The sequence below is a fragment of the Dicentrarchus labrax genome, unplaced genomic scaffold (genome assembly GCF_905237075.1).
Source record: "Dicentrarchus labrax unplaced genomic scaffold, dlabrax2021, whole genome shotgun sequence".
Taxonomy (NCBI): Eukaryota; Metazoa; Chordata; class Actinopteri; family Moronidae; genus Dicentrarchus; species Dicentrarchus labrax.
In genome coordinates, this window is record NW_026136709.1 from 11,677,786 (window position 1) to 11,924,963 (window position 247,178).

At 40.7% G+C, this 247,178-nt stretch overlaps 15 protein-coding genes, 1 long non-coding RNA gene and 1 other non-coding gene across 26 annotated transcripts; 9 read left to right on the forward strand and 8 right to left on the reverse strand.

The window, feature by feature from the left end:
• Positions 1–4,325: 4,325 nt before the first annotated feature.
• On the forward strand, positions 4,326–9,005 carry si:dkey-12l12.1 (uncharacterized). 2 transcript variants are annotated; one of them, XM_051410867.1, is made up of 6 exons: positions 4,326–4,814; positions 6,406–6,453; positions 7,544–7,654; positions 7,965–8,081; positions 8,359–8,439; positions 8,526–9,005. In XM_051410867.1, exons 1-6 carry the CDS (start codon positions 4,587–4,589, stop codon positions 8,595–8,597), a joined length of 657 nt encoding a protein of 218 aa, XP_051266827.1. In that variant the 5' UTR covers positions 4,326–4,586; the 3' UTR covers positions 8,598–9,005. The 2 variants fall into 2 exon arrangements, with proteins under 2 accessions (XP_051266827.1, XP_051266828.1); XM_051410868.1 differs by having other exon boundaries at positions 4,344–4,709.
• An 8,876-nt stretch (positions 9,006–17,881) lies between these two features.
• ndufb4 (NADH:ubiquinone oxidoreductase subunit B4) lies at positions 17,882–20,725 on the forward strand. Its single transcript, XM_051410869.1, has 3 exons — positions 17,882–18,095; positions 19,347–19,490; positions 20,573–20,725. Exons 1-3 carry the CDS (start codon positions 17,919–17,921, stop codon positions 20,633–20,635), a joined length of 384 nt encoding a protein of 127 aa, XP_051266829.1. The 5' UTR covers positions 17,882–17,918; the 3' UTR covers positions 20,636–20,725.
• A 478-nt stretch (positions 20,726–21,203) lies between these two features.
• hgd (homogentisate 1,2-dioxygenase) lies at positions 21,204–28,146 on the reverse strand. The gene is made up of 14 exons (XM_051410866.1): positions 27,985–28,146; positions 26,769–26,840; positions 26,250–26,338; positions 26,027–26,132; positions 25,718–25,777; positions 25,544–25,635; positions 25,391–25,425; positions 25,184–25,263; positions 24,869–24,968; positions 24,405–24,529; positions 22,555–22,659; positions 22,320–22,446; positions 21,744–21,925; positions 21,204–21,623 (listed from the first exon to the last, which is right to left on the reverse strand). The coding sequence occupies exons 1-14, from the start codon at positions 27,997–27,999 to the stop codon at positions 21,480–21,482; spliced, it is 1,332 nt and encodes a 443-aa protein (XP_051266826.1). The 5' UTR covers positions 28,000–28,146; the 3' UTR covers positions 21,204–21,479.
• An 8,480-nt stretch (positions 28,147–36,626) lies between these two features.
• Positions 36,627–38,399, reverse strand: LOC127369637 (uncharacterized). Its single transcript, XR_007886094.1, has 3 exons — positions 38,270–38,399; positions 36,888–36,970; positions 36,627–36,808 (listed from the first exon to the last, which is right to left on the reverse strand). It is a non-coding gene; the product is annotated as an uncharacterized LOC127369637 (long non-coding RNA).
• A 2,887-nt stretch (positions 38,400–41,286) lies between these two features.
• On the forward strand, positions 41,287–49,348 carry arxa (aristaless related homeobox a). 2 transcript variants are annotated; one of them, XM_051411193.1, is made up of 6 exons: positions 41,287–41,901; positions 42,253–42,814; positions 44,296–44,341; positions 46,049–46,380; positions 46,975–47,024; positions 47,153–47,250. In XM_051411193.1, exons 1-5 carry the CDS (start codon positions 41,712–41,714, stop codon positions 47,003–47,005), a joined length of 1,161 nt encoding a protein of 386 aa, XP_051267153.1. In that variant the 5' UTR covers positions 41,287–41,711; the 3' UTR covers positions 47,006–47,024; positions 47,153–47,250. The 2 variants fall into 2 exon arrangements, with proteins under 2 accessions (XP_051267153.1, XP_051267152.1); XM_051411192.1 differs by lacking the exon at positions 46,975–47,024 and having other exon boundaries at positions 47,153–49,348.
• Positions 49,349–53,405: 4,057 nt separating this feature from the next.
• Positions 53,406–110,602, reverse strand: pola1 (polymerase (DNA directed), alpha 1). Its single transcript, XM_051410426.1, has 37 exons — positions 110,432–110,602; positions 109,798–109,928; positions 109,124–109,220; positions 108,724–108,801; positions 108,497–108,612; positions 108,028–108,090; positions 107,710–107,811; positions 107,414–107,567; positions 107,162–107,327; positions 106,834–107,006; positions 106,595–106,707; positions 106,263–106,376; positions 106,075–106,149; positions 105,825–105,963; positions 105,446–105,600; positions 105,181–105,265; positions 104,979–105,040; positions 104,555–104,644; positions 104,270–104,386; positions 103,998–104,173; positions 103,689–103,818; positions 103,019–103,138; positions 102,848–102,935; positions 102,629–102,753; positions 102,271–102,420; positions 101,191–101,313; positions 89,030–89,062; positions 88,343–88,435; positions 88,045–88,250; positions 87,774–87,906; positions 87,483–87,614; positions 87,148–87,322; positions 86,351–86,532; positions 81,516–81,647; positions 71,627–71,743; positions 63,287–63,383; positions 53,406–54,438 (listed from the first exon to the last, which is right to left on the reverse strand). The coding sequence occupies exons 1-37, from the start codon at positions 110,478–110,480 to the stop codon at positions 54,302–54,304; spliced, it is 4,428 nt and encodes a 1,475-aa protein (XP_051266386.1). The 5' UTR covers positions 110,481–110,602; the 3' UTR covers positions 53,406–54,301.
• Positions 110,603–111,763: 1,161 nt separating this feature from the next.
• pcyt1ba (phosphate cytidylyltransferase 1B, choline a) lies at positions 111,764–121,818 on the forward strand. Of its 3 annotated transcripts, none has more exons than XM_051410428.1 (8): positions 111,764–112,243; positions 116,507–116,606; positions 118,051–118,167; positions 118,312–118,463; positions 118,748–118,826; positions 118,911–119,053; positions 119,455–119,643; positions 119,740–121,818. In XM_051410428.1, the coding sequence occupies exons 1-8, from the start codon at positions 111,926–111,928 to the stop codon at positions 119,956–119,958; spliced, it is 1,317 nt and encodes a 438-aa protein (XP_051266388.1). In that variant the 5' UTR covers positions 111,764–111,925; the 3' UTR covers positions 119,959–121,818. The 3 variants fall into 3 exon arrangements, with proteins under 3 accessions (XP_051266388.1, XP_051266387.1, XP_051266389.1); XM_051410427.1 differs by having other exon boundaries at positions 111,774–112,243; positions 119,734–121,818; XM_051410429.1 differs by lacking the exon at positions 111,764–112,243 and adding an exon at positions 113,445–113,594 and having other exon boundaries at positions 119,734–121,818.
• A 62-nt stretch (positions 121,819–121,880) lies between these two features.
• Positions 121,881–131,272, reverse strand: pdk3a (pyruvate dehydrogenase kinase, isozyme 3a). The gene is made up of 11 exons (XM_051410430.1): positions 130,876–131,272; positions 128,876–129,017; positions 128,684–128,755; positions 127,394–127,578; positions 127,231–127,320; positions 126,804–126,881; positions 126,488–126,564; positions 126,259–126,360; positions 126,060–126,167; positions 125,768–125,881; positions 121,881–124,649 (listed from the first exon to the last, which is right to left on the reverse strand). Exons 1-11 carry the CDS (start codon positions 130,976–130,978, stop codon positions 124,500–124,502), a joined length of 1,221 nt encoding a protein of 406 aa, XP_051266390.1. The 5' UTR covers positions 130,979–131,272; the 3' UTR covers positions 121,881–124,499.
• Positions 131,273–133,084: 1,812 nt separating this feature from the next.
• On the reverse strand, positions 133,085–142,666 carry slc51a (solute carrier family 51 subunit alpha). Its single transcript, XM_051410665.1, has 8 exons — positions 142,412–142,666; positions 139,518–139,669; positions 139,342–139,415; positions 138,864–139,022; positions 136,202–136,313; positions 134,619–134,765; positions 134,292–134,397; positions 133,085–134,157 (listed from the first exon to the last, which is right to left on the reverse strand). Exons 1-8 carry the CDS (start codon positions 142,485–142,487, stop codon positions 134,009–134,011), a joined length of 975 nt encoding a protein of 324 aa, XP_051266625.1. The 5' UTR covers positions 142,488–142,666; the 3' UTR covers positions 133,085–134,008.
• A 4,685-nt stretch (positions 142,667–147,351) lies between these two features.
• On the reverse strand, positions 147,352–156,667 carry LOC127369375 (palmitoyltransferase ZDHHC20-B). 3 transcript variants are annotated; one of them, XM_051410661.1, is made up of 14 exons: positions 156,544–156,666; positions 155,147–155,173; positions 154,650–154,744; positions 154,117–154,237; positions 153,960–154,029; positions 153,795–153,827; positions 153,123–153,243; positions 152,507–152,542; positions 152,141–152,273; positions 151,741–151,867; positions 151,334–151,423; positions 151,102–151,214; positions 150,945–150,992; positions 147,352–150,809 (listed from the first exon to the last, which is right to left on the reverse strand). In XM_051410661.1, the coding sequence occupies exons 1-13, from the start codon at positions 156,659–156,661 to the stop codon at positions 150,949–150,951; spliced, it is 1,128 nt and encodes a 375-aa protein (XP_051266621.1). In that variant the 5' UTR covers positions 156,662–156,666; the 3' UTR covers positions 147,352–150,809; positions 150,945–150,948. The 3 variants fall into 3 exon arrangements, with proteins under 3 accessions (XP_051266621.1, XP_051266623.1, XP_051266624.1); XM_051410663.1 differs by having other exon boundaries at positions 150,917–150,992; XM_051410664.1 differs by lacking the exon at positions 152,507–152,542 and having other exon boundaries at positions 156,544–156,667.
• Positions 156,668–157,048: 381 nt separating this feature from the next.
• Positions 157,049–158,841, forward strand: LOC127369476 (arylamine N-acetyltransferase 2-like). Its single transcript, XM_051410899.1, has one exon. It carries the CDS (start codon positions 157,498–157,500, stop codon positions 158,359–158,361), a length of 864 nt encoding a protein of 287 aa, XP_051266859.1. The 5' UTR covers positions 157,049–157,497; the 3' UTR covers positions 158,362–158,841.
• Positions 158,799–173,465, reverse strand: LOC127369475 (E3 ubiquitin-protein ligase MARCHF6). Its single transcript, XM_051410898.1, has 25 exons — positions 173,060–173,465; positions 172,398–172,497; positions 169,242–169,315; positions 168,861–169,004; positions 168,397–168,469; positions 168,089–168,257; positions 167,540–167,729; positions 166,461–166,522; positions 166,302–166,334; positions 166,143–166,194; positions 165,732–165,790; positions 165,556–165,636; positions 165,311–165,379; positions 164,968–165,042; positions 163,553–163,687; positions 163,235–163,455; positions 162,711–162,848; positions 162,405–162,627; positions 161,740–161,809; positions 161,301–161,482; positions 160,796–160,930; positions 160,528–160,617; positions 160,122–160,254; positions 159,680–159,815; positions 158,799–159,366 (listed from the first exon to the last, which is right to left on the reverse strand). Exons 1-25 carry the CDS (start codon positions 173,076–173,078, stop codon positions 159,279–159,281), a joined length of 2,751 nt encoding a protein of 916 aa, XP_051266858.1. The 5' UTR covers positions 173,079–173,465; the 3' UTR covers positions 158,799–159,278.
• A 925-nt stretch (positions 173,466–174,390) lies between these two features.
• trnat-agu (transfer RNA threonine (anticodon AGU)) lies at positions 174,391–174,464 on the forward strand. Its single transcript has one exon. It is a non-coding gene; the product is annotated as a tRNA-Thr (tRNA).
• Positions 174,465–175,167: 703 nt separating this feature from the next.
• On the forward strand, positions 175,168–177,324 carry cmbl (carboxymethylenebutenolidase homolog (Pseudomonas)). Its single transcript, XM_051410474.1, has 6 exons — positions 175,168–175,275; positions 175,514–175,728; positions 175,828–175,935; positions 176,006–176,148; positions 176,396–176,487; positions 176,702–177,324. Exons 2-6 carry the CDS (start codon positions 175,514–175,516, stop codon positions 176,879–176,881), a joined length of 738 nt encoding a protein of 245 aa, XP_051266434.1. The 5' UTR covers positions 175,168–175,275; the 3' UTR covers positions 176,882–177,324.
• cct5 (chaperonin containing TCP1, subunit 5 (epsilon)) lies at positions 177,000–181,551 on the reverse strand. The gene is made up of 11 exons (XM_051410473.1): positions 181,313–181,551; positions 180,827–180,887; positions 180,475–180,639; positions 179,685–179,883; positions 179,329–179,521; positions 178,867–179,016; positions 178,655–178,774; positions 178,296–178,481; positions 178,064–178,201; positions 177,757–177,937; positions 177,000–177,661 (listed from the first exon to the last, which is right to left on the reverse strand). Exons 1-11 carry the CDS (start codon positions 181,415–181,417, stop codon positions 177,534–177,536), a joined length of 1,626 nt encoding a protein of 541 aa, XP_051266433.1. The 5' UTR covers positions 181,418–181,551; the 3' UTR covers positions 177,000–177,533.
• Positions 181,552–181,766: 215 nt separating this feature from the next.
• On the forward strand, positions 181,767–208,069 carry mtrr (5-methyltetrahydrofolate-homocysteine methyltransferase reductase). 4 transcript variants are annotated; one of them, XM_051410471.1, is made up of 16 exons: positions 181,804–181,850; positions 182,125–182,219; positions 182,355–182,499; positions 182,699–182,852; positions 183,022–183,139; positions 183,267–183,783; positions 183,868–183,981; positions 184,074–184,230; positions 184,369–184,457; positions 186,797–186,977; positions 191,659–191,701; positions 194,701–194,881; positions 195,591–195,709; positions 201,605–201,697; positions 204,758–204,973; positions 206,850–208,069. In XM_051410471.1, the coding sequence occupies exons 2-16, from the start codon at positions 182,155–182,157 to the stop codon at positions 206,992–206,994; spliced, it is 2,337 nt and encodes a 778-aa protein (XP_051266431.1). In that variant the 5' UTR covers positions 181,804–181,850; positions 182,125–182,154; the 3' UTR covers positions 206,995–208,069. The 4 variants fall into 4 exon arrangements, with proteins under 4 accessions (XP_051266432.1, XP_051266431.1, XP_051266430.1 ...); XM_051410472.1 differs by lacking the exon at positions 182,125–182,219 and having other exon boundaries at positions 181,767–181,850; XM_051410470.1 differs by lacking the exon at positions 181,804–181,850 and having other exon boundaries at positions 181,873–182,219.
• A 31,909-nt stretch (positions 208,070–239,978) lies between these two features.
• On the forward strand, positions 239,979–243,140 carry LOC127369388 (uncharacterized). The gene is made up of 5 exons (XM_051410685.1): positions 239,979–240,346; positions 240,971–241,117; positions 241,653–241,820; positions 242,493–242,609; positions 242,690–243,140. The coding sequence occupies exons 1-5, from the start codon at positions 240,010–240,012 to the stop codon at positions 242,971–242,973; spliced, it is 1,053 nt and encodes a 350-aa protein (XP_051266645.1). The 5' UTR covers positions 239,979–240,009; the 3' UTR covers positions 242,974–243,140.
• Positions 243,141–247,178: the final 4,038 nt, after the last annotated feature.

The following is a 247,178-nucleotide window of genomic DNA, read 5'->3' on the forward strand; positions in this document are numbered from 1 at the left end:
AAAAGACATTCAATTAAAATGACCTGCATATAGGCAGTGCTGGTTCACATCCGTAAAAGTAAAAGCTGCTGAGTTACATCACTGTTGTTGTTAGTTCAGTAAGATCCTACAGATTGTATCAAGCCACTATTAAGTAGTGCCATGGTTTTAAAAAGCTTAGGAAATACTGCCCTAGAGAACACAACAACCCATTTACACTTGTGTACTGTAGTCTAGTCTATAGAGGCTACAGGAATTTGGCAGCCATATTGGAACAAGAGAAACGCACAGACAATTAACAAAACTGAGTGAAAAATGTAAGGCGCATTATGAAAATAGCTACTATTTAACAGTGTTGAAGTGTCTTATGGTTGTTAGAGTTATCCTTGTACCACATATACATATATACATACATCAACATACTGGAAACAATTAACATTCTCAAAATAAATGTTAGAACCCATGTTTAGGTGTCACATCTTGCCGTTCGTCAAGTCAAAACCTAAAAAAAAATAACTTTTGAAGTAATAAAATGGCTTTAACCCAGCAAATCATATTGTAAACAAATTCCTCAGTGCAACATCATTTTACCCGTGTGCCCTTTTCTTACTATAGATTAATATTTCAACATGCACCTGGCCCATTTTCTTGCTTTTATGCAGTAAGAGTTTCCAACTATTTTAAAACCACTGAGATATTTCAGTATATGACTCATTTGAGACGTCACGTCTCCATAGAGCCCCCAGCCACAGTGACTTAGCATTTAATTGATTATCTACAGACTGAATGTTTTCTCTTCCTGGGAGCTTTGATGTCTAAATTGATAAGTTATGGATCTAAAGGAATGCACTGCATATTTCATCTGTGTGAGAAAATGAGGGCTGTGATTGCTGACTGCTTTTTTAATTCAGTGAAATGCTGTGGGGAGCATCTGGATACAGATGTGAGATTAAAGACAAATACTGTCGGTAACTGATGATATATTTAAGATTCACTTTGAGTCAAATGAGGGCTCCTCTTTGTGAGCGTGCTAATGCTCAAACAGCCAAGGTCATATAAACGGAAAGTGAAATGTAAGAGGCCAGACAATAATCCCTCTTTGTTCAATGACAAACACACAAATTGCAGCACTGCCGTACTTTTTTACCTCAGCCTCGTCCTTGGCTTCCTCCACCGTTTCCACATCAGAGGATTGAAAGCCTCACTGCTTTTCTCTCCCTGGCACCTTTCACAAAGCTGTTACCAAAGCAGCCTTATAGAAAGAAGACGACAATGTGCTGTAGAGGAGTATTGATTTGCAATCAGACCTATGAGCCTGTCCAGTTGTACAGAGGGGGGGGGGCATGAGTTTCAGTCTCTCATTTCTCAGCTAGGGGTTATTATCTACATGACCTGAAATAAAGTGTACACACGCTGTTCATGACTTACCCCTCCAACACATGAGAGTTCTCTTCATCTGCCACACACACATACAATATCTGCATTCAATAACACAGAGACATAATTGGAAAGTGCTATTTGGAGCATGACTGAGTTTGGTTTGCAAATTGAAATGATTGAAATGAAAAGGACAGATTTCACCTTGATGCACAAGGAGGCTAATTGACTGTTGTGTCAGTGGTTCATTTCATCTGGAAGCATATTATATAAATCCACTTACGTTGGTTATTATTTGTTTTAGTTTTTATATACACATACAAATAGATACAGAGCTATGAAGGGGATATTGCTTTATAAAGCACTGAGCTGAGACCCAACAGAATCCTTTTACTGTATATGTGATGGGGGAGAACACACCTTTAAAGGAATAAAATGTCTTAATAGAATCGACATTTTGAGAAATACTCCTATTTGCTTTCTTGCCGAGAGTTAGATGAGAAGATTGATACCTCTCTCATGTGGTTTTGTTCAATATCAAGCTAGCAACCAATTAGCTTAGCTTGGCATAGCAAACTCAGAAGGTTAAGCTCTGTCTGAGGGTTATAAAATCCTTTTACTGGCAGATCTAAAGCTCATTAATTAACATGGCATATGTTGTTTGTGTAGAGGTTCTGGTAAAAGTGTATTTTTTTTAGCTGTTTCCCCCTGTTTCCTGTCTTTATGCTAAGCTAAGTTAACTGTCTCTTGGCTGTATCTGCAAACAAAGCGAATGAGCGTATTATGCCAAACTCTTGCTTTAACAGTTAAATAAGTGACATCACCAATTTCAACACAACAAATATTTTAACTTACCCATAGTGCCACTATGTCTATAATTTTAATAAGGATTACTTTCTGCCAAAGAAATAAAAAAAATGTTAACAACATTTCTGGAAAAACACAATACTGTTGAATGTGCAACTTTGCAATGCTTTTGGCATTACAAACAAAATTCCATTCACCTATATAGTTTTCTGACAGAGTCGATATTCTCAGAGACAGATATCTCAAAATCTGGGCAAATAAAACCAAAACTATCCGCACGAACAGATACCATTAGAGTTATATGAGAATGTGTTGCTCTGTAATTTGGGTGAACCAACCCTTTAACAAATGGGGCAGCAAGAGACTCGATGTTTCAATTACATAATCCAAAACATCCATTACTTTATGAGTCATGTCTCCTAATCCAGATGTTGTTTCCTAAGTCCCATTTCCTGTTTTCTCTCATCTCTCATCCTGCTGCCAAACAGCTTTGTTGCCTACCCTCACACACAGACACAAACACATTTTTACAAGTATTTATGTGTCACAAATTACCTGTCTTCTCATATCTGGTCAGAGCAGACAGTTTGCATTGGAAAAAAGGTTTTTTCCCTTATTTACAAGGCCAACAGCTGTTAGAGCATCATCCTCAGACACATTGACAGCAGCTCAAAGCAGAGCCACTGATGAATGACACTTCCCATAGGGAGGCAGAGGAGGCGAATACTCAGAGTGGCTCTGCATTGCAATTTTTGTACAGTTAACTCCCTGAGATGTATTAAAAAGTTACTGTAAACTTGAAAGTGAGGAGTGAATAACAGGGATTTGGAGGATGAAATAACTCTGCCTAGCTGTGATTTACTGTCTCTTTGCATGGCCATAATGTGGTTTGTGAGAGGTTAATGTAAATTTGTAACCTTGGTAACATGATTTCGGCATACCTTACAAGAAGTCATCTTGTGTTTTGTTTGATGTCTGTCCAGTAAAATGGCTGACTCTTAGACTTGGGTCCATTTTGGATCGACTTAAAATAAAAGCAATGTTTTGCTGCTTTAAGGCCATTTTTCACTCTTCTCTTCCTTTGTCTCCTGACTAAACATCCCCCCCTTCAGTTCACATCATTAGCCCGCAGCTGTCTAGCCAGTGGTCTCGCTGAATCTCTAGGGAGAAGTTTGCAAAAGGTTCCTACACAAAGTCGAACATATCTCACAAAAATAAGAGGGCGAGGGGTGATTGGGAGCTGGAGATGAAGATGAATAACCATCTTTTATTCTCCCCACTCAAACTGTGACTCAGTGGGAAATGGTCAGAAACATTACTGATTCTTCTACAATCTCTTTCAAGTTTGTCAAGCAAGAAGCAACATCTTTCACAGATACGCTAGAGGACAGGAAAGTGGTATATACAGGCCTGTCTTGGACCGGAAATTTAACTTTAATTTCCACAATTTTCACAGCGGTGTGTGTTTCCAATCCTAGCAGGAGACAATTCCTCTGTGACCCGGAGCCTGAGGCTCGAAGACTTGATTCTCGTCTCTCTCACTCCCACTCACTCTTTCCATCTTGTAATACACCTTGAGACAGGGTTCCTATTCATCTACAACTTCCCCCCGTCAGGAGATGCATTCTTTATGGTGTGCTAGGTTTTAAAGGCCATATAAACGCCTTTAATAAAGGTATATTAACTGCCCCTCACTAAGTTTCATTCTGTTTTTCAGCTTTTTTTTCCCTTTCCCAATTGATCATGAGTAGTTTCCCTAAAGGATAATACATCATAATTCTTATCCATTGTGGTTTTATCTCCTTTTGCCAGTGTTCAGTCAACAGTTGTCTGCAAGCTGAAAGATGGATTGACAGTGTTGATAGCTGCTGTATAAAGTCTACAGTAATTACTGTAATTCTAAAAGGCTTCCTGAAGTGTTTGGATCAGTGCAGAACTATATAAACAGCACAAGGAAAGAGATTCTTCTACACTGAGCCAGGAGACAAATTCACTGCATAATGCAGCAGTTCTTCAAGACATTACAAGAACCAAACCACCAATTTTTCATTATGTTATGTATAGAGGTTTGACAACGCGAGTCTCCTCTCTCTCCACTCCCTCTGTGCTCTCTCTTATTTACGCACACACACTTTGGCAGGAGCTACAGTGCAGGCATAAGTGGAAAATGTCCTTCATACTCCTCTTTGGTTAGGGTTAGTGGAGTAGGGGGAGAGTTTTAAAAGGGAGGCCCCTCAAGATGTCTGACATGTTTCTGCAGGACCGCAGGCCACTGACTGGCGCATAGCACAGGCTTGTGGTGGGCTGTTTGTCTGCGTGAAGCTGGCATGGCCTCCCGTTCCTCTGCATCTGTTCTCCATTAGCCGAGAGTATAAAGCAGGGAGCTGACAGGGGCTGGGAGCACTCGAGTTCCTGCCTGGATCATGGGGTTTACTATCTGGCTGTGTGTGCTCTGCCTGCAGGCGAGCCTGCTGTCACACGCCCTCGACTGCTCAGGAGCAACACAGGGAGAGCTGTGTGTCAGCGGACAGACCGCAGACGGACAGGTAAGAGACGGACTTCTAATGGATGTGATAGTTAGGGAAGGACAGTGGGAACCAAGGTGTTCATTTGCTATCAGTCATCATCTGTGCTGTTGTGACACTACAGGGGTAAGTGCAGCCTGTTTGAGTCTGTTTAAATGCTGTTTGCTGGACCAAACTACATAATAACTAACCCTCCTCTCAAATGAAAGTGAATACAATCTGAATTATCAGCATTTTCTCCAAAAAGGACGCTACAGAACAAGTTATGTAACGTGAGCTGGTAGTGAAAAAAGTTGGTTTGATTTTACTTCAAAGAGAATGGTATGTTTAAATTGTTTTAAATTACAATGAATTTAAATAATAGTTTTCTTCCTCTTTTGTACAAGCCACAGCTCAGTTGGTTCAAATCTTAAAAAATCTGTCTCTAACTCATCTGCTTTGTTTAACCAACATTTCCTCCATGTGATTGGCATACATTTAATGAAGGGGATCATTTAGTATTATAATTATCAATCAGAATAATTCATGAAAAGCTAGTTTTTAAGAGTTTGTACTTTTAGTTTAGGTGGAAATGACCAGCAGTAACATGATTTAGTTTGTTTTGCTCGGACACAGAATGATCAATGTTAGTAGCTCAAGTCTGAGGAAGCCAGTAACTCTTTTGGAATGCAAGTTCACTCTGACTCCTTCGAAAGAGGCTACTGTGACGATAATAGTGGTCAAGTGAGTTTCAGGGCGGCAGGAGACGTGTACAGTCTAACCCTGACCTGTGGAGACGTGTAATTTTTTTTCTCTAACAGAAACAAAGTCTCATTGTAATGGTTTTTACAGTCATAATGCCACCACACCAAAAATACACCCCTCTGTGGAACAAAATCTTTCAGCTCCCTTTTTGGCTTTTCATGTGGCCAGAGGCTGTTATACTTTAAACTTGTGGTCAGCATTTTTCTGTGGACAGTCCTCATGTTCTGTCCAAAGTAATCAACCCTCATCTGGACAACGGATTTGACAGCTGCAGGAGGAGAGAGGAGCATTTTCACCCACACATGAAAGTGTTTTCATTGGGAATTCCGCTCCATCTGAGGGAGTTTGTGCCACATATGTGCTTTTCTGCTGCCGATTTTTGTATAATTACAGCATGCAAAATGTTAAGCTTCAAATGTGGTGGGGACTAACTAATACCCGATGCAGCATCCTTTCAGAGGCTACATTTGGTTCAGTTTACTTATGTTTTGCCTTTTCCCACAAAGGTCACTTGTGTTTATAATGGAGTGGAATACACTGAATGAGTAATTGTGGCAGGTTTTGATGGAGGCTGAATTTAGCTTAATATCTTACACATGCATACTCACACGCACACACATACAAAACAACCACAAGATCACAGCAGTAGCTGCCATGTTTGATGACTTGGGTGCTGGAGAATTATTTGTTTTCTCACGTAGGAATTGTAATATTTTGTTAGAAAGGACATCTGTCTGGGTCAGAGGACTATTTTCCTACTTAACCAATGTGAGGGACTGAATGGTCACATATTCATAAATAATTAACAATGCACAGTGTGCACTAGCAGTAGCTAATGTATGGAAACAACATATTGAATAGTGTTTCAGTGTAAGAATATTCATTTCTTTGTGTTAATTTAAATCCACATTTGTATTGAAGATAAAAAATGGCATCAGTGTTGTGTGTCACTCTCTCCTCTTCCTCTCCTCAGTATGATGATCAGAAGCAGCAGAGGGCGCTACCCTTAACTGAAGGACTGGTATGTACCACTGTTTATCCTACTCAAAGTTGTAGAATCAGTCTGAATCCTAGTTCCTCTGAGAGGGGGCTCCAGTTTAGAGCAGGTTTAACTCTGAGGGAGTCTGGTCCATGATCCTAGGAACACCACAGCAGACATAAGATAAAAAAGACATGGCAGTAAAAAGAGGAGGTAGAGACAAACAAGAGAGGGAAATTAAGTAGTGTGGAAAGGGGAGGCAGGTTACGATGGGTTGTTAAGTTCTTATATAGCACAAAACAGTTATGTTAATTCATACAAAGTGCATAATAAAGATAACTATATTACTGGTGATATAATGTAATGGTGACAAAGCAGTGAAACCACAGAAGCATTACAGTGTAATTTTTGTTTTGACAGACACAAGTGAAGTTCCTCACACACACCAGCAATAACATATGCATATTATAAATATCCTTCAGCTCCACACTGTAGAGCTGTTGTGCCACAGTGAATTCTAAGATATTCCACAAAACTCTCCCCACAACGAAAACTAAAACAATCAAAATGTAGGTCAACAGCAATCACTGTAAGCACTTTAAATGGCATCGCAAGTGATTGCAAGGCAAATACTTTGTAGCTAATGAACTCATCTTTGTTTTCAACAGAATGGGGAAATAGAAAGAGTAGGAAGCTAATGTCCAATACTGGAAACAGTCTTTTCATTTCCACACTTATATAACCTGGGGGGGGCCCAGTCAAGGCCCTGCAGTACCGTTATAAATGTATCACAAAGTCCTAATTGGCAAACTGAAACTTGTTGTTCCTCAAAGTGACAGTCCATTTATTAGGAAAACGAGTGGATCAATAGCAGTGCTTCGTTTATGTGCAGATCAATGAGAAATACAGGAAATGGCGGGGGCAACTGACAATAATAATTTTGCAGTTTCCTCCCCTTAATGCTGGAGTGTGACTGCCAATAAAAAAAGGGAGAGTGAATGTGAGGACAGAGACAGTACAAAGCAGGACAGGACATAAGACTCATGCACTTTCCCACACAGATAGAGACGTGCAGGAGTTGTTGTTTCACTTTGTGGTTGTGGATGCGGTTGTGACTGTCTCACTCTTGTAGGTTTCGTTCAGACGTAAGAGACAGTTGGAGCACAGGGGTCACACCCACCTCAGCCACTCCAGCCTGCCTGGGGCCGTCTCTGTCAAAGGCTTCCCTAATACTCTCATCCAGGTAAACCACTACTTGTTAGTCACACAGGAGTCAGAGTGAGCAAAAGCCAAATGTGGGGGAGGCGGGGACTGGTTTACAGCAGCGGCTGCTGCTGCCACAGGTCTAGTGAAGTTTTAGTCATACTGTATCATCTGTACATGCTGAAATGACCCACAGAAAACACACTATTTATTCTTGATAATAAAATATAACTTGATTTAAGTACCATAAACACATCTATGTTTTCCAAATTTAGTTCAGAGGATTTAAAGAGAGCACACCTGTGTACAGTATGCATCATATACTAATCCCTGTGTATTTGGTTTCTTAGGCTGATAGGTCCAGGCGACACTTGATTCAAGCTGCGAATATGAAAAAGAACAAGCGTAAACCCTATGCCGGCTCCTTCTCCCTCCTTAGCAACGACAAGAAATCCAACCCCCTACAGGTGAGTCTCCATGGCAACCCCCTGAGCAGAGGAAACAGCTGGGGCAAAGAGGCCGGATGTGCAGGCAGAGTTATAAGGCCACCTTACTTGGTTTTATTGGATCAGTTTGGTCTACTCACCAGTATAATCTGTTCGTTGAAATGGCAATCATTCAGACAGTGTCCTTTCAGTTTTGCAGTGGAAAATGTTCATCGTAATCCTTTTCCGGATGCTGAAATAAGTTGATGTCCTCACAGAAAATGTCAATTGTTAAGAAACAGCACTCTTTTGCTTCCAGGTGACTAGAGCAAGGAGACAGGTGAAGCTTGAGCCACCCAAGAGGGGGAACTCAGGTCGCTCTGGGGCTTTCTCTGTCCTGGTGAGTCACCGTGTAGTATTTATACTCCTAAACACAAATGTACTACTTCTGATGAATATTTACATGTTGTGTTCTGTGCGCTCCAGGGAGATCCACAGAATGATGGACAGAACGACAGACCCAAAAGAAGCATACAGAAGATGATTGCTTCAAAATAAAATGTTCTTTCTTATTATGGTAATACCTTACAAAAGATGTGCAAAAGATGACACATTTTTTATTTTACCAAAAAAATCATGTATACAAACTGAAGATTGGTGTGAAATTCTGACATGTGTTTATTCTGTTTGAGTAATTAAGTAATGTCCACCAATGCTGTTTCAATAGTAAGCTAGCTTACTTTCATCAGCCAGTCTGCACTTACAGATACGTTTTATATACTATTTTAAGTTTCTAATATATTCCTGCATGTTATAAAATCACAGAAATCCCATATTATTATTCTAGTTTGCCATTTTGTTGTAACCTATTTAATCACAGATTCCTTATGAAGATTGGGGGTATATTTTTGCAGAAATATTTCTTGTGTTGTTGTATCAGATTTCAATAAAAGTTTAGTGGAGACATATGGTGTAAAAGTCTTTAAACATTAAGCACTTTATGCTTCACTGGAGCCTTCTCTATAAAATTGGATAATAGTTTTACACTCCAGCTCCATTAAGAAACAGTATAACAGTTTTTTGTAGCAGCTCAGTCTTTCCCTCTCTTATTCCAACAATAACACAATTTTTCCCACACAAGGGTCTGAGGAACTGCCTACAACTGATTCATGAAATTAAGTATCATGGGGTTGAAACACCCCAATTACAGATGGCAAGTGTTACAGGTATTGAGCATGGTTGGCAGAAATGGCAGCAGGATAAACCAGCATGAAGCTCTTTTCCTATGAAAGGCCCTAATCCATTTACATTACAGCAGCCGAGGGCAAATAGCCTGTGTGTGTGAGAGAGAAAAAAAATCTAAATGTAGACCAGACCATCTGTTTAAGGAGTCAAACTTTGTCTATTTAAATATCTTGTGTCATTTTTAATTCATTTGGCCAGGAATGGAAACACAGTACGGTCTGCAGCAGAAGATTTGAGTGTTTCTGACGTAAATGTGTGCACAAAATCTGATCTTTGCTCTCTCTGCTCTGCATCTGGGTCTCTTACTATTTACAGCATAGCAGATTAAACAAATTGCCTGTTTCACAGCCCTGAGAAAAACAGTACTGTATTGTGATGAGTGCATATTGGAGTAAAAATAAAAGCATAAAAAATTATATCTTAAATTGTACTCAGGCCCGCCCAAAGTGATGCCTCCAGAAAATCCACAGTATGAGGCAATCTGATGAGGAAAATGAGTCTGTGTAAAAGTGTAAGACAATCTAAGTGAATAGGATGACTCATCCTCCCCTCATTTACTGATCAAAGCCCTTAACTCATGACGTAGGTATGCAGTACTCACAGTCTCATTATTATGGTTTTATAGACACAAACAGAGAGACAGGGGGGAAAAAAATAGAACAACAAAATGTTATTTATAATCTCGACATTTTCCCTGAAGCACATAATTGATGATGAATATGCTTCAGCAGCTCGCTCTGGGAGAAAATAGACAAGTGTAAGGTCCTGAGCTGTTGACACAGTCATCAGATAACCTGGATTAGCTGGTTGTGAACTGTCTTGGTGTTGTCTTGGTGACAAACCACCACAGGATGCCGTTGTGATTTCTCCGAAACAGCAATGCTCTGATAAAGACCGAGATCTTATTATTCCTATTTAGAAGCAACAAGAGAGACACAGCCTCAGCTCACTCCCCTGTCAGCATCTCACACATACACACTGCTGTGACGGCTGCCAGCAGGGTATCACTGATTGACTGTACCCTTGGGCTCATGCATCCTGGGAACCTCCCGGTTGATGACCTGATGGAACGGGACAAAAGTGCACACACACACACACACACACACACACACACACACACACACACACACACACACACACACACACACACACACACACACACACACACACACACACACACACACACACACACAGAGAGATCCATCCTAAAAAAAGCCACATTACTGTCCACAGACACGTTATAAATAGAAGTCAGCTGTATGAACCCATTTCCTCCGGTGATGTAAATGTTAAATTAAAGTTCAGACTTCAAGCAGACTTCCGAGCATGTGTCACTGTGTGTGGTCAACACAAAGGGAATCCTTGTAGCATTTTTTTTTTCAGTCATTGTGGTTGTGTAATGGTGTGTGGCATTGTTTCCGCTCTGGTTTTGGTTCAGTCATCCCCTTGAGAACAAAGCTGATGATAATCACTACGAACAAAATCATTTGGAGGCCTTCAATCTATAGGATTGTGGTAGGAAATGGCGCAAGCAGAGTGATATGTCAGAATTTCCCATAAAAGCTCAGTCAGGTTCATATGTAGTTAGTGGCTTACGGTCAACATCCTTTTGAAGCAGAGGAAACCACGGCGTAAGTATTAGTTTCTGTTGACAGGAGCATCTCATCCCAATTAACATGCGATGTGGGAAAAGAGAGTCACAAACAAGTTGTATGTTAGCAGTGGGTAGCAAGTTTGTCTTTAAGAAAGATAGGATGAATCAGGAACTACACTATTTTAGCAGAGCCACCCACTGTTGAAAAATGTTATACTGTGTTTTGTCTTTTATTTCATTTGTATTGGTGATGAATTGGACTCTTGATTGCTGAAATCCGGGGACGTGGTGACATAGCTGAACAACAGGGCAAGGAATACGAGCAGTCAGATGATCAAATAGGTTTTAAACAAACCCCTAGTGAAACTTCGTCTGGATCCAGATTTCTACATCACCGGCCACACCTCTGATTTATTCAGATCGCTCCGCTGTCGTGCCTTTCTAGAGAAACAATTAATCAGTCACAGTTAAGTATAGGTGGTAATCAGAATGGGGTCATAAGCCTCTTACAAGTAGCTAGCCACCTAATACAATAATAAAAAATAGCAACAGAGAAATGACGACAACTGTGGAAGTGCAGAATTCTTAAACAAATAGTAACCACTTGGGGAAATTTGCTTCTTCCCGTAACTTAAACTATCACAAAGGCTGGAAAGAGGACAGAGCAAACAGTCCATCTCTGTTCACAGGTAACAAAACCTGCAACTCTAAAGCTCAACATATCTTGTTTGTTTCAATTGAACGAATGGCAAATCATCATTTTAGGAGGGGTTATGAGACAGACTGGTCAGGATCATTTCAAACAACCAGTAGAGACTGCGGGAAGTTACTGGTCTCAAAGTAACTCAGAAACCACCACAGCAGCTTGTCGTGTCGACAGAAAAGGATGTCAGCAGGACTGATATATCATTCACACTCACTACTTTTTTGAAAGAGAAAATGAATGAAATGGCAAAACAATGACCAAGAATTACTGCTAAAGTCATCGTCTGACCTCTTAGATCATTGTTGACTCTCTTTACTTACTCATGGTTTTCCTGCGCAACGAGGGCAATTAACAACATTTCGTGCTTGCTCACTTGGGGTTTTACCTCCCAATAAGTGGCTTGTTTACAACCTGACTGTCCGACCTGGTTTTTGTAGCAAAGTTGCTTTGTTCTCAGATTAGATTGTTACCATAACTGACATAAATAATGGCCAATCAACCACCCTCCCCCAATAAAGAATGGTCTTTTAACTTCATTGTGCCAGGCTGTAAAAGTAAAGGCAGTATTTTAGCAACTGCAAATTTTCTGTAAATTGTGATTTCTTTCTAACTGACAGTCAAGACAAGGTATTCCCTACTCAGTATTCCTTGAGTGGTTCTCCTCGTCTATTCTCTGTTCCCGCTGACCTCAGACTGTGACCATGCTTTCAGGCTGAATTTGGCTCCTTCTCTTCATCTCCTGCCACTTCCCATCAGATCAGATACAGGGCGTTGGCTGTCTTCCCTCACCTCGTGTCACTCCTCTCTGGCCTGACATCACCTCCCCCAAACAGCCTCCCTAACTCTGCCTGTCAAAACTTCCTCTAACTGCTGTCACAGGGGCACAGCCCTGTCACATCACTCTGGCCCTAATGAAGAAAAGGCAGAGAAAGAGAAAGAGAAGAGATGTATGTGTGATATGTGTAAGTCTTCAGTAACAGTGTTGTGATGTCAGCTCAATATATCAGCCTGCTGACCTTTCAGCATGTATGGCAGCGGGAGGGTTATTTATGGGCTGATGCAGAATTCATTGACTTTTCCAGGCTCTGTCAGCTTCTTATTATAAACAAAGCCTTTGTCTGCACATCCAGAGGCAGTCCGCCATCTGCAATCCCTTCAGTCTGTCTCTAAAAACAAATGTCTACAAAAAGTCTCCGACACAGCTGCAAACAAATTTAGATACAACTTTGTAGCCTTTAAAAACATCTATAAGCTACAACATACCTACAATACAGGGTACCTTAGGCTGCACATTACAAGTATAGCACTATGATGTTGATATTGGTTTCCATGGGATAAAAATTACCCATTATCATAAAATGACTCAATGTTGGTTTAAAGGAATGATTTAAACTATTTTTTGGGGGAGGAAACACTTTCTGTGTTAGACGAGAAGACTGTTGCCATGTCTGTATGCTGAATATGAAGGTAGAACTATGAGACGATTATCTTATCTTAGCATAACGACTGGAAGCAGGGGGAAGGTAAAGTCTCTGCTGGTTGCCTGGCAACCTCATGGCCACGACAAGAATCTTTGACAGATAACTGCCCATAAAACCGCAAATTGTGTTATTTATTCCTTGTTTTTTTAAATATAGTATTAAGCATACTATAATATATGTAATATCAATCTTCTCATGTAACTATTTCCCCCACATGTCAAACTGTTCCATTAGTGAATATAGAATTAGCTGATATGGATTGGGCTGGGGTTTCTGGGGCCCCAAGGCAGTTGCCCACTTTGCCTGGTTGGAAATCCAACACTGGCTATGATCGAGATTACTAATTAGGAAGGAATCGAGAAAAACAGTGCACCACCATACATTTTTGAGTTCATTTAATGTGTTTAAAATCCAATAGGAGCAAAGAAATCACGTGCCAGGAGCAATATGCTGGATGCTGATCTTGACAGCCCGGGCATCAGGAGTCCATAACTTTCACTGTTAGTAATTCACAGGCAATGAATGCCTTTCAGTCTAGAGCGAATATTGCCTGGGAAATCTGAAAATAGACGTAAAAGCTCAACACTGAGATGAGCTGAAAGAAAAATGCAGGATTTTGTCAATTCCGTCTCTGGGCAATTTATCTGCGTAGCTCTCCATGAAGATGATGGATGCCTGCTGAGTCACTGCCATGGGCCAATCTCTGCCCTGCTCAGTACATTAAAGCAGGAAATACTGCTGAGTTTGACCCGCTGCCCACTATACAGGTCCATGGAAAGCTGATTTATTAAGAAGGGAATACTCTCAGACAGGGCGAATCAATTTCATAGATATAGATTAGAATAGGTTGGCAGAGAGAATTGATGATGAATTGAGAAAACAGCATTTCTGAAAAATATATCTTGAGGAACAAGGAGCCAACGCGTCATATATATGGTAGGGAATTGGGTCACAATTCTAAGCCTGGTGTAATTCAGTTGCATAAACGGGACAAAGAATTCAGAGTGAGAAATAGGCATAGAGGGCATAGAGATATAAGGATGTGGGGCAGGTTTGGTTTAGTCTGAGCCAAGTGGGCTGAAACGTGAGTTTTCTCCATCTCAGTCTCCTTTCTCTTTGGTATGACACGAAGGTCGTCGCGCGCTGTGAAGTGAACAGGGCTGTCAGTGGAGAGAGGAGCTGAGAGGACAGCACAGGGAGTCGGGCAGGCAGGGGAGGAATTCAAATCAGCCTGAGGTATTTAAGAGGGTGCCACAAAGTTGAAAACTTCTTATAAAGGCTGTGAAATACAACCTTCTCCTCAGACCTGAGTAATCAGTCGGGAGGCAGGGATGGGCAGGCTGGAAAAGGTAATATGGGCTTAGAGTGTTGGCTGAAAATAGCCTCCAGTCACCACCTCATTGACTTTGTAACCATTTATGAAAATTACAAAGGCTCTAAACTGGCACAATTATGTGCTGTAGATGAAAACAAGGGTGGAAAGGAACATTACATTCCTCAGTTACATTCCTCAAGGGCAGCGGATTAATGGAATCTCTGGGCCAGGAAATATTATGAATAAGTACCAAAGAGCAGCATAACACATTAGGTCATTGTCTCTACTTATACTTAAACCACTTCAGGGACCGTTGGTGAAGAATAAGGAGAAAAGTACTTTTAGCTTGTGGTCGGAAAAGAAACCTACTTCCACTTTCCAAGCCAGACTCGCATGAAGAAGTCATTTTAAGAGACCAAAACAGCACAAAATGACTTCTCATGACTGGGAGTGATTAAGTCTTGCAAGGTAGCACAGACTGCTGATAGAGATCATCAATGCCTTTTCATTCCTTATCTCTCTCTCAGTCTGTAACTGCCTCACATCTATATCGCGTCCTTATCGCTCTATTATCTTGTCAAAAGCTTTGCACAGTGAGTGCATCAAAATAAATGTCAGTTGGCATCACTGATGTATGATAAAGAACAAAATACCAAATGTTCTGTGGAGGGAAAGACATAAAGAGGTGTGAAATTGACAGTGAAGGAAAAAACATGGCTATTGTGCCCACTCAAAAAACTCCCCGAAGTTCAACTCCAAGTCCATGGGGTCTTCCGGGTGCCAGACGGGGCAGAAACATATTAATATTTCAATTGAGGTTAAATCTCTCTGAGAACATTATGGAGGGAGAGAGAGAGAGAGAGAGAGGGGGGAGGCTTGTTGGCCCTGCAGTGTGGTCTCACATTGAATTTTGAAGTCATAAATGGATGTTTCAAAACCGCAGAGCGGGTGGCGCTTTAGAGGTCCTGAGAGGACAATAAATCATTTGGTCACACGTACTGTAACTACGTCGGGGCCTCTCCGGATCAAAGAGCTCTCTCAGCATCTCTGTACCACGTACTCTATAACTATCAACTATGAAGTGTAAGAGAAAGAAAAACAACTTCTGTGTGAGAGAAGTTATATCTATATATTGCATCATCTATTTGTAATGCCACTGAGATGTCTGTGAACAGGCTATCTGACAGTTCAGCTTTACTTAAATTCCATCACCCTGGTGTCATAAAAAAAAAGTACAACAACCAGATAAACTCCTCCAAAACGAAATACATCTGAAAGACTGTACTGCATTCCTGTGCACTGTGCCTGACCATCTGGGTGGATATTATACCCCAAAATGTTGATCTTTCCACAATTGTGTGTGATTTCAGTGAACATAGCTGAAGAAATCGGGGCACCCAAGAGGATGGGTGCCCATATGGTAGACACACGATAAAGTACAATCCGCGGTGATGGTAAAGTGATGTAATAGAGTGGCCTCTATACTAGGGTACCCTTCCAGTGGAGAAAATGTGATAATATGCACTAATGGGTGCCCTTAAAATGGATTTTTTTTTAACGCACTGTAGTGTAATAGGCTGCCCTCCGTGCTAGAAAAGGGAACAGCTTCACAATAAATGGATCACGGCTTTCTGCGTGCTGGTGCACCACCGTTTGTAGTTGGTGCCATTTTAATTTTTTTGCCCATGCCCTTCAGACAGCCTTAGTCTGGCACTGCTAGTGGCTTATTTCCATTTAAACCCCATGCTGACAAGCGGTACCGTTGCTGTGGTTGTTAAAGATTAAAAAGAGGGCTCTTATGAGCAGGAATGACACTGGTACTTCACTGGTTTATCTCTGAGTGCAGCTCAGCAGATTCCTCTTCCCTGCTGTTTCAAATTCTTGTTCTCTGGGCTAACTTGGGGCTGCAGTTAGTTGATATTCACTCTGGGGTAGTGTAACCAAAGCTTGCAAGAGATTGCCCTCTTGTGGTTATATTCTACAATGCTACATGTCTAAGCTTCAACAACAGAGCAATGACAGATTGATAAATAAGTGCACATTTTCATCTTGAATGCAATCTAGATTAGAAAAACAAACGTTGGCGTGAGATCAACTGAATGTCAGCGCATTCAACTTACTCTGATTGATTATCGTATTATGATTATCACTAGCCCTTTCCCCATCCACTGAAAGTCCAACGTCTACACAGTAAAAATGAACTATCAAGCTGCCACAATCCATATTATTCTTATTTGTGCCAAAGCGATCAGTGTAAATTTAAAACCACACATATAAGAGCAAAAGTGTGAACATATAATTAAGAATTTCAAGGCTTTGCAAAAAAACCTCAGCTTGCTTTGTTATAATTATATAATAATTGTTATAATTATGAATGTATTGTAACAATAGAGGTGTGTGTTAAAAGGAAAGTTGTCCTCCAATAAAAATAATCAATATACAGGACATACAGGCAGGACACTCACAAAAATCCATGTAATACAATGGGTTTGCATACATTTTAAACTACACACAAATATTAATGAGAAGAGTAAATCTAGTGCAGCATTTCCTTCTGAACTGTAGTACACAAAAACCTGGAAGCCTGACAAAAACAGTGCTCAAAACTGTGCTCTACAATGAGGCTTATGAGGAAAGTTATGTGAGACCAAATATTCATTTCAACAAAGGGGGTCTTGATTGGATCCCTTTGACACTCGGCTCTCCTGTCCACACCACTCCTCCTTCTTCACCTGCACCCCCGTTGGGCTGGGCTTGTCCCAAGGCCTTGTCCGCCTCCATAGTCACCAGCATGGTCTGCTTTAAAACTGCTTGGTATTTTTCATTCATCCGCTTCACTGCAGGTTCGTAGCCGCTGCACTGCATTTTAAGCTTTCTGATCTCCTCGATGAGCCTGTTTTTCTCCTGGACAACGCGTTTATGCCGCAGTCGGTGGTAATCTCTGGCTTTCTGGACTCTGCCCAGAGTCTGAGCGGCGGCAGAGACTGCCAGTCTGTACTCTGCCCCCTCCCGCAGCGCGCTTTTCAGCTCGCTGTCCAGACGCTGGTTTTCGGTGTACACGCCCGGTACCACGCCAACCCGTCCTGCATCCACCAGCCCTTTATGCGCCATCTCCGTCCACTCAGTCTGAAAGCAGTCAAGTGTTTCTGTCATGCCCATTTGGGAGAGAAAGTTGCGTAAAAAGTCCTCCACGGCCTCGGGTTGGTGTGTGATGGGAGGTGAGCTGTGAGCAGCAGCGTCAGCAGCAGCACTGGCCTCTGCCCGGTCTTGGATAGCTTTCACCGTTGCCTCCAAATCTTCTTCCCCTTCCGTCAAACTCCAGTCATCCTCAAGAGATACTTCTCCATACTGAAAGTCGTCATCACTTTCAGCACGCAAACTCTCGTCTTTTTCTGGGTTTTTGTCACTTGCGCTCATGGTTTCATTTGACAGCCAGTGGAAGAGGAAGTTTGGTGTTGCTAAGGTAACGGGGTCGTCCGTTTCAACGCGAGATTTCACGAGTTCACGTTTGTCCAGTCCCATCTGTCATCAAACAATCATGGCGGACTACCCAGAGGCGCCCTTGGTCACACGGCCAAAAACACTGGACCCAAAAGAGTATTTCAACATCTCGACGGAGCACCGACGTAACGAAGAGGCCCGGGCAGCACTACGAGCGAATCTTAAGAGGGAATATCAGATACAGCTCAATAACCCGCACAGAAAAGAGCTCATCGTAAGTAGCTTCCTGCTAGCTACGTTAGCAATGTCACCCTTGAAAATGGCTCAGGCTACTTGCTAACTGTAGCATGTGAGGGCACACAAGTCGCACGAACCCAGTTTTACTAAATTATATTAGTATAGAGAGTATAGTGTCACCTATTCGTGTGCGTTTGTTATTGACTAGATAGCATTAATAGTATTTGTACGGGTTTATTTGTAACAAAGGAGAGTGGGTATCGTTAGTTTGCTAACTCTAGAAGAAGGTTGATCATTGGTGTTACAGTGATTCAAAACGCTTTCAGACTTCATTAATGCTTCATTAATTCATTAAATACACGTTTAAGCTGAACTACAGTATATTGTCAACGTTAATCTTATTTCTGTGGTGAGTTAGTCCCACACTGTATGATGTAGGAGGGTTTTTATCTTTTGAATGTAGTCAGGTGCTACAGTGTTTCCAAGAGCTAGAGTAAAGACATCCCAAATGGCTTTGCTACTTTTAAACAAATTAAACATCATGTGAGATTTTTGCTACATACCTGTCTCTTTCAACCCTGCAACTAATCTGACACTTGTCCAGATTGCTCAATCCCCAGCTGCAATGTATCATCTGTCACATGGTCAATATGTCCCATGTAACATCCACATACGACAGACTTTTTCTTTGCATTAAACTCAACTTGCTACACTTAAGTATTTACTTCAATAGTTTTTGTTTCTCTGTATTGTAGTTCTGCTGCTGCTCGTGTCTATACTGTGCACACTGTGGCCTTTTTCACAGCAGGGAGAACACAGCTGTTACTAATAACATTCATAATGGCTCTGCTTTATTTAAGTGTAGCAGGAAGTTGTGACAGTGAGCCGACATGCACGATACCAGGACCCTGAAACTAAAGCAGCTAAACTCAGCCATCACTCATTATTATTTACACCTGTACATTTTCTTTTCCCTCCCTCCCCAGTTGTTTATCCTGAGGTTTCTTCCTTTTATGAATGAAAATAAAGGGATTAGCTTTCTGAGACAAATTTGTTATTTTGGGCTGTACTTTGACTTGATTTCAATCAAATCAATTTGCCTTAGTTGACACAGTGAAAGATCCCAACTGTTTTTTATTATCATGACAACATACTATATCTTTTGTACTCTTGTTGTCTTTGTTGTAGTAATATGTTGTGAATAATTGTTTGACCCTTACGTTACTACAGAGATTCAGTTTATACTGGGTGACCCTTGAAATTGAATTGCATACTTACGTCTTTACAGGAAGACCCTGCCCTGACACACTGGGTGAAAGCACGCGCCAGCCCCTATACGTACTTCAGACCCACGTTCAAGACATCTCTGCTGGGTGCAATGTTTGGAGTTGCGCCTCTCTTTATCCTGTACTTCATCTTCAAGACAGACAGGGTATGAGACAAGATGCACTGACCTCTACTTGCTTGATTATCACAAGTGTTCAATGAATGAAACAACTCACCTGTGACTCCTTAAGCAGCAGGTTTAATAACTACATCATCTTTTTACGTAACTAAAATGTGGCATTGGCATTGTTTAATGTCTGTACCCAGAACCACAGATGCATCAATCATGGGCACACATACTGATCATGTAGAGAACCATTTAGTTACAGTTGCAGCCCGCAGACCTTCTTTAGGCTATATAGAGCAAGACTGACGGACTAGAATCAAAACAGAATAAACACAAGAATATATGCCCACATATGGTTGCAGGATAAAGCTCTTTTGTTCATTGAGTGCCATTGTGCTGCAGGTGTCTGGAGATTTATTTTCAATCCCTGTTGCTGTCTTCTTTTCATTATGTGTATCTCCTGTTGTATTGAAAATACTCAGTCCCAAATTGGTGGTCAAAACTTCAATGATTTAATTGATATAATGCTGTGATAAACACAGTATTGGCATGAAAACACATGGACTAATTTCACCATGTTACAGCACTAATAACAGTTTTATTAGCTAATCTAATACACTAATAATGCCATTTAAAATAATATTTTTGCTTAAGATAATCCTAAAATATGATACTCTGTCCTAAATTGGCACCATAGATATCTGAAAAGCGATTTAGTTTAAGATTGAGCTTCATTAGTACCTTGTATGTAGGTGTGCAGTTGATCTGAATTTCTTTCTTTTTTTGTCACAGTTCCATTCACATTAGAAATGAATGCTTCACTTGAAATGCTGCCTGCTTTCATTTTCCTCCCCCATTGTCATGGAGATTCACCCTCTAAATCCTTGCCAATAGAAATTCCAGCGAGAATCTGGTACAATTGTCACACTGCTGGGCTATCATGTTTGTCTCCCTCTCTCCGCTGGGAGGAAGAAAAAAAACTGCTTGAAAATCATAAAATGCTCACTCATAAAACATGCAGTTGTGGAAAATGCCCAGAAGGTGAAGAGTGTTAGGGTGATACGACTTTGTTGCCATGGAAACTGTATTAACCCATCATCTGTTTGTCATCTGTTTTACAGGATAGAAAGGAGGCGCAGATTGCGGCTGGGACCCTCGAGCGCAAGTTCCAAATGTCATCATGAGCTCCGATGTATAAAGACTTCCCATATGTTGTAGTGATGCCACTGCGTGTAATTATTATTATCCAAATAAAGTGATATTCTCAAAAACAATACTGCGGTTTTGATTGGTGAGACTAAAGTATGAATGGTGGTAAAACACTGTATATTGTAAATGTGTGCACACTCTACATGTCCACAGACCAGGGTATGGACACTGCAAGTATTAGAGCGGCACATTAGGGTTTAAATGAAAATGTTGCTGACAGATCACCAGCTAAAATCCCCTGCCACATAAATGTAAATCTTCACAGCAAAAGTTAGTAAGATACACTTGATTAATGACCACTGAGTAAGCAAGTCACCATTGAAACTCTTGCTAAACTGCAACCACTGAGGCCACAAGTGAGAGTTAATGGTGAAGTTTGTATAACTAGCACAAGTAGAGAAGAATTTCATTTGTTGGATGTAGAATATGGTACGCTGTATGTTGTTAATAAATCTTATTCAGCTTGGCAGGAAATTGAAGTGTCCATTTCATAATATATTTAATGTCCAAACTGTGAAGATAAAGCAGGAGATAAACACAAAATGCATGTACAGAAACAATTTATTGCATGCCTCTATGTGATTTTTATTTCTAACGTGACAAACAGCAAATTGTGGTCACACAAGTTAATTTTAATTGTGCAACTCCAATCTTAGTTGTGTGCATAACATAAATGACTTTATTCCATGTGTGTTTTCATCAACAGACCTGATCAAAGATGCAAATAATGCCAAGTTGCATTGGATTGGATTGATGGTAGTTACATTTAATAAAGTGGACTTTTTAAATTTGTATCTTATATTTGGTTAAATAGTTTTACTACTGTTTGCTGGGCTTCCAGTTGGGATTAAAGTGACTGCGAAGAGATTCCCAGCACTGGTAGTAGTTCTTGTCAAGTCTCTGGCATGTTTGCAGACCCCACTTGGTCACTGCCATACTGAAGGACGACTCGAACATGAAAGCCTGAAGGAAGGAAAAGACATGTCACAGATACAATCACTGATGGCACTGACCTGCTTTGCAACTTTTTATAATGACAAATCTAAATCCTTAATGGTGCCTCTCTATTTTATTTTTTTTTACCATGGTTCCTTCAGCCACCCTCTCAGGTTTGAGCTCAGCAGTGCTGTTCTTCTCAAAGCATTCACCATCCGGGCCGTGTGGGGTCATTATGCTGTGGAGGCTGGCCCCTCCTGGCTGGAAACCCTCCTCTTTGGCTTCATAGTGGCCTTTTATCAGACCCATGAATTCACTCATGCAGTTACCTGAAGCAACAAGCAGGAGGAGATGTAACAGCACTGTACAGGGTGTGAAGAACAAGCTGCAATACTGAGTTCCACTAGATGGCCTTATAGATCTGTGGTGAAAACAGACAAAAGGAGCTGGGGCTTGGAAAGAGTGATACAGCAGGTGGATTGTTATCACCCACTGTCTTGACCCTGGTTGGGTAAATGGACATGTTAGCTTGTGGTTGGTTTGTTTCATTCCACGATAGACTAAAATGAGCCTCAGAATTTGACACTTCCATTCAAATTGTGATTCAGATTCAGCCACGTCTTAACAACATAGCCCTCAAAATGCATCTTCTCCACCCCTGTAAAAGACAAACAAACCACATTAGAGTTGAAGAAAGGCATGTGTGTGTTATTGCGGTCTTACGGTGATAGTACGGTGGACGGAAGGTGTGGTCAGCCACACCCCACCGAGGGGGGAAGATGACAAAGTCAGCAATGGCCACACCTGGTCGCGTGGATTTGGCAGTCAGCACAGTAAAGATAGATGGATCCTATGGGGCCATCATAAGTAACACAATAGACAAATACATTAATTTGTTGTATGTATACTTAAAAGTACTGTAGTATACTGGAGTGCATCCGAGGTCTTAAACACTCACTGCGTGGTCGAAGGCCACACAGTTGATAACCATGAAGTTCTCCAGGTTGTATTTGTATGGTGTGTAGTTCCCGTGCCAAGCCACCACATTGAATGGAGAGAAGTCCTATGTGCAGAACACAGAATGAAACAAATAAGACGAGTCTACCCCAGCAACAAACACAAAAGACTATAAATTGAGCTTTTCACAGGGAAAAAGGAATAATGAATAATGTCTTTGTAATCTTAAATTCCCAGAGAGACTACTTCTTGACATAAAGAGAAAAAAACTGGTCATAATGAAAAGGGTTGATTGTGAAAGAGGGTGTGCTTCTTTCATTCTTTCTTCTCTTTCATTCCCCCTGTTCTTTGTGAAACGAGGCTCCAGGTATTATGGGGTAATTGGCTTCACAATCAAACTTTCCCAAACTTTGAGCATTTTGATGCTCGCAGCGGCGTAGTTATGGGGGGAGGGAGCACCAGTAACAGTGGGTGCAGAGATATTTCTTTATCTTGATTGTTAAAACCACAGCAATTTTATATAGTTTCTCTGTTCTGATAATGTCACTGCGAAAAAGACATTCAACAGCAGCTCTAAAATCAATATAGTTCATTACAACTCAAGCTGCCTCCTCAGTGACCTGTGCGCTCCTTACACACATGCTCACATACACTTCCACACATGAAAAGCTAATACACACTAACAATAAAACATCACAAACACATATGCAAACACAAAAAATTCAAACACATTACATAACTAATAATCACCAAGAAAAAAACCTTAACCGCACACCCAATTCATAGTAGTTACCATACAAAAAGGCCTTTGGGAAACCCAGCACAGGTAATCTCTTGGACATTTGTCTGTGGTAACTCCACTACATTCGATTAAAATGAAGGGAAAAATGGAGGAGAGCGAGCACTTGCACACACATGCACACAAAACACAAACATATTGGCCCAGTCAAGCAAATAATAAGTTAATTTGAGCAATTTCAGCGCTCTGCGGGGGAACAAAACAGCAGGACCAGACGGGAGCAGCAGCATCTTCCCTGAGATGAGGACCGCGTCCCCCACCTTATTTTTCTTAGCCCTGAAGCCTCACCCTCCTGACTCTGGGAAGGGTGGACACCAGGAGAAGAGTGTCAGGTGCAGACAGCAGCCTCCACCTCTGTCACCCAGCACATAACAGGGGGTGGGTACTCACATAGAGGCAGCAAGAGAGATGGAAAAATGTTTGTTTTGCTACAAAAAAGAAAAAAAGACAGTATCTTGCCCTTGTGTACTTCCTTCGATGAATAATAGCAGTGTGGTTTGACATGGTTTCCACGGTTACAACCCCCCAACCCCCGCCCCTGACAAACCTCTCCTCCTACCTCCTCCCTGTCTCGGTAAAAAACCTCCTGTCAGACATTATGTGTCGATCCAATTATGCGCCCAACAGGACATTTCGGGAGGGGCAGGATCATTCCCTGAGTGAAATATGGTGAAATTAATGCTTAACTTGGGGAAGATTTTTCCTACAAAGCAAAGCTTCACAGGTACACTCTCTGTAACTCCGGAATGCCTTAACTAATTATGAGTGATTAAGACTCATAAGGGAGTCGAGGCGGAAACCTGCTGAATGGATAACAGCCAACGCTTCGATATTAAATCATCAGGGATGGCAATTCAATCGACAGGAGCAGCTAATGGATCATATGCTTCACTTGGACAGTTTCCTGTTAGTCATTGTTGCGGTTCAATGGTGTTTACTGAAGCAAACACAAACCTAAATAGGGTAATAGGGCAGGTATGCCATATGTGTGGGCTCCTGTTATATAGTACAGTGTACTGACACACATAAACTGGAATGTCACCAAAAAACACCTGTTGGCAGGCGAAGAGCTTTCCTTGGTACTTGTTAATGATGGTGTAACCTGTGGCCACTTTGCGATCCTCATACCAAGCAACTGGACACAGGAAATCTCTGGGGTTGGCCAGACCATTGGCTCCTGCAAAAGATAACAAGTACAGCTGACGCTAATGGAAATGTTTTGCAGCTATTTGATTATAAACCAACATCCATTTTTACCTAGAGATGGCGCTAAAATAAAAGTTAATGGACCACCAAAGTCATTAGGATTCATCCACTGGGGAGAATGTATGACTGTATAAGATTTCAATCCATCCAGTAGTTGTTGAGATATTTCCTTGCTGCTAACATGGATAAAAATGTGACAAATTTGGGGTGCGAACCAATTATAAACTGACATAAAGAGGTTTATGTGCAGATTTAAAGGAAGGGTGAAGGGTACTACATGTAACCACACTCACAAACATCATGTACACACCTATGGGTCCCAGGTCAGGGAGTTCAAAATGAGCTCCATACACCTCCAGTATATAACCTCTGGTTTCTCCAAACACATCCACACTGAAGCGCATCCCTTGCTGGAGAAAACACATAAGAAGTGATGATGAAGGGAAATGTATTGCTGTTTTGAATCAAATGTGGGATGTACTGAAGTCCAATGTTGTTTATTTTCAAGGTCACTTTTGAAAAGCACCAAACTATGTCTTTCTAAATATGGTAAATGGGGTGTGAGAGCAGACACAATGGTAGATTCCTGCTTGAAAACTGGGGAGATGAAACACATAGACCTCACCTGGATGACACAGATCTCGTTCGGCTCGACCATCATTTTCCCAAACTCTGTGGTGATCAAGATCTCACCCTGCTGGGGGACTAGAGAGACAAACAGACAAAGAGAGGCAGAGAAAAGAACATTTGAGGGATAATAAGGACTGGGGATTGAGCTATCATTGTTCTTGTGATAGATGACAGTGAAAACATCAACATTCCTTTTCCTCACCAATCAGAAAGTCTCCGTCTGAGTTGTTGAAGCACCTGGAACAAGAGGAAATGATTGTCAAAGCGTAACCAAAGATTTTGTAGCCGTTTGATATGTGAAAATGCATCTATTTGTTACATGATGGGACACATTTGCACACAAATACATACACACCTGTCAGCCATGGAGGTGTTGCAGGTGTACATGTGGATGCCAATCCCATTACGAGATTTGGCATCTCCAGCACCACAGACAGTATGCAGACCCTGCAACGTATAAAACCTCCAATCAGTGAACTGAGATTCTTTAATGAAAAAATAATATGGAAAGGAAATGAGTTAAACTCACAGCCGCAAAGTCCACTTTCTTCTCTGTAGATTTAGGGATAGTGAATGGCAGCCATCGCAGCTGTGAGAGAAATCTCAGAGTCAGAATCTACTTATTTAGTATATACAGAGAATTTAAAGGCATTCATTGGTGCAGAGAAGTCTTAAAGGCCCTTGAAATATTTTTTCTAAACTTTAACTTTGACTGTTGCTGTTATCTAATTGTAATTATTTAATGTTATAGAGAAATTCAAAATGTGAAAACAAGTTTTCAGGAGCTTTAACAAGATTCACAGTTTCTCTGCTTGAAGCAAAGACAGCCTTTATATACCTGGTTAGGATCAGGCTCCACTTCGTTCCAGTTCTCTGTTAGATTTCCACAGGGCACTGGGGCAAAGGGCTTATGTTTGACAGATGGCAAGATGCGGTACAACCAGCTGCAGCAAGAAAACATACCAATGTGAAGTAATTCCTTACTTCTAAGCTCCATTTGGTCTTAATAGTGGTAAGTGAGCGTAAGTGAGCTGATGTAAATGTCAGAAACAAATGAATACCTCCTCTTGTTGGCTGGCCGCGGGCAGGTGAAGGCAGAGCCGGAGAGCTGCTCAGCATAGAGGCCATAGGGACAGACCTGAGGATTGTTCTGTAGATACACAATACAGTGTGTTCAGACTGGGTGTTAATATACTGTGAGTTATGTGATGTGTCTGCAAAGGATTGGCAGGTCTGATGAAGCTCATGTGCAAGCAAATGTGAATATTAATAACAATGCAGTGATGTTTTCAAATGTAGGGGACTGCTAGTCATGTTAGAGTCAAATGATGATAAATTAGTCAATTAATGTACAGAGTAAAGGCCACCTGGAGCTGACTATATGCCTTTTGGGATCAGATTTTTATATTTTCCTGTGAAACATGAAAAAGTTACACTTCTGGACTCCCATGGTGTCAAATTAGGTATTCATGTAATACACTTAAGCAAAAAAGAAATTAATAAAACCGCAAATTTTGTGAATAAATAATCAAACGAATGAATGCCAATGAGCCCAATGTGTGTTTCTGTGTGTGTATTACCTGTCCCTCGGGTAAAGATCCAGGACAGCGAGGGTCTTCAGAGGAAAACTCATTCCCAAAACCGCTCAGGTACTGCAAGAGAAAGACAGACGTTGAGCCAAGTTAAAGTAAAAAATAAATAGAAACACATGTAAACACCATGCAGCTTCATTGTAATGCAGGATAAATGTTCATGCTGGTTATAATTAAATTTGAAGGCTTGTCATTAAGGCTTGTCTTTTTGTTAATTGTTGTCATATTGATTCACATTAGTTCTATGATAAAACAAACTGCAGTTACGCCAAATTTCCCCCCTTGCAGTCATCCATTATTTTTTTTTTTCTGTTATTGTGATACAGAAACAGACTAATTGCACTAAAGTCCTCCACAGTACTTTTTGGTCAACATTTCAATTATATTAGCATTATAACTCTATTATCCTTCTACACTGGCATTGATAACCTGCGACCATGTCTTCCCTACAGAAAAAAACAAAAATTGGCAAGATGTAAAGAAATCTTGCTGAGTCATTGTTAGTCTGCAGAAAGCACAAACACGGGCATGGATGGTTTCCATGTGTGCGCGTTCATGCGCCTTCGGTGCGTCTAGAGTGCGTGCGTAACAGCGTTTTTTGAGGCTCCAGTTTGTGCCTCAGGAATGAATGTTAAAGTGGGATTTTGTTTGACTAAGACGTTAATTTCGTGTCAGAGTAGCAAGATGGGCAAAAAAAAAAAAAAAAAAACTGATACGAGGTACTCAATAATCAATTCTTTGCTAAATGGTTTAGAACGACCTTCTAAAGGCCATTGCAGAAGTACATTGATGTAATATGTGTTTATTATTTATTTTCTATTCAAATTAGGCTTTTCCACTTGAATATTATGGTTCTATGAAGTTGTTGATCGTCTCAGATCACATCTGGGCAGCTGCTGAATAGAGCACTCTGATTGGTCGGAGGCAACGCCGCCCTTCAGTCAGCAAGTCTGCTTCTGTTAGTGTTAATGATGGCTCGACGCATAGTTTTACTTTGCATATTTCTCGTGCTGAAAATAAAGATGATGTAGATCCTTTCATTTTATAAAAGAGCTGGAATTACAGCATGTCTGCAAGTTCATGCTAACTTTTCCTCAGTTACTCTAATGTGAAACTTTTGGAGCTTTGCAGAAGCTCATAGGCACCGGTTAATAAACCTCTCCAGTGTTAACAACTGTGTTGAATAAAGTAAACGCTGCCTTACCTTGAGTCCAGCCATTGTGCTGTCTGTTATAACTTTTCTTGTAGCTGTTAAAAGGATTTCAGTAGTTAAAAATTAACTCTTAGCGCATTCTCTTCGACCAAAATCCACTGCAGGACGCGTGCAAGCCGGTATGAACTGAGTGGGGAAAGGGGGTTGGATTTATATCCTTTCTCAATATGGGTTTAATTAGGCCTTGACGGGCTCCGTGACGCAACAGCAGGGTCTCTCTCTAAGTCAGGATGGGTCAGATGGCCAAAATGTGCGCAAACAAGGACCAGTGTCTGCCACTGCCAAGATAAACATGAACAAAGACTACATTTAAAGCTTTCAGTGCAACATACAGGTAACAAATAGGACCCATTTAATACAGTTCATGACGGAATATCCCAGGTTAGGGTCTCTAGGGTGTCAGACAACTGTAATCCCGACGTGACCTTTTAGTCTAATATTGATAAAGGGAGAAAAAACTATGGATGATGGATTATTATAAACTAATCATGGTTATGGTAATACAAATATTATAGGCATATGTGGGCTATAATGAAATAAGGAAAACAAGCAGCCTATAAATTATGGTGTAAAAGACACCATATTAGTCTGTTATAATGACTTTAATTGAATTGAGGTGACCTCATATGGGACTGCTTGTGAAAACAATGGGTCATGCACATCCTCACGTCCTGCAAAACAAACAGCTAGACAAAAAATCTGTACAAAATCTACCAAATGTTCTATAGCTAACCTTTATTACATACTTTTCATTTTAATTTTTTACATCTTTATTCTGAAGAGTAGTGGAAGAAGTATTCAGATCCTTCACTTAAGTGTCAATAAAATTATCCACTACAAGTAAAAGTCCTGCATTAATAATCTTGCTTAAGTAAAAGTATGTATTATCAGCAAAATGTACTCAAAGTATCAAAGTAAAAGTATGCAATAAAATGATCCCTGTCACTGTTTTACTATTATTACTTTAGTATGACTTTTCTGGATTAATATATACAGCTGCAGAAACAGCGTGTAGGATTTGGTGGCATCTAGTGGAGTAAATGCCCTCCCTATCCAAGCACAAAACGCACGAAAAATGTGAACGCCTTTATCTAGAGCCAGTGTTTGGATTGTCCTTTCTGGGCTACTGTAGAAACATGGCGGTTCAGAATGGTGGCTTTGGTGGAAGGCGATCCATGGTATCTGTAGATTAAAAAAACGCTCATTCTAATGTAATGAAAACATAATGATTCCTATTTACAGGTGGTTTAACACTAAACATACCTATGAATAATATATTCCATTTCAAATAGATCCTCCTAAATGTTACACACTGGACCTTTAATGTGTATGTGGTATTTTACTGCTGTTTAAGGTTGAGCTGAGTTTAACTATTTCATACTGTTTGGTAGTTTAATCTACAGAAACTAATCATATTCTATAAGATCATTATATGTTTGTAGCTTATGTATAAAAAGTCAACTTTTCATGAAATCTGAAAAACAGCCTTGTTTTCAGCTTTGTGTTTTCCAGCTAATCCAAGAGGGTTTTTTAAATAGAAGTAGGAGAATTTTCTCAACCCCAGAAGGAACACTTAATCCTTCAGTTTATCAGAAAAAATTAAATTCAAAATCACCTGGACAGGAAGAGTATGAAAAACGTAACTAGACAGCTGTCAGACAAATGCAGTTCCCTCTGAGAGGTATAAAGTATAAAGTTGCAAAAGTGAATATTGTATTACAAGTACCTTGAATGTGTAGTTAAGTACATTACTTGAGTAAATAGAGTTACTTTCCACCAGTAAAATGTTTACACTGCAATAGAGGCGAACATGCCACCAGTCTGAACTCTGGGGCCACCAACTCTCCGGATTTTATGCTCCACTGGTTCATCAAGTTGCCCTTCATTTTGTCATGCTTAACACCTGCTGAGTTACTGTTTTATTTAAAGCGAGTTATCACTCCTGTACAGCTGCATAATTAATTGACTTCTCTTAAAACCAGCATAATACAGGGGATAACCTCTACACGCTGCAGAGAGAATTCATTCTCGATATGAACAACAGCACAAGGCCTCCAAAAGGCCTATACATTACTTTACGCAAAATTTATTCAGTTCATTTCTTGAAATAGATGGTCAAACGAGGGGTACCTAATGTCCCCCATACAGCATGTATCAAAAAGAATCAATTTCGCCTCTCTCATTCTTGCCTCGCTTCCCCTCTTGTCTATTTCTTTTCTTTTTGGGAGGTGTTGGGGAAGGGTAAATTATGGCAATTCTCATAGCGAGGCGCAAATAAACTCGCCGCGGCAGAAGTAACTGTTCTCCGGCGAGGCGTGCAGTCAGGCCCGGGCCCCCCGCTGGCAGACAGTCAGGGTGCTGTGCCAAAGACGAGAAAGCCCAATGGCAGGAAAATATCACGTCCTAGTCTCCGGAAATTGATCTGCTCCTTGCACGGAGAAAGAAAATGAGCGATTTTAATTTCATCCCGTGTCTGATGATAGAATTCTAGAGTATTTGGGTCCAATCCGGATGGTGCCTGTGTGTTTTAGAGAGGCAGGAATAGCTGGAGACGGGAGAGAGGAGACTGTTGTTGCCGACTGACAGTTATATCTATGCATGCGTAAGTGGGCCATAAATGCTTTGTTATTAGATGCCTGCTGAACTCAATGGCTTGATGGTAAATGGTACACTCACCTGGCACAGTCTATCCCATATGCATAAACAAGCAATCTCTCTCTCTCTCTCTCTCTCTCTCTCACACACACACACACACACACACACACACACACACACACACACACACACACACACACAGTCACAGATCTATTTTGTGATGGGATGACATCCCATCACAGGGGGTATACAAAATTTCATACCTACTTACAATGTATGTGCTTTTTTAAACCCCTTCTTTTATACTTGGACCTTCTTTAAAGGGTCCCTTGACCTAAAACGCACACGTGCGCGCGCGCACACACACACACACACACACACACACACACACACACACACACACACACACACACACACACACACAACACACACACACACACAAACATAGTATTAGTATCCCATCTACCCCTATAGTGGCATCCAGCCAGGTTTTCAGACATTTGCTTTCACCCAAATTCACTAGACATGAAATGAATTTGGTTAGTACTGCTCAAATCATCCAAAAATTAAATAGAAAATCTTACAGCAAAGTGTCTATCTGCATGGCTATATGGTATTATGGCTATCTGAGAAAACATGGTTTTCTTTATGGTGCTATTTGGGCCCCTACTCGCCTTCAGCCTGATTAGATTCAGGGTTAAATTTGGGCAAATCTATGCTGGACATGATGTGAAGTAACAAAACTCAATGGATTCACAATAATGTTAAAGGTGTGCTTTGTCCTGCCCCAATAAGTAGGAAATTTCTGTTAAGCACAGTCTGTACATGCCCGTACAGTATGAAAAAGGGGTCTTCTCAGGCATAATAATCAACTGTGGGTTTATCATGGGCATGCAGGGCCTTTTACACCAATATAATAGTAATATATCTTATCAAGTCGGTATTGAGGTTCCTAGCATGCACCATAGCTTTTGTAATACCATGCATGCAGTACACTTTAAAATATGTATCATTCATAAGGATCCAAATTCAGTGAGGTATTTAAGCTTAAAAGAAATATATATATATATATATATATATGTAACCACAGTTATAGTTGTTAAAACATGTGTCTGCATACTGGTAGTTATATATAGATCAAGTGTACTTTTGATTAAATTAATCAGGCAGTAGCAAGTAGCAACAACTAATTAGTGTGTGCTTACACACTTTCCTGCTCTTGTTTCTCTACAGTAATGAGATTCTTTTAGTCTTCTCTTTATTCTTCTTTGAGCAGGGGGAAGAGCACCTGTCATATACACTCGTTTAGACACAAAGGAAAGCAAAACACCACTTTATAGACTACAGTATAGATGTGGTGTTGAATCTACGCAAAACATGAAATTGAGTCTTTTGTTCGCCCGCTGATATCACACAAAATTCAACCATCATTGCAAAACACATCAGCAATTTAAGAAATGGCAGCGATGCGATTTATTCTAATTGGCTACATCTTTGTATTCTGTGGAGTTGCCACAACTATGTAAAAAAATTGCTCAATATGTCAAGAAAAGAACACTGAAACTTAACTTTGTGAAGGACATAAGTGCACATGACATCTGAATTGTCACCACCTGGCCTCATCTTGTGTATCACTGGTGGGTAACTGCTGTATTTGGATGTCACATCTAACAAAAAATAGCTTGGATTCTTGTATTTTGTAATTACAGCCCTGTTACACACTATTGCAGCTTAATGTTAAATGACTCCTGACATGAGCCATCCAGTTCCACACAGACACAGACACACACAGACACACACACACACATTTGACAGCTCCATTTAACGCTGATTAGATTTGCAAGGACATGTAGTATACCCTCTCTGTCTCTCCCTGAGTAGGTTGAGTATCTCCTGAATCCTATCTATCGCGGTAATGTTATGCAAATGGTTTAATATGAAGATAAAAGACTGTTGCAGCGTGTGGCGCTCTCCTGGTTCACAGCCTCGTGTTTCCAGGACGATAGCTCTAACGAGGAGGGCACTATTTGGGAGTCATTAAATGATGGCCTTCCTGACATGCACCCGCTCACCACCACCGCCGCCCGCCCCGCGTTGGCCATTAAAGAGGCTCACACCCACACCAAGACACACACTACAGACGCCTTTTAGCGCCAGCTCCCAGTTTCTTACACATCACAGTGTCACAGAATAGAAAATTACACTCTCCTCCCACAGAGAAAATTGCTTTGGAATTGCTTGGTTATAAAGATGTGCTTTAAAGAGAGGGGGGTGCATGCAATAAAAAAGGACACACACAAACACAATTACTTAAGCACTCTAAGGACGATTCTTACAAGTTAATCAGAGGATTTACCAATTATTGATGTCAAAAGGATTTTGTTGTGTATCTGTTTGTGGCCTATGTTTATGTACTGCATGTGTTTTTGCATTCAAGGTATTTAGTATGCATTTTTATCAGTAGATGTGTATATGTTCTGACTTATGGCAAAGCATATGTACACATGAATAGGGATGTTGCTTTCTACACAGCCACAGATAAGTTATTAAACAAAACAAGACATGGAAATAGCCACAAGAAAAACATCATGTAGTGTGCCATAGCAGAGACAGAAGTGAAGAATTGAAGACAACAAGGTGAAAGGTGTATCAGCGTCAAGAGACAAGAGAGGCGTGATGGAGCTGAAAGGGAGAAAATACAAAGTGGAAAATAGTAGAGAAGACAGAAAGGAGAGAAAAGATAAAAGATGGAACAGCAAAGATAAGTCAGGAGTGGATAAGGAAGGAGACGAGTGGATGAGTAACACCCACGATGCATGATGTGAGATGGCTTACAGTGATTTTGTATGGGAAACTAGCGAATCGCTTCGTAAGGCATTGTGGGGAATTCAGGTAATTCACACAACGTTTGTTAATGTTTGCTACTCGCTAGCTACTGCGACGAGCAAGAAGTTTAGAACTGTTGAAGAAATCTAAAGATAGTGATTTAAAAAACCTTCAATATCTCATGTCTATTTACTCATAGTAACAGCAGCAGTCCGTGCAGTTTGTTTTGTGACTGACGAGCAAGAAGTGTTGAAGGCAACGTTGTGCAGTTTGTTCACTTCCAGTGGGTCTCTGTTAGTAGGTTAAAGAGAGCAAAATGACACCTATAGCAAAGGAGATATCAACAGAAAGCGTGTTAATACTGTCCATACCTACTGCCATACAAATCCAAAATGCATGTAATTAAATATTTGGTCAAAATTGAGTTAAAGGTCAGGTGTGTAGGATTTTTAGAGGCATCTAGTGGTGTAGTTCCAGATTACAACTCCCTCGCTTCACCCACCTATTCCAAGCACGAAGAAGAAACTATGGTAGCCACGAAACAAGTGAAAAATTGCCCTATCTAGGCCTTAATCTGAAATATCATCATAGAAATGTCAAATTTCTGTAAAAACAGCTTTTTAAATTTGCAGTAACTACAAAATAAAGCTAAAAACCAAGTAAAACCTCAGGAACTGCACTCTGTGGGCTCTGTCACATTAGCTGCACTCTGCCACAGAAAGACAGCTAAAGCCTGTTAAATGTTAGCTAAAGCTAAAACTAGATTCACTTGTTGTACTTATCTTTCCCCTTGCCGTTATCCGTAGTTGAAAAATCAATCAATTTTGATTGATTTTTATCTTGGTAATTCAGTTATCCATTCCATACAAGGCGGTAGCTAACTCCAGTCATGCTAGAGAAAAAAAACGTAAGCTAAACTCCACCTAAAGCCAACAAACTTATTAGCAGAGCAGCAGTAACCATCCTCTTACCTTCTGAATTTAACATTAGTGGATTATTTAATGTGATTTGATGTGATTAAGCTGAATAAAATATTTAAATCTATGGAATTGTAGATTCATTTATTATATTGATATCAGAATATATATGAATAGTGGACGGACAGACTGACACCTAGCAAAACAAAGTACTAGTACATTTAATTCCAATGGACTGTAAATAATCAAAGAAAAGTTTATTTTCTTAAACAAAGTAAAGTGACAAGAAAGGTAAAAACACATTTCGTTTGTAGATACTGTATTCCTACCTTGAATACCCATAAGATTATCAGTTTATTATCCATTCTTTTGTTATTTGTGGCAATCATTTCTTGGACCATCTAGCTGTGTTGTTGCAGATTGCAACTCACTCGCTTCACCCTTCCTTCCCAAGCGTGAAGGAGAAATTACAGTGGCCGTGAAAACTGTCCTATCTAGAGCCAGTGTTTGGTTGGTCTGTTCTGGGCTACTGTACAAACATGGCAGTTTAACATGGCCTTGTTTAAAAGTCAATAACGCAAATGTATTTATCGTACATAAATAAGAGGAGGAGCAGTATTAGTTGGAAGTGGCTATGTTAAGCTATACATAAAATGTAATAATATGGCAGGCTATTGATTCACACCATGCAAAAACCAGCTCAAAAGAAGGACTTGCGAATATGTATGTGTTTCTATATCTTTGTATTCATCTCTGCAACCTGTTATCCTCTACAGATGAGCTATGTAGTGGCTTTCTGTAGTTAACAGAGAGGGCCCTGTGAGATAATGAGACATACTGAGCCACAAATGTCCAGCTATAGGATATTCTGTCACACTGTCTCTGGACCTGACACAGCAATGCACCAGACACCTCATCACAAATAGAATTAGCTCCCTGGACAGAACCAAAATGGCAGTGGCTGGATGTTTGGCAGGAAGCATAATGGCACTGAGGTGCTGGTGGTGTTTTCCTTGTAGGGGAACCAAAGGGCAGAAGTGTGTATCAGTCCAAACACTTAGTGTGGTACCAGTTATACTATTCACCCCTCCCACTGGAGTGCGTGGACAGGTAGTGAGGATGCCTCCTCTAAATCTGTAGTTTAGCTAGGTAGTTTTGAGGGGTGGTCTGAGATGTGAAGAGGAAAACTTGAGGTGAATGGTCTCTGGACAAGGAATGAGTGTGTTCAACATCAGAGAACGAGGAGGGTGTGTTTATATCTGTATGGTTTTCTTTTCCAAGTGTGTGTTTGACTGGTGCAAGTGTGTGACTGATGTTATATCAATCTGGGAATGATTGTGTGTGAGTTTCGGTGTGTATGTGCACACGCGCACGTCTCTGGCTCTGTGTATGCATGTGTATCTGTGTGTCTGTCCCCAGCACCATCATTAGGTCGTAGGCAGTCCCAGTGTTGGGGGTGTAGCTCAGCTGCTCCTGCGGCCTCTCAGGCCAATTTAGGGGGAGAAAAGCACTTCGATCCTGGCCTGCAAGTCTGAGGGTCCCCAGCGGGAGGCAGCGCAGCCCTGCAATCTATATTGGATTTATTCCTTTCCCATCTACAGGCCCCACACACCCCACAGAGAGGAAGTCTCAACTGCACTCTCTCTGTCCCCTAAGACAATATGTTATGGCACACACATGAGTACACAAAATCGTGTAAACACACACAGGCACACACACATGCAGACACACACTCAATGGCACACACACCTAGTCTATCTTCAAGACACACTCCCCCACAGCAAGGAAGTTATAGCGGCACACTTTCTGTCCCTGTGGGAGCTGCACTGGGGTCAAGATATACTGATATTTGTGAGAGACAGACAGACAGACTGAAAACAGACAGATATAGAGAGTCATACAAGCTATTGACACACTAAGTTATTTGAGGCTGACCATTGTTTCTCTCATGGAAAATAGTGTTCAGATTTATAAAGGCCAGGGTGTAAAATGCATTTTTATCACATTAAAGCAAGAAAAAAAGAATTTACATAAAACTCAGACAAGGTCAGGGAGAAACGAGGTTCTTAATTTAGTCTAATCAACTGTCATTTGCATCGCGCCATTTGCGCAAGGTATTGCCACTAACTGAATAAATGGACTTCTTCAGACTCAAGGGGGGGCACTCTGGTTTTGATAAGCTGGCAACATAACTGATTTGCATATATTACTTTGATTATCTCATTACTAGGATGATTCTTGCGGATTTTTTGACACTCGCGCAATCGAATTAAAATTAAGGCACGCAATCAATAAAAGGGCAACGCGGCTGTGAAAACACACGGCACCCCAGGTTTGTATGGTCAACTAGCGATGATGATGACGATTATGATGATGATGTGGCAGAGGATGATGATGATGATGATGATGATGACCTCTTCAGCTCACGAGCTCCTGGACTCCGTAGTAGGTTTAGGAGAGTCTCGGGCTCTTGATTCCTGTGATCAAAGCAGTCATCAGTGGAGACAATGGGGGCCGTGAAATTGCCGCTCTCGTGTGGGTGACCTATCCACCTACCATGAATCCAAGAGTGGACCACAGGCGGCTCATGTCCCCGCAATCGATAATAGAGCTCACATCTTTCCTCCGACTCAACTCATCTGTGGAATGATGAAATCATGCGTAAAGACGCGCACGCCTCGGGATAATTTTGCAATGCAGCAGCCACAATAACCTGGCACACTGTCGGGAACAGGTACAGGGTGTGAGAGCCATCAATTCAGCTGAGCGCCAAGGTATGATCAGGTATCACCTGTCACCAAAACCTCCAAACCTGGTCTGATGAGGAATCTTAAATATCATTTATATTTTGGTTGGATTCTAGCTTCTATGTGCCTTTAAAAAAACCTACATTTATTTCTCTTTGATTTGGCATGATTGTCTTTGTGTCCTAATGGCAAAATCTGCAATACTACATTATGACAAGTGGCTCATTTGTTGCCACACACAATTTGTTTGGGGGAAGAAGATTTGGAGACTCCTTCTCTCCTCTCCTAATAGACTCTCATTCGTCTGCACACTAACCAAAGCAAAGGCACACGTCCACGTTTTAAATTCATGATGTAAATAATTATAGGCCTGGAAATTGATTTCCTTACGACCTTCTCCAGCAAACGAGGCATCCGAAATCCCTCCCAAAGAAAGCTACTTCTGTTGAAGCATTAAGTCATTAATTATTTTCCTTACATAAGGACAAATTATCGAGTCAGTTGAACGAAATTAGAACCCTTTGTTTCTGATCAGACCGCATTACCGCTGGAAATTACGGATGATGGCTGCGTGCGCGCTCGCCTTTGTTGTTTCGATCATCGCCTGTCGCTCTAAACTCGCGCTAACAAAGTCATTAAATTGACTCCCTCTCGCTCTCATTATGCGGGCTGTTAATAACCGCTAATTAACTTTGCTTACGCGCGCCTTAAAAGCCTCCCACCCCTCCCAGACGCACGCTCTCTCCCTCTCTCTCTCTCTCTCTCTCTCTCTCTCTCCTTTCCTTCCTTTCCTGCTCGGCCTCTCAAGCAGAGCAAGTGTCCAATTATGTCAGAGCGCGAGGATGGATGGAGGGTGGAGGATGAGTCGTCGTCACCAAGGCCACGAGCCAGTTGGTGCACGATAGGGACCAGAATTTGCACGTGTTGCATATAGGGACAAACTTGTGGGATAATGGAAAACTGATATCTCTGCGTGGTTAGATGTAGGATACCTGTCCTCTACAGGTGGATGGCGTTATAAATTGCTTTATTCCCGAGGATCACGCACACAGATAGGCCACATAGCCCATGAAGCAAGAGGGAGAAAAGCGCAAATACACAGATTATGAAGCATTTTGGATTGTGCACTATGGATGCAGAACAATAGCTATTTCAGAGCATCTGTCCTTACATTAAAATAAATGGTCTTACCTGTTAGGGCAGTTTGCTATTCCCTCCAGGAGATGGCGCCAGTTGAATGACCTGCAAGGCAAACCTGCTGGACCTAAACGATGGACTTTATTAGTATCACTTCCATGGCCTTCAGTGGAGAGAGGACGAGACATGGGCTGAAAGGGAGACAGCCTGCATCAGGAGAAAGAGCTGTTCAAATGTGTGCAATCAAAGCACGGTTTTAATACACAAACCCTCCTCCTGACTTGAATATACTTAACATAAATGGCCAGGGTACATGACACCAGAAGTCTAACACACAGTGACACAGCAGCAGTGTCTGAGCTTTAGACGAACAGAAAGCGCACAGCCCGGTGTTCCCCACTGGATATCATCAAGTTAGGATGTTATGCAAATACAGGGGAGGCGGTGGTGAGGTGGTGCTGAAACGGAAGGCGGCCTCTCTCCGCCATCTCTTCACCTGCACGTCAAATAGACGGAAAATTGAAAATGTGAAAATTGCGCTCTGACTATTCCGTCCCCCTCTAATGTATGCGCGTAATTAGTGCATTTAAACAAAGCGCGGATGTCCTGCTGGCTGAAATGGCGGCTGACATCTCTTTTTCCACAGGGTTAATAACAGTGTGCGGATAAATGAATCAAATTGTGGCCCCCAAATTACAGAGCGACTCTAAATACCCGTCTGTATTACGCACGTCTGTTTGTGACCGCGCAGGAAAAGGCATAACATTTTATATTGTTATTACACTCATTACATTGATTTGCGTGCAAATAAACAAGCTCGGAAGTTTGTGACACCACAAAAAGTTGCGGATGAATTGAATCTGACACCATCCGCCTCGTGACAGTGTGCATCTGCTTATAATACCATTAGAGTACAGCATGTTTTATGAATGCAGAAGGCAGGAAAATGATATATTGACTTTGTATTGTCTGAAACTCAATTTGGCACAGAGGAAACGTGCAACACAGGGACGTTAATACGGTCAGAAAGGCATTATTTTTCGACTTAAGTGTTTTTTTTTCTGCAGATACCTTTCATGGCATTTGTGTGGCTGTTAAATATATATTTAAAAAAACACTTGAAAACTGAGATAGTTTGGTTTACCTCCACTAAATCTACTGAGCGGCCTGCAGCTTAACTAAACAGATCAATGAGGCTCTTATTCCAGTTTCAATTACACAAAGGTCATAAAGCTTTCGTGTAAAAACAGATGAAAAGGAATAATAAAAAAAAAGACTTGTGCAATGTTCTGGACTTATATTTTATTGTTATTTTTCGATGCTCCAGCCCGGGCAGATACATAACGGAGGGGAGGAAGGGGGAGACAGAGAGGGAGAGAGAAGGAGAGAGTAAATTGCAGCTTGCTGAAGTTTTTGGATTGAATTCTGAAAATGATCCTTTTAACAGTGATGGGCTCTGAGGCGAGGATAAGGGTCATGCCATTCACAGCGGGTTAAATAGACTTTCATTTAAAATTACATTCTCGATCCATCTCTCCATCTCTCCCCCTCTCCACAGCGGAGTCCCTGCGTGCTATCCCGGCTCCCCGTGCGGCGTCTCATCACCGTCGCGCCACCCTCACTTTTGAAGTCAATCCACAACTCCAGCAGAGAGCAGGCAGTTGGTGGGAGAGAGCAAGGATAGATAGAAAGAAAGAAAGAAAGAAAGAAAGAAAGAAAGAAAGAAAGAAAGATAGATAGATAGATAGATAGATAGATAGATAGATAGATAGATATAGGAGGCCTAACATTTATGTATTAATATGATTCTATTAGTGTTTATTTTCCTTCAGTCATAAACACATTATTTTTTCCAATAGTGCAACCTGAAACAGTTTCTTTAGTCAAATTCTGATCCCAGTGTTGATATTTCTATTTCTGTGTGACTCAATCTCTGACATGGCTTTCGCAGGTGCTGCTTGAGGTTGAGCGCAAACTCCGCGCCAGATTTCTTTTTTACATTGGCACAAGGATTCAGGAGACAGTGTTTGAATGGCCAGAAAAAATGAAAGCAATGCAGTTTATCGTATGTAGGCCAAGTAATACATAAATAAAATAATAGCAAAATGAGTTAATTCAGTAAATTACAATAAGGCTGTTATATTTATTTTAATTGTATTATTATTATTATTATTATTATTATTATTATTATTAATAATAATAATAATAATAATAATATACACTTTCTAAACATTTTAAAGCATAATAAATTACATAAATTAAGTGTGTGCCTATAAATATATTAGCCTTTAGGGATGGAATTGTGAAAAGGGGCCATTACTTTAAAACCCTGTGGCATACAATATCACCAGTTATATTACTACTGTAATGTATTAATGCAATAATAACATAACACTGTAATGTTACTACATTACCTACAGGAAAACTGGGAACAGAATTGGCCTTTTTAACATGTGTCATTGCAGGAAAAGCACAAATGTTACTAATCACGTTGATAATGCCTGTTTTATTCATGTGAGTCATGCCATTGGGCCGACGCGCACAACCCTGAAAACCAAAGCAGCTAAATGGATCATTCATTTTATTATTTACACCTGTGCTTTTCATGCTGTGACATATCAAACTGTTTGAAATAAAAACCTGTTGTGATCGTGTGTTATGCACTCGTCGACCAACACTCAGGGTGCTGATCATCGTGGTTGCAGCTTTTGGCTACTCTGTTACACTTAATTAATGTTAATAAAACACACCTGTGCTTAGTCGCAGGTCTGCCAAAAACACCATTACATTATCAAATCACTTCATTTGAGTGCTGTTTCTGCTCTCATAGAATTTCAAACATTCCTTTTTTAACTTCACCGAAATAAAAACTAAAATCAAACCTAAAAGCCAGAAAAAAAAACAACAACCCTGATTTAAATTGCTTTGCTTTTTGTAACTTCAGCTGCTGAGTTCGTTCCGCGAAGGAAACCCCACTCCATGTCAGGTTTTGTCGCCTTTCCCTCAAATTAACTTTAATCGTAAAATATATAAAGCGGCTCCGCGCTGTCCCTCTCCCCACATACACACATACGAGCCAATCAGGCGCGCGATAACAGCCTACACGTCTGCTGAGCGAGCGCGCGGAGCGGAGAGGCGCCTGGCAAGACCTGAGCGCAGCGCGAGGCAGTCAAACCGCTGTCTGTCATTAGCTGAGAGTGTGACAGAGGAGTGACCGAGGAGAGAGAGAGAGAGAGAGAGAGAGAGAGAGAGAGAGGGAGGGAGAGAGAAAGAGAGAGAGAGAAGAGAGAAGAGAGAGGGAGGAGGTCCCGGTTCAAACAGACACACCGGCCTGAGAAGAGAGAAGAAGAACAAGAAGAAGAAGAGAGCACCGGACCCCGTGCGAGCGAGCGAGAGAGAGAGAGAGAGAGAGAGAGAGAGAGAGAGAGAGAGAGAGAGGGAGAGAGAGTGGGAGACTGACAGGCGTTACCGAAACTAGACGAACCGAAGCGTCGACATGAGCGGTCAGTTTGAGGAAGATATCCACGACCGGGGCGAGAGGAAGAGCAGCAAATCCCCGACGCTGCTCTCCTCTTACTGCATAGACAGCATACTGGGCCGCCGGAGTCCCTGTAAGGTCAGACTGATAGGGGCGCAAAGTTTGACGGGTCTGCCCGGCAGAGGGGAGCTCGACAAGACCGCTGACAGTAAGTTGTATTGAAGCTGAAATTCAAAAGGAGAGTGTGTGTTGGTTATTCGGCAGCAATGTAGGAGATAAAACGTGTAACAAATGAGCTAGTTTTATGCTCAAAGTGTGTAGTTAATGCACCGATAAGAGTTGTGTTTCAGGTAGCCAGAAAGTCAGCTCGTTTTACGCTTTAATCTCGTTGATTTCATAATTGTTAGGTAATGAAAATACTAAACAGCTGTTGTATATGTGGAAGAATTGTTTACAGGCCTACACAAGCATTAAACTTTTTTTTTTTTTTTTTGCTTTGCTTATTTGCTGCCATTTTGTTATTCGTTATTTTGACATTTTTGACACGCTTCTTTCTCAGGGCAAACGAAAGACCCCCTTTCTCTCAGCGCAGACATGCACCTGCCGCCTAAGCTCCGCCGGCTGTACGGACCCGGGGGGAAGTACCTCCACGACCACGCAGAGACGCTGGACAGGGAGCGGCTCCTCCTAGAACAAGCCAGCGACAGCCTCAAAATCAGCCAGGCGCCGCAGGTGAGCATCAGCCGCAGCAAGTCCTACCGGGAGAACGCGTCGCTGAGCCGGGGAGAGGGCGACCAGAGCCCCGGGGAGGGCTCGGAGGACGGCAGCCTGGGACTGGTAGAGCTCGGCCCTTTGAAGTTCGAGGAGGACGCAGGGAAGGAGGAGAGCTGCGGGGACGCGGCCGCACTGTCCCCGAAGGACGAGGAGAGGGAGAGCTTGAACGCCGGGGATGGGGACGTGAGGGACGGGGAGGACAGCGTGTGTCTGTCGGCGGGCAGTGACTCGGAGGAAGGGATGCTGAAACGGAAGCAGAGAAGATACAGGACTACGTTCACCAGTTACCAGCTGGAGGAGCTGGAGAGGGCTTTCCAGAAGACACACTACCCCGATGTCTTCACCAGGTAAGAACCATATAAACTGATGACATCTTCATTATTTTAAGTCTGCAAACTTCGTTAAAAAATTCTATAATTTTGTCTCCCTCTAAAAATATTATTATTAATAATATTATTATTGTTATTATTATTATAACACTAATTCTGCATTGTATACGTTTACAAATAAGAAATTACAAAAACTAGGCCTAGGAATTTTAATTTGCATGCATATAAAATGTATATTATTACACTATTTTACAATAATTGTGTCTCATTCAATTATATTATTATTATTAATAATAATAATATTATTATTATTACAGATTTGAAATAATGTCCAACAAAACGTATCAAGACACATTAATGCAACGTGTTCTCTAATAATTCAGTGGATGCAGGTGTTAATTAATTGCATTTATTTTTAAATAAACACTTCTCGACCCCATAAAATTTTCCAGAAACAGTTCCAGTAATTCCTAACGTCTTTAACTGGACACTATGCGGATCACACCTCATAAAATGCCCCAACACCAAACCCGTGCCTTGCATAAGTGAACACAATAGGCCTGTAAGTGCTAACAATGGGGACGTTTTGTTACCTGTATCCGCTCCTGTTGATGACAGCGGTGTTATTCTCAGGAGGAATAATTAATCGCTGCAACTCAGGTTACCTGCTGGACATGATACTGAATACAGTCTGCAAAAAAACAAAAGAATTAAAAATAAAACTCAGGGCCTAACCACAAGCCCAAGGGCAGGTGTACACACACACACACACACACACACACACACACACACACACACACACACACACACACACAGACTGAACTACAGAGCTTTTTCTGAGCGGTTTATGCTGGAAGAAATGTTTTTAAAAAAAATACATTATATGATTTTTATGCAGTATGGCCTAAAAACAAAATAAACTCGTCTATAAATAAAATTCACACCTATTTTCTGCTCAATTAAGATTTTGATAATTGACACATCCGCATTTTCTGCTTGAAAATATAAGCTTTTTTTTACACTGAGCCAGACACAAGAACTTGTTTTATTTTTATTTTTTATTACTACTGGGATTATTCATATTTTCCAATCGATTTACTTTAAGGCGACTTGTTGGTCTAATTTACACTGCAAGCCCATCTCGCAGCTGAAGGGAGCGTCAATTGCTTTGTGGCAGGCTAGTTTAGATGTCATTATTTCAACCATTATGTTGTTACAGTGACAGGCCTGTGCTAAGGAAAATCTAACAATCACTAGGCCTATTTCTACCCATCCGTGACAGGGAGAATAGAATATGGCTATGGCGTCTTTCTGCAGCCCATGCCATGAAGAAGGGAGAAAAAAAAAATCAAGCCTATTTTCGCCGTCTATTGTTGACAGTGAACAACAGGAGGGGACAAAACAGCAATTCTACGTTGCTTCCAAACGGTGGCCTGTAACCTTGAATCTTTCTGTCTCTCTTCCTCTTTTCTCCTCTTTTTTTAAAATATTCTTTTCAGAGAAGAGCTCGCAATGCGCCTGGATCTTACCGAGGCCCGTGTTCAAGTAAGTGGCTCTCTGTTTATCTTTATCTGAAAAGAGGAGCCTGTGGCTTGTAAATCAGATAGGGGGGGGAAGCAGCACCCTCTAATGTTTTATGTCCTCTATAAAATGTCCCTGATGCACGGTGCTGGATAATAACCGGTGATATGCGTCACTGATTGAGGATCAACGATTACGGGCCAATTTGAGGCAGTAATTTATTACAGTAAAAACGTGTTAAATGGCCCCAGTCGCTTCGCGGGGAAGGTCTTTCCTGTTATTGAATGTTATTACACGCGGACGGGGGACGTTTTAGTGGCAATTAAGCCGACGCTGGCGATTCATAAAAAGCTCACTTAGTGCAGGAGCAAACACTGTCTATATTCCTGGGATGAGATGGTGTTTGGATTCCCATCAGAGAGCGGACAGAGAGAGGGGGCGAGGCCCGAGATGTGTGTGCGAGTAAAAGGATGTGTGCGTATGTGAGAGAGGGAGAGAGAGAAAGAGACAGGGGAGGGAGGGGATGGAGAGAAAGAGGGGAGGGATAATGCTATTTGATTTCCCATTATGTGATTGCAATAGACCTGCATTGATCCGATGCTTTGCACTTGGGAGCGAATGAGAGACCATTAAAGGTGTTTGCTCCCCCCCTCCCCCCCTCTCATCCCCACACTCTCTCCATCCCTCTCCCTCTCTCTCTCTCTTTTCCTTCGCCTCGCAATGAAAAGCGTGGCTTGCATGTCGAAAGCCCGGGCTCATAACCAGAGAGACAGTTCAAACACGGTGGAAGCTCCGGGAGGTTATGGCCGACGGTAAAACAACAGATGTCTTTTTAGGGGCCGTAGGTGAACAAATCACTTAACGGGCGCCATCAGGAGGTGATAAAAACTCATAAATTCCCGAGGGGCTGTGTAATGCTAAACAGCCCTCTGGGAATAATGTGTGTGTATGTGTGTTTGTGCAGTCCCTGTCGCTCAAGCACTTTCCTCATGTTGACATTTTGCTCATTGTGAGAGCCCCGTGCTTCTGCAGTGCAAACTGGGCAACAGTGGATGCGTGGGAAAGTTAAATAGTCTCTTGGATGGAAGTCACTTGTTCTACATTCTCTTAAGAATTTAATTTAAAGCGCATTAATTGTTATTGGAGCCAGTTCAGCGGTAATTTTCTGGATCTTTTGTTAACACACTGCTCTTAATTATCTCTCCCCACCCTGAAGCCCGTCTACAGGGACGGGGGTTTAATTAGACAGAAAGTAGATTTAAGGGACCGTGAGCGGCATGGTTTACCTTGCATGTAATTACCCTTGACTTTCCGCCTATTGGCCACCACCTGAACTAGAAAGCGATTGGACTACACTGACACAACATTCAATAGAGTCTGGTCCTGTTAATTACAATGAAACGTTCCCATAATCTAAGCAGGACAGGGAGTTACAGTTTTAATTAACCCAACAGTTATATGGACGTGTTTGACCTGTCTCCAACTGAGCATCTTGTCATTTAGAGAAGACAAAAGGCCTCTTTATACAGCAAAAAATGTATGTTTATATATTGATTCAGACATTTTTTTTATTTTTAAACAACATACAGCTTCTTTATAATCTCTATCTGTCTTCCTGGAACCAAAATGTATTTGATGTTGCCTTGGTAATCTTCCTTTTAACTTAAGGAAAAATAAAATAAGCCATATCTGCTCATACTAATCTGCGTCATCACCTCTTTCTGCCCTCAGGTGTGGTTTCAGAACCGCAGGGCCAAGTGGAGGAAGCGTGAGAAGGCCGGGGTGCAGGCCCACCCGTCAGGCCTGCCGTTCCCAGGGCCCCTGGCAGCGGGCCACCCCCTTAGCCACTACCTGGAGGGAGGGCCCTTCCCTCATCACCCCCACCCAGCCCTCGAGTCGGCCTGGACAGCCGCTGCAGCCGCGGCCGCTGCCTTCCCAGGCCTGGCCCCACCACACCACAACGGCTCGGCTCCACCTCTGGCCACCCCACTTGGTCTAGGCACTTTCCTGGGCACAGCTGCCATGTTTCGTCACCCTGCCTTCATTGGACCCACTTTTGGCAGGTGAGCCCCACTCAAGCACAAACCTCCCTTGGACCAGATACCTGTTCTTTACACAAGGACCCACCAATCTCTGTACCTGTGGGACTATACATTTCATCCCTGTATTTTACACTAAATGATTACAATATTGCAGTCAAGTACATGTACGGAAAAATGCAGAGCAGCAAGCGAGCTTTTAATAAAATATGAAGAAATCATGCAACTCTAATGACTGATGGTTACAGTAATCCACACTGCATTACTGTTTATCTCAGTGTCTGATTATAAATATGTTATACTATTAACCATTCACAGTGGTGTGTAATCACTCTGTCAAATGTCTTAATAAATTAACCAAACGTGTGATCCTGCAAGACAAGCTGTGAGGAGGGGTGACACCGCACACTCCATATGCCACAATTAGCTTCTCATTTGCTTCCGTCCTCTCTATTATACAGCACCATTAACCTTGCACTTTCCACGTTATCTTTTATATTAGGGAAGTCAGCATGCAATAGATGACAATCTGTTTAGGAGGTTTAAGACGACTGCAGACAAACTGAAGAAACTAAGAGGAAATATAATACATCTGACTGTGAAAATCTTAATTAACAGGCAGTGGTTTTCCTCCTCTACACTATTCTGAGCCAACACTGCTTTCTAATGTAAGGAGCAAAGATTTAGTTTTCAAAAATATAACTTCTGTGATATGTGGCAGTGAACAATTTAAGCTTGAATAACATGTTCAGCATGCGTAAGTATCGTAGATTGTAACATTTCTGTCTAATTTCAGGCTCTTCTCCAGTATGGGTCCCCTGACCAGTGCTTCCACCGCTGCAGCTCTCCTCCGTCAGCCCGCCCCTCCTGTAGAGAACCCCTCGCATGCAGGCCCTGTCCTCCCCGACCCGTCCTCTTCTTCCACCTCCTCATCTTCCTCAGCAGACCGCAGGGCCTCCAGTATCGCAGCGCTGCGCCTCAAGGCCAAGGAACACTCGGCTCAGCTCACCCAGCTTAACATCCTGCCCACCGGAGCCGCAGGGAAGGAGGTGTGCTGAACACTCAACACCAGCTCTAGGCCTCCCCGTCCCGGGCTTACGTCCCATTCCATGACACCCCCCTCCCCTCCCACCCCCACTCCAAAAAACCCATTCATACCTCTGGAGGCTGATGTCCGGATGTCCACTTGTTCAACTATCCCTGTTACCTCATGTTTCCCCAACAAAATAGCACGACCAAATTCAAAAGAGCACTGGCTAAAAAGCGTGTGTTTGTGTGTGTGTCTGATAACTGTAACATTGTATTACACTCCATACACACATCCTTCTGTCTAGTAACATCAATATTTTTTTTACATTTTACACTTAAATAATAATTACAATATTTCAAGACACAGCTTAAAAGATTATTTTTTTAATTTCTTAATATTACCTTAATATTACTTTATACTATGACTAAATTAAACTGCCAGTGACAGTGGAGGACTCTAAGTACACTAAGTACACAAATTTGAAGTACTTGTACTTCAGTATTTCCTTTTGATGCCACTTTATACTTTATATATTCTATTTCATTACATTTCAGAAAGAAATATCCAGTTTATTTATTTGTCAGTTAGTATTTACTTTACAAATTAGGATTTTATATACAAAACACAAGTTTCTAAAAAAAATATTAAGCACTGTTATAGATTAAACTACCCAACTCTATGTAGAAAGAAAAGTTAAAAACTAAATTCCTCTCAACCAATTAACATGCTGCTGGCACACACATGCATCAGTTAGAATAATATAATATGAAATAACAGCTGTATCACTCACAGGGGCCATTTTTCCGCATTGAGTACTTTTGATACTTTATGTACATTTTGATCATATTTTTTCTGTACTTCTACTAAAGAAATATTTTAGAAACTTTTACTAGTAACAGAGTAAAGGATCAGTCATTGCACACAGACACACACACACAGACACACAGACACACACACACACACACACACACACACACACACACACACACACACACACACACACACACACACACACACACACACACAGAAAGCTGAAGAACTGCAGGGGAACCCAGACTTTTAGAAAGGATTCTTGTGCTACTTCAAATGTGGACAACTGGAGTGCTCAACATTAACACTGCTTAATCTGTATGCATTGATGTGGGCTGAGCCAGTCTGCGTCTTTAATAAAGGCGAGTTGGAGGAGGCCCCCACACTCCCCTACACCCCCAGACCAGAACCAAAGGAAAACTGTCCATAGACCTTCCATAGCCTTCTCTACAAGCCTGACTCCTCTCCACTGCTCGCCTGTCCACCAGTCACTCTCAGCAACACCACTGTATATATTTTTAAAATCTCCGAATCAAACCGGAGTTATTTGAGGTCGTTTCAGCGTCAGATTTCTGTAAATTTGCTGCAATTTGAGACTTTCTCCCCCCTCCTCCTCCTTCTCCTCTTTGTTATTATCACAGCAGTGGCATTTCCGCTGAGTCTGACTCCAGGACATGCGAGCAAAGCTGAGACCTGAGACGTGTCTCTAATGACCTGACTGTGTGAAAGAAAACTGTACATATTGTGTAAAAAAGGAGGGAAAAAAGTACCACAAAAAAGGATGATTTTCAAAACAAGGTCGTGTATATTTCAGGAGACCGTGTTTTGGTAATTTGCACTCGGTGTAGTGTTTAATGAATGTCGCCCTGTGTAGAATTTCACCTGTGTTTATGAATTATTAGGTTTTTAGATAATTATTTATGTCGAACATTTTCCCCGAGGAACTGAGTGAAGGAACGTTTTTTTTTTCTTATTAAGTGATTGTAAGTTTCCTGGTTTATAATAATGCTAATTTGAATAAATTACATTGTTAAAATGAGTTCTTTTATTATTTCAAATTCCTTTAGGACTGACATAGGCCTAAACCAGGAAAAATAAACAATGTGAAATAGAATATTATAGAACTATTAATAAAAGGTGTTATGAAGAAAATGTGTTTTCTGTCTTACATTGAAGAATCATTTTGCAAAATCTCAATTTATGTAACTTTGTTTTTTTTATAAATCCATCATAAATACTTTTCATATTACTGACTGAATAGTCTACTGGACTGTAAAGTAAATACACCAACTTCAGTAACAGATTGTCTGATATTCACAACGCCCGCTGAGGAGGATAAAACCCGTTTTCCAGAGAGGAATTTATTGCTGCAGAGAGCAGAGATGGAGGCGCGCTGCTCCACCTGAATAACAGAAAATGTATTAGGTGTGTAATCCAGCGCGCTGCGTGCGTCTATCCTCTTGAGCGGAGTTGACAAAATACTGACCATATATTCATGAGCTTAATCCCCAACATGTGAAACGCGCGACAAAGGCGAGGGGTTTTCAATTAGATCGCCCACTTTATCTGGGGGGCCCCGTCACAAAACTTCCTTTAAAACCCTTTAAAGGCGCTAAATTGGTCTTAACATCTGTAATGCCGTGTCGATGGAAGCGAGTCCCCTTTGTCATTAATGAAGTAACAAACCACTTCATCAAACGGCTTTCACACACACACACACACACACACACACACACACACACACACACACACACACACACACACACACACACACACACATCGTAGAGTTAATTCCCCCCCCCTCTCTCCATTGGATCTCACTGCTAATGCAGGACTATTACAGCAATCAATGGTTATTCTCCTCCGTTTGACCCATCTATGGTGCCCGACCAAATCGCGTGAAATTACCCTGCGGATTAATGTAGTCCCTTCTTTCATATTGTCTGCATCTGTGGAAAAAAAACCCTCTTCTTGTTCGCTCAGCGGTCTTGTTTTACAGGTCCCGCAGGTCTTACACCTGTTAATCACTCAATTTAGACCAAACAAGCAGGAATTAGAGCCGATAAGGGACTGATGGGAGAGATATTTCTGTACATTCATTTATTCTGGCACACACGCGCACACACACACACACACACACACACACACACACACACACACACACACACATATATACTCGCAGCCTCACACAAAGTCACCCAGCTGCTCCTTGGAGCATAATGCAAAAAAGCATAGAGAAAAAAGATAAAAACCAATTTTCTCCATGTGCGCCCAAACCATCATCTACAATGTGTGAGCTCTATGTTTTTTAAATTCTTATTCTTTTGCTCAAGCCCAGTGGACCGTGTGTGTGTGGGTCCCCACCCCCATCCCATGTATGGCCCTATAGGGTTTTGATGAGATTGTCCGGGGAGTTTTAATCTTATTGTGAATATAACTAATGAATGGCAAACCAATTTGTCCCTAATATCTGGGGAATGCCGGGAGGCGGATGACCTGCTGGGAGCGAGGCTTAAACTTTCTTTGCAGCGCAAAAAGGCGAGAAAATTGAAATGCTGTCGCGGGGCAATAGCTCTGGATTTATAAAGTCACACTTGTTGGATGTGTGCTCTCTCATTCAAGACAGGCCTGCACTTGGGATTAGGCCCATGAGGTTTTTCTTGTTGCATGAATGATCATGATAATGAATGTTGATATATTGGGGTGTGTGTGTGTGTGTGTGTGTGTGTGTGTGTGTGTGGGGGGGGGGGATATAGTCCAATCATGCGGTGTTTTCTTGCAAATTGGCTGCAAAAAAACGCGAAGGGAAAATCTACATGATTTGGTGGATTGTGTCAGTGCGTTGAGACCTAAACGCTCATGCATTCTCACAGGTTGAATCCAGGTGTCCAGAAAATGTCCTCCCACTGACTTGTCGTGCCCATTTTCATCACCACCGCCACCACCACCTCCACCCCCCTCCACCCCCCTCCCTTCCCCCAGCTGTTGGACTTGATTTGGCCCGTGATTTGGATTCTCCCGGGCCTCGTTTCTCCCACCACGTCCCCGCCTGAGAGAATAGGCCCAATCACTCCACAGCCTCAGCCGGATCAGTCCTCACTCAGTCCCCGGGAGAGGAGCTCTAAAAGGCGCTTTGATGAACAGCCTCCCACCCTCCCATTCTCTCCCTCCCCCCTCCCCCCCCAAGGCGGAGAACCGGGCCTCGATGAAAAGACCTGAATAGCAGGGCCATGGCACTCCGCTCCCCTCTCGGATCGCCCCTTAATTCCCCGTCTCTCTTGCTCTCATCCAATTAGCTCAGTGTATTAAGCGGTTTATCGTCTCATAACCGCCCTTTCAGCTCCAACAAGGGAGACACTTTGCAATAGGACCGGCTCTCCTTTTGACACCCTCTCTGGTGCTTGTATGTTCCACCGCGCTATGAATAACAGGGACAGAATAGGCGACTAATTCCCTCATCAAAGCCTACCTTGTCCATCGCTGGTCAAAACGACAAGCAATAAAGCTTAACACGACAATACAAAGAGACTTGTTCGACCTTATTAGCTTAGCAGGGTCGAATTAATGCAGGGGACTCAATTTGACTGGTTTCACTCCAAACTGGGAGGACAAAACGAGGCCCTCGCCTTTTTAAAAAAAAAAAAAAAAAAAAAACTGCAAGTCTGCTAGTGGGAATAGAAGGCCTGTGCACATCTACTGTGATCTGCAGCTGATTAAATCCGGGAGAAAACAGAGCAAAAACAAGCTAAGCAACTGTGGGAGAAGTAGTGGAGCTGATATGATTGAATAAATATGTAAAGTTATGAGAAATAAATGCACCGAGACACTTTTTCTCTCACACACAGCATGTTCTATCCATTGCATAGTGAATCATGGTTTAAGTGTTCAGCCCACTTAAGGTTGCCTTCACAAGTCACAGTGGTTTGAAGTGATTTGTGAGGCATGCAGTGTTTATGGAAATGCACACGGCAGGATGGAATAAAGAAAAAAATAATAAAAATAGAAAATCCCCCAACTGTATTAACACAAATGAGAATTCTTGGGGAGGAAAATGGTGTAACACTTCATGTAGCGAGTTAGACTGAACTTTAACTACAGCAGAGAAAGTATATCAAAAAAATACCACAGCCTGTTATGTCATTATAGGCCAAACAATGATACTGCCAACATTGGATTTTCATTCATTAACGATTCTTTACTTTGGCATCAATGTAAAGAACCAGCTTCATTTGACAGGCAGCAGTTATTTTATTCTTAAGCAGTTCTCAATTGATTTTGCCCAAGATGCACCATACTGCCATAAAAAGGACATATTCTGTAACAGAGGATTTTATCTGTATTCCTGTTTAGAAATAACTAAAATGTCTCATTAGAAATCAACAGGAGCAGTTTATTCTCCTAAAATTATATATACTTATTATACTTGCACTAAAGTATATACTTAAAGGATAAAGCAGGCGATTTTATATTAGTCTTGTCAACAATGTTTTTTTTTTTTTACCGCCTCTCAACATTCCTCTGCCTGTCTGTATCATCACATTCCCACTGTCTGAAAAAGTAAGCCTCTCAAAATAGATCATAAATATAGTTTCACTTTTTAAAAAAAAAAGTGATTTTGTAAAACAGCTGGGCACTGTATTTTTTTCTTTCTTTCTTTTTTTAGCAACTTTTAGTCAAACTGGAGTAAACCATCCCCCAGTAAATGCACTGCTCTATTTTCAGCTGCAGAATAAAACTCATTTGGTGCACTAGTGAGTATTTACAGCACGTCAATGTATGTGGGATCAGCTCCCAAACATACAAACATGCGGCTCATTTGTGGGTTTTTAATAGTTTTTGGACAATAGTGGAGCACAGAGGAATGAAATATACTGCATCAGGCTTGGCTACACAGGCACCACAATCAATTCATCGTTGGTTTCGCTCTTTTTATGAGATTTGTTGAGATTAAGTAAAATATAGAACATCACCTTATCATATTTTTTTAGTATGGTGTCAAATAAAGTGAAGGGATGCTTGATTTACATAACCAGATGTAACCCTAACCCCAATATTGTCATTTTTTCTATATAGTTAAAAAAAAAAAAAAGAGACTTTCAAGGCATGTTTGTTGTGTTACAGAATGCAGTGCCAACAGGAAACATGAAGACACTTCAGCATGTTCATCCACCCATCACCCCACAGAATCTCAAATAAAACAACATTAACATTATATCCATTTAGCTTTTTATTGAGGTTTCAGTATCAAAAAGATTCTCAACAATCTCAAAATACCCAATACTAAATATTCTGGTCATTACAAAAAAAAAAATCATTACATAAACCAACCTGAGCGATACAAGTCGGATACATAGAAAATTACAGACATTAAAACACAATCTGCACAGAGGAGGGAGGGTAGGAGAAGATGACGAGTGAAAGGGATGAAATTACATCAGTTAAACAGAGGCAGTGGAGGAGAAGGAGATCAGCTGTTCGATACGGAGACAAAAGAGTGAGGGAGCAGAACGTGTGGCCTCCCTCACCCCTGTCACTCCCTGCATCCTCCTTACTCCTTTCTTTCATTCTCTCTCTCTCTCTCTCTCTCACTCTCACACACACACACACACACACATAGAAGGGAACACACACTCGGGATGAATGGTGGTAATCAGAACAAGTGTCCGATCGCTGCAGGCCTCCAGTGGTCTTAGTGGCCGGGGTCACTATCATTGGCTAATTAGTGGCTTTTGGAGTATACTGGCTGCTCTGAGGATAAGCCATTTTTTTTTTTACACACACACCACACACACAATAGACTGTCATTTAGGTATGATTGCTGCACCCCTTTACCATACAGAGTCAGGGTGATGAGGTCAAGTCATGAGTGTCTATGCGACAAAAGTGGAGACGGGGAGAGGAGTGATTGGGTTTTAAGTCATATAACAGGCCCATTAGGTTCAGGGAAGATGATATGGAGGTTCGGAGGTCAAAACCTAAATTCTGCTATAATGGGACACCAACAACAGACAAAACAGATGCAGTTGAATGTGCAAATCTCCAGCTTTGAGTCAGATGTCGGAGCCCCCTCGGTGGCGTCGTCTTTGCAGATATGTGTGTATTGTTTTACTTGATGGAGGAGAAGGCCTGGAAGAGTTTGGCCAGGTTAATCTCCGAGTAGCCACTGGTGGCCAAGGCTTTGTCTGGCACTTCCTTCAGCCTCCGATACACTTCTTTTTCTTTGTTCCACATTTTAAGACGACCTGGAGGTGAATGAAGAAAGAGGATTTATTATTGCCAGAACTCAGTGTAAGATCATTCTGTTCCTCGGCTGCATTAAAGTCAATATTACAGGATACTTGCATTTCGAACTAGTAAATGATTCACCAATGATGACTCTCACCTCCCTCCATCCCTATGATTAGGGTCTGCAGGGTCCTACTGGAAGAGGAGCAGAGCACACGCCGGCTTTGTCTTGCCACTAATAAACACTGAGGAGCATTTCACCCTTAACTGGAGAGCTAACAGATCCAATGCTATCTGCCAGTAATGCTATCACTTTGAGGGCCGGGAGGGGCATCACAGAATTGGACTGAGGGGTCGATGGCAACGTGTGCACACACACAGGATCATAAGATCGATAGAAAAGCCCAATGAGCGCATGAAGTCAATATCTTGTCCCTTTTATCCCTTCAGGTGGGCCGTAATACGGCCAGAGAGAAGACTGAGAGCTGCTATCCTGGGCAGGGTGGCCACCAAAACCAAATCTTTACAATATTATTCTGAGCGTCAAGTGTAGATGAAGTATCATGAAACCAAGTAATAACACACAATCACACCGAAGAGTGCAGCAAGCTGCAACAGGAATAATAGTGACAGGAGCGGTCACTGGGGGAAGACGCAGGAAAATGGAAATGAAAGTTTCGTTTGGTTTCTGAGTGATCTGACAGCATTCATCTAGTTTTATTTATATTAAACATGAATTATGTTTTTTTTCATTTTATATTAAACATTTTGGTCTTTAGATCTTTATTATTTATATATATGTATAGCAATCAGAGGGTGCCAGCAGCAAATTCATCTCAATGGGCTCTTCTAATTGTAAACAATAATAGTGCATTTACAAATGTCAAAAGATAAACTCCACAGATAAATAATGTTGGCTCAGTCAAATAGAAGAAAATTCTATAGAGGAATACAATGTCAAAGGAGGAACCTAATGTACATATCATACAGGTGATAGGTGTCTAATATTTCTCCCAGGCTATGTTTACATACACGCTAAAAGGGCTTAATGAATGTGACCCGATGAAGGTTTGTGGATCAAATATTCTACCTAAACTAAGTAGTGCGAAAACTTTGTAGAAATTAAAAAACAGGAAGAAAAAATGTCAAGAATTTTCTTTTATAAACGGACACATTACTAAGCTTACTAGTAATTACTGGTTACAAGGAATGAACAATGAGTTCTATGGTACTGCCAATTAAGGCTGCAACTACAGCTGAAACAATTAGTCGATTAGTCAATGAAAAGAACACTTATTTACTATTCTGATAATCAATGAATCATTTGAGTCCGTTTTTATAATCTTTCAAAAAAGTAAAGTGAAAAGTTTGGGTCAGTTGCAAAAAACAATTTGAAGATGTCACTTTGGCCTTTGGGAAAATGCGAGGGGCATCTTTTACCATTTACACTTTGCAGACCAAAAAAAAAAGAAAATGATTAGCACAGTAATTGATAATGGAAATAGCCATTTGCAGCTCCAGCTACATCTCTACTTTCCAAAGTCCGAGGTAACATCTTCTAAATATTGGTTTTATGCGACAGTGTACCTCACAGTGCTCACATTTTTAAAAGCTGGAACTAGTGAATGTTTAGTATTATTATTAGTATTGCTTGATAAATCACTGACTAACAAATTGCCAAAATGTTTGTCCAACAACTTGTTTCAGCAGAACTCCAAATCCTGAACGTCAGTAATACGAGCAACGCAACACAGCTCTTAATAGCTTTAAGTGCTTTTAAATAGTGTTTTACTAAAACCCAACAAATTAAAAACTTAGTGACTTATTTGTCTAGATCACATACTGTACACACACACACACACACACACACACACACACACACACACACCACCACACCACACACACACACACACACACACACACACACACACCACGCGCACACGCACACACAGTCCATATGGCCGGTTGTCATGTCCTCGCCATCTCCACAGCCCTATCTCCTGCCTCGTCCTTCCTGCCCGTTGCATTAGTGGCTGCTGGATAAATACCAGCCCACTGACTGCCCAAGGGAACAAAGGTTAGATACACAGACATCTACAGTAAGACACACACACTCACACACACTAAAAGAACACACACGTTGACGACTGATGGTAGTTAAACACTTAAAAAGCACACTAACTCTGTCATGGCGACTAAAAAACATCCATGTGACAAACAGCAATCACACATGCGCACACACACACACACAGAAGATGGTGTGGTTGACTTTAAACGCCAGCAGCAACTATTACCAGATAATCCTCATGTTAGGAAGGACAGGGATGGGGGGGGGAAAGGGGAGAGGAGAGGCAGGGAGAGACAAACTAGTCTATTTATCGGGGGAATAGAGGGAGGGTGATGATGCATGATCAAGCGAAAGCAATCATGTCATCATTTCTGAAAGGTAGGAGAAAATAATTCTCCCCCCTCTCTCTCTCTCTCTTTCCTCTTTCCCCCCCTTCCTCACTCCTTTCCCTTTTCCACCTCAATCACTGTGTGGCGAACAGATAAAAGAATGATTTAAGAGTCACAGAGAGGAAAAGAAAGAGGGGGAGACCTTGCTGCAAGTCGGGAGCACAGTGGGGAGTGTAGTTCAAATAAATAGCCTCCCTTAAAGAGCGAGTGTGAGGCGGAAGGAGAAGAAGAGAGGGGAGACGGCGTTGCTGGGAAGGCCGAGATGTGGAGGAGAAAGGAGCGAGGGGTGGAAATGACAAGAAAGAAAGAGATTACAACTGGAATGAAAGATGGAAAAAGACATACGGACATAAAGCATACTGTAAATATACATCCCGAAAACTTTGCCTAATTGATTGCATTAGACATCATCTCCTTCTTCCTCACACACACACACACATTTACATGGACTACAGCACACACACACGCGCACAGTGAGTGTATCAGGGGTTATCTTTGCTCTAACTAGGTGTTGTCACACACTCGCGCATACTCTGGCGGTGCTGGGCATGAGTAGATCGGGGCTCTGCACGCTCTAACTAGGTGTAAATACAATAACAAGCCTGTAATTAAGTGAGCATGATGAAGTTAATGGAGATCGGCCATTCCGTCGGCCGCCTCCATGAATATTCTATTAGGCTGGTGGCGACGGGCAGCTGGAATAGCAGTTAATTTAATCACCACTCGGAGCACAGGGAAACTTCTTTGTGTGAGTGTAATTGCACAGAATGAATAATTGATTTGACAATCGCACCCGCGGATTTTGCCACCCCGCTTTGTATCGCCGCAGAAAGGGAGGGGAGTGTAGAAGATGAAGAAAGAGGGAGAGAGAGAGAGAGAGAGAGGGGGAAGAAAACAGTGAGGGAAGAGACGGGCAGGGAAAGGAGGGAAAAGAGGAGAAGAGAAAGAAGATAGCGAGGAAGAGGAGTGGGAGGGTAGAAGAGGAGCAAATGCAGAGTGCTGAGAGGTGGCAGGGAAGCTGTCGGTAAATGGATCATTAGAAAAGCGCAGCTCAAGGACAATTTATATTTTATCAATGCGGCAAAATTACATTATTGCTCACACACGCAATCATACTGCCCACACTCAAGATTGAGACCTGGAGGGGAGGGGTGATGAGGGGAAGAGAAAGGTAACAGATAGACAGAAGGAGGGAGGGAAGGTGGGGGGTGGGAGGGATGAAAAAAAAAAGGGGGAGAGCAGGGAGATGGAGAGAAGAAAAGTGACATGAAATGATTTGAAAGTCATTGATACGGGATGTTCTCAGCTAAGGGACGGACGGCATGTTTTTTCATAGTGTGTGTGCATCTGTGTGTGTGTGTGTATAATCTATTAGAGATCTCCTGCAGCGGATGAAATTACCTCCATGTTTTACTCAGTCGCAGCAATCAGGCACAAAAATGCAATGTACATGTAGATAAGACAGGCAATGGCTCGCAAAAGGTGCACACGCGTGCACGCATACGCACGCTACAGTGCACACGCTAACATTCAAGCTGATCAAATTACATTCAGGGAGGACTCAGAGCTCTTTTGTATGAAGCTATTTTTCTTTAATGCGCTTTATTGTGTGTGTTCAGTACACATGTAAACACGCACATTCAGACTTTTCTGAGTTGCCGGGTGAACCATAAATACCCAGATATCATCCAAACAATGTGGCTGAACAGGACTGCACTACTGTAATATTCCATATGGTTGCTGTCAATACATTTCATAAAAAGACCGAAAGCTGAATCGTTTCTCAAAACTTTCAGACTACCTCAGCCTGTCTATAGCTCTCCTGGCATTTTCAAAGCTGTGTAGTCTGGTTGAATAGGAATTAATAGGTTTGTTTTCAGATCTAAAAGGCCCTTTAGAGGAAGTGGTCCCAGTCCAGGTCAGACACTAATTCTGGAGGGGTTCGTTTGTGGTGGGGAATGTTGATCCGAACTCGATCTGACCCAACTACAAGGCGTACACTGCAGGAAAATGCAACGCGTTTGCCATTTCATCTGGGTTTTTCTGTAGCCAGGGTGCAAAATGTACTTTTTTTTGTCCGTTTGCCAATAGTGAATATTACCAGCCACTCAATAGATTGATTTTTTGGCTGGTGAGTGAAGCCAATCTACTAGGCACTTGCATATTTTACCAGAATTTGGCTGGTGCTTATTCTGTACCCCAACTATAGCTTTGAAAATGCCCCCACCCCAAAGGCCATTCATTCCTACTGAAGATGTGAGAAAAAATACTATATTTTAATAAAAAGAAAAAATAATAATTCCTGTTAACACTGTAGATTTTAGCAAATGATGCTCAACCCAGAAGAAAGCACCCATTTGTTGATGAATGATGATGTTGGATTAACTCAAAATGACGTTCACAATGAAGTAACATGTCACCCTGTGCAACACTGTGGGTCACTGGTGTGTTTTTAGTCTATTTGAGTCTATGGCACAGAGGGATACACTATATACATCAGGCTTTGGCTACACAGACTATAGTAGTAGTAGTAGTAGTAGTAGTAGTAGTAGTAGTAGTAGTAGTAGTTGATAGTTAGAAAAATACAGTTTAGACAATAGTATTTCTTTATTCCCGTAACAAAAGCCATATACCAAGACCACTAATGACCAGAATGAACGGTTCATGATCTTAAATAGTGGAAGGCGGCCAAGTTGCACTTGAAAATTCAAGTTGCTGGCATAATTTCTAAGCAGCTCTTCTAGTAGCAGATTAAGCCATTTACATTCACCACACAGCACCATCACCACCACAAAGGCACACTATAATATGAAGGTGAGATGGTGTACATACACAAACAGTGCTCATAAATCTCTATAAGTCTATATGCACACACACTCCCACAGGGACAACACACACACACAACAGAGTAGAGTAGGGTGTATAGGATTGTATGTCTCCTCCCTGTAATCTGAGCAGTGTGGCCCCTGGGTGTGTAATGCAGTAATATGGGGTATTACTGCCCCAGGACAGAGGGATAACACCTTAAACCTATATTTTATAGCAGCATGAGGGTGTGTATACATGCATCCTCCTCCATTTGAGGAACACAGTCGAATGAGTCAGTGCTAGATATTAATGATTTGGTGGAGACACCGGTTTGTCAGTGATACCAGACGGGATTAACAGATATAGCATATTGTAAACCTTTATCGACAACACACATGATCTATACCTGCTGATAAACGCACATCTGCCATAAATACAACCCCCTGGCTGGATAAAAAAACATGGCAGGTCATCTTCGGAGTATTACTACAACATGAGACGTTATTTGTGGGCTCAAATATCTCCCTCTTGGTATTACAAATGGTGAAATCATATCAGTCAGTACTCAGTATCTTTATAGTCGAACAAACAGTCATTTGTACTTACAAAAAACAAAAGTGTTCAGAGTTCAGTTATGGAGGGTTTCGGGTGCTATGCTGTTAACTCTCTCCATTAGTAGATGAGAAGAAGATTTTTCGCTCAATGTTTTTACACACAGGGCTTATAGACATATATAGCTTATGCAAATGTGGAGAGATAGTGGAGTGATGGGCTGCTATGTATTGGCGCCCCAGGAGCCATTGGGGGTTCAGTGTCTTGCTCAAGGGCACCTCGACAGCCATGCTGGACTTGAAACAGCGACCCTCCAGTTACAAAGCCAAGTTCCCACAGATTGAGTCACTGCTGCTCCCAAAGTTATTTGTTGGACCGGGAATGATGGAATAAACATGGCATTATGTATATTATATTAATAAATGATATTATGTATGCATGTTTAACTGTAACTTTGAGTGTTGCTATACCACTTAGCAATCACTTAAAGCAAACGACCAGCAATATAATTAATTTAGTCTGTCATTAATAATGATTTGCTTGATGTTACTGAAAACATATTTAAATGCAACTTACGTGAGTCTGATATTGCTACATATTTACACATTAACAAACAGTGACATCAAGTCAGAGGGAACTTGCTGTGAATGCTGTGCTAGGTGGTGCTGAACGCTGGTTGCAGAGCAGTACCGGGTATTTCAGCCAGATTTAAGGGACAATGTTGGGTAAGCTGAGGTCTTGTGTTTAGGGAAACCAAACCATCAAACAGGAAGGGTGAGGATTTAATGGACTGGCAGCTCAGAGAACAGAGGGAAGTTAAGTTGTTTCTCATCTGACAGAAACAGTAACAAGTAAACATGTTGGTGTCTGGATATGGAGTGGTGGTTAAAGCCCACAGCTGGTGAGTGATCCAATCCGTCCTGTCTGTCCCTTAATCTGTGACGCTTCGCTTCACTGAGACACTTTTCTTACCATCTCAAGAGGAAACTCACATTCAGAAGACTTCTCACTACAGCTGCAGCTACATTGTTTGCTTTCCACAGGAAACACTTAGACTTCAATATTAAAAGATATACACTAATAATAAATCTGATAGTAAGGAGTCTGAATGTTTGCAGAATGTCTATACTATTAATGAGCTCTGGTACTGGGTGTGTCAAAGAATTTACCATACATTTCCTACACGAGGGTCGGGGACCACCTGAGGGTCGCAAGATAAATCTGAGGGAATACAAGCTGATCAATAGGACAGGGAAGGAATAAAAAGGCCACAAAACATCCAAAGATCTGATGAAGGTTAGGTAGACTTAAATATAAGCAACTTTATCTTTTTTGTAAAGTTTTAATTAAAACAAATGACTAAACCAGCCAATCTAGGAGGCCAAAATCACTGATTGGCTGCACCGCTCATAGACACATGCATTCTCAAAATGTTGGGGACCACTGGTCTACAGTATCGTCTGTCACGTTAACACTTGGCATTTAAAGTGTGTCTGATTTTGAAACAGTAAGTGGACAGACAGCGCAGGTGAAATGTAGGATTCCTGTTGAAAGTCACTGATCTGGTGTCAGTGGACGACAGAATGCTTGCTGTCATCACGAGACAAGATGCTAAACTGTTCCACAACAATGTCATGTGTTGTATAGTGAGCACCGTTCACTTTGCCTTCTGTATGTAAAGTGAACTGTGAGCTCACATTTCCAACGCTTTAAGTACAGAATGTACTGTATTGTATTGCGAGGCACAAAACAAGGCTGAATCTCAGGAAGAGAAAGCCCGGTGTAGATCAAAAACACTGCAAAGCACAGGAACATAAAGAAAAGAGGAGAGTCAAGAATTGATTGGCGATGATTTCTTGCATCTGGGCAAAGACAGAAATAAAAGAAAGCAAAAATGGAGGCTATAATCATGTTAGTACTCCTTCCCTCCGCCCCCCTCTCCTCCTCTACACCGGTCCAATCCCTCTATTTCAGCTCCCTCCATCTTCTGAGTGGTCATCTGTTGATTACACGTTATATTTACCTCTGCTGTCTCACTCTTTCGCTGCCTCACTCGGGTCCTGACTGGCACACACACTCATAGCATTCAGGCATACATACATAAATAACATACATACATAAATATTTAATCAAATAAATAAATCACTCGGCCCAGCGGCCCTTTCTAATCAAGTGACATCAATCAGGGAGAACTATGGGTAAAGAGGCCTTGTGGCTGACGCCTACTGAGCGCGCCCAGAGCGCTGGAGTAGCGTCTATTTGAGTCCAAGGGGGGAAATATACGCTCCATGTCCCATTATAGGAGAAGGGCTATCCTTTCGTCAGCGCGCCCATTACTCCCCCTATCATTTCCCCAAATCTAAAACCTGTTTTCAATCAACACAGCCAAACGAGTGCCTGTCCAAGAGAGGGGGAGAGAGAGAGAGAAAGGAGAGAGAGAGCAAAGGAGAGAAAGCAGTAGAGATGGACAGTGAGGGTAGGGGTAGAGGGAGAGCGATCGAGAGCTCTTTCCTTCTTTCTTCCAGTGATTGGAGCATTTTGCATTCTGTATGTGTGTGTGATTGAATCCGTCTCCTAAATTAGGGCTGTCGACTCGAGGAGCTGAATGTCCTTAACCCCCCTCCCCATATCCAATGCCCATCCTTCGCTACTTGTGTGCGTGCTTGTGTGTGTGTGTCACATCATTGGTGAATATTGTAAGTGTAGCCTGGGTAAAAGGTTTACGTTGAGCCATTGATTGCTAATGCTATGTTGTATGCGTATTTGTGAGGAAGCATTGTTAGAACATCAAAATTCAAACTTCAATAGCTGTTCTAGTAACTTGATTTCTGTTCCAAAAGGCGGTACTGCCGAATAATAAAAACAACAAAAAAAAAAAAAAAAAAAAAAAGGAATACAATTTAATTTAAAAAGTCATGCCTGTTTTCACAACTCGCACTGCACAAAACTTTGGGAATTAATCACATAACAAATAGAAGAAGACTTTTGAAAGTTATGTACAAGACCTAACAGAAGTGTAAGAAAACAAGTGTGTGTGCATAGTCTTACTTCTCTCATCACCCTGAGGTACTTTGGCAGCAGCATAATCCCAGTCAAAGATGAACCTGTAGAAGCACAGCTGGTTGTACAGGGCCTTCTCGGAGTACTGTGGAGGAAACACACACAGAACAACACAGATTAAACACAAGGGGAAGGGGACGCACAATGAGATGAATATTGTGGCAAAAACGTTTTGTGGTCGATGGCGAGCTTCAGTTAGAAGATTAAAATGTGTATACCTCACTGTACGAAACCCATTCGAAGTGAGAGATAACGCAGGGAGCCACTGAGCCCTATTAATCCTTGTGATAGCAGAAACATTGAATTTTATAATAACATTAACACAGAAACTGTATTTAATGTGACTGAGTCATATCATGGCTGATACCCAATCCAATTAATAAAGATGTTGCCAGCATAGCAGATTGATGCATCAACAAGTGTCAACAACCTGGTTACAAAATGGTTGCAAATGCAGTCACATTTACATAAAAATCAGGGCTGATTGGGGAATATTTTAATGGATCCGCTAAATCGGCTAAAATGAAAAAACAAAATCCAATCCTTTCTTTAATGAACGACAGCACTGTCCACACTGCGAGCATTTCACTGCATATAGGAGAGAACATTGTGTGAACGTTCAAATATATATATATATATATATATATATATATATATTGGTGGCACCGGTGATTGACACTGTTTGGACACCCGAGTTGGCAAAATTGGAATCTGACAGAAACAAATCTGTCTTATTATCAGAGAGCGATGTACAAACATTCAGCGAGCAGCTTCTAAACTGTTAAAATGTCCAACGGAGGCAGCAGCAGGTCATATCAGCTGTCATTAATTAACACTGATTCTTTGAGTAACTTCATGGCAGGACAAAATTAAAGATCCCCTCCAGACACGTATTAATAGTCCGTTTGGAATGAAAGGATTTTCCACGTTAAAAGCCTTAAAAAAAGCAGCCTCATTCTACCTCATTAAAAACTGAACTGTATTGTATTTAGTCAAAGATTATTCATGAGGTAAAAGAAGCGTCACTGAGCAAGACGTCATTCTTCCAGTTGAACTTTCATTCATACTTTCATGCTTATCTTCTTTAGAGTTAGAATAAGGTGAATAAGGACCTTCAGTATTTGGATCAAGTAGCTCATAAAAAGTAAGGTAAGCCGGATCTAGAAGGCTACAGCTGTTATTTTAATGTGCCAGATACATATGTAATCAACATGTAGGTAAATATAAGCATCAGAACGGACTCGTTATCAGAGATACCCAATAATAAAGGACTAGGATGGGGGTAAAAAAAAATTGGTCATCATTACTATTAATACAATTGACTCAGCCAACAAAAAAGAGCAATAAACAGTTAGATGGTACCTGTTCAGACTTATGAACAACTTAAAAAAGAGCTCATTCAAGCTTAAATTCCATTTATATGGTGTGACTACGAGGCTAGCAATGGGAGGTAACCGTATTGGAATAATGCACGTAGAGCTAAAACCATTAGTTGATTAATTGAATGGTTGATTAACAGAAAATGTATGTTGCATTTATCAGCATTTTCTCACATTTCATAGAAAAAAATGAAACAAATAATTGAGAATTGATATGATTCAATACTGATATTATGTGTGAAAATCCCACATTACAACAGTAAGGTTTTTCCTGTTTTCCAATTCTCCTGCCATGATGTGAATGCAGCATTACTCTCTTCTTTCTGTTCCAGTTTATTCCACTCAATCCATTTTATTTCCTGTTTGTATAAGTTATTATTTTAGACTAATGAGAGTGGAGATCAAGACAGGAAAAAAAACATTAAAACAAAACATCCAAAACAGATGAATAAACCCCATTTACCAGTTTGAGAAACAGGTAGACCGAACATGACTCTACAAATGTGCACCCTGCTCATTCGACTATACCTCCCTGAAAATATCTCCTTTCCTCTGTGTGACACAGTAAAGCAAGAAAACAAATTTGCTTGCTTTGTTAATCTCCACTGCAATTAACTGGAGCCACACGACAGCCTGCCAGAGCGGGGAAGAGAGAGAGAGAGAGGGGGGAAAGAGACAGAGAGGATGAGCAAGACAGAGAGGTGGGAGGGAAAGAGAGAAGGGAAAAAAAGAGGAGCGGAATAGAAAAGGGTAAAGATACAGAAAGAAGTGAGAGATAGAGAGAATCAGAGACAGTGAAGAAGAGAGAGAGAAAGAAAAGAGGGGATCAGGCCTGAAATACCCTCCCTCATAATAGTTTGTTGTGATAAGCCATTGTGAGAGAGGCATGCGAACAGCCGAGGCTGTCAATTTGATTAGCCATTATACTGCATGTTTAATTGCAGTTATTGGCTCGTCATTTCCCTGCTACGCTGGAGAGGGCACGCTAAGCCCCGACCCCACACTGCCATCAGGTGTGCGCCGAGTGCTTTATTATTACCACCAGGAAGAATCCCCTGACAATTCCTGTGTGTCAGTATCTGTGTGTGTGTGTGTGTGTGTGTGTCAGTGAAGTGAAGTGAGTTTGTGTGTGCCCATTATACCTGCCAATCGGCAATATGCGTAATTGTAATTTCAGTTTTTACTGCTGTGGCATAATCAAGTGGCAAGAGTATCTAATGCAACTAAATGCAAACTATGTGATGTGAGAGAGAGACTGTGTGTGTGTGTGTGTGTGTGTGTGTGTGTATGTGTTTAATGGCTTTCTATGGCTGCCCACATGGCACACACAGCTGTTGACCGTTGATGCACTGCCTAGTCAACAACCAAACCATGCACATCCCATAATGGAGCCTCGGTTACGGTTGCCAAGGTTGAACAAGCACGGTCGGCACAAACACTGCACACCACTTCTTCCTCTTGAAAATAAAATACACAGAACACACACACATATACACACACACACACACACACATACATTCAAACAATATAATGCTGATTGTGGGCGGGCCAGTCGCTGCGTACTGATTGACTGACAGGTGTCAGAAAGGCGTGGCTAAAATGTTACAGGGTTGTTATTGAATTTAGGGCCCCTCAACCCCACCTCTCTCTCTCTCACACTCTCACACACACACACACACACACACACACAGCAAAACACACACACACACAGCAACACACACACAGCAACACACACACACACACACACACACACACACACACACACACACACACACAACACACACACACACAGCAACACACACACACACAGCAACACACACACACAGCAACACACACACACACACACACACACACACACACACACACACACACACACACACACGCCTACCTCGTCATTCAGCTCGGTGCTTTGTTCCTGCACTGACACCATTTCAATTTGCTCCACAAATCTGCAGCATTTTCAGCCTGACTGCCTAAGGAGCAAACCAGCTGTGAAATTGCCTCTCTCCCGGGAGCGTAGGACCCCCCAGCCCCCACCTCGTACCCCTTGCTCCTTTGCCTCCCTCTTCCCCCGACTGACTCCCCCCCTCCCGACACACATCCCGCCGCATGTACACACTCACAAACACAGTTAAGCCAAAAGGAAGAGGAAAATATGTGTGTGTGTGTGTGTGTGTGTGTGTGTGTGTGTGTGTGTGTGTGTGTGTGTGTGTGTTGTGTGGGATAAGAAAGAGAGAATGGAGACGGGGTATATAGAATAAAGAAAAAAGTAAGAAATAAGAAAAAAGAGGCTAAATCATACAAATTGATCCAAATCACAGAGCAACAGTCTAAAATGGCTCACACAACAAAACGAGCACTCAAGACTTCCTCAGAGTCTTAAAAACGCCTGTGTCTATCTTTTAGGGGACACACACATCCACACACACAAAGACACATCCGACCTCCAAAGAACTTTTGCGCACTATACTGTCGCTCAAGTACACCAGTGAAGCAGTTAATGAAAAGGTAGTCAGTCAGACAATATGCGTCTATGTGAAGAAAGACAGCGCAAAAACAAAAACACACAGAGTTTATAGTGGACGGAAAGTGTGCAAGCTGCTGAAAAACTACGACCATTCAATGCATTGACATGGTGACATGTGATTTAGAAGAAAATATCGCAGCAGCACTGACACAAACAAGGCTTCAGCATCTCACACTTTTCTCCGCACTCAAAAAACACGCGTTGTAAATACTGGTGCTACAATATCCAAGCCCTCACACACAACTGCAGCTGCAGAAAGAGAGAGGGAGCGAGAAAGGGAGGGAGACGGAGAGAAACAAACATACATTTTCCCTCAGCTGTGAGGCCACAAGGCTTTAAAACTCTTGAGCTTTTTAGATGCGATGAGCGTTATTGCCGGTTGTGGTAGTCACGCCGATCAGCTTCACAAGACACCATAATGAGTCAATATATGTAAATCTTTACTAGGCAAACACGGCGGGAAACAAAGGCATTTAACTGGTGCTCTCGCCCGCAAGCCTCCAACGATTCAGCACCGGTAATTTCTCCCCATTGAAAGGCATAATTGCCTGCTATTTGAAGATATTCATGCTCAATTTTTGAAATTAATTTCAATTGGAGGGAAATGTAGAAATGTCAGCTCCAGTGAAAGGGATTTGATTTCAATTATCCTCGCTCAAAGGACTGTGATTTCCAAATACACTTAAGCAAAATTATGACAAGAATTTTTGTTCGGCAAAATTCAGTGTTTAAAGAGCGATTAGGCGATAATGGGGCAGCTTTGAGCCGGCAGTGAATGCAGCCGTCTCCCTCTGAAAGGCACTCAATTATCTCTGATTGCTCCCGCTATAATGTATCAAATAGAGATACCTGCTATTGCCGTAATTTGTGTGAAAATTAACATGCTGCAATTTCCACTAGAGGGAAAAAGGGAGCTCTAATGGGCGCCTGAGCGTACATCAATAAAACGAGGGGAGAAAAAGAGAGACACAGAAAGGGAGGGTAAGAGGAGGAGAGAAAGAGCAAGCCAGGAGAAGAGAGAATGAGTGTAAGAGCTAAAGAGGGAGGGGAGGGAAAGAAAATGAAAAGAAAGGAGCAGGGGAAGAAAGCATTGAATAAAAGGGGGAAAGAAAAGCAAAGTCAGGACAGAGATTTGAGACACTGAGAAAAAATAGCCCATTTGAGTTAAGCGTTGTGGAGGGAGGGAGAAGAGAGAGGGAGAGATGAAGAGAGAGGGAGAGAGGAAGAGAAAGAAATTTAATTTACTGAAAATATTACAAATTGCACCTGTGCATAACTCCCCCAAATTACCAACCAATCAAGGCAGAGTGCCTATTACTCTCCCATTACATGGAGATCAGATCACGCTCTGAATCTGTGTCCAGAGAGGGAGGGAGGGAGAGAAAAAAGGAAGAGGCAGAGTGAGAGAGAGAGAGAGAGATAGATGGAGGGAGGAGAAGAGAGGAGAGGCAGCACCCATAGCGGTGGTAAATGTACCATGATGCAAGAGAGAAAAAGGGACAGCGGAGTCACAAACAAGACGATCCTTTACAAAAGCTCTGGCACAAACTGGTGTTTTTGGTGTAGCATACACAAAGAAGAAACCCTGATTGTCTTTCTGGCTGGTGCTGATATTAGCTTGATAATCTATGATGATACTGGCAGATAAAAAGCATGAAAGGAACATAGCCAGAGTGATCCAGCCGGCAGAGTCTGGCTAGCTGCACACAAATCTGATGATGCATCCAACAACCAAAAAAAAAAACTTTGAATAATAATATTAAAAAAAGAAAAAGAGTGAGGACTGGTGGCTGTCTCATCCTCTTCCCTGGTCTGAGCACAGTCTATCTACCCCGAGCTCAAACAGCCATGAATGGCCCCTTGAGTACTTTGCATAATTGGCAGCAATTTAATATGTAAGCTGCTGGGCTATTAATCTCAATGCACTGGCTTGATTTAGATAACGGTGTTACCTAATACTGAAAAGTCAATGTTGGCTTGATTTAAATCATGTTATAGCAATTCCTAGGGAAGAAAATCTCTCTCTCCTCCAGAGAGGTCAGATGTAAGGGTCAGCAACATTTATAAATGTCTTGCTTAAGGGCACTTCAGCAGGGCAAAAAAGAACCTACACTGTGTCAGTGTAAATATTTAAGACTAGTTAAGCTGTTAGTTAATTACTGAATATACATTTCAAAAACATTTTATGTGGAAATAAATTAAAAACTCATGTGTTTGGGTTTATGGTATCGCTCACTGTACAAAGTGTAAAGTGTGTTATTCTGGGATTTATGAACAAACTTGACTTGAATATTTAAGCAAATAATTATCATGATTATCATTATTATTAGACAACCTGCAGCTGGAATACAATCTGGGAAATTAAAACCAGCAATACAATGTTGTGTGTTTTCAGTTGTTCACACAAACATTTTGTTGAGTCAAGTTTGTTCCTCTATGATATGAAGGTATTTATTAGTAGTTGGTGCAGCACTGCTGGAGAACAGTAGTGAATAGGAAAATCAGGACGCTACAGACGAAGAGCCTTCTGAATCCTGTCTAATGATTGATTTCAACGCTTTTTCTGTTTTTCTTCTTTCATCTCAACGAACTACATGTTTAATACCTTCTCTGGATAAACACTACATTTTCTATTTTCTCAATGTAGCACGGTGCCAACAAGGCCAAACCAGCATATTGTTGAGGACAAACATGCTTCAACCTGACGGAGGCCCCCTGCCTGTGCCATCACAGTCGTGCTAAAGCACAGGGAATCTATTTAAATCTGTCAATTTAATGCGGTCAAAGGTTTATACATTATCTTATGTATTTTTATCTAACCAGACAAGTCAATGGAGCACCGATTGTCATTCATAATGACGACCTGGCTAAGAGGCAGCAACAGGAGGCTATACAATAATTAAAACATAAATACATTTTATTGATACCAAAGCTATTATCGATTCTGCTTAAAGGTCCGATTTTTTAATGATTGAAATGTTCTGTCCTCATCTTAAATGGAGGAAATGAGAGAATATTTGTACAGCATTCATTTTCATTTAGCCTAATGTTATTATAACATATGCTATTTACTCTCAGTAAGGCTTGGGAAGCAGTGACACTCGCGTGTAGAGCGTCAACATGCCATTCCTGGAATTTAAGCCCATGTTGTGTAGAAAGATGTTGCTGCTGTTTCCACCCTTTTACAGACATTACAACTATGACTGTTGTCATCTTTCTTTGTGAAATGAAGATACACTTTGGACCATTTCTCCCTCTTGTTGCAAGTTTCCAGCAGCGTAGACGCACGAGTTTGACGTCATTGTTTGGCAATGGGCAACAGTCAGAAAAACCTGCTGGCATTGATACAAGGATTTGATAAGCTCGGAGGCATACGATTCTGATGCATCGGACAATTTGGAACTGGTTCACAATCTGATGCAAAAAAAAAAAAAAAAAGCTTAATTTTCATATTGTAGAGTCACATGAAGGTTTTACTCTTTATAGTGTATAGAAAGTACACAGTCTGAAAACTGTACTTCATTGATGTTTACTCTCAGAACTTTGCAGATCAAGCTGTTACTTAGGTGCATATTAAAAGAGCGTGTTATGTATGAGAGAGTGTAGAGATCAAACAGTGTGGTTGAGGAGCAGGTAAAATGAAGAGAGGCTACAGATTTTAGGGTGGAGAAAGGGTGCATGAATGAGCACAGAGAGTTAAATGTTTTATTCAGCCTGCAGTTTAAAGTGCCACGGCCCTCAGGCACAGCAATGGCCACCTAAGTGGCTACAGTGACAGCAAAAATTGGCCTTCTGGTTTACAACCTGTCGCCACAGAGTCAGACACAGCAAAGCAGCCAAGAGAGGGGGGACAGATAGGAGCAGGTCACGTAAGATAAAAATTGACAAGAGGGAGTCAAGGGAAGGGTTGAGACAGGACTGGTGAGAATGGGACAGAGAAAGAAAGATTGAACAGTCACACTGAAATTGAAAGGGAGAGTGTTTCTTTTAAATCCAGTGGTCAAGCTAACAAAGCGTTCATAAGGTGGCACTGGAGCTAGACAGACAGATCTTTTTAATGGTTTAACTACCAGCCAGCTCTTAGTGCCTTACAAACACGTGAGAGCAGACATGTGAGCGCACAGACACACTGTCACACAAACACACCAAAAGCTGGGCGACAAAGAAGAGATTAATTTCATTACTGTGCGTATATATGGTGAAATGTGATCCTAATGAGTAAAGATGTACAGCACATAAGAGAGGAGCGACTTCAGCTCCATAGCACCATCACCTGGACAAAACATACAGAATTGAACAATGTGCTCATTCAAGCTAGAGTGTGTGTGTTTGTGACCCCGATTGTGGTGTGTATTAACCAAATAGGGGGATGCATAGTCACATGTGTTTAAGCGTGGATTCTGATATTTGTGGTTGTGTTACCTCGGGTCTGAGAGTTGCTCTGGTGCAGGCAGGGCAGATGGGTCCGTGGCGAGAGAAGGCAATGGGCAAACGTCTGGTCCTGTTCTGGCAGGCCTGGTCCTCGCACACCAACCAGCCCTGTGAGAGACACAGAGGATACATTACTTCCACCAACTTCCTAATTTTAGTAGAGTTGCAACGATTTGTCGATTAATCAGTCAGTTGATCCAAAGATAATGAATTGGGAACTATTTTAATAATTAAATTGATTGAGTTATATTTTAATAAAATACTGCAAACATTATCTGGTGGTAGTTTCTCAATGTGAGGATTTTCTGCTTTTATGTAATTTGTGCCAAATATTTTGGGGTTTTGGATAGTTGGTCCAATAAAACAACACATTTTAGGGCTATTGGAAAACAGGATGAACACTTTTCATAATTGTTTGACACTATATAGACTAAACTTCATTATTTTGTGTCTCTAAACCTTGAGGTCCTTCTTCAGTTGTTAATGTGTGACCAATGTAGTTTCCACTGAGGTTTTGGTTGCTCTCTCTGAAGATGATCACTGCTTAATCGACCCATTTGTCAATTCCCATCCCATGATTTTCACAAAATGTATCAAACTCCCTGAATTTTCATTACTGTCTAGCTTGACACTCATCAGAACAACATTCATAGTAGCCTTAAATACCCTACATGATGACTTATTTGTACAATGTGTCCGTGTTGATAAACATGTTCTTAAAAATTGACCGAAAAAACTTTTGTTGCCTCAAGATACTTTTAAAAGTGTTTCTGGTAATGAGGAAATTTTGCTGAAAATTGTTGCTTCCATTTAGCTGCTCTAATTCTGCACAACAGAAGTGACAAGAAAAGTAGTCGGAGGAAGAAAGGAGGGCTTGTAAAATAAACAACTGCAACAAGAAGAGACAGATAGAGAGAGAGAAAAGAACAGAGGTTTACATCTGACTTCACACCCCACCCTGCTCTCTCCCCCTTTACATTTGAATGTATCTTAAGCTGCTGTGTGTTGGGGTCCTGCTCTGTGAGTACCTGTCAGACAGGGAGCGCAGTGGACAGCCAAAACTGCAGTAGTTAGGACCCCCTGGGGTGAGGTAGTGACCCTGGGCAGGTGCTGTGGTCTAACCCTCTCAATCTCCCCCATATTCTTCCAGACCCCACCACCCCCTCTGCTTCTTATGCCCTGTCATTACTAAGGAGGGTTTAAAGGGGAGGGGGTTAATGCCCAACTAATGACAGAGCATAAGACCCACCACCATCAAGGCCTTTGCTTCTTTCCTCCATCTATCCTTCCTTCCTTTCACTCACTCAAAATAAACCCCCACAAAACCACTGCACCTGTCTTTCTATCCACATCCCCCTCACACAGACAGGCAGCCGCTGTTTCTCTGATTGATTTTTATGTTCGCCTTTGTCTCGTCTCCTGATCAGTGTTGAGCAGCAGCAGCAGCAGCTACAAAAGAAATGGTAAAGATTATTTTTTTCTTTACAGATGGCGTCTACAGTATACGAACCCTTTTCCACTGTGCAGAAAACTTCAATAGCCTTTTATGGCAAGAACCATCTAGGCTGGTTAAAAGGGCGGGTTACTGTGTGTGTTTCCACTGAACGTGACTCTTTAAAAAGACAAATACAACCACAAATGAATTTCTTAAAGTTGCACAAACATTACAAAAAGTAAAATTATATCAGGATGTTTCTATAACAAAAAGTGCATCCCTGTCTGAACTTTTACAGGTTTGTAACTTGATCTCTTTGGGTGTAATTAATTTTTGACACTGATCAACAAACTCTATAATGTATCAAAATTAAAGTACGTTAGAAAACAAAACTATTGATTGCACAAGTATTTACCCAATTAAACCAATAAAGTCTGTGCAAATAGGTTTGTACCATCTTAACACCTGAATGCTGCAATTTCTTCTCCATTGTTCTTTGTAAAACTGTTAAAAAATTCACACGAGGATGAGAGAGAACAGCAGTTTCTTTAAGTTCTGTCAAAATTTAACTGCACAGAGATATGGACTCCAACTTGGCCAGTCAAGAACATTGACAATGGTTTGTTTAAGTCTTTATGTTGGAGGTTTGAGGATCGCCTTCCATGGAGTCTGCCATGTTGAGGTGCCATGTTTCTTACCATGCGATGTGGTAGTTTTTTCTTCAAGATGCAAATGTATTTAACATCAAATCCCATCAAACCTTGATCGAATATACACTACCAGTCAAAAGTTTGGACACACCTTCTCATTTAATGTTTTTTTTTTTCCTGACTATTTACATTGTAGATTCTCACTGAAGGCCTCAAAACTATGAATGAAAACATGGAATTATGTAGTAAACAAAAAAGTGTGAAATAACTCCTCAAAGTAGCCATCCTTTGCTTTGTTGACAGCGCTGCAAACCCTTGGCCTTCTCTCAATAAGCTTCATGATATAGTCACCTGAAATGGTTTTCACTTCACAGGTGTGCCTTGTCAGGGTTCATTTGTGGAATTTCTTGCCTTCTTAATGGGGATGGGACCATCAGTTGTGTTTTGCAGAAGTTAGGTTGGTACACAGCTGACAGCCCTATTTGACAACTGTTAGAATTCATATTATGGCAAGAACCAATCAGTTAAGTAAAGAGAAATGACAGTCCATCATTACTTTAAGAACTGAAGGTCAGTCAGTCCAGAAAATTGCAAAAACTTTGAATGTGTCTCCAAGTGCAGTCGCAAAAACCATCAAGTGCTACGACGAAAGTGGCTCACATGAGGACCGCCCCAGGAAAGGAAGACCAAGAGTCACCTCTGCTGCTGAGGATAAGTTCATCCGAGTCACCAGCCTCAGAAATCGCAAGTTAACAGCACCTCAGATTAGAGCCTAGATGAATGCCACACAGTGTTCTAGTAGCAGACACATTATTATTCAAAATTGAAGGCACGCTGAACCAGCATGGCTACCACAGCATCCTGCAGCATCATGCCATCCCATCCAGTTTGCGTTTAGTTGGACCATCATTTATTTTTCAACAGGACAATGACCCCAAACACACCTCCAGGCTGTGTAAGGGCTATTTGACCAAGAAGGAGAGTGATGGAGTGCTGCGCCAGATGATCTGGCCTCCAGAGTCACCTGACCTAAACCTAATCGAGATGGTTTGGGATGAGATGGACCGCAGAGTGAAGGCAAAAGGGCCAACAAGTGCTCAGCATCTCTGGAAACTCCTTCAAGACTGTTGGAAAACCATTTCAGGTGACTACCTCATAAAGCTCATCGAGAGAATGCCAAGAGTGTGCAAAGCAGTAATCAAAGCAAAGGGTGGCTATTTTGAAGAATCTAAAATATAAAACATGTTTTGAGTTATTTCACACTTTGTTGTTTACTACATAATTCCACGTTTTTATTCATAGTTTTGATGCCTTCAGTGAGAATCTACAATGTAAATAGTCATGAAAATAAAGAAAAACCATTAAATGAGAAGGTGTGTTCAAACTTTTGACTGGTAGTGTAGATCTCCACTCAGTGTATTATATGACTTCAAAAAATAATTGGCTGCACCAGTAATGATTTACATGAGTCATACACTCATAAACTTTATTATGTGCAATCAATTATTCTATATTTTAGACATGTAATTTATTTGAACTGCTTTATAAAGACTTTGATTTTAAAAAAGTAAAGACTTCCTTATGTTGATGGGTGTAAAAGTCCTAATTACATCCACTGTGATTCAGAATAACGTACAAACACTGAACATACAACATTTACAACTAATACCAAGTACAGGTAGTGAGCCACACTGTGTCAATTGACCTATAACAAGATGGCCAAAGACGTAATGCCTGGTACTCGCAGAGGCTCCTGAGATGGAACTAAATATACGTTCATAAACTACCCTTAGCTGTTTCTGGTAAAGGAAACCCTTCCAGACTCAAACGTGTTAATGTTAATTCCCTTTACCACTTTAGTCCTAGTCCATATATTTCTGACATGATCAGATGTTTACATTTTCTTCATCTAGACTCCTGACTACCTGTATAAGTAGCAGTCCTGATAAACAATCACGACCTAAACTGCAATCCCAACTTTTATTTCAATTATTTATTTTCAATTATTTCAAAAATTATTTACAACTTTTACTGCAACCTCTTAACCCCTGGAAATGATCAAACCAAGATAGATAATTTCCAATAATCTAAAAAACCTGTGATAGCACTTAGAGTAATGTTGGGGCCACGGCCCACCTATGGCCACAAAGTTCAATCGCCTTCGCAAACACAACATTACAGTTCCACAAACATCCTGATTTTTTTGTGCCATTTAGTTAAAAATTTTACGAAAACAGCCAACAGTACTTGTCGCTCGATAGCTACAGATATGTCACTTGAGTATGAGTTTACCAAGCTTAATAAAACTGTAAAAATGTACTTTTGGCCAGCAAATTTAGGGACTTTGTGTCCTGTGGGACCAGTGCTAAAAATTTTAGCGTTTATCCCTGAGCAAGTCTACAAGTAACACACATAACTCAGCAAACTGCACATTATACAGTTAATGTTTTCTTGCTTTATTATTCAACTAAACAGAAAATGTTTAGTTGAGAGAGACTAGACAAGGCAAGGAGTGCTTCATGCAGCCTATGTATTCAGACAGACAGACAGACAGACAGACAGACAGACAGACAGACGGACGGACGGACGGAGATCGAGCCAATCTCCTCTAAATGAAAACCAAACACACACGTTCACACAAACACACACATATGTCCCAAATCAATTAGAAAGTCCCAGAGTTCACAGCTTTACCCACAAACCCCAGCTCCAGGACTAATTATCTAAACACCTCGCCAGCTCTTGTGCAAAGAGCAGAGCATCATGGGAAATGAGACTGCTTCAGCATCACTGATAAAGACATATGCAGGACAATGGTTTGTGGAGGTGGATGATAAGGAGTATGAGAGTGTATTTTTCAATGGCCGGTTGCTTGATCTGTATTTTTTTTTGTGTTTCTTATAACACAAGCCTTTGCACACACTGCTGTTCCCATGGGACACACACACACACACACACACACACACACACACACACACACACACACACACACACACACACACACACACACACACACACACACACACACACACACACACACACACACACACACACACACACACACACACACACTTCAGTGAGAGCACAAACATATTAATTGTTTCCCATCCACATGCATTAAAATGAATTAATAAGGCACACACACAACTAAGAAGGCTGAAAGGAGGAAGAGCTACCCACAATGCCCTTGTGCTCTTCTGCTGTGACCCAAAACCTGTCCACACAAACCACACACGCTCGGAAAAATAAAAATAAATTGAGATTAAGTGCAGTAGACCCTGTGTGAGCCACACAGAAAGGACTAAAAACAAGGAGCACATGAGGAGTGAGGCAGGGAAAAAAAAACTAATTGAGGCATTTCGGCAGAGCGAGGGTGGGGGTGTACAGTCGGACGTGAGAGAATAAAGGCTCATAATTGCATAATTATAGCAGTGGATACCTGACACACTGAATGCAGACGTCAAATGAGTTCCACATAATTTAACCAAACAGAGGCAAGACCAGGCCACGACAGGGCCCACCACGAAATATACCCTCTCTCTGCTTCCTCTTCTTTGTCTGCTCGGTTATTTTAACACTCTCATCTCGTCCAAAACCTCTCATTCTTACAGTATCGGAGTCTGATACTTTTATTAACCTCTTTATTACTGTACTCCTCTGATGAAGCTGCAGGCATATGATCTTTTTCAATCATTCTGCAGCCCAGGTGCTGCTGTCTTCGACCCTTGAACTCATTACTAGAACAGCTGCTTAGTGCTGAATCCATTAGTCTATAAATGAGTCAATCAGATCGAGTTAATAAACAACAACTGTGATCATTTATTAATCATTAAGGTCATTTGCTGAGCCAAACATTCACTCTGGAGTCTGGATCACACAAAACCAGCACTCTGAAGACCTCTTTGGCAATGTGTGACATTATAGGGACTAAACATTTCATTGATTGATAACTGATAGATATATTAATTATGAAAAGTATCACTAGTTGCAGCCCTAGCTTGAACTTTCTTTGCTCCATAAATCTTTTTCTGTCTTTGCCTTTTTTCTAAAGTTATGCTCAAGACATATTTGGCTCTGGGAAGTTTCAATGGGCATTTTTCACTATTTTCTTACATTTTAGTGACTAAAAGATTAACAGATTATAAAAATGATCATTAGTTATCCCTCAACTGAACTTCTTTTAGCTTTTCTGGGTAAGGTATTGTTAATCAGGGGTGCATCGAATGTTCATTTTCATTATTAATAATCTTAATAATCATTTTCTCAATTAATTGATTAATCGTTTAGTCTACTAAGGGTGAAAAATGAGTTTGAATTGCCCTTCACAATTCCAAAAGCCCAAGTCGAGGTCTTCAAATTGCTTGTTTGGTGCGACTGACAGTGCAAAGGCCAAAAAACGTCACTTTAGCTTTATAGAAGATTTTAAAAAAGCAAACATTCACATTTGAGAAGCCAAAACTGGTGAAATTAAAAAATGACTTAACCATCAAAAAAATTCTGTCAATCTGCTAATCTATAAATCGTTTGATCTTTTTTGTTAATGTTAGTGGAGGAGGCTCTCTGACATGACTCCTGTACCAGAGGAATCCACCTGCCATACACACAAACAAACTAACTCTAGAAAGAGCTCTAAGTTTTTTTTGTGCTTCAGCAGTCAACACTTCCAGCTCTAAAGTGAAAAGATGTAAAAACCGGTCTCTCTCACACACACACACACACACACACACACACACACACACACACACACACACACACACACACACACACACACACACACACACACACACACACACACACACACACACACACACACACACACACACACACACACACACACACACACACACACACACACACACACACACACAGAATAGAGCTCAAACGGTTCCACTTTGTACCTCCTCCGCTTAATCAAAGCTTCTCTATTCAACAATTTGACCTTTTGTTCAAAACAGGATTATCACCTTCTCTGGTCTTCATTCACCCTTTCTCTCTCTCCCTCCCCCTTCCTTCTCTTGCCCCTCAGCCCGTTTCCAGGGGCGACCCGCGTGACGAGGGTAATTGCAATAATTTGTTAAATGCCATGGCAACGGTTGTTAGATGGGAGGGGTTTCAAAAAAGGGGAAAAAAGAAGAATTGGGTGGTTCAGGAAACAAGCGAATCTCTCATTTTGCCAAAGACAGCGGGACGAGAGGAGGAAAGGATGACAGTGTGTGTGTGTGTGCGCGTTTATGAGTGTGTGTGTGGGAGAGTGAGGAGTGAACAAGTGTTTGCCCATTCTCAGGGTGCTGGTTTATTGATAATGGTAGGGATGAGGGTGGGGGGACAGGAGGTAATTTCGCTAATGATTAATTTCTCTGCGGTCCTAGCTTAGGACGCCAACACACATACATGTATATTGGCGTACACACACACACACACACACACACACACACACACACACACACACACACACACACACACACACACACAGAGGTGCAGAGCTTTCACTCTATCTAGCCAGACAAACAGCTCTATTTGAACTCTCCCTCAGCCTGAAAGGAATCCTTAATTACACAATATTACCCCTCTTCATTGCCCCGCTGTGTGTGCTGTGTCCACTGCTGTTCAGCCTCCAGTGGTGTGTGTGTGTGTGTGTTGTCGTGTGAGGTGTAAGTATTCAGTGGTAGCAGCTGTTTCACACATCGTGACAAAGGGGTTGAGGGGGGCTCGCTCCCCACACATTCACCAAACTAATTGATTTCTGTTCAGCACTGTGGGAGAGTAACCCCCACATACACACACACACTTTTACAGACAGTGCATTCCTCTCACTCAAGACCAAGGTGTTAGAAGCTACCGAGAGAGAGAGAGAGAGAGAGAGAGAGAGAGAGAGAGAGAGAGAGAGAGAGAGAGAGAGAGAGAGAGAGAGAGAGAGAGAGAGAGAGAGAGAGAGAGACCTCTACAAAGACAACACAGGCATCCAGTTTACTTCACTCTCAGGCTGCCCGTCAGGCTCCGAGTACAGTGACAACTTACCCTAAACACACTTCACATCTTCCGTTTCCACTCATAAAAGGAATTTATCAGCGTAATCTCACTTTGTATATCAATTTGCAAACAATGTACCAACGTAAATCAGACAAACGCTTCATGGGCGACTTTTAAAAGCAACAGAGAAATGAAATCCACCTGTTTTTAACTCTTGGCTGATGTGGAAAAGTTGGTACCGTGAGCAACTTAAACCTTCCTCAAATTAATTATTGACACGAACATAAATGTCATATTGCCTTTGTGTTTTCTACAATGTTTTTCAATTTGAAGTTTGACTGATGCTCACTTAAATACATCATCTTGTTGCACACTCTTCTGCAATTGTTTTAATGGCACCTAACTGGAGAAACCTAGCTAATGTCTAGGGTTTCTTACAGTGTTTCATATCAGAGGTATTATTACCTTAAATAAAAGCAAACACTCAGAGCTTCTACTTCACACGGCAAACGTCACACATTTATGAAGCGTGGCTATTGATTTAGCCCATCAGATGGACCACTTGGATACTGACCTGCCTCAAAACATAATATGTACTATATCTGCAGTGTACAATACAACTACAACAGCTCTGGCTCTGATTGGAAATCCTGTGTGCCATCACAAAGCGCACAGCAATGTCTGGACAGTTTGTAGGAGGTCACAGAAGACTGGGGGTGGATGGATGATGAGTAAACTGGTTTGTTGGCGGCCTGTGCAGTGCACTACTGTTACAGGGTTACACAGGTAGTCCAACATCTAAATGGGATAAAGTGTGCTACTAGGCCACGACTTCTCAAATACTGAGATACATTCACAGAGTTTACAAGATACCTTTCTAACTTCTAAATTAAGTGGCAGTATGTACTTGATGTGGTTATATTTATGGTCATAAATTTAATTTGTTGTATTCTTAGTTTATCCAATTACCCAGTTTTTCCAGATGTATCATTTAAATTTCACCTTAACATCTATAAAAAAAAAAAAACAAACACAAAGACTTGAATGTTAAACTTGGTATTCAAAGTAAGAATGGCCATTTATGTATTTTCATGGATCATGCTCCTTCAAATCTTTCTGGTGCTCTTTTCATTTTGCAAGCATAATGTGCTCGTTGAAAATGTCAGCGCAGTGGCCCTGCTGAGGTCTCCTTAATCTCTCGTCCAACATCTTTTTGATGGCTTCTCTTACCATTACTGCATCAGTTGCATCCCACATTGTGTTAAACACAGTCCAACACTATTACACACTTTGTGGGAGGTCAGTTTTTACAAGTTTTGACTATTTCATTACATACAGTTCAGTTTCTGTCCACTTGAGCTTGTATTTTGTCAGCTGAAGCATTAATTACATTTCTTTAGCAATGTGTTAATAGACAGTCATATGCGACCACAAACACAGAGCTTAAATATAGCACCTTTGGATGATGGATTTAAATTTAGTGTACATGTTTGATCAAATGAAACACACGTTCTGAAGACATTTGTAGTGGTGAACTAACTGCAACCTGTGGAGAAAATGGTTTAAAAAAGAGGGAAAAAACAGCAGAGGAGAGACTCGTCATCTGGCCAGCTGTGCTATTTTAACAAGTTGCAGCATTAGACACTGAAGAAAAACTAAATGAAGTCCATTTGTGGCCCTGCAGGTGGTGAAGAAGAAAACACACAAATTTGTGTGTGCTTGTGTTTTTGAGTGTGTGTAAAGCAGTTTTATTGGATGGATCAGTAGTATTTATAGAAGCCTCACTCACACTAGCAAACTGGCATACAAACACAGAAGTACTCACAGAGTAGTATTTTTTGATATGGCGACGGATGTCAAGTAGCAGTTTGTTGCTGATGTTGACAGTGTAGTCGATGGGGCGGCTCCCACAGGGGGTGTGACAGCATCGCATCAAGCTGGGCTCCAACTTCGATCCCTGAAAAAGACAAGTGTCATGACAACAGATTAATTCTGACACAATATCCTCAGCTGTAGCTGCCAAGCAAAAACTCTCGTTCAAAATACATGAAAACAGGAGACAATAATGGTGTATACAATCCATCCTTGGCTAAATAAAATACTGTAGATGGTTTTAAAACGTTTGCAGTAAAAAGTGATGACTGATAAGAATGTCTGCACAATGCTGCATTGATGTGCAGCTGAATAACTGGAAAAATTACATCCCTTTTTGGAAACTTGTCAGTTTGTTTGTACTGGTCAACTCATTGCAATGCACTGAGGAGACACTGAGTTGTATTACTTTTAAGAATGTGTGCATAGCATCAGGCTTGGTCAGATTCTTAGTCTAATTTACAAAAAAATCTAAGGAAATCAAAAAACGTCTCATTTTGGTAAATCGTACTAAAACTCATAGTTTAGATTTGTGGCGTGGTAGGATAGCACCAGTATTCCCCCCACTCTGAATTCCCATTTAAACATTTTCTTCAAATATTGTCAATGTTACTCAACATAGGAACACATGAATCTCCTGAATAATTTAACAAAACTAAAGGTTTCAGTTATTACCACCAGTTTTAACTACTACATAAGAAATGGTGAAACAATTTTTCCTGGCAGATGGCAGGAAAAAAACATCGCCATAGTTGATAATTTACCCAAGATCTGAAACTGAATTCAATTAAGCTGCACATTGTATTATCAGTATTCTCAAGAGTATAAATCCGAACTGTTGGATAGTCGAATAGCTTCGCAAAACCCCCTTCCCCACAAACTTTTCCGAAGGGAACGATCCGCTGTGATTGGTCAGCTGTGCGGAGGTGAGAAAGGAGCCATGATTTTTACTTCTCTGTAAAGCTCTTGTTTTTTATCCATTTATAAACAATCTCGTGTCTCCTCTTCTGTATGACAGCTGGTTTTTCACCCGCCTTCCAGCGTCGCCTCAGAAAAACTGTAAACACTTGATTTTCTAGTATTAACCCGGCTCTTAAGATCCACTCACCTTCAGCAACACCGGTAACAGAATTCTATCTTCTATAATTACACGTTTCCATACTGAAATTACTTTTTAAATCAAAGAACCAGATATTTTCTAATACAACTATTTAACTTCCACCCATCCACGTTTGTACGCAAACTATGAGTCATGCAAAATTGTTTATGGATTAACAAATGGGATTTCTTCCTGAACCATGGGGGCTTTAAATAGCCCTTCTCCTCAACTCTACTGCATTAGCATCGACAGTAAAAACCACCAGCTCTATAGTGGAAGTCAAGAGAAGGTAAATCTGATTTATATTACAATGCTTTCACAAGATGGAGCCTGTTGGTTTGAGTCTGTTGGTATAATGGCTGAAGGGAAACAGATCAAGGGTCTGTAACCTTTACTATCAAAAAAAAAAAAAAAAAGTATTTTTGGGATTTAGAATCCATAGCTAGCCTAGCCAGGGAGACTCCAAAAGACTAGCAGCCACAGGGCTAGGTCAGGGCGCAAGGTGTGACACAATTTAGTAGACAAATGTTAAAACATTGTTTTTTTATTCGTTGTGCAATGGCTACACATGTTTACCTCTGTATTAGACTCTCACTGCAATAACTACAATCTCACTCCCACCAGTTTCAAATAAATATAATGTCCTGTGCATAAATATATGTGCACAGGGATTCATCACAGCGGCATTTTTAACCTTGTAATCAGAAAAAGTAGTTAGGTAACATAGCAACTTGGCCATTACCTTTAAGCCTCCACAAAGAATATGTCACAAGTGCAGAAGGTGTAAGGGCTTAAAGCACCCCTGGGTCCAGTACATTTTAACATCATTGTAGCCTGAAGAAAACAGATCAACATGACCTCAATACCCCTGAATTGTCCACTTGACAGCAAGGCTTATAGTTAATGCAATGGGAAAAGTAACCACAGTACATAACAATTACACTAAATATAACAGCTTTAAACACTCGCTCCTTTAAACCTGAACTCCATTTAACTGTCACATTGACAGCAGCAAAAAAAGGTTTCTGCAGGGATGTCAATGACACAAGTATGCATGTGACACCCCCCCCAACCCAGCCACACACAGGTTTTTTTGTTTGCCTACATAATTTCTTTTTGTAAAAAAGAACCCATAAGATTTTCTGCCAGCTCAAGTCAATCAACTCATTTGACTCCCTCTAATATGCTGCTACACACATTTACCCTCTAAATCTCAGTCTCTCTTCTTCTTCTTTGTGTTTTTTCTTTCTTTCCCTGTGGGTGAAAAGCAGCCTCCCTCCTCTCTCCATGATCTCTCCTCCCCTCCTTTTTATCTCACTTGTTTCATTCCAAACTTCATTTTGATAACAGAATTCTTCCTCCCTAACCAAGTTGGGTCTCCAAAATTTTTACAATGCTTACTCGCCAGTTATTTTATGGCTGAGCAATTAAATGAAAATATGAACCACCCAAAGTAGTTTCTGTCTTGAGTCTGTGTGAGAAAAGTTCAAATAAAGCAATCCAAGCAGCGTATCTTTTAACACTCGTCACTCCTCCTACCAAATGTCATCTATAGAACCTCTTGTCTGCACTTCCAACGGCCTTCTACAAAACTGTAAAACAATTTAAAAAACATTTACAATGTCAAGTGTCTGTTTTCATTCATGTCTTGGTCTGATAATGTGCAGCTTTCAGAGTGTGTTGATTTAACTGCCCAATGTGGGATACCCAACGCTCTATTAAAACTAAACTCAGGGAAATCCCTGAAGCTCTTTCCAGCTTTCCTTCCCCTCCACACTTAATCTTTTCATCCGCCTCTCCTGCTACCCCCATCAAACAACTTTCCTCCTCTGTCTGTCCTCCATCATCCATCACCGCCTCCTCCTACCATCTCTGGCTCTGTGTCAGTGGTGGAGTCAAGGCCCATCTGTCCTCCCCTCTCACTGAGCTGTTAGACCATGTTCACCACCCTAATTAACTTCCTGTCTTATCAGTTTCGCTGTGTGTGCGTGCATACCGGCCTCTGACGCATGGTGGAAAATTAACACCAGTAATCAGATGAATCCTGGTTAATTTAGTCTAAAGAAATTAACATTCAAAAAACATTTCAAGACCATATTCTAATGTTAAAACAACAAAGTCGGAAGTAGGCAGCTTCTTATTGCATGTGCACAAGCATTTGATTTACTTAAACTGAATCTAACAGAGCTTTTCTGGTATGTTTCCTGTGCAAGTGTGTAATGATATCAGCATATTATAGAGTGTGTCCATAATACTCCTTTTTTAATTTAATGCAAGTTTTCTGCCAGCGGAGGACAGAGGGTTGTCAGTTTTATTAGTGTCTCTCAGACAAGAAAAAGCTGTGTGCCCTGCTCCTCATTAGAAGTGATAGCACAGACACACACACAAAAAGGCACACACACACAAAAACACGACCTTGGCCTGACAAATGGTAGGAGATCAGTGTGTATGTGTGTGTGTCCATAGAGCAGCAGGGGTTAAGGAAAGGCTTTTCAAGTTGTGGAGTCCAAACTATGCCAATGAAAACAGAGTCCATATTGGAGCCAGGCAGCTGTCTAAAAATACAGACAGAGACACAATATGGAGGATGACTAAAGCATGAATCCTTCACAGGAAGTTTGACTGAAATGCCTTCGGAAACACCATTCTTCAACTCACAGACTCTTTATCTGTGCCTCTGCTGATTAATCCATTACACCAGTGAAACACACCAATAGTGAGAAAAGCTATCATATCTTTTTCCTTTCAGTCTTTCTTAGTATCTCTGAGATGTTCTTTGAATGGTTTTGTGTGCTATACACAACAACATCTCCAACTCCATAACTTATTCTTCAGCTGCAGCCTTGGATAGCTTTAATGTACACTCAGTTGGCAGTTTATTATTAGGTACACCTGGCTAAAAGTAATGCAGTCTAACAGTCCCGCAATAAATTCCTCCCTCGTGAAGGTTACAATGATCAGTTTTGGTTGAAACTGTTTCAGAAAGGTGTTCATTCAACTGTATGGTCCACCCCATTTATATCAATGAGGGTATGCAAAATAACTATTGGATTAGATGGAACTTCTCTTTAGCTTAGCTTATTATTTAGTTTATCTAACAGATCCAAAGAAGATTCTTAGTCATCCAGAGCAGTTTTGGCAACATCTCCTCTAGGATGATGTAAACTCTAGTGTATTCCACATATTTTTCATTCCTCTTAGAGAAAAACTGTTTGTAGTGATTAAGGTTAAGATCTCTTTCCAACTGCCAATACGCCCAAAGACCTAGTCGAGGTTTTTAGACAAATTAATGAATTCTTTTGAAGAAGAACAATGGATAATGGAAAATTAATAGTGCACTGACACACATAAAACAACATTTTAGACTTTTCCATGAGTAATCATGACAGAATATTTGTTAAATCTTGCAGCTGCATTCTTCATGTGAATACCTAATTTCTCAACATTTTATGTTGGCTAGGCAACAATGATCATGTGATTGTTACGTCATAGCAAACTGATGGATGTACCTGACTAAATGACTATACTTAAAAATGGACAGCAGACACACTTAGTTCTTAACATGTGCTCACAACCCACAATTTTGAAATGCTGTACTTTCCCCACAGTCATAGGAATGTATGTAAAAACACAACAGATGATTACTAAAGGGACGTTTCTGATAGCTAACAGTGTGTGCTTCTACTCACAGCTCCTTCAAAGACACAGTCGTAGATGTTGTCAGTGCCACACTGAGGGCAGGTGAAGGTGAACCTCTCACAGTCTTTGTAGCGCTCCTCATCAGTCAGCTGTACTGGAGCTCCCAGCATGCCATCAGCCTCTTCCTCTCTCTGGTACTGCTGCTGAGCTCGGAACTGACTCGGGTCCAGACCTAGCATGGACAAAAGATAATTCTGCTTTACACCACAAATTGGGTTACATTTCTTATTTTTACATTAAGTAGAACATTTGAAGCAGAGAAGGCAAAACACTTTGTGAATTTCCATCCAAACCACATCATTTTTATGACTATTAGACAACAATGAAACATCTATTTTGTACTTTTATTAGGCTGCTGTGATATTAGGTATGACAACTTTTCTATGTTTGGCTGCCTCAGCTGTCAACACACTATAAAACAGGAATCGTGACTAATGCTAACACATACATAAAGAGGGATTAGTACTATCACTCAAAGTAAACTGTGCCCCACAAATACCTCATGGCCAATGGTTATTTATAAAATACTGTCTTTAAACAACAAATCCTGAAAAGACATTTAATCCCAAGTGTTACGCAAGTCAACAACACCAATTAAAAACCTTTCACTCATTTAATTATAATTACATGCTTTCATTAAACATTTGACTTGAATTTCAGTAATTTGTCATTTTTCTAAAGGCATAAGGCAAACTGAAATTCCTCAAGTCATAATTTAACACCTGATGATGTTGGGCCACCCACTCTCAATAAAACTGAAGTCCTCTACAGTCTATCATTAACTCACCCAGCCACGTGGCTATGAGCACGCTGTCTATGCCCTCGATGGGGTCACAGATGCGGGACACCACGGGGTGGACCTGCTGGGCCAGGTAGTACTGAATGTCCAGACTGAGACCCTCCTGTTTCTGGAGTTGCTCTAGAGCATAGGCTCTCTGGCTGGCTGCCAGCGTGGAGCCGTCCTAGGGGAGAAAGAAAAGACATACAGTCATTTAAGTGTTGGAGATTATACTTTATACTACAGGTCCATACACTACAAATACTGATTAGGTGTTGATATGCAATTATAAAAACTCCTACTGTCATTTCGAGACAATATGATGTTCTCTCACATACACACACCTTGCAGATGATGTAAGAGATTGTATCTCCAGCTTTGACCCGGTGACCGCCCTGGGAGTTGATCCACAGAGCCACGTGGACGTGAGGGAGGCTCTTCTTATCCGGATAGTCCTGAGGATCTTTAGTCAGAGCCTTGAGGAAAGAGACGGAAAGTGATAATGAACTGACGGGTAAAGCAAATACAATAAAATAAATATAAAAACAAACACACCCAATGACTCCCAAAGGTTTGTCTCTAAATGCGCAACCACCTTGTTAATACACTCTGCAAACATACAGCTGCGTCCTCACCTTGTGTATCTCGTACTGGTTGAGTGGTATGTCTCCAGCTGCTACTTTCTCTCCCACCTCCACCAGGTGTTTCTGGATGTTCTCCACAATGACATCGCGATTCTGGTCCGACAAAATCTGACCGATCACATAACTGTAAGAGCAGAGGACAGAAAAGGAGAGGAGTACTTAAGTACTAAAAAGGATTGTAACTATTAATGTGCTACCGTGCTAACACTAGCATGCGAAAAAAGCTTTTAGTCACAACTCCCATTTGGCTTAGTTAACGTACTTTCCACATTCCTTGGCCAGGTCACACCAATCTCTGCGGACAATGTCCAAGCCTTTGAGCTCCTGCTTGACGCTGTATCGTCCTTCGCCGTGGTTCTCCACCACCAAGGCAGCGTATTTCTTCTTCTTCAGGAGTAAGAGTGACTTAAACACACCGTCAATATCTATCTCCAGCAGTTTGTAGAGCTTGTTTACTTCTGCCTTCACCTGGAAACAATAGACACACATATGCATCAAGTGAAAATGTCAACTATCAAAACAACTGAAAAATAAGAATATGCAACTTCTCTACTACACACCTTATTGCCAAGTTTGAAGACTTCCTCCAGAGACCTGCTGTTGGTGTTGATCATAATGGAGTCGGTATCTCCGTAGATGACTTCCAGATTCATCTGAGTCACACAAGAGGAAAATGACACACACAAAAAAAGGTTATAGAAGTAAGAGAAGTTACAAATTACAAAGGTATTGAATTAATAATATTCATAATAATAATTACTATTAATGTATTTTAATAGTATAGTATTATAAGCTAAATTGTGATATTCTCTTCATTTTCTATTATGTATACATTTTATAGAATAGTGTATAGTACATATACTGCACATCAATCATATACACACACATAAAACTCTACACTTTTATATATTCTCATGTATATTGTACTTATTATTGATATATATATATATATATATATACTTATATATGGTTCACAGATGATGGCTGCCAGTTGCCCTATTGGACTTCTTTCACACAAACATTTGCTCAATGTATTTATATAGTATATAGAGGAATTGTATATAGCTTTTTTTAAAACATCATCTCTCTGATTATTTAATTATTTCAGTCAAATAGTTCTTGATCTTTTTTTCTTATTTGTCCTTCAGGCATAAAAAAAGTATTTTAAAAGTCAGTTTTAATTTATTTTCCATTAATTTATATGATATTAACTTATAAGGGCAACCAACATCTTGTTAAATACCCACCTTCTGAACCATGTCTTTGGTGTGCATCAGAATCTGAAGGAGAAAGCAGAGAACAGTATGAATGGGGACTGACACAAACAACTAAAAGCATTACAACACATACAGGATTTCAGCAGAGTAAACAAACATATCATTCAGGAACAAACAATGATTAAACATTAAGTTTCTATGTTATTTATTCTGTGTGTGTGGTGTGTGTTGCTACATTTGTGTGGACATAGGAGCAGAGCAGGTGACTCGCTTTTAAATGGAGGATAATTGGCTAAGAGGGCAATTATGAGAGCGTGCTGTGACAGGCGTCTTTTCAACCCACACACATCCCAGCCGGGCAACACACACACTCAAACACACACTCAAACACGCACACACACACACACACACACCTTAATGACTCGTAATGGCCTTTATCACCCGCAGAGTGAGTGACGGACAAATAAGAGAATGCTGTTAACGCAGGTTGTCCACTGTGTGTGTGTGTGTGTGTGTGTGTGTGTGTGAGTGAGTGAGTGAGTGAGTGAGTGAGTGAGTGAGTGAGAGAGAAAGAGAGAGGGGGATAGATCTGAGCAGCAGAGGGATCCCAACAGGTGGGGGTCCAGAAGAAGGGAGGGCAGGGTTGGGGCTCTGGGTGGCTAATCTGGGGGGGTCGGAGGGACGGAACGCAGTGTGACCTGTCACCAGCAATCTGCTCCTCAATCAACCACGGCCGCATATATACACACCCCTACTCACACTGTGCTCCGTGTGGGGACAAGGACGTGGCTATTTCAGAGTGTGAGGAAGGGGCGGGGTCGGGCTTAGGCAGGACAGGGGGAGGTGGGGATCCACTCCCTGAAACCAGAGTGGGACTTAAGCATGCTTTATGGGCTGCTACATACCACTGTACGGCGGGGGGAGTTTGAGTCATTTACAGAACAGCCTCCTCCATTAGGGACTACAGTCAAGGTCAAGGTCTCACCACACACACACACAAAACTTGGCCTACGCACATACGCACTAAATTGTGCAGTTAAGCTTCCATGCAGACAAAATGACTAGCCTGTCTGCTGCTAGTTTTTGATTGAGTGTACAGGTAGATAAATCTTAAGAGCAAAACTAACTACTGCCATAATTTTGACTACAAATATAATTTATACTTCTAATAATACATTTCTTTGGATATTTTCAATACCTCCAAAATAAAAAAAATAGAATTTTTCAAGGCATGAATGAAAACTCTCTTTTATTCTAGTTTAAAATGTGAACCAAAGCAGCATCTAGTGAATCTAGAGTGGGTTATTTGACTAAAGGACTTTATAACTTGACTGTGCCTGATGGTTTGTTACACAAAACCATATGGAAAGTCGGAAGTCACTGGAAACTGTTTGGAAAAGGGGCAGGCACATTAAAGAAAATACTTGCCAGATGACTGGATGAACCATCTGTCCATCATGAGCGAACTTCAACCAATCAGCTTTATGAACTACACAACGTAGTCAAACTCTTGCTGAAATCAGTCAGGAGAAGAGTGAAAACCTTTTCCACTGAGAAAAGCCTTTATTTGCTCTTTTTTCAGGTAAGAAATACTCTCCACACACCTACAGCTGCCAGTAGTTCCTCACAGGGCGCTGATTGGTTCACAACCACTGTGTACGGGCACAAGCACATAGCTGGAGAGCGAGATTTTATGATAATCAGATAAAACTGTCTATTTTTTAGCTAATCCAGAAAATTAAATACCTAAATCACTGTACCTCATCATATGGATGCAAAAATCCTTCTCTTTGATTTGAAACAACCCCCTAAAAACCCTCATACTGTGTTCATACAGATAACAGCACTGTGTAAAAAAACTGCAGCCTCTTTATTTATTCGAATGGGACCATTACGCTGGCCACCCTGCAGTGGTCCCATATCAATGAATGAGAGGGTTGCACCCAAGACAAACTGAATCTGACTCAGTTTTTGCCACGATGCAATGCCAACCAGCATGGTGCTGCAATGTGGCAAATCAAATACATGCAAGAGCAAATTCCTGGTGCGCAAGCAATATTTTTTTTTGTTTACCTCATGACTGTCACCATAAAAGATAAAAATTCCAGTCTACTGCCACTGCAATTTTCCAGATTTGTTAAATCCTGTCTCAAATTATAAAACCACTGAGCAGTGTTTTGGCGTCTGATAAGCCTTCAAATTCACAGATCTGAAAGCCGACTTCCTGGATCGTATTTCATTACTTCACAGCCTCTTCGCATTGTTTTATCACAGGCCTTCTTCCCATCTGAACAGCTGCTAATACTGACACTAAAGGGAGATCTCTTAATGTTGAGTATATCATCATGTCAACAAATTTAGATTAAAATCTAGCCTTTATTGGAAGCTATGGGCTCGATGATTAAACAGTGAAAGGGAAGCGTTGGAAGAGGTGAGAGACAGAAGCGGAGTCTGGAATGATCAGAGAATAGACAGAGGGAAAGGGCAAAGAAGTGATAAATAGAGAGATGTAGGAAAGACAGGGAGAGAGCAACAGCAAAATGAGGCTAGAGGGGGAGGCGAACGAGGTGAGAACGTGTTGATGTAATTGATGTGTGGACTCATTTAGACAGGTTTTCCATATGCTGTCATTTCCAGCAGGACTGCAGCTTTATGGAATGAACCGTGTGAAAGACAAGTCGTTTGACCATGATACGATGTGCACAACTGACGGTGTGTGTGTGTGTGAGGTCTCATCTTTAAACACATACCAACACACACATACTATAGGGACCAATGCAAACACATAGCCCCAGGGGGTAAAAAGAGTGTGTATGTCTTCCCTCTGATGACTACACTAGTCACCACCGTGCATGCCGCTCATACTGGGGCAAACAACTTGACAGGGGAATCGCTTTACTTGACGTTGTCCTGATATTGTGTCATTTCATTCAGTCATACAACTGAGTCTTTCACAGCAACTTTTGATTTGATTGTTGAAAAGGTATTCATTTAATCAATTAGTTGATTGACAGAAACTTATCAACATTTTGATAATCAATTTTATCGTTTTATCAATTTTATTTTAGCAAAACTTCACTGGTTTCCGACTTGCTGAATATCAATATTTTCTTGTTTTCTTATTCTTTTATGACAGTAAACTAAATATCTTTGGGTTCTGAAGTGGTTGTGGGATTAAACAAGATATCTGAAAACATTACGATAAGTAATTTTTCACTATTTGATGACATTTAACAGGCCAAATGACTAACCGAATTTCAGTATATTGTAAAGACAATCTCCATTTCTGTGATCAAGTCCAATTGTAATAATTTGATATCCCAATTAGTCAAGGTCAAGCTCTTAATTGTTCTATTTTATACACAGTAAATCTATTTAAAATCTACCATTTCCATCTTTTTCTCATACTGTAAAAAACAAGAGTCAATTTTCTTATGTTCCTGCCTCTTTCACTTCTCAGCTCCTTGGTGTTAATATAGTGTAATTAGACTGGGCAGTAATTGAGCAGCTCACTGACAAGTGCTCCTGCAGACTGAGGGATCAGAACTGAAGATTTCTGGGTTGAAAAGACTGGACAACCACAAACATTATTTTATATTAGTTTTAATTAAAGCTAAAATCCTGTAGTTGGTCTGCTTTGCTTTCACACCACTAAGAAACCCTTAAGAGGTGGCCTGAAAGCAGATCGTTTAGACCTCTTGACCAGAGTTTGTTTCACACCAGCCAAAATGAACCGAACCAAACGCACCAGATTTTGTTAGGTTAGGTGTGAAAGCATCAAATTCAAAAAGAGCATTGTTCCTCCTAAATGAAATGACAGTAACACTTGTCAGAGTTGCAGTCCCACTGAACATAACAAGACATTTTAGTTTTGGAGCTGACAGAAGTACATGTGAGTGCGGTGGCAAGTTATTGTGTCCTTACAGTATTTCAACACTGACTTGCACAACTTACAGGAGACATTTTCCCTTTGTACTCCCCATTTTTTAAAACATAATGTACCCAACAATCTGCCTTGAGACTTCAGGGCACTCGACCCTGCCAATGTTGCTAAAAGATGTAGTTGGGTTAAGTGGTGCTACTGTAGTCTGTAACACTCAAAACTGCCATGAAGTGACCAAGGGAGACAACTGCAGGAGCACAGGGTCCATGGTGAAAAACAAGCCTTGTCCAGATGACTAGTGCAGTTTAATAAACCCATATCAAGATTCTCAGAACAGATATTAAGTTGGAAAAAGTGAAATGTGTTGTTAAGTTTGATATTTTTTGCATTTAACACAACTAAACATATTAATACCCAGTTCTGACATCTCACTGTAAAGTCTGCACTTGCCCACTGTTTCTATACATCTGTAATCCCTTTTATTTTAGTGCTTCTAACAACACGTCTTTGCACGTGCACCTGTGTGTCTGTGCTGCCCATTAGCTGCGCGTTATTGCACCCTGTCATGCTAATTGATGAGTGGTTCAGCCTTGTTGTGATATCCGCCTTTTCCCAGCTGTTGTTCAGCTATTTGTTGGCCTTATCTATTAGGGATTTATGTGTCTTGTTATCATGTTGCTCTCATGTATTCTGTATTTCAATCCACTTCTCCCACCTCCTCATCAAAATATCTTTTGTCTTTTGCCAGGCAGTCATTTTAAACAAGAAAATGGATCTTCATCATTGGTTGAGTGACAAATAATTTATAGACTGTATTATCTTTATTGCTTCCTTTCAGACAGAAGAATAAGTAGACAAATGAGCAAGTTGCTAAAGGACATCCAAGTCCCACCCTCAAAACTCCCGTTTCGAACCTCAACACGCGCACGCACACGCGAAACACACACACACACACACACACACACACACACACACACCCCTCCAGTGATCAGCAGATCAGAGGCAGCATGTTAAACCTCAGTGCGGCAGAGGGCCCTTGTAAAAAGAGCCAGGGGCACGATGACGATTGTTTTGAAAAGCACTCAGCTGAAAAGCATTTTGGGATGACAGTCGGCCGACTGAAATAGCACCTGTGGAGGAACACACCACTGTCAGAGCTGGGTGGGGGTGGGGTGGGCATCGTACGCACAACATGTACACAAGGCGCAGGAGTATGCGGGCGCACACACACACACACACACAAAACCCCTCTTTCACTAACACAATCTCACACAAAAAGATGCATAAAAGATTTATAGTTTCTATTCTGCTAGTGTGAGCTCTCATGTGCACACGCCTCCACACATACCCACAGAGAATGAAAATCCTTCTTTCACTAAAATTATTTCACTTGCATGCAAGAATGCATGAGTGCAAAGACACACACACCCACCTGTCCTGGCAGATGCCATAGCTGTGTTCTCATGTCTGCTGCTGGGAGGGTCAATCTGTTGTAAAGCTGTGTCTGATTTAATACAACCGGCTGAGATCACAAACGCTGGCGTTCGTCGAAAATAACTCGACAATGACAACAATCCTCCTGCTGTCTGGTCAATTAAAAATATGGTACTTTAATAGCTGGAAAGGACACATCCTGATGTGTCACTTTACCCCTGGCACAGTCAAAGTAAGTCACCAATGAATTCTTAAAATGTCAGGCAAATAAGTAATGCATGCATAGATAGTCAAAAGGACTTATTTAAATGTGATATTTGGGATAGCAAAAAGATGAATTGACTTTCAACTTCATCAGCTTCAATCTCATACACTGAGTCAGGTCTAATCTTTGTAGCTTTATTTTTAACTTAACTTTTAAGCATCTATAATCAATATTTTTATAACAATGTTGTATCAAATGACAATATGAAAGGGGGTAGTTCGTAGTGATGAAAATACAGAGAACTATCACCTGAATCTTCAGCTCTGTTCAGCTTTATGGAGTGTTATAGTAAGTCTCAGCTCATTAGCTGTACAGCCCACAACTTTACTATTTTGGTTTACTCTCACTACTCTCATCAGCAATCCCTGCTTTCAGGGGAAAAGCTTTAAAAACAGCACCAAAACAGTAGAGAGAGACAAGTTAGCAACTAGATGCTGAACATAGTGGAACATTTAGCTGCTAAAGAGCCAAATATTTCCCTTAGGAGTTGACAGGGACCAAAAACAGAGATGCAAGAGAGTGAATATTGGACTCATCAGGTGGCCAGAAACAAGACTCCAAATGAACGATAATGTTTCTCCGTATATGCTATATTTGTAAATGAGCAACTGCTTGCTAACGAGTTCACCATATCAACTGGGGATTAAGGTGATGATATGTCAATGTTGTGTTCACAGCTCATTTTCGCTGTCCCCAAGGGGCAAAATAAAACTCTGTTATTATTGCAGGTTTAAATATGTCACAAGTTACAACTTTCCACCAAAGTCAAAGTGGAGTAAATGTATGCAAGTATATTTTCAATGTGGCTTGCTCAACAACCCAAGTTAGATAATGTGAAATATCTTTTGGGCATTATTATTGCTAAAATATTTAAACTACGAATGCATGGCATGGTCTCTTAGCTAACAAAATATAATAGGTGGCGTGGTTAAAGTTGCCAAGCGGAGATATATACTGTTGTACAAATTAAAACTGTCAGAAGAGCTCAGAGTACCAGCTAGACCTATAGTTATTAAGACCAGAAAAACATTAAAGTTATATGAAAGTATTATTTTTACTCTATGACCAGTCATTTGCATATTAGGGTATTAAATTAAACATATGCTAACAGCTCCTCACACAAGGAAGAAGCAGCAGACAACAAACACTTAATTATACATAAACTGGTGTGTACCGCTACATGATGTCATTTTGCTGATGCCTTCATCATCCCTACAATGCAGTAAAGCCGATTAGAGGATGAAGGTCATTAGGTCAAGAAATGTTAAAGTTATAATAGAACGGAACATATGTATCACCTACTTGCCAAGTCAGCTAAAACCATGTACTAATTATCCTCTCATTCACAGCTCTATCAGTAGCCCCGATAAAGAACACCATATGTCAGATCAATCCGTAATAAATTATAATCCCTGCCATTAGCCCGGTCTCACATGGCCTCATTAGTAGGTGTTACTAAAGTTGCAGTTTAGATTCTGAAACCTTGTCCTGTCCACTGTCAGCCCTCACAGACAAGCTAATGTGGCCAAAATAGCAGCGCTGCTCCCATGTGACTATTTGTTAAGTCCACTCATATCAGGAGTAAAGCCAGCTCTTTAAGAGGACTACAGGACCATGGAAACATGCAGCCCTCATTTCCCCAGACATGCACACATGTATGTGCTGACACACACCCACACACTAGTGTAAGCAGGCTTATGTATTCTTATGTCTAATTCGGGGAAATGTAAAAATGACCCCTGTGATTCTGAGACAGCGGCAGCAATTGAGACCCTGAATGAAAGAAATGAGGGCAACAATATTCATCGCACATCATCACAACACAGCCTGACAGACGCATACACACAGGCGAGACATGATAGGGTGGTTTAGGTATTCCTGTGTCTAATTCTGGGAAATGATTTGTGATTCTTGAGACAAGAGGAATGATTCAGAACCTGAATGAGGGACACCAGGGGCAACAATATTTACTTAGACTTCATTACAAGCACACGCACCCTCGCACAAAAGTACTCCCAGAGGTTTAACCTAAACCCAACTTTGACCTCTCCACACCCTCGGCTCTGTTACCCAAGCCCGCTTCTATCCTTCACTCTGCATGCCATTCAATAATGTCAACTACGAGCTCCTGTCAGGCTGTTTTTAAACACAAGGACAGAGACTCAATTACAGCAGAATGGCTCTCAGGAGTCATCCTCCATCCTGAGACACACACACCTGCTAATGGTTGTCAGATTTGCAGGCAAAGGGGTCAAAGGTCAAACCAATCTGCGTTCCACAACAATCAGCAGCTTCCACCGGCCTCTGTTGTTAACATCACTCGATTAGGAGGATGTACACACACTAACACACTCATACAGTTTGTGTTCAGAGACAAGAGAAGGTTCACGTCCTTTCTAAATCAAAGAATGTCATAAAAGTGGAAAAACAAAAAAAGAAATTGGGGAAAAAAGCTTCTGATTCATTCGGTGTCCTTACATTAAAATGTGCAGTATAGTCGTTAACGGCCTCTAACTTTAAAACAATAACAAAAAACCTAGTTTGATGATGTTACGAAGTAGCACGGGATCATGGGAGTTGCTGACTTCATTGTTAAACCACCACCATTACCATGAAAATCTATCAAACATGACTCACATTCACGACGAGGCAAGTTTTATTCATGTTATTTAGCCACGTTCACTTCCTTCCTCACTCCCTGATGTATCCCAATTTTCTCTGGAAGTTATAGCATCTAGAGAGAATAAAGGCGGTATGTAGCAATTGACAGTTGACCAAAAATAAACGCACTGTTACCTTTAAATACAATTACAGACTTCATGGAACATTTTTGGAAATATTTGGCATAATTTGAGCACGCAACTCAACAAATTAGGTCGGGAATGTTACTTATTATATACTTAAACACACCAAAGCGAAAGATGAACTACACTCCCAGCAAAGCAGCTTTTGTGGTGCCCTTGACTGTTAACAGACACTTCTCTATTTGCTATGACTGGCAACATTAACACTAGCATAGAAAATTAACACCAACAACCAGCCAAATACTGTTCTTCCTGCAACTAATCTCTGATCTGTGATAGTTGGCAGAAAATCCTCCTTTCTCCAAGTTTTATTTGCTGTTTGTCCGTTGAAGTCATAGATCCACCAGCCAGTGTTGGGTGGACAATAAAAGTCTTCCTGGCATGACAAATGCATTTATCAGCCTATTATAACCACATGCGTGTAAGTTGTCCGAGTTTCGTATATCTGTTTCTCTGCACCCAACTGTTCTCTGGCGAACATACAAAAGAACCCAAAATAACGCTGAGGGGTTGAGGGGGACATCAATCTGTAGCTGTGTAATCCTAAACCTTCACCTTCCTCTTAATACCCATCATCCCCCCTTTAATACCCACACATACCAGGACAGAGTAGGGCCACAACAAATGGTCCCCCGACAAAGGGCAGAGTTCGGCCAGTAGCACTTGTGCTCTCACACGCATAGACACATGTACATCAACACATACATGCAGACACAGATAGATGCAAGACATACTCAAGGAACACACACAAGTGTGAGGAGGGGAGCTAAGTGGGGGCTTTACTCTCTTAACTTGGCAAGTCGGATCAGAATAGGGTCTGTCATCCCCCTTATCTGAACCCTCCCGGGGGCTGAGAAACCACTGTGGCCCCCAGCCTGACCCGTCCAGCCACAGGGGGGGTTTAAGGCCTCAATTTAAAACGAGAGTGAGAGAAAGATGAGAGCTAAGCCAATCAATAAATACACAGAACACATGCACATTCACTCGTCCAAACAGATGAAGGGAACGCACTGAGGGGCAGGAGGGTGGATTTACACTGCGGACAGAGTAGTGGTCGGTGTACGTGTTACAATTACAAAAATAAAAAGCCTCCTAAATCATGATATGAAAGTAGAGTGCAAACGTGACGATTAAAATGGGGGCGGAGGTGCAAACGGCAATACCCACAAATACACAAGAAACCCCGCTATAAATGCCAGCTGGCCTTTCTGGCTCGCTGCAGTCGGAAACTACCAAGAACTACTTGGCTTACGGTTAATTTAACTTTAGGGCTCCATACAAATTCAATAAAACGGCTTCATTTTGTTTAAACTGGTGCCTGAACCAGAGTGTCAAAGTGTGGCGGCCCATATACTGAGAACACAGTTTATGGTTTTATAGAAGCTGGCTTTACTTTGGTATAGTCAATACAGTCAAGTCTATCACTATAATATAAAAATATTTCTAAATGCAGTTTTAAACAGCAGATTGTAACTGAATGATCTTATCTAAAAAAAAGTCAAGTTTGACCAACTGGATGAGGAATATTTGCAATGGTCAACTTGAGGCTTTGATTGTAAGATTTACAACAGAAGATCTCACAAATAAATATACAAATATAGATTTCCCAGAGCATTATATTATCCTCAACAACATTTTTTACAGCATCTTATTTACAGCAGGACTCCCTCGTTGTGTTGATGCCAAGCTCTCCTCAACACAACCTGCAATATAAATAGATGTGTGTCTAGGATCTTGGATACAAAGTAAACAAAACACTAAGATTGTGCAAAAGGGAATCTCCTGCTACCTCAGCGTGTTAAAGTCTATGCTGTGTACTCAGCACACTGTCGGTTCAGATCTGACTGATGACCTTTTGCATCCACGTCTCTCCAATTTGTCATATTACTCTCCACTGTATGCAATGTTCTAATGCAGGAAAGTCCTGATTAAATACAATCCAAATTTGTTTCACAGCCCCTTCAGCATACTGGGTAGGCCCCTTATTTGCCTTTAAGTTTTAGCATAGAGTTTAAGATTCTGCCTTTAATTTTTTAAATCAGACACATAGCTTCAATTTTTCCTTTTAAACTCTTGACACTGGGTTTTTGATTTGTTTTGTCTATGTCTTATGTCTTCACTTCTGGAACAGCCGTTGAGAGGACGCGAGTGACAAATATATATATATATATATATATATATTTTCATCCTGCGTTTACATTGTTTACATTAACAATTGTTCAACAACAGTGGATGCAAATAAGAAATGTTTGTTCAATTACCTCCTTGACTTTTCTTCTGACAACAATCTGCTTAGTTGTGGAGCCTACAGTTCTGTGGCACAGAATACTTTTGGTCACTTGTGTGGTGTAAGCAGTGCAGTCAGTGAGAAAATAGCAAGAGATAAATATTTTGAACCCAAATTGTTATCTTTTAGCTACTTAACATTTGGATTGTGCTACAAGAGCTGTTTATTTCGTGTTATTTTTGTTGAAGTTTTCGAAAGATCACTTAAACAAGTCATGTTTGGTATGTCCTCAGTCCTCAAGGATTTTTGATTAACACATACTATAAAAATTTAAATTTTTTAACATAGGTGATTTATTTAAGGCTCCTAAACTAATAGGAGTACAAACCTGAATTGACTATATTTAAATATTCTGTTTTTACATGCCTGCACACAACTTGCAAAGTGGAGCAGCGTCACCATTTCAGACAATAGAAATGTAGCCGACTTCTTGGCTGAGAGTAGTGACACTTCCCGGATAAAATAAAGCCAGAACAAGGTAAAATGTAATTAACCCATCCACCTCTGGCTGTTGACAAAGATACAAGCAGTGAGTCTGCAGGGAGAGAAACTCCCACCTGTCCCAGCGAATCAAATGTGCACCTTTTACAATGTAGCTCTGTCAGCTGAACAACGAGCGTGACTGGAGGCACAAACGGACTGACGAAATCTCACACACACACACACACACACACGCACACACACAGAGTTACTGCCCTGCCCTCTATTAGGGAACACAATGAGTGTGTAAGGGGATCTTAATGAAGGACTCCCCTGAGGCAAAGCTCGACGCCTCTGCTGAGGATGTGTACTGTTAGAGCTCATTAAATGAACATGAGTACTACCACTGACATGGTGGGAGAGTGTGTGTGTGTGGTGTTCAGTTACAATACCAGATTTAGCTGTTTGTGTCATGCAGTACACATGCACCAATTTATTGAGTGTGCACGCTCATGTTGTTCCATTTGTGTGTGTTGAAGGGACACAATCAGTCTTTACGTGGTGAGTGTGAGCTTCGTGTGTGCGCCTGTGGCATTTTGTTACCGGAAAATACTTACATAGAGCTATTGATATCACACATAATACAACAAGTCTCTTATTCTGACAAAAATAACTTGAAGGAATAATCGTATTTAGAACAGGGAAGGGCACAGGGTGAGGGAGAAAGAGATAATTCTGTGGAGAGAAAGGATGACAAAGTGATGTGAGACAAGAGAAAACCAAAAAAGAAATAGAAGATTGGGAAAAAGTCATAAAGAAAATAGAATAGTGGAAGGAGGTGCACACTGTGGAAAATGATGTAGCAGTGCCCTCTTGTGGCTTACAATGGAAGTTTTTTTAAATCTGATTGTATTCTCCTGTTGGTACTCAACTAAAAGATTGTAGGACATCCTCATTTAATCAGTCTGGGTGCTCGATCTGCCTACCACTTCAGTTTAAATATAAGTTTCTTTTAGTTCAGTTCATTTGGGGCATTACACTTACAAAACATTTAAAGACTACAGATGTGTTTATGTACAATGTGTGTGTTTGACTCACCTCTCTACCCTTGTGTGTGACCAGGGCAGCCAGTGGCTTTGCGTAGAAGCGGCTGTAACTGAATCCCAGGCAGCCGTACATACTGTTAGCAGTCAGCTTCAGAGCCTTCTGACGAATGTCATACTGATGGACACACAGACTCAAATTAGGCCAAACAAATGTAACTCCTTAATTATGAAGACATGATAGGTTAGAAGTTGTCTCAGTGGTAAATACAAATGGTTGACAATAGAAGGAGCGTAATTATAGGCACATCTCAGGTAGGGGAGGCTAATGAGATGTTCTTCACCATGGGTGGGTCAGATGGTTAACCACACCTGTTATTATAGTCTATCAGCCTTGTGGTAGCCTTTTTAATCCATTTAAACCTGAGATCTGACTGGGATCAAAATATTTGTCTATTCAAATACATTTATGGTTTGTCTGTATTCTGTGTTATTTATTTCATCCGAAAAGTTACAAAAGTATGCTCATCCAAACATGATAAATACAATGTGCTGGACCGAAGTATATGTGAGTATGCAGTCTACTTTTTTATTATTCATTTCACTGAAATGAAAATGGTTGACCATTTTGTCAAACAGCACTAATGTGCCTACTAAACAGCTATTTGCATGTCTTCGCTGAGAGCAGAAGATTATATAATGCACTAAAAGATGTCCAACTGCCGTCAATCTGTACGCTCAGCATGATCCAAACAGTCATCTTTCCACTAATATATGGTTAAATAAATATGCTTCAGCAAAACATTGACTGTTTGGAACATAATAAGCATACAGATGGACAGAGAAGAAGTCGATTATGCTGCAGGAGTGGTCTAAGGAGTTTCTGTGGACATCATGATGCTTTTTTTCCACCATAAGAAACCGGTCGGTTTAAACAGACTACAATCACAGCAGCGAACAAAAACTTTTTATAGCCTTCTTTAAAGCCTCCACAGGGTATGTGTTGAATACCCAAAAGATTTTGTGTGGAGTATCACTTGATACAACATGTACAGTACAGCATGTGAGTGAGTACCGTGAGTTTCAGTGTGAACTGTAAGTGTGTGCGTGTGTGCGTGTGCGTGTGCGTACCTACCTGCAGGTAGAGGTCTGGGTTGATGTCTTGCTGTTTCATCAGCTGTTTGACCTGTTTACGTCGCTCGACCAGCTTCCTGATTTCTTTGGGCAGGATTCCCATATCCAGGTTTGAATCTGGAATCTCAGGAATCTCCTCCGCCTCATCCTCCTGTAACCACAGAAACAAGACTTGGAAGTGAGCTGGAACTTTTCTCTGGGAAGAAGAAAGTCAGGCTGGGGACCAGGATGTTGAGGCTGTTCAAACCTCTGTAACTGGCCCGTCTATAAATCATGTTTGGTCTTCATTATTCATTTATTAATGAATCAATTACACAAACACCTGCCTCTAGAGTAAACATGTGAGCGCGCACACACACCTCATTTTTCTTCTGTGTGCTGTGAGCCTCCCTCTGCACAGTGGTAAAGCAGATGTTGAACTCTTGGATGATGGAGGGATACAGGCTGTTGAAGTCAAGCAGCAGCACAAACTTGTCGTAGAAACCTATAAAGAGAGAGAGAGAGGGAGGTTATAGAAATATATACACAGACATACATATGAGATAAATACAGATTTTAAACTAAAAACATAGACTTACCAACTTTAGGATCCAGCACCAGACCTCCAGCATAGGCTGCCTTCTTCTTCCGCTTGCCTTTACCTGCATCCATATCTTCTCCCTCAACCTGGGACACAGGAACAAAGACAAATTTATGACATGACTGTACATTAATAAAGAGAAACTGTGTGTGACTGTGTGTGGCTTTACCGTGTCCAGCTGGGCCTTTCTAAAGGAGGGTTTGTCAGGGACTATGTAGTTTTTGTCGTGGAAGGCATGAAGCAAGAGGAACTCATTCCTCTCAGAGCGACCGCCCATCAGAGTACGAGACTGCAGAGAAGAAGCAGGAAGACATCGGGTGACTGAAGCAAATAACTTTATCAAAAGGAAAAGAGTCGTAGACCAGAGATTGCATATGACTTCTAAGTGTAAAATGTCATTTTAACCCACTGCATTGTTTTGTAGTTCCCCCTAACAAACAGGTTGATCAAAATAGGCTGGCTCAAGCCTTGATAAAGGATTTTAAGATATAAAGATTCAAGTCTTTTCTCGTCATTCACAAGAGAACAGAGTCTTGCTTTTGTCTGCAAACTGTTTGGTTTCTGACTTAAATTTTCAGTATTTGTATTTCAATGGTGCAACAAGCAAGAAGAGCTGCTGCCTTGAATTTAAAAACCACAACAATCTGCCATCCCAGGTTCTTTTGTCGTGTGTTTTTTAAAAATGCTGATATCCTGACATTTAGCAAATTGTGAAGTGACTGCATTTTTGTTATTTGCATTCTGTTTGAGCTGAGCAATAATGTGCTGTAACACCTGATGTATATTCTTCCAGCTGGGTATTTAGTAATAGCAAAGAAAAAAGTGTTCTTTTGTGTTACCATGACATTGCCAGCGATGTTTGTGATCTGCAGGGCCAGCGGCAGCACGTTGAGCTCACACATCATCTGCAGGATCAGCTTAGCGTCTGTCCATGTCAACTCCAACAGGTAAAGCAGGTGAGGAGAGTCACTGACACACAAACACAGATAGGACATTTTAGGATACACACACTTTTTTGAGTTCACATAATAATACTAATTACAATACATCAAAAGAACAGTCAGTGTTAAGTAATACTTTTGTGTTAGTGAGAGGCACACATCTCTTTTTCTGATTTGGTTGAACTGAACCTTTAAGGAAAAACAAACCTGTAGAGATTCTTAATGTTTTCCTGAGGGACGGTGGCTCTCTCCATCTTCAGCACCTGCACAGCCAATTCAGTCAGATGGTAACTTTTACAACGAATTAGCTCCTTGGCTGAGATCTCCACATCGCACACCAGGCGGCCACAGGTTGCGCTCTTCTCTGCAAAGGCACCACGACCCTGGCAAGGACAACAGTGTTTAGTGATGTACACAGTAATATCATATAGACACCAGAAAAACAAATGTATACTGCAAAGGATCTTTATTCTTCTTACTCCTAGTTTGGGCATGTTGGCCCTCCTGAGGCGTCCCATCTTAGACCAGTGCGGAACCTTGCACACATTGATCCTCTGCAGAATCACTTCCAGGTCAAAGCCAAAGATGTCGTGACCCTATAGAAAAAAAATAAGGATAAGCATTCAATATTTTTACCCATGATGGAACACTGCACCTTAATCTTGACTTACTGTACATCTTATATTTTAATTTCTAGGATGCTTATCTGTAATTGATTCAGGAAATTGCTTAAAAATCTCTCTATCCCAACATCTTCTACTCACCACCAGCACATCAGGGTCAATTTTGTGCATCTTGGCCAGGAAGAAGCCAAGCAGGGTACGCTCTGTAGAAGCAATCTCCACCTTCCCATTCTAACAGAGAAAGGGCATCACATCATCAATGAGTCACAAATATTGCAGAAAAGTCTTGTGCTACTAAAATATACTCATTATACATTAATTCTAATAAACTCAACCTTTTATACAATTTATACAAAATTAAACTTTCTGCAAAGTGCTGTAGAAACTGCTTTTATTTAAGCGTCACATGCATTGGCACTTTCCATCCTGCTACATCTGTAAAATCCCTGTAAATATGTTAACCAATGATCTTTCTCAAAATATCAAGACAACGTTTTTTCTGTTTCTGTGCAAGACTAGTACCGGTAGAAATCCATATCAACTCAACAATCTCCTGGCAACTCACCTTCTTCTTCACAGCCTCTTTGAAGTCGTAGGGGAAGATACAGTCTGCTGGTTTGCTGACCACTGCAAAGACAAAATTATATTATTGTTATATTATATATAAAATTATGTCATTTAACGATTCTTTTGACTTTCATTTTAACATACATTTCCATTGTAATGCATTCATGGAATAAACAATAATATGAGTATAAGTAACTAACCACAAAAATGGGTCTGGTATGGAGGTTGAGGTGGTGCTTTATCCATATAGAACTGATAGTGGACCAGAGCAGCCAGGGACACAATCTGCAGAGGAACAATTATATCATCAGGTCCTTGCTCACTCATTATTTCAGTCTGTCTCTGCACACCATAAAATGACACGGCTACATAATGAAACTAAATCATTCTATCACTGTCCAATATATTTCCTGCAAAAAGGGACAAGGTATATTTGATTGTGTCTGCAGCTGGAAGTGTTCTGACCTCGTTGTGGTGGGTCTTGGGGTTCTGGATGGTCTTGAGGCTGATGGACATGACGGTGATGGGTGGAGGCGACAGGTCTTTGACCACAGTGACTAGGTCACTCCTCAGGGCCAGAGCCTCCACTTTACACCAGCTGACCGGCTGGCTGATCAACTCTAACAAAGACACAAGGGGTACACAAAATTTTTTTTAATTGAAAATAATTTCTATATGAACTTTTCTGATATCTCCAACAGGAGGTTGCAACATGAAATTAATTGTACTTCTAAATATCAGAATACCTCAAATGCAAATCCAGTTGTACTAAATACAGGCTGTCATATCAATTATTCAACACATTTATCATTACAAATTCTGGACAAAGGAACATCCTCATTACGTGGTGTTTTGATGTCCAGCCAGCAAGGCCCTTTGATCTTCCTGCTGAGGAGGAAGTGCTCCAGACTGGAAGTGTTGGTTCCAAAAATGTGGGAAAAGGTCGCCCCCTTAAGGTCCAAAGGCAGCGCAGGGAACTCAGCCTGTAAGAACAATATTTAAGACATAGACAAACAGGCAATGATAAATAAAAAACAGCTATAGCTATACAGCCTGAAAAACTAGAGAGGGTGTATGTGTGCACATCCACTCACAGAATATCTGACTTCCAGGTACTCGCACTGACTGGGCACATCAGGAATTTCAAAAGCATAGTTCTTCTCCACTTTCTGCGGAAAGAGAAACACAGAAAACAAGCACCACTTACAAACATGTCAAACAGGCCAATTGTCGGGAAATTACATTTATGCTTTACAGTCAGGTAACTAAGGTTAGCACTGACCTTAGACTTGAACTTCATGATCCTGAACTTCTCAGAGAGGTCATTAAACTCCTGGTAGACGTCCATCAGTCCAACAGGAGTGTCTGACACCTCTCCAGTCTTAGTGTTCACCTTCTGTTTATGGAAACACATACAATTTAAAGAATTTCTTTAAAAAAACAATGGAAGGGATGGTTTCCCTATCCTGCGTGCTCATAATACTACTGAGTTACTACAACATCTCTAAATAGGTTTTTTAACAACACATATAAAAGGGAAGAAAACTGTTTGTTTCTTAAAGCATGTCCATCTGCAAGGATAGTGGCAGTAATGTGACAGAGCAAGAAACTCACATATTCGCGAGGCAGGAAGTACATGGTCCGCTCAATGTTCTTGACAGTAACACAGCAGCTGACGTGAGACATTGCAGACTCAATCCAAACTTTTCCAAACAAGTAGACCACACCTAGGCGACAGTTATGTTCAAATATCAGGAAGTGCTCTACAAAGATGAACAGGATCTTTGGATTATGGAATAACATGATAGTACCCCCACTGTATATATATTCACTCCTGTGTGAATATGCCTTACCTGGTTGGCTGTAGGGGTCTTCGAAGGCATCCAACCAATAGAAGCGGAAAACCTGCTCCCCGTCTGCACCTTCCACCAGCGGGAGTTGGCTAGAGTCAACCTGTATCTCTGCTTGAGCCTCGCTGGCTACACCTTCCTCCTCTTGTCCCCAAGAGCTTCCGATCCTGCTTGATCTGAAAAAGGAAGGAGGATGGTGAAATTGAAGCTTGTGCTACGCCGTTTTCAAAGTCTTTACACTTTGCATGTATGCACAGCATTTCAAGATTGAGACAAAAAAAATCAAATGTTCTAATAAAGTAAAAGCTATTAAAGCAGATAAAAGACTTACAATAAGACGGGGTCCTGAGGCTCTGATTTGGGCTCCACTTTAACTGACACCTGTGCTGCTGCTGCTTTAAGCTCATCCTCATTTTTCATTGCAGGCTTCTCCTCCTCAACTCCGACCTCCATCGGCTCATCAAAGTCCACCCCATCAAATGCCAGAGCATCACTCACTGAGAAACACATTGTCATAGAAGTTAAGGTGCTAGAAGGGAGAAAAAGATCAAAAGGCTAGCAGAGCTGTATTTGCCTTTCTTACCTTCCTCTTCCACTGCCTCCACTTTTGCCTTCTTTTTCTTCTCCACAGGAAGAGCAGGTGTAGGGGCAGGGAGACGGGCTGATGAACTGGGAGTTGGGTCAGAAGGCGGCGGCCTGACAACTTTGGCCTTTGACCCCATAGCTGAGGATGACTCCTTGTAAGTGACATAAAATATCTTGTAATTACTGAATTAAAAACATAATTTCGTCACTGACATAGCTTACAGATACTTCCAATCATGTGGTTAAAATATGTTTAAAGTCTATGGCAGATAATTATGACTGGTTTAAGGATACCTTTGGCATCTGAGGTTTGATGGAAAAGGGATTCAAGGGTGATCCAAGAGACTTCTTTTTCTTCAGAGTGACCACTGGCGGAGGAGTCAGAAGAGTCGGTTTCTGAGTAGACAGATGGAGAGACAGATGTTTTAAAGGCAACCTTCACAAATCAGATTAGGTAGGGACAATGAAGAGGCTATTAAGAACAAAGAAGACTGTAAAATAACTAAAAAGGTTAAAGATTTAATTCTTATATCAACACTTGGTTCATCCTTTTTTGCAACTAAAGTGAGAAATTCAGATGCATTAGCTGACACTGGATGATATGGTACCAACCTCAGAGTGCAAGTCCTGTAAGATATCTCCTAAAAGGTCATCTTTGGACAGGTCCACGTCTTTCTGCAAGAGACAACATTATGCTTACAGTCAACTCAAAAGCAAAAGTGTAGAGCATCTCTTTTATTTCAAGTCAAGATCTTCAAAGGGCACTCCTTAGGGACAATTGTAATAGCAGCTACTAATTTTATTCTTCACAGAAAAACTATTAAAATCATGATGATGCCACACTTGTTGGGGTTTGTACCAAATAAACATGTTTTTCTGGAGAACAAGATTTTTAGGCCAGGGCTAGATCTACAGTACTTCATGATGATGCTGTTTTGTTACACATTGTATCTTTATCAAATACACACACACACACACATTTCACTTGTCCATAACATAATTTCGATAATATTTCAATTAATTGTGCAGCCCTAATAGGAGCAAACACCGAAGTAAGTCATTGATGCCAGCAGAAACATACCTCAGCAGGCCTCTTGACATTACTGTTCATGAAGAGGCTCTTAATGGTGTTGGGTTTGGCTACAACAGATTTCTTTACATTTTTCTTGGAGTCTGCTCCTTTAGCACCTTTTTTCCCTGCGAACACAAAAAAAAATCATTCTTTGTACAAAATGATTTACTATACATTGCCCCACACTCAAAATACACATACACTGTTGTGTGCTGTAATACTGTATGAATGTTTACCTTTGTTGTTCTCAACAACATCATCATCCAAATCATCGTCAAAGATTTCTCTTCCATCCTCCACATATCCCGTTCCATCTGAGAGGAGAAGAGAAAGTTTCACATCAGACCTCCACATTACACATATTCCCACAAAAGGATAAGAGTGGCCAGAATTAGCTGTCAACTATTTAATAATTGATTCATTGTTTTACATCATCGAGAAAAAAGGCCCAAATTCTCTGATTTCAGATCATCAAATGTGAATATTTTCTTTGTGTTGTGGACGAAATAAAAGATGATTTGAAGATGTCACCTTGACCTTTGGAAAACAGTGATCAACATTTTTGTCATTTTATATAATCGATAATAAAAGTAGTTAGTTTCAGCCCTACAGAGGATAAAGAAGACCGATACTCACCATCGTCAATAATCCAATCATCCTCTTGTCTTTCTCGTACCATCTTCGAGTACTGCTGCTCGTCCACTTCTTCATACACACTTGTAAACTCCTCCACCTGGAAAACATGTTGGGTTGGTTATCAATTTATCACATTATTCTCTCAATTAATTGTTCTGTAAAATGGCCATCTGAATGTCCCAGAGCCTCGGGTGCTTGATGTATGATTATCAAAACTGTGGTCAATTAATTTTCTGTCAATCAAAGCACTGAATAATTAACTAATCTTTTTGTAATCTAAAGCAGAGCACTGACTTTCTCAACGGTAGACAGTCTCATGTGTGGAAAAGTCTGATGTTTAATTCAGTAAATATTTCATTGAAACCGCTCATACTTGAGTAAAATGTGATATAATTTGAATCTATGTAGCGTCTTTGTACAACATTTTCTTTCCAGGCACAGTGGGGACAATTTGTCTTAAGAGGCTGTTTGGTAGATCCAAAGCTCAAGTCAGTACAAACTAATGGATCCTAACAAGTAAGGTGATAATTCTCTGCAATGTACTGTAACCTTAAGTAGATTAACATAAAGTCGCCACACACTGAGTTGAATGAAACACAAACAATTACACACAGGTTGCAGAACATCCACTGTTCCGCACATATATAAGCAACAACAACACGTAAGTTTCTCACCTCATATTTGATCTTCTCCCCCATCTTGGCTTTCTTGAGCTGCTCCAGTGCTGACTTCCTCCCCACCTTCTCCCTCTTCTCCCGTCTGGAGCGAGACTTTGCCAGACCACAGGCATCATCACCACCGTCGTCTGAGGAGGAGGACACATCGACATGACGACGCAGCAGCAGGTACGACCATGACAGTGTGAGTCGCAGAGGTTTATCCCAAGAGATACTCCTCTAATGCCACATTATGCAGGGGACAGTTTGAGGAGCGCAGGCGCAAAACATGGCTTCTTTTGCCCCCTGAAACACTACTTTAAGGCATTCTTATAGTTAGTTAGACAGTAATAGGATTTATCACACACAGCGCCAATAAAGTTGCAGTGGAAACAAAGTCAAGTCAGAAAATAACACACGGCAATAGCGGCGCACCGTAGTTAGCGAACATTACCGAGCATTAAAGTATCCTACATTAGGCATTAGCAACACTAGACTCGTAACTTACCAGTAAAACTAGTTAACACATTTAAATACACACATTTAAGTAAAGGCCTACGCGTGTGTCTTGTAATATGACAGCGAAAAGCTAGCTGAAATGTTAGCTAATTCCTTCGCTTTCCCTGTGCGGGTCCTCTCGCTTTAAACTCACCGCCGTCCGGACCGTCCATGTCTTTGTCTGGGTTTGATACCGGAGCCATGACTTCAACTATTCTGCCTTTTTAGTTTGCGCCCTGACAGCTGCTCGACGCCAGAGACAGTAGGTCAACACAACAACAGGACAGTCCGCGCCAAATCGTCTTCCCGGGGAAAGTCATATGCAGGAAGTGACATCACAGCGCTGTCAGCCAATGAGATGAAGCGACGTCTCCGCTCGTGTCCGCACGATGGCGCTGTTGTTCAATGTAACCGTGTTGTTTACTCCACAGGCTCTCAACCAAATAAAACAAGTACAGTATTTTTACAGCATGACTTTTTAATTTACAACATGTATCTGACAGAGATGGTAAATTACTCTGTAGATTAAGATTTTAGCCAATTGCCAATTGACCCCAACTTAAAACTTAAAATAGTTGATAAGTGTTTTTTTTTGTTTTTTTTGCTTTATTCTGTTTTTACATCAGAGATAAAACGCACCCTCAGAAATTATTACAGTACATATGTCTATAGGCCTACCATTACAAAAAACAGATATAAATACTTAGTGATGGTGCACAGTTTGTCCACATAGTCCTTGCTTCAAAACAAATACAGTTTTTATGTTGAGGGATCCTCCATGGAATCATTTTATCAATCTATAAAAAGATAGTAAACTTTTCAACCACTGGCACTTACCCTAAACACAACATATTAGTATCGTATAGTATATAATATAGCCTATAGTATTTAGCAGATTAGATAAGAGAAAAATGTCACTCCTTAAGTTACATAGCCTACTTTAGAAGTAGGGATTATTCAGATGTGTGTAGCTAAGACAATGCAGGGGGGGTTGTAAGGAAGGTCGGCCTCCTTTTTCCACCAATATAATATTCCTATGGACAAGTAGGCTGTTGTCTGATGTTTCAAACAGGGAGTTCAAGTTCAGGGCGTCTGTCTTTCCAGGGAATAACATTACAACTTTAACCTCAAATTAGTATTCTCAAACAGTCTATCACTGGTCTCCCTCTTTCTTTTTCTTTTTCTTTTTTTCTTTTTTTTTAAAGTCAAAGTCCATTCCTGTGTATCCCGATGAAGCTCGTTTCCATGGCGATCAGGCGGCACTCTGGAGGACACAATGGGTTCCTGTCCCAGATTGGGGCCACAGAGACACAGTGCGTCCAACAATGAAAACACAAAGCGTGGTTTGTCCTTCATCCCCACAGCCTATTTAGGCTTTTATACCATAACTCTGTGGTACTGTGATAATTCATGCTGCATGTAAGACTGCTTCTAATGGCCTGCCATATTGGTGATTTCAGTAGCCTAGTAGTTTGTTGCCTTTAGGCTGTAACAGTATATTTGTGCACAGCATGTACTGTTTTGGTGTGTGTTATTATTTGTTGTTTAGGCTGTAACACTTGTTTAATGCAGATTGCCTGAGTAAGGTCCTCCAGGGTAGTAGCCTACAGGAGGAAGAGGGTTCATGAATGTATAGGCAGACAGCCGTATGGTGTACTGTAAGGTCTGCTCAATGGACCGTGGCCCACAGTTGTCGCAGCTGATCAGCGGTGAGCAGCTGATCTGTCCTCTGGACAAACTGGACAGACGGACAGTCGTCGCTCTGCCGCACTTTCCCCGCTGTGCTGGAGCAGAGACAGGCTCCTTCCTTAGACTAAACAGCAAAGCGGACAGAAAACACATCGCTATTCTTATTTTACATGATCGTTTAGGGTTTTTGGACGCCATGGTGAAACAGCGACGCATCAGAGCGCATTCCTGTTGCGCAGCTGTTGCGCCGCTTTGTTGCAGAAGAGGAGCACTGAAGGTAAGCAACGCATCCCTACTCAACGCATTCAGATTGATTGAGTTTTACTAAGCTTTACATAGTTATAGTCCAGCTCTGCGTGATTCGTCTACAACGAAAAGTAGCCTAACAGTTGTAGTGGGGAAAAGAACAGTAAAAGTTGTTTGCAGTTTGAAGCTAAAAAAACAATTTTAATAAAATGTTTGTGCCAATAGTCTCATAGATCAATACTCTCATACATACATCTGTTAAGTAGTCCGACAAGCAGATCAGACTACTCACAGCTGGGTTTGACTGTGACAGCTAAATATCCAACTGAATACAACAAGGTAGGCTACATTATATATGCCAAATAGAGAGCATTACTAAACTCTGATAGTGAAACTAATATGGTTATTGTGGAAATGTTCGGTTAAGTTTTACAAAGCGCTGAAATTTATGTCCATTTATTATGTTTTTTCCATAAAGAGTCCGCTGCACTCTTACAAAGCCTTATAGGGGGGTAAAACCCCCATATACTGTGAATTTATAGACTCTAGATTCAACTGTAACCCAATGTAGTGATACTCAGTATCATCTCACTGATGGTGCTATGGCCCGCTCCACCAATCAGAACTGCTCTGCTGGTCTGCTCTCTGATTGGTCCTTTTCTTGGAGCTCTCTCCTCTTTCCGTCTCCATGGCGAGAGCCCATCAGCCCTGCGAGCGAAGATCGTTTATTGAAGTGATGGCTCACTCACAGCTTACAAAGCTCTCAGGATGATGCTAATACAGTTGCATTTAAATCATTGATGACTGACTTCAAATCTACTGCCATTGTCCCTTCCAGATAATCATAATATACAACACAAATACACATAGGGTATTAACAACAAGGCAGTCTGCTATAGGTGTTTCATTCCCTTGTTGTCGTCAATGTTGCTGATTATCTGTAATATTGATGCCAGATGGGCCTGGAGATTTGTAACATTAACACAAAGCTTTCAGTAGAGCTGTCAATAGAGGGTCGAAATTAAATACAAAAAGGTCAAATCAAACTGAACATATTTGCAACCATATTAAATTAAGATCAGAGATATACACTCCTTTTGTGGTCGCAATAGCTGCAGAGTGGGACTTCTTTTCTTTCTCCTCTCTGCAGCAGGAGATCAGAGAGGATGAGGAGGAGGAGGAGGAGGAGAGGGGAGGACAGACAGAAAGGCAGAGCAGAGAGTGGGCGGGGGTAACAGAGGAAGGAGAAAGAGACTGAGTGGTGAGGAGAGAGGCATCGTCTCACTGATGCTGAGTCACATAACAGAGGGACCACAGCCACATCCCATGAGTCTTTGGGAATCATGGAGGAGCTTGAACACACTTGCCCCCATCCCCGGACGGTAGGGCGTTTTTGAGCGTGTGTGCGTTGCCTTGTGTGTTGCTGTGTGTGTGCGGAGTGTGCGTGACAGGGAGAGAGAGGAAGACAAAGGGTCCTGCTTTCTCCCCTGTTACGAAACAGATCCCCTATAGCATGAGGCTGTGGGTTATGCTCAGAATGCTGAGTGGACACGTTTGAATGAAGGAGGGGGTTCACACGGTGGACAACAGCGTGAATGTCCTGCTGAAGGGACACTGCGGCAGCAAGGACAGAGAGCCTGCTGTGTCTTCTTCTCTTCGGTGTAATTCCTCATCCTGGCGTTCATGTTTGTCTCTTCCAAACGGCCCATCTTTTGCCTTCTTGTCGTCTTTACTGCTGTCGTTTTCTCGTGCCCTCTCGTGTCCCCGTGTTTCTTTATTTCCGGCTTTAATCCTTCTTATGCCAGATGTTCTTTGCCTGTGCCAGAGAAAGCTTTACTGACCGCTCGTCCTGATAGGCCCATGTGCCCTTCGGTCAGTTGGTATAAGCTTTACCATCTGCTCTTTGCTGCTTGCAAGCCACCATTCTGTTCTCACTGTGCCCAAGGAATCATGGGTGATAAGGACGCTCCCTCAGCACAGCCTCTCTGCTGCTTTTATGTTGTATAGCTCTGCCGGCTAGCATTGAGCTCTGATACCTCTCCCATGGAAACACATCATGGCACGTTAAACATGACCTGACAAAATGTTCAAAGCCGATTTTAAAAGACACAGGAGAAGGATGTGCGAGTAAATGGAAACGAAGATACCAATAAAACGAGTCTTAGGTGTTAAAGATCCGTGTCTTCTTTCCATTCCTCTTGTAGCTGCAGCTACAACAGCTGCTTACCTTCATAGAAGCTGATACTTTAAATAATTAAAATCTGCTTCTCCACCCTAAACAACCAGTTTCCAGATCTTTAAATCACTGCCCACATCTCTAATTTTGCAGTGATTCATGTTGAAGTGAAAGTGAAATGGCAATTCATTACCACAGCTGACCACAGGGCACATTGTGAGATAAACATCTTCATACCAGTGAATGCTTGGTGTGTTTTTATCTGTATAATTAAAAATGTAATGCAATTTTTGGTGATTAGGTTGTACATACATTGGATTTACTTGCTTGGGGTCCTGCACACCTAATTGTTGTATGTGTAAAACTATTAGTTATTCTAAAATCTACCAATGTTTAACCTTTAAATAATTGTTTATTAAAAGATTATTAAAAGCCAATATGTATAAATGTATCCTCCCCGTTGCCACAAACTGAGCTTGCACATCATTAGTACAACAAATAAGGAAATATTTCATGTTCATATGGACTATGAATGAACAAGCTCCTTTTCTTTGCCAAAAAGTCATTCACAGTCAGAGAAATGTTATGTATGTTATCCTACATGACTGATGTTGTTTGGGCTCCCTGTTAGATCTCATATGAACCATCACAGCTTTAGAGAAGATGAAAATCCATTGTATCTAAACTACAGCTGGAGTCTGGCCTTCTGCAACATGTCTTCAGGTCAACATCATGCTTAGAAGCAATTACCATTAAATTAGGAAAAGTCAGGGTCTCATACGGGTTAAACTAGCTGCATAGCACCTCCGAGACACTTGTTAACCTATGTATGCAAAATCAATCCTGTTAATACTTAATGTCTTTGAGGGAGTCACCTGTTCATAGCTTCTGTTGTTGCCTCACGTGCAGAGATGGATGACACAATGGCAACAATGTCTGAACAAACACTTGACATCTCAGAATATTTTGTACCCATTATTGAAATGACCGTTTTAAAGAAAAAGTCACTTTAAAAAACAGTTGACGGTGAGGTAATATGGGAACATATTTCTGGAGAAAATGTTTTGGGGTGTGGGCATAAATCTCAAATATCTCCAAAATCTGTGCAAATAAAATGATCTGCATCGCTAGATACCTCCTGGGAGGGCTGGAAAGTAGTTTGAAAAACAGATTTAGTAAGAAATCTCTTCTGTTTAGCTCTGGCTCAAAGCTTCATTTCCTTAAACAAATTCACCAGTTAACACTCTTTGAACCTGCACTATATTACTGAGAAGGCCGCCTTTCATGTTCATTGGTCTGTCCCTGCATGTTGTCATGCCAGACTCTGGTTTTGCTGCTGTTCCTGGAGGATATGTTGACGTCAGCTGCCGGTCTTTTCCACAGAGACTGAATCTGTTTCCATTTTTTCATCCTCCTCCCACTCTCCCACAGCTTTCTGCTCTGTGCCGACTCTGATTCTCTTTTATTGGTGTGAATGAGATTCAGCGAATATTCCCTGCAGTCAACAGATGGCATACAAAGACAAATTTTCAGGCAGGCTCACACTGCAACACTTTAACCTTCATGTAGCTTAGACAAGTGCTAACAAGTATCATCCTTCATCCTTGCTCTCTTTGTCTTTGTTTCTATTTCCTGTTTTTATTCTTTCTGTGCAGATTTCCACTGCTTAATTTGCATTTATACATGTACATTTATTGATTAATCTTCCCTTTTGAATTTTTGTTCATTACTGAGAGGCCTTCAACCACTGATCAATAGCTGTGTCCATGTTAACACACACATAGGCTACGTGCAGAAGTAAATGTCTGCTCACACACACACACACACACACACACACACACACACACACACACACAGACACACAGAGTGATCAATAACACTGAGTGCAGTCCTGTCTGTCTCACAATCCATTGTCCCAATATGGAGCAGGCGTCGGCTGCGGTCAATAACTTGATGTAGGTTACTGTAATAGGAAAGGGAGACATATTGTGTTCCACTGTAGGGGTGGGTGGCTGAGGTTCTACGTGTTTTCAGATGTTGTAAAAACCAGTCTCCCCTCCAAAATAAGATGCTGTATTTTATCTATAACCTAGTCTCTTTCTCCTCTCTCTGTCTCAGACTTTGACAGAGCCTGCCATATTTGCCAGGGAGACCAGTTGTGATTGTCGCGCCCCTCATGAGAAACTCACCATCGCTCAGGCCCGCAGAGGCACCCCAGGTACAGTAGACCATGTCCTGTTTGGTTTTCTTCTCTGATCCATTTCCTCCAACATTTTTCTCCATCTCCCAGCTTTCATGTTTATTTTCGTCCTATTCCTCAACCCTTCCTTTCGAGGCCCGGCGCCACAGAGGGGCTAAAATGTATTGTATTTGTACTGTTCTCTAAAGAAAAATAGCAAACACAACAAAATGATTGGCCAATGTACATGTTACTATTAGGCCACGCTGTCCATAGTACTGAAGCAGGGCGGAGGAGATCAATAGACAGGCAGACAGAATCACACATCACTGGTTTCTTCACCTGCTTGCTTTTCATGGTTATAAGCAGTTTTCTAATTCTCCCATATTAGCAGTCTACAGACAGAAGGGAAACGACAGTGAAGTGAAGGGACAGTCAGCTGTTACGTGTCCTCTCCTGCTGATTTCGTTCATAAATTCTAAATATATTTAGCGCTCTGCCAGTGATACATTGTTATGTGAGTGCTCTGTTTAATAATGCATTCTTTCAGTAGCCTTATGTTGTTGTTATTTAGCATTATTTTTTAATGAAAAAAAACACCCCCCTCGCGATTTTTAACAGCCCCCCTCAGTCACTTCATCCTGGTGCCTGTTTCTTTCTCTGACCACATTTGCTACTTCTATTAATATTACTGCACTATAACTACTGCAATGCAGCTGCTACTGCTTCTACTACTACCTCTAAAGCTACTTCTACTACCACAACTACTACTGCTGCTGCTGTCCTATAGTATCACATCACCACAACTACTACTGCTGCTGCTGATACACTTTACTACTGATGCTAACACTAGCACTGTGGCTACCACTACTAGCTACATCTATCACTATAACCAGGTGCAAACGATTATTCAGATTCTGCTACTCCTGCTATGTTTGCCACTGCTTTTCCCAATACATTCTTTACTGTGACAGTATTATTACCAGTGATACTACTAATAATATTGTGCTAAGCTGTAAGATGTATGAAACCTTAATGTGGCTCCAGAGGGAGCTGCATGAAGTCTCAAGTGATGTCACTTGAGGCAGCGTTGGTTGGGGCTGAGGACTACGAGTTTGAAAATGAGGCTTGAGGCTACTCCAGGCTACATTAGCATTCTACTCGCATAACATGTTCAAATCTCCAACTCAACTTTTGGCAGGTGATTTGCATTGTGGGAAATGTAGCCGCCAGGTTTTGACAAGAAAGAATGTGTGAAATAAAAGAGACACTTAAAGGAGTAGGAGTATAGTTACTATGTTTTAAAGTAATTAAGAATGTTATTAATACATTTATTTTTCATAAATCAACAATCTCGAGAGAAATTGGGGCTTTTCAGCCAGAGCCATTACTCCCACTCTGATGTGCAAGTAGTTAAAATATTCTAGTATTCTAGTATTAAAGTAGTTTGGATAAATGTGTTGTATTGCTGTGTATTTGTCAGTGGATCGGCCGGTCAGAGTCTACGCAGATGGGATTTTTGACCTGTTTCACTCCGGACATGCTCGCGCTCTCATGCAGGCCAAGAACCTTTTTCCCAACACCTACCTCATAGTAGGAGGTAGGACTGACAACACATAAACACACACATACATCCACCCTGAAATTCCACAGCTCAAAATAACCCATACTGGTTTATCTGATAGTGATAGGGATTTATATGTTTCTGTGTTTTGTGGGCTTTCTCTCCCATGTTGGTGAACAGTGTGCAGTGATGAGCTGACCCATAAGTACAAGGGTTTCACAGTCATGACGGAGATTGAACGTTATGAAGCACTGAGACACTGCCGCTATGTCGACGAGATTTTGAGAGACGCACCCTGGACTCTTACGCCCGAGTTCCTAGAGAAACACAAGGTGTGTGGTTGTTTACAGTGTCTGATGTTTAGGATGTTTTGTGATGCTTCGTGTACAGTTTAAAAGTCAAACGTAGCTCCTAAATGAGTTAAATACACATAAATACTACTATCAGTCAGTCATTGCGTGTGGATGCATGTGTTTATGAGCAAACCCTTGTCACGTACTGTGCATATTTTGCAAAACTCTACCGTGTATGGTCACGTGAGGTTGTTTTACCTCATGTCTGCATGCTAGAGCAGCGTTTTCTACCATACGGTGCGTGACCTTTGATTGTTCCTCAGATCGATTTTGTGGCTCATGATGATATCCCATACTCCTCAGCAGGAAGTGAGGACGTTTATAAACACATCAAGGAGGCAGGTCAGTGTGTGATACCAGATAAAATAAATGTATGTATTAAAATACATATTGTGCAGTTTTCCTATTCATTTGTGTGTATACCAGGGATGTTTGTGCCTACACAACGGACAGAGGGGATCTCAACATCTGACTTAATCACCAGAATTGTCAGAGACTATGACGTCTACGCCCGACGCAACCTCCAACGTGGCTACACGGCCAAGGAGCTTAACGTCAGCTACATCAACGTAAGACCATGATCAATTCTACATGTCACCATAATGATCTAATGCTGATTGCTGCAGTTGCTGTATAGAAAATAGAGGCTAGTTAAATGTACAGTGGCATTATAACAAAATGGTTTTAAAGCTAGTTAAAGAAATATTTCAATTACACAAATTTCTAAACATTAAATTATATTTGGTTTAAACTGTAGCTTTTATACACACTTACTGGGCTTTTGTTTTGCCCTTTTATGGACAAATTCAAACAACCACATGTGAAACACATTTTGAGACTGCTATTTCCCATAATCATGATATGCATTATGATTTTAACTGGAACTGGTCAACTGATGTTCCGGTTCTTCTGTAATGTGTTCACTCGTAACACTTACATAATGATTTTTCCTCATTTAATCCCCCCTCAGGAGAAGAAGTACCGGCTGCAGAACCAAGTGGACCGGATGAAGGAGAAGGTTCGCACGGTTGAGGAGAAGAGCAAACACTTTGTTTACCGTGTGGAGGAGAAGAGTCACGACCTCATTCAGAAGTGGGAAGAGAAATCTCGGGAGTTTATCGGCAACTTCTTAGAACTTTTTGGACCTGATGGGACTTGGGTGAGTGACTCATTAAAAAAGGAAATACCTGTCATCAGTTCTTCCTGATCCCTTGTGCTGTATTTTCTAACCTTCACTCTCTTTCTACAGAAACAGGTGTTTCAGGAGCGCAGTGGACGAATGCTGTCCTACGCTCTGTCCCCGCGGGAGTCGCCCTGCAACAGTCCTCCCCGCGAACTGTCCCCCTTGCGATCTCCGTCACCCCCGTCTCCCCCCGCCCGCTGGCACAATGCACGGCCCTCGCCCCCAACCTCCCCGAAAGGAGCATCTGCCTCTATAAGCAGCATGAGTGAAGGTGATGAAGATGAGAAGTAGATGAACTGTTGAACACACACATTGCACACACACACACACACACACACAAATACACACACACACTCCACTCACAATACACTGCCTGAGAACTGCTCACACACACACACGCACACACACACACACACACACACACACACGCACACACACACACACACACAAACAAACACTTATATTCCTACAAACACTGGCTGGATACTGAAACAGTTCTCCTCAAGGAAGTTGCTAATATGCAAGGCAGACAGTGATCATGGGAAATGAAGTTTTGTGCTGCAGAGCTAAGAAGCCATCACTGTCTCTGTTGTCTGGGCAACCACGCAGACAGAAGAAGGACAAAGGAAGACGATTTATGTAAACAGTGTCACATATCGTAAGGCAGTCCAGAATGCTTTGCAGCATCTTTCAAGAGGATTTGCTTTGGGTTGTCCAGTGTTGATAGAGACTGTCCCAACAGCCTGCTCATAATATCACTTCATTGTTTTTTCTCCTGTTCTGTATAGTTTAGCTTTTTCTTTTTTAAAGTTGCCATGATATCTTGTAACTACTGTGACCACTAGATGTGAATAGGCACAAAGTTACAGAACATTGTGTGTGTGACATTCAGTGAATCGACAGAAACTGGATTCATTCATCACTGTGTAATTTTGTGCTTGTTAGGATGAGAGTTAGGAATTAAAGGAAATACACTGCACACCCTAGATTAGTGAAGTGTTGGACAACCTCTTGGCACTCAAACACATAGTTTGTGCAAGTTTGCACCACTTTAGCATAAATTATTGACAAGGAAAATAAAATTCAGAGACCCCAAATCCTTGATTCACTTGTTCCCATGCCACAGTAATGACCACTTAACCAAAAAAACAGCTTAAAACTAATCCCTAGGAAAAAATTACTAAAATTAGTGCAAACAAAGGTCCAGTGAAAAACAACTGAATATGGAAAACCAAAGTTTTTTATCACCTCAGTTGTATCACGTTGTTTAAAATCGAACAATATCATCCTAGTTTTAAAGTTCATGTGAGAAAAATTGTTTTGAAATGAAAATAGAAACAAGATATGTCATAAAATTAGCAGAAAACGAGCCCTTTACGATCTAAATCTTGGACTGTGCTTAATCCGTAAAATGCCTGTTAGATGGTTCCAAAACCTCTGATTGTGATGAGACAAAACAAACAGCCTTCAATTATTAGCTTCTTGAATGTAAACTGAGTCTTTGAGACCAAACCTACAGTAAAGAGTAAATGTAATCACTATCATTTCTAGTCACATACAAAACACACAAATCCTTCATCACCAGTCTTTCAGTAGTCCACGTAAATATCACGTCTCACTGTAATTAGTTGAAACATTTGTGGATTTTCAGCATTAAAAAAGCCATGTATTTTTGACAGTTTTCCATGTTTTATCCATCAACGTTTAGCAGACATTCTTTCTCTTTGGAATATGATGTCAGCTGTTAATCAAACCCGGCAAACTTGGAGATACAAGCCTCTCTCTAGGACTCTGATGATACTTGAAATATACAATTGAATCCCTCCAGGTGAACTGTCAGGTCCTTAAAAAGCTGGAACATCACTCTAATGTTTTACTTGCTATTACTGGAAATGTATGTAATACCTTTTTTTTTTTTTTTTTTTCTTTGCTCTGGTCTGCTCGCTCATGCCAGGCCGGAGCAGACCTCTCTTCCACCCCAACAATACAATAAATACCCTAATGCAATGTAGAGACCTTAATGTCCTGTACGCACTACATGTTAACCTGCACTATATGTACAAACTTTGGGAATGTGTGTCTTTTTTTATTTTTTAAATTTTAATGATCAAACGGCTTGATATGTAAATAAATCAAAAATCTATAACTGAATGTGAATTAAAGTGCATTGCACAGTCTTATCAGGGCACGAGGTGCAGAAAATCAGAGACGGATCGCACACAACAGCAATTTTCTTTATTGTCAGGTTTGACAATGTAGGTGGATCTCATGCTGGATCACATCATTAGAATGGTCTATCACCTTTTTGGTATACGTATGTTGATGTTGCATTAATTGCATATCTTTGCGTGACTACCTCCACAGTGAGGAGTTCATGCATAAGAATACATCTGTTTAAGCTGTGGGTACAGTAGGATGGAAAAGCGGTCACTCCACACTGGCAGCAAACACATTATTAATAGTTATGTACACAATATTTTCTAAAATACTGTAGGTACAGAAACAGTCCTTAACAGTGAAGGTTGACAGCTACTGAAGATCAAACATCCTCGGGCCTCTACATCACACAAAACTTTGACAAAGGTGTGAATTTTGTTCAGTCATTGGCTTTTAAATGTGACTATCAGTTGCAGGGAGACCACACATTGCACTGAGGCCTTTAAATGAAGAGGACCATTGTCTCTGTCTTTACAGCAGGTCTGCCACTGAGCGTCACTCAGCGAGACTGGCAGGTTACGAAGGCATTGGCAGTGATGAAATCATAGTGAGGCCGAATTCTTCATCTACAATCCTAAAGGAGATGAGAAAAGGAAGTCACTTCAGATTATAGAAACAACAACCTGGCTTGGCCCCCGTTTTTTTTTTTTAAATTAAAGTCTTTTTCAGTAGTTCCAAAATTACACTGTTATGAAGGTTTTGAGAGTGGTGACCTGGGAACTCACCTCATCATAAATAATCTCCCATTAACAAAGAAATTCTTGATATGATTGTATGAAAGTTATTTAAAGGGAAAAATGTACGTGTAGGGTTGTTAAAGTGCACGTTATAAACGTTATTCAGTATGATTTATAGGACAAATATCAGTTGGTTAGAAGCAATACTTCAGTACCCAATAATTAGTGGTTCCTTTAACCACATTTCCTCCTGCCGGCTTTTCCAAACGTTGTTTGTTTTCCTATTCTTTAAATAAAGAAAAATTAAAGTGACTGTCTACACACTTGAATAATAACAATAATTAAAAGTCAAAAGCAATCCTGTTCCTATGTCAAAGACAGTGCAAAGGCCTTAAAAAGTAGTTTATTTAACTGTGTCTTTGTTCCTTGATAAAATAATTTAAAACCTGTCACGGATCATTCCCTTCTGGGTTTTAGCTGTATCTTCAAATTCCTTTTCACTCAAGAAAAAACAAAAAAACAAAAGCACATTTTAAAAATACACACGCTTTGTTCAAACTCATTCAAAGACTGTAAAGGATTAGTAAATACTACAAGTGAGACACAAAGCTGATTGGATGAAGCATTGTTAGGGTGACAAATCCAAGCTGTGAGCATGTTGCGTATCCACCCCGGCAGGTGTAAAAGGTTTGCAGGATGAAGGGCAGAAAGCAGATGTGATGATGTAGTCCCACTTTTATAGTCCATGTTAGATGCAACAGGTCCATTCTTCTCTGTGGTCCATACAGTATGTCATGCTGGTGTGGTTGAAGCTACTTGACAGACAAAGCTGACATGGTGGCATTTCATAAGCATCCTACAGATGCTCCTTTTGGTCCGTTTACTAGTTGTTAAATCGGGGTGCAGAGCTGGCTTGCAAGCGGAAATGTCTGATGAGGGTCAGTATTGCCGATTGACTGTCTGTATGTGGGTGCTTACTTAAATGTATGACGTATGATGAAGAAGTAGTAAAATATAAACAAAATACTCTGAAAAAAACATAATTTCTAACATTCTACTGTTATAAATGAACTTTGAGTTCCAGTAGAGCCTTCAAGGCAAATTCTTTAAAACATTAAATATGCTATAAGTTCCCAGAAGTAAGGCTTTCCCTCTTTGACATAAAAAAAATCCTGACTTTGAGTTAATTTTTAACTTTTAAAATAAGGTGTACTCTTGGTTTTCTATACATTTTCCAAAAAGAGTTATTTCCTTTATCTATACGCAATCCTCTCTTTCACTTTCCCAGGATTAAGTCCAAAACAAGCCTTTACTATGCCAATGGCACACTGGCCTAATTGTGCGTTCAGTTAAAGTGTCTCCCAAAGGAAGGAAATGAAACCTCCTCCTCTTCCCATTTGCACTGAAACTCAAACCCCCTGACTCTGCTTGTGTTTGAGAGGGTGAAAACAGAATACAAGCCTTCACTGGTGGTGAGAAAGACACTCAATGAGCAGTGCACGGCGTATTCAGCCACAGGGAGCGATGGCCCAGTCAGCACAGAGGAGCCAGGCCAAACTGTGCCCGATGCACTGAATTTATTTTAAAATAATAACCGGATAGAGGAGAAAATAAAGTCAACATTAGTAAAGATTCACCTTGACTAAATGACACTGAGGATATATGATTTGGAAGAGGTTCATTTTAAACTCCATGTTGGGAGAGCCAGTGGTAATGCCACAACAGTAAAAGCTACGCTGATGAATGTCATTGCCATTGGGTACAGATTTACATCAAGGTCATCCATCTTTTCCAAAGCTTTAACCACTGGAATGTAAAAGCAAGTCTCATCCTAAACCAAGCGATTACCCAAGGGCAACATTTCATCATACATGCTCAAGGGCAGAGTGCGGGAATTACGGCCCCCAGCAGAGGGCTGGGCTAGCGGGTCAGGCAGAGTTATCTGTTGGCTTTGTATTTGGACTTGCTGGCATCACGTGGCTCTTTGCTGGGGTTGCTCCAGTCATCTGCCTCGGGGCTGGTCTTGTAATGCCGCCACGCTGACTTGTTGAAGACAGGCAGGCGCTCGAAGGACTCACTGGACAGGGCCTTTAAATGGAGGAACAAAACACAGGGGCCAGTAAGGACTCGCATTAATTCATTAAAACTGAGGGAAAAAAAACACTGAAGGCTGAGACGATTAGCTTAGCTTAGCATAAAGACTGGAAGCAAGGGGAAACAGCTAACTGACACTTTAACTTTATTTATAAATCAAACAAAAGAGGTATAACATGTTAAGTGAGCTACAGAGTTGCTACATAGATTTTTTTTTTTTTTACATTTTGACAGAACTGAGCTTGCTGTTTCCCCCTTGCTTTCAGTCTTTATGCTAAGCTAAGCTAAACTAAGCTAAGCTAAGCTAAACTAGAGGTCTCTAGTGTCACACTTTTGACATTTTTGGAAAATAAGCTGTCTGAGTGAGATGAGAAGCTCAATGCTGCTGTGTGTTATGAATATGAAGCCACCAAGCAGCTTTTTAGCGAAGGGTAGGATAAAGATTGGAGTCAGTGGGAAACATTGAAGGGTAACAAAAATCTGTCCACCGAAACCTCGAAAAGCTCATTAATTAGCATGTTACAGCTCATTTGCTTAATTGCTACAAAAACTGAAGTGTACTGCCGCTAGCGAACTAATCTGCTAGCATGTTAGCTGCCTGCTGTGCTCTGTTTGAGACTTAATTATGAATATAATGATAGTGTGTTTTTATTTAAAAATGTTACCGGGGACATATTTAAATAACTGATTATTGAAAATGATGTTGTTGTACTCATTATTACGACGGCACTGAGCTGTGCCCTTTTCAGAATCTCCTGTTTCTCCAGACAGACTGGTGAAAGACTTTTGCTTCATAAATAAGTAACTTACATTCAAGTAACTCATATTGATTGATGTCACCTGAATATTGTTAATAATAATATTATATTCGTGAATATGATGTCATATTTTATTTTTTACTTCCAGTCTTTATGCTAAGCTAAGCTAACCGACTTCTGGCTCTAGCCTCAGATGTAAGTGGTATCAATCTTCTCAACTACTGTAACGCTTAGCAAAAAAGTAAACATATTTCCCAAGATGTCAAACTTGGACCGAGCTGAGTATCATGTTTTTGGAACACAAAAAAAAAATCATCATTGCAACATGCTCCACATTTCACTAGCTCACTTTACCTTCAGATAAATGACTGCATCGGTGCCCACACCCTCCATGGAGTAGAGTTTCAGGTCCCCCTGGAAGTATCGGGCATAGAGCCTAGAAATTGGCAAACCGTAGCCAAAACCAGCCTGGGTGGGGGAGGGAGAGGGGCAAAATTGGATTTCCTAGATGTCATGCTGTATATAAAAAAGTATGGGCTAAAAAGATTTGAAATGGTCATGAGGATCAATACTGATTTGATTTTGTGTGTGTGTGTGTGTGTGTGTGTGTGTGTGTGTGTGTGTATATGTGTGTATATGTGTGTACCAGTGGGACAGCTCCTGGCTCCAGGCTTGGTGTAGGGGCGGTGGAGTACATGTAGTTAAACAGACGGTCTATCTTCCTCAGAGGAACTCCACCTCCTCTGTCACTGATCTGAAGACGGATTTTGGGAAAGACGGGATGAAAGAGCAAGACAGAGAGACAAATATTTGTCTAATCATTTGTGTACTTGTGTCTGATTTACCTTTATGGAGAGATCCTCTTTACCCAGAGTGACTTTTGCTTTTACTGGTGGTAATCCCTCTGCACTGTTCTCATGAAGCTCCACTGTGGCTCGCATGGAGTTCTGCAAACACCCACAGACTTAATTACTCAGCACAAGTCCTTATAGAATTATAGTCACATTACAACTTAATTACATTTAAAGAGCGCTGAACTGGTTAAGTTACTGGCACTGATGCTGCACTGCTCACCTTGAAGAGCTCAAACAGCATGTGGAAGAGATGAGAGGGCACATACACAGCCTGGATGGGCTTTTTAGGGGCCTTCACTGGTAGACAAGAATGTGAAAAGATCACACACAAAGCCGCTTCTTTTGAAGTTAATGAGATGGTGAACATTGTAATCACAGGACTATATTTGGACTCAGAAGCTGCGCCCACAAGCTCTAAGTAGACTTGGTAACAGAGCACATTGTTTCATTACAGCTGTGTGATAGATTACAAGGAGAAAACTATCAAATGCATGAAAGGATGGATTACTGCGCAAAAGGAAAAAAATAAATCTTACTGTTAAACTCTTCAATCTTCAGCTCAGGAGAAGCCAAATAGTACTTCTCACACAGCATCTTGGCAGTGTCATAGGCATCTGATACAAGAGGCAAAACAACATGAGTCTGGGTAGAACAAGTAGAATACATGTGCTGTTTATATCTGGATTCTTGTTACAGGGCACAAATGTAGCTTTCTGTTCCTCGCTGGGTCACAGAGAGTGCAGCTTTGGATCCACGCTGCTGGAATTCTTTAAAAACTATCATTATGTAAACACAGCATTTAGTACCAATGAACTCGGGTTTGTTTGATTTGTGTCGCTGCTGAGAGTCGCTGGTGTGATATAACGTTTCCCGTAAGAACTCACATATTTGCAACAAAGAAAAAAAATAATCCAACCCACAGAGAGCAAAATATTCCCACAACTTTGACTTTCTTAAACTCACCCCTGACGACTTCAGCCACGCTGCAGGTGGGATCAATACTGCCGATGTGTTTTGGATGGGCAGGGTTGGTGTCGTTTCCAAACAGGAGAGCTGCACAGAAAGAAAAAAAGGTCAGCTGGCGAGACGGGATCCAAACAAACCACACAGGTTTTCAGAGACTCACTGTGCTGGTTGATGAGCATGCGGAAAGAGATGCGGTTGGTGTAGAAGCGATCAAGGAAATACTGGATGTTGCTGCTGATAAAGGGGTCAAAGCCAAACTTCTCCTTGTACTCGATGACTCCCTGAGCCATGGTGGGAACCACGTCGTTGTGGCGGTTACGGATCTCAATCAAGAGCTCTAGGAAACTAAAAATAAAATAAAGAAGTGAAAGTGTTTCTTCCTTCTTCAATCTCAAGTTCACATATTTTTCACATATTTCTATCATTCAAAAAAAAAAACACAGCCACCAGCTCTCTTTTAGATTCCCTTTTGAAACTTAACCCAAAAGGTCTATTGGGATAGTTTATTCCTTATTAAACCCTTGACTTTGTTAAGAAATCAGCGGGAGGAAGAACTGGGACTCCTGATGAAGTTTGGGGGAAAACTTTAAATTGGATACATTCCTCTTTTATTTGCTTACGACATACAATGATCCAGTTCAAGGTTTTAGATCGTCTTCCATGGTCTAAAACAAAGAAAACGTTCGCGCCTACTGTCGATCCTACATGTGATCGGTATCGACAAGCACCATCCACCCTTTCAATGTATAAAACCTTTTCAGATGTCTTGGAAGTGCCCATAAAACCTTCCGCTACCACTGCAATATTTGGAGTAGCTCCACAATATAGACATCTTAGTCGCTGACCTGTAAACTATGGATTAAGGACTTTATACATCATTTGACATTAGAGAAATATATGTCTCTATATATATTTTTTTCTGTATATTTTTCCTACTACTCATTTATTATTATTTATTTTTATTGCTCTTTTTACCGTGTATTGTACTTTTATTTTTAATTGCGTTTATCCAACTGTATCTGTGATTTATAAAATGTTTAAATACCAATGAAAAGTTAAAAAAATAAAATGACTGGATCCACCGTGTTTGTTTTTTGCTATTTTGAAGGCCAGAAAAAAGCTTAATCACAATTAGTACCAAGCTTAATATCACTGTTCTTTTATTTCCAGTGAAGTGAACAATTCTTGGAAATGTGCTCCTAAACAAACTGCTTTATCCAAATTCCTATCTCTGTTTATCACACAGGCATTGTTATAGTATAAATACACACCGTTAACTGTACAGTCAGCAGAGATGTGTATTAAGGGGATTAGCTGCAGTGGAAGAGGGACTCTAGACATAAAGACATAAATCCAGCATACAACAGCTGGGTGCCTCACAGAGCTGTACTTACTGTACACGTATTGTTCTCGCTTTTATGAATGATTAATTAAGGCAATATTTACTCACTCATTCAGAGCGTGAGCATCCTCTGGCTTTCTGTTCTCATAATCCAGCAGCTCCACAAAGCTTTGCATGTACCTAATAAAGCAAACAGAGGTCAAAAGGTAGCTTTTACACACACCTTCTTAACAATACTACTACTATAAACCTTATCACCAGACAGCCATAGAAAGGGTATCTCTTGAGGAAGTGTCTCACCATTTCTGCACCAGTCTGACGGAGGGCTGGCTGAGCAGGTTATCAGGTAGCAGGTTTACCTCTCTCATGGTGTTGGCCAGCCGTACCGGCAGTTCCTTACGCAGGAACATGTAGGAGGTTTTCTCACAAGCATTGTCCCTGCCTGAAAGCAAAATAATTTTTTTGTTGAAGCTGCAGCACCGAAAGTGGCCGACACAGTTGTCACTTTTCCTGCCAAGATATACTGTATACTCAGGTAGTTAGTTAGTTTTTCATTGTCATGGTGCCTCATTGATTACAATGTGTTTTTTGTTCTCTTGTTGTCAAGTGAAAACCAAGGTAACACAAGGTAACTGCCAGTTAAAACCAGTTCAGTTAAAACTGATGGCATTATGCCAAAATATGATCTTTATGAACTTTAAAACACTCCTGAAATGTTTTGTTTTCACCAAGTTACAAAGATTCAACAAATAAATATATATATACATTTCATATGTGAAGTTATGTACCAAAGTGACCAAGTGGTAAACATACAAGCAGCCAGAGCTAAAGTCTATTGGTTGTGAGCTGTCAGTCAGTTTCAACCTTTAATATGATACCTTAAACTCTGCTATCTGGCTGGAACTGTATTTACTGTCCACCAACATTAGCTTGAACCATACAAGGAAATCATAAATATTGTTACCCAGCAGAGAGGGGGGCGGTCATGGAAAGGTTAGGGTGGATTTATGTTTTAGATCTAAACAGGAACCACTGAATTACTGTGGTGTATTGTTAACTGTCTTTCTCGAAAATGACTATGTGGGAGCCGACTTTGCATTTTTTTCACAACCTTAATTTGACCAAAATGAAATTTACACAGCATGCAAATAGCCTGGCCTCTCTTATGTAGGCATGCGAGGACTCACTTTGAAGCATATGAACCATATTAACCCTCAGCAGAGAAATAAAATCCACTAAACACAGTGAAAATCTGTTTCAGGTTCTTCCAGCTATTAAAAAGCAAACAATGTTAAAGTTTGGCAACTCATACAACTGCAGCAAAATGAAAGGAAATGTCCCATCATCTCTCCTCAAAGGAAAGGCTTCCCCTGACTCAGCAATATAAAGAGGGGGCTCATTAACTATAAAATGGGGCAGTGAAACCTCGTAATACTGACTCAGCCCTGGAATAACCCACAGACTCTGCAACTACTGACAATCCCAGGACGAGGTCTCAGTGGTTCCTGTTTGAAACACACCAATACGACATGAACAATTACTGCTGACAAGATCCTCACTGTGTTTTCTTGGTCCAAACAAATGGCGCACACTCAGGTCCACAGCTGTGAGAACAAATTACGTAACAGCGATGACTGTGTTTAATCAGAGATGGATTAAGAAAAGCTTTGAGTGAGGCTGCCAACACTGTCATCTTGTGTTTCTCATGTCAGAGCCTAGCACAGTTATTAACTCTACATGCAGACAACAAACAACATTGCACATACAAAACAAAGACCCTTCATGTGACTTACATATGTGTCATACTAAACTACAATGACCCAGGCTCTAGAAAAAGCTTCTAAAGATTGAAAACCTTGTTGAGTAACAAGGAAAAACAGGAGGTAACATGAGCTGCATCCTCCACTGCATACGTGCTGATGTCCCAGTCTGAGTGAAGTTAACCTGCATGGATCAAGCAGGTTGTCACATGTTCACATGGTAAACAAACCTGCAACAGAAAGCTGCCATTCAGAGCCATCAGCATGCATGAAACAGTGTGTGCTGCTATGGCTGGGTTACTAAAAGTAAACATCCAATTCAAATGCCACATCTGATTATGACAAACTCATGTTACATGGCAGCTTGTGGGTGAGTCTGCTATTAATAAACAGCCAAGAGCTTGCCCTGTGATACTTAAATAATCCACATAAATATGGACTCAAAAAGACACAACACAAGGCAATAAAAACAAGGCCTCTTGTTGTCTTCCTTATCAGCCAGTCACTCCTGTAAGAAGACAGCCCTGCAGCGTTACCTACCAAAATCCAGAAACTGCTTAATGGAGAGCGGGGACGGCGAAAATCTGGAGTAATACTCGATTTTGGGGTTGGCGTTTTTCAGCAGAGACGTTAGGATCCTCATTTTGAAAGTCTAATAGTGATGTCTGGATGTGAACGTGAGAATGAGAGTCAGTGAAGACGCGACCATTTCATCCCCGGTAGTGTTGACAACCGTGCGGACAGTCCTCCTCTCTCAGCGGCGTCCACATTACTTCCAGCCTCCAGCGGGCCTCCGGTGGTCTCACAGCGACGGGATGAATAAATGTCCATAAGGTTACATGACAGACAAACAATATACTCTCAAGAGGGCTTCCTGGAGCTACACTGTCCAGACATTCAGAGCGGCTAAACACTGTCAGGCTAACCGGAGTTAAACGTAAACTTCCGGGTAGGTTTTTCAAAATAAAACAACAGGCCGTCTAATGTAGCGGAATAAGTTGCAGAGTTTGGAGGGTATTGGGTAACTTAGTGGAAACACTAAATAGCAAATTTGGTATTCATTTTTTACCGTGGTCCTCTTAGCATATGGTTTGTACTGGCTTTGTTAGTACTAATTTTTTTTATTTTTTTTATTCAAATCAATTATAATCCATTATTAAGGAAAATGTTGCCATGTTTTGGAAATATATCTTTGCTTGTTTAACACTCTCCAAACTTTCATTTGCAAACAATTACGACCATGCTCGAAAAGGGTACAACCATTGTCAAAATGAAATCAAAAGGAACAGATAAACACTAAAGTAAAATAAAAAAGTGGAATACAAATAACACGCATGTCATAAGAAAAACTAAAAGAGAACAAGACTAAATAAAGTGGGTTTCTGTTATGTGTTACTACAATATTTAAGTAAAATAATTTGTTTGGGTTTGTTTAGAAATGCTATGAAATTATTGAAAACTTCCATTGCAGCAGAGTTAGTCACACTAGATGTGCTATAATACAGTGAATAATGGAGCCTATATAAAAAGAGTTCATCATTTTTAGCTCATCAGGGGAAGACTGAACTTCTGGAAAAGGGCTGCAGAGCATCTGGACAAAAGTCAATTTATTAACAACTTATTGACATTTAAGCCTGTGGGATTCATTAGAATAAGAACACTTTATATATGAATTAACATTTATACTTGGAGGTGACATTTTTTGCCGATGGCTTATTTAATATGAAACATTCAACACCTTGTTTAATGAGTCAATATTTGTAAATGCAGCCTTAATTTTTTCACTCATGATGCTTTCTAAATGACTTACTAACATTTACAACCCGCAGACCTAATGCCTTATTAAAAGTGAGGAACAAAAGTATAAACTGTAATAACAGCAGTGACTTTATTAATGACTCAGCCAGAGAGATTTTCAGAAGTTGTTCTTTTAACTGGCTTTACTTGATTATCTGAATAAAAGCTACTTTCCCCATGATTAAAGTAATGGATCAACATATAACAAAGACCAGCCTATTAGTATTTATAATTTTAATTTAATTTTAGTAATTAAGTAACACATTAATATTTTTGGGCAGAATAATTGCTCATAAAATACTGACTGTTGTCCCATCAGCCAGTTTAAACGACAGACCCCTTTGAATTACTGTATTGAATTGAATAAATAAACTATCTATCTTGTTGAAAGAAACGTTTTATTATGAAGGTTAAATCTCCAGACTTCCGGTCCATTTGGGCTGCTGTGACGTTTACAGACAGCACGTCACGTACATTCGAAAGTCTCGGCTCAACCGCACTTGGCTCGGGCTCGTCGACGCACTGCGCTGATTGGCTTATAACCAGGAAGTGATAAACAACAACAGCTCCATTGGGACGCATGCGTGTCAATCAACAGCGTTGACGTTACCTTGTTTATCCGCGGCCCCTTGACTGTAATACACAACGTATTTACACTCACAGACAGTCAGTGGGTATACATGTAAAATATCTGTTATGTGTAGTGTTCTTACGCGCTACAAAATGTCTCATTGGACTCTTATATATGTATATTTTACTGTAGGGAGATTATTGCTATGACAACGAGCTCACAGTAATGACAACAAGAGGGTGATGATGACAGGGCAATCCCACAGAAGGTCAGGTGTCTACCAGATGCTTTCTACTGTCACCTAGTGGCCCATGGTTAGAACTACAATGTAAGATGCAACTGAGTGGAAAAACTGAACATACTGAGGCAAATGACACCACAGAGAGTCATACAGTGTTTTCATTTCATGTAAGGATGTTTAAAATGCTTACATTGTACACATAGCATGGTAATAGTGACAGTAAAAGACCCAGTGGTTGAGACACAGAATGCAAATGCAAAACTAAAGTATAGTTTTATCATCATTTATGAGATACTACCTCACAAAAATACAAACAATTATATTTGCGGTCCCATTATTTCCCCTAATTTCCTATAACTGAACTGATATGTAATTCAAAAAGGAAAAAGGAAAGTGATTTGGTACTTCAGCTGGCACTTAAAAGAGTCTGTTAGTCAGCGTACAGCAGGTAGGCCACAACTGTAAAATTAGATATACAATTCAACATACATGGAAGATAAAATGTCTAAAAATAAAATAATAATAAAACAATGTTTTTTGGGGTTTACATTCAGTAGTTCCTTTTAAGGAGTTTCTGTGGAGATCAACAACTGCACATCAAACTAAAGTATCACCAAACTTTTTCTCTGTTTCCCCTGAAGTTATTACTAAATCACAAAGTATAAGGGAATTACAGACCTGTAAAATAAAATGTTACCAAATGACACTCTAATATACTGTATATGCATGGCATTTTTGTTTTGACAAAAAAAAAGAAAAAGAAAAAATTGACACAAAGTGGGAATAAGTAAATCATTTCCACTGGATCCCTCTGGATAGGGCGTGCAGTTGGTGTGCAAACAGTTTCCAAGAGTTTGCAAATCTGTGACCCGTAATGAACATCCAACAAGATAAATGTGCATATAATTCATATTTATATTTATTCATATTTACTTATATAATCTCTTAATCAAAGTACAAATGTCACACTCGCGCACGCACACAAACACTCGCACACACACGCACACACACACGCTCACACACACACGCTCACACACACACGCACACACACACATTCTGAGCTCTCATGCAGATACGGGGATTGCAGCCATCTTGGTGTGTTCGTTGTCGTTACCATCTTCCACAGGTAAAGGATCGTACTGTCTACGATACAGGAGACGTGTTACCAGCGTGATGATGAACATCTCCAGGATCAAAAGCTGCTGACTCATCACTGGGGGAGAGACAGAGAGGCGCAGAAAGTAAGTTCAAGGAGTATTTAAGAAGTCAGTCATGTAACTGAATGAATAGAGATATGAATCGATCATTACAGATAACACGAGGATGAATGGATGCATGTTGACTCACTGTATCCTTTTGCTGAGGCAGAGAAGGGTGGACTGCAAGCAATGGTTCCATTCAATGCCAAGATGTTGATGATAGCCGTTTGCAGCTGGCTCAGGATCAGCACCAGCTACAAACACACACACACACACACACACACACACACACACACACACACACACACACACACACACACACACATACAATGTTTAACCTGACAAACAGAATGCTGGAAAATCCTGTAAAAAAACGTATGATAGCCCTATAACCTGACATGTAATTAGAAATGTGTGTTTACTTAGACTTTACTGTCGGGCACATGTGTGTTTAAAGCATCTCTTGTGTTCTTACCTGGTACATGGCGTACTTGGGGATGATCTTGAGGGTCCGCAGGGCAGTCCTCAGGTGCATGAACATGATCGCTACAGGCCACAGGGCTATGATTGTCAAGATGCCCACAAATGGGTTGATCCATATAGCAGCTCCGGTAATGGACAACTGAAATGTGGTCACACACACGCAGTTAGAGTCAGAAGGTCAGCAAAGGCAACAGGAAAGAATAAGTATGAGAGAGTGTGACCAATGCAACAAAAGATAAGAAAGACGTGTCGCATATATATTTTTTATTTGGTAATGGGCACTGTCATCCCTCCTCATTTTTATAACAACACTAACATTGTTATGGCTCTATAAAGAGTCTATAAAGCCTACGTTTTACTTCTTCTTACACCGAGTACCTTTAATCTTATTTCTTTATGAGACTATTCCTTTGGTGAAATAGAGAACACGTTATAATGAGTATAAGAAAACACATGTTTGAGTAAGTAATGAGTCGGTCAATGCAACTAAATGTAAATCATGAATTCCTGTTGCTAACTGTTAAAAGATAATGAAGTCACTATGAGTTTATGTGATTAGTAAGTCTTTGTTGGTTATTGAATATTAACTCACAGTTAGTTCCTACACTAATTTATACGCCACAAACCACCTTTCAGGTCCATGCATTTATAGTCTCATATAAATATGAAGCTGCCGTCAGATACATCTACTTTTTGCTTCATGCCATAACGGTCTTCATGTCAAATTCACAAGCTCTGAGGTGGAATGAGACTTCTTATTTTATTTTTGAAAGTGAAGCATAGCATGAAGAGACGGCTCCACTAAAAACAAAAACATCTAACAATTGTGCCTTGTTGTGCCAGGAATCTGTGAACTGTTGGGTCATGCAGGAACATGTCAGATGCTGGATATGACTGCCAGTTTGAGCAAAACGCTACCGTCAGCATGCAAACTCCCAATGCTATTATGCTATTATTATGTTTAGCAACTGTAATCAACCTCTAAGTTTACCATGCTGTGCTAACATTTGCTAATTAGCACTAAACTCAAAGTGCAGCTACAAGCAGATTGGTATTTAGCCATAAACCAAAGTATTTCATGGCAATCTATCCATTAGTTATCAAGATATTTCAGTCAACCAACAGACATACAGCTAGCACAGCTAATAAAAACAGCTTTATAATTCAGAAAGGATGATCAAATGCACGGGTCTGAAATGATCTTTTCAGTTTAATTAGATTCCAGCTAATTGTATTGCGTATAAATTCATGTTTGAAGCAAATGTGAGTTAAAAACCATTCATTAAAAATTCATTAAGCGTTCAAAAGCTCACAGCGTCTTGATCAACAGGAACTCATAACACAGTCTGCATTAAATTATTAATCAAATCATCATGGTTGTGCTCATTTCTAGATAACCTAAACTACAAGCAAACAATCGTAAACGAAAACTAAAAGTAAAAGCTGAAATCCGTAGTGGCACAATGGTAGGTTCTGATGATTCATTTAACAATAAAAATCTTGGAAAATAACCAGTACAAGAGAAATCAGGGATACAATAACACTGAGTGATGCTATCTAGTATTTGCAACTTACGTCCGCCAGGTCAAAAGTCCCATTGGTATAGAGGACAATAGAAAGGATGGTGAAAACAATCTTCAGGACAGCAAACTGGAAGGAGCCAAGTTTGAGCAGGAAGAGAGAGCGCCTGGAGGTGGAACAAAGGAAATTATTTCACAGTAGCCACTAATGACAGAAAATGGCTTTAGTCTCTCCCTATTGGCCTGAACGTAAACTGAATAATTATCGCAGGATGCTGCGAACAATTCACCTGACCTTGGACACATCTTCATGGCTTCAGGCATGCCCATACTTATGTGTGCAACAACAACATCAACAGTCCCTCTGAGGTGCGTTATACCTTTCAGATTTCTTATAAACAGAACAGTGTGACCCATGAGGGCACAGAGGATTCTAAGACTATGTTGTTGAAAAGAAACTGGGCACTGCGTCAAAGAAGACATGGCTGAGCATATCTTGGCTTAGCTATCCTCACTATCACTGTTGTGTGCAGCAGGATTTTCTGTGTTAAGTGGTGCATAGCGTTAGAGAGACGCACATCTGTCGTTGTGTGACACCAGCGTGCACCTATTAAATAAACAAATAGTGTATGGAAGACTGTGTGTGCTGACAGATTACATTTAAACAGGATGGCTTGATCAATCAACTGTGAAATAGTGAAAATGCAGCCAGTCTGTACTCCAAGAAGGGGCATGATGGGATTGCTGTCTAACAGTGTGCTACGATACAGACTTCCGCCTTGAAAGAGTTCAATGGCCAGGAGAGTGTTCAACCTGCGGTCAGAGAACAGAAGCGTACAATCCAGTGCTGTATGTACGGAGGATCTCTGAGGTTATGCAATCTTTAAAAGGGCCAAAAGCAACATCAAACACCTCACTGCACTAGGCTGACCCCTCAAACAACACGTGGTCGTAACAATCTTAGAAGCTGCACAGGGTCTGGGTTTCATTAGCAGTGCAGGATGTTACACTCACTTCAATAACGCAGGGAATGGTTAAGATTAAAGTATCATTCTGGTTTATTTCAATCAGGTGTATTTCCCGTAAATGTGGCTTATGTGCACTCATCACCTCCACTGTAAAGATTTGGGGAAACGAGTACTCGTGTAAAACAGTGTATTTCAGGGCACCAAAACCCTGTGGGAGGGATTTCTGTTCTGTGCAGCTTTCAAATACAGACAGTTAAAGAGAAAAGTTTTTGGAAAATATGCTCTCTTTTTGAAATAAGCACTTTCTTGCTGAGAGTGCAGTGAGAAGGTCGACGCCACTCTCATGTCCGTGTAGTAGCTTAGCTTTGCATAAAGACTGGGAGCTTGTTAACAGGTTATATCTCATTTGTTTAAACAGTACAAAAATCAAAGTGTAAAACAATTTGCCAGAGCCAGGCTAGCCCTTTTTTTTTTGCAGGCTTTGGGCTAAGCTAAGCTAACTGGATTCTGGCTTTGGCCTCATATGTAATGGTCTCTCTGTAAGAAAGCAAATAAGCTTTCAGCAAAATGTTGAATGATTGCTTCAATGAAAGACAACACTCTACACCTGCTAAGGATGGCCGCGGTGTGAGAATCATTCGAGCTCTGCTTTCATGCTCACCCTCACCCTAACCCTTCATTCAAATTTAAATCAAAACTGAAAGCAAAAGCTGAAATAAGAGGTTGCACAGAGTAAGAGACAGAGAAACCTCATGTTTCTATATCAATATTTACACTGCTGAATGTACAGTTGACACCAAATCTCTTGAGGCTTAATAATCTGATGAAAAACACTCTCTCCCGCCAAGGATAATGGAAGTTCTAAGTACACAGTTTCTGCTGTTATTAAACTAAATATGTGCTTCCGAGAGTGTTCCTCAGAAACTGTTCTCACCCAAGGTGTTGTTAGGGAATGTTCGGCCCTCAAGGCAGAAAACAGCAAGTGTATTCAAGTAGTCCAGTGATTCCTCGCTTCAGGTATTGCGGAACATATCTGCAAATATGCTATGCTAATGCTAAGCATGCCATGCAACCCGTAACCTAGCGCCCTCGCTATCAGCGGTATTTCCTACAACCGATGATGCCCTGCTGAACACTGGTGAGCCATGATGGTTTTAGTATTGCTCTGGAAGATGTGATGGTGCGTGCATATTGAGAAAGCAACCCCAACAGGAACGCTTACTGGAGAGAAGAGAAACCACTCCATTGTAGGCATGCCTCAAGCCTCAGCCACTTTCCCACTGGTGTGTAACGACTGTGCAAGGTGCCAATTCACCTGAACAACTTTTAGTGAAACAAGAATGAATGAAATTTGTAATTATTGTACTTTATTAACATTTATGACAATTATTAAAATTGCTAAAATGGTTGCAGTATTGTCACTTTAAAGCTACTTATGCTGCTATTGAAATTAATTGAGACGGATTAAAAGTTCCACATTTGTTTTTGAAAGGCCTTATTATTTGTATTTACTTTGAGTTCTGTTTCCTTGATGTATTTCAAGTGTTATTTTTTTGTTGTTTGGTACCTATATTCATAATAATAGGAAAATGCAGTTCTGTGTGTTTCATTGATCAGCTCCATAGTTAAATTTACACTAGCCTAGCATTTGCATAATAAGTGAGAAAAAAAATATTTAAGGGTTCACAATACGTGCTACAGTTGTATTGATGACGCTAACCACAGACTGTGTATTACTTCAGTGTTTACCGTGTGATGGCAACATATGGCAGGCAGCAGCAGCAGCAGCAGCATGGCCCCGTGCTGATCTTCAGTTTGTGCCTCCCTGCTCGCTTCAGGAAGGCCTCGTCGCCACCCACCTCCTCCAGCATCAGGATCAGGAACTTGAACACCACAACGGCAAAGTAGCTACAGACAAATAAGAGGAGGAATGATGGGTAATTGGACATAAGGAATGAGGCAGGGAGAGTGAGTTGTGCAGCAAGAATGAGAGAGGTATGAAGAAGGGAAATTAGCACATGTGGGAGAGTTTGGAGAAGCAGGATCAGTAGAGAAGTAGAGGAAATGAAAGTTACACAACAGTATCACTGTTTTCTATAAAAACTTTCAGTAGGATATGACAAATTTCCCCCTCTGTGATTCTTTTATTACAGAGCTCTCTGAGAAACAAGGAACACAGCACGGGATGAAAGAGGAGTAAGAGAGAGGGAGAAGAAAAGAGACCCACCAGGCAGAGGTCATATCAGTAAACATAGTGGCTCTGGGGATCCACATCCCCAGACACGACATGGTGCCAATCACCTGGAAAAGAGAGGAGAAAGAGGGAATGTGATGACACAGAATATATTTTCCAATACCAGTGCTGGAATGGGTAAATATATCCAGAGTTTTTGACAGCCTTACCGGTGCTGCCCCATTCACCCAGATGATTATACTCTTCTTATTAGCAGGAACTTTCCTATAGATGTAGATACACTCCTCTAGGAAGACCAGCATGGATACTGCTGCCATGAAGGTGAGCACCGAGTACAGGATGATGCCAAAGATGTCTAACTCTGGAGGAAGAGAAGGGAAATGACAACAAATTAGCTCTCTTTAAACTTAAGCTGCGATGCTGAACCCAAAGGTCTCCAGAAATTCAAACTTGATATGATCTGTAAATGTACTATTATGGGTACAGGGTGATTATATCATATTTATGTTTCTGTACTGAAATGTTTATTCAGGCAGACAGAGTGAAAGTACTGCCAGAAAATAAGAAGTAGCCATAAAGCAGGATGTATCATGTCCTGACAAGACCAAGAGGCTACAGCCATACTCAAGGCTCTATGAGGGTGTACTTGGCACAGCGATGCTTTGAGCTAAACGCTAACATCAGCATGTTCAGCAAGTATAATGTTATATTTATATTCACTATCTTAGTTTAGCATTGTTACATTTTCTACATTTTCTTAAGCATGGTATAATAAGCGCTCAACACAAAGTAGAAGCTGATGGGAATGTCATTAGTTTTGCAGGTATTTTGTCATAGATCGTCGTACTGGACAAATAGATGGCGGTAGGTAAAAAAGTTAAGGGATCAATGAAGTGATGAAAATGAATCCTGATGGGGACACGAATGTGTGTGCCTGATTACATTGTAATCCATCCAATCATTTTGGAGAGATTTCACCAAATACTGTGCCAGTTCATCCAATAGTTGATGAGTTATATCATAAAAAGCAATACATGTCAACCAGAGGTAAAGTCGAAGGGATTCATGTTTTCAGGTGCATGTACAATGTTTCATGGTGAGACATTATGATAGATGTTGAGATATTTCAGTCTTAACCAAAGTGGAGGACCAACAACACCAACACGGCCATCCCAGAGCCGGCTGAAATATTTAGGTTCATAAGAAAACTAGACTTACAAGCAAGTATCACGGGAAACTTTGGTTACATTAGAAACAGCATGTTAACAGGGCAGGTTAACATGCTCAAAGACTAATTTAAAAAGTAAAAGGAGCTTAATAGCATCAAAACTTTTTACAAAACAATTTATCATAATAACAATATATCATCTGAATAATGATAAACGGAGGCCCCTAACTTTAAGAAAAATTGGAGAACCATATTTTGAGGGAATCGCATCAGAGGATATACGAAGTCACAAGTGAATTGCTCAAACAGATGTTCCGGGACCTAGAGATCATGACAAAGCAGCTACGTCCACGATGAAACAAGGAGGAGGAAAAGTGGAAAATGGAAGGAAAAGTGGATTAAATTGTTTCATTGTGTTGCCAGTAATAGTATTCTGGTAATCTGAGTCATTTATTCTCCGACGCCCAAAGTCATTAGCAGTAATCAGCACACAAAAACAAATACGCACATACACACAAACAAACATTCCTATTCAGTGATTTCTCTCCATAGGTGGTCACTATGCCTGCTTGTTTGTTCAGTAGCTTTTTTATCAATTGAAATTGCTCTTTTGAAGTATTTCTAACATTTGTGTTTCATTATTTTTCCTTCATCTCCTTCAACTATTTTGGTCCTTCTGTGTTGTGTTAGTTCTACCCTTAACCATCTGACATCTCCTGCAGCCACATATGTGCAGTAAAGTGGAGACTGGAGAATCTTTTACTGACAAAACTGATCCAGATGGTAGTTTTTGCCCAACCAATAGGCCTACTGGAGTTTTTTTTATATTTTAAATATAAATACATAACTTTAAGGAAAAATTTAAACAAGGGTGCCTTAAATTATTTTTTTAAGAAATGTGACCAAGATATGTAGTGATCTGGACTGAACAATACATTTGTCAGAGCTCTCTGGTGAACAAACCAATAATGACACTATTACTAAATTGACTAAATTTGACATATACGGTAATCTACAGCATATCTCCAGCAATCTATATTATTATCATACATATCTATATTAAAATGGAGGAAAACTGTCTTAAAACTTAATTTAATTTAAAAAATAATGCGTAACAGTACACAAAGCGGGTAATCATTCCCTTATTTAGTCTTAATCATAAAGTAGAAAATGTTTTTTGTTCAACAACATGTTTAAAAACGGTTAGAAACAGGAAAACTAAAAACAACACAAGCCAACTGGTAAAGCGAAGAAACTAAATCTTTAAGTGCAATAATTCATGAATAAATAAAATAAATAAATAAATAAATAACTTTATAATTTAAGGTGTTATTAAAGAGGACAAATGTCCTCAATATCAAAAAGCTTGAATTACCTTATTTCTTACTACTTTCCTGCAAGGTTTTATGAGTTATGCAATGATTTACTACTTTAGGATTTAAGTTATAAAAATATGTCTTAGCCCTATTTAAGTGGATTTTCTCTCTGCATTGCTTGTCAGGCTGCACAACCTCTGAAGCAGGGTTTATGAAGTGAAATGGATAATCCAACATGACTCATACGCCTGAATACTAATATACAACAACACCACCAACCTAGAGGTGTGGATTAATGGATTAAAGCTGATCATTTGTTGAAAAATCCGAAAAAAGAACTGAGCCCTGCCTGAACAAGTTACATGAATCTGGCTCTTTATTTGGATACTAAGCAGGTTTTTACAGCATATCTCAGAGTCCCTGAGAAGGATACAATGTCCCTTGCAAAGGTTTTGTGAAGGAACCAGTTTCTACCACCACCTCGGCCCTTCAGTTCAGTAGACAATTAAAAAGAAACCACAGATGGAGATCTGATCAGGAGCCACGGATGTCATCAGATCAGGGACAAAACTTGGAGATGTCTGTTTCTGATCCGCAGCCTTAAAGCCAGTCTACTCACTGAGGATGATGTCCATGGCGACAGGAGGTTTGTCCATGCAGCTCGGGTGAATAGTTCGGTTGGACCCATTATTCATGCTGGCTGCCGTCGGTTGGACTTTTCACAAAATGCAACTTTTCAGTTTATGTCTCGGCTCCGCTGCTTACATCCACAGACGCTCGGTGCGTACAAGTTGGCACTCTCCTCTCCGCAGATGATCAAAAAAAAAAGAGAGAGTGCTCAAACTATCCACAGAGGGATATATCTGCCTCCCGGGCACCCCGAAACACTTTCTGCAATCGCTGGACCCGCCTCTTCCCCGCTGTCATAGGACAATGAGCCGTCTGCCAAATCGCCACATCCTGGGCATTTAACAGTTAAAAAGGTTTGTTGGCACATATTGTTTTTTCTTAGGCAAGGAAATTTAAAGGATAGGAGGAGGATTTATTGTTTTTCCGTACATTATAATGGTGAAATTGCAGCAATATTGTGCAAGAAATGAAACTTTTTTATTTTTTCTAATTATGACACTCGTAAATTATCATTGTCATAGTCAGTTTGTTATGTTATTGTCATGTGTGGTTGTGGTGTAGCAGAGTGTGGTTCGGTGTGGTGAGAATTAGTACCACTCAAGTCCTCATTCACATACAGTGAGTCTTCATCGCTGAAGGAGCTCAAATGTCCTCCATTTCTAGCCAGTTCTCCTTGTTTTCCAATGAATATTTCCCTCAGAAAGCCTTTCTGAAGCCAGTTGTTCTCATTACAATAGAGTCGCTCTTCTCAGATGGGGATCCCTGGTTGGGTATCATTATTGTTTTTACACATTAAAACTGGAAAAACCCCAGCAACATTGATAATAGGGCTTTTGGGTGGAGGAGGTGAAAGCTTACAGTGTTAGATTTATGTGTGTGTGTGTGTGTGTGTGTGTGTGTGTGTGTGTTGTATGGGATGGGGCACATTTCTTAGGACTACAGTGCCTATGGACAACACAGGCACTCACATCACATGCCCCCCTGTTCCCATAGCAACGTGTGCAGGGGTATGGTCATGTGAGGCATTTGCAAATCTTTTTGCGCCCTTGGTTGCATTCAGCACAGTACTGAGAGGCCTGTATAGAGCAAAACATCACTGAATGAAGTCTAGCATTACACTGAATAACAGAATGACTCAAGTGAAGTTTTTACCAACAAAAATCAAATCTCATCTGGTAATTGTTCAATCTCTCACAAGAACTTCTTTTGGTTGTTATTAATCTTCTTCACCTCACAGAGAAGCCTCACCTCTGCTCCCATTTACATCATCTGAGAATTTTTGTACTTTATCATAGCTACCTGTCTGTTCAGGCAAATGTGGCCACCTGAGGTTAAAGTAACTTAAGGCTATTTTTTTTTCTCCCCCCTTTGTTCAGAGATGAAATCTCTTTATCCACGAGCTACATGTACAGACACATTTCAGGAATGATTACAAAAGATGACTGACGTCCTTAAAACAGGGATCAAGTAATGTAATACACATCTTCAGCACAAAATTACATATGGGAGCTATAAAAGTTGTGTCTCTCGGTATTGATGTGATGATGCATATAGATGTGTTCACCTTCATTACAAAACGTACAATATGACCCATCCATGTCTCACCTTAAGTGACCTGTGGATCATTTGAGCAATTGTATTTCCTGTTGGTTCATCTGGGCACACCTTATCTCACGTTTCTAGTCCACACTCATCAGAAAAGGTTTGTCCCGACTGGCCTGAGTTTGGGAGAATAATAGAAATCTTTTCCCAAGAATCTACAGGAGCATTACTAAGAGGACATTTAAGGGATTCTTGTGAAAAAGAGATGGACTGTGAAGATGATGTCATCTTGGAAAAAGGGATACAAGGAACAGACGGCATGCTAGAAGAGCTGCTATGGTACATGAGCTTTTTTTTTTTGACTCACAGCTGGAAGCCAGACATTCAGATTAAAGTTCATAAACCAACTCCAAAAAACTGTCACCTGATCAGACCGCGTATTTAAGTTTTTACGCTCTGACCTCCTGCCAAGGGTCGTTGCTGGCTATGTTTGTAGATACCGATGTTACTATCCAAAATCTGTTTAATGTTGGATTTTCCCTTTAATGGCTAAACCATCCAAAGGTCTTTAGTGAAACCGAGGCTGCTTTGGCCTTGCGGAGGTCAGGCTTGTTTGGTTTTGAACAAGTCACTGTTTACTCTCTCTCAAAAACTGACACTGAGGTCATTACCTTGGGAGCTTATAGCTCACATGTACTTGGACACGCTACTTATAAATACACATGCACAAAACATGTTCAAGCACTGTCAAAATCATAAAACATATGTACTTTTTCCTTTCTTTGTTTCTTGTAACCAACATTGTGTACGGTTTTGTTCAGATTGCTTTATAAAGATAAAAGATAAAGATAAACTTGATTTTATACAGCAGTATGTTTATATGAAGTGGTTGTCTACTTTAAGTTTCAAATTAGGAAAGAGATTGAACACAATACAGTAATTCCATTGCATCAAATGCAGCAGTATTTTTTACTCACACTTGGCATTTATATTTGCGTATTATATGCCAAGTCATGCTGTTGTCACCTTGGCTTGTGTGCTGTGCAGATCTGCAGAACAGATGTGATACACTGGGGCTTTGTTCAGTACTCGTGTGCCAAAATTATGATTCACAAACCCTTTACAAAGCCACGGCAGGCGCTTTTGTCGAGGAAATTAAAGTGAAGCATGAATGACTGAAGAGGATGAGCAGAACAGTCAACAACGGCCTCAACAGCAAAAGTCAAGGGCCTGAGTGTTAGAGAGATAGCAAAGGTCATGGTTCATTTGGGTCGCTCAATCTCAGTCCTCAAAGACTGATAACTGCCTTCAAATACTGTAGGCATGAAGTAATTTGTCCTGTATCCGAGCTTATCGAAAAGCACTTTTTTTAGACCAAAACCTAAGCAGTGTTTACTTATCCAAATCACTTCCTTACTCTAAAAGCACAAAGCTAAACATACCTACCCATTCAGTCTGCATGCTGTCTAGCAGAATAAAAGAGGAAAAAAACATCAGCAAATCTCACTTAATATCTACATACAATACAATACAACAATTAAAGGGAAAACTCTGGCTATCTTACTCATCCAAGTATGTGTACAGGTCTCGTGGAGTGCTGCCACAACAGGCACTGATGGTCTTTTAGCCACAGCTTCTACCAGCTGCCTCTACAATGGAGGCTTTGAACATGGCCCACTTAGATTCCATGGCCCCAACCTCCTCCATCAGATGTTCCTAGTTCACTCTCCCTACTGATTTGGGTTCACCAGGTCTGTCCAGCAGCCTATCCCACCATCTGATCCAACTCACCACGAGGAGGTGATAGAGTTGACAGCTCTGCTCCTCTCTTCACTTGAGTGTTCAAGACATTGAAGAAGATTAACTTAATTAACCTCCATTAGGGAAATTCTTTTTTTTACTCAATGTTTTCTCTCTCTCTCTCTCTCTCTCTCTCTCTCTCTCTCTCCCCTCTCATACGGTTACAGATCTGATGATACCGTCACAAAGTCAATCATTGATCTTTGGCTTAAGGTGTGTACCAAGTAGCAGTAGCCTAAACGTATGAACCACCAATGCTTGGACATGGTGTTTGTTATGACCATATAAGTCCAATAACAAACACCACTCTGGTTTAGATCAACCCCCCCCTTCAGGTTTCTCTATCATTGCGCGTGTAACTGTTGCATCTTCCAGTAAAACTATAGACTTGAGTCCCTAAATAGAATCCTTTCCAGGACGCCACCCAGAAACTCCAGGAAAGCCAGATACTCTGAACTACTATTTCAGTTATTATCTTGGGTTTTGTTAACAAGTGAGAGTGAAATGGAGTGTGAGATAGATTGGCAGATTGGTGTGACATCAGCAGTAAAGTGAACATTCTACTGGACCATTATGGCGAAGGTGGAGCTGAGTCAGAAGAAGCATCGAGTAATGACCGAAAGGTTGGAGATCGCAGATACAAGCAGCGGTAATTACCTTTCTCTGTAGGGCAGCTGGGCTCAGCTTTACAGATAAGGTGAGGAGATCAGAAGTCTGGCATCTGAGGATGTCTTCTGGGAGTATTACTTTGGAGGTTTTCTGGGAAGAGTGGACCCAGAATTCACTGGAATGATTATATATAGATATATATATATATAGCTCATCTGATCTGGGAAGGCCTTGGGATCGCCCAGGACCTGGAAAATGTTACTGTTGACAGGGAAGTCTGGAATACCCTGCTTAGCCTGCTGCCACTGTGACACGAACCCAAATGAGCAGAAATGGATGGATGGATGGATGGATGGAGAAAGAAGTGAGGTTACCAGACCCCAGTAACTCGCTACTCATCTCTACTTGAGACTAACAGTTCAAGGCTACTTTACTACATTAGGTAGGCGGGCACGTTGCCTGGTGGGTAATTTAGGGCCCCAAGTTTAAATAAAGGAGATTAAATCAAAATGGCAACTCGCTACATTGACTTTGATTCTTTTTTTTTTTTTTTTAAATTGTCCATTGTGAGGCTCATAATGTTATAGCCCTTTTCCATACACGTGCTAACTTGGCGAACTGATGACATTTAAAAGCAGAGCCTTCTTTAGCGTGGTTTACTATTGTACTATGCAATGGTGGAACAATGCAAAGCCAGCTAGTTATCATAGATTTTCAGGTTGTTTATTGTTTCAAAAACAGAGATGGAATGATGAAATGGATCCAGAAGATGAAGCCACCATTCAACGTTTCAAGAGATTGGCAACAGAGGGAAGAAGAACCGGGCTGGCACTGAGGCGATTTGGCGTGTTTAAACTGGTAATAGAAACACACGTCAACACAACATGGTTTTACATGCCGTGGAAAAATAGAAAAGCAATACACCTGCAGGTACAGATCCTGAATTAACCAAAAAAACTGATGAGAGCAAGATTTGACTGGAGGTTTAAAAAAACATTTATTGTTATTTTCACGTTAATTGTGTGGAGGCATGTACTTTCATCACAAAATAGGAACAGTAAAATTAATCAGACAAGAAAAATATATGTAGTCTTCTTCATACATTATCAATATATATACACATATTGTAAAATAGGACATTGTAACAAAAAGAAACCAAAATGTAGCAATAAGCGAGCTATGATAGGCTACATCTGCAAGGTAAATACAGATGTAAAATGTTTTTGTCGACAGAAATCAGACTGAAATTTTTAGATCCTTCCTCCGTTTTCACAGGAGTTGTTATGGCTTCATTTATAAAGTTGAGACAAACCAGAGTAAAGCTAATTTAAAACATGACGCACCTAGCAATAGTTGAAAAACCCCCAAATTCCTGTTATCACGGTAAAACACAATTTTACATAAGTTAGGCGCCATGCTTTTTGAGCATTAGTCAGACGTTATGTATGTACACAGATGTAAAAATCTCATGGCTGCACAGAAGCATTTCTCCCAAGACGACAATATTACAAAAGAACACTCAATTAAGCATTACAAAATACACACGCGCACTTTAGTCTCAAGGCCTAACAGCCCAGAGAGAGAATATAGGCAATTTGTAAAACAACAAGACAACAGGTCCAATGTTTCAGAATCAGTGGCCGTAAGTGACGTGTGGAACAAGCCAGGTTCCTTGCAGATTATACGAGTCATTTTTTTGTCTTTTTCTTTAACTAAATGTATGAGGTTTAGAAAAAATCTACATGATCGGAACGCAACCTTGGCTTGGATCATGATCTCTGACAGTAATTGAATCTGCTAAACTGAGATCAAACCACAGTGTGATTCTGATACTTAGCCACTGTGAGCATAATCCATATAATATCCCCCAATCACCTGTTTGTAAAGAGTAATTATAAATACACTTGGGCTCAAAAGGTCAAACATGGGCACCCGGTTACCTCAGTGGGTAGAGCTGGCGACCCATGTACAGAGGCTGAGACCTTGCTGCAGCGGCCCAGGATTTGAATCCGACCTGCGGCCCTTTGCTGCGTGCCATCCCCTCTCTCTCTGCCCCCCTTTCCTGTCTGTCTTCAGCTGTCCAATCAAATAAAGGCAATAATAAGCCAAAAAGAACACTTAAAAAAAAAAAAAAAAAAAAAGGTCAAACATGATTGGAAGGATCAAACGTAAACATAAAATCCAAAGAGCGAGCAGTTTTTAATGCTCCACCATTGGATCGAATACCCTCAGTGTCCCACCTGTAGCACATTCAGCACAATTGTGACAATGATTACCAAGAAACACACCGTACAACACCACTAACTCACTCTACACGATAGAAACAGCTGTAAACTTGTACATCACAGGAGTCTGGTGGGATCTGGTTAGTAGGAGGCTCATCCAGCAATAGTCAGGGATGTGATCAGGTAGACATGAGCAATGACAGACATCAGGAATTTTCTGGGTCTCCCTCCAATGTGAATCGGAAAGTTGCATATAAATAACAAAATTCCTTGGAAAAGGATGTAACTCATTCCTGAACAATTGTTATTTGGTTATACTGATAAAATAGTCCATTCTCAAACAGTTACTCACAAGGTGTGTTATGTAGAAGTCATGAAATCGAATCTCTCTTCCTTTACAGATGTTGTTAGACTTTAAGTCACGTCCCAGATGTTTAACCCAGACGCAAGACAGTTCACTGTTAAGTTTTACACATGCTGAGGCTCCTTTAACAGTTCAAGGTCACAAAACTGAGCTCACTCTGCAAGCACAGAGAACGCAAGGTGAGCAGAAGCTATACCGACTATTTTACAGTATATCAGATGGGTTCAATTCACTTTCATTTGAAATCAAATGTGGGTGTTAGGGTGTTATTATAGGAAAATGATGCATATTAATGACATATTACGAAAATATTTAATTCTGAAGAATGCTGCACCTGCAAATTAACCTGAAAGTGAATTGAGCCCTGAGCCACATGTTGATAAAGTTCAGAAAAATCTCCATCTGAATGAGGGCAGATAAGAAGAGCATTGCTGCCACCTGTTGGCCAGCACTGGTATTGCAAGGACATCATGGCCCACTACAGGCAGGAGGAACAGATGAACCTTGTAGAAAATATTGCGCCACAACGACTGGTAAAAAGAATTTGGTTATGATGAAATTGGCCAGTGAAGATAAAGCTAGGATGTTGTAAACACTTCAGGTTCAGAGGTCAGAGCTCCTGACAGGTCAGCCCTTATTTGGCAATGAGTGTTGGTGTCATAGTAAAGGTTGAAACTGTAGAAAAACAGAACGTTGACATTGTGGGCTGAGAATCACTGATCGGCATATGACATAATTAAATGACCTTAAGAGAACAGGTAGTGACAGACGCCGCACATTGCGCTGTGTGAAATACATCTCCCAGGTCAAACTGTCCATTTATAAGCAGCATGTTTTAACACAAGTTGGCCACAAAAGCACATAAAACAGATTCTTTTAGTCTGTTAGTTCTTTAAAAAAAAGAAAAAAAAAAGACTGCCACTTTAACTGTTAAACACATTCGCACACACAAACAATACGCCATAAATCACATGAACATCCAACATCCGTTATACCCAGGATGCTTTTTGGACATGATAAGAAAGCAGCACGTTGTTTGATGGACATTGATAATCTACAAAGTGCAAATGTGCCATCTTGTGCTCTGATATCCAAAACTCCATCCAAAACCCAGCTACAGTCTTCCCTGTGTTGTGCTGGTTCAGTCCACTGAACCATGCAGTAGAGTCCTCTGTAAGATAGTCCAGGTTTTGGTGGGAAACATCCATCTCAAAAGGTGCGGACCACAGATGCGCCCCAACATTATGAGTTAAAAAAAAAAAAAAGACAAAAAAAAAAAGTCACGCAAAGTAAACTGATCCATCTCCACGGGATGTACTGCCTTTCTAAAAACACGGAGAGAGATGTTCAAAACAAGAACGCGCTGCTCCAGCTCGTCCCCCACTCTTCACTGCAGCTTTGTGCCTATAAAACATTTCCTGATGCGACCAGGAAGCTTTTGGCACAAAAAAGTTCTCTCACTAAAAACACCAAACGTAGCACATATTCCCTCCAGGATTCTTCAATTTTCTCATCATCAAATAAACGCTCAAGTTGTGTGAAAAAGAAATCGAAATAAGACAAGGAAATATGTATAGATTTGAATGTGTGACTATTAGCATGTGTGCGTTGGTGTGAGAGCGAACCAGTCTGTCCTGTGGGGGTAGGTGAGATTTGCACTGCATGCAAAAATGCCAATGCCATAGATGCATTACTGTGCTGCGATGGGCAAAAAAACTAATGCTTTTCCATAGTTACTCTGAATGGGTCTGTGGGGATGAGGTTGCGCTGGGAGACGGTTGCCACGGAGACAAACTAAACTGTTGCTGTTGCTTAAGGCATCATATTAGATGACTGAGGAGTTTCTCCTGTGGCAGAGAAGAGACAAAACAAAAAATTATTAGCTACGTGACTGTAGATTACAATCGAAATGTACATCATTTAGTCAGAGCTGTACCCAAACAAACATACGTACAGAGTGAAGTGTGTTTACTCATATTCACCTGGTTAGGACTCGCTCTCCACAGAGATTGTAATGGTTTCACTTTCAGCTGTGAAGCCAAACAGAAAGTTGATAAGGTAACGAGACACCAAGACAATACAGTGAGTTGTTAATGTTAATTCTGTCTGTGAAACATTATCATCCCCGGCCGAGCTCACCTGATTTGAGGGTGTTATTAGCCAAATGCTCTCCGATGTTGTTGGCATGCTGGTCGTTGCTCAGGAGGCGATTCTGTGACTCACTGAGAGGGCTCACGGGGACCTCAGCAGCACTGCGAACATGCCCAACAAGTAAAAAAAATAAGCAAAATGAAGAGTGCATCCACAACATATATCCTTTTCAGAGCCTCATGTAAAATAATATACGTTTTATTACACCAAGATTTATCACCTTTTACTGGGCTCTGGCTGCAAGGTCACAGTGGCCTGCTCTACATCAGAGTTGACCAGCCGTGTAGGGAACGTCAAGCCATCTCCCTGACTGCAGGTAACAAAGAGGAAAGGAGAAACTCAAGATTAAGTTCAGTCAACCTGCAGTTTTCCATTGGAACTGCAGCAAAGGTAACCTGTTACTTAAAAAGAGGAGATCCACTGTTGTCAGCTCTTTTTTATTAGAATGAAAAAAATCTGTCACACACATTTAAAAGAACATTTCTTCATTCAGCTGTAGTGTGCTGTAAATTCAACTAGAGAATACACAAATGGGAAACAAAGTCAATACTTGGCTTGAGTCTAGTATTGGTGACAAGAGCCTCTGTCTCTATCATCTGTGTTCAATTCTAAATGTGTCGCCTTTACCTGGTGAAGACGGGCAGCAGCCAGTACTTCTTCTGGTCTCCAAAGACCTGAGCGATATTCTTCCGGAAACCCAGAGAGAAGCCGTTCTTATCAGAGCCTGTCCTAAAAACAGGTGCTCTGAACGCCTCTGCAAAGAGGGAGCAACACGGAGGGAAGAATGAACAGAGAAGACAAATACAGACATCATTAAACAGCCATTAATCTTATTGGATAAGAGAGGAAAGGAATATTATTTCAAAATTTGGAACTATCAACTTTATATCTTAGACACTGTTGAAAATCTTTTTTTAAAAAAACCCTTTAAATAAAAATCAATGTTGGATAATTACATTAAACAGCAGAAAACACCCGTAAAATGTGTGTGTGTGTGTGTGTGTGTGTGTGTGTGTGTGTGTGTTACCTATAGTGGACCTGTTCTTCCCTACGAGCCACAGGTGGTAGCTGAAGAGGGACAGAATACTGATGCAGAACATGGCTGCCACAAAAAAAAGGAACAGGACGTGGAATTTGGCGTGAGTGTCTGGCAGCTCATTCTGGGGATGAGAGACGGAAGAAGAGGAGAGCGAGAGAGGAATTAATAACAAATTCATATTGGAGGATATTTATGGAAAGAAAGAGAAAGAAGGTTAAAAAAAGACAAAAGGCAGAGTAAAAGAGAAATAAGAAGAGAGTCATGCGAACCACGCCACTGCACGCACAATACGACAAGAACCATGGCAACGATGGTGAGGCGGACACTAAATGCTTTGGAGGATAGCGTGGTTACCTTTGGGCAGTTCTCTGCCGATTTCCTCCGGCAAAGCTTTAGTACAAACAGAAACAAGACTGGTTAGCAACACCAGGAGAGAACAGGTGGGAGGGGAGGAAGCACTTAGAAATCAGCAGGCAAACACAAGTCAAGGCCAAGTTGGGTGAAAGGGGGGGGAATGAAGGACAGAGAGTGGGTGAATGCACAAAGTGTGCCCAGAATGAAGCAAACAAAGGGATGAAAGAGGGAGAGATGAGAGGAAATCGAAGTGGAACAGCTACAAAAAAAAAAGAAAAGGAGGAGGTGTTTTGCGACTGCATGAGTGGCGTGACTGATGGTTCTGATAGTGGAGAGGGCGAAAGAAAGGAGAGAGATCAGAGAACAATGACCCAGTGTGCGAGAACTGGGGATAACAGATGGGGGAAACAGAGAGGGGTCGGAGGGTGAAGGGTGAGAGAGGACAGACAAAGGAGAAAACAGAGGAGCAGCACAGCTCAGCACAGGAGAGGTCAGCTCCATGCACAACCAACCCGGAGGATGCTCATCCGGGCTTTTGGGTGTGCCACCGAAATCGGCATCCTCTGTAACATTCACTACATGCTGAGTGTGAGCAAGGCTGCATGTCGTTACTCACTGTCCAGAACTTTATGAAATATTGCAGCACGGTGGCCGCAATGAACAAACAGTACACCAGCGAGTAGGCCAGGAAGAGGATGAAAAACTTGTAGTTGGAGAATCCCACACAGTTGTTCACCCTGGAGACACACAAACACAGAAAGGTCAGGTCTGACATCACTTCCGGTGGGTAGAAATCTTATCAGCCTGAACTTTAAAAAAAACAAAAAAAAAAGGTGGAGGCTTTGTGTTATTGTTATGATTACAGAGAATGAGAGGAATAGCCATGGGTATGATTAACCGTTTTGGCAACATCATGCTGCAAGACAAGACTTTATTCCAACATAGACTTAAAACAAATCCAGCTCCACTATTTGTAATATGAAGTCTTAAAGTATTCAAAGCAGATAAGAACAAACGGAAGTGAGCATGAGTAGTTTGCTCTTGGTAAACCGCATTGTGCTTTTACAGTATGAGGAAGGGCTGGCAATCACATCTATCTCCTTATGCTCATAAACTTGCATTAAGCAACTGAAAAACACTCATAACATTGTATGTTTTGCAGTGAAGGGATTAACATTCAACAGCTTGATGGACCTGTTGCAAATATGCCTGGCACAAAGAGTGAACCTTCCTAACTCAGAGGATTAAAACTAGGATTAAAATGTGAGAAGTATATAGCTTAACATACCAGGGACAATGGTGGTCCATCTTCAGCACACACCTGCCACACACAGCAAGGTAATAGAAATGTAGATTTTAAAAAATGAGATCAACATGGAGTGGAGGAGAAAATGATCTTGGTTGAATCAAGTCTCACAGTTCACAATCACATACAATAATTAGGATTTCTTACATGTCGCACGCGGAGCAGTGATGACACCGGTCTGGCTTAATAACTTGACAGCGGTCACAGTAACGGATTGCTGCATTGTGTAAACACAGTGGATATCTCGTTATTGGTCAACTTCAACACAGAGGGACATTCACATTTGGACACGCATAAGACGTACCTCCGGCTCCTGTGCGGGTGTACAGAGGCAGACTGGTGGCTGCTCTCCACAGGATCTCTTGCTGGGACTCTGGCAGTTCTTCCTTCTCATAACGCTCCTTCTCAGCCTTGGGGAGGCAGAACTGCAGAGAAAAAAAGCAAACAGTATGCATTCATGTTCATTTTATGTTAGTGAAGGAAGTGGGCTAGGTCTGCCATTAAGCAACTATTTCAGTCGGCTATCTACCAACACTATTTTCCAAGGCCAATCTGGGCTTAACAATTGTAGATTGGTGTAAAGGTCCAGTGGGTAGAATTTAGTGGCATCTAGTAGTGAAGTTGCAGATTACAACTCTCTCGCTTCACCCCCCCCCAATGAAAAAACTAATGAAAATGTATCTATGAATATTTTATAAAACTTCTGCCATTAGAGCTTCCCAAATGTTACACACTTGACCTTTACAGAAATACAAAGAAACCAGCGTCCCCACCCGCAATATCATCTAGACTAACTTAATGGCAACAGGAGATTACAGGATTATCGGGTTATTGTACCTCTTTGGAGGGGTTGGCAGGCTTGGTGAAGATGGTCTTCCAGTAAGACCATACAAACATGATGAAAGAGAGGTGGAAGAAGATCAGGTAGACAACTGGAGGGAAACATCAAGCAAAGCATAAGGACCAATAGAAAACAGTCTGATATGTACACTGACATTGAACACAAGCAAATTCCCAGAAAAATGTTGCTATAGAGGAACTGCTGCTGTCACTTGGGATATGCCGATACACTGTACATCTACTGTACATATTAGATTAATGAGAGTGGGAAGCTACTGCTGAATGAGGAGCTTCTTCTGCCTCACGCAGACCGACCTCAGCACTTTGAGAGAGCACATTTTCTGTGCCAGCCTTTTTTTTTTTTAGCTAAGTGTACACAGCATATTTCACCAGAACTTAGACAGATAATCCCAATAAATAGCAAACTGTTTCCATTCTGTAAACCATTCACAATGCATTAAATAAACATTATTTTGATTCCCAGAGACACTTACTCTGCTCTCCTATACTTGGGATGGTGACTGTAAGATAAAAAACAGAGAAAACAAATGTTAGATGAGGAAGAAACTGTAACCTAAGCAGTGACCGTCATTATTTAAATCAACATTGAAATCAGTGGTTATACATCTGACAGTGAGCTTAAATTCTGTTTAAAAATGTTTTACAAAATAAGGCATGGTTACATTTGAATATCTAATCCAGTGCTTCCCTACCACAATATATTAATACAAATGTCTGTTCCACAAAATCATGCTTTTGTTCTACAACTTTTCGACAAATTAGTCTCACCACAAGGTCCATTTAGTGGCTGCTCTTAAGCTTTCAGTCATGTGACATAACCTTCCTCTGCATAGGGAGTTTGCCCTGTTGTGATTTTCCATTTATTGGAGCACTTTGAGGGCTTCTCATCCACCTTGTGAAGGGGGACTGTTTTCTGACTCAGGGGTGAACTTTCAGTCTCTTTAGGGCCAATGTGGGGAAGAAAAAGTCCCTAAAGCGCTAAAGAAAATGGGAATTTGAACATCAACAAAAATGTACCTAATTATTTTTGTATTTTTTGTAACTCAGGAGCCCACTGAAGCCATATAATCTGTAACGTGGGATCAAACATAATTATTGTCTCATTTTAAGGTTGGAAATGTACCTAATCTAGTCTTCTTGGATCGGATTCCCTGATACTAAACATATCTGTGTGTGTGTGTGTGTGTGTGTGTGACACTAAGGTGCATATATTTCATATCACAATTACATTAAAGTACATACAAATTAGACCCTGACACCAAATCTGGTGTGTGGGTGTATCTCTGTGATGCTGATATGAAAAAGTTTGGGAACTCCTGAAATACACAAGCCATACCTCACTCACAGTTCACAATATATACAGTTTTCTTCCTCGTTTAAGCTTCAATGTTACAACATTTTCTCTTCCTTGAAACACGAAGCCTCTAGAGCCAAATCAACACATCCCCCGTGCCAAAGCTAATTACCGGGTAGTCTAGTTAGAGGGAAAGTATTTATGTGGTCAGCCAGCCAAATACTGTTAGTTGGCATTTTAATTCTCCATGCAGACTCCATTCAGCTCGACACAAAACAACAGAGACCGAGACGGGCAGCAATATTAACAGCACCGTGAAACTTTTTCTTTGTCCAAAAACAAATCTGCCATTAAAACACGGCAACCTAAACCGATGGCAGCTTACATATAATTAGCTGTATCTAGATTCGGACAGGCTTTTGCCAACACCATTGTTGAGCTGCAGTCCATTTAACGTTACTTCCTGCTGGCCAGCAGCAGCAGCTGTATGTTTGTGTGGACAAGCACAAACGCAAACAGCAGCGGTAAAAAGGGGCTTTTAACGAGGCCACAGACGGCGGGAGGACGTCTACTTACATATACAAAGCTCCACCACATAAGCGTAATACGACCAGCAGACGACCAGGGCGATAAAAATCACAGGTATCCATGCTAAGCCCCGTTGACAGCATCTCAGTACGTGTGTGGGCGCCATCTTTCTCCCTCTGCTGGGGGAAAGGGAGTGTCGATGTGTGACGTCACTTGAGCGAAATGAGACTGGGGGGAGGTCTGAAAATATTTTAAGGGATTAATTAAACATTTTAATTACCATTCATGCACTCGTTGTACCCGGAGAAGTCTAAAGAAGTAGGTGTAATGGTCCTACATAACATAGATCTCACTTTCACTTTCGTTACTTATATGTAGCTGAATTTATTAGGAACTATTTTATAAAAGAAAAGTTTATATATTTGATATTTGACAAACCCAACACAATACCACAAAAAGAAAAACAGTGCACCTATGCACTTTTTTTTTTTTTTTTTTACTGAGTTTTATTTTGAAAGTGAATCTGCCAGTATTTTATTCTATTGTATTATAGTTATCCGTCTAACATTTATATGATTTAATTGTGCCCTGTTTAACATTTATGAAAATTTGGAAACTGGTGAGTTGTTTTGATAAATAAAGTAAAAAAAAAAAAAATGTCATGATTGAAAACAAAAAACTATTTGTACTGCTTTTTACTTATCCTACACTAATCCATTAAATGCATCCACAAAAGCCAATAAACCTTATAATCCTGTCTTTACATACTCATCAAAACCTGAATACTTGTTAGAAAGCAGAAGCTGAGTTCAGGGCGGTGTACTTGGACTTTGCCCCTAAGACAACTTTAAAGTAAGTCAGCAGCAGGAAGAGAAATAAAACACGGGAATCATACACATACACCTCTAAGCTATTATAGTTGGCTCTACGGGTAACTATAGTTACAGGGACCGCAATTCACCGGGGAGTTGAGGCTGAAAGTGAAAGTAGTGATTCTTGAAAATGACTTCCGTTAAGATGGACGTGCGGACGTATTTGTCCCGCATTGGGTTCACTGGCCCAGCTGAGCCCAGCCTGCGGGTGCTGCGGTCGGTTCACACCCGTCACCTGCTGTCGGTGCCGTTTGAAAACCTCACGGTGCACAGCGGCGGACGAGTTCAACTACACCCTCCTCTTCTTTACGACAAGATAGTGAACCAGCACCGGGGCGGGTTCTGCTTTGAGAACAACGGGCTCTTCTCCTGGCTGCTCCACGAACTGGGCTTCCGAGTCACCGTGCTCGCAGGCCAGGTGAAGAGCTTGATCACGGGTCGCTACGGGCCACCTTTTGACCATCTGATCCTCATGGTGGCCCTCGATGGGCAGCGCTGGCTGTGCGATGTCGGGTTTGGTGCCCCGGGTTTCAGCGCCCCTCTCTCGCTGGACACCAGTGGCCCCCAGGAGCAGGGCCACAGAGTGTACCGCATCAGAAAGGACGCGGGGATGCTCTTCCTGGAGTGGCAGCGGGAGGAGAACCGAGGGCCGGATGGAGACTGGGCACAGATCTACAAGTTCACCCTTGAACCTCGGTGTATGGAGGACTTTGCGGAGATGTGCGAGTACCACCAGAGCTCTCCTTCCTCCATCTTCTTCTGCAAGACCCTCTGCACGGTTTTAAAACCAGGAGGGAGGCTCACCTACATCGGCCGCAGACTGATCAGCACCACATTTCCAACAGGTGGAACAGGGGGCGAGGTGGAAACCACGACCAGGGAGCTCAAAGACGAGGAGATCCCGGGTATTCTAGCAGAGAAATTTGGAGTCGTGCTACATTCTCCACTCATACCAAAGGACGAGACAATCACACCACCACCAGTCATGTATTGATCACGCTTCCACATGGGAGAGCTTTACCTCCATAGGCATTATATGAAGAATCTTGTCATTGAGAGGTTAGACCTGCAACGATTAATCAACTAATTGATTAGTTGATCGACAGAGAAATATTCCCCAACTGTTTTGATAATTAGTTAATCAATAAAAGTCATTTTTAATGCAAAAAATATTGAGATTTCTCTGTTTTATATCTTATTAGACTGAACATTTTTGGGTTTTAGACATCACCTTGGACTCTGAGAAACTGGGGTGGACTATTTTCTGACATTTTATAGACCAAACAATCAATTGATTAATCTAGACAATGAAAATAATTGTTGCAGGCCTAAAGTATTTGATACAACATTTTAAAATAATTTCTGACTCATATTTAGTTTTAAAAAATGCTGTATGTTGACCACATATACAGTACACATGCAACAAAAATATAAATTGTCAGTTTGATTTAATAAATTATACATACACTTTTAAGATGTACAATGGTCATTGCATTAATCCATATCCGTCTTCTTTTTTTTTTTTTTAAGACAAAGTCTGCATTCAAAGTATTTACACATGTACAATTATCAGGCAGCTCTTTACAAAGCAAGGCATGAACGACAATACAGATGTTGAGCTTCAAATCAAACCTCTAACCCTCCTGCCAGCTCTGTTTCTCTGAGGGGGGGATTTACTCTGCTGTCCCGTGATTATAATACATTTCCCCCCCATCCCACCTTTGATGGGCGTGAAAGGGAATTAAAGAAATTGAACGACATCCATCAAATCCACCAAAATCCACAGGAGATTCAAAAGGAGAACGGTCCAAGGACTGAGTTGAAAATCAATGAGGGTGGGGGAGGTAATGGACAGACAGGATGTACGCAGCGTAACAGGTGCAAAAATGTGGCAACGTGTGACACAAAAATCTACTCTGCGACGGGGTTGGGGGGCGGAACCGAGCTTGCTCTTCCAGCTTTCCGTTCGTAGTTGACAAGCCTCTGTCCAACCAGGTACCTATAAAGAGAGACATTATCAGAGTATTTATACTATGATTCTTATTGTTGTCACACTTTCCAGCCATGAAGTTACAGTTTTCCTATGCTAAAAATAATAATAATTACGTCCTTTTTCATTCAGCGTTGAAACATTGGAGCAAGTTTGCACCAGATATTTTATTTAACTTAAAATATTTCAACTGGAAACTGGCTTCACAATTACCAAGCTGAACTCTCATCGCTGACCATAACACAAACTGTTAACTGACACAAATGACGTAGAAAGTGTAAAACACACGTTGGTTTCCACAGATGTGCTAAAAGATCCTTACTTGTCATTCTTGATGTGTTCATAAAGGCGTTTAAACTGTCGGATCTGGAAGGACAGGATGCCGATAAGCGAGACCACCATCAAGAGGAAGGGATAGATTCTCCTCTGCATTAGAATTTCCATTTCTGGGGTAACTCCTGCAAAAGAAACGCACTTCAGTTATAAATTGTTTTGGTGACAGCCCATTAGCAGACACTGTAGTCACTGAATCATCCGAGATAAGACAGAACATAAGAAGGAACATAGCATCCTGGAGGACCTTTTGTAATGTTATGTTACACATTGCATTCACAGGATTAATATAATGGAAACGGTCGCTGCTTTTGGTGGAGGAGGCCACTGATTTACTCATCTCCTTTTGAAACTGTGATAGCCTGCGACACTCAGCACAGAAAAGGGTATTTACAGATATTTCTCTCATAGTGTGGTGCTCCAGTACTCACCCACAGCAGGCACCACCCCTGCAGCAATCACATAGGGCACACACAAGGACAGCAGCAGGACTGAGATGACCGGAGCGGCCAGCTTACGAATGATGAACTGGAGATCAATGTTGCGAATTCCGTTTGCATAAACCTGAGGATAATGTTTACAGTCGTTACACTGTACAGATAACAATGTAATTTATCTCTATACGGAAACTGCCTTAAAGAAACTACAGTGTAAAACCAATACATAGCAAGACTGTATTCATGTATTTGTTTATTATTATTATTATTATTATTAATAGACTATTTCTTTGTTAGAGCAGTTGATACTTATTGGTCAAAAGAAGAATACACAGCATCATAAGGTCTTAAATCACAGCTAAATGGATGAGTTAATCTGTAATATCCATATAAAACCCACCTGCTCAATAACAGTCTTCAGCCACCACTGAGGGCCCATTAGAGTGATGGCAGCAATAATTTTGGCATGGAGCACTCCAAGAGCCCAGTCCTGTAGAGATGAGGAAGATCAATGGACGAACATGGATACAAGAACTGGGAATTATGTGACAATGTTAAGGAACACAAATGGGAAGACAGTCTTTCTTCACTCTTACAAAACATTAGACCAGGGGAGGAAAAGAGAGAGATGGAAAAGATCCATACAACACAGACAGACACAATCGTACCTGCCAAGGGTAGAAGAGGGGTGTTTGGTCTAGGGGTACCCTGAGTGGAGCCACAATGACCAGTTCAAACAGCAGGCCCAGAAGCAGCGGGATGACTCCAGCGACCAGCAGAGCTACAACCAGAGTCTTCAGAATCTGCACAACCAAAGCCAGGTTATAGAATGGACAGAATTAATCATAAAACAGATTAAGGGAACAAGTATGATAATGTGATGATAGTGTTAATCCCTTTTGATAGTGCCAAAATGTCTTGCTTCCTGGGACAGAACTGTTGCAGCACTGGCACAGTTAATGACTTGAGTTGAAGCTACTAGACAGACGCTTGTAAAATTTGGATATCGGCTAATGAGCTTGTAATAAGCAACCAACCATTAAACAAAACATCGCATTCGGGTCCAGCTCTAGACAATCTAATGGCTGAAAAGAGAACAACTAATTACCACACCACTCTGCTGCCCAGTTTTGCTGTTTGGCAACAGAAACCTGGCTGCTCACAGGAACCTACCATGAGCGTCCACTCCTGGACTTTTAGCATGATGACGGTGCGTCCCTGGGGCATCCAGGCCAGCAGCACAGTGACTCCTCGGATAGACAACCAGCAGACATACAGGCCGCAGGCCGCAGTGTACAGCTCATGGATTTTAGAGCTTCCTGTCCAGAAGGACATCAGCCAGCGCCCGGTGAACACTGAAACACACATGCAACAAAGCAAACAAGACCACTCTTCAACTAACTCCAACTTTAGAGTAATCCTCAGGTTTGTTTGAAGTTAATTACTGTTTGAGTTAGAACTTCAAAAAGCACCACTAAAACAGCAGACACATGCATATACATATATATATATATATATATATATATATATAGATTTACTCTTTAATTATGGTTTGGGTGTGGGTCTACAAAGAAGAAAATTGCTGGTTGTGCGTTATGCTACCACATCTCACCTGGTAGGGTTAGGCACATCAGGCTGGCCACCAGCAGAGTGAGGCACATGAACGCTATGAGCAACACAATCTGAAGGAAAGAGGACAAAAGTTTGTTTTAATATGTAGTGAAGCAAAGTAATCAAGCTTGGTCATTCTTAATAGAATACCATAGAAATGTGTCTATACTGTATTTTATAATTACAATTGGAATATATAGGACAATTATAACATATATATAATATAAGGCCTTTAACCTGGAGGAGGAGGAGTGTAATAACTGGGAGTTGAATGGCCTCAGATTTACAGTAAGTGGCACCTACGGCATTGGCACACTCCTAAATTTGTGTTGAAAAACCATAAATACTAGGTGGCCTTAGTATGTCTTTTTTTAAGAGACTTTGTGGAAACAAAAGCTGAGAGCTTCTATTTTATACTCAGTTATGAATGATAATAAGATCACTTTGTAATTTGTAAACTGTAATACATTTGTCACTGTGTGCTTTAGCAGCCTATAGTAACCATGTTAATGATTTCAGAAAACACTGAAAAGCTTTATATGTCAGCTGGAATCCATGAATCAAAGAATTGTAAACCTCAACAAAAAAATTCATATAACTGGAAATCAAACATGTGCCCAGAGACTCCTACAGAGACTTCAGAGGTAAATGTCCGGACTTTCGCACCCGGAATGGGAAGCGAAGGGGTCTGTGGTAAGGCTGGAATCCCACTGGTCCCCCTTGCTGCAGGATGGCCTGATGGGCTGCATGCAGCCCTTCGCCAACAGCTGGTGCAGGGTTGTTATTGTTGTTATGGTGACCAGGAGGAGGGTTGTTATTGTTGTTGTTGTTCACAGGCTGGTTGGCATCATTGTCCTCCTGCTCCCCAAGGAGGTAGGAGTGCAGGTCTCTGTGGAGATAAACATGTTTGGTTATACAGACTGAAAAACATAACATATGTATGTAAAGGTGTGTTTAAACTTATTGACTTACAGTAAATATCCAGCACTGACTGTCCAAGCCCTCACCAGGCCTTTGAGCCACTGGCGAGTGTGTCCCTGCTCCAACAGAGCTGGCAGCACAACCTGAAGCAATAATAGCTCCAAGGACAGCTCACTGACCGGGGCATCGCTGAGGGGGAAGAAGGGGACACGGTCAGAAAAAGTAATTTCAACAATGTGTGCCAGGGCGTGAAACACATGGTTACACAGATATTGGGCTTAAGAGTTCATTTCTCAGTTACTTCCAAGTATTACATTTCTATTTTGTTATGTTTCTCACAACACAAACTCAAATGTGTAAATCACTGCAACTAATGTTTTTTGTTTTTTATCAGTCTTCTGTGTTCACAATACAGTCAATATTTCCCTTTCTTGTTCTTCAAGATTTACTGCAACAAGATGTTGTGTTCTGGTGGTCATAAAGTGGTCTCGCACACCATTTCAGAGACACAAAGCAGCAGCTTTAACACAGTTTATTGCTATGTCACCCATACTTTAGTTATGTCTGCTGGTTACCTGTAGAGCATGACATTGTATGGGAGGAAGGTGGGCAGCAGTAGTTTGATCAGCCTGATGGGCAGCCACAGCATGAGCAACACGATAGAACCAAACACCACCACAGACAGGATGAACCGCCGCAGGTGTCTGTAGATGGGGAGGTGAATCATCTCCTGCACTGGGTTAAAATCTGGGTCATTGAGGTTTCTCAGAAACCACAGCACTCCCGGCCTCAGCACCTGATGGACAAAAGATGGCAAAAGTTTGCAGATTTTTCTTTTTTTTTAAATTCAGATTTTTTTCTTTAAGAAAGGTTGTTTGTCGTCAGGATCCTACCTCTCTCAGTAGGAGGATGAAAGAAGCAAAGTAGAAGACGTAAACCATTCCCACAAGCCAGTGCAGGAACATGGTGGTGCCAGGGGCTGATTTAAAACTCAACTCTCTGTCTTTCAGGGAGGCATCGAACATCTCCTGCAGGATGAGGAAAGCAAAACGTTAAATAAAGATAGCATTTAGATGCATTCATTCAGTGTTGGTTCAAAGATGATGAATGCACAGTTGGTTAGATGAAAAAAGAAAAAGGCTATGAATAACATTTTCACATGCCATATGCTTAGCAGATTAAAATTAGACAAAGCTCAGTCATTTTCATGCAAGATGAAGGATTTCATCACTGCTGTTCAAAGTCCCATTTTCTGCATTAGTGCCTTTTTTTAATTTCATTAACCTATTAGGATGGATATCTTATCTTATGTCCTTTATTTTACATGTTTATTATAACTTCTAAAAACAGTGTAACAGGAACCAAACTAGCTTTGTCATCAGAATCTCAATTTAATTTGTGGGACAAACTGAAATGATAAAGATAGCTTATTCCACACAGTCCTTTTTTTTTTTTTTTTTTTACGCCAATTAGATTCTTTTCACGGGTGAACAGCTGCAGAACAGGAGGGACATGGTTCCCTTCTGCTGTGTAAGCTGCTCCACCTGTTCTGAAGCAGGTTAACTGGCTCCGGAAAGGCTTGTGAAAACATACCCACTGGTGTACAATGAGTAGCATAGGTGGGAAAGCTTAGATGGCTACTGGAGGTGGAGAGGGATTTAGTTTTCCCGTCACTGTGCCAGTTAGTGTCCAACAGTGGAAACTCGCTGACACACAAAGAGGCTTGCAGATAAGGAGAGTGAGAGCCACAACACAGAGGCATATGCGTCTCTCTCCAAATGTCCAAGACAGTTTGTTTTCTGTTTTTCTGTGTTAATAAATGTATGAACTGTGTGATCAACAGCATCTGCTTCTGTCTCTGTGCTGTACAGCCCTGTTAAAAGCCACTTCAATGGCTATGTGACAGACGCCTCAACAGGGCAGAGAAAAACCACTCTCCTTTTAACAGATTGTGTTATAAGCATCTAAGCATATAAGCATCCACTTAAATGTCAAAGGAAAATTTGCTGTCACTGACAATGGAGGAACACTTTGAGGACTGTAGAAAACATGGGATACTATTTCAGAAAAGCATTTGTCACTCTAATGTATGGTACTGTATCTCTAACTACCTGAGAAATGAGAAATAAACATCTTATTACCATGATACCAATTAAAGTTTGGCTCCAAGTCTTAACCTTAAACAGTATAATAAAAAATGTACACAAGTGTGAGGAGCTGGGGCTTTCAAAACAAGAATTAGGTCATTTAATAGAGTCAAACAGACATAGTAAAAGTCAGAACAAAAACAAGAGCAAGAGAGGCTTACTAAAGAGCAGATGTCAAGCCACCAGCCACAGATGAGTGGAAAAACACCAATCTCCACAACAACCAGCAGAGAGACCTGTAACGGAAACAGATGTGCCTTTACAACATGTTAAAATCTTAAAATCTCTTTAAAAAAGGTGTTAAAATACAGTAATGTGACACCTTAAATATGATATTTTCAGGTCATATGTATAAAATGAATTCTATCCTTCCGTTTCTGTCTATGATTTCAAAACAAACAACCCTCAGATGCAGTGCTATGTTCGGGTAGTATATCAGTAAATGAATATTTCCACCAAGGATGATGCCTACATGAGTAACACAGAAATGCACTTAGGCGTTACCTTGACAACAATGTAGCAGACTCCCAGGAGACGTCGGGAGCGCTGGAACCTGACCAGAGCAGCGAGTCCCTGAGACAGCCATTAAGGATCAACACTGCTGACACATTTACACCCGCACAGGCCTAACAGAATACATTTCAGATGTCTGTCCTTGTAATATTGTGAAACTACAGCCAATGGGATTTGCCCTAGGTTTTACATTTCAGTAGAGTACAGGGGATCGATAGAGTTAGATGAAAGGATACATGACAGAGGATGAGCGTCATGGCCAGAAGTATGTAGCCAACAATCGTTGTGATTAAGCCCTCAAAGTGGGAGGCTTGGACCTGAAGAAAAGTACAAAGTTGTAGTCAAGCCAAGTCAGAGTTCAAGAGGCACAGTATTCCATAATAATAATGAGTTGATGAGAGCACTTTCTTACATATTCCTCAAAGCCAAGACCCACGACAGAGAAGTGCCCAATGTGGTAGGGACAGAATGCTGAATGAGGGGAAAAAGACATTTACAGTTAAAAGAAGACACTGTGGTGTATGAACAAGAAAATACAAAAGCAATCAACCCACAAAAGAGATACGAATAGATAAAAGTCTGAGATATTGATATGACACAAAGGATCAGGATCATGTAATTGTATTACAGTGTATTATGAGTTTTTCATTTTTGTCTGGTTTTGTATGTCAGAGGACCACAATGGAGATACGCCCTGTATGCTTTATGGCATTTTAACCCTTATTTGCAGTGTAACTACTGCTGTAAGTTATTCTGTGCTTGTAATCATCAAATAAATTAAATGAATAATGCTTATGATAAATCTTTGTTTTAGTCTACTCACCAAAGACCAGGATGAAGAGTGTGTTGAGAGACACAACCCAAAAAACATGCTCCTACAAGACAAAGATACAAGAGTTGTCAAGTGGTTGGATTTTAACTTTCAAACTTATCATACAAATGTATCAGAACATACCTGACAATTACAGATAGAAAAACTTACCAAAAATACCAGTGAACCATCCAGGCCAAGCATCTAAACGGAAATAAAAAATACTATGTTTCATGTGCAAAAATAATTGTACACAACACAAACAGAAAAACCTCTGAGAGAGTCTATGGATGAGGCTGTTTGGAGATCAGTAATGTCATGCGGAGTTACCCTTTCCCAGGTGAGCTCCTCCGCTGCTCTGTCCCACTCCAAAGCATTCCAATTCATGTCATCTATAAAGAAAGATACCAGCATTAATACAAAGAAGAGGAATACATTCACAACGGTTTGAAACTTAAAAAGTATTTATAAAAGCGTAAAAGAGTGATCTCATCTAATTCCATATCACTGTCAAAATAAATCCCACATCCTGCTTGTCAGATATGGCCACAGAATTACAGTGCACCATATGGAGAATGGACAAAAATGTTATTGTGTTTGTGTGGTCAACCGTTTTTGGCTTTTAGCAACAATACCGAAAAATATTACTGTCATTATTACTTTTATTACATTATTAATGCTGTTCTGGGTAAATCTGCTAAGTGCACAGCAACCCATTGTGAGGATTTTCCATTGCATTCATTTGGCTGTGACGCCCCACAGCTAGAATAATGTATAATACAATCACAATTCATTATCAGCCCTTTTTGCCTAGCCTGCTGAAAAATCAGACCATTAACCATGGTAAAAACAAAACAAATTAGTGTGATATGAGTGCTGCGGGTAGCATTTTGACACGTCATTGTATCATTCTCAAGTTAATTGTGATGCCTTGGCAAACTGACAAATGAGACCATTGTGGAGACTATTTATATGCTCTAACGCCAGTTGTTTGTTCTAGTGTTTTAAGACTAAATCTGTCTGTTGTTTTCTGTTGCAAAAGGATGTTGCTCCAACAACGGCCTTGTTTGTTTGTATTTACTGGTGACAAAACATTTTGGACTTTATTTACGATGATCTGTTCCATTTAACCTGTGCGTGAACTGCACTTTCTCAGTGTTTTGTGATGATAAGAAATTTCATTTTGTAGGGTAATAAAATCCAGCCTATCCCCATAAAATCTGATCAGGCAGAACACAATGTAAAATGTGATGGACATACAAGAAATGATAATACATGTCTTAATCAATGGCATTTATAAACTAATGAACACACTTTATAGAGCCTAACAACTCTTGATACTCTCTCTGATATTGTGGTTAATTTACATTTACAAATTACCAAATGACATTTCCTTATCAGTTTCCAACCTTGTGCTCCATTGTTGGGGTCTGCATCTTCAGCTGCTGCTCCCTCCTCTTCTTCCAGCTCTGGGTCATCACCCTGGTCTGGGGGGACATCAGGGGGCTCGGGCTCTGCTTCATTCTGTGCTGGTGGATCCGCAGGGGCTGGCTGGGCTGCAGGGGGCTCATCAGCTGCTCCCTGGCCTGCCGCTTGTGCCTGAGGGTTAGGGGAGAGGATGCATGGCTTTAATATGGGGATATGACAGTAAGGGTGATTTTGTGTGTATGTGTATAGTTGAATGGATGAGTATGTTTTTCAGGGTAGGATTTATGGACTATAGCAGGCTATGGTATCTAAATTATACACACAGTAATACAACACCCAAGACACATGCACATGAGTATTCTCAGAAGGCAGTGTCATTGAACAATTCTTCCTTTTAATGGTTATCCTTCTCATTTTTTAAAAGAACCAGTGTGTAGAATTTAGGGGGATCTAGCAGTGAAGTTGCATAGGTTATGAAGGTTATATTCCATTTAATGAAAGAAATTACTCAAGTAAGTCAGGTAAAGTACCTCATTGGCTTGTCCGGCGGCATTTGGTGGTGGCGGCTGGTGCTGCTCTAACCACTGAGGAGCACCACCGTGGACTATCTGTTCTCTGAGCCACACAAGGCTGATAAATGCACACAGCGTGCAGGTGACCACGAAGCAGCCCTGTAGACAATCTGCAAGCAGGTTCTCTCTGCAGGAACACAAACATTATCACATATATAAACATACAAAATGGCTAAACTAAGTAAAACAACTAACTTTCACTGAGTTTAGCATAATTTTCCATGCTAGTGTGTGTAATGCTGGAGAATAATGGGGTCATCACTCACGTAGAGAGCATGTCCAATGGCAGTGTCAAAAGTGAGCTCACAGAGCCGGTAAACAGACACTTGTAGATGCGACCTGAAACATAAAAGGCCAGATAAATAAATTAGTGTAATTTACGACATAATAAATAAATGTTAAATGTCTTAAGAAATGCGGCTTTGTAACAACTGACATAATATTTGAGAACTACATTAAGTACTGAGGGGGGGGTATAAATATCTTGGAACTCACACAGCGTTGCCTGTTATGTAGCAGTGTCAAAGCTATAATTCCCTTGATCGTGTTAAACCATGAACGTGAGCTAATATGTAAAGCTTATGTCATCGTCACTTCGCAAATAACTTTGTTATGTGCTACACGTGCACAAAAGTGAGCTCCTTTCCCTCAGCAATACTGGGACACAGTAAGTAAGTGGCAATCACTGTGGCCTTATCTCTGCATTTGTGTCTGTGTGAGTACTCCTTACATGCAGTGAGAGGAACCACCCCGAGCCATGCGAAGGCCACCAGTGTGTAATGGAACCAGTAGCGGATGGCCGTGCCCACACTGGTCAGCAGGCCGGCACAAATGTCCTGGATGGGCAGACGTGAGGGCATGTCTGGGGAGTAGACTGAAGAGACCAGAGCAGGAAAAAGTGAACCAGAGACATTTAAATTGTCTTTTATGTGTGATAAAATTCTAAATATTATTCAGCAAAACAAATTACTTTCAATAAATGAATAATCACATGCAAAAGGTAGTGATAGAAAAATGAACCATATGGCCAAATCTGTATGGCTTGTTTAGAAAACTTGAGGCTGTTTAAGATATTAAAGTGAATGATCCATCAAATGTCACGAGTACTTACTTGGTGTGAAAGCAAATCTGTGCTTGCATAATTCACAATACTCCTTCCTGCTGTGCTTCAGCCACTGGACCAAACTGTAAAGCACCATTTAGAAGGTCAAAAGCAGTACAAAACACAAAAACCTAAAATGTGTGCTGGTTAAAAATTTTCTTAAATCACATAATTTTGCATGTGTCAGTTTAGGGAGAGATACTGGAAAACTGAATATTCACATCAAAACCAAGAAGAGAACTACAGCAGAGCAAAGATCAACCAAAACGTCCACCTTTAAATTTATTTTTTATTATTGTTAACTTGTGAGAAAAGACAAAGATCTATAGTGTTGACTCAACATAAACTTTTTCATGGACACAACTGCTGTAACTACACTAGGCTACGATGTGATGAAGACGCAGGCTCAGCTGTGATCGCCTCTCCACGACCTCTGCCCTCTGACTGTGACACTGACTGTAAGCACTTATCATGTTTCAGTCATGGTGAAACACTCAACACAACACAAAAAAGGGAGTATCAGTTATTACTGAGCTGATTTATACTTGTGTGTTGCCCATAATAACACCACCCGAGCACGTTGTGACATAGGCTACACTCTGGGACTAACTACTGGATTATGTAAGAGAGTCATTACACCAGCTGATTCCAACACAAATGACAACATATGTCACACTAGAGTTTTAATTCAACTTACATCATTCAAGTTCCCCACTCTGCTCCCCTGATGAAAAATTCACAAGGTTTGATTTAAACAAGCAAGAGAGTGAGGCCCGGTGAAAACATTTACTTCTTCCTGGTTTGTGAATGCAATTTGTTCAGTTCAGAAAGTTTGTACCGAGATCAGCATTATAGTTCCACAGGAGCTCGTCTTGTCTTGTCTCTAACTTTTAGGAGCCTCTCCCCGCATTGCTCTCCACACTTAAATCATGGAATTGGTCAACTGGTCTCTCAACGCAATCGACAGAATTTTCTCGGCGAGAAGCTCGGGTTCGGGGGAACCTGTCTGCCCTGAAGGAACGTTTGCCGCTGGTTACACGATGGACTCCTGGGAGAAGTGGAGGGTCGTGTGCCTGGCGATTCTTTCCGTAGAGGACATCGAGGATCTCTACATATTCGGAACCATGATAACAGGCTATCTTCTGATTGGATTAGGCATTGCCCTGGTGTATCGGAAAATTCGGAAGACGGTGTCAGCAGTCCAAAGCCCCATGAAGCTGCCCGACATGACTGATGGAGTGAGCAGAGCTGTTAACGCTCAGACTATGGGTATAAACCGCAACATGGAAAACATTTTGGAGAAGTTTTCGGCTTTGCAAAGGAGAATGAATCGATTTGAAGACCAGAATGGACAATCAGAGTAAGTTGTGTCTATTGAAATGCGATTACTCGCCCTCACCCAAACAATCATAATCTAATCTGCATTCTGGCCCTCAGTAGCACCGGCCTTGGCCAAGGCCACTGCTGGAACAACTCCTCCAGGAGATCGCTGCAGTGAGACGCTCTGCCCTATTCCTCCCTCCCTTCCCACACGGACACCTGTTGATAGTTGACTCTGTTTAGGACCCGATCAGGGACGTCTCCATGGCAACCTGCTGTGTTATCGCGATGACACCATGTGAACTGAGGCACTGATTGAGAGGCTAGACGAAGTGACTCTCCAGGCTAATGTGCACACACGCACCCATGGACACTTACACATGCGCATATGCAACACACCCCTCTACCCCCCCCGCCGCTTTTTACCCTCAGTGCGACAAGCGGGGTTCCGCTCGCTGCGCCGATACAGCTGCCTGTCTGCACTGGTACGCCTCCACCCCCCTTTCCAACCTCCCCCGTTGCAAGTTGTTTTGAGTTTTTATGTTGTAAAGTGTGCTCATATGTGCTTATGTTGCTGAGGTTTTTTTTTCCCAGTCCCACACTGTACTCCCCTACAGGAGCAGAGTCTGGGAGCTGTTTTATTCTCCTCCCCTCTCCTCTTGTTTTTCTCCCCCTTTTCCTCCCCCCCTACAAGTAATTTCCCCACGGGGATTATTAAAGTATTTCTGATTCTGATTCTGAGCCAGGCTTTCCGTAGGAATTTGGCCATACGATCTGGTTAATAAACTCAAATTCCTTGATTTAAGCATTATGAATTTCACCGACACATCAATGCCCATGTAAGTCTGAATAATGACATTTCCGCAGTCTAATACATTAAGGGTGCCATAAAAATAAGACAAAGATAACTTAGGTTAGCAGCCGCCTGCATACATTCAAAACTATACTATCTACACACAATAGACTGTTATCCTAAACTTTGTGGGGGTGATTGTGAACTGATGTGGATACAGAGGTTCAACAATTACCACAGAACAATCCAGACCTGGCCTCTGCTTCTGCCTGGGGATTTCCATGCACCTGACCCTCTTGTAACCAGTGACGCTCACACACACAAATGAGAACAAAGCTCTATCTCCATAATACCTGCAGGGTCTGGTATTGTTTTCACCAGGCCAATACCACACTAAAGGCCATTAACCTGCATCCTTTCATCATCCATCAATTACATTTGCTATTACGCCACCACTATTGAAGTAATAACAGAGCACAACTTGTCACTTATCAAACTACTTAGGAAACACCCTGTGATATGACAAATCCCCATATTGTATCAGTCCTATTATAATGAATGCACGTAAACACAGATCCTGGCTTCTTTTACGCAGGTTCCTTTGTTCTAGGTTACATTGATTTTTCTCATGAAACCAAGTACTCTCCTGGGTTTCTATGCTCATGTGCATAGAGCCACCAGGTTGGAAATAAAATGTAAATATGTGAACCATTATACTGTCTTACTTTAGAAATACATTGTAATGCATGCATTTAACACAACTACAGGTTTCTTCACTTTTACTTTAACCATGCGCAGGAACACTAACACTGATTAGGTTCATTGATGGGAGTATGAGGGGGGGGGGGGTACTGTAAACTAAAGTTATGGAGTGACTACTGCAACAAGTTAACAGTGTCCAACCTTTAGCCTAATTCCTCACATTAGTGTCACAGGCACTTTGTGCACATGTAAATGTTTACATAAGGAGGACGTTTTCCGGGTAGGGGGGACGTCTGAGAAGAAAATGGGAGGTCACAATACAGACAGCTAGAAGAGCCAAACAGACTTACCATTCCTGGTGGATAAACTTGATGCTGCCAGTGCAGACACAAGGGTGGTACAGGGGTTTATCTGGGGTCCCCTCAGAGCGGCACACACGACAAATATCCGCTGCACACACAAACACAAACACAAGTGATATATATTATGATACCTATCACCAAAGGCAGAGTAAACCAGAGATGTGCAGACAGAGAGCAGGAGGACTGTGTTGTTTTAACAGACAGGTGTCTTTTGAATGGTGGAATCTAATCCAGCTGCATAAAGACTGTAATTTTAGATTCTTGCATAAGGAAGAGGTATACATTTAAGTGAGTTTACACGGGAGACCTGTCCTTATCTATACGGCCATACATCAGGAGACTGATGACATCACCAGCAACCTCTAGCCCTTTCTAGGCTCTCTAGTACTCGCTACTACTCTACATGGCCGCCTCACAGTTAAGCTCTCACATTGAGCTCGGCTGCATTATAACAACGTTTAGCTGTCATCCCCCATCTCCCTGTATTAACCTCACACTACACTGACAGGCTATGAAGCTATGCTATTTAGCTACGTTAACCACTAGCAGGCCAGCTCAACAGCAGGCTTGGTTTTCTGTGATGCACCTAACGAAGCTAACGCTGGTAAACCCGAGCCGGGGAGCAACCACCGACGCCTTTGCTTATTTACCTTCTTCGGCAGTATCCATGTTGCTCGCTAAGCACCGGTCACCGTTTCTTCCAGGAGTACCTTGTTCGACGAACCCATCCACGACACAGACGATATCGTTTAGCCAGCTAAATTAAGCTAACGAGACGAGTGTATCCCTATGTGTCGGATGCATTGACAATCATAAAATGGTTTCCCCACAGACTTCTTCACCACCAGCACTTGCTTCGTTGTGTCCGCTCACATCCAGTCTGTGCTCGTCGTTGAACAAGGTTTTTGTTTTAACGGTGTGTTCCTTAATGTAAAACGATAAACTTGAGAAACGTTACATCCTCCGTGTTGCTGAAATGACAGCTTGAACCGGGGAGACAATCGGCTAGCTGAGCTGGCTAACGCATGCGCTAACGTCACTGCTAGCTCCTGTCACAACAGTTTTGCTTTACCGCAGCGGTGCAAGCTTTACGGCAGGGGGGGAACTTCCATAACAACCGTCACGTGATTAGTGAAAGAAACGCTATAAGTACAATTTGCCGTGTATTTTAGGATTATAATTATGTCACATGATACATATTAAAATGTACGTCTGTATCTACATTGGAGAACATGTTCTTAATTTCTTCGCTTTTACTTTCTGTAAAAGTGGGTATCAAATATTTAATATATGTTAAACAGCGACATCTGCAGGATACTACTCGAACCCACAACTTTTATATAACAATTGACTTGCACCTTTGTTCTAAACCAAAGAAGAGTTTGAGGTTTAAATACTGAGTGAGGCCCATTTTGTGAGAAGTTTCTTCTTTGATGTGGGTATTTTATTACGAAAAACAATTTTTAAAAGATTTTTAAAAATGTAATTTGTACATTTGGAACTCGCTTTAATTAGTCTCCAGTTCATTTATTACATTTTACATTGAAACTGCTCTGTCTATCTGGAAGTCATGTGTCTACCCTTTCCGCACACTTTTCCTTCTCTTTGACAGCTCAGTTATAATGATTAATTTTATTTTAGTTCCAATGAATCACTCTTTCTATGTTTTACCATTACCGTACCATTACCATGACCCATCTTTTAACCCTACCATAACCCATTACTGTTTTTGGTAAAAGACTACATGGACAATATTAATCCATTAGTGTCCCTGTTTGAACTCTTAACCCCCTGGCTTGTGGTGATATGATAAGCCTGTACTGTATCGTAGGGATAATGCAGATCGGCAATGAGCCTTGTTCGGGAAACGAAAGTAAGCAAATGAATCATAGCTTTTATTAAACTTTTACAACTCAATAAATAGACAATAACACGGGGCCTGGAAGAAAATTCTTCTCTGGTATTAATGCCATCGGTCAGCGGCGCCGTGGCTTAGTTGGTTAAAGCGCCTGTCTAGTAAACAGGAGATCCTGGGTTCGAATCCCAGCGGTGCCTTTTGAGAGACACGTCTGAGGTTAACCAGCGTTACAAGGAACAAACATAGAGGCTGTTTTCTGTCATTGTTTGACCCTCTGAAACGTTGAATAAAGTCTTCGGTCAAGCCAGCAAGGAACAGTTGAAGGTACCGGATGTATGGTGGTTAATGTTGACTGCAAGAATTAAATGTAACGCACCATATAGAGGGAGAAGACAAAGTGAAATCCACTTCGTAAGGGCATTTAAAATGCATGTAAACTGTGGTGTTTAAGACAAAGGAAAGAACACAAGCTGCACAATATCTAAATGTCTCTTTCATGAGCAGTGGGCTTTTATTTGGTCAGAAATGTAGGTCCCAAATATTAAACTAGGGTGAAATGATCATCTAAATTTAACTATGTTTTCTGGGTTGCTGTAAAAGGATCCAGTCAGTAACTGGTCAACCTTTGTGCAGAGAAGCTCTTCATGGCACTCAACCGGTTGTATTGTATTGTTTAATCTGTTAGAGTAATTTTCAATGTGTAGATGGTTTATGGTTGGATTGACAGAAAGAAGTAGACCACAAAGATATAAGGAAAACATTTTGACAATAACTTCTTATGACAATTATTGTATATGACATTTTCTTTTAATGTAGAGTGCACCCTTGCTTTGCTACTCAGGAAATTTGTTAGAAACTTGCAGCTTTTACTTTGAAGGTCATGGCAGGAATTGTTTTCTTTGACATTGATGTCACCAGCTTCACTTTCACCGACCTGGCTGCAACTTTTTGAGCCCTGCACAAGACTTCAGATTATTTCCTCTCATCGAAAAATCGAGAAACGACACGGTAGGTCTCTGTTTCTATGAACTGAATTTCAGATGATTTTGGTTGCGGATAAGAGGAAATACTGTAAAAAAAAAAAAAAAAAAAAAGTACATTATATTTTGAAACTGCTTTGTCACTGTTGCGTAAACGCTTTCACAATCATGACTGCCATGTCTAAGCACACGACAGAGAAGTGACATTTTTAATTCACCCTGATACCCCCCTCTCATCAGCTGATTTCCTAACTGTCTGTCAGCAGATGGCAAATGAAGCCAAGCCATGCCCCTGTGATATTGGTGATCGGATGGACTATGGGGGGCTGGGCGAGGAGGTCCAGATTGAGCACACCAAGGCTTATGTAGTGAAACCATCCTCTGAATCTGACAAAGCCATTATTGTCATACAAGATATCTATGGGTGGGAGCTTCCCAACACCAGATACATGGCTGATATGCTGGCTGCAAACGGATACATGTGAGTAAACATCACTGTACTGTTCATAGCAGAAACAGTGAGTGATAGTAAGTAGGCCAATAACAGTTATTCCTTCTGCCATTGTTCTGCTCTGAGCAGTGCTGTCTGTCCAGACTTTTATGTTGGGAAGGAGCCCTGGAGTCCATCACATGACTGGTCCACATTTCAGGAGTGGCTTGAAGACAGAAAGCCAACCAACATCAACAAGTAACTAAAAGCTCATTTTCAGCTTTTCAGCATGCACAAGAAATTCTGTTCATGGTATTTCCTTCCCCAGGGAGGTTGATGCAGTGCTGAGCTACCTGAAGGACCAGTGTGGGGCCAAACACATTGGAGCAGTGGGCTTCTGCTGGGGAGGGGTTGCCACACATTACCTTGCCCTGCAATATCCAGAGGTCAAAGCTGGAGTGTCAGTCTATGGTATGTCATAGATATCTGTAATCTTTGTTTACAAAATACGTTGTTTGGTGCAAAAAGATACATCACAAATGTGCAGAACTGTGTCTTGATGGCAGTAGTACAAACCTCTTCCACAGATACAGTAGTAAAAGACTACTCACATCTAAAAATGGACAAACACTATTCAGATTTGTGAGTTCAGGCAGCAAGGCCCGAGTATTGGTTGCTGTGCGGTGGTTTTATGATGGGCCTATGTGATACTGTGCAGGAATTATCCGTGAAAGAGAGGACAGGTATGAGCTGAAGAGTCCGACTCTGTTCATCTTCGGGGAGAAAGATGAGGTCATCCCTCTGGACCAGGTTAGTATGCAAGAACTTACTGGTACATGAGCACCAATTGGTACCCTTGCAGCAACGTCAAAAGACCTGGTATGTTAAAATACACCAGCAATGAATCATTTTTGTCAGTATAAAAGTAGAAATGGCACAAGGAACCTCTATGGTGCAGCTCTTCACTTTAAAACATCATTGGTACACCATTGGTAACCTGTGTTTACATCATTTTCCTCCCCAGGTTAGTGTCCTTGAAGCAAAGCTGAAGGAGAAATGCACAGTCGATTACCAAGTGAAGATCTTTCCTGGCCAGACTCACGGGTTTGTCCACCGCAAGAGAGAGGACATCAACCCCACAGACAAACACAGCATCCAGGAGGCCAGGACAGACATGCTCAACTGGCTCAACAAGTACATGTAAATACAAAAGGTCAGACAGAGTAGCGCAGGGAGTACAAGTTTCTACACATACCATACAGACAGGATGACAACCCGAAAATGTAAATGTAGACGTGCTAGTTACAGCAGGCTGAGAATGGTGATGGTTAGTCATGATTTTTATTTAATTGGTGACATTCCAGTTGTTTCTTGTACATTTCATTTTAGAGGGTCTGTATGTTCACATATGTATATTAAGGAACTGAATTGTTTTGCACTTTTCTCTTGTGCCAAAAACAAATGTGGTTGCGGTATGTTGTTTTGTTAACGTAAGATCGCAAGCAGTAAAGAATGTTCAGACTGTGGTAACTGTGAATGACACTTTTTATGCATCAGCTTGCCAACTAATGTAAATTGTCAAGTTTTAGAAGACATGTAAAGTTCAACCAAAGTGGAATACACAAATAAAGATGTTACGTATTATCATCAGGTTCAATATTTGGTGCTTGAAATCAGAACTACAAAGTCTGGAATTTTCAACGGACCAACATTTTAATGGTGACTTTGATAGCGACAACAGCTTGAACATTTTGTATCAAATGATAAATAGCAATATGCAGTGCGGTTTTGACATGGTGCTCGGGGAAGTGCCTAAAACCTCTAGAACTAAGCCCAGCTCCTGTTTCAGGAGGTTTTCAGTCCTCGCTTTCTCCTTGGCTTCTGATGTCGTCAATCTTCAGGATCATTTTGACCACCTGAGTAGCCAGGGAGATCTGCTGCTTCTTGCCAATCAGGGTCTCGACCACATGTTGCTGCTTCATGTCTGTGTAGGAGCAAAAAAAAGAAGCAATTTGATATCATGTCTTGCATTGACTTTAAAAGTGCAGTGTTGGGAGTATCCTACAGCTGGTTCCTCACCATTGGTGTTTTTGTGCAGGCAGTCGATGCCGAGGAAGGGGTTGGACTCTTTGACCTGTCTGGCTCTGACCTCTGCCATGGTCTGGATAGGATTCAGCCCACTGTTCTCAGCCAGTGCCATTGGGATTACTTCCAGAGCATCAGCAAATGCCCTCATGGCATACTGCTCCAATGATGGGCACTAGAAAGGAAGGGGGCAGAAAAAGTCAGAAACACATGTATTCTAATTCTAAAAGGAATACCATACTTAATTTTTTTTTGCTCAGTTCAGTATCTGGGGGTTTTAGTGGGTTTTAGTGGTTCTCACCTTATCTGCAGCCTGGTTGACAGCCAGAGCACATGCAATCTCTGAAGCTCCTCCTCCATACACCACACGGTTATCTTTCACTAGATTGCGAATGACACACAGAGCGTCATGGAGAGCGCGTTTCGCCTCTTCAATGATCTAATGAGATAGATAAAATGAAAAGGTGAACCAAGAGTGACAGACACTGGAAATGGATACCTTGACATACAGTAAAAGTCACATTTGCGCTTACCATTTTGTTGCCTCCGCGGATGAAAATGGTTACGGCCCTAGTGTTTTTGCACTCCTGGATAACCAGCATGTGATCCTTTGTAGTGCCAAAGCAGATCTCCTTCACTACACCAGCTGTGCCAAGCTTCTCTGGTGTCAACTCACAGAACCGTGGCACGATGCGGCCTCCTGTGGCTATGGCAATCAACTGCAGAGAAAACACATTTGACATTGGGTACTTAACAAAACTACTTCATACTTTTTGTTCATCAACACTGTGTGATCCTAAATATGAATAAATTGATTGAAGTGATAAAGGCGGAGAAAATATTTTGTTGAAGAATAACTTTACATTGAGGAATTCTGTCAAGCATCTCTCACCTCAATCTCAGGCCCACCGACCCAGCGCACAGCCGGCAGCTCATTCTGCAGCAGAAGGTGGTTGGCTTCATCATCAAAGCCCCACTGGCAGATGGCCAAGTTAGCGCCATTGCTTTTGACCTAAAAGAGAAATAAAAATTAATATTAGCCACATGCGCCAACGTAGATGTGAAGAAATCAGTTTCTAGTACCTTCAATGCTGCAGTACTAACCTGTTGGATCATCTCCTCAAACTTCTCCTTTTCATATTTCTGAAGGGCTTTGTAGTCCTCCACAGAGGTCACATCCAACTTATGCTTGGTCTTGGGCTTAGGGGGCTCAAATGGGCAGGTAAGGATAGCAATTTTAACATCTTTCAGAATCTGAGGGGGGACACAAACAAACAGATGTTAGCGTCATTATAGTGGTCACACATAATGAAAATGCAATATAACCTTTAGCGTTTGTCTGCGCAGCTATTAAGTAAATAACAGTGTCCTTATGAGCAGTAACTCAAATTACTGTTAAAATCAAACATTTTCCTCCATCTCTATGCAATAAATATATAGTTTTAGATTCACATTTAACTGCTCGTTATCTTCTAATATATAACTCCAAAATATATAGATGGATGTCAGACATCAGTTTAATCAAAAATTAAATGAGAGAGATCAGATGACATCATATGTTTGTACCTTGGGCATCTGAGGGTGGCTGAACTCCTTGTCAACTATGACTCCCTTGATGAGCTGTGTGTCCTCCAGCTTGCCTCCCACTTTCCCCTCCATCTTGATGAGCTCAAAGTCTACATCCTTCCTCTCCATGTCGGCCACAGTGAGGATGGCATTCACTGCAATTTCAGCCATCTGTCTGTGGCACCGGTTGATACTGGAAGACAACAGCTCAACTTTAAGATACGATACTTTAGCTGATGTCACACAATAAAAGTATTACTATACAACTATCTCTTGCCAAATCTAATCTTAAGAGAGAGAAAATACTATTTCTGTAAAATGTATTGCAGCAATATAGTAACAAACTCAGGACTCACATTTTAGATCCCAGTGTTGTCATGGCGGTCTCAATGAGCGGTTCTGTGTTGTTGGGATCGCAGGGTAGGGTCTCTGCAATTTTGTCCAGCTGGTCGATGGCAAAACGTGCGGCCTGGTCATAACCGTCGGAGATCCTGATGGGATGGATTCCACGGTCCAGCAGCTGCTCAGCATGCTCAAGCAGAGCCCCAGCCAGCACTGAGGAGGGAGGAGAAAATACAGTGATACAACAATATCAATAATAGCTGCAATATGGTTGAAATATGTCAGGTTCTCAGAGCTGCAACAATTTTACTGGTACCAATACATTAAAATTTGATGTAGCATATTCCCAAAACACACAGTTTTGTTTTGATATGACTGCAGGATGCTTAAAATTATCATCAAGAACATGAGATGGTGTTCACAGAAACTCATGAATACTGTGTTTTATTATATTGGAGAACACTGTTAATAACTAAAGATGAAGTACCTGAATAAAATGTATTCACACAAATGTCTGCTGCTTCACAATGAATGACAATGAATGATGTTCTTCTCTATAGTAACACTGTATGTTGATTTTATCTAGAGGAGCCATTTCCAGTGGGAGCCTTGGCATATTTATTACTCTGTCTCAAAAAGAGTATTGTTTTCTTTTCAGTAACATCCACCTAGGGTTGCATTATGATGTAACAATAAACAAGTGAAATCCTACATTAGGACCATCAGAGCACCTGTCAGAAAGGTATAAATCCAGGTTTACAACCAATAAAAGCACCTTAGGCCCCTCGTCGTCTTTTCCCTTACCAACAACTCCGGTGGTTCCATCACCAATCTCATCATCCTGGGACTTGGAGAGCTCCACCATAAGCTTGGCAATCTGGTGGTCCACATCCATCATGCTGAGAATAGTGGCTCCATCATTGGTGACAGTGACCTCTCCATCCCTGTCAACCATCATCTTGTCAAGACCTGGATGCAGAAAAGGGAAAAAAATGGTTCAGGAGGAGTGACATGCGTGATCTTAGCTAAAAGATTAACGTAACTTATGTGTGGAAAGGATATAGCATTTATAAAGCAGTAGTCAAATTTAACTTGAGTTACACAGAAGCTAAATACTAACGTCAGATGTGACTGTACTGCATTGATTCATACTCACCATTAGGTCCCAAAGAGGTTTTAAGCGTTGACGCCACTGCCTTGGCTGCCATAATATGAGACTGCAAAACACAAACATCTCCCCATCAGATCACATTTTAAGTACGATAAATAAGATTTTATTATTATTTTTTTTATACCGAAGACAAAGAAAAGTGAAATGGCCTTTTGCGAGAAAGAGTTGAAACTTTAATATGTAAATGTTGCGCATCCATAATGTCCATTTTGTGCAGCAACACCCACTAGCTGAACGCCTTACAGAAAGCACATGGGCCTCAGTGTTAGCATGACTGGTTAAGCATTTGGCTAATGCTATCCTCTAATGCTATTGCACCAACAGGTCGGCTTGTCGGATGAGAGTATGCTTAAAAATCTTATCATCATACAAAAACACATACTGTATACGCTTGACGTATCTAACGTCATGCAAGGAATAGGAAATTAATAACTTGCTAACCAACGTGCCATGCTAGCTAGCCCATTGTACCTTCAGTGCGTCAATGCCGGATAACCGTGTCTTCCTATCCTGGTCTTTAATGATGATGAACGGCCTCCCGTACTCGTCAAACGCTAGTGTCCCCATAGCGGACATGTTGACCGATGAATATGGACACTTCGCAAGAGTTCAACTTATAAAATAATGAGTTTTTACGATGGAAACCTGGAGTGTGGCTAAACTGTGAGCCGCACGGGTTTGCCGGCGACTTCTGGAAGGCTCGACGGGCGGGGAGGGCGGAACCAAGTACTGTTAACTGTGTCTTAATACACATTTAAACACCCCGTTATCCGGAATGACACAACACACAATGAACCGACCTGCTGTGAAATTACTCAGAAAATTATTACAATCTTTTCATACACCATATTTTAAGAGTAGATCTAAAATTATTTTTTTTGTTGATGATTTGGTATCTTCCGATCACGTTCAATCTCAGTGAGTGCCCTGATCTCGCGAGATTCCCAGTGTTAATCAAATTCCATGGGAAGGATCGGACTGTGTGAATTTCCACAGCTGTTTTGAAAAGGTATAAAATATATCTTCAAGAACTCCACATAGTCTTTATATCTGCTTCTAATAATAGTTTCTAAGAGGCTAACTTTAGCTCGAAAAGACACCATCCAGATGTCGGTAACTAAACTTGTCTCTCGCGTGTCAGAGTTGATTATTATTAGTTGTCAGTCATTAGTAACTTACATTTAGCTAAAAACATTCAACTCCGCTAGCTTTTTGGCGTGGTTGCTTTTGATTTTAGCGTTTAGATATGAAAAGATAAATAACATGTTGGACTCCACATGCAGTTGGATAATGACGCAACGTCCGGGTATTTTATGGTGGTGTTCAGGGTTGCTCTGTGGCAGTCTGTCCGTCACTTGTCAACATGTGCAGTATGTAGGTAAGCCCAGATATCCATGACAAACACAAGTCGGCAGCTGGAATGCTTTTTAGTTTTTGATAAGCTCACTAGCAGTGTTTTTTTTTGGACTGTATTGTTTTTGAATCTACAAATGATGTTGTATTTCCGCTCTAGCATGCCTTGTGAAGTAAAGCCTCGGTTCGTGCTGCTGTACGGGTCTCAGAAGGGCCAAGCGCAGTCCATAGCAGAGGGGGTAGCTGAGGTGGCAGAGGAGCACGGACTGGTTGCAGAGCTCAGCTGCTTGAGCCACAATGAGAAGGTAGCTGTTGCACATTATATCCCCTTTTTTTCCCCCACGAAGCAGATCTTCTAAGGCATGGCTGCAGGCACACAATAACACATCAATAATGTCTTAGTAAATGTAATGTTGCCTGATGGATTTTTCTGGATATTAATGCAATGTTTGAATGGGTTTAGTGGAAGCACCATTCACTGATTAATCATATAACTGGTTCCAGTACAATTTGGAGAAGGAGAAAAGCCCAGTGGTCTTTATTGTGTCTACTACTGGAGATGGGGAACCGCCAGACAATGCCCTCCGATTTGTAAGGCGCATCAAGAAGAAGACCCTCTCCACTGACCACTATAAACACCTTTCCTATGCACTTTTAGGTAAATTCTATTATGAACGCCTGAGGTAGCGTTTTCCTGCAGTTCATCTTCCAATATGGGGGACATATTTGTGTTAGTCATTACAATACAGAGCAGTGCACAGTGTTTACTGTTCGAAAGAGTTGCTGGCTTGAGAAAATCTTCATCTGTTTTCCTCTGTATGCTCCAGCTTTAGGAGACACAAATTATGCAAATTTCTGCAACTGTGGGAAGACAATTGAGCGTCGTCTACAGGAACTTGGAGCCAAACAATTCTATGCAACGGGATATGCAGATGATGGTGTAGGGTAAGTTCTGCAGAGAAAGGAAGTATAGAAATCCAACTTTCAGCATTTTGCCTTTAACCTACCGTCTCTTTTCCTCTTTTTTTATTACTCTTGTGTGTATAATCGTGTGGACTTCTCTTCTCTCCAGGCTGGAGGTGGTTGTGGACCCCTGGCTAGACGGACTGTGGAAAGCAATCAAAGGAGCCTTATCAAAAATGGCTTCTGATAGGACTGGTTACTTGAAAGGAGAAGCAGGGGATTCACCACAGGAAACTCCTGATTCATCCATACCAGATGTCCAACTAAACCTCTTAAGCATCGCTGAGCGCCAGAACTGCGAGTCGGTCAGAGCATCCGTAGAACCGGTCTCTAAATTTGCATCTGCTGCTTCACCTTCAGCTTCTGCTACACAGACTGCTGTTTCTGATCTCAGGCCAGCTTCTCCTGCAGGGAGCCCTGGGTTGGCTTCCCAGTCTCACGGTGATGCCAGTGTTTCTACATCAGCACCAGAGACGAAGACCAAGGATACTGGAGTTCCTCATGTTGAATTGGCAGCCTCACTGACACGCTCCCTGCCGCCGCTGTCAGAGTCGTCACTCAATGTTCCTGCTCTACCTCCTCTGTACCTGGATGTCTCTCTTCAGGAGGTGGATTCTGTGGAACGGGTGAGGAATGATGCTGCAGATAAAAGCAGTATTTGTGCTGTTACTGTAAATCCACCCCTTCATGTCATACATTTTTTCTTTCAGATGGATGGACTGTTAAACAAAGACACTCTTTATGAGGTTTCCATATCCAGGGCAGTTCAGCTGACCAGAGGAGATTCAGTAAAGATGGCCCTACTCTTAGAGCTGGACATCTCTGTAAGCTTGAATTTTTCTAAACCTGCAGTATGAATTTAGATTTGAATTGCAACTTGAGATTTGAACTTTTAATGCTTCTTGTACATTTTTAGGCTTACCCAACGATAACACATCAGCCAGGAGATTCGTTTGATGTGTTCTGCCCAAACAGGGGCACTGAGGTGGAGGACATGCTCCGCAGATTGGGCCTTCATGAACAGAGGAACCACAGAGTACACATTTCTCTACGTAAAGACAATAAGAAAAGAGGTAAAGTGGGGCTGTTAAATAACTTTAACATGCGCCCTATACTTACAATTGTAACATTGCATTTTTTTTTTAATGTTGTGACATTCATGTCTACCCCATTATAATAGTTCTCAAATGTGTCATCCTTCTTGGTTGTAGGTGCCCAGGTGCCACCCTACATTCCCCAGAACATCTCTCTGCTGTACCTGCTCACATGGTGTCTAGAGATTAGACACGTTCCTAAGAAGGTACTTTATATCCACATACAGCTACCTACTTTTTTAAGTTGCGTTGGCCAGGACACTTTTTGTTATGACATCCATACTTGTTGTTTTAGTGTATCAGCATATTAAGAGGGGAAACAATTTTTTAGGTGTCATGTTTTTTTTTCCAGCTAGAGCGCACAGCTTTTATTTGTGTTGTCAAAACTGGGAGAAAAGTGTGTTTTATCTCATGAAGAAGTGCAATTATATTTTGACACGGATGTTCCCATTTATTTTACGATGCTTACTGAACAGGCACATGGGTAGTCAAATAGTCTGTCATGACAAATTTGCATGGGTTCACAGTTTGGTTTGATAAGCTCAGGCAAGACTGTATTTATTAAGTGTAGGTACTAGGCTAAAATAATGACAATATTTGAAAATAATAACTTGCCTGGTCCTCTGTGGCAATGAAGATTAACACATTTGGTGCACAGAAATGTAAAATGGTCACAGTCTTGCACTCAGTGCCTAACACTGTCCCTAACACTGTTCCATGTGCGAGTTTCTCCGGATCATTACATTTGCAGCATACTTTAAATAATATTACTAAACAGTGACAGTAGCTAATTTGTGTACCTTCCTGTCTATTTTCAAGTTATTTCTTCCACAGGATTACACCATCATTCAGGTTTTTACCACGCAAGTTAAGTTCATTATTTAAAAGTCCAGTGTGTAACATTTAGGAGCATATATTCATATAATATAATATTCATAGGTATATTTTCATTAGTGTATAATCACCTGAAAATAAGAATCATAGTGTTTTCGTTACCTAAGAATGAGCCTTTCTTATCTACAGAGGCCAAAATGAATACCATTCATTTTCTTCTGGCATGAGCTGCATCAGTAATTTACAATTCTTTGAGAACAGCACACTGAATGACGAAAGGGACACAATTAGTAAAATGTCGAAAATATGGCAGCAATCCAGTTGCTTATTAATCAATACAACATTTTAAGTATTGTTAGCTGAGCATGCAGCATTGCTCAGGGCGCAGAATTACACAGCACTTGCAACACACCATCCCTTATGGCACACAGCATAATAACATTTGATATGTGATGCAGTAAGATATTGCTTAGTCAGTATGATGAATTAGGTGACATTAAGGGAAACATTACTCCTGTTTTTCAGCTCAAATTGATAATGTATCATAAGTATATGTAGTACATCCTGATTGTAACGGTTACCATCAGTTCATTTCCCTGCTGTATATAAGACTTGTGTCTCATTTCCTCCCCTGTGTTATTAAATTCCTGCACACAAATGGACAGTTTCAGGTCAAACTGTTACTACAGACTTACAAGGCAGTAAGAGTTTTATTTTACAACACCTGTCTGTGTAATCCGAGCAGTTAATCTGTTTTACTAAAGCATTTACAACACTATAATGTTTATGCTCATGATTTTTTAGTATAGTGAAAGATAATTACCTCAGCCTCGTGCAATTCCCAATAATCTACAGCAGCAGATACAGAAAGATATACTTGGCATGTACTGGCTTGCCATTTCTATTGAGATAAATATGAATATTATTACTGAAGCCATGCAGAGACTGTGCCAGATGCAGACACTATTTTTTGACACTAGTCAAATAGTGGTGAAATTCTGTCTATATGGGATGGATTGGAAGATGGGGATAATAATTCTTCCAGTGCAAGCTACAAGAATGTGCCACTAATCTCTCCATACATGCCCTCATAAACTATAATGAATCACTGAAATTATACAGAACACTTACCCATTACAAATATTTAAATAAGTTGCGATTACTGTATCAGAGTGATGGTTGCAGAATAAAGTAAAAATCACTCCAAAAGTTGTTCAGGAGTTGTATTTTAATACTTCTCCATTAAATCCTTTAATTAACACCACAGCCTACCAAAGGATTAACAATAACTGATGCAATACCAGTTAAACAGCAGCTTCTTTTGTACATTTAACATATGAGTTGATTGCATTACTGGATTTTAAAGAATTTTGTTTGAGGATTATAAGAATGCCTCTTTGTCTCTGCTCATTTGTCTGTAGTGATAAATACATTTAAATGTCTAAAATGAGAATTTTATGAGGCAAATAAAATGACTGTATTCCATAAGTGGATTGGTGTCAAGGTCTACCACTACAGTTTTCATTTACTTAGAAAACTAAGAGTTTTTTTTTTATACGGCTTGTGCACAACGTGGCATTGAAGTTTGTCCTCCAGCAGTCTTTGAAAATGTATTAAATGCCTGTTCTTTTTATAAGTGTGAATGGAAACTTCCAAATCACTGCAGAACGTCTCCAAGTTACTTTACTTCTGATTTCTGCCTCTTTGTCAGGCATTTCTTCGAGCGCTGGTGGAGCATACAGGGGACGCTGTGCAGAGGAGGAGACTGCAGGAGCTCTGCAGTAAACAAGGCACCGCAGACTACAACCTGTATGTGAGAGACCCAAGCCTAAGTGTCCTGGAGCTTCTGTCAGCCTTCCCATCCTGCATGCCTCCTCTCAGCCTCCTCATAGGTCAGAGTGCCTGCTGTTATCTCACTCACTCAGACCTCTTAGGGTCCATAACAATCTTGTTTTTGGGGTAAAACTGTCCTTGCTAGATGTATGACATACAATCATATTTATTTTTTTATTGTTTTTATTTTAATTAATCTTCATGTCACATAGCAAATGGGTGCATTGAATGTGCAACATTCATCCAGTGACTAATGAGAAAACAGACTAATATTCTGGCTTATTGTTAAGATATATTGTTGTTTGTTTTTTTCAGTTTGTTTACAAATGTATTATTATAATAGATGCATATTTAATTAAATGCAGGCTTTCGTTTTGCCTGAAGCAGATTGGGATTTAGACTGCACCTGCACAAAATATCAGTGGAATAAATGACTTCATTCAATTTATTCCACTTTTGAAAAGACCTCAGGTTATGTCAAGTCTGTCTATTATATTCAGGCTGGTTTGTCTGTCTGGATAATTTCTTCCAGTAGGGGTCACTGTAGCCCCAGTAAAGCAGGCTTTGAGAGCAAAGTCTCAGGGCTGATTTTTGTCAGAGCATTTAATTATACCGAATGGTCAGACAACGTATATCAGAGGGCTCCCCAAAGGATCAACACTCATTTCGCTGTCTCATGTTGCCCAAATACGGTCTTTGTGTCACAGTTTCTGTGACTGTATTGGCAGTATTGTAGCTGCAAGTCAAGAGACATTTTCACAGTTTATTCATTATATCCCTCCCTGTTAATAATATTGATCGATTTTTGCTGCTGTCAGCCATCCATGCCAACCCCAATTTGACCCTTTGAGCCAACAGTTGTAAGAAAAGTACCATTTTCTCCCAGCTCATTAAGATAGTTGGCCAGTCATTCAGTATAGATCTAATAAGCTTTGACTGAAACTTACCAGACAGTGAAATTAGTTGGCTACAGCTTTACATACAAGTTGAGTTGTCCTCTAAAACAGCTGTGTCACAGCTCTTGGCTTACCCCAGTGTCAGTTATTTTTGGTCTACTTGCCAACCACAGCACCTTTTTTTTCAGTGGTGAACTGATGCAGAAATTGGAAATCGCGACAATCGTGCCCTCGTAAAAAATGCGGTGTTGGAGGCCCTTCGGGGGCAACAGCTGTTATTTGGGGGACAGGGTGGTGTTTACTGGTGAGTCATTGAGCTTTTGCAAGGACACAAGCGAGCAGGGTCAGTTTGGATCGTAGGTTAATGGTCATCTCTGACTCAGTGTGTCGCTGCTAAAGTACAGTGCTGCAATTTTTGCTCTGTTCGTGGTTCATTACCCTGACCGAAGGGGAGGTGTTTGCTGATCAGAGTTTACGCTGTTATACACTAACTATAAATAATGAGGAGAGATGTTTCTAAGCCCAAATGTCTTTGGCCAAGTGCAGGCTGGGTGTAAAAGTAAATGCTGGGTACAAATTGAGAAAGATACCTGCTTTCCAGAGTCAGCTCTCTTGTTATATGGTCCATTGTTTCACATAGTAGGTCAGATGAAAACTTTGGGGTCATAGCCCCTGAGAGCTGAATGCTGTCTATGAGCATCTTTTTCAATTTTCTTTACCGCAGGGCTCAAATGAAATTGTACCAGGGTGCAGTTTTTTATTTTTTTTTCTTTCTTTAGCCCGATTGTGACCTGTGGAAAAAATTAAAGCAAACTAAAGTAAAGTGAATATGTCCCAGTGCCCCCCCCAGAGAAGCTTGAAATTTAAAAATAAGGTTTCCTGGTCACAGAGAACACACTGCATATCACATATAATTCCATTTTTATTCATTTAAGATATAATAAATGCCATGGAAAACTTTTAAATGGTTTTGGAAAACCATGAGCTTGCAGGTCCTTTTCTCAGAAGTCTCTTGAAATTAGCATTTGTAGGCTATTAAAAAAAGGAAAAATCTTCCCAAGGAGAATTCCTTTGAATGCTTTAATGCTAACAACCTCCTTAATTCTCCCCTAATTCCATCTGCAGCCAAAGAAACTATCCATATATCTTAAGAAGTATAACTTTTATGTTCCACCACATTGCTATCTAATTTTTTTCCACCAAAATGGTACCTCTGCATATAAATTACAGCACAGAAAGACTTTTGAGATGGAATAGATTATATTGTTGTGCAGTATGATCGATGATACCCCTGAAAATGATCATTTCTGAAAACATATCGGGGACCCTGGGACTGTATTTTTTGGAACAGAGATCTTTTTTCTTTTAAAATACATATTTTAAGGTGTGTCCTCAAGCCACTCACTGCAACAAAAAAACCTTAGTGCTCAGAGGTTTTAAAAGTGATATATCCGCTGTATCTACCAGCAGTATCATCATGGTGCAGTGATGTGAGATGATGGATTGATTGTCCTCTGCTTCGGACATGTGCTGTCACTCTGTGATAGAAAGGCAGGAACTCGAGCATCGTGCAGTAGCAGAGGATTGTGTTAACGTACATGATACACCGTCTGATGGAGAGGTGTGTGTGTGTGTGTGTGTTTCCAGTGATAGAAAGGATTGCTGGATATGTTATATGTGATGATTTTGTCCAAAAAGACTTTCCCCTCAGGGGGTTATTTTCTGCCCTTATATGAGAAACAAGATTTCCATTGCATTGAAGCTTAGTCCGAATTAATTGCTAAGATTTATTTACAAATGACGAAAACTGTGAGTTGTATCTACTTTAAAAGTATATTGATTAGAATAAAGCAAGGCCAGTGTCTCCTTGTAAATTTTCCTGCCCTCCAGTGTTTAATACATTACGGGCCTCCAGGTCAAAACATTTAAACTTCTTTTTCAGGATGAAAGTCCTCACTAAAGTTAAATTTTTGTCCCCCATGTCTTGCCAAACATTTGGCCCAAGATACTGCTACATATCAAACATCAAAAATAGACCTACAAAGATTAGTTTATTAATCAATTAGTTCATTCATCCATTCTCTGGTGCCAGGTTCTCAAATGTGAGCGATTACTGCTTTTCTGCTCTCATATGATAGTGAACTGAATATCTTTGGGTTTTGGAGCGTTGGTAGAATAAACAAGCAATCTGGGCTTTTGGGCTTTGGGAAATCGTAATTGATATTTTTCAGTATTTTCTTACATTTTATAGACAAAGTGATTAAGGAAAGAATCAGCAGTTACCTATCAAACATCATCTTCCGGTAATACCAAACCAGAATAGAAACATCAGTTATAACATTATATATATATATATACACACTACTCACAAAAAGTTAGGGATATTCGGCTTTTGGATGAAATTTCAGAATGTACATAAAATGCACTATAACCTTTCCAGGTGATCTTAATTTGACCTTCTACTTAAATGCCCTACTTTCATGATATAATATCACTGTAGCATCAACTTTTTACATTTTCCATAAATTTCACCCGAAAGTGGAATATCCCTAACTTTTTGTGAGTAGTGTATATACACACTTCTATATTCTTTTGAAGCCATTTTTGTACAAAAAGTTGGATGCAGAATAATGGAAGAAAGAAAAGAAATGCAATGAGCCTAAAGTTTTAGAACTGGGCCATCGTGTTTTGCGTGTGAATAGAACAACAACATCAAACTTGTTTTCTATATGATTGGGATGGCAGATGCTTTTCTTCTTTCACACTGACGTACGGTCTAACATTGAATGGTAAAGTACTCTCACCTGAGCACAAATGTCTTCGCTTCTTGGATCAATTGTAAACAACAGAATTATCATATTTTTTCTATATATTTTACCATCCTAAATATGTATATTTGGTTTAGCCCGTATGTCGGTAGCCCACTGTTCTTTACTCTCTAAAAATGTGAGAAAAGTGAGAGCCCCCTGAACTTTTTTTTGGTCTTTTAGTATCTGAGGGAATCTGGATGAAACCGTAGTAGAAGACTGCTGTTTGGGCGAAGCCTATGTTTTTGTTCGAAACCTTGTTTGAAACTTTTAAGTGTTTCATGCATCACCATACAAAAAAATAAAAATCTTCAGCTCAAAGAGATGAAATGGATGTCAAAGTGCAGGGCGGTCTGGCTAACACCCTGAGCTGTTTAGATATCGGAGAAATCCAGCAAGAGAGGAGAGAGCAGATTTAGTCCAGCTGTTTGTCTTTCTAAGCAATTTAGCAGAAAAATGTGTTATTGTAAGGCCTCAGCTGGTGCATATGGTGCAGATTTACTTTCCCAGGTTCATCTTTCACTGAGATACAAATAAAATGTAAGGGAGTACATAACTAGCACATCACACAACTCTCATTCTTTTTGCCCATGTCTAATAGTTGGTGGTGGTAATAGTGTAGCGAATGGCTAATCTTTGTGCTACAGGGTGAAAAGTTACCTGGAACTCTTATAAGTTTTCCTGATTTCTCTGACACATCCTCACAGATGCAATGCACACAGCATATTACCCAAAAGAGGGCACCTTCATGGCTGGCATTGAAATAAGGTCTGCATAAGCAATCTGTTTCCTACTGGCTCCACATCTGGACACTTGGGATTCCATAACCCTGAGTTTGTAATTTCATAAATATAGAAGTGTGTCCTAGAAACAAGACTGTAACCTGGGTGGGGGTTACTGAGGATAGATTGGTAGGTAGGACGTCTCAATGGACCAAGATGACTTTCACTTATTTTGTCTCCTCTCTGTCATGGGTGTCTGTGTAACAGTATCTTAGCAATACGGCAGGATGATTGACAGTTGTGCTTGCCTTTCAGAGCATTTGCCGAAACTGCAGCCCAGGCCTTATTCAGCAGCCAGGTAAGGTGACAGAAAAATAAGAATGCAGCTTACGTTTTGCACTGCATGAAACTGCGCACAGATGTTCTCTTATGGCATCATTTACTTGGAATAACAAATATCATATGAGTACGCATGTCAGTCTGTCTTCCTAATTTCTACTAGCTGAATAATAACCCTTCATTAGGAAATTGTACAAAGAGAGAGTAGTTAATGGAGAAGAATTGAATTATTGGATGTGTTTCCATATATTTTGAGAATACTGGCCTAATTTTGGAGTTAAAGAATCCGTGAAACTGACCTCTTTTGGACTCGCAACAAGTGAGGAATTACATTTACAAACTCCTTTTTTTATCTTTTTGTAATGGTGACTGCAACAGAAATATGACCTCCCTTCCACTCATTTGTTTAGACCCCTAATTTATTCTCCTCAGGGGTCTCTTATGCAGCCATCTTCTTCCAAGCATGACTGTATTCTTAATAATGAGGAAGATGCAATATTTCTGAAAATCATGCAGCGTTTATTTCAAATACATCAGAAAATCTAGACATTGTTTGGCTTAAATGGCAACGTGATTGCCAAATAGAAACTAACAAAGAGGACTGTATAAATTTCCGTCTCAAAGTTCATAAATATTAATAATATTTACAAGATGTTGTATAGGAGGTTTTATACACCCAAAGAAGATGCATAAGATTAACTGTGAAATGTCATTTGTATGTGGTGTTGCAAGAAGAAAAGAGGTAGTTCTGTGTATATATATTTATTACTGAAACCCTATCACTCTGTGGCTATTTTATCCCTGTATCTGCATCATGATATATTGCTAAATCCTCAACATTGTTTATTAGGTACTACTAGACAAGACAGTCGAGTTCGCATAATATAATATATATTGATGTTGCACTATTGGCAGCTAGGAAATGCATTGCTTTCCGCTGCAGATCTGCTATTTTGCCAACTCTTTTACAGTGGTGAATAGAGCTTTCAAATAAGCTGACATTCGATAGGGTTTCTTAAAACATCAAAGGGAAGCTCCATGAATAATATAAAGTGTGGCATTTTCAAATGAACTTTCATTTAGGGAGACATTCACAAACTATTTTAAATAGAAACAAAACATCTGAATTCATGATATATATATATATATATAGACCTTATAGCAATACTAATTATTATTGTGTGTATGTGTTTGTATGTTTGTTGTAGTCCATGTTGTGTGCGCCTTTGTTTGGATGGGTGTTTGTAGATGTAATTCCCTAATAAGATCAGTAATGGGTGAAAAAACATGCACAAATGAATGAACTGTAAATATTGTGTATCTTTTAGCAAGTTGTGCTTAGTTTAAATAGGCCCAAGTGCTCCTTCTTTTTGCCTCACTTAGTCATTGATTTGCTCTTCCTGTTAAGCTAGTACCCATTAGGTCTGCTTTAAAGCTCATGTGGAACAGCAACATCTAACGCAATGTCAAAACTTCTCCGCTCCTCTCATTAGTTCCTCACTTAGCTGTGTGTGTGTGTGTGTGTGTGTGTGTGTGTGTGTGTGTGTGTGTGTGTGTGTGTGTGTGTGTGTGTGTGTGTGTGTGTGTGTGTGTGTGTGTGTGTGTGTGTGTGTGTGTGTGTGTGTGTGTTTCCAGAGAGATAGTGAACGAACAGGAGAGATGGTGGCTGTAGTTTATCAGATGGTGCAGAGACATTAGAGGCCTGCATTATTGATGCTGTGGTCAATAGAGGTCTCTAGTGGCCCACAGGAACTGGAGAGTGAAGGATGAGAAAGCGAGAGTTCTTCAGCCGGCAGTGTAGACTGGAATGGAGAGGAGGGAGACGCAGTTTTATTAAAGCAAGACAGACAGGAAGTTATTTTTTGCTCACTCCGAGCTGTATTTTTATTTTATTTTTTCTATATAAAATGTCAGTCTGCATATCAGTTATTCCCAACCAGGATAACCTTTATCCTTGGGGGTACTACCGGCTATACTTACCAGGGGTTATGTGGAAAGGTTGTGAAGTATCTCAACTAATTTGAAAAAATAATAATAATTTAAAAAAATTTATTAAAACAATATATATATCCACATGTTTGCGAGTTTGTAAAACATAGTTACCATCCAAACAGATAAATTAAAATAGTTGGATATAAATAATGGATTAACAGTTGAAATAGTTAGTTTAAAATAATGGATAGTGGTGAACACTTGGAATAGGTAACTTAAAGTAATGGGTGAATGGTTGGATTTATTAGCTAAAAGTAATGGATAAGCAGTCGGAGTAGGTAGCTTAAAGGTCCAGTGTGTAGGATTTAGTGACATTATTGATTGATTTAGCTGCAGATTGCAACCAACTGAATAAGATCTCCCTTTTCTAGTGCTTAGGAGAAACTAGGGTGGCTTTAAAACTAAAAGCAAAAAAATGCCCGATCTAGACCAAGTGTTTGGTTTGTCCATTCTGGGCTACTTTAGAAACATGGCAGTGCAACGGAAGATGGAAGTGGGTCCATGTAGAAGGACCCACTCCCTCTGTCGATAAAAATGGCTTATTGTATTAAGTATCCACTTAACAATGAATAGAGTTTAATAACATGTTTAAAATCCATTCAAAAGAGCATGTTTAAAACACAATAGGTGATGTTGATGAAGGGTGTGGGGCCACGTCAGACACAAAGGGTTTGGAATCACTGGCATTGATTATAATTATGCACATTTCCATGTCATGTCCATGTTTGTAATTGGCATCACATCTAATGTCTGCGTATCCTCATACTTTGATCAGCTGTTATTTAACTAGAGTTTTCTAAAGGTGGTTTGTGTGAATCATCATTTGTAGGAGTATTGTTTTCTGTGTCCTCCCTTGTAATGCTTGTGCCTTTCTGTTTTCCCCCTGCTTCTGTTTTTCCACTCTGTTTTTCACTTCATCTTCCTGCTTGTCACCGTCTATATGCCTATAAACCCTCACACACTGTCGTTTCCCTATATCTCTATGTCCTCTTCCATCTCAAACTCTCTGTGGTACCATCTCTATAGCTCCTGTCTTAGGCACCCAGGAAAGCTGCATTTTGTCTTCAATGTAGTAGAGTTCCCAGCATGCTCTGGGCGGCCTGCGGGGAGGCGAGGCTTGTGTACCGGTTGGCTGTTTGACCTCATCAATCCTGTCCTGGTTTTCCCAGGGAAGGCTGAATCCTCCGGCAGCCCAGCTCTGCCAAAGGTAATGAGTACACTGGAAAATGGAGAGCTGCAACTAGATTGTGCAAATTTGTGAACTCTTGGTCTTGGCTGATATATTTCTTGGTCCTGGCTGATAAGGGCTCATATTTGCGAGTACCAGTGTTCAGGTGCTGTAATAGTTGCAACCCCCGACTCATGCAGTAGAAAGAAAAAAAATACATGTACCCCTCCTGGCTAGGTTGAAATGTTGCTGCACCTTACATTGCCATCCCTCTTCTTTGTCTTAGTTTTGTCTCGATAAAAATGCCAGTAGAGCTGGGCTGCCCATTCTTCTTCAAATATTACAGCTCAAGAGGTTCTTGAGTAAAATAGGAGGCAAGTGTGGAGCAGAATATCAGAAAATTGTGCAGTGTCTCCATGAACCTGCAGACCTAAAGTCAACTTGTTTCTATTACATGTTTTAGGCTTCTCTGGAAACTCGATTTTTAATGTACAAGATTAAAGAAAGAACAAGCTTTGGGCCCGTTGTGTATGGTTAATTAAAGAATTAATTTAAATTAAAGCAAGAAAATCCTCTCTACCACAGACTCTATTATGGATTCCTGTTGGAGCTCTTGAGTTTCCCTATTAGTATGTCTTAGAATATTAAGTAGATCAATTAATAGATTGGTGGTCCCACAGTGGCTTCTCAGCATTGTTCTAATTACTCTCATTATTTTAAAATGCTTGCTAATGGCCTCTGACCCTAGATCCATGTGAGTTTGAGACCCAACTGCTCCTTTCGGCCTCCATCTGACCTGTCGGTGCCCTTCATAATGGTTGGACCGGGTACAGGAGTTGCTCCCTTCATTGGTTTCCTTCAGCAAAGGTATGGTACATTTCATTATGATATTATCTTGCACCATAGTAAGTAACATTTTTATCAAGTAATAGAGCCGGGGTGTACATTGAGATCCCCTATGTGGTAATATACTTGATCCTGCAATGGTATACATGTTACAAGATATTCTCCTGAAGTAGGTCAGGTAAATGTTCATGTCAAGCATCAGAAACATGCAGGTTATATTCTGATTGTTGCACTGTGTGACACCGATTATTCCAGCAAAAAATTCTGCACCCAGTAATGAATATTCACAATGGTGAAGTGATGTTAAGTGCACATCATCTGTGCATATTTTCAAGTAATCTGCAGAGACAATTAAATGAGACCCCGCTCAAAGCCGATAAAAGTAAAGTTGACGTCATGTACATCTCATAAGGCATAATAAATCTAACGGCGAGGGCTGTGATCACGTCAGGGATTATTTCAGATGCTCCGCTTGTCTCAACAGGAATAAATTAGGCACTCTCTCCGATGCGCGGGTTTATGACTGGTGCCTGTAATGAAGAGCCAGCAGTCATAGCAGCACATGCGGTGTTATTGATTTGAAAGTAAAACGTCCAGTAGGTGGAGGCCGCGTTGTTGGAGTAAATCACTGCTTGTAATTGCCGAAGAGGTGGTGTGAGGATATTGGCTGTTAGCTGAGTATGTCGTAGCTCTCTCCAGCTTGTTAAAGCGTTGCTGTAAGTCCAAATGCTTGGAGAGAGCTATCATTTGGTAGAAAACGTGACAGTTTGTTTAATTTTCTGAGGTTCTGAATTGACAGTTAAATCAAGATTGCAAGATGATGACCTGTCAGAAGGATTTAATGTGACTGAAGCTTCTGTATCCAGGCTAATGCCTGTGTCGAACCAGGTCCATAGCTCACCATGACTTGTTCAAAAGCGAAGTAAGCCTTTTTAGTCGGACTGACATGTCTAACTCTTGGGTGGCTTTGTATAAATGAGGTTGTGCCCCAGTCAACTCCAATTGTCTCTAAATCCCTTGGACGTCTGCACCGTTGAGGCGGGTGGCATCACTGGGTGATTGCTCTGAGAGGTGACACGGCACCGGCTGAAGTGATAGCGTTGGTGGATTGTCTGCAGAAGATTTGGGGGGAGGATGAGTGGTCATCTGGGGTGAGAGGTGTATATGCCTTTGGGATGCAGGAGCACTGAAGATAGCGCACGTTTTTCCAACTGACCTGGTTATACCACTCCTTTTCTTAATGATCAAGGTTGAGCCAGAGGGACGGTACCCTGGTGGAAGGTAGTGATATGAACACATCAGTCTTACTTTGATCCTTACAGCAGTATGCAAACATTGCTCTCTGAAATATAAGATGCTCGAAATATACATTTGAGTATTTTATTTAATGGTCTGTCCTTGCAGACCTGCTTGTTAGTGCAACCAAAACAGTCAGACCTTGATTGATTTTGGAAGACTTTGTTTTATAATACAACCACAACCCCTCAACAAATGCATCCTGCGAGTTCAATGTTGGATCTTTGTAAATTTCTTTTTATACATTTCAAATGTATTCTTTTGTTTTTCTTTCAAGAGACCCTTCACTGTTAGAGCATAAACTCATGTGAACCAATTCATCAGCCTGACTGTCTCCTCAGTCCATTCTCCCTCTCTATGTGTCTCTCATCCTCTCCCCTGCCAGCTGCGTGTTGTGCTGGAGGATTGTAAAAACCTATCATGGTGCGCAGCATTATACAGAATCTAACTTGAGATTCCAAACAAAGCCTCGGCGGCTGACGCTGCACTCTGATAGGAGATAACAATCACCAGTTTGTCAACGGGACATCGTATCTGCCTCGAGGCCCAAGAAAGGTCCTGTTAGCAACAAAACAACATGGGGACATTTCGATCTTCCTACCTCTCTCCCCCCTTCCACTCCCACTGTTAATCGATGGCTGTTTTCAAAAGTACTTTGTATGAGTTTGTAGTGCTGGTAACAAGTGGAAGAAGAGTCTCTAAAGGTCAGGGGCTCACTTGGTGGTACCAGGAGATTTTAATAAGGCCCTCCAGTAGTCTGGTATTGATTGCTGTGGTTTGCGTGGAAGGATTTTATGGAGAATGTGATTTCCACTGTCTCTCTATGTAGCTGGGAGCAGTGACAGTTAGACAAATATTGTATTTTAACTGAGTGGTTAGCCTTAATCTCCTTAACAGCTCTAACAAGCTTTTCTTTTGGAAAAAATCAGTCTGCTCAGTTTAATATTTAGGTTTGCCAGCAGGCATACTTGGCACATTCAATATGACAACCTTTATTAAAGTTTGTGCGTTTGTGTGAACAAATATTGAGCTTCCGTTTATCAGTCTAACCAGACAGCTGATTGCAATTAGGCTACAGCATCTTGCAACTCAGCATTGTACTGTATTATGAAAACATTCTAAATTCAGCACGTTGAATGTATATGGGTGTAATTTTGCAATGTAATTTCAGTGATTAAGCCTCAAGCTGTTGTTGTATTTAGGGTTTTTTTTTGTTGTTGTTCTTGTTGTATTTTTTGCTTAAAAAGCCACTCAGCACCTCTCGTGCTGAACTGCAAGAGAAAAACGGATGAAACATATGAGATAATTGGGATGTTTACCAAGTCTTCACCTCGGCTTTCCGTGCAGTTTCCCCCTCCTGCTGATCATCTGAATGGAGCTGAAAGGCAACCGCTTCTGATTTCGACCCCAAATGGAGTGCTCTGTAGCTGCTGCCTTCCCCCTGGGATTGTGTTGCAGGCTGTTATAGTGTGGGTATGTGATGTGATGTGATTTGTATTCAGAGAGAGGCGCCGGTGTGGTCTACTCAGAATGGAATCCAGGTTTTTCATATTGGTATTGATCCCTTTAGGGCAGGCGGCGAGAGGAGAGAGATGAGCCCACTAAAATGAGTTTACTTGAGGCTGTTTGCAGATCAGAAGAATCTCGTCCAGGATGCTAATGGATGGGATCTGAGTGTTCAGATCAAGTCAGCCAGACAGCTCTGTTACTGAGCCCCATTCACAGACATAAAGTTCAAACAAACTTCTTCTCCAAAGCTTTTTTTATTAACTGGTCAACTTCTCATTTAATTAATGAGGACTAGGCTTTGTTTTAGTATTCACAGTAAGGCTTGCATTAATGTATTTTTCATTAAGGCTAATTAGTGTATAGCTGCAACTAACGATTGATTAATCTGTTTAAAAAAATATAATATGTTAATCCTTAAGTCTATAAAATGTCAGAAAACAGAATAAGTTTTTGTTTTTTTTATAAACAAAAGCGACCTCTTCACATTGCTTGTTTTGTCCAAGCAACAAAAGATATTGAATTTACAATAACCTAAAACAAAACAAACAAAGGGCATATTTCTCGATAAACTACTTCGACCAGTGGTTCTCAAACTTTTTGTCACACCTCCCTTTAGAAGCAGATGAAACAAATGCTCGGCCATGCCCTCCATGCTCCTCTGAACCATTTAAAATTTGTATCAGTAATTAGCAACTTTGGGGGAAATAGCAACAAAGTTTAGCTTTCTTTAAAACAAAAAAAGTTTCTCCTGCTACATCCTGACTTTAGTTTTGACTTCCATATTTGCTTCCAAAATCTTTCTAACATGAATTTTGATTGCCTTGCTTGTTTTATTTTTTAAGAGGGAAAATTTCTCTGTACTTTTTAAATCTGATAGACACTGACCACTCTGGTTTCATCAAAAGTTGATCATTATCTGATAACACAAGGAAATTATTGAATATAATTCAATATGCAAAAAAGCTCCTGATTTAATTGAATTGCCCTTTATGATATCAGCACCCTTTGCTTGTCAGCAAGTCAGTGAGCTGTTTGATCCCTCTGTGAGCCAAGATTGGAAACTTTGGAAAAATTAGCTTAAACATTGACGTGAAAGAGACTCACAATGTACTAAGGCAAATTCCTCATACGTAAAAAGTTACTTGACAATAAACCTTATTCTGATCCGGATTCTGAAATGTCTTTTTTTTTATGAAAACTCTTCAGAAGACAATAATGCAGCCCAGATCCTTGGAATAAACACAGCTATTTCAATGAATGAACCGCTATGGCAGAAACTCAGATATAACGGTAAACAAAAACATCATTGTTAAAATATTGAAATGTCAAACAATATAGTTTAAAAAATTACAAAATATTGAATGAAAGCGCCAACAATCAATTATCGAGGGAGCCCCCCCCCCCATAAACCGGACGATGATATTTCCTGGAATGATATATGGAAGGCAGACAAACCAAAGCAATTTTAAAATACTTAACAGATTATATTACACCCTGTCACAGCTACACAAAATAGGCATAAGGGATGACAGTAAGTGTATAAAACATGGTTCTGCTGAAGGAACTGTGCTCCATCTGTTGTGGGACTGCAATGAAATCAAAGATCTTTGGTTTGGCATAACAAAGCGAGCGATGAGCCACACTAATTTAGCCATTCCACTCAAACCACAATCATCATGTATACTGGGACATTTGCATAACTTCAGCAGAGTCTCTTCAAAAGCATAAAACAATCTTTCTTTTGTTATGTGTGGTCACAAAGAAGGTAATCATGAATAACTAGAATGCTTTAACTCAGAAAGAAGGGATCACTGAAGCAATGGAACTGATTAAGTTGGAAAAGGTAGTTTTTAGACGGCAAAATAATGAGACAGGATACGCTGAAACATGGGCGCCAGTGGAAATGTAGTTATTGTCACTATAAAAGAGAGAGAGAAAAAAAAGACCACCCTTTTTATTTCATTTATTTTTATTTCTGACTAACCTAATAATTGTCTTCCTTTGCTGTCAGTCCTGCTTTACAGTATTAAGATTGCATCTTACCTGTGCTGTAAGATGCAATTACAGTGAAGATTGAAGGATAGTAATAATGTCCTCGACTGCATGCTGTATTTTATGTGTTTGAAACATGTCTGGAGGGGGTCTCGTTTTTTAAAAATAGTACGTGATTAATTTTCCGCCGCTCAAACTAATCCGCATAATATATATATATTTATATATATACACAAGTTCATCATGCAAAAGAGTTGGCAGCTATTATATTTTGGGGCTTCTGGAAAACACAAAGCTTGATTCAGCCTGTTGGTGAAAATCAAAGGGTGGGGTTCAGGGGAGTCAGCGCCTTATCCTCAGAGTGCAGCAGCACAGCACAAAGAGCCCAGTCTCAGTGGCTCACCGTGGCATTCCTCAGCCCCTCGTCGTGGTTGGTCACTTCAACACCCCCTCTCTCTTTTCTCATCTCCCCTCCTCCCTCCAGACGGGGGTAACAGATAATGCGGGGCTCTTTAGAGAGTCGACTGACTGATGGCATCATGAAAGGTTGGGGGTCAACTGTTGTTATCTTGGAGAGAGCTGTCACCTTTGCAGCAGGTGTGCGGCACAGATACCGGCATCCTCAGAGCCGCTTTGTGCCACTGCGTTGCCATTGCTTGCAAAGGATTCTGGGAGCTTTGCCAAACTCCCAAGCCACAAGAGGAATCACTTTTGCAGAAGCAAAATTCTTTTTATTTTTTTTGCACTCAAGCAGTTGGACACACATACACACACACACACACACACACACACACACACACAGTCAGTGTACGCGAAACACACACCCACACACAAAGCACAAGCCCCGGTTTCATTTTCAGTAACTGTTTATAGTGATGGGATCTATCCTTCTGTTTGGGTGAAATTTAATAATACATATAATGTCCTCGCTGCAGCACGCACTGTCGTTTCCGTGCATTAGGCAATTGTGGCACTAAGTGTACTGTCATTGCAGACAGTGCTTAATGGTGTCACTACTCTTCTTTAACCTCTGCTGCGAGGAAGGACTCCCTCTCCTCCATCTGGTCTGGTCGTCTGTTAGTATTGATTGACCGCTAACATCCGTTGTTTGACTTTCAGAGAGAAGGAGAGGCAGGAGAACCCCGAGGCCACGTTCGGCGAAACCTGGCTGTTCTTCGGTTGTCGCCACAGGAACCAAGACTACCTGTTCAGGTAAGCTGTGTTTCTGCTTTTCACTTCTGTGCTTAGTCACAGAGCCCACACACGCATGTATTTACATATCCTACACATATTTCCCCTAACCTTTTGTGAGTCAGATATACTATTCCCCATACCCACATCCCTCTTCACCTTGCCACTGCATATTCCATGTACTGAAATCTGTGACCTGCATAATGTACGTCTCACTCTCTGTTTACATGATATATAATGGGTTTCTTTCTTCCATTCCGTACATGGGCATTATTTATTGGACACTATATCAAGCAATCAGCTCAAGGATATATTGTAAGATGTATGTGAAGAAAACATACATACAACGCTAAATTAGCCAAGGCAACAGCGTTTTGTTGCCTTTGTATGTAATTGTGACTCAAGGCAGGAAGTTGCATGGAGGTTATGTGACTTTTTTCTATGGTTGGGTCCTCATAGCTATTTCTTTTATGAATCTAATTCCAGTTTGATAAAATATGTGGCTGTGTTAAGCTTGGAAGCTAAAAAATCTCTTATGAAATGTTAAATCTTTATTTATTAGCAAGAGTAATGTTAAAAAAAATAGCAAATGTCTAATATATATATATATATATATATATAATATTAATGTATAAATACATATTTTTATATTAAAAATAGATCAAATGACTAAAAGGGGTCATGCATAGTGACAAACACAATAGATTAATTATTACTAATTATTATCATTCAACAATACAATGCATGCAATTCTCATCAGTCACGTCTCATCAGTGTAGTTTCTAGGCGCAGGAGGCAGCTGTGTTTATTTTAAAAACCTTCCCAGCACCGAACAGCAGACAGAAAAACTGAATGAATATTAGTGACCTTTGTTAGATCTCTCTTGTTTTCCTGATTCCTTGTAAGCTGACATCCACCTGTGAGTAGATCACTGCTCTTATCAGTTTGTCTTGGCTTTACTCTGTCCTGACTACACACTAATTGATCAGCTCTTGCTAGTATCAGCAGCATGATTGTGCACTGATCGAGTTCTTTTGCAGGATTAAATAGTGTGAATGGATTAGCATCCTTAATCACACAAGAATAGATCACAGAGGATGCTGTTTGTTCCCCTTTGTTTCCCCTATCCCTTAGTTAAATACCAGCTCACAGCCAGGTAGTACACAGTGTTTGTTCACAGTGTGGGCTTCTCTGATGAACACCCCCACAGTGTTGACCAAAGCGATTAGTCTGTGTTTTATGAGCCACCCGTGAAGAGTTGTACTCGATTTAAATAGGTTAGCAAAATGAGAACAACATACCTGCAGTTGAATGGCCTGCCGGCATTTATCTCTGTTGGATTTCTCTAAAAGTAAATGTGATTTGATGTCTGGCATTGCCTGGAAATGCAGAAAGAGGTTTAGCGTAGTTTGCAGCATTTTTCAATGCCCCAGATTTTTTTTAAGAAAAGTTTAGCTGAAGTCATTGTAAGCAAGGGTTGGGAATTTGAACTTCCATAAATATAGCAAAAACAGGTTTTTATGCTCAATATAAATACTACAAAATGTCAAGACAGAATGTGTAACTCTCCGATGGGGTTCTGAATTTCCCACAAACAAGGCTTGCGATGTGCCTCAATCAGCCACAGCACTTAACATCCCTCTGAGAGGTTGATGCCAATCTGCTTGCTTGTCACATCAAGCTCGTCCTCCCCTCTCCCCTCCACTGCACTTATCCTTTTCCCCTCCCTCAGATTTCTCTGCTTCTTTATGGCAAGTGATTTCATGCTGTAGGGGAAACACAACTGGATGGCCTGCTGGGTGCACGTTAGGGTCCGGGATATCGCCACAGGCTGTTATGTGTGTAAACACTCCGAGGAGGCTGGCAGGTTTCGGCTCTCAGAAACCCTCAATTGTTGTGTTTTTTCAAGAAAATGAACCGTCTTCTGTCATCCGCCAGTTTCTGCGCGTCAAACAAACAAGACTCTGCCATCCTTTTCCTTGTTATTCATGTTGTTGCTCTCATGTTCAGACGGCCTTTGTAATCACACATCTTGGCCAAGAAGAATGAGATGTATTTTAATGACTAAAGGTTATATGGTAAACATTGCAGAAGAAGCAACAATTCTGGATGTTTCACTTAGAACAAAGTCAACAAAACTCATCTCTCCCTTCAGTATTCACACCACTGTGTCTGTGTGTTATTGAAAAATGCCTTATTTTAGTCTAGGGGTTACTGCAAAACACAGACCCCTGAGGCGAAGACCTTCACCCATGATCTCAGAGCCACGGCTTGTAATGAGTGTGTGTGCGGTTGTGCCGCGTGTGTGTTTCTGCTCATTCCGACTGGTTAACTTTAAACAAGATGCTCTGAGCCACAGTAAACCCTTACTCCCTCACCACCTTCCTCTTTCTTTCCCTTCCAATAGCACCCCGGGCCTTGTAAAAACACTGAGGAAGAAGAAGGAGTAGTTGGCAAGCAGACCACAGATGGGGGGGAGCAAGGTTACACCCAACTGCAAGGCTGGGAGGATTGATTGTAAAAAGATGCTTATAACAGTGACTCAACCTTGCTTATGAAATCCATATTTTTTTTTGCACTTCTCGTGTTAAACAAGATAAATTGGTTGTCTGGCACAGTTTTGCTCAGACCTTTTGCCCATCAGTGTTCTGCTTTATCGAGCTTGACAGGTTTTTTTTGTTCTTAGGAAATGTTCTGGGGGTCATATGTCTTGTGAGGCGGTTGACGCTATTGCTAAATATCTTGAGGGAATGTTGGGTGTGAAAGGATAAACAGTCAGTATGAAAACTGTGTTGATACTTGGCATGAATACACCAGCCGTTTCTACATTTATGTCTTAGTTACAATAAAAAATATGCCTGCTTTTTTTCCCCTATAAAATCATGCATAGCTACAATCTGCCATTCATTATCACATGATCTTTTCTCCACATCTGCAGCTGCATCTTGGCTCTCCTGACTCTGGCAAAGCTTTCACAAAACCAGGAACAACCTGTCCCAAGCTTACAGGAATAACCTTGTAGGAAATTGTATTTTTAATGACCTGAAATGTTTGGATGTGTCTCTGCAATTCTTTGTCCAGAGAGGAGCTGGAGGACTTTGAGTCCAGCGGTACTCTGAGCCACCTCAAGGTGTGTTTCTCCAGAGATGACCAGGAGGAGGAGGAGGAGGAGGAGGCTGAGGCGGCCACCACCATCTCTGCAGCGCGATGCAAATACGTCCAACACAACCTGCTACTTCACAGCCAACAGATCACTGACATTCTGCTCAAACGTAACGGTTGCATCTTCGTCTGCGGGTAAGACTGACACTGATAATGATAATAATTCAGTTGTTGATTTTTATTTATCCAAATTTAGTGTCATTTTCTGACACGGAGGATCTAACTCGCAGCTCTTTTCTGCACTCTGGCTATCTTTGCGTTCCTGGTCTGTTTTTGTCATGTTGCTGTCGTCTCTCTGAAGCCTTGAATTTACTTGTAAATAGATCGATTGTATATTACTTTCTTTGTTTACAGTAAAATGTATATTTAACCATACATTTCATGTGTACATTTAAAAAAAACTCAAATCTTTTACAACAGAAAAAAACTGGCTAAAATTAGTTAACATGTAGACAGTAAACATTACTTAATTACATGATGTGGGTCAAAAGTAATGCATCTGTCCATCTTTATACCAGTAATGCTATTATATATTGTTGTGTGAGCGCTTTTGCACTGGCATTCCAACTTCTGCATCTTCATTTGACACTATTCAGTCGCACCGGCTTCTTTTTTAGGAACAAGTCCTGTTTTTCCTTTAATGCTAGGAAATAGATCATTGCTGACACTTTCTTACCTCTCTTGAACTATGGGGATATTTTTTTTCATGAATTCCTCCGCTCCCTGTCTTCATCTGATGGATGCTCTGTTATCACGGAGTTCTGAGATTCATAACCAGTTTTAAACTCCTTGTACTCTGTATTCTTAAGTCAACTGGTCATCATTATCCATGTGCAGAACTTTGCACTGGCATAACTTATTTTATAAATCCATCATTGGACTGCTGCCCACGTATTTATCCACTTACATGCCATGTAAACAGTGCTGCCTACGCTCCCAGGGCTTCATTACCCTCTCCATCCCCTCAGTCCATACAGAACTTGGTAAAAAAAAAAAAAAAAAAGTCTTCTCCTACTCTGCCCCTCAACCTGGAACATGCGACAGCAGGAACTGAAGCTGTCCAGCACAATTCCCCCAGGAGACTTTAAAACACTTTTAAGAAATCTGTGGGGGTTGGCTCTTGAACATAGTATTTAAAATCTGACTACCACTTTGTCTCTCTTGTAATTATTGCTTTTATGATTTGTGTTCCATTTTGTCTCTGTATTGAATGTCCTGTCTGTCTGTAACTTTGTGTTGTATTGCTGCTGTTGTTTTAACCAGGTCTCTCTTGGGAATGAGACCCCTTGTCTCAATGAGGTTGAGATATATATATATATATATATATATATATATATAGCAGATGAATGTATGATATGACATGTATTTCTGACTATCAAAACAAATAACTGATGACTAGCTCTGGCAAAGAACTTGATTCATAAAAAATTTACAAAAGGTGCTAAGGTGCTTACAGGCAGGTTAGCACGTTTTTTGAATCGGAACATAATCGCAACCAACGTTCTGCTACTGCTGACCTCACACTGATGCAATATCTTGGACAGTTTGTAGCTTTTATGGAGTATATATACCCCCCCCCCTTTTCATATCACAACACAATGTTTCTGTCAGCACAACAAGACAAAGCAAAACACACAGGCATATAACAAGTCGAGTCCTGTCGACATTTGTATAGCTCAGTATCATCTTTTTTGTGTTTCTCCTCTCTCATGACTGCCAGGCCGCTTACCTGCACCTTTGAGCAAATGTTTTTTGAAACGTCAGAACTCTGTGAATTCCTGAGAGTCAAGAAATATCACTTTAGGTCCACAGGATGATGAATCTCCCCCAATATGCTGCAACAGCAAGATAAAGATTTCCGCAGTTTCCTTCCAGGATGCACTCCTGGACTGGCAGCACTCGCTGGTTTTCAAAAAGTGGCTTGCCACTGTGTTTACACACACATAGTACTGTCTTAAAAACATGCCTATTGATTGTATTGGGCCTTTTTTCCCCCTCTTTTATTCACCAGAGATGCTAAGAACATGGCTAAAGATGTGAACGACACCCTGATGGATATGATCAAAACAGAGCTTCAGGTGGACCAGCTGGAGGCCATGAAGACACTGGCAAGGCTGAGAGAGGAGAAACGCTACTTACAGGACATCTGGGGCTGACAGCGCATGACGAGATAAGGGCATTTTGCAGCATCCACTGGGCTTCTTTTTTTTTTTTTTTACACCTTCAAAAAAAAAAAATCAGCATGCTCAGCTGTAACCTCTGGAACCATAAAATTGTGGATGCTGAAGCCCGGAGTTAGTTTACACCACCCAATGCTACCAAGATGGAATGTACCATGCTGACCCAGGGATATCGGTTCACTACATCATCTCGGGCTTTGCTGTTTGAACAAAAATGACCTTGGTCTCGGCAATAGTGCTGGAGATTGGTCCGGCAGTGTGAAAATGCTTTTAGTGTAGACAAGCCTCCTTCTCCTCGTCCTGTCTGGGGAAAAGGCACTTACTTCCGTCGGCTGTGATGGAGTGATTTTGATGAGACTGTGTGGGATATCGCTCCAGCCTAGATGGAAACAACACAGCAATCTGTAGCTCTTTAACAACACACACACACACACACACACACACACACACACACACACACACACACACACACACACACACAGTAAATTGGTTATTGTCATTCAGGATGAAAGAAATCTTTTTTTCTTCATCAGTTATTTTTTGTTTTGCTGTGCCAAGCCGGCACTAAATGCCAGCTCAATGCACCAAGGTATATACCTCTGAAGTCATAATCAGTAGAAATGATTTCAAATGATGATTTGAAAAAGTATCTCAATTCCAAAATATTTTGATTTGCTGCATTATAACTTATTATCATCATATTTCAATCCAAAATACTGTGGGTATAGTTTATCCTATTTCGGAGATAATGAGAACAGGTTTTTTAATCATTTTTGTAACTCAAGTTCTTGGAGATGTGGACAGTTATCAGTGATTCATCATTATACTGTGTGCTAAATTAGTACAAAGGGCATGAATCTCAATGATAATGCACAGCTTTAACTTTGTTTATGCCTGTTTGCCCCAGCAGTCTGTCTGTCTGCCAGTTTGGAGACGGTCAAGTCCAACTTTTCTAAGTCCTGCAAACCTGACTCAAATCTCACAAACTGTAATTAAAACAAACACAACTGTGCCTTGTGTGATCAGGAATAAAAATACATTTCAGTGTAAACTATTGTTGTCTACTGCTTTTTCTTCTTTTGTGCACACAGGTGTGTCTATAGATGACCTTACGCACACGTATTTGAAGTGTATGAGTGAATGAGGGCTGCCTGTAGATTTTCTTGGCATGTTCAAGAGGCAATGGAAACCATATTCAAGCTAATGAACTCTGATTGATTGGGAGTGATTGTTTTATTTAAATTTAGAGATAATTTGATTGTTCAAGGTGACTTTGGTCAGAAGATGAAGGCGTAGCTCTGCTAATTGAAGGCTTTTTGCAGTGGGCTTCTTAGCGCAGCACAGAGCCCTGGAGAGATGCTTCTCGGAATTAAATCTTCTAACAGCAGTCTTTTTATTTATCCTCTTGTAGGGAGGAGAGAGAAAAACATGTTTACAATCTCCGCCGCCTGTGCCGTAGATGACACCCCATTCGCTACATTTTTGAGCCGAGTAAACAAAACATTCACTGTCGCCGAAAACAATCCCTGATGGTGAATAATTGGTTTAATACAGTGTAGTCGTAGGTAGAGCTGTCCTTGTGTTTGTCCAGGTGGAGCTGGGTGCACCTCCTCGCCCTCATCTCTCTGTGTCCTGCTGCTTCACCAAGTCACAGGAGCAGGGAAGGACAAAATCAAAATAATGATGCTGTGTGCGCCTAACAGCACCACCAATCACACTTCACACACACATGCACACACAATGATGCACAGCCTCCATTTACCGCAAGACTCCCAATTTGTTGTTAGAGAAATGACGACAACTTGCATGTATGCTGTAACAAAGGAAAGTTTCATCAAAGTGGCATGAGTGTGATCATTAGTGAATAATCTAAGAACCATGAAGTGCACTATGAGCTGCATTGCCCTTATTTACCTACATGCCCTCATCTCCATTTAAAAAATGACCCCGGCCATAAGACGGAGAGCCTGCCGGCTGCTTATGTCACCCTGTCCAGCGACCACTGAGGACTGATGAAGTTTTAAATTATGTCTTCATAATTAAAAAGGTTCACAGTGGCGGTTTTTGTCCTGCAGCGAAAGACAGAGCTCAGGAGATGGTCAGGAATAAATCAAGAGCGCTGGAGGTCAGTGCGACCGCAGAATAGTAGCACCTCCATGATAGATACCCCTTGTTAGGAATGGCTTAAATGAAGCAGAAAGATGTGTGCTGAAGATAATGACTGTTATTATGGAAATGTTGAGTGAGCCAAGTGGGGAGATGCACTTTATGTCAATGAGCTGAGAGATTTAAAAAAAAGACCTGCTTAACATTCGGCTCCTTGGTGCAGAAAGTACAAGTAGTGATGATGAGCAGAGTAACTGGAACCTCCCACACTCTCCCTCCCAGAGCCCTGCGAGGAGCCTGCCTTAATTAGGCGAGTGACAATGTGTCCAATTCATTTGGCTCAGGTCTGTGGATAGGAACGCAGTTCAAACGACATAGTACAAGTTTTAGGGGTAAACAGCAAGTAGAAACCAACTTAGGACCAAACTTTGCCGAGATTCAACTTTGCAAACGTGTATATAACTCTGTGTGTGCATGTTGCGGGGCAGGGGAGGTAATGGGAGGCAAAATGTATCTAGTTCAAATACCAAATGAAAGCTTTTGTGATTAAATTTGACTTATTTAAATGGATTACCAGTGAAAGATGACAACATAATTTACCCATCATTTCCACAATCCCTGCTGTGGACTCCCAACTTTGTAGTTTCTGTTGGGATGATGAAGTTTTTATTCAGTCTGAAAGCTGTGCTACTGCGGAAAAGTCTTCCAGTCTTCTTGCATTAGCACAGTCAGCAGACAGCTTCATCTTCTCCTAGTTCTTCCGCGTTCGCCTTCACCTGTGTTTTATCATCAAAAAGGACACCTCCACTCTGTCTCTGCTGTTCTCAGTCTGCAGTCAATGACCCAGGAATGTCAACTCAGCTCTTTGATGTGGCGTCGATGACGGACCTGCTAGCACACCCAGATAAACACAGAGAGCCACAGTCAGCCGGCTCTCCAGAGCCCCAGCTGTGCACAAACACTTAAACTTCAGCATCCGTCAGGAGTGCTGGAGGAAAATCTATGTTTTTATAAAAAGGCTGGAGCTCTTCTATTGAGTTTCCTGTTTTCACTGTGAGCTACCAGTGTTGTTCTAGTCTTTGTTTATTGATGGAAGCAGGAGAGATATTCCTGCTTCCTATTTGGCAGAACAAACATTTGCTGTAATTGATGCTGGCAGGAGGAGAAAGTATTCAATAAGAAAGTATTGCTCTCCCGAGGGTTTTGAGAAATATTCCTGGTAGATTCAACTGCCCAAGGAAAGAATACTGTTCAAAATATCAGAATGAGTTTTAAATAATAATTACTGCAATTACATATGACTTGATTCCCCACACCAATCAGGGGCTGTATGTTCAAATGAGTGTTCAAAAAAGTTAAAACTGCTTGGCTCATCAAACGTATGAATGATGTCTCAGCGATGGATGCTCTTTCTGTCTCCATTAGTCAAAGAAATGTAAAAAGTGGTTGGGCATTTTTAAACTTACAGCGATGGATGAACACTTAGCAGAATTTATAGCCTCCTCAGTCCTCACAGCCATAATGACTTATGCAAATTGGAGGTTAAGTGCTGAGATGAGACTGTTCAGCAAAAGAAAAGGGAAGCAATGTACAACCAAGATGGAAGGTGGAAGAAAAGAAGGACGGAAGGATAAACTGTGGGCACGCAACATTTGTTTTTATTTGTTGTGCGGGATATGCTGAACGCGTGTTACCATGGAGCTCAATCAAGGAGATATCCAAAAATGCGCATGAAGAAGTTATTTAAAAATTAAACAGATTCTCCACATTGTCTGTCAGAGTGCATCTGTACAATTACTGTGGAATTAAATATATAAAGGATGTGGGTGTCAGCTGTCACTTTATATTTCGTTTCATATCACAGTGATATTTTTACACTAAGAGACAATGAATTGACAAAAAAGATCAAAATAAAGTACTAAGAAGGAAGACAAGCCGAAGATTTAGAGTGTCACTGTAGCGATGCTTCATTTTTAAGGAATTTAACGGACAAATATAAGGACAAAAAAAATGCCATTTTAGTTATTGTTTTCAATGTGAATGGACTTCTAGTCTTTATAGAGGCATCTGAAAGGTAATGACAATGTCTTTTCATCGTCCTCTTGCTAAAACTCAACTGTGACACCAGTGACTGTCCTAATCTTACCCAGTGCCCGATAAGCAGCCATGAGCTGTCTGGTGAGTGGAGCTCATCAGCGGCAGATTAATGTCCAGCTGCACTGCCTGCACCATGCTGTGAAAGGGATGAACAAAGGGAGGCGAAAAGTAGAATGACATTGTAAAGAGGGAAAGATTAACTGTTAGGACTGTTGGAAATTGGATAAAATATAGAGAAGGAGCTGAGATTGAGAGAGGCATATGAAAATAATTTTGCTCTGAGGAGAGAGGGATGAGCAGGTAAGGGTTGTGAGGATAAAATAGTGAATGACAACAGGTATAGGTAGGAGTGCAACGGCGAAATGTAAGAGGTCCCTGACTCTGAATTTATTACTGTGCTTTCTGTGCGGCGGGAGGTGAACCAGAGTGAGTTACAACATCACCTGACCCTTTTTTCAGATATGACACCTGTAGAGATGGCCTCGGCGTCAACCCACAACATACACACACTTTTTGGACATTAATAAAAAAATACACCACATATACACCTTGCGTAACAAGGGTCCAAGAGGATTGTAAAAAGTTTATACCTTCATCAAACACTGAAGGTGGAAAATAGGTGATATATAGCCTCTGAGGCAAAAGAATGCATTAAGGATGTATTTAAAAATGAGCAACTGTTTGTGTGATTAATCATCTTCCCGTAACGTGACAACCCATGTGCATGTAATGGGACAGCTGGGATTTTGCTCAGTAATTACTGTTTTATTGAAAAATCTATGTGTGAAGAGCAATTACACAGGTTACAGCATAAACTGTTTGTATTGCAGTATATCGGCGTTCAAGGCAAATATTGCATCAACGCAGGACATATGTTTTCTGTTCATTTGAGAGATTGGGTATTAAATGAATTTGAAATGCAGAGAGATTAAAAAACGCCAGTGGGATAATAAACTACTACAACAAATGTACTATTAAAAATTAAACTTGTACTCTACCTTAAATATAAAGTTTACTACATTTAGACAGTTTGTGTGTTTGAGAGGCCAGTTAAATGATATTTGCTGTCTCCGCTGGTTACCTGGCAACCGCAAAGGGACAACAAGAGCAGAAAATAGTCTGGAACGTGTCATAAAACCACAACCTGCATTTTTTTCCACTTAGGTTTTGGATTAAACAGAAATGATATAAAGTCACTTTTCGGCAGATTTAGCTGTCTCTCCCTGCTTTCAGTCTTTATGCTAAGCCAACTGTTGGCTGGCTCTAGGATACAGATATGAGTGGTATCATTCATCTAATCAAATTCTCGACAAGAATGAAAATAAGCATATTTCAGTAAACATTGAACTATCACTTTAAAGGTTACATATACAAAATTCACTTTCCACTGGATGTCGATCTAAAACACCAGCATTTCTGACCAAAACGATGGGACATAAAACTCACAAAAACCATTGTTGTTTCACAGTCTTTCCAACAAACACCAACGTTGGTTTGGTTGAAATTAGTCCTTCATTTACAGAGTTAGATGTGGAAATATTTGTGAAAAGGGCAGCAATGGCTGCAGTGTAAGATAACATTAATCCTTGGAGACAAATGCGTCCCTCAGTGTACATCCACTAAAAGTGCTTGTTTTGCTAATGACAGGCTCAGATTGTTATTAAGTCTATCCATAAGTCTGAGAACATTATGGAAAGGATCCTTCAAGACACAGACGTCTTTGTTCAACCAGGAACAGCCTGCTGCTCATAATACTCCAGAGATGACATCAGTTATCATTGTAACATTTTAACCTTATTCAAAGTGGACAGAAACAAAACTGAAAACTCACTAAAAACAGCATGTCTTTCCACTAACAATCACCAACTCTGCTTTGGTCAAAATAATGAGAAAAACAGCAGTATCAGTCGCTCCATTCAGCTGCACACGGAGCAGACCAGTTATGTAAAGTTTATTGAGATAGCAACACAGGCTTTACAAAGCAAATAGTTGTCTGCTGCTATATTAATGTCACATTTTTATGGACACTTTGGGGCAGGACGACAAGCTGTAAACATGTTGACATAGAGCAACATTAGCCTACATTTGGGGTCATATTTCTGGTGACCGAACAAATTTAGTCAGAGTCAGTTGTTGACTCTCTTTTCAGATCTGTTTCGGTCTCCATCAACTCGGCCAGGCTCTCTCTCCAGTCCAGTTGTTAAGTATGCTACAGGAGAAAAATCGCTACTGTCTGTCATTTGGTGGTTGGCTGGGCAAGTCCCAGGAAGTCCATTTGGCCAAACTGGGTAATTGTAATTAATGCACATGGGCCCCAGAACGTTGTCCCATAAGCGTATGTTGTAAAAGAAGCAACTGTAAAATGGTGGATATTTTATTTTTGATTATTTTGAGCACCACAACCCCCTGCAAAATGATTTGTTTCACTATCAGAATATACTGGGAAATCAAATATTGTTGTCTTCATATGCTGAGAAGCTTCCGTGAGAATGAACAGAGCCCTGCCTCCACACATCAGTGGTGCTGAGCAGATAGCATACAGTGAGTTTATCAAAACTTTTTCACCAAAAACAGCTGCCACCCATGAGTGAGCTAAAAGACGTGGACACGTCTCTGTAAAGTTAAATTGAACTGCAGTGTTAGGGGATAATTCTCTGGGTACATCTCTAACGAGCTACTCTTTTTACATTACACACAGTTATTTCATCCATTGTTAATCTAAAAAAGCTATTGATTAGTCCATAATCTAAACCCAACCCACACAGGAATACACACAGTACATAAAATTACAAATCTTTTTTCCTTCAGGTAGACTTCACTTTGCAGATGCATCAAACTGACCAAGTGAGCAACCTCTAACTGAGAGCAACACGATGAGAAAACCTTTCGAGTATCATATTACAGTATGCATACATCAAAGAACCAAACAATTTCACACCCACACACTCAGTTAAAGATCAAATTTTTTAGAAAGCGCCATTATACTGGAGTTTGATCCAGAGCCAGTGATTAAAAAGAGCTTAAACATGGCAGTTTCCTTTTGGAGCCGTGATGGTATTACAATACACTGCCACGGCTGTTGCTAAGTAACTGGTATGGCACCTGATCCTTCCATCATTGCACTAATATTAGAGAGAACTTTTATTATTTGCAGTCAACGCGTCTTAGTTTTAAAGTAGTAGCAACAACACAACTCACAAGAATGATTGATTTTTCAATTTGATTAAAGTATGAACACAGTACAGATGCTTTTCTAACAAACCCTTCCACGGTAGAACTTCACATTAAGTTACACTTGGAGCTTTGAAGGATGGTTTATACCAAAGGGTATGAATAAATAGGTAAAATATGGGACACCCTCACACTGGGAAACGCCATCAGAGGACCTGCTCATATAGCTGCTGTGATAATCTGAAAGGTTCCAAACAATCACTGACAATGAATTGCATCTCTGAAAATATATATAGCCTATATATATATATATTTAAAAAGAATATGAAAATGATGAAACTTGCAAGTCCTGACTAATGAATTGATTGCCTGCACTCTGATACCTCATTGTTCATGCATTTCAGAAATATCCTCGCTGCTACCTCATAGGCGTTTTTTCACACCAGACGTTTTGACTTGTCATAGTAGGTAAGGCGTAGGTGTTGCAAATAACATTAACAATGATTCTGTTTTATTTGTGTCCCACTAAGTCTTGACAGTGTGACAGTGATCCATCATGTGCAATTCCCCGACCATGAAACTGAAGCAGCTAAATGGAATTCAGGCATTATTGAATTTTACACCTGCGCCGCTCCTACTGTGACGTGTCAAAAAGTTTTCTGTGAAAAAGGCGTATGAAGTAAATGAAAAAAGGAAAAAGAAAATCACCATGGCAGTGCTTTGGCTCACTTTTAATCCATTTGCAAACAAAGTGCTATTCAGAATAATCAAGAGAGCTTCTGTTAACAGCATCTTCATGTCTATCTGAAGAAAAGTTCATGTTTATTTAGCTTAATTTAGGCTCATGGTAGTGTGTTAAGTTTTTATTTTCATCTGGGAAATGAGGTTATCAGTTGTAGACAGGCCACAGATGAATGTCTTTGATCTGCAGCAGCATGTAATTACTCTTTTTTTGTCTGCATTAAAATCGGTCTGGATTAGGTAATCAATTATGATACTACAATTGTTTTTACAAAATAATTAAATTTAACACTCTTCCTGTTGTTGTCTAGGATCCTACAGTGTTAAATGTTAGTCTAAAACATCAAAGGAGTTCGGGATGTTTAGTACAATTATTTTAGCCCCTCCAGTGTTGGACCAGTCAGCCATCACAAACTTTGAATTGCAATGTAAAATGTCTACTTTATCTCGCTGAGACATATTAACTTGTCCAGATGAGGAGCTGAGTTGCACACTCATGCAAGTGATTTCAATTATTCTGGCTAACTGGCTTATCAGGTGGGACTTTACTGGGAATAGGCCTTCTTCTTTCCCGGGCCCGGCAGACATTTTGACAGAGCGGGAAAACACAGGTGTCACTAATAACGTAAGTTATGGCTCCATTCTACTTAGGTATACCAGTGTTAACCCTGTGGCTCGCTGTCATGACTTAATTGGACAAATCTATATAACAGAGCCATTATTAATGTTAGTTACACCTGTGCTTTCAAAATGTCTACCATAATATGTATTACTTGAGTACTAATTAGATTAATAAAAAGTGTAAGTTGTCCTCTCATAGCAGCTACAATAGAACTAACAGTACATTTTCATTCCCAGTGTAGAAAGTGGTGATATATTTGGGTCATATTTGAATGCAATGACATGCAGGCTGCAATATCTAGCCCATCGGAATGATTGATCTCTCCAGTCAACACTGATTTCTCTAGTCAACATGCCCAGAAGCGACCAATTTTGAGAAGCAGCCACAACTCTACGTAAATATATCACCGCTGGCGTGGCTTTACTCTCAGTCCACTTGCTCATGTCAGGTTCCTGCCCCGCGTTTTGACTTTAGCAATATACTATTATGACACTTTATTACAATTCTTACTTCTACTGTCCGGTGCAGTGGTTTTAGTCCTGTTCCTGTGTCCCACAGTGCTTGCTGTGCTACTGATTTTCTCTCCCACTAGCTTGTTAATTGCAGTTGATTATGATCACCTGTCTCTCCAGTCCCTGATTGGATAAAAAACTGCCCGCTCTGGTTCCAAGGTTATTTCTCCAGTCAAGCTCCTGTTTCTTTTCACAAAACTAATAAACTGAGAGGGCTGGTCTTCCTACCATCCTTTAAAAAAACTAATCAAAATAATGTAAATTCATTTGATGTATAAGTCTGCAATACATTTCCCTCAAGAGCTGAAGCACATGCTTAGTATGCATGTTTACATGCCGTGCACTCACACACACACATACACAAACACACACACACACACACACACACACACACACACACACACACACACACACACACACACACACACACACACACACACACACACACCTCGAGACAACTGCTGAAGCCTAAATTTAGCTATTTATTTGCAGACTGGCTGTGTTTCTGTGATAAATCACCACCTCAGACAGATATCGCAGGGTTTCATGCAAGCTCATGAACCTCACCCTGAGAAAAGGAGGGACTAAATGAGACATTTGAGTGCGCAGAATATTTTCAGTAAACCTCATAGGAGGCTGGGCAACAATGCTGGAAGAAGTTGAAATGGACTCCAATCTGCTAGAGAATTGTGTTGTGAGAGGGTATAGTCTAGGGTTAGACAACAAATATATCTCTACTTACAAACTTGAGTCAAAAAGTTTAAGAAGTAACAAGTATATTTGATGCTGAATGTTGTAGTCTAAGACAAGATGAAGCGATGTTTAAATTGTTGAGACAGTTGCAGTCTAGTACGTTATTATTCTGATCAAATATGTACCAGAGGTGTCATAGCAGTACACGCAAATGTTTGCATAATAATTGTGGGGATTAATAAAACAAACCACTTCGTAGCAGTCATCATATAAAAATGCAAAGCACAGCACTTTAATGCTGTGCAAGATAAAGACAAAGAACATTCCTTAGCAAGGTCTTGACTCTCTCTTTGTTCCAGTTTTAATTAGAGGGTACATCCAGATTCTTGTCCTCCCTGATGCTCACAGGAGCGTCCTTCAGGTTGTTCCTGTTTCAGTGGGACCATATAATGAAATTATTGTTGTCATACAAAGTCCTTTAGTGCAAGCAGTGGAAGTTGTCACAGTCACATAACCAGATGATGCCAGATGGTTTGTTACACAGAACAATCTGGGAAGTCATTTTTGGAAACTGTTTAGTACAGGACAGGCACTTTGGCAGGTGATAACCATCTATCACAGTTTATTATGGGTGAACTTCAACCAATCAGATCGATGAACCATATAACATCATCAAACTCTTTTTGAAACCAGTTGGGAGAAGAGTGAAAACACATTTTCCATCGATAAAACCCTTCAGTGTCGTTCCTTGTTCCTCTTTTAATGAGGAAATACTGTCTAGTTCTGATATAACTGATGCTAGCAGCGTCAATACTAATCTCTTTAGCAGCTGCCATTGTTGTTTATGAGCAGTTTGAGCTTCACACTGGCTCCTCAGAAACCTATGAGAGATGTCAGTGAGTGTCACTTGTTTTAAGGCTGTACTTTATGTTGATCCTTGTATCACATGCAGCAGATCTTTACCATATTTCTTTGCAACAGCAACAGCTCGTAAAAGGGTCCTCATCAATCACTTCACTTCACGTCATTTTTCGATAAGAGGCAGTTCCTCGACCCACTGGTCCATCTCTTAAGTCTGTTTCAAAGCATGCCGTTTTTGATCAATCATATGTTATATGTCAAAGTAAACAACTCTCAACTGAAACCAAATGTAAAAGTCTGGAGTCGCACGGCAGCGAGGAAAGTTGCTCCACCTGACTCTGCATGCTGCAAGCCAGCAGTACGTCTCATTTCTTGATTTGACTCATGCACACCTGCAGGTTTGATCTGTCTTCTGCTTTCCTACTGCTGACAAACACCTAGCTCCCATCCATGACTGTCATTTCAGTTTTCTTTTTAATTTGCACCGACAAGAAGGCAACTCCCACAGCAGAGCACCATGAGCAAAGTTTGCTATCTTAATGCAAACTTTTCAAAACATAACTTACCAGAATCTTTGATAGACATGTTGAATTTGGCATTTGGTAGTGAGATGTTGCAAGGATGTTGAAAGCAGACACACTGCAATGCACTGATAAATTATGATGAATTTAACTTGAGAAGATATGAGGTCTACTAGCAGAACTATCAGCTGTTTGGCTTTAGTTACAACTTAACAAGATAAGTGAACCAGTCAAGCATCAGGAGCTAGAAGTCAGCTAGAATACTACACTGATTTTACTGCTCAATGTTTAACACCGAGGGGGAGCTTTGTGGTATTAGTAGTCACCTTGGGCTTGGATCTGGCCTGAACAGATTTACCTAATCTAACCCTGTGTGAGTTGGTCCTGTTGTACCATGAAGCATGCAGAGCAGGGGCAGCTAATTATGTATTCCTCCGAGCGGTGGAGAAGATGAGATGGGAGGGCAGATATGCACACAGTGATATCCAAATAATATGCCACTCAAATACTTGAAACTTGGACCACCCCAGCGGCCTATTTAATAGTCTAGTTTAAAATTCCGCTTTACTTTGGTCACGGGAGAAAAGAGGGCAACAGACAGCTGAAACCATAAATATTCTTCCGCTTCCAAAACTGACCAAAATGGGTGAAAACTGGACTGTGAGTTTTAATGAAAAATCTGAGATTCAAGACCCACAGGAGAGGGAATGAAAAAATAATAATGATAAGGGTTTCATGTTTGCAATTATGTCTAATGATCGTTTGTGCCCTGCTGCATAATGTGGAATAATATCCTGGCAATATTCCAGTGTATGCCCAGTATTTTATCTACACCCAAAGAACCCCGCTAGCAGTCCACTTTAAGTAACCCAGACTAAGCCCAGTCAACATGCTTTGTTCTGCTGAATCAGAGGGAAAAGTAACTGGTGCCATCCTGCCTCGAATTAAATTCTGTCATTTTCGGAACTTTTAAAACACTGACATATTTCCAAATTCCAGTCTTATTTAGATTCTAAAATCTTATTGGTTTAATCATTGTTTGAAATACTTGCTGACTGAACAGGTGCAGATGCATTATAGGAATAATATGCTAAAAGGCTTCAGTGCACAAAGCTAGTTTGGCCAATACCTCGCAATTTATATGGGTCATTCTTAGGTTAATAGAGCTAGAATCCTTTACCCCACAGGACCCAGCCCTCATCTTCAAAATATTATCACAATTAGATGTCTTTTTCTCCGTTTTTCAGACAGCCACAATGCTATTTACTTTTAACACTCTCTTGGAGGCAGACATAACCAAGAGCATGTCAGTGAAAAAGTTTATGTGAGTTAATTTAGGCCTCTTGGGTCCCCAAGATGCTCCGCATAATAGGAGGGCAGATAAAACAGAACGAGGCTACTGTGCTTCTAATAATATATAAAATAGATTTGCTGCTGTTAATGTATTAACACACATCATAATATCTCTATTAATAATGAGATACTGGTATAGACTAATTGTTAACCATGCTGGCTTGGCTGTGTTAATTAGCACTCAATGCAAACTACAGCGGAGGTGGATGGAAATTTTGTTTTGCAGGTATTTGGTCATACAATTTGTGGCCAGATTGTGGGTAGATGAAAGGTCAGTGAATCAAAGTCAGTAGGGTTCACCCTCTGGGACCAGATTTCATTGCAATCTTTCCAGTAGTTGATGAGATAGCTCAGTCTGGACCAGAGGGGAGTCTCCTGCAACTAGATTGGATGCTGTCAGATTGATTCAAACAAAATGGATCTTGGGACTTGCTGGGAATTAATAGTAGTAACATTATTTGTTTTGGGAAATGAAGGAAAATGAATAGATTTTTGGCACACGTTTAAAATAAACAACTCTTGAATCTATGGGCATTTTGGGGGAATGGTATTAGTAATGTTTTTCATCAGATTTGTGACTTGAGCCTGACTGGACTCCAAGTCATGTGACTTGAGTATACACCTCTGGTCTGGACCAGAGTGGTGGACTGACCAACTGACTGACATTGCCATCCCTATAGCCATATAACCAATAACCAAAGTTTTTTTTAAAAGGCTTTAAAGTACATTTGCAACTAAACAAATTTTGTTTATGTATATATATCTAAAAATATCACAACCTTGACATCCTACCTCCCCATGCTCATTGTTGTCTTTCAGTGGTGAGAGAGAGCGAGCGAGGGGGGTGTGCAGGAGAGAGATGAAGACAGGGAGGCTCAACCTTGGTGTGGTCCTGTGAGGGATAATTGGGGCCAGAGATGGAGACTAGGCAACTAATGAGGCAAGTCACTAATTAGCCACTGGTGTCACCGGCCTTTCTACTTTCACATGCCATAGCATGTGTGTGGAAGTGTGCATGTGTGCATGTGTGTGCAATAGAGACATGGGAGGAGATAAAGAGTTTTGCCAACATCGTTTCAGCAGGTATGCTTTTTAACAAAGAAAAAAATACCTGTTTGTTTGCATTTATAGACAGTATCTAATATTACAAACGTGCCTTCTTTACAGTTAATATTAAAGCAGTAAATACAACTTAAATGCTTCAGGTTCTCAGCCTGTCTCACATTCTGCCACAGGTCTCCAGTCACGCTGTAATAAGGCTGTAAGAAGGAGGCTTGCCTCTGTTGTATTGCTGAAAGCATCATTGAATGATGTCTGATTGGATATGATTTTAAAGGGCTACGCCAAAATTGTTCAAAGTGACTGGACCAGGAGGTTCTGACTATGGCAGTGGCTGCGAACACAGATGCTGTGGCAGCTCTTCTTCAAACTTTTTGTTTAATCAGAAATATAGTCATTAGAAAAGGAAGTTTGGGGTTTGGATTAAAGAGCACTGACCTTGAGAACAATCCACCCTGCCAGATCAGCGGGACCAGCCTGAGGAGGAGAGGAAGAGAACCGGATAGGAACCATGCTTTCCCAGCATGGCCTTAAAGCTGCTCCTGGCTAATGTCCAGCCTGGACAAAATGGGACTCAGGGTGGCCAAACAACGGATAATCAGAGACTGTCCACATCTTTACACAGATCTGCTCCTCCAACATCCCAAATCCTTGTGATTGTGCTATGAGTTGACAGAGCGCTCTGTGTGAGCAGACATTGATGACACTGTTTCTCAAATGTCAAACTTTTCATATGAAGATGAAACCATACTACCATCACTGTGTTGTTGTTGCTGTGGTCTGTGGAATGTGGCCATTCCACAGACTCAAATAAAAAAAATGCACTATAAATGTTTCTATGTGTGTAGCATAGAAGGGGACTGTAAACTTTCATCATGTTGTACAGCCTTGAGTGGTATAATGTCAAATAAATGTCCATGATCCTTGATGGTCAGGGAATTCAGTGCCAAGAAAGAATAACCTTCAGCCACCTTCTTGGGTTTTATAGAGCAGACATTCTTCAGCCAGCCCCTCCTGAAACTCTTCCTGCGAGGGTTCAGGTGGTTTGGATCAGTGGCACATGCAGCCGACAGTGGGAGCTACTTGTGATCCTTGAGGCACTCTCTGGGGAGGCTTTCAAACTGAATCCCCCTCGAGCTGTTGTCTATGAAGACATAGCTGCTCGCCTGAACATCAAGCCAAGAGGCTGAGCAACCTTTGTGCTTCCTTGGTCCATCACCACAGCCGTGCTAGACTGAGGTGGACGACAGGCCTTTGGAGCCCTTTGAGGTGCAGGAGGAACCACTTGGAAAAACGCATGCAACAGCTCTTTGTCTGTCAGGCTGAATGTGTGGACTTGCCCATTGGCTGTGTGAGGGGATTTTAGGCCCTCGTCTGCTGCACAAATATGAAGTGCCAAATTGTCACATACTTAGTGTGAGAAACTTGAGCTCTGGCGTCAGCTTGGGTCATGGGTGGTTTCACAGGCCTGACTGTGTCTAGTTCATGTTGATGGTAATAGGTCTGCCCCCATCTCACACATCTCCCTGATCCCATTTGAAGCCCAGGTTAAGTATCACAGTCTAGGTCCTCTCCCTGTGGAACCTTGGGTGCAACAGAAGGAGACCAACTAATGTGCAAAGACCTTCAGACATCACTCTGGCTTAATTTTCCCTCCCTTCAGCTCCTTATCTAGAGGGCAGAGGAGATGATGAGACCTTACTGTAATTGCTATAGAACAGAAAATTGAAGAGCTGCCAATCTAATTGCTTTCCATGTCTGCAAGGCCATCGATGAATGGTTGGAAAGGCTCTCAATAGCTTTGACTGAGATGGACGAGGTTCACCTTTGTTTGGCAACAAGGTTTGTCTGTTGTGTTAGCTGTAAGTGAAGATAATGCTGCAAAAACACAAACCAATTGGATATGGAAAAAAGGAATTATACTTCACTTTTGGCATCATAACAGGTTTTTAGTAATAAACCCATAAAAGTTTCTATTTTTTCTTGCATGTATGTACAATTTCCACTTTCCACTGCAACCTTTTTAGTACAAAGCCCGAACTTGAAGTAATTCACACCATTGTGATTGTCTTAGTAAGTATGGCATGATGACGACTTGTGAAATAATGAGCTTGGCATTTTCCCCAGCCTCTCACACTGAGGTGCTTTGAAATGTATGTTGAGTGTGTACAAAATTAGCTGGCGTTACCCTTTCTACGTCAGCGGTGTGGAAATTCTCCTTCTATAATGTTTCATAGGTAACATAGCTCTGTCTCATAGCGTGCCTTGTTGCATAAGCATTACCTAAAACATGAAAACTTTGAGATTGTCCCCCCAGTCTCCTCAGGCGCTGATTGATTGGAATAGATCTGTGGCACTTTTACCACTGCTTCCTCACCTTACTGCTCAGTGCAGCTTTAAAATGAATCTTGAGTGAGTGATACAGAATACTAAACACATTGAAAAGGTCAGTCAATATCTAATTGCTTTGTCAACTCAGTCTTTATTCATATCTTAAATATTTAATATTGTCATTAAAAATTCAGAAGAGGGATAGTCAAGTTTCGAATCACAAGGTGGTATCGGGGGAAGATCTCATTAGGCATTTTTCATAATGAATGACATCTTTCCTGTCAGTAACAGGCTGCTTAACATGGAAGCTCACACCTCCAGGAGAGATCACCTTGCCTCCAACGTGTGAAATGTAAAACAAAGGAAATGAGAAAACGTTTTATCTTATCATGAGGATAAAAGATAAGAAACCCTGCAGCTGCTGTAGGCATAGTAATTCCACCATTGTCTGCTTCCAACAGGGAAATGTGATAATGTATTTATTTGATGAGATTTTGGTTTTTAAAAAGGTTCACTACACTCTTTATCTCATGCACTAGAAGGAAAATTTGTCTCAATATCAGCAGTTTTGGGACTTCTTATTTCTCTATCCCCAAAGATGATAAATTCACTTCATTTTTAGAGTGAGTTGCCCTCCGTAGTCCTATCGGCTGTAAGACAAATGCAGCACACGCCATTGATGTAGTCCTAGCAGAAGCGGCAGAACTAAGAGTGCAGATAAAGCACCATGCACTGAGTCACGCACTGAAGAGCAAACTTTGTCAAGCTGGATTAACACTCACAAGCTCCCGAGCAGGAAGGCAATTACTTGTGTTAACACTGATATCCACTGTAACGCCCCTTGACGACTGATTTCTCTTTGTATGTGTCTGCGAGTGTTTATGTGTGTGTGTAAAGCAGAGAAAGAAAGATAAGGAGCTTTCTTTCCTTCTTGCCTAACATGGTGTATATATCCCATAGAGGCTTGAATGCAATAAAGACAAACAAACAGTAATGAGGTGACACTGTGGATGTGTGTATCTGTGAGAGAGAGGCTAATTTGCACCTCTTGAGCACTCATGGCTCATTTTAAACTCCATTGCATCGGAACGATATTCCATGAGAAGCTATGAACCTCCTTTCAATTAAAGGAGAATGTGGCCAAAACAATGAAGTGCTGCAAAACAACAAGTAATTGAAGTTTGAATGTCCTATTCTACTTTATACTCTGGCTTAAGCAGAGAAAAGGTGGCCACAGTCTTCAAAAACTCAACTTTTCTAAAGAAGTTTTTAGCCTGAGTGTAATATATTGTTTATTGAGCCGGTTTTGAAGCGTTTTTAAGATGGTAGGACTGCAATGAGAGTTACCACATGATGACACAGCGATATGTTCATTTGTGTTTGTGTTGGGGGGGAGTGTATTTATAGTGTTATCATCTTTACACTTTACACATGGGAGTTGTGCCTGAAAAGTTACCAGACATAAAACCTTTCCCCAAACTTTTCCCATACAGCAGCAGGAGTGTTCTTTTTTTGTCACAACCATCCCAAACTTCTGTGCTCCCTTTTTGTCTCATCTCGCTTTTTCACTTCAGAGCCACTCAGATGTTGCTGCTGCGTAGCAAGGTCACCCCTACCAGCCACATCACCTTAACTTGTGTTTTTAGGGTGTCACGCTGGCAGACCCCACCCTCACACACACAAACTCCCCCTCCCTGAACCACAAACACACATGCATCTGTGCGCACGCCTCATGATCCACTCACTTCACTGCCCATGCCATGTTGATTGACAGCTGATCACTGTGAGTGACTTTGGCAGGTTATATTGCTGGCAAAGTCTGACAGAGGCAAAGAGAGAAAAAGGCAGTGTGTACGTGTATATTAGAGACGGATACAACCACTGAGAAACAATTGGAAATAAAGAAAAACAGAAAGAGAGGCAGAAAAGAGGCACAAACAGTGAGAGACAGAAAGAGAAGCAGACAGAAGTACAGAGGTTGAGATAAAAAGCGAGACAGAGAGGATTGAGTGCACATTGTAAAGCCTGCATTGGCTGGTGTGTTGCGAATTTCAAGTTGTATGCGTTGGCTGGCAGGTGAGGTAAGAGTGTGTACAGGAGCTGCTGGTGCAGGAGTGGGTCTCCTCAGAGGAGAATGAGCCGTCCGTGGTCAGTGGTTGAATAGTCGGTGTGGAACTGATGGCCCACAGAGCCATTAAACACTACAAAACCTCTTAATCAGCCTGTGTCTCCAGGGGACAAAACATGCAACCTCGACCTGGAGTGCGATCAAAAACCCAGTCACAGCAACACGTGGACACACACACATGCACCCACGCACTAACTGAAAAGCTAATTTTCAAAGTGAAAGAAAAGAAAAGCTTGTGAGTTGAATCAAGGTGAGAGCAGAGAGAACAGAAAGTCGGAGAAGGACGATGTGTTTTGTCACTTGGGGGAAAGGTGGTTGACATTTACTGTAAGATTGTACAACTGAATTATTAAAGGTTTTTGAATAAATATGGTGAGCAGATTTATCTCCCATAGTGACTGAAACCCATCAGTAAGGTTACATATTGATTTTCAGAGAACTGTAAGATCATTTGTGATATAATTTCCTGCCCTTGTTTTGGAATGGGAATGGCTGATTTCCCAAACACTGCTGACTCCCATTTTCACAACATCACACTGCACATGTACCCTGACCAGCCACTTGGAGACACAAGTGCATAATTACATGGGCGTGATCGTGATCCCTCACTGGCTTCATCACCAGGTTGATAGGACGCCATTCCAAGTTGTGAGACCAGACACACCACTGCAGAGACTGGCGAGTGCTTTTTCCTCTCTAACCGCATGATATGAAATCTGAGAATATATATTTACAAATATACAAATTTATTCAGTTCCTAACTTTTGCAGCAAACATTTTAGTCATTTCCCCTTTTTATATTTCCTGTTCGACTTTAATGTTTCTTTTCCCTTTTTATGTTTCTATTGTTATTATATTGTTTGTTTCTAGTAACCTGTTTTGTTTCCTGTTCCCCTCGTGGCATTTCCACCTATCCTTTTTGTATGTCGTTACCTGTTTTATGATTCTAGTTCCTTGTTTTATTATTTCCACCGGGCCTTTTTGTATTTCTAGATAGCGGATTTATCTTTCTAAATCCCCTTTTTCTGCTCTTGTTCAGTTTTAATGTTTGTAGCTTTCCTTTTAACACATTTGAGTATAAGACTAGATTTAGTAAGATAAGAAAAATTTCCATAACATTTGTAAACAAGCCTTGAAATTTGGTACTGACGTGTGTACTACGAATCAAACAGTAACTTTAAAATCATTTGATAACATGAAAAATCACACTTTTGTCAATGGTCAAGATTTTTCAAAAATGGGAAAATATGCTAAAATTGTGTTTATTAAATGTTAAATGTGTAGATATCATTGACATTTAACTTGTTATGAGTTTATTGATACCAAATACTTGCTGGTGCTCCTCGTTGTTTCAGAGATAGAGCCAATTTCTTACATACTATATTTAGTCTTTGGACACAATTGACAACTTTTTTCCCCCTAAAATGCCCTGAATAAGCAAAGAAAAATATCTTCAGCTTTGTGCTTAGGCAAGCCCCAAGAACACTTCCACCAAAGGAAATTCATGAAACAGGCAAAACATAAGAGCTACCTTGAACATCACTGTAGAAACAAATGGTATGGTACGTAAGAAATAAGCCATCAAGGATGTGATTTTTCCGGATTTATCTTTGAGTGCCCTTCTAATTTTTCATGTTTCTAGCTCCTTGTTATGTTTTTTATGTGATTTTTTATCCATGATTACATTTGACTGATAGGCCTTTTAATGAGGAGGACTCTGTAGTAGCCTGCTGACTTCCTTTCTTCCTTGCACATGTCCAGTGAGCTCTATTATTGTATGTTTTTTATTGTGCAAACACACAAAGACTAAAAAGAGACTTTTAAGAAAAAAGTGATGTGTATGGTCTTTCTTCCTACATCAATTTTCATCTGCACTTCAATAGGAAGAGAAAAAAAACATTGTGTGGTGTGAACTGTTTATGTTTCTTAGTGCACTGATGTTAGAGTGATAAGTTCAAATCGATGAGGCACAGAAAATCTCAAAGTTCTCAAAATAAGTTCACAAACTATGTTTCCAGACAGCTTTTTCATCTGAAAGTACATTCAATACATACAAAACCCCCCACCTCTGCTTTAAGGGTTCTATGAATCATTATTGTAAAAGAAAACACATTGTATGGAGAAAAAAAAAAAAATCTCCCAAAACACCAAACATCCCTGTCTGCTTCTAAACACCAGAGCCGATCTCTGTTCTCCTCAGATATTCTCTGTGCTGTATTGATCGCTTGCTTCAGGAAATATTGCGCTTCTCCTCCTGCTTGTATTCATGTCTGAGCTTGGAGATCTTCCTTCCCTACTGACATGTTTAGTTGAAGACAAGGAGCAATGGTGGACATGCCTGAGCTCCGGCTTCATGTTGAGACCAAGCAGCAGCTCTGGCAGATTTCTGAACAGTGTTCTCGTAAATGAGTTGTTTTTGAAGGCAATAACTGCACATACAGCAATACAAAACTGAATTAAAAAATAAATATGCGACGTAAAAAATAAATAAAAAATTATCCCAAGGATTTAGGATTTTATTGGATAGACACACTATCCTCACGCCTATTCACCAGCTGGAAATAGCCCTCATGTCTGACAGTATTTGAAGATGAGGACGTGTTTCCTGTTCTGGTCCCATTATTTCCTAATGATGAATCTCTGCTAATGGTAACTCTCTCCTGTGCTGCTCTGTGGTGCTCACAATGGGCTTCTTGTTAATTGGCCTTTTGACAGTGATGCCCACCCACCGGTGGCCAACTGGGGTTTGATAAATGAGGTGCTCACTTTACTTGCACTCCCTCCATGCTTCATGTTTTGAGAGTTGAGTGAAGTAGGTGTTTGTTTTCCATAGCACTTTATGAAAGGCGAAGTACGCTTTGATGCACACGACCACTCATAAGAACCACAAGATGAACAATGCTTGTTTGTTAGTGAGTGTGTGTATGTGAGCTCTCTGTACTTCAGGAAAATTCACCCTAAAATGATTTAACACTTAAGCCTACTTGCAAAAAGTGCTGCATTTATGGGCCTATTTTCTTATTAAACCTTGTGAATTGATTTTAAGTACACAATATAAGATATATAATATAAGATAATCTAATTTCGATTAGAGAATATTTTCCAGCCATCAGTAGTACATGTCGGGTGCTTTTTAAAGGCTCATCATTTTGCCCTTACATTCAACAATCCAACAAGGACGGGGCGCCCGGATGGCTCACCTGATGCCTGAGCTGGGTCCTTGCTGTGACGGCCAGGGGTTCTCAGGCTCTTTACAAAAGATACACACCAAACCGAACTGTTTCATGCCTATTTTATAGGATATGTTCTGTTGCATTCTGGGAAATAAAGGAAACCAATAATGACAACCTACTCTCTCCTCTACTGTGCACACAATTTTCTGCCAAGGTTTCAACAGTTTTGTTTAATGCACGACTGAGTTCCTGTGTTTGTGTTTATTTTGTCTGTCCTTGGCTGTTAGAATCGGGCAAAACTCGGCTGGAAAACAGAGATGTCATCTACTTCTGTGCACCAATCAAGATTTAGCAATATTCCAATACGATGACAGTTGTTTGCTTATGTTGACAGCACTGGCACCCACACAATCCCGACGAAGCAGCTGAGGTTTTAAGCAGTAAAAGTCTCATAATATATAAATATTTTTAATTTTAGTGCATTTAATCATGAGCATTATAAAGTCGCAGACAGGTTGAAAGAAAGTTGGTGCGTGATTGGGTTTCATTCTGGCCTGAAAGAGTTGAGTCTGTCAAAATGTATCTTCCCTTAAACGGACAAAGTAATTAATACAGTCGAAACCTGGACACGAAGCCTGGGTTATTAAACTGCCGAAATATGGTAGCAACCTCCAGGGGGCACTGAACTACCAAATTAACCTCAGGTCAACATCATTTATGAGACCGGGTGCACAGATTCCAGCAGACACTCTCTTGTCATTGCAACACTCATCACACCAGGGTTGCATTATTTCATATTTTCTGGTTTGAGTCCTGCTATAATAGAAAATAACTCATCTGTCCTCTCTCTGTGTCCTTGCATACTGAAGAAATATAAGTTCAAAATACTGTTGCTTTTAACACTTTGCCTCTGGAAAATGAGAGGGAGTAGATCAATTAAAACGGCAGGCATTTTTGGCCAAACATGTCTTTAAGCTCTCTCTCTGACTTACAACTGCTTCTGCCCTGTTTTGCCTTATAGGCTTGTATTCTTCATTGCTTCCTCCTCCCCTCCTGTGTGTCTCTTTCAGTTTACTTTTAATTCCTTCTTGTACTCCACTTTTCTCTGTACACTGTGTTTATTTCCTCACCCGTGCTGCGTCCCAGCCTCTTAATGGATTGATCTAAGTGCTCTCCTGGTGCTTTGCAGCTGCTTGTTGTTCTTTATTGCAGCAGAAGCTTGGCCTAAAGGCGGTGTAGTTTCTTCTCTTGTCCCACAGTGGGGCAACGACTGATGCCCTTGATGAGATGGCCCTGTTGCAGTCAGACTCATTAGCTAGCAGATGTGAGATGTCAGTGTATATCACAGCATCAGGCACCGGTGGACACCTTTTTGCCAAGGTGTGAATAATATATCAGATTTTGTTTACAGGCTCTTACCTCTTCAGAAATTATGCAGTCGGCACCCGTCCTCCCCTATCTGGCGCTGTACAAACTCAAGAGCCACCAACTCGCTTGAGGACAGATAACACAGCCAGAATACTGGCAGTGTTCTCTATCACCTTGCATTCAAGTTTACAGTTGCCTAACTATGCGTGGTGACACCGCATTCAGCAAGACACACTGGGAGTCACTGGGTAGGACATGTCACAGTGTGTGATAATATCTCAAAGGACAATTTCAACAACAGTGGAGGTGTGTGTCCTCTGGCCTCCCTCCAAATCCTATTTGGATGGGGAAACTGATTAGAGCATTCCTATGTGAAGAGGCCAAATCAGATCATGTTTGCTGCTCCCAGTTTGATTGGGGATTAATTGAAACGCAAGCCTCCTGGGAGTAGAGTAGAAATAACAAGGGTTACAATGCATACACACTTCACCTCCCTCTCTGTTTCACTTTATTGCTATCTTTGGTTTGGCTATCCCGCCCTCGTACTCTCTCATCAAAGGTGGAAGAACAAAACAACTCGCATGCATAGTTATCCATACTAATTGCTCATACTAATAAAGCATGCTGCTGGCTTGCTTAAAATATCCTATATTTGGCTGACTTCAATGCCTGTATGTTTATCCCTGTGTTTCATATAGCACGCCTGACCTTAACAGGAATAATAAAAACTGCAGGTTATCTTTGCCTCAAAAGTTGATTTGTAAGCTGATATAACGGGGGCAGATTTGCAACTATAAGATTTGTTATTGTTGAAACAAGGGGTCCTTGATTTCAGGCAGAGGCCGACAGAAGCAATCGACGGGCTCATTTGTAGCCCACAACCGCTGATGTCAGCTGAAACTGTTATAGCAAGTTCATTAAGAAAATCGTAGCTCCATAAGTTGGTTGAAAACACTGTCTAACTTATGGTTTTAAATATGCATTTGAATACAAAAAATGTAAGATCAGACTCTTATATCAGTTTTGGCTGCTTACCTTACTCTAATAAGCATGACACAAGTTAGATGAAAGCTTTATTGTTTGTATTTTCAAACAGTATGTTTCACTTTTAATGGTACAAGACCAGGCCAATGTGAAAAGGGCTTTTTTTAACATAGCCTGTAACCAGGGTGCGAACTAGAGGGGAGCTATCTGTCTTAATAAGATATGAACAATGAAATTCCGGAGGATCTCTAAAATATTGACAGTTTGCTAATTTGCCATGCATTCCTGTTTTTCTGTATCTTCATCTTTATGGATCATATGTAAAATTAGTTTATTATTGATTCATGCATGAGGGTGATTCATCACAATTTCATGTTTTTTAGTCAGTCTACATAGTTACACTGAGACCTCTGTGAGGCACACCCCTGTATAAAGAGCTCCCCAAAAGCCATGGTATAGTGTGCACACTGCCTGTAACCCCACAGAAGAGTCATGACTGAAACACTCCCTAGCCTTGAAAGTAATGGAATTACTACTCTAGGTATTAACTAGCAAGACATGCTTACTTTGCAGGTTACTGTCAATGGTCTTACCTACGTGGTGTGGAATATTGGAAAGCCTGAACTGCCGTGCCTCATTACATTCACTGAGGGAATCATATTATTGTGGCCTTAATCTTCAAGAAGTTATTCCTTTACTTATTCTAGCAATTTGCATCTCAACAGCCAAATTCTATAACCATTACAAACACTTCGAATAATGTGCATGTAGAAACAAAGAAAAAGTAAGGAACAATATTGGAAAGAATAGCCACTGACTTGAATTGATATAAGTCTTTCTGTGCGTCCATTAAAACTTGATATAAACTGCAGTTGGCGTAAGTGCTCTTGAATAGTCACTGAATAAGTTGAAACCCCCTGACCTCCTTTCCCCTCAGCAGGGGTGATATTAGTATTGTATTAGACTGTGAGAACTGCCTGATGCTCAGCCATTGTAAAAGGCTTGATTGCTGTTTGTCGTGCCGTTTGATATGGGTCTACTACCGCTAGGGTTGCTCCATAAATCTCCCTCGTTCAGCTACTTCTGCTCCTCTGATCCTCTGCTCTCCTTTCGATGGAAGCCATTGACCAGAAACATTAATAAGAAGGAGCGCTTTAGTCACGCCCCATAAAGTTACACTTTGCAGTCGTTAAAGAACACTGGGAGGAAATCATTTGTCGTGTTTTTGATGTGAATTGTTTCAAAGACACACACAAAGGCTAATGAAAAGCCAAGACAAGCAAACTATTTGGGTTCTTAAGTGTTGTGAGATGCCAAATGAGTATTTGAAATTTGGTTTTGAGATACAAATTTATCACATTATGTTTCATCATTCATCATGATTGGGTACAGTACTGGTTGCTGGCTGCATGGTTGATGATTTGCCATCTGCAAATTAACATAGCCAGCTTCTGTTAGTAGTGAGACATTCGTTGTGTTAAGTATGTGTAGTCAGTGAGTCAGCGTCTGAGCTTTTATTTGCTGCCTGATATCTTTGGATTTGCATCCTCAATGGGGAGTTTACTCTGAATGCAGACTGTCAGTGTGAATAGAACATACATGTATGTATTCTCTCTAAGGATTGTGGTACTTTATCTTCTTGCTTCCATCCATTTCTTCCCGTCTTTGTGTGTTTGTATATATATGTGTGTGTTTGTGTGTATGACCGTGTCCTTGAGGCCTGTGCACGCGGGTGTAAATGTGAGGGTGTGTATTAATACGAGTGTGTGTTTTCCTTCTCTCTCTCAGGACGAGCAGTCCCATCCGTCTTCTGTGCTCGGTAATGGGGGCTCAGGGTGGCTTACGCTCGGCCCCCTGATCCGTCCTCATTTGGTTGGCATTTCGTTACGGGCCAGACACTCTTCCTATGACACGGAAAGAAAACCCAGACTACCCCCCTCCACCTGCCATCCTCTGCGCTATTTCTCTTTTCCTTTTCTTTCTCCTCAGTCCTCTCTTCCTCTCTCTCTTACTTTGTTTGACAAAAACAAACACAGACGCACACACATTTTCTTCTCTTGTCTGCATCCCAGCTTTCACACCACTACTACAGGATGAGGGAAAATGAGGATAAATTGATATGAATCCCAAGGAAAGAAGCCAGGGGGTAAAAAAAAAGAGAAAAAGGTAGCAGCACCCGCCTGCAAGGCAACTGTAAGCATAAATCCACTGATATACTGCTGCTGTGTTCGCTCTGTAAGTGTGTCCATTCCTCATTATGATGCCCATAACGGTCACACAGGAAGAAGTTCTAGGACAGCCCAATGTCACAGCATCAGATGCAGTGGATCATGTTCTTTGATCCTGAATTTCCCATCAATATAGATTCCCAATAAAATGATCGCAGCAATTGAATTTCAGCTAAAAAGTGCAGGTATGCTTCTCCAAGCCTCTGACTGATGTGTCCATAATGAATTTAAAAGGGGCTAGGTGATACAAATAAAGGCGAATAGACTCAACCTGAGAGAAGTGATCTGCGGTGTGCTGCAATGCACACTGAATACCCTGTGGCTTAAAACAGGAGCCGACAGCAGGCTGAGACAAACCTCATCTCGGTTAAAGGCAATTCCCCTTCATAGTGGTTCTCTAGCCCTGAGCTGCTGGTCCTAAAACAAAGCCAGTCAATCTAATCATGAGAAAAGGTGAGTGGGGAGGGCAGTAGAAGGAAAGAAATGGCGGGAGGCTGAGAGAGAGCTGTGTATGTGTGCGTCTGTGCATGAGAGAGAGTGAGTGGGAGATAGGGCTTTGCATCATCAATCCTATGAACTCTGAGGCCCCTGGCTGGCTCGCAGAGGTGTTTGTGTGTCTAAAACCGAGAATCATCTTGTCCGCTGCTCCCACTGTCTGGGAGAAAAACTGATGCTTGTGCTTGGTTTTTCTCAGCCCACTCTTAAAGCTCTCCTCTGTTTTAGCTTTGCAATATGGACATTCTAGCAGATAGTGCCCGTATATATTGTGCATCTAGAGACCGTACTTACAGACCCACACTTTAATCTGGTGAAATTGTATGTACCCTTTAAACTCAAAAGCACATCAGCTCAAGCTCAAAACACACTTTCAAAGCGCACGCACATGCACACTGTTCGGTTTTCTCTGCAGCGCATGGGAATAAAGGTCCATTGTGTAGGTGTGTGCGGTGAGGTGAGCACTCAAGTCTAGTCAGCACAACATGGCTTCTCCGAGCTGCTGGATAGCCCTACTGCTGAGCGCTGCAAGTACAGTACATCTCAATTTGTTCTGGGAGGGATCAAATTCCACTGCCTTGCAAATCTTACCAAGCAGCAGGCGAAGCACACAATGAATAAATGGAGAACTGTAGGAAATATAATAGAGCCGTGTTTGAACCACTAGAATTCAATCGGAGCTCAAATGTCTGTATATAAACTATCTGTGGGGAGTCTGGCCAAGCTGGATGTGAAATAAATCAATGAGATTCAAGATAATTACAGGCTGCATATCAGGAAAAAATGCTAATCATATTCGCATCTCTTTGTAGATGAAAGGCATGTGCTCTGTAAACATCACTGTATAGGTGAATAGAAAAAAACATCAATCTTCTCCTCCAGGATGACTGTTCATACAAATCTGAAGCCTTATTAATAATCACAACCTTCTGATGGGCGTTATTAATCTTTCATTCAGAACAGGGCTGAGACAGAAAAGAATAGAGTCCTTAAAGGTCTGGAGAAAGTTGAAGAGCAGAGGTTGAGAAAGGACAACTCCATCCTAATTACCATCATCACTCACTCTTGCCCCTAATGTATCTGATACTCTACCGGAAATAAAAAACCTCATCACTAATAACCAATATCACATAGTTGAGGACGAGTTTTACCAAGCGGGACCATTTTTTGCTCATATTTTATCATATTCTTTCTTCTTCAAGGTGGTCAGAGGTTAAATGAATCACCATTTGTTTGCAGAAAGGAAAGGGCATGTTGACAAAACTAACATTTAAGTCAGAAGGGTTAATGATTGATTAACATTAATTAAAAAAGGTAAGCTGTTCGCACTGTGACCTTTGCTTTGTGACCAGTTTGGTCTTGATGGGTTCTTGTATTATTTTCATGCAACCAGAGCTCTACTCTGATTTAGAGGCATATGCTCTAACATAAGCTTTAAACATTAGCAGTGAGTAAGTTTATTACCTTAAGGCAATATAATGAATTTAGTGTATTATTTTGTGAGCTTACAAGTTAGAAAAATACCTATTGAGACCTGGATCATACCTTATGGGAGTTAAGATGTTACTATCAGGTTGGATTAACATTAACAATAGCTGCTAATCTGTCCAGTATTTATTTTGATTTTGGGAGGTTAACTCCAGTCAAATCTGCATTAGGTAGCGTTATAGTTGCTAAACTCATCGATTATTCCTTTAAATCCTTTTCTTTTGTAAAAGTAAAGCTTGTTGTTTGAATATATATGAAGATTACAGCATAAATGTAACCACTGTGTTGCCTGTCCTAAGCATCCAAACCATGAAAAGACATGGATGCTCATACCTGAGCTAATGGGCTTTATCCTGCAGTACAAGAACACATGTAGCTTTAGCATTTAGCATTTCATCATGTGTATATTTAAGACTCCTTTTGCAGGCATTTAGTTTCGAAAAAAATAATCAAGAAACATTAAAATGTGACCTAAAGACGGCGATTTCAACCAACCACAGCGTTTTAGCCTTGGCCCTAGCTGCAAGCAACAGTCGTCATATCAGTAGTTAAAGTCCAGTCATTAGCTAGAAAGCCAAACATTTTTTTTTTAAAGTTTTGAGTGCTAAATCTGAAACAGTTAACATTGAACTGCATGATGTGCCATGCTTGAGTGGAAAGCTTGACAGGCGTAGCAAATAACCAAGGGGGATGAGGCTTAGTGTAAACAGTCAATTTTGATGGTTGAATACCTGAATATTGAATATTGAAACCATGTCTCCTGTGTTACTTTGCAGATTTTTCAGTTTTGGTGTACTTTGTTTGGTGTGGTACTCTTTCTTATTTCCTGAGACACCTGGCTGTAGATCAATAGCTCATCACAAGGCCCATTAGCAGAGAGGATGAATCTAATGGGGTGGTGAAATGAAAAAGAGTTGGTTTAATCCGGAGCAGCAAAGCCTAATTCTAATTGTTAGTTGTAAAGAAGTAGCAAGGATGGGTTACCAGTTGTTTTTGAAATAGGGTACAAATTAACACAGATTAATCCTTTAAACAGCTTATGTGATTGACTTCACTTTAGATTCACCTATGTTCATGTAAATGTGATTGCAAAGCTTGAAAGAAAAGGATAGCTGTTAGCAAGGCTTCATTTTAATCAAAACAGAACCAGACTTATCTTTGTGATATTAATGTTTCATTTTGTCGTATGATGCCTGTAATCAATCTTCTAAGAAGCAAATGTGTGTGTTTTTTAGTGATGTTTTATTCTCACTTATAACAGCCATTAATACCAGAGTTTTACAAAACATGGTGATTGCTTTCCTGGACCCTGTAATGATTGTGAAGTAAAGTAAGGTGCCCAGTCATTACACTTCCTCATTCTCCATTGTTTTCTAGTTAAAGGTAATCAATTTTCTTATGAGCATGAATCCCTTAAGTGTTTCACTGCCTATGTTGAGTGCTTTCATTAATCAAACAGACAAACCATACCTTGGAGGGATGCTCGGTCCTGTGTTGTAAATTCTGAAAACGGCAGTAAAAACTAAAAAAAACTTCACAATGTATAAAAATGAAAGATGTTACAGCACCAGAAGAGGCAATAATAAGAGTAACTCCCTCTGTCTTGTTTTCTCTCTTTACTTTATCCATCTCCACCACCGCTTCTCTCTCTTCGCTTGTCAGCTTCTCTTTTTCTCTAACTTTCCTTTCTCTCTCATCTCCTCCCTTCCTGTGGCTCATGAAGGGCTTCATTTGTCATCCAGCAGGTGATGAGTGCAGTGTTTTTCACCCTGACCTCTACTCCATCACTAATGAGATATCAGCTATGCTGCTTCATGCTCCCACAACCAAGACTGAGACCTGGGTCAAATATTTGGAAACACTTTTTCAGTTCGTTAAAGCCTTCTTAGGTACCAGATGTGATGGATATTCCACATGGGAGAGTGTAATGAACGGTAAACATTTAAGGCTGTCACCCAGACAATAAGGTATATGAAAGAAAATTTGTTTACATGTCTGTAATTGACAATCTACCCGAATGATCTTAATGCAGCTAACTGCTGCCATGTGGTGAGGCAAACAAGTAAAAACAAACTAATTGTACAAACACTGCTTAATTCAGGTATGATACCGCAACACCAACAGTATTTGTGAAATAACAGCTACATAAATCCGAGAATATGCATCATCCATCCACCACCTACACTTATCACACATATTACCTCCCCTGTCCCCTGACATCAGTGTCTGGTAATGTGCGTCTAAGTCGAAAAACTTCCATGCAGCCTTCACAGTCAGGTGTCTTCGTCTAGCACCACGACACACGTCACAGTCTTTTGTTAAAATTCTTATCTAACCTGTCACCGTCAGTCTTCATGGTTTTAGTCATTCGCTCTGTGCATGACCGGTTACGGCAAAAGCAAACCAGCAGGATGCTTTAATGGAATGAAAAATGAATAGCAGCGCCTTGCGGAAATTAAAAAGCTTTTTCTCTAGTGTTGGGATGTTAGATGTTGGTGGAACCTTAACTTCAAATTCTAAACTTTCAAATACTTTTAATAAAAACACAAACAAGTGTGGGCAAAAAAGCATATTTATACCAACAAGGCCTTAACTATCCTTTTACAAAACATGAGAAAAGCCTTTTTTAACCTATGCAAATAAACTCAAGAAGTCTTATCTGGAGGTCAATGAGGTGACTCTGGGAAAATATCTGTTGAAATTCAACCTCTGAATAAACCTGAACTGAAACGTCATGGACAGCGGGAACGTATTATGTACGAACATAATCATTTACACCTCTAGGGTTGAAATCTAGTAACAGGAAATATGAGTTTGTGCCAAGAATGATGTCATGAAATCCTATCCGTCTTACATATCTCACATGTTCGCAGTGTTGGAAAATTACTAAATACCTTTACTTTAATACTGAACCAAAGTACAATTTTGAGACGCTTGTAAGTTCCTTTTTCTTCTACTCCTCTACTCCACTGCATTTCAAATAGAGATAATATAATATACTCATTAAACATCTAGTTACTTTGTACATTTTGTCTGTAATGCTTCTTTACTTTTACTTAAATCTGCAAAAACAGATTTTTTTGGCCACTTGGGGACAGAGGAATATTTACATTTTGAACACTGACCTCTTATGCTTATGCTTATTTAAACATCCAGCAGTTAAAGGCAACATTATCATTCATTTGGAGTCAGTTTGTGTCCACGTGATAAATGTAATTCCAATATTCACTCACTGTTAGATCTGTTTTTGGTCTTTACCAAGTCTTGATGGAGATGTAAATATCTGGCTCTTTAGCTGCTAAATGCTCCACAATATTCTATTTGCTAACCTTGTGATAATAATAATCTGAAAAGTCCTATATGAGCTTTGTCCTGCTAAAATTCACCCCATATGGGCGCCCATTTAGCTCAGTCGGTACAGATGGCGACCCATGTACGGAGTTGCTATAGCGGCCCGGGTTCAAATCCAACCTGCAGCCCTTTGCTGCATGTCATCCCCTCTCTCTCTGCCCCCCTTTCCTGTCTATCTTTGGCTGTCACTATCAATAAAGGCAATAAAAAGCCCAAAAAATAACTTAAAAAAAAATAATTCACATATATACACAGGTGTTTAATAAAGCATGAACTGCTATATAATATAATAATGATATGCTGTTTAAGTTCAACTTATGGTAAAATAAGTGACATTGAGGGAGGAACTAGTGACTCTGGAAATATCATGACATCACATTTACAGGTTCAAATAAACAAAGAGCGTGAAGTAAGTAATCAGCTATTTGTCACCGCTGGCAATAAGCAGGATTTAGTTACAGCTGAGCACAGTAAACATACAATAAGCTTTGTTGACACATGAGCTGGCAGGGCCACAGTACGTATTCCCAGACCTTGACACTTGAATTTACAGGCTTTACTGCTAACTTGTGAATGTAGTTTTGGGGCTCAGGGCCTGAAACTGTGGGCTTTAGCCGGTAACAGTCTTCAAAGATGAAAAAAAATCTTCATCTCATGTTAGGTAGGCCTATTGTTTGAAGGAATAGTTTTACATTTTGGGAAATATGCTTTAAATTAGCTTTCTTGCTGAGAGTTAGATGAGAACATTGATACCACTCTTGGGTGCTCTTACATGCTATATATGAAGCTACAGCCAAGCAGCCAGTTAGCTTAGCATAAAGACCAGAAACAGGAAGAAACTGCAAGACTGGCTCTGTCGAAAGGTAACAAGATCTGCCAAATCTCTCCCTTTTACATTTAGCTTTTTTAAGGGGACAACATCGATATGACATGTTAAAGTGAGCTTTAGGGTTGCTGGTAGGTAGAGTGGCATAAAACTTATAGTTGAACAAATATCTGTAGAATTAGGTATAAAATTAGGAGTGTAAAATTAGGCCTTTAAAATACATTTTATCCAATATTAAATGAATTAGATGCATTCTATTTAGTTTAGAATATCATTTATTGCTTCTCATTATATTATCCAGGTTTGATTGCTGAGTAGTGCAGCATTATTGAATTCACTTTTAGTGTTAGTTTAAAATGATTCCTGAGATTTAGTAGAATAACATTGAAATAACCTGGAATTGTAGTTACTGTCCAAAATTACACCAACCTGGAATATTAACTGCAACCAAGAGGAAAACAATATTAAAATTGATTTGTGTTCATTGTGATATATTGTAACAGTGTTATGATTTGGTGCCTTTGTATGTATTGTGGAGACTGTTTTCAATTCAAATAAATTCAACTTTATTGTCATTTCACACAATGTGCAGTCATATGTACATGAAAAGGTGGCTGCGGGTAATATAATACTGTGTTGGGGGCCGTAAGAACAGCCACCATCTTGGTCGAACTGCATGTTTGACATTGAAACTCAAAACAGATTCATTTCTTCCCACAACAGGTCAGATTAACTAGTTTATTTACCAACTGTTATCAGTGAGTCTGTTGAAATGTACATTTTCTGATGGACACCTGTTACATTCCCATCCAGTGGCTTACACCATTATACTGATAGAATATAAGGTAATTGAGCTGCCCATATTTTCTCAGATGTGTTCAGAATGAGGGGTTCAGTGGTTCAGATAGTGCTAGTGCTATTCTTCCTGTCATCAGGGATGGCTCAAACACCTGATCCATCCATTGCTGCTATCTGGAATGAACTGAAAATGCTGAGAGGCATGGTGCATGACCTGGGAACCATTGTGGTGGAGCAGAGGGTAGAGCTGAGGAATCTGGAGACCAGAGTGAGAGACACCGAAATCCAGGCAGAGGAAGAGAAGAGTAAAGTTTTGCTTCTCACAAGCGAACTGGGGTACACGTTGAAAAAGGTGGAAGAGCAGAAAGCAGAGCTGGTGGTCACCAAGACCAAGATGACTGAGCTGGAGAAGGAAAACGCAGGTGCTAAACTCAAATTTTTAATCAATGTATTAAGATTAGAATATGTCTTCTTTGAATTGCTAAGAACTCTCAGACAAATAAAATGTGAAAATATGAAAAGGGTTCCCATCTAGACACTGGCTTATTGCCCATGTAAGGAAGGTTGAGAAAGCAGGTACATGTCGTACACTCTGCCACAAACATTAGAAACAGATGACCCATAACAGCACTGAAGAATTACTTAGTTGTTTGAGGGTGACAATACATGAGATCCTGGCTTTGTGGATGCAGAAATAATATCCACAGTAATCCACAGGCACATGGGCACCTTTCCCTATTCACAACTGTCTGCTCTGCAGTGAAATACAATCCTTTTTAGATGTAAAAGTTTCCACATAGTCAGTATTTTGGTTTGTAGTTGGTGGTAACAGTATCCATTTACATGACCTCCATTGCTGTTTTTTTCTCTTCAAATATTGATTCAAATATTTTACTTTGAGGAATATCATAAATGAATTTAGCCCAAGGCTATCCCTTGAATATTTGCTTTGTTATGATATAATTTACAAGTTGGAGATTGTTGGTTATGTTGATCTGTTGAATGCATATTAGCAGCTTATGTTTTCCCCCTCGTTATCATTCTAGTGCTATCAGCAGAACTGTTGCATGTTGGACAGAGAGTGGCAGCCAGTGAGAAAGACCTGGACAATCAGAGAGGAGTGTTAAGTACCACTGAGAAACAAATACAACTCCAGAGGATAATTGTAGACGACCTGGAGAAAGCAAAAACAGGTATGATACCAACAATGATCCCATGTTTGACTGGACCCAAAACAAATAAATAAATAACTTTATTCCATTGTGGTCTGTGTCTAAACAATGAGTGAGCATGAAGCTTCAGGTTAAATAATTATAAAAGAATATCTGATATTATCTTGACTCATATTAGTTCAATAAAGGAGTTGAAATTCTTGAGTTATATTATTTAACTAGACTTCTGAACTTTAATTTATAATACAATTTCAAGGTCCAGTGTGCATTTAGAAGGACATAGGGAGAAATTTAATATATTATTTATAAGTATGTTTTAATTGGTGTATAATCACATGAAAATAAGAATAGTTTTTGTTACCTTAGAATTAGCTGTTTTTAGTTAAAGAGGGAGCAAGTTGCCTTTCATAGAGCCTGGCATGTTGAACTACCATGTTTCTATCGTAGCCCAGAACGAACAAACCAAACATTTGCTCTAGATAGGGACATTTGTACTTATTTATATATATATATATATAAAAAACCCATTCCCTTGCTTTTCTGTCTGCACACCCAGAGCAAGAAACCAGATTAAATGCCGTGGACGTCAGAATGACAGCCACTGAAAAGGAAGCAGAGGGGCAGAAGATGGAAGTTGTGACTCTGAGAGCGGACCTGAACAGCACAATGACTAAACAGCAGCTCCAAAACAATGACATTGAGCAACTGCAGAAAGAGACTGCAGGTAACATAGACAAACGACTTGATATTAAAAGGTTATATATCACTTTTTTGTAAAGCCCACGACAGACACACAAGATAAAAGTACCTATTAATGTCTGGACCATAGTTCTTAAAGACCATTTTAAAGCCTAATTCATAAAATAGGTTTTCCATTTTACTCAATGGATATTAATAGGTTTGATATCTTACTTTAGATATATGAGGCATATATAAACTTAGCCCTGGATGTGTTTCCAGTTCCATACCTATACTATAAAGTAAATGCTACATATAAACCATTGCTGTCAATGCATACATACATTATTTATAACCAAGCAATCAGAGTAGCCTTCAATCCACTGTTCAAAATGTTATCACTTTTTCTAGGCATGAGTAGCTCCTCTGTTCCTACTGTGCAATGCATTGTGGGATTAGGGTGGCCAGCAACTGCTAAATCCATGCTGTGATGAGATTCAAACCTGGAACAAAACAAAAAAAACCCCAACTCAGTACATATTCAGCATTCATATATTAATCCACTCCATGTGATTTGGCTGACTGAAATATGTTTAAACTGTCTCAAAGGAAAGTCTTGACGTCAAATCCTTTTGTAACCTCAAGACTTTCAATATGTGAAAGTGATTATGAGAATATCTAATATTTGAATCACTTATACAATATCATTCTTTTATAGGCAAGACCGCTTTCTCTGTGGGTTTGACCGGTCGGGTGGGGCCATTCAATACGGACACCCACCTGAAGTACAGCAAAATCTTTACCAACATTGGCAATTCTTATAATCCCACATCAGGTACAGTTCAATAACAAACACATCCAAGGATACTTAACTGCACATTGCACAAATACTAATTTGCACTTTTTACCTAACAGGCATGTTCATCGCACCAGTCAGAGGAGTTTATTACTTCAGATTCACTGCGTTTGATTACCGCAATGGGGGACATTTTGGTCTTCACCTATACTGCAATAACCAGAAAATAATGTCGAACTGGGAACACAACAATAATGAAGGCCATTTGTACCTGTCCAATGCATTAACTCTTCAACTGAATGAGGGAGATTTGGTGTACATGCAGCTTCCCTCTGGGTACAGTCTTTATGATGATCAAGATAATCACAACACTTTCAGTGGCTTCCTTCTTTTCAGTATGTGATGGTGACAAAAACCCTAAAATGAGTTTTATGAACTACAACTCAGTTTAAAGACGCCATTTTGTTGTTTCTATTTACAAAGACAATTGGACAATAAAATGGATTTGGATTTCAAATTAAAGTTTTGACCTGATGATGGAGCTAAATAAAAAGTTAAATGATCACCAAAGTACGGTTCTGAAGTACAATTTTGAGGTGTTTGTACTTTATTTGAGTATTTCTACTTCATACTGTTTTATATTTACTTCACAATATTTCAGAGAGAAATATTGTACTATATATTCCATAAAGTTACTTTTCAGATTTTACTTACAAATCAGTTCAGGCATTACTACATGTAGTACAACACTTGGCCGGAAAGAAACTGGCAACACGCAGTGAGTTAGAGCAAGTCCCATGTTCGTAGCATTTACTGCCATCTCGTGTAAGAATAGTGTAGCTATTTTGAACATCTTTACTGGCTGAATTATCATATAATTATTTGCTGCTATGTGAGCTGCTGATTAAAAGTTGGTGAGCCCCACGAGGCAAATTCTTGTGCCAATTCATCCAATAGCTTTTAAGTCTGGACTAAAGTGGTTGACCAACAGACAGACAGACAGACAGACATTGCCATCCTTAAAGCCGTGCTGCTAGCATGGAGAAAAGTGCAAGGTATGCTGGTTAGTTAATATATTACTAAAAAAAACTGTACAATAAAGTTAATCAGTGTTGCTATGATACAGATATTACGGTTATCCTTAAAAAATAGCTTTAATTTTGTGTCTTTCAAAAAACATAATTTAATTGCACCAAAGTTAAGTGAATTTGTAATAGTTAACTCTCATTGCAGGTGGCCAAAATAATACTCATCAAATGCTAAATGATCAGGAATCTAGAATAAATGATTAAAGCTCTGTTTTCCAACTTCTATAATCATTTCAATCAACATGTTCATTAAAACATTATGATTACAGCTCAGAGTTGGTTTGTTGGACGCCGGTGTTTGCCACTGACATTGCACTTTAAAGGACACCTTCCTTCTATTGATAAGGCTTGCTGTACCAAACACCACAGCAGTCATCAATAGCCCTTGTGAGTGAATCTAGCGCTGACAGAGCCCTTCTGTTCTGAAAGGTCTCCCTCTGCACAGATACTGAGGAAGCGGAGCAGCGCCAGAGCAGCTGGGCACGCTGAGGAGAATCAGGGCTTGTGGGGAAGCTGGCAGGGAAAGATGGAAGAGACATAGTGGGTAATTGGAGCGCAGCGATATCCGCCATCTTGGCTCGTTACCTAAATAACAGCTTTGATTGAGGTGAATAGGCCCATAAAGGGTTGTGGTGGAGCTGATAAGCTTCAGTGTGGCTTGGCTGGTGTTGCAAAGCTCTTGGCATCCATGAGGACTCTTGGCTTCCTGTAGCTCAGACCTGGATCGGCAGGAAGGGCACCTGGGATTCCAGATGTCTTGGGGTGGAATCTATGGTGGCATCCCTCAACTGGCATTAGTGCCCACGGTGACATTCATCCTTCAGTCTGGCATGACGGAACTGGCAGCGTCGAGCCAGCTTCCTATCTACCCACACATATCTGTCTGAGTGAGCGCTGCTGGAAGTTTTGCTTCCTTCTCTCTGAATTGAAGAAAAAGCAGCATTTGTGCAGGACTGCTGCGCTATCTGGAAACTTTAAAAAGATGCTAATGTAAGGATTCTGAATATGAAGCATGATTTTCCTCGAAGATGTGAATGAAATGAAAAATATTTTTCTTTAATCATGGCAGCAAGGGCTTTATGGAGATTAGAGCTACTTAGAAAAATCTCTCTCATGTTTGCTTTGAATACATAGTTAATGATAATCTGGACTGAAGCTGCATTAAGGAATGTTTGCTTCAAAACATACAAGCGCAGAGAAAAAACACACTCAAGGGGATGCCCCAATGCATCGGGGGGTAGTTAGGGAATCTTCTGTCTGAGTCGGCCTATTTACAGCCTCAAAGTAACAACAAATAAAGTGGTAAATCCACAGAGCTTCACCTTGGCCTCAGGTGGAAACAGATACAGAGAGAGTGGAAGGTAAGCTGCACCTCAGCGCTGTTATGCTGTGAAAACTATCTAATTTAAAGAGTCTTGTGTGTGCGAACAGATAAACGCGTACTAACTGTAACCCACCCTGCTCAAGGATTTCACTGCATGACAGGCGTTGGTAATCACTGTTATTTTCCCACTGAAAAAAAGAACCCCAACATTTCATGACAGCTCATAAATTGTTCAGTAGTCTTCAGTCTTCCCTGGGGTTGTTTAGTCAACATCTACTTCCATCACTTTTCCCAGCTCATACAAACATAACGCAACAGTACATTCATCACCAGGTTGTCTCCCTGAAATCATTTTTTAAAAATGCACTGCCATAACTGCATGGGGTCCCAGACTTAGCTATAACTTCCTCTAATTCTCTCCGCAATAAATGACTGAATAGTTTTGGCTGGATTAACCAACTGGCACTGAATAACAACAGCAGCTGCAGTAGCCACTTGTAGTCTGGGGACATCATTTCAGGGCATTTGTATAGTAACATGGAGACGGAGTGGTGGATCTGCTCAGGGAGGTGCTGAGAGGCCAGTCTAAAGCACAGTGATCCATGTGAATGAAAGAAAATCTGGTCTCGAGAGGAAAAAAGAGGTGTTTAATGGGATGTTCACGCTCTGTTACCTGCCTGACAGGAACAATCTCACTCACTCACCTTGTTTGCCACTCAGAGGCCTCTGTACACAGGCTGCTAATTAACAGAGCTCCTGAATGCTTCATGAGCAAAATGGTTACATGCACTGAGAAGCCTGGCTCATATTTGGAGAAAGCTATTTATAGTAAATGCCTTTTATATTCAAATCACATCATAAGGGCATTAATCAGACACATTCAGAAAGTAAGCGCAGTAGCAGCGCTTTCACAGTCTAGATAGGATGTTACGGGTCAATATTTTCATCAATATTGTCATGTTCTAAAGATTATATTTAGACTCTTCAAGATTGGGATCATGATCTTATCCACGATAATGAAATATTGTATTTATACATTTGAATTGTTTTAATCTTCCCAAAAAAATCTTAACATAGCATGAACTGATATTGTTGTACTTATCAGTAAACTCAACAAAAGGTGATAACATACAGTTAATGGTACTTTCATGGTCCTTTAATTGTAGATTCATATTTAAATTTCTTGTAATCCGCATCCAGAGCTCATGCTTTACTCACTTAACTGTTGTGTGACTGAAAGAGATACTAATATAATAAAAAACAAATATGCGTAAAATATGTGTAGTAAAAGTACAGTTCAATAGGAAACAAGAGTCTACAGCCATGCTAGCGGCTCTCTGGGGCTGTACTTAGGCACAGCAGCATGCTAACACGCTCACACTGACAATGCGAATATACTGTTTATAATATATAAATATAAGTGCAGCTAAGGGTAGTGTGGATGACAGTAGTTTTGCAGCTATTTGGTCATAAACCAAAGTTTTGGACAAATTGAACATTTGACCTGATGTTTTGTGTAACATTTTGTGTACCTCATGGTGGCGCTAAAGGAAAAGGTGGAGAGTTACACCAAAATCAGTAGGATCCATCATCTGGGTACCATGAATGTCTGTCTGCCAATCCGTCCATTACATGTTGAGATATTTCACTAGGCTGTTGGTGGCACTAGAGAAAAGTCAAGGGATCATCAAAGTCTGAAGGAGTGTGTGAATAATCTCCAGAAAACAAACTTCTATGGCAGTAGATGTTGGGATGTTTCAGTAGCAGCTGCAGTGGCAGTTGCTATTTCAATAAAACTTTCTACATACACCTACATAAACAAGGTAGTTTGTAGTCCATCTCATTCTGCAAGTCACATCTCATGACACTTTGACATCTTAATACACATGCAAGCATTCACACAGTCAGTTTCTCTGACAGGCACAAGCCCTGCTCTTGTGACCTTTAGCTGTGACCTTTAGCAGTCCCTAAATGCCACTTTGGGTAAGTCATTTATTGTCCTTGGCCCTGCTGTCAAAGTGGAATGTCACATGTGTCTGACTGACTACGAGCTGCATAGCTCATGTTGCTGACAAATTTGTGGAATGAAAGCTTCAGCACTACTCTGCTGTTTGTGTGTGTGCAGGAAATATACATTATGGGTGCATCCACTAATGACTCATCAATCAAGGTTTGGTGAGGTCAGGGTGGAACAAA

Coding starts and splice junctions, on each gene's coding strand:
- si:dkey-12l12.1 (XM_051410867.1), top strand. CDS start 4,587: ATGGGGTTTACTATCTGGCTGTGTGTGCTCTGCCTGCAGGCGAGCCTG. Junction 4,815..6,405: donor GCTGTTGTGACACTACAGGG/GTAAGTGCAGCC, acceptor TCCTCTCCTCAG/TATGATGATCAGAAGCAGCA. Junction 8,440..8,525: donor CTGGGGCTTTCTCTGTCCTG/GTGAGTCACCGT, acceptor TGTGCGCTCCAG/GGAGATCCACAGAATGATGG.
- ndufb4 (XM_051410869.1), top strand. CDS start 17,919: ATGGCGGACTACCCAGAGGCGCCCTTGGTCACACGGCCAAAAACACTG. Junction 18,096..19,346: donor CGCACAGAAAAGAGCTCATC/GTAAGTAGCTTC, acceptor ACGTCTTTACAG/GAAGACCCTGCCCTGACACA. Junction 19,491..20,572: donor TCATCTTCAAGACAGACAGG/GTATGAGACAAG, acceptor TCTGTTTTACAG/GATAGAAAGGAGGCGCAGAT.
- hgd (XM_051410866.1), bottom strand. Junction 25,636..25,717: donor AGAAAGTGGACTTTGCGGCT/GTGAGTTTAACT, acceptor TATACGTTGCAG/GGTCTGCATACTGTCTGTGG. Junction 21,624..21,743: donor GGGTGGCTGAAGGAACCATG/GTAAAAAAAAAT, acceptor TCCTTCCTTCAG/GCTTTCATGTTCGAGTCGTC.
- arxa (XM_051411192.1), top strand. CDS start 41,712: ATGAGCGGTCAGTTTGAGGAAGATATCCACGACCGGGGCGAGAGGAAG. Junction 42,815..44,295: donor TACCCCGATGTCTTCACCAG/GTAAGAACCATA, acceptor TATTCTTTTCAG/AGAAGAGCTCGCAATGCGCC. Junction 46,381..47,152: donor ATTGGACCCACTTTTGGCAG/GTGAGCCCCACT, acceptor GTCTAATTTCAG/GCTCTTCTCCAGTATGGGTC.
- pola1 (XM_051410426.1), bottom strand. CDS start 110,480: ATGGCTCCGGTATCAAACCCAGACAAAGACATGGACGGTCCGGACGGC. Junction 108,802..109,123: donor TGATTGGATTATTGACGATG/GTGAGTATCGGT, acceptor TTCTCCTCTCAG/ATGGAACGGGATATGTGGAG. Junction 63,384..71,626: donor GAGCAACTCTCAGACCCGAG/GTAACACAACCA, acceptor TTTCCTCCACAG/TACTCCGAGAAGGCCCTGTA.
- pcyt1ba (XM_051410427.1), top strand. CDS start 111,926: ATGGTGTACTGTAAGGTCTGCTCAATGGACCGTGGCCCACAGTTGTCG. Junction 116,607..118,050: donor GGCCCGCAGAGGCACCCCAG/GTACAGTAGACC, acceptor TGTATTTGTCAG/TGGATCGGCCGGTCAGAGTC. Junction 119,644..119,733: donor TTGGACCTGATGGGACTTGG/GTGAGTGACTCA, acceptor CTCTTTCTACAG/AAACAGGTGTTTCAGGAGCG.
- pdk3a (XM_051410430.1), bottom strand. CDS start 130,978: ATGAGGATCCTAACGTCTCTGCTGAAAAACGCCAACCCCAAAATCGAG. Junction 129,018..130,875: donor TAAGCAGTTTCTGGATTTTG/GTAGGTAACGCT, acceptor TTTTGCTTTCAG/GCAGGGACAATGCTTGTGAG. Junction 125,882..126,059: donor AGCCAGGAGCTGTCCCACTG/GTACACACATAT, acceptor TCCCCCACCCAG/GCTGGTTTTGGCTACGGTTT.
- slc51a (XM_051410665.1), bottom strand. CDS start 142,487: ATGAATAATGGGTCCAACCGAACTATTCACCCGAGCTGCATGGACAAA. Junction 134,766..136,201: donor GGACTTTTGACCTGGCGGAC/GTAAGTTGCAAA, acceptor ACCACATTTCAG/TTGTCCATTACCGGAGCTGC. Junction 134,398..134,618: donor CCAAGTACGCCATGTACCAG/GTAAGAACACAA, acceptor GTGTGTTTGTAG/CTGGTGCTGATCCTGAGCCA.
- LOC127369375 (XM_051410661.1), bottom strand. CDS start 156,661: ATGGCGCCCACACACGTACTGAGATGCTGTCAACGGGGCTTAGCATGG. Junction 155,174..156,543: donor TGTGGTGGAGCTTTGTATAT/GTAAGTAGACGT, acceptor TTTATCTTACAG/TCACCATCCCAAGTATAGGA. Junction 152,274..152,506: donor CGGCAGAGAACTGCCCAAAG/GTAACCACGCTA, acceptor TCTCATCCCCAG/AATGAGCTGCCAGACACTCA.
- LOC127369476 (XM_051410899.1), top strand. CDS start 157,498: ATGACTTCCGTTAAGATGGACGTGCGGACGTATTTGTCCCGCATTGGG.
- LOC127369475 (XM_051410898.1), bottom strand. Junction 166,335..166,460: donor AGGAGCTCACCTGGGAAAGG/GTAACTCCGCAT, acceptor ATTTCCGTTTAG/ATGCTTGGCCTGGATGGTTC. Junction 161,810..162,404: donor CCCTTCGCTTCCCATTCCGG/GTGCGAAAGTCC, acceptor TCTTTCCTTCAG/ATTGTGTTGCTCATAGCGTT.
- cmbl (XM_051410474.1), top strand. CDS start 175,514: ATGGCAAATGAAGCCAAGCCATGCCCCTGTGATATTGGTGATCGGATG. Junction 176,149..176,395: donor AGCTGGAGTGTCAGTCTATG/GTATGTCATAGA, acceptor GATACTGTGCAG/GAATTATCCGTGAAAGAGAG. Junction 176,488..176,701: donor AGGTCATCCCTCTGGACCAG/GTTAGTATGCAA, acceptor TTTCCTCCCCAG/GTTAGTGTCCTTGAAGCAAA.
- cct5 (XM_051410473.1), bottom strand. CDS start 181,417: ATGTCCGCTATGGGGACACTAGCGTTTGACGAGTACGGGAGGCCGTTC. Junction 178,775..178,866: donor TTGAGGAGATGATCCAACAG/GTTAGTACTGCA, acceptor TTTCTCTTTTAG/GTCAAAAGCAATGGCGCTAA. Junction 177,938..178,063: donor TCAACCAGGCTGCAGATAAG/GTGAGAACCACT, acceptor CTTCCTTTCTAG/TGCCCATCATTGGAGCAGTA.
- mtrr (XM_051410470.1), top strand. CDS start 182,119: ATGCAGTTGGATAATGACGCAACGTCCGGGTATTTTATGGTGGTGTTC. Junction 191,702..194,700: donor AGGCCTTATTCAGCAGCCAG/GTAAGGTGACAG, acceptor CCATCTCTATAG/CTCCTGTCTTAGGCACCCAG. Junction 204,974..206,849: donor GGTTGCATCTTCGTCTGCGG/GTAAGACTGACA, acceptor TTTATTCACCAG/AGATGCTAAGAACATGGCTA.
- LOC127369388 (XM_051410685.1), top strand. CDS start 240,010: ATGAGGGGTTCAGTGGTTCAGATAGTGCTAGTGCTATTCTTCCTGTCA. Junction 241,821..242,492: donor ACTGCAGAAAGAGACTGCAG/GTAACATAGACA, acceptor ATTCTTTTATAG/GCAAGACCGCTTTCTCTGTG. Junction 242,610..242,689: donor TTCTTATAATCCCACATCAG/GTACAGTTCAAT, acceptor TTTACCTAACAG/GCATGTTCATCGCACCAGTC.